This window comes from Mauremys reevesii, linkage group 8 (genome assembly GCF_016161935.1).
Source record: "Mauremys reevesii isolate NIE-2019 linkage group 8, ASM1616193v1, whole genome shotgun sequence".
Lineage (NCBI taxonomy): Eukaryota > Metazoa > Chordata > Testudines > Geoemydidae > Mauremys > Mauremys reevesii.
In genome coordinates this window covers 16,545,833-16,834,190 of record NC_052630.1, presented here as the reverse complement: position 1 = coordinate 16,834,190, position 288,358 = coordinate 16,545,833, and the positions used below count along the sequence as shown (strand labels likewise).

The 288,358-nt window shown below is 42.1% G+C and overlaps 1 protein-coding gene and 1 long non-coding RNA gene across 2 annotated transcripts; one reads left to right on the top strand and one right to left on the bottom strand.

Annotated features, from left to right (window-relative positions):
* The first annotated feature begins 11,954 nt into the window (after positions 1-11,954).
* LOC120369697 lies at positions 11,955-21,747 on the top strand. The gene is made up of 3 exons (XR_005583346.1): positions 11,955-11,989; positions 15,033-15,107; positions 21,172-21,747. It is a non-coding gene; the product is annotated as an uncharacterized LOC120369697 (long non-coding RNA).
* A 94,627-nt stretch (positions 21,748-116,374) lies between these two features.
* KCTD16 (potassium channel tetramerization domain containing 16) lies at positions 116,375-272,414 on the bottom strand. Its single transcript, XM_039485610.1, has 2 exons — positions 271,283-272,414; positions 116,375-116,826 (listed from the first exon to the last, which is right to left on the bottom strand). The coding sequence occupies exons 1-2, from the start codon at positions 272,112-272,114 to the stop codon at positions 116,375-116,377; spliced, it is 1,284 nt and encodes a 427-aa protein (XP_039341544.1). The 5' UTR covers positions 272,115-272,414.
* Positions 272,415-288,358: the final 15,944 nt, after the last annotated feature.

The window sequence follows — 288,358 nt, the reverse complement described above, 5'->3', positions numbered from 1 at the left end:
AATTAGTGTATATTTGAAATATTATTACTTACTTGATGTCTTGTTGATCTAATAATAGTCTTTACTTCCATTATGGAAAAAGAAAAAAAATATGTATTGTCACACTACTTTATCCTTACCATGTTCCCATGAGGCTATCCAGGCTGTCAAAAAGCTTGATATGCAAATCTAAATATATGTGATTTAAGTGTGTAATGGGCCATGTGAAATCCACAAGAGTCCTATGAACTGTTAGAACACCAGCTGTGATTGCTCATTGCTGCTGCCCAAGGAATAAGGATAAGGCTATCCCAAAGCTGCCAGCTACAGAGCATTACCCAGACCCTACCAAAGGAAATTGGGAATTTAAAACGCGAATGTCTTTGTCTCATCCCATAGCTCCCAAATTCATTATTTCAGTGTCTGTAGCAAGCCTCGCAAACAGTGCTTCTGTGATGCTTTGATGTTCAACACAGACCAGTTGGGGATTGTCACCTGCAGTGTAACTCTGGGTGTCTTAAACGTTATGTTGCTGTGGCTCACAGCCCAGACAGCAATAGCCAGCAGACAAGCATTCAGCTAACACCCTGGCTTCCACTGCCTGTTACTTTTTTTAGGGTGACCCCCCACTGTGGAATTTCTACCATCTCCCTGGTAGTGTCCAGCCCTCTCCTGGAGCACTCACAAAAGTTATCAAGTTCACTGCTCCTTTAAAGAGACAGTAAACAGCAACTCATTAATTGCTGGAGTTGGACAAACACTTTCATTTCAATCACAGCACTGTTGATTTGTGTTAAAAGTAAAATAAGTTTATGAAACAAAAAGTCATAGGTGGAAGTGATACCAAGTATAAAGCATTACAGGGTTACAAGCAAACAAAAGTAAAAACATGTGCTCCTGAGACTAAAACTTACTTTCAGCAAGTTACAATCTTTGCCTAAGCAGGGTTCTCACCTAATCTTAGTTCCAAGAGATTTCAACTCCCTTGGTGGAAGGATCCAACTTTCTGTGATTTCAAGAGTTCTGGCCCCTTTAGTGATGGACACCAAAATGGTTTTCTGTCTTTGCTTATACAGTAAAAGCTGTGTTATCCAGCACTTTACCAACCTGAAAGCTCTAGAAACTGGCATTTCTGATATCTCCCAATGCATTGCGCAGGAGGTCGGACTAGATGATCATAATGGTCCCTTCTGACCTTAAAGTCTAAATCTTCAATCTAGTAACTGGGACCGATGCTGAAGCTATTCAGGACCCGAGTATTCCGAGAGCAGTCAGACTATGCTCAAGTTAGCCAAGAATTCTGTTCTTTCTGTTCGTATCCGCCATTGTGATCTGTCGGTTTACTGCTCGGTATATTGCCCTGTGTTTATCGTAAAATAACGCCAGCCTACAATTATGGCATCCAAAATACCAGTGAAAAGCAATGGAGAGAAGCGTAAGAGTTGTGTTGACATTAAAACAGAAAACATATTTGTACACATCTTGAAAAGGGCGAGTTTGGGAATGTTTATTCATTTTATTGTATTCTAATTCTTTGAAAATTGGTAATGCACTGGTAAGTATAACTCTTAGTTAACCAGAATTTTTAACTAACTGGCGCTGTCCATTCCCTCAACATGCTGGATAAGAAAGCTTTTACTGTATCTTCCAAAGATATCTGAAGTTTATATCTCGCTTCAGGAGGCCCTCCTGGGGCCTCAGCTTGCTGTATCTGCCAGGGAGTGATGCCATTTTGCAGTCTCCTCCACCCCAAACTGATAGTCAAGAGGCTTTCTCCCCCACTCACTAAGCTGATGGCTTTGTTAACCTTTTATGTAAATGTACCTTCGCAGTCTCTGACCACCAGGATGGTCAGACAAGCAACTACACATTCCATTGCCTAGGGCAGACTGGGCTTATTCACTGCTTGCTAAACACATTTTAAGAACATAATTCTAGCCTATATTTATAACTCTGTGTACACTCTCTGTACATATGCCACACAATGATTTTCAGGACCAGTTTATATGTGGGATATCTTATATGACACCTTTTAGATACTGATTACGACAACAGTGTATTAGGTGTCATGAATATGTCAGGCCAGACGAGAGTTGCTGACACAGAGTAGTGAACCACCAATGGGCCCTTGTGTCACTGCTCCCTTGGTAGCTTTCAACAGTGAGGACTGTTATTCAGGAACGGAAATTCCCATGTGAGTATTTCATTTATGGCTCCTCTCATGTAGGGATGTTTGCTTGAATGATCATTATCTATTTAAAGAGACAATGACAACATGCGGATGCTCACTGGCTTGATTTACCGTAACATCCAGATATGAGGCTTTTGACCAGAACTGCTGTAATGCCGATCAACAAAAGAGAGAAATTACAGGATGAATAATAGAGCATTGTACTTCTAGGGCGTGAGCCAAAGTCTGTTGGTGTTATTGGGAGTCTTTTTGTTGGCTTCAGAGCACTTTGCAACATCTCCTTGAAGCACCTTTCCACTAAGGTCCCTCAAAGCACTTAGCAATCTTTAATTATTAATTAAGTATACTTCACTTTACCAGCGTGGGGTAAGTAGTATTATCCCCATGATTCTTTTAACACAGTGCAATGTTGTGCCTGGCTCCTCACCAGGTGAACAGATTGAGGAGGGTATAATAATAATACCTACCCTACATCAATATAAGAAGCCTTTCATATGACAGGTGTCAGAGTCAGACAGAGTTAAGAAAATGTTTTTTCATTCCTGCTTTACAGAGGTAGGCAACTAGCAAAATTCTGACTATATGGATGGGGAAACTGAGGCAGAGAGCAGTGAAGTGACATCCCCACAGTCATACAGCAGAGGCTGAGCTGAGATAGATGCCAGGTCTTCTGACTCCCTGTCCTGGGTCTTGTCCACTGAAGCATGCTGTCCCATACCGAGCCCCAGGTCCAATAAGCATCCAAACCAAATTTATAAACCTTTTGAGGTTCATCTATCATCAGTCTGGTTTTGAGGGAACATTACCTACACTTGAAGGGGTGAATGAATACAAATAGGTTTGCTTACTGTGTCACAGTGAATAAGTTTCTCCATTTCCTGTGTTCTTTGATTTGTAGTTTAGGTGGTTGCTTAGCCAATTGTGGAAGTAGAAAGAACTGACAGGGATTTGTAGGGGATCTTAATGCATGACAGTGTCTGTTAGCAAGAGTTAGGCTAACTGTAATCCTAATAACATGAGATTTGTAGAGATGAGGATTGTGTGAGGCGAGTGGAAAAGAACTGTGTGAGAAGTTGTTTTGACCTTGTGTAGATAATTCGAAATGTAGACTGGAGCCTCTTAAGTGAGAAAAACAAGATATCAAGATGACCTCTGTATAAACAAAATGCAGCTGTTGCTTATTATTGTCTGTAACAAAAGTATAAATGCTTGCTGTAATTGTTTACCTGTTGAGAGACCTGTCTAGGAAGGGGAGACCCTATGTCCTCGTGCACTCTCTCCCTGCTGTAGCTGCTAAACAGAATAAAGTATCTGACTTTGCTGCACCCAAACAAAAAGCGAGAACTGAGTTTTTCTCCGACACAATCTCCATGACAAACTCTTGTGTACATGTGTACCATCAAATTATGAATTACTTTGTTTAGAATAAGTCTATTATGGAGATGATTACATGTTATTTTTCCTCTCATTCCATATCCTCATGCAGAAGGGATGCGAATAATTCTCCCAGCTGTGAGCAGCGAGAATCAGTCCTCTCCACAGCCCCCGGCTTCACTGCGCTCATTCTTTAAAGTATTATTCGTCAGCTTAATTAGCCCTAAAGGAAACACTTGTTTCAAATTAGGACAACAGTTTTTCTGAAAAGGACATGATGACATTAACAATGGCAACTTGTTAAAATAATAGGGCTTTTAGGCTGGGTTTTAAATGAGCTGAGTGAACTCAACCACTTTAACTCAGTTGGGTTTCTGATTTAGCCTCTGAAAAATCACCTGTATTGTGATAATTCAACTCCTGATGAACCACTGGCCTCATCAGCATCATATTAGCACAATTACATTGCTCTGTAAAGGGTCAAATATTGTCACAACTTCAAGAAGTGATACATCTAAGTCATATCTATGAACATAATGTAGGCCATGAAACAGACATGTTTTCAAGCTCCTCTCTGGCTTCTCCATCCCTACCAAAAATATCAGAAACAGGCACTGTCAGAACTCCGAGAAGTCGAACTCTCCGCGTCGACCCAGCGGGTAAGTATGGACCTACCCTAAGATACACTGGCAGAACTATGTAGGGCCTAGCACTAGAAGGCTAGGACTTGCTGCAGGCCAGGATTAAGGTGCATTGCCAGCTTTGCATATTAGAATATTTTGCATGTCAGCATTTAGGCACTCTGGGAGGGCTGTGTGAGAGCTCAGAGCTAAAATAGCGCAGGGGGTGCTCCATTTAGGACTGAGATGCACTGGCAGATTTCTCCAGTTGTTGATCAGTGAATTCATTTAAAATGCCTGAACAATCTAATTTTTGAGCCAACAAAACAACCCGTTTCCTCAGCCTCTCTGAAATGTGAATGTCTCCCTCTGGCTTAATGTCCCTTTTTGCATACGAGCCAGATCTTTTTCTTTCTGTTTCTTTCTTAAGTCAGAGATGATGAAAGCCTTGGGCCACTCAATTCAGATACAGGGACAAACAGGAAAAAAAAAAGTGAAGGCATGAATAACACAGTAGGAGAGGTGACCTTCTGTGGTTCTCTCCTACAATGGCCCTTTCTGCAAAGTATAATTTCTGTGTTTATTCCCTGCTTACAAAAGTAATTTGAAGCATATTTTTTTCAGAAACTATTCTGCCTTAAGCACTCGCTGTTATGGATTGACCACTATTGTGCGTATACCTGAACTGAAACCACAACCTCAAGCAGGCAAGGCAACAGCTTCAATGGAGACCATTTAGAGAAAATTAGATGCTCATCTAAAGAAAAAAAATGTGGGCTTTTTTCCCTTTCAGAAATTATTTTCTAACTGAATCCTCTATTTCAACCCAGAAAATACCTTTTCAGTTCCTGGAAATGTTCTATAATTATGAGTCATGGCGTATGTGTGTGTGTGTGTGTGTATAATTATTCTATGTGTAATGCTCAGCAGTTAGCTTTGATTCACTCTATATTTTTATATTGTACTTAAAAAGGCTAAGCTATCAACTCAATATTCTGGTTATATATTTTCTGTCCTAATCAATTATTTCCAGTGTATTGGAACCCTTGCAAATTACATACTACTTTGAATTTCACACACTAGTTTTTGTTTTTGTTTTTTTACTATATGTTAGGATCTCCAGAAATGCTTTTCAGAGTGGGAATGATCGGCATGCCAAGTATCAGAGTCCCAAGTTCAAGTTCATTAGAAATAATGGAGAAATGTTACTTTCTCCCACACTGGAGGTTCATGGAAGAGAAATCAGGTACAGGATAACCAGGTACCACAAGTCTATTCAGTGGTGACTTTTGTCTGATCAGACACGCCCGGCCGCGGGAGGAACGTTCTGGTTTCAGGAAAGGCCGGCCTGGAATGGGGCAGGGAGTGGTCCCCGGCCCCTGGGGGAAGCTACATGGGGGTAACACATGTCCCTTGCCCCTCCCCCCATCAGGCCCAGGCCACCCAAGGGGACACCTCTCCCTCCAGCTGTGTCCGGGCCAGGCTGACCCGTTATTCTGCAAGGCTGCCGTGGGTCGGCCCCAGCCGGCCACCCACAGGCACCACCCGAGTTACACGGGACCCTGGCACTCTCCCGACTGCGCTGCGGCCCAGCGCTGGTGCATGTGGAGTGTCCACGCTCCTATCTCCATGGGCCCTGCTCGGCCCGCTGGGGATGGCTCGGGAGGAGCCAGCTCTGAACCTGGCCCCAGATGCCACTGGGCTGGATGCTTGCAACTGGCTATGGCAGGGGTATTGTGCTAGGCTCTGCAGCCTCCACTGCTGGCCGCCAGGGCCGGCTCTACTGTTTTTGCCCCCAAGCAGCGCGCCGAATTGCTGCCGCGGACGGCGGGGGCAGTCCGTGTGCCGTTTGGGCGTCACGCGCATTTCCGCGGCGGCGGCAATTCGGCAGCAGCTTCTGTCTTCAGTCGGAAGACAGAAGCTGCGCCGCCACGAACAGCTAAACATAGAAGCTGTCGCCGAATTGCCACTGCCACGGAAACGCGCGTGCCACCCTAATGGCACACGGACTGCCCCCGCCGTCCGGCGGCAATTCGGCACGCTGCTTGGGGTCAAAAACACAGGGACTGCCGCCCCTTGCAGATTGCCGCCCCAAGCAACTGCTTGGGATGCTGGTGCCTGGAGCTGGCCCTGCCTGTTCCCAAGCAGATACATGACAGCTGAGGTAGAGGAGCTACATCCCTGTGTGTCCTTCTAATCTAGTGTGGCTCTTCAGGCATAGCCCCTCACCATGATAGTAGAAGTGCCTTCTGCAGGGATGAGTATGGTGTGAAATCCTGAACAGAAGAGAATAGGCTGAAGCAGTCTCAGACTAAAGACTGCACAGCCTACTGGGGAGGATCCATCTGCCTAGTGACCGACTCCTGAAGCTGAGCACTGAAATATGAATTTGTTCCATTGTAATTGCAATGCTCAGGTTGCAAGTGTCTTTCTTTACATTCACTAATCTGCATTTTTAAAAGCAGTCTGTATTGGTTGATCACTCCTCATTAGAGTCTCCCTTATCATAGCCCTCAGCTGTTGTCGCTTTCTCCTGCCCACGTAAGCAGCCCCAATTAGTCTCTGTTGCTCCTTTCTGATCTCTGCTCAGAGTGGATGACCTCTTGAATATCCCTCTGTGTGCTCTGAAACATGGCCATGTTTAAAAATGGAATGATCCCATTAGCAAAATGGAATTAGCTGTGCAGAGAGGGGGAAAAAATTGTTATTCTAGTCAACAGGTTGTGATAACATGCAGTCACTGACAATTTGTGAAGTCTGGGGAATCCCATGTCTTTGAGTTACTTTACACAACCATGGCCAATAAGGTTTTTGAAGCTAATACACCACCTGTGTTTTCTGTTAAACAGAGATTCCCTTTCCCAAGCTCTTTTATCTCTTCATCTACACAGAAGAGCCAGCATGATATTCAGATTAAATGTTTGGCAATTAGCTCTTAAATGACAGTTTATTATTTCATGTGATACTCATAGCAATGGTAGGTTGAAGCCTAATGAACAATTGCCTGCTGTTCATACTAATGTCATCTACACCGCAGTGGGCCTCCCATTACTATTCAGCTTTAATGTACATAGTTACTCCGACCCCAGATTCTAAACACAGCTGCAGCACTCAATCTACACAAGCCCAACTTTGCATCTATAGATTGTTAGAGGAGGGGAGTATGGGACAAGGAATAATTGCAATTTCAAGCAGCTCTAGTTGTGCTATTCATTATTTTAATGGTGTATTCTTTTAGACTGGAAATATGATACCAATAAGGTTTGATTAATAAATAAATTGTCAACGTGTTATTGCTGTACCTATATGAGCCACCAGATTAATCTCTTCTTGTTGGATAAGCAGCACTACAGATACCAATGAAAATATTTCTGTCTATAGATCTTTTCATTTCAAGTGATTGTTGGTAGGACATTCCAGGGATGGAGAATTACTTAATCACTGCCTTCTTTCTTCAGTGTACAAACTATTGGCCATTAGTCAGATCACTTTGCTACAGTCCAGATAGGAATGTAGCATACTCGAGACAATTTAGCTTTTCTTTGTATGAAAATATTAACATTAATTTACCACATCAGCATTTGTCTGGCTAGTTGAAATCTGCTAAATCCATAGCATGTGGCAAGGAAAAAGGTACTGACCTACTAATTAACAATCAGAGTATTGGGCACTAGTCCAGGTGTTTTATCAAAAAGGCAGCATGCAGCTGTAATATAGAGTTGGAACCAGATCCTAAGCTGCTGTAAATTGGCATCCATCATTGACTTCAATGGGACTCTTGCTGATTTATATCAGCTGAGGATATCACCATTGGGCTTAAAGAGCAGACAGCTGCTTTTAGATGCCATAGAAATAGTAAAAAGTATGGCAGCAGAAATAACTAAAATGTGTTTGGTTTTATTTCCGTTTGTAACATTGAAAGGCATTGATGTATTTACCTCTGGGCCACGTGGAACAAGGATTGGGCCACCGTAAGCCAAGGGAAACAATCCACTGTTTAAATAAGATAAAAGAGATTAAAATAACTTTTCTAAAAATGTATTTTATACATTAAGGAATAAATAAAAACACTTATTACCGCTGTTAGTGGCAGGGGTTATTTTCTTTCATTTAAAACTTCAGTGACTGACAGGGCGCCCGAATGTTGGCCTGCAAAAGGACTCAACTAAAATTGCCCAGGCAAAAACAAAAACCTATGTAAACATATAAGCCATTTAATATGTCCAACCAACTCAATCTCTGATCAACCAGCAGTACATCAGATTCCAAAACCCATACCTCTTAACCGCATCCTTGTGCTAGTCTGAAATCATTTTTCTAGGATATTGAAAACAGCTGCTCCTCTAATTAGTACATTGAGTGCCTCTCTTATTTTCTAGATTAAAGTGTCAAATTGTTTCTTTGCAACACAAACAGCAGACACCTTAGAAAATAAGGTCAGAATCAGTACTATGTAGCAGCTGCCCTTAATGATTGTAGAAATAAAATAATAAGATAGGTCAGGATATTTTGACTATTATATGACGTTATAATGTGATGTGTCCTATTATGCAGTACTTCTGATATGTCATGAAATAAAAGTCATATTAAAATAAATACATTTCAAAATGAAAAATTTGTTTTTTAATGAAATGAAATGAAATTTTTTTAAATGGCAAATTTCCCCCCACAAAATGGAAATTGTGTTTCAAGCAGCTGCATCACAGACCATATGGAGAACACCTGGCCACCCATCCCCTCTTTTCCTGAAATGGGTTTAAGCTCATCAGAGACTTCCTCTGACTGCAACTCTGGTAGTATGTCAGGAGATGAGGGGCAGTACCTTAGGCTATGTCTTCATGGCAAAAAAGGTGGGTTTTTCATCAAGCATGCTAACATCAATAAAATCGAGATGGTGAAATCCTAGTGGAGACAAATCACAGGTACGTTTTTATCTAGATGTAACAGCATGAGGTTAACCTAGAACTTCTAGCTGGGGTTTACCTTGAGGTACACTGAGGTGAAAACTATCTGTGCCTTGTCTCCACTAGGATTTGATATTGTGATAGCTGAGTCAAGTTAACTAAATCAATGGAAAAACATATCTATTTTTTGCAGTGAAGACATAGCCTTGGGAGATAGGTCCCAGGTCATTTTAGAATCATAGAATTTTGGGACATATGGGTCAAAACCACCATCTTAACATACTCAGTTGTGTTTTGTTATAACTAAGATTTTGTCATGGATATTTTTAGTAAAAGTCATGGACAGGTCATGGGCAATAAACAAAAAATCATGGAAGCCATGACCTATCTGTGACTTTTGCTGCTGCAGCTCCATGGTTTCTCCTGCTACCATGGTGGCTGGGAGCTGTGGGGTTCCATGTGCCCCCCTCCCACCCCTGCTGCAAGGCTGTCACCCATTGCTGGAACCTGCTGGCTGCCAGCTCCAGTCCCAGGCCGCAGGGGCTGAAGCAGAAAATGTCAGAGGTCTCTGGAAGTCACAGATTCTGTGACTTCTGTGACCTCCGTGACATAAATGTAGCCTTAGTTATGACCCACTGATGTCTTAGATTAAGATACAAGGTGTGGGGGAATGTTTTTTAATTCCTATCTTTAGGTGGATGGGGTGTGTGGAGGGCAACATTATTTGTTTCAGGGCAACAAAAAGTATTAATTCATCACTGGTGGCATGCTGTTGAACAAGTTTAATAGCTTCCATTGGGTCACAATCATAGCAATTAGAAGAAATATTTTAAATTGAAAACCAACATATTTTTTCACTTTATTCCCAAATCCCACTTCTTGGAAGTGTTTTTGAGTGCATAATTCCAGCTTCTCCTAATGCAATTCTTTCTATACAGCATCTTCTGTGCGCAATTATCATAAAATGTTCCAGAGCAGACTGCTGTCTATATCCACTACTGGTGCGTCAGCTGAATCTTTTTGCAGGGGTGTATGTGTCCGACTCTGTGATGTGAGTCAATTAAATATTCTTCTTGGATATTGGAAACTGGTCTGGATTACAGCTGCTAATTGCTCAGTGAGAAACCTTCAATGGCATACTAAATACAAGGCAGATAGGAACAAAGCTTCACAGTGATAGCCTTTAAACAATGATGCATAATTAGAAGAAACAAAACGGTTACTTGAATGGAGGACTACATGCCTCCCTCTTATACGTGCTCATCGAATCAGCCATTATCAGTTATCTGCTCATGATTATATAGATGTGCATCAAACACACGAGCAGGTGATGCTGTACTCAGATTCTCTCTAGCACCAGTGGGGTTAAACACTGAAGAGATATCATCAAGTTCTTCTCCCTGGATCAGACCCGTGTGGTTTCAAGTGCTAGAGTAGGGCTGGGGTTCAGAGCCAATGGTACCGACATGGCAATTCATCTTTCACAGGATACCATACTCCCTTTGGCCTCTCTCTGGTGGCTGCCCAAAGGAAAGTTAAGCATAGCTGAAAAATTCTGAAAAGAGCAGTGCTTGTCTTGAACAATATTAATTTTTATTCTCTTCTTTTTCTCTGATGTCCAAGAATGTGGTGAGCTGATGCTGAATGCATGATGCTTACAGCATTTGCACTACCACTACTGTGTCTAATTTTAGCAAACCATTCTGAATATAAAAGGTGCTACATTAAAGTGAATCCAAATTATGTTCTATTTTATTACCATATTGACAAGGAAATCCTTGTGTTTGAGGGTGTAGTGAACCCTCAGCTATAATGAGCGAGTAACTGTCAATGTTGTTGCCCATAGACTGAGTGAAATCATATACACTACTCAGTTCAGAGAGGATCCTTGACGTAAACCATTCATATGTGTTATTATGAGTTTCTCTGTTATTTGCTGAAACCCTTATTATAGTCTCAGAATACCAGAGCAGAAAACTCCTATGTTTCAGCTCACTTGTATACAAGTGGCAGGTAGAGTGTAAAGAAAACACACTGCAAAAAATAAGAAAGGTTGGGAGTTAGGAGACATATTTTACATGTAAAATTACCAGGCCAGATTCTTATCTCTGTTACTGTAACGTAAATCTGGAGCGACGTGTTCACCTTCAGTGGAGTTCATCTCTCATCATTGGCTGAAGGACTCTTCCCTCCATTTCCAGTTTTGTACAGGTTCAAACTTTCACAAACTTCTGCAGAAATTTCACATATGACTGCTGGGCTCCAGTTGCATTATTCTCAGCAGCACAGCCACTGTGCAGGTGACACCTTCAAATTGCCACTCAAAGCTCCGCTTTGAAGAAATGAGATCGTCCCTTAAGAAAACAGCATGGTCATGCATCTGATGTTGCCTTAGCTATTATTGTTCGAAAATGATGAATTAGGAAGGAAGAGAATAAGGGAAAATTTCAGCTTAATTCATTTTTCCTTCGCAGGTTTGAAGGAAATTAGGGGATGACTATCCCCTGCAGTAATAGAACCACTTTCTGTGCAAACTTCTCCCTTCTACCATCTCACAGGTTGTGGGTACACCTCAGTTGTATTCCAGTTTGGGGGCTCTTTAGTGCACAGAGTGATACCAGTGTTGAATTGCTGCCAAATTATGCAGTGATTATGTCATTCAGACAAATGGGGACAAGATAGAGACTCACCAAGCTCGGAGGTGAAGAGCTGTTGCCTTTTTTATTCTTGTACTACAAAGAATTAGAGATAGGTGAAGCAGTTCAGATAATATATAAAGTCACTGAAACTGGAATAAAAACTGAACTGAATCGCATTAGAGGTTAGAAAAAGACGGATTAACTATTCTATTTGATTTTGCATGTCTCTTTACTTCCAGGTTTTAACCAAGAGCAGGAGCAGATGTGTGACTATTGCCACAAGTAAGACTGTTTGTGCCTGATTTCTAGCTCCAGTGTTGTCAAATCATGACTCAAACTGTTTGGCTAAGAATCCAGGTTTTGGGTGCTTATATGAAATAAACACATAGAGGTGCCCCCTGATATTGCCTAAGCAGCAGATATGCAAACCAGTCACTGAGTTTCTAAGGTCGTAAATATAAAAACAGTGTTAACAATGATTAATTATTAATGATTATACTTAGCTGCTATGCAATTCTTTTAATTTTCACAGTGCTGAGCAAATATTAATGAATTAATCTGCACAATAACTCTCTGCAAGTAAATTTTAGTATTCCCATTTTATGGTCCTTGTGAGATTAATACCAAGTCTAATTGGACAATAATTATCCACTTAGGACTTTGAAAATTAAGAACTAGTACTTCCAGTGTTTTTACATCAACAGAACAAGGGGACAGTAGTTCGCGTCGTTATCCCATTGTTTAGCCAAGCAGTTTACATGCAAATCAAGACAAAAGTAGTAAAACAAAGCAGATGAACAAGGTAAATTGTCTCTTTTTATCCTGAACATTTGTCTTGCATCACTGAAACTTGTGAAGATGCAGGACGTTATTCAGTTTCCTCTAATATATCTTATGGGATGATTTAAGACAACAAGCTGTATTGTAAACTAGAAGTATTTTAAATCTTCATTTTAGGAAAGGAAGGTGGGATTTAATTACTGCCACCACCAGTTTTCATTTCATTTTCATTCAATTTTTTTTATGAGATTATAAATTTGGTTGATAGTGGTAATAGTGTCAACATGATATACTTCTGTAAGTCATTTGAGTTGGTACCGCAGGACATTTTAGACTGGTATGAAATTAACATGGCACACATGTAATTAAAAACTGGCTAAGTAGGGCTGTCAAACAACTAAAAAAATAAATCACAATCACAAGATTAAAAAATAGTCTCAGTTAATCACAGTTTTAATCACACTGTTAAATAACAGAATATCAGTTTAATTTTTTTATAAATGTTTTGAATGTTTTTCTACATTTTTAAGTATATATTGATTTCAGTTACAACACAGAGTACAATATATACAGTGCTCACTTTATATTATTATTTTTATTACAAATATTAACACTGTAAAAAGGTTAAAAAAGATGCAAACTACATGTGGAAGCATGAAGTGGCATATGAATGTTTAGGAGATCTGGCACATAAATACCTTGCAACGCTGGCTACAACAGCCATATGAATGCTTGTTCTCACCTGCAGGTGACATTGTAAATAAGAAGCAGGCAGCATTATCTCCCATAAATGTAAGCAAACTTGTTTCTCTTAGTGATTGGCTAATCAAGAGCGGACTTGTAGGTGCTAAAGTTTTACATTGTTTTGTTTTTGCGTGCCGTTATGTAACAAAAAAAATCTACAACTGTAAATTGAATGTTCACGATAAAGAGATTGCACTACAGTATTTGTATGGGGTGACTTGAAAAATACTCTTTCTTTTGTTTATCTTTTTACAGTGCAAAAATAAAATAAAAAGCAGACAGGATCCCCACCCCAGGGCAGCATGGAGCCTATACCTACCTCTCTCCTCTGGAGCTGGGTCCTTGGGAGTGAGTTCTCTCTCTCTCCAGCTGAGCTGCAGCTCCTCCAGGCAGCAACAGCTGCTCTTCCTGTCCTCCTAGCAGGGAGGCTGATCACGGTTACTCCTGTAACCAGACTTCTAGTGTCCAGTCAGCACTGCTGACCGAACACAGCCAGGTCTGCTTTTCAACCAGACATAATGGGCCCCTTCTGAGTGTGAGTCCAGCGCAACTGCACCATTGTAAACCTGGTACTGGTCTTAGTACATAAAACTCATGGCAAATGTCTGGTGCAATTAAAGGGGTACGGTTATAAGATAAAATGGATTGGAAAAAGCATTAAACAAAAGCCTCCCTTAAGGGACCTGAGGAAGGGGGGTTCAGGGCTCCTACAACTTGTATAGTGGAGAATCAACCTTCCTCTTTTTCTCACCCCGCTTAGCCCTCATAAAAGGGAGGGACAGAAGGGTCCCAGCTATGAGATGCCTGGGACCAGGTTGGGGATGATGTGGAAATGGTTAAGAAATGATGATGATCTGCACTGTTCATTTATTGCTGGGCTCTCTGTTATTTTAAGTGTATTAAGTTGTGGCCTAATTAGACCACATCTATTGCCCTCTGCATTTCTTTCAGCATGGCCAGACAATGGTTTATTAACAATTAAACTGCCTACCTCAGAGAAAAGGTTGTTGGCCTGAGGCTTAATGATAGTGTCCATCAGAGTATGTCTTCAGCACCTAATGGAAAGTTCTAACTATTTGTGCCTCATAGATAAGGAGATTAATAAATCTTCAAAGACCATGCTTCATGTGCAAACATTTTTCACCTAAATAAAATGGGGAAAAAAGTCCTACTGCATTAATGAAATTGATTTTTCTGTTTGTTAATGTCAGAGTTTACAGATTTCCTTTCAAGGTCATCAAATTTCCCCAAACATCACTATAAAGTAATAGACCCACAAATTATTTAAAAGAAAGAAAGGGAAAAAAATCTTCCAAGCGCTGGTCAGAGATAAAGTTTTGGGGCCTAATTCTGATCTTACAGTGCTGGTTTTAACTGGGCCTCATTCTCCGCTCATTGACACCAGCATAAGTCAGGAGCAACTCCAATGAAGTCATTGTAGTGACACCGCTGTAAAGCTGCCGTGAGAGGAAAATCAAGCCCGATGGTATTACTGGAGATATCCCTGATTTATACCAGAGTAATTGAGATCAGAATTAGGGTCTTGCTTTTTCATTCTGAATTGATGAGTTCCTCAAATGTATTCTCTCCTACATACACAAACTGAGAAATTGACTGAGATTTCTGGGGAATCATAGTACAGTTAGTTTGTGATTACCTGTGAAAGGAGTTAGCTATGTTTATCCAACCCTTTCTAATTCCATGCTAAGCATAAATGTACAAGAAGAAAATACATCCAATTTACTTGTATAATCAGCATTACAAACATTATTTAACTCTGCCTGTTCCTTTCCTTTCAAAGGTCCAATGCCAGAAGAAACTCTGTGGCAAAAGACTAAAGGGTCTAGTTTCCTCCATGCACATGGGATTGATTCAGGTAACTAATGGGACTAATGGGAGTCTGTTATGGTCTTGCCTTGATATAGTTCAGATGCCTGAAGGAGCAATACTAAAGCAAAGAATCCTGCACTGGCAAGGGGCTGGACTGTATGACCTAATAACTCTTTTCCATGTCTATATCTATGATTCTTTGAAACTTAGTGGAGACCTATCATTTGTCTTTAGCTCCTTTAATTTTAAGGGAGGGAGTGAATGTGGTTATTGCAGCTCTCCAGTAAGAGTGGTAGAGAGTGGAGATTTAAGCTAACTCAAGATATAGAATAATTGCTTTTAGATTCAAAGGTCACACAGTTTCACTCCCAGCAAGTATAATCTGCTCATAATAAACTCACAAACACTGCTGTACACTGTTGGGAACATAGACCTTTAAAGGTCTGATAACAATTGATTTTGACAGCAGAATAGTAATAGATGACTGTAAATATTAATGGAAGACCACGTTGTGCTCTGTTACACCTACGTGAAACCAGAATAAGTCCACTGGCTTCCCTGGAGCTACTTCTGATTTACACCAGTATTTATGAGTAACCTCTTTAATATTAATGATAGGCATTCTGAGTACAGCCATGCATCTGATGTCTATTATCTAGTTGTAGCAGAAAAACCTAGGTCTCAAAAGAGAGAGATGTTGTTTAGAGGTTAGAGTACAACATTGGGAGCAGAATACCTGATTGCCTAATTCCATAAGGCTACTTTGAAAATTGTAGCTCATGTACCTAAACTTGAGTTCTAGAGCTGGAAAAAAACAGGAAAAGAATTTTGTGAAAAATGTCAGAAAATGCTGAAGGTGTTTTCCTTTCACTGGCTTCAAAGTAAAGCAATTCTCCATTTTTCTGTAGCATGTTAGGGATATTTTAATACATTTTTTACCAGAGTTGTAATTGAAATCATTTATTAAACTCTGATCAACATATTTTGCTTATCAAAACCCATGTTTTCTTAATAATATTGAAAATTATTTTAATACAAAACTGGATTCATTCCCAATTGTAATATCAGTTAAAAAGTCTTTTTGAAAATGTCACAAAAATCAGTATATTCTGATAATGTCAGTGGCTTTTTGTGAAGAGTTTAGGTTTTGAAAAAAGGCCATTTAAAAATAAAAAGACCTTTTTACATGAAAATTCAACAAATTTTATTAGGCTCCAAAGCCCATGTTTAGGCACCAAAATAAGTAGAATGATTTTTAAAATTCTGAGCATCCACCCAATCTCATTTCAATAGCAGTTTGGCACTTTTGAAAATCAGGCTATTTAGATGCCTAAATACAGATATAGGCGCCAAAATGTATCTATCCAGTTTTGTAAAATCTTTTAAATCTTAGCTCTGGATTCTATGGCCAGCTCTGCTGCTAGCTGTGTGCCTTTGGACAGTCACTTCACCTCCTCGTGCCTCACTTTCCCATCTGTAAAATGAGCATTAACAATACTTCCCTTCCTGGGTTTTTATGAGCCTTAATTAAAGGCTGTTGCTCATCTGAAAGGTTCTGTATAAGTGCAAAAGTATCATTCAGCAGGGACTGTGTCTTTTTATAGTGTCTAGCGGTGGCCCCATTTTTATTGGAGCTCATGGGTATTGCTGTAATGTAAATATTAAATAATATGAAAAATAACATGGAACGGAGAAGTTTCTTGGACTGCTCTCTCCCCTCTCATACCACCCACCTTCCTACACATAACAGTCCTGGTCTTTTCTTCATCATTTATGCTGTCACCGGCTTTTTAGTTCTTATTTCCGCTTCTGCTGCCATTAAGCTGTCTGTTACTGTCCTTTTAAATGAGATTTTATGAAGTATAAAACCCACAGCACTTGATTCTCATTAACCTATTATAAAAAGTAATAAAATGATAATTTTTGCCAAAAGCTTTGGGCTGACCTCAGGTTTAGCATCTTGGGTAGGAGACAGTTCAAGTGGATTTCCACAAAGTTGCATCTTTAGCAGAGTTAATATTAGGTCAATAGGAGCAGTGTTCCATTTTCAGCAAAGTGATGCCACTCACTTTAGAAACACCACTGGGCATCAGGCACTATAAGCTATATAAACTGGATTTTATATATATGTATATATATAAACATTTTATATGTATATATATAAACATTTTTGGCCAGCTCTAATATGTATATGGATGTGTCATGCATGTCTTTACAATTTGTTTAAATAATTTATCATCAACAGATGAGGAGAGCGACATAACCATATAATAGAAATCAAAGGACCATATCTCTTTGAAGGGAGTTTCTTCCTCCCTCTTCCCATGATTTATCATACTCTGAGCTGCACATTCAGGAAGAAACTGTGTATTTTTGCTGTGTCATGTCTATATGTATATAATATGTTAGAGTTGGTTAAATATATATATACACAGTATGTGTGTTGAATATATATATTCAACCAACTGTAACACACACACACACACACACACACTGGAAAAGAGCTTTATATTTAAATGGGGGGGAATCAATATTTTTCCAGTTTTTGTGCAAAACTAAGCTCCCTGCCTCACAAAAACCCTAACCAGCTCTAATATGCATGTTTATTATTAATGATTTAAAAACAGAATTGTTTTCCACAGAGGCTTTTACTAGGTGAGTTAATTGCTAGACCTATTCTTAATTCTGCATCAGCATGTTCTCCATTTTCCTGTAAACATCAGGGGAAAGGGTTAGTAGTGCATTTGAAAATTCAGCAAAGGCAAAGGTTTGCTGCAAGGTACCTTCTGATGGAATCCTGCTGAAAGAGGGGGCTATATCCTTGCTTTGTCCTCCGATAAGTACCTTTCTCCACAAGGAACCCATTGATTTTTTTATGAGGGCTTTAGAATTTTGATTAATAATAATAATGGCAACTTACAATACACTGCTGGCTTTTCAAGATCTATTTTGTACGTTGTAATTAATGTGCATGTTATAGTTTGTGGATGAAATCCTGGCCCCACTGAAGTCAGTGGCAAAACTCCCACCGCCTTCAATGAGACCAAGATTTCATCCTGTATATCCTTGGCTCTTTTGTATGGATTTAGTAGATTATTGTTCATTTAGAGCATGGTGAAAAACTAAGCATGAGCAAAGGTGTCAGAATTAGGCCTTTATTGATATCTCTTTAGTCCAGTGATTATCCCTGCTGATGTCTCAGAATCTCCACTTTACCCACTCTGTAAAGTTAGAAGCTCACAAAAAGGTTTCCCATGAACTCATTGGGAACAAATCCTTAAATCTGCATTTTTGAGTGTGTGAAATGTGGTCAGATGCTGGGAAGAGATTGGTCTTTGCCTCCTAACCCGTAACATAGGACACAGGTCAGGGTTATAAATAACTACACCCTGTCACATAGCAGAGGTCAGTATTCCCTGACTCCAGAGTTTACAAGCATACATTTGCCAAATTCCTCTTTAATTTTAAATATAAAGCTCTCAGAAGTACCAAGGGTTAGCTGGTGATCAGGGACCTAAAACTACAGAAACAAAATTCTGTATTCAGAGGTTTTATCTTAATACCTATTTCTGTGTTTTTGACATCAAAGGCATTCACCTGAAACATTCATCACAACATTTTCTTTCCTTGTTTTTTTATTCACATCATATGTCTAGATAATCGGTTTCCATGGAGAATTAGATCTTAAACTGATAAAAAAAATCTGTAAACAAACTGGACTTAAAAAAAAGATAATTGATAAGGAATTGATCATGGGTTCTGTGCTAGATTGGTTGACAATGTCTCTATAAGTGCAAAATAATTTAGGGTTTGGTTAATACATATATTCATACACACACACTATTTTGCTGCATAAAAACATTTTAAAATACGTTAAACCAAAACCAAAATTATTAGAGAGGTTCGTTTTTATTTCAAAAAGTCAATTTCAAATGAAAAATTTATTGGTTTGAAATTTCCCATGGGAAAACTAAAAGTTTTCATTCAAATGACATTTTCCCTTTAAAATGGTGGTTTCAATAAAACAGTATTTTTTTGTGGGAAAATGGCACTAAATATGTCTAACGCTCTGCTAGTGGAAAACACACACACACAAACATTTCATCTTGCTGTATGAGAGGAATATGATAGACAAAACTTCATAATGACTGTCTCCTGCAATTCTGCTTAATCCATAATAAAATGGACACAAAGAATCTGAACTCAGATAAGTCTGCCTATTTAATGGACTGCAACTAAGTGATAATGTATTATGTATTTTAATGCAGCTAATTTTTCAAGTCACTGCTTAGCTGCAATAAACTCCAGAGCTGTGTTTCATGATAACTGCCAGCACCCAGATGATGGAAGCTTGCAGTGTTGCTCTTTACACTCTCATGATGGTGCTTTGAAAGAACAAGCTGACATTGTCTGACTCTGTGATGAGTCTCCTTCAGGTTTTTAATTAACAAAATGATGTCCAACACGCCACACATTTTGAGTGTCAAGGCACCAGTTTAATTAAAATATTGATGTTCAATGAAATAGGCATTTTGAGGGTTCATGACCTGCTGCTTGGAGAGGGGGCTTATGATGTTGGCGGTGAAAAGGATCTAAAGGAAGAAGAGGAATTAGCAAGAGTTATGGAATCTCTGAATGCTTGCTAGATAGGTTATTTGAGACTGCCAGTGTTTGGAAGACCTTGTTGGAGACACTTAAGGTGGAAGGGCTATTGAGTCTAAGGGATAGAATTTTCAAAAATGTCTGTGTTTTAAAAATCTGGCCCTAGGTGCCTAAGTCGCTTTTGAAAATGGGACGTAGGCATCTAAGTCACTTAGAGTAAAATTTTCAAAAGGGCCTAAGACTACACTATCAAAGATACTCACATCGTTACCATAGTATCTGAGCATCTCACAGTCTTTACTGTATTTATCTTTACAACAGCCCTGTAAAATAGCAAAGTATTAATACCCCCATTTCTTACAGATGGGAAACAGAGACTTGCCTAAAGTCAAACAGGAGGTCTGTGGCTGATCAGGGCATTAAATCACTAACTCCCAAACAGTGCCCTAACCAATAAACCATCCTTCCTCTAAAGATATCTTGGTTTCAAGATGAAATGCATTGGAAAAAATGTTTGTGCCCTTAGAGTCCAAACCCTCTCACTAGTTATTTGAAGACAGAGCCCTATAGCTCCTGTTTTGGCCTTCTGTGACATCACTTTTCTAGTCTTTCAAACACTTGCAACGTCCTCTAGCTGAAATAGGGAAGTTAGGATATGGTATTACTAATGTAATAAAAAAGGCAGACAAAACTTTTAAAAGGGAGCAATAAATGGTGCTAAATAAGATCTAGAGCTGCTGTCCATGGAGCTGCGAGATTTTGGAACTGTCCATGGTGCCTTGCTTCAATTGATTTTTTTAAAAAAATAAGCACAGTGCTTAAAACTCATGGAAAAGCACAGTAAGGGCCAAATTCTGGTCTCAGTTAACAGATTTATATCCACATAACTCAACTGGAGCTTAGAGTTATCCAGATTTACACCAGTGTAAATGAAAATAGATTTTGGCCTATAGCATCAATGTATTTTACTGTCTTTAAAACAACCCCCTAGTTTATTTGTAGTAACCTTTAGGAGGTTGAATCTGAAATTGATTTTGTGCTGATTTACTAAACACCTTCACCTGTTCACAGTGTGTTTTTTTTATTGTGTAATAACATGTGCAATATCAGATATTGGTACAAATTATTTTTTACTTAGGAGAAAGATCACTGAAGCATTTGTCCTGAAAAACTCTTGGATGTATTTATAGATTTTTTTTTTGGTGAGAAAGCAAAAGGGAAAATGTGAAATGACTATATGTTCCACACTCTGATCATCCAGTTAAAGCTGGAATGGATTCAAACTGAAGTAAAGAGAGAGTTGGGTGGGAGGGGTTGTTTGTTTTTTGGTTAGTTGGTGTGTGTGTATTTAACACTAGAGTTGTAAAACTGAACACTCAAAAGTTAGGAAATGTCAGAGGTAAGTTTGCCTGTGCAACCTTAATTAGGCCTCCTTGTGCATATGCCTGTTGATACTGGCTTTAATATTATGATACTGGCTTAATTACATACAGGTTTTTTTTCCACAGGACCCCTGCCCTTTTCAGTGCACAGAATGGATGGTGCGCAGTTAATGAACAGATACTGAATATTTTTTAATCCTCATTGTCCAATGTGTGATAATGTCCATTGTCCAATTACTTACAGCTCACTACTCAAACCCTGACTTGAATTCAGAATTTTTAATTTCCTCATGGGCTTTTCTATGGCATTCATCAGTATAATATCTGAGTGCTTCACAAGCATCGATGAATTTATTTTCACAACACCCCAGTGAGATGAGGGGATATTATGAGCCCCATTTTTCAGATGGGCAATGGAGACACACAGAGATTAAGGCCAAAAATTTAATCTTATTTTGGGTGCTCAATTTGACATGCCTAGGACCTGATTGTTCAGATTACTTAGAATCATACAGTACATCGTACATTCATAACAAAGCTCCCTATTGAGTTAAAAACAAAAGCAAACCAATTTGAAAAATAGAAGTACATAGCAGATTTTACCCTAGACAGCTTAATCTGAAGCATTTAGCCTGAATTTTAGCCCAGTCCAATAACTTGGATCATGGGGCAGAGGGTACAAGATTTTTTAACTATATGTTGTTGCAGGAAGTTGATGTTTGTTGTGGGGAAAAATAAAGGAATCAACAGCTAAATAAGAAATAGGTCAGATCATTAGTTTTAATATTTTACTCATTGACAAACTCTATTGATTTTCACTGAGCCTCACTGATGTCCATAATATATAGTTAAAAAGCAGATGATGCTTCATGAAAAAGTTTGGAATTCATTCTGTTTAAAAAACAATTCCATCTACGACAGAAAATCTATTTTTGTTTCCCATCATTTTTTATTAGGAAGGGAATTTGCATTAAAACATAAAACATCCATTTATAAACTCGCTGTTTGCACCCTTTTGGAAAAGTTCTATGGAACTTAATGGAAAAATGACAGATTTTCTGTAGACTTTATTGATTCACCAAATACAATTTATTATAGTGTTATATTCCTGCTATAGAATTCCATATGATGGTTCAAAGAAACCTCTGGAAAGGAGATCATTTTCTATTGCAGTCTATAAGTGTTTAGATTAAAATCTTTAGACTTCTATTACATTCCTATTGAACCTGATTGGGTTCACATCATACTAAATTGTATATGCCTAATCTGGCAAACACTTACTGCAACGGGACTAGCCACGCGGAGAGTATTATTCATAGGACTAAGTGTTTGCAGGATTGAGCCCTTTTCCACTAGAAGCCTGGTTAAGGCTGGGCTGGACATTTGTCCCTATATTTGTTTCTTATGGGTATATCTACACACATCCTGCAGCAGCAAGCCTCCCATCCCAAGTGGACAGACTTGGGCTCACACTACCATACTGAAAATTGCTGTGTAGACAGTGATATGAAGTTGGAACTTGGGTTGGAGCAGTGGCTCTGAAGCCCACCCCACTCCCTAGGCTTCAGGGCCCAAGCTCCAACCCAAGCCTCAATGTCTGCATAGCTATTTTTTAGCACGATAGCGCAAGCCTGAATCTGCTGACCTGGGCTGGGAGGCTTACTGCTGCAGGCTGTGTAGAAATGCCCTTAGAGTTCTATTTGTGGCCATTACAATTCATATCATGAAACACGGGACTTGATTCTGCTCTCATTTAGGCTGGTTTTGTACCAGCATAACACCACTGACTTCACTGAGGCTATACCTGATTTACACGGTGACAAGTTAGATCAGAATTTGACTCTTAACAAGTGTGAAGTGATTCCCATCAAATCCCTTTTACCATTAGAGCAGATGCAATGCAAGTCATCTGGCAAGACTGCTTCACATTTTAAAACATTCTTTCGCTTACTTGTAACACCAACAGAAACTTCTAATTACTTTTTATTTCTGATTATTATAACCCCCAGTCCCTGCTTTTCAAAATCAGTTTATAAATTAGTCACACACGCTGTTATCAGAATATTCTGAGATTTTATGTATTTTTAAAACAAAGAAAAACAAGCATGCTCAGTTGGTATAAGTCTATCTATTTATCTAATCTTCTTACAATGCCATCCATCACCACAGTATGACTATGTAGAAGAGAGAGATGGAGTCTACATCTCTTCACACTGTTTGATCAGGTATGTAAAGCCCCAAACCTGAAAATACTTATATATGTGCTCAATTTTAAGCACATGAGTAGCCTCCTTGAATTTATTGGCGCTACCATTGTGAATAAACTTAAGGGCAGGCATATTTATTTGCAGAATCTAGGCCTAATTTTGTAGGTGACCAGATACACGGTGATGAAAAATTGAAACTAGAGTTTATATATACAATTATTATGAAAGTCTATTGGATGTTCTTCTGAACAATCCATATGCTTTATAATTCCTGTTATTAAACCTGTGAAGCGCTGAGCCCTGTCAACTCACACAGTAGGTTCCAATACATGAAGAGCTCCTCCGGTTACATATTGTTTCAAAAGTTTGAATGTACCAAGAGTCAATGATGAATTGGTTTTGATTGGATTGGAATCCTACACTTCTGAATACATTTCCTTTCTAATTTCAGTAGCCAGGATGGGAAAGACAGTAAACACTGCAATATATTAGATATTTCAGCAATACCTTCTGAGCACTTCATTCATTCCAGGTCTGTTTGCAGTTACGCGTATAGTCTCTTAGTTTACGAGTGTTTTAATTTGATGGCTATTCCCATTCTGATGAATAAATTAACTTACTATGTTTTTAAGTTTGCTTGCGTCAGTCTGTTTAATATGGCATTAGAAAGGATAAGACATTCTACCTGTTTCATACTATTTATTTTTTTAGAGCAGAATTTTTTTTTCATTTTTATCGTGTATAGATTTTCTTTTCAATTAAGAGTAGCAAAGAAAAAAACTGAGACTGTATGGAAAACTCATCTCTGTATGAGACTGACAAGCTATCAATAATTTAAATGTTTGGCTCCTGCTGGCATAGAAGCTGAATCAGAAAAAGGTCGGAATTAGATAAAACAACCAGTGTATTTCAGGTTATATTTAGCTCTGAGTGAATACAAATAATTAGCTTGCACAGATGTGAAAGAAGAAGAAAAATGGCTGTGCCTCCTTTTCTGTTTTCTGAAGACTGAGCTATCCATTTCAGCATTAAGTGACACAACCCAATGCTCTGCTTGAAATGTTTCTGAATTATAATCAGTGCTACCCACAGTATCCCCATTCCTATGGTAATAAGCTGTTACCTGTTGCCCTCAATTATTCTTGGGTTACTGAGTATAATTTAACAGTTTCAAAATGTAGTCAATTGTAGAGGGGAGGAAAAAAAAAACCAAAGGAAGAAAAGGAACCGAAAGTAGTGAAGGGCCATTAAGAAATGTAAGTTTAAATGGCCTAAATGAGCTTAACTGCACAGTTTGAACTGTTTCTGCTGCCATCAAAGTCATTGCTGTTGTCCCTGGAATACAAAGTACTTTCTGCACTACAAAAATGGAATGACGGTGCCATTGATGGAAATGACTTTACAAAGCAGTATGTCTTTTATGTCTTTGTGATCTTTTGAATTCATTGTCTATGAACTCTGGACTTGTAGCCATCAAAACAAACCAGGTGAGTCCTTTGTTTCTTCCTAATATACAGCCCAGTAATGGGCTGAAGCTGTAAGTTCTATTCCAGCCCTGACCCTGCCCAGAGATCAGGAGTGTCTGGATCCGGGGCGGTATCTGTTTTTTTACTGATAATTTTCTTTACACTTTTCAGCTACCAAGCACTTAGAAGGAGAGAAATGAAAGAACAAGAAAATCTAGAGAACTGCAACTATGCAATTAGTTAATTTATCAGAGAATTGAGTCAAGATGTTGCACTGTCAAGTATAAAATTCAGTGCTTACAATGGGTATACCTTAATATTTTGCAGATTGTCTATTATACACATATTAGTTTGTATGCATTGAGAATGTACTGGTTACCAATACTACATTGTACCTTCAATCTGAGAATCTCAGTGTTTTACAAATGTTAATAAATTAAGCCTGACTGTTAATAACAGAGATAGGTGAGTATGATTAGCCCAACCTTATGCGCAGGGAAACTAAGGCAGAGACTGCTGGCAGGAGTGGCCCAGATTCACATGGTAAGTGGCAGAGATTGCTTTAATTCCCAAATCTTCTGACTCCCAGTCCTGTCTGTTAATCATCAGACCAAGGTGCCAAACTCAGTGTGCAAAAAGACCCAATTGTATCTTTAATTATTTTCCATGGGCTAGAGATACAAGGTTAAAGCTTCATACTCTTTTTGATCCACAGATTCATTCACTAGATTGTATTGGGGAGATTTGTGAAAAGGTCAAGGGTATGAAGAGGGCAAAGTTCATCATGCATTCAGCATCACTGGGGGGGGGAAATGATGCAGGGGCCTTTTAGGGCAGAAATATCACTGGTTCTGTTGGCTGAGGCAATATCTCCTATTGCAGGGGTTCTCAACCTTTTTCTTTCTGAATCCCCCTCCCCCCCTACATGCTATAAAAACTCCATGGCCCACCTGTGTCACAATAACTGGTTTTCTGCATATAAAAGTCAGGGCCAGCATTAGGGGTTAGCAGGCGGGGCAATTGCCTGAGGCCCCATGTCACAGGGGCCCCAGTGAAGCTACATTGCTCAGGCTTTGGCTTCAGCTGTGGGTGGTGGGGCTCCAGGCTGAGATTCAGACCCATTCAGTGGGGCTTCAGCTTTCTACCCTGGGTCCCAGCGAGTCTAATGCTGGCCCTGTGTGGCAACCCCCGTGAAACCTGCTCATGCGCCCTGCCCAGGGGGTCCCAGATTCCTGGTTGAGAACCACTGTCCTATTGGACCAACTTCTGTTGGTAAGGGAGACAAGCTTTTGAAAGATATTACTTCCCTTTAATATTCTAGGACTGACATGGCTACAACTACACTGCATACAACTACGTTTCTTTGGTCATTTGTGTGCACAATTGCATGATTTGCACTCACAAGTGCACACATTGTGCGCATAATAGGAAAAATTATGTACTTTAAAATGTCATAACTGCGTTTTGACACTAACTTTCCATTGTGTCCTACCTATCTTTAATTACTTTGCAATTTAAGACAGTGCTGCAATAACTCATGTTTTGGATAGTCCACATCAGTATAATAAGGGCCAGGGCTGAGATTTTCATGAGCATTTGATTGTGAGATGCGTGCCAAACTCTCTCCAGCATTTGTTGAAAATCCTGGTTTAGGAACTTTGCCAAGATTTTGGAAAATGAGTGCCTAAAGTCAGTCTCCTAAATCCATACTTAGGCGCCTAAATATGTTGTCTAATTTTCAAAACTGCAGAGCTCTCAGCATCTCCCATTGGACTAGATCCTCAGCTGGTAAAAGTTAGAAGTTAGTTAGTTCAACCCTAGGCCTCCATTTCCAAAATCTTGATATTAGGGTTTTCTTTTAAAGGCCAGTCTGGAGAAGCTGAATAAGTCATAGAAGGATCAGATGAATACACCAATCTTATCAGATCTGACCAGGGAGTTAGGAACCCCCTGCACTAGATCATCTGATGGAATTGCCCACTTTCTTCTTATGATTCTTTCCTCCATCAGTTGCTGTCCTTAGATCAGCCTATCCAAAGTAGCTCATTGCTGAGTGCTGAGATCATGACATTAGAGAGCAGGGAGTAATTCAAAGGACAAGAAGCATACAGAGATACAGGTAAACATAGCTGTTCTTGAAACCTTCCCCCATGTTGATCTATCGGGTTCCAGTTACAGCCTTTTTCATTTATTTCTGTCTCATAGTAATTGTATCATTAGCACAAAGAGAGATGGCAATAGTTCTTTCCTTGAGCCACATTCACTTCTGAAACCCAAACTAAATAGCAGCTCCCACACCACTGACCTGTGAGAAATACAATCTGTGCAGTGGTAAATAACAAGGGCCATAAGGAAGGGACGGGGGGGATTATCATCTCCTCAAACGGCAGCGCTACTGGGAAAGTACCATTTTTGTTTACTTCTAGAGACATCCTTTGAAGCAGTTTTACCAAAAATTCTTCAAACAAATTACAGGAGGGGTTTTGTTCTTCATAATCATTGTTCTACTCCAAGAAAGGACAGGATGCTACCCGGCACTATCTCCACTAGAACAGGGAGCATTATCTTGCTTTGCAGCCTGTACTGCATTTAGCTGCAGCAGATAAATTAAAGCGGGTTAGTGGCTCTCTCTTATTTACATATGTAATGGTTTTGTTCCCTCTGCACATTCTTTGTCACAAGCCCTGACCTCATCCGTGCAATTGCAGGCGATGACTGTCATCTGGTATTTGTGTTCAGAGTCAAAACTGACAATCATGGAGTGCAAACTATAACTAAATGGTCAATAGTTCAGTCCAGAAACATTTCGTCTCAGGCATCATGCAAATAAGTCCTTCGGTTTAAAGCATTTGGACAAAATCTGCTGAAATCAATTAAACTGGCAGCAGTGAAGTTACCAGTAAAATTGGTGGGGGTTAACCAAAGCAGATTTTCTTTTAGTTAGGATGATTTTCTTCGCTAATATCCATTTTAAACCCTAAAATAATGTTGTCTGTTTATTTTACATTATTAGGGCCAGATCTTGCAGCCCTTACTCTGGCAAAACTCCTGTGGACTGCAGGATTTGGTCCTTGTTACCCATTTCCATCTAGGATACAAACAACAAACCAGATTCTGGCTGCACATCAGAAAACCTATAGGCAGGAATTTCTACCTTCCGGTCTCCTACTCAGAACCTAGGAAGACTCGCCCTGACAGAGGCTAGTGAGAAACACTCCAGAAGAGGGTTTGAAGGATACAGGGTAAGTTCAGATACATCTGTGCTGTGTTCCTAGTGGAAATAATCTGTGAGGTGGGGCTCCGAGGTGGCCAGTGCTACTCGTATATGGGAAGAATTTCATTTTAGATGATTGAGAGGTCCCTTTTTGATCATTTTGGCCTATTGAGTTTTTTAAAGGGATGCAGAATTATTGTCCTGAGCCTTCACTTTAGGGTAGGATCTTTTGTGAATAAGTTTATGCAGCCATGAAATGTTATTACATAATGCAGTTTTAGCTAAGAGTGAGAGATCATAAATGTTAGTCTCAATTTAATATATCAGTACCCGGTGAGGACATATTCCTGGCATTTCTCCAGGTTCATTGGGAGTTTGCACCTGCCTGGTAGGTGCCCTTTTAGACGTGCACATTTGCCAATTGACAGTTTGCTGAAAAACAGGCTGATGCTATTTGTCATTGAGTCACCCAGTGCTACAAAGCTTTTTTCATTGTTTTGACATCACCAGCATCTCCTGTAAGAGATACGGGAACATATTCCTACATAGTCATCATCTCCCTCCAGGAAGAATGAAACCAGAACAACACACAACCAAAATATCCTCACTTTCCAGCCATATCCCTTGGCCATCTAGAAAACATTGGTAAGAAAAAGTACATTAAGCACATAAGCCCTGGAATGCAGCTTCCTTTTACTCTGAGGCGCCTTCTGAAGATGAGATTGCTGAAAAAGAACAAAGCACTTTTCAGGATGGGGCACTCAGATATTATGTCTGGGATTTGGGAATTGAGGCAACTCAATTAGGCAACTTTGAAAATCCCAGCCTATATATTTAGATTGGAGCCGGCGCCTCAGGAAGGAATAGCTGCTAGGGTGGAACATGCATACCTTAGAAACCAAGGCAAACAATTTAAATGCCCATAATATGGACATAATGGTGTAAAGGGGTTTAATATGAATTTCTAGTGAGAAGTGCATTCTGCAACATTGTTCGATAGCAAAAAAAAGGGGGGGGCTTGTGTGGTCATTTGTTGTTTTTAATGCTACATGAAGAAGTGCTAGGGAGAAAAGTTTGAGTAGGAGAAAATGCTCAAAGGTCCAGATCCTACTTCTATTGATGTCAACAGCAAAAATACCATTGAACATCAGGGTGCAGGGTCAGGACATAAGTTAGAAAAGGTGTTCCTTGTTCCAGTCAAGCCACAGTTCCTTTGGCTCAATGATATTTTGCCGAGAGGAATGAATTAGCTCCATGGATTGTTTACTCCTAGCGATGTTGGGCTGACTTAGGAGTCAAATAAAGACAAAGCACGTAATGGAAAAACATGCATGTAAAAATAGCTGCTGCAGCTCATATCTGAAGTATGAGCCATACAACCTGGGCCTGATTGTGCCCGTAAAGCACAGGCCTTGTTTGGGCACAAGTGGGGCTATGCTGCCCCAGGTGGAGGTCTAGGAGGCATTGTGCCTTTGAAAGAGTGCAGTGTCTGTTACTCTCTGTGGCCAGCCAGCTCCACTCATTGCTGCAGGGACGGGAGGGATAGCTCAGTTGTTTGAGCATCGGGCTTGCTAAACCTGGAGTTGTGGGCTCAGTCTTTGAGGGGGCCACTTAGGGATCTGGGGCAAAATCAGTACTTGGTCCTGCTGCAGGGGGCTGGACTCAATGACCTTTCGGGGTCGCTTCCAGTTCTATGAGATAGGTATATCTCCATATACTATTATTAGGAGGGGAAGCAGCCACAGACCCACATTTTCCCCAATCTCTCCTTTCCTGTCCTCTCAGGTTTCCCTACATGTACACACTCTGTCCTGTGCAGCCATACAGGGATTGGGGGAGGGAGAGAATGGGGGCAGGGCTTTAACCCCCCCTGCTCCTCTGCAGGACAGTATAGGACTGGCTGACGATCTAGCCATCAATAATTAAGCAGGCCACGAAAAATGAAGACATTAATCAAAACCCCTCTAACTTAAACACAAGGATATGATTCTGAGTGGGTTTTTTTTATTAGTGCTGAAATGAATACAACTTGAAATAGCATCTGACTAGGAGTGAATGAGTCAGAATATATTGTCTGATTTTTTTTAAAGGCCCGTCATAATGAAAGTATTGTCAATCCAGTACGCAAGGAAAGGGAGCCAAATGAAAGCTTCTCGTAATCACGTAGTCTATTCTCTTTACAGATTGCAAAGGAAGACAGGGTATTTCTTTTATTAACTGAATCACTCTGACTTATTTCTATGTGAAAACACTAGGGGCAACCAAGCCATTTTAAGATGAATCTTAGGATAAAGACAGCCAGCAGAGCTTCCAAGCACTTTTTAAACAGACAGCTTCAGAATATCAAAACAATCATTGATTAAAGAGCATGAGATAAAATTCTGAACAGGCCATTTTCTTTAAAATGTATATATTTGTATATATGGGAAGAAAAACGCTGCTGTATCATTACACCAAAAGCTTGTAACAAGAATATATTTGTAAGATTATATAAATGATCCAATAAAATAAAACTAGCTGTAAGTGCCAGAATATGCATTCCTAAGGCACCTGCAGATGGGCAGCTTACCCTTCACTATCTGCAGGCTACTAATAAAAAAGGCAGTTGTAAAAGCTGAAACAGCTCAAAAAAAAAAAAAAAAAGACACAGGGACCAGGAGGGAAAATGGCAGGGAATAGCACTAGATAGGGTGCAAAATGAGCAAGACAACAGAGAGGATTCCAGGATCAGAAAAGCACTGGATTGGAACACACAATTGGAAGTGAATAGAGCAGGGAAATTAAAGCCCCATCTCAGACAGAAGTTAGAAGTAGAGTGGGATGTGAGAATTATCCCTTCCATGGAAAAATCAATGAGAAGAGTCCAGAGGGAGGGAATTATTGGACTTGCAGAGTCTGATCTGGGTCACTCACACCTTGCCATAGCTATGTTGCATAGCTGTATTCTACTGTAGCTATAGATGTCTAGGGAGAGCATAGCTATTTAAGCTTCTACAGCACTGACATTTTCAGTTCCCTAATCTACAGAATTGTTTTTAAAAGTTACCTGCAAAATAATAATAATAATAATAATCAATTAATTAATAATACCCGGCTCTTATAGAGAATTTTTCAAGTCTAGATCTCAAAGCATTTACCAAGGAGGTGAGTAACTTTCTCCCCCTTTTACAGATAGGAAAACAGAGGCACAGAGGGGGCACTAAGGAGCTGGAAATAGGAAACAGATCTTCTTAGACCCAGTATAGCACTCTATTCACATAGCCTTTTGCCATTATTCACTTTATTATACTAAAAGAAAGTCCTGAAAGGTGTATTTTTTTTAAAAAGGGATTTTTTTTAATATAAATCAGGTCTTGTGCACCCTGTTTTTCCTGAAAAATTTTATAGGCAACTTGAGAATTAGCAGCTTTATGAAATCAGAAATAAAAACCTAGTGAAAGTGGTTAATCTGTAGAGGAAGTTGTTTTTATTGAAGGTATTTAAAACTCTAGGATATTTCTGCTCATCCTTATGTAATGCATCTGCCCAAGGAAAACACTTTGGTCTGTTTTGGCACCAGTTTAACTATATCAGTCAAGGCTGTTTTTTTCTAATAATAATAATAATTATTATTATTATTATTAATAACCAGAAATAGTTGTACATACCCTGGTGTGAATGCAGTAATGCTGGTATAAAAGTGCCTTATACAGTAACTCCACACTTAACGTCCTCTCACTTAACATTCTTTTGATCTTACGTCCCTGCTCAATTACAGAACATGCTCCATTTAAAGTTGTGCAATTCTTCGCTATAATGTCGTTTGGCTGCCTGCTTTGTCCACAACTGGCAGCCCCCATCAGCTCCCCGATGTCTCCCCAAAGCGTAGGGTGACCAGATGTCCCGATTTTTATAGGGACAGTCCAGATTTTTGGGTCTTTTTCTTATATAGGATCCTATTATCCCCCACCCGCATCCCGATTTTTCACACTTGCTGTCTGGTCACCCTACCAAAGTGCCTCCCACCCACCGGCAGACCCCGCAGATCAGCACCTTCCCCTTCCCCCCCCCCCCCGCCACCAGCCGACGGCAATCAGCTGGCTTGCGGTGTTCAGGAGGGAGGGGGGAAGAGCGAGGACTCGGTGTGCAGGCTCCCCCCTCCCTCCCCTGCCTCCCAAATGCCGCAAACCAGCTGATTGCTGCGGGGAGGAGGCAGGGGAGAGCCTGCGCGCCAAGTCCTCGCTCCTCCCCCCCCCCCTCCTGCCCCCTGAACGTCGCAAGCCAGCTGATTGCCGCGGGGAGAGGGGAGGAGCAAAGACGCAGCATGTGGAGTAAAGGGGGAGGAGAGGGGAAAAGATGTGGATTAAGGGTGGGGTTTGGGGGAAGGGATGGAGTGGGCAGGCAGGGTTGACCCCAGGGCCGGCGCTTCCATTAGGCGACCCTAGGCGATTGCCTAGGGCGCCAGGATTCGGGGGGCGGCATTTTGTGTGCTCCCCATGGGGTGCACGGGAGCTTCCGATTCCACTCCCGTTGCGCCGCCGAAGAAGGACCTTCTGCCGACATGCCGCGGAAAACAGCGGCAGGCAATTGAGCAGCTCAATGACTGCCGCTGTCGCCTGCGGCATTTTGGCGGAGGGTCCTTCTTCGGCTGCGCAATGGGAGTGGAACCGGAAGCTCCCTCGCTCCCCATGGGGAGCGCACAAAATGCCGCCCCCCCGAATTCTGCCTAGGGCGCCAGAAACCCTGGCGCCGCTCCTGGTTGACCCCCTCACCGCCCCTGGTGCTTGCAGAGTAGGGGAAGCTGCCACTGTTGCTGCACAAGGTGCTTCTCCTAGCCTACGGCACCTTCAGCCTCCTTGCCTGCCTCATTGTCTCCAGTGCCAGTGGGCTGTGCCTGTGTAGGGTAAGGTGGGGGCACCCCCAACTATTGTACTGTGCTGTACTATATGGCAAAAAAAAATTCCCTGGAACCTAATCTCCCCATTTACATTCATTCTTATGGGGAAATTGGATTTGCTTAACATTGTTTCACTTAAAGTCAAATTTTTCAGGAACATAACTACAAGATTAAGTGAGGAGTTATTGTATCAGTATAGCTTATACCAGTATCAATGCATTCATTCTAGAGAGATGTATTGGTTTCAAACTGATACACTTAAAAAGATACCAGAACAGTATAGAGGCAAGACCATAGGAGAAAATGCATGAGAGATTTGGGCCCTAACCCTTCAACTGGTTGGACAGCAATGCTTGCATGGAGCGCCATTGAAGTCAATGTCATTCTACGTGTCCGCATGTTCTCATGTGCCAAACCAGGGCCTGGGATTGTGAGCTGAATCCTCCAAGTCCTTCAGCAAAACCATACTTCCTAGATAAAACAAATCAAGCAGATTTAAAAAAATAAAATTAAAATTCTTCGGTCCTTTACAAATCACGGGCTAGATTTTCAAAAGGGCTCAGCACCCAGCAAGCACCCACCGTGCTGACTTCTTTTGGAAATCTGTCCATAAATATTACCATTGGTGCTGCTGAATCCTGAAGTCTGAGCTTCATATTCAAAGTGAACTGTTTATCACGAGAATACAAATGTTTTTAACTCTGAAGCAATAAGAGAGAAAATATTCAGCCTTAACGATTTCTTTGTGATCAATGGAAGTTGGAGTCAATCATGTCAGAACTGATGTTGTACATAATATTAGTTTTGATCATAGTTAATTGATCTGTGTTTTTTGTAAACGCTATATTTTTTTCTAAACTTCCTGTATTTCAAACCACAAGAAAAAAATGAAACAGTTAAATAGTGAATGGTCTGTCAATGAATATATCAAGCCACTGGTCATGGTTGGAACTGGATATTATAGCTTTTAAATATCAATGCTAAATCAAAGTTATTTATCACTTTATCACCAGATAACACACTGAGTTATCAGGTAGTTTGGTTTCCATTGTTTCTAGTGGAGTCATTGAGAAATACTGTTGCAGTAATTCAATAAATAAGTCAATGTGAACCCTTTAGCTCTTCCTGTCTCTTGCTCAAGACGCTATAGGATGCAAAGACTAGCTCAGCTATTAAGTGCTGTTTATCAATTGATGGATTTCTTTGTATTGCTCAGGATGGTCCTTTAGGCATCAGTTTTGATTTGCGTCATGTGGTAAATGCTGCTTTTTCCTCTGAACTATGGCTGGCTGGAGTTCCTTGTTTGTTAACCTTCGCTGACATCCGTTGGTGAGTGGTGACTTGACCTGCTCATGAGATCAATATATATAGCAAGAGAAATTGTTTTCTTTTCCCCTTCCAGCAAAGTAAGCTGGTTATGGAGTTATGGCCATCTTGCCCTGTCAAAGGAGCATGTTATTTAAACTGCAATGACGTGATGAACATTTTTTATCCCTTAGTTTGAAGGTTGCCATGTTTCTGTTTGGGTTCCTTAGGCCCCCTGGTCGGTTCTGTCTTTATGAATCCCTGCACACATCATTTATGGAGGCAGCTATACAAGATCAGATAAAATAAGCCCTAGTCCTGAACATCAGCCCAAACTAAAACCTTTTCAGCTATTCACACCAAAGGTATGATTAACTTCAATTGTTTTACATATCTCTGTGCCTCTGCCCTGTCTTGCTCCAGCTATGACTGAATGAAATTACTACAAAATCTAATGAGAATCTTATCTTACACTAAGATTCTTGCACTAATCTTATCTTACACTAAAAAGCGTGTGTTTACAAATCAAATAACCAGATCTCTAGTAGTTCATCCACTACTAGCCAGAGCAAAAGGTGTGGTGGTCTATTGGTCTGAGCAAAGGACCAGCAACCCAGTATTCCTGGCTCTGAGAGTGACTCCCTTTGTGTCCTTGAGCAAGTCACTTAATCTCTCCATCTCAGTTTCCCCATCTGGGAGGGGTGGAGAATCCTGAGGACATAGCAGGGCTGGTTCTTATATTAGTCACACTTTGTCCAAGAGATCTGCAGGTTTTGAAGTGTGTCTTGGATGCCCAGGGACTCAGAAGTGCCTTTTTCTCATTTCCACCCAGTCGGGTTATTTATTGCAGCCCTTTCTTTCACATTTGGAATTCATTCCTTTGTGAGTTTCACGTGCTGCCAAGTTCTCCAGTTGCACTGACTCAATTCCCTTCAGGGTTTACTCCAGGCTGTTGTTCTATAAAGCCCTACACAGCGTGTCTTGGCCACCTCTCTCTCCATGTAGTACTATGACAGCTGAGGTCAGCTGATGTGCTTGAGCTAACAGCCCCTAGAGTTATCTAGGGCCAGGCATTCTCAGTGGAGGCCTTTGACTCTGGGATTTATTTCAGGCCCTGGCCCCGGAGGAGAGTCAGCCACAGTCTGTTGATCATTAGGGCATAGTGCAAAGCCTATCTCTTTTAGCTGGTCTTTGTCAAGCAGGGGAGAATGTGGGAGGCGGGGATAAGTGTGTTATCTTATGGGGAAGGTTATTTTGTTTTTAAATGTCACCTTGTTGTTTTCCACATTGTCCATGCACATGGAGATGTTGCCCTGGGTGCATTTTATACATTTAAAGGTAACTCAAGCTGTCAGATGGGGACAACGCTTCCCTTTTTCCCTGTCAGGGGCACGGTTAACAAATTAATGTTTCTCAAGCACTTTGAGGACGCAAAGGGCTATTGGAGTGCTAAGTTACATTATTGGCCCTAAGCAGGGATCTCAGAACAGTGAATATTTAATCACAGGGACAGCATTTGGAATGGGAGTGCCAATCCCAGGTATTCTCCCAGGACACATTTATCACGTTTCATGCACACAGAGAACAGCATGGAATTTCAATCCAAATGACTTTTATTTTGGATGATGGAAACCAGCAAACAAAGAACTCTTGTGGCCAGAGAAAGAGAGGGCAGTACATAGAAGACAGAATCATAGCATTTTGCCTACATTTACCTGCTCTAGATACCAGGCCTGGCATATGTTTTTTCATACCAGCCCTTTATGCTGTTCGATTTTCAAAGCAGCATGTGCAGCGATTCAGCCACGTGTCTGTCCCTTATCCTCAGTAGGAGTCACAGTGCTCAAACCTTGGTATCATTTAGAAAATTTTAGGATCAATATCATGTTAAACATAGACAGGGGGTTATGTGTAGGAGTTAGCTTCTCGCTTTGTAGGCCTTTTTATTGCTAATGACTAGATTAGCTAAAGTTATCCTGTGAGAGAATAGCAGACAGACAATCCTCCTATGTAGTGTTAATTAGCATATTTAATATATCTTTGTGCTTACAAAAAGTTGACCTCCCTCCCCTTTCCCCCATGCTAAGTATAATGCAGCATTTACATTTTACACAAGGATATTAGGCAACAAATTAGTCTAGAAACTTCAATTAATCATAATCCAAACTAGGCCCCTGGGAAGAGACAACCAAACAAACAAACTTCTTAACATGTAGCTCATTTCCCCAGCCATGCCAACTGACAGGACGGCACTCCTTGGAAAATTACTCCAATCTAAACAGAGGCACAGAGAAAATTACTCTCTCCGAGCCAGCTTTTCTCATCACTTGTGGAGAGTCTCAGTCAGATTTTCATATGCTTCTGGCAAGTGAAGTGAGTTTGAATACTGTACTAGTAAATCATACAAATTGTGCAACCATTTGATATTGCCCGCCTAATGATGTTGTGCCTCAGAAGATATGTTGAGGATTACTAGGGATGCAAATCTGTCAGAAAATGAGTGGAAATGGAATATCATGATAAAGTACAGCACAAGTGACCAATGTACTTTGTAAAGTTTAGGTCTCACTCTGAAATTTCTTATGTAGGCCGTGGTAGGACACAGGATGCCAGATGATATGGGCCACTGGTCTGTTCCGATACATCAGTCCCCTTTGCCACAGCAAATGGATTAATGATGTGATGTTAATGATGATGGGATTTGATAAGATGTTAATGGGAGGAGATTTGCGAGAAAACCAGTGGGGGAAATTTTTGAGTGAGAGAGCCGTTGCACAGGGGCAGTCCCACTCTCTTGGCTGCGGACGCCAGATTTCAGTGGCACGAAGAATCGTTATAGCTGGGGACTTCCTTAGCTGCAGCGGGTGACCAGGACAGCTTCAGAGCCTTGTCATGCTCTCCATGCCCCACAGCACGTTGCTGAACCGTCTTCCTGGCCGTTGAATCACAAACTGATTTCCTCTGCTGAGTCTGCCAGAACAGTTTTTGCATGCTAGAGCAAGGCAGTTTCCCTACCTCACCGAGAGTAAAGGACCCATCAGCTACCTGATAGGTATATGACGGGTACTGTTGGAGGAACATGTCATGCTCCTTAGGGAGTAGTTCATCCACTTTGGTCCCTACCTACACCCAGCTCTCAGCTGTGGCTCCAAGTAGCTGCTTGCATGTGACACCGGCCACACCCCGGTAAACCACTTTGACAAGCGGGCTAAACCAGGTGACAAGTCATTTTACACCCTCAGCAATAGCTCACATAAAGCCTTGGACACCAGGTAATCTACTTTTAAGAGAGGGTATATTAACAATGCATCTGAAGAAAGCCACCTCTAGCAGTGAAGCACTTACCTAATACAAAACAGAACTGGATACTTTGGGACTGAACTTAAATTCCACTGTAGGATTTCAACTTATGGCTTTCTGACCAACAGCTGAAAACCAGCTGATATTTAAATCCAAGTTCTTCCTTCTTGATGGCAAATGTGGGTATCCCAATGTACAGAAAGGCCTGGGATGGCCTAAGGTCTTCCTTCTTTCTAGGGCATCACAGTCAGCTCAAGTCTCCTCGTGATAAATATTTTAGTTTGAACTGAGAATTTTGCTGGCTTTAGTTGAAAATATCATGGAAGAGGCACAGATAACTGGTAATGCAAAATATGAAAAGAGACCTCACTCCCGCAACCATTAATTCTGGACAAACAAGCTAAATATTTTAATAACAATGGGACATGTGTTCCCACGCATTTTAAAGTAGAACTCCCCAAATGACATCAATGTGGATATCATCATATAATATGGCATATCTGGCACCACTTTACTGTTTTGTGAAGGCAAAGACTAGGGCTTGTGCAGAATGACACAGGGATAGAGACCCTAGGTCACTACTTTTAATTTGGCTCACAGGAGTGATTGCCAAAAATTGTCACCAGCTGTTGGCTGTTCACTGGAGGGTTCCCACTGAATGATTTCTTTGTATGAAGTAGAACAAACGTGGGGCATGGAACATCCAGGGCCCAAACATTTAGTCCAGGGGTGAGCAAACCTTTTGGTCCGAGGGCCACATCTGGGAATAGAAATTGTATGGCGGGCCATGAATGCTCACAAAATTGGGGTTGTGGGTGCAGGCTCTGGGGTGGGGCCAGAAATGAGGAGTTCTGGGTGCAGGAGGGGGCTCTGAGCTGGGGCGCGGGAGTGGGGTGTGTGTGTGTGAAGACTCCAGCTGGGGGTGTGGGATCTGGGGTGGGCCTGGGGATGAGGAGTTTGGGGTGTAGGAGAGGGCTCTGGGCTGGGATCGAGGGGTCTGGAGGGCAGGAGGGAGATCAGCGCTGGGGCAGGGGGTTGGGGCATGGGGTGCAGGCTCCGGGCAGAGCTTACCTCAAGCGGCTCCCAGAAGCAGTGGCATGTCCCTTCTCCAGCTCCTATGCAAGGCGCGGCGGCTGTGCACGTTGCCCCATCTGCAGGCATCACCCCTGCAGCTCCCTATTGGCTTCGGTTCCCAGCCAATGAGAGCTGCAGGGGCAGCCCTTGGGCGGGAGCAGCGTTCACAGCAGAGGCCCCTGGCTGGCCCTATGGCATAGGAGCTGGAGGCGGGGCCATGCCACTGCTTCCGGGAGCCGTGTGGTACAGCTCCCGACTCTGTTCCCCAGCTGAAATGCTGGAGGGGGACCATGCAGCTGCTTCTGGGAGCCATGTGGAGCGGCCCCCGACCCAGCTCCCCGGCTGGAGCGCCAGAGCGGTGCAAGCCTCAAACCCAGTGGGAGTTAGAGGGCTGGATTAAAATGGCTGGTGGGCCATATCCGGACTGCGGGCCGTAGTTTGCCCACCCCTGAGTTAGTCTGTTGCATTCTGATACTCTGTCCCGCGTGGTATTTGCCCATCATAAACTCTGCTTTTCACTGCTCACCTCCACTAAATTACCAGTGTGTAGCTTTATTGCTAGCAATCACTGAAACCAAACATTCAATTTGGAAAAATGTTCTAAAATGGCAATGTTCTTCGGCTGGATTTTTTAAGCCTGAAAAAGTGGGTTGGACATCTCATGCCAGCAAGCTTAGTGAGGTTATTTTGCTTTATTGGGAAGACCGAGGAAATGGACAAGCACATGAAGATAAAAATAATATGGAAACAAAACTAGCTGAACATTGCCAAACTGCCATGAGGGATCCCTTTGGGTTTGGGCAGGGTCTTATTTTATCTCTAACTAGCTCAGCCCTGCCTACGCCTAGTCTTTTCTTTACCACCTGAAAACAAAAATTCGACCCCCTTCATGCCTGAAGGAATTTGTTGTTTGTTGTAGATGATGACTTTGGTGCAGCTAATTTTAAGCTGTCACCTCCTCGTGCTCTGAGGAAACCTGCCTGCTCTTGGGAAACACATCAAAAGGCAAAGTGTCAGTGTTTATGTGCCAGGATGTAAAAAATCAATTTCAATCCTTTGGAGGTGAAACAGTTGGTGCAGAAAGTCACCCAGTACTAGGAGCTCCTCTTTGGCATTGACAGCTTGAAATGAGGGTCTAGATGGATGCTGAACAATGTCATGTGCTGCCTGGCGTTAACATAGATTTCACTGATAGAAATGAGATCAGGAGATTGACCACAATAAACATAATTATGAGAGTAAAATTATCTTATACAACTTCTTTCATCCCCAAGGATGTATATTGTATTCACTTCTGGTACGTCTCCATTAATACAGCCATTACTGTGGTTGAACATGGCAAATGAGCTCAGGAGGGCTGCACACCAGTGAAAAAGCCTGGTGGTGCTAAATATGTTGAGAAAAAATTGTTCAGGAACAGTTTTTTGTTTTTCCACATTTGCCTGCAAGGCTGATTCCAAGTTGAGCCATTGGGTAAAGAGCCTTAAACGTGATAAATTCCTGGGTGTGGGTGGGGGTGTGTGCGTGTGGAGCTTTCACTTGCGAAACTCTGGCTCTGTCAAACTCAATGAGAGTTTTCATGTTGACTTCAAAAATGGGTCCAGGATTTCAGATCTGATCTTTCTGTTCCTTTCACGTTCACAGACGGGCAGACTTTGCTTGTTGTCTGTAATGGCTCCTGGTTTTTTAACCACATTCTCCTCACCATGTGAGCCTCTTACTCCCTACCACCAAACAGTGACGTGGCCTTCCCCAAAATGAGCATTTATAATAGTATTTGTGGTACTTACTGCACTTAGAATAGGAAATAGTACTGTAAAGAGAAGTATCTTGATGTGATAAATGTTATGATTTTACTGGCAACCATTGCACCAGCAGAGTATTCCGTTGCATTGCAAAGATATATACTGGAGTGGAAGAGGATTGATTTAGTGTACATCATGCAGTGGAGCCATGACAATACAGTGCATTATTCATCAGAGGCTGTGATGGCTTTCCATTTAATCTAGGTGAAAATTGGATTTATGGGAAAGGAGTAAGAGCCATCTGAACATAGCCCATAAAACTGGAAGAGTCATATGTTTTTCTCCAGAAAGCAATTTTTAACAGCTCTGCTGGGTGCTCATTTGCAGCAACATCACAGAAATGTTGTCTCTGCTGTTTATGACCCTTTTGCTCATTTCTGCAAGAGAAGGGGGTATGGTTTTTGGAGTACAGCTCCACTGGTGCTGTGGTTGCTGGGTGTGATTTGCTCCAGGGACTCCTTTGACAGGGAGACTTCTGCTGTACTAATGTTCCCATTAGCCTTGATTGTCTCTGTAGGGGTGGTAAAGACTCTTGTAGCAAATTGTTTTGGAAAATCCTCCTTGTTCCTTTGATATTAGTAATATTTTCCTCTTTCTTTGTGTGTGTGCGTGTGCAATTCGTATGTTGTTTTTCTTTGCAAAGATTTCTAGTGCTGCCTTTTGTGCTATTTTATGCTTCTACATGGTAGCTGGATTCTCTTTTATGGGGGTACAACGTTAGGACCTTTTAGTTTTTCACAGGTACAAAATAGTTCCCTATTTATTTCTTCCTTATAGTGTCCTTGTTTCTTTTAGGATGCTTTTACAGTTACTAAAGACATACAGCTTAAAACCAGAGGTGACTAATATGTGCTTATCGCATGGCACCATTAGAAGATGGCAGAAGTTCTTAGTTTATCCAAACTGTTTTTCCAACCCTTTAATAGATTCGTTACTGGTATAATATCTAAGGAACAGAACAGCCTTGCTGAACCATTGCAATATAGTAAAGACACCACAAAGTTTGGATCCAAAATTTCTAAAATCCTGGGGTGATAAGATCCAGGGTATTGGTTCAAGTTCATCTGTGTTCTCGCTGTAAAGAGGACTAGATCCTGAGCTGGTATAAATAGGTGTATCTGCATTGACTCAAAGACCACTCACATGACATCCCAGTAAAAGTCTACTGAAATGACTATGCCTTATAGAAATATAAAATAAAATCAAGAGCAAAACTGGAAACTGCTGCAGAGGAAATTAGGCAAACAAAGAGGCAGAGGAAAGTGTTCTTTACCAGTTGTTGAAACACAAGTTATTAAGATGTTTTCTCAAAATAAATATTGCACAAGTATTACTGTTTGATTGTTAATTGATTGATTGCCTTAATCCAAGGCACAAGAATAAAAGTGCTGCACAATCCCCTTCATACACAAGAGGGATTAAGGAAAAAACAGGTATGAACATTACCCCGATCCTAGCTAACCAACAGCTTTATCTGGGTGCGCTATTATCCATGTTGGAATTAGGCTACCTGGCATATAGGAGGTGTGAACAAATTAAGCACCCACTTTCCCTACCCAGCTTGATTCATGACATCATCTCCTGAGCCAGACTGGTGAGTTATTAGTTCCTTCCTCATTAATCATCCACCATCCCGATCACCTCTGTGCTTTATACAGGGAGGCCAAAGAGTCATTTGACAAAAGAAGCAATTTGTGTTCAGTGTTAATTGTACTTGGAGCTGGATTGTGGCAATGGGTAGTGACACATCCCCTTAAACACAGGTGTATGCGCTCAGAACGGGCAAGCCACCGGCACATTTCCAGCTTGTTATTCAGCTCTAAACCATACCCTCACTCCCACCTCCAGCTGATGCTCATGCCTAGTCTCTTGGCATCGGACACACTCACCCATCTGGTTGGCTGGCACATAGTCAGAAACTGATCAGACCCTTTCACTAAGTTCTATGCGCCAGGCAGCTATGAGTTGCAGATGAGCAGCTTGCATCCCACTTCAGTTCTTCTATCCCGTCTGCAGGAAGTCCCTCCTCTGGGACAATACTGCCACATGTCTGTTTACACGGGTCACACTTGTTGTCAGCTGCAGATCTGACCTAAATAAAAGGGATGAACAAGTATAACATGGTAGCATTACTTGGCTTTGCATTGCTTCATGGTCACTCTGTGCAGAAGATTCCAGAGGGAGAGGGGGCTTCTTTTAGCATGAATCTCCTGTGATGCTTTTCTATCTGTGAGTTCGGAGGATGAAGATAAGAAGGCCATCAAATTTGAATGTTATGCTAATAAGAACATCTGTGTACTTAAATCAGCACTGAGCAGCTGGTACATTTAAAACCACCCCCAGCATGTCTAAATACTCTGTAAATACAGAGTCAATATCTCCTGAGATCAATTTATCATTAATAAGTTATAAAAACAGGATTTGATGCATGCTGAAATAAAATTAGTGTGGGGGGAAAAAAAACAAACAAAAAACCAGCCTGTTCTGAGTGACATGCTTCTTATGTGACCAGACTAGTCAGGGAAAGCAGTTATTATAGCTGAGATGTATTAGGCTATTCTCCAAGTCCTAGCTTGAAATACATTTCCCAGTATATTTTCTCCCAAGATGGGCACATAAGGTCCTGACTGTGACTTATGTAACAACAATTTTCATGATTAAAAAATGTGTATTTAAGACAGTCACTGGCATGTTTCAATGAGGAGTGAACCAGAGACTTCAATAAGCATCTATTTCAATTTTTAGGGGCTATTATCAACCATCAGTGGATATCATTCTGCTTAGAAATTATTGTTCGTGACCACAGAGAATAAATTAAAACAGAGTCATAATGAATTGAGACTATGCAGTCTGTCCTGTCACACACAGATGTAGACATCAGAGGGAAAATAGGCACAGCTTTTAATAGGGAGCATAAAATGCTCTGATCTGCTTTTAACTCTCCCACAGTGCGGCTGTGATCATGGCAACCTGACCATCTCAATCCGAATTACAAAGTACCCTGCAAATGAAGGACCAAAGTTTTAGGTCATGATTTCCCAAAACAGACACATCAAGTTAAGCTCTGGAGCCTACTGATTTGAATTAGCACCAAGCCTCCTGCTGCTTCCATTAACTTTACTGGGAGCGGCTGAGTGCTCAGCATTTTGGAATTATTTAGGTACCTAAATATGGACTCTTATAGTCCTACTTCAAGCAACCATTTTAGAAAAGTCTTGGCCATTTTATATCCTATATGCCACATGGCAATAGGATTTGCTGTTTGGCCGTAGCAGCTTCCATACCTTAGGACTGACCTAGGGCTCACTTACAGAATGATTGTCATGGCTCTTGGTGTGTGTGCCAGAGGTCCTCATGCAGGAGCAAATAGAATCCTAATGCAATTCCACTGGTTTCAGTAGGGTTCCTTCAGGGATGATTTTGGCCTGATATATCAGAGTTTGCTGTCGTGGCTTAGGTTTGCACATAGTGCGATGCACACGAGATCAGCGCCAGAAGTGTCCAAGAAAAGACATATTTTTGTTCAAATAAATGCAGTGGTAGAATTGAACATGTAGGTTCACAAAATGCTTTTCATTACTGGTCAGTCACATCTATTGCTATGCACTCCCATAATGGGCACAAACAATTACACTACTGAAGGAGAAGACATGCATGAGGGATGACCAAGTGCTGCTCTTATTTATACTGTCCTGTGAGTCATAGCTGACCTGTTATCCAGCAGAAATGGCCCATCAGGCCAAAGGCCCCTTTACTCTCATGCTCCCTGCTAGTATTCAGCGGCAATAGGTACATACAGCAGAGCTTCCTGGACCTCTCCTGTCCTTCCCAAGCTGTCTTTGGTTGTTGGGGGCACCCAGTGAGTCTATCGATCTCCTGAGCCTTGTTGAGGTGCTCACAGTGAGTCCATTAATATTCTTAGCCTCGCATTCCCAGGGCTTCAGTAGCTGTTACAGAACTTCTGCAAGGGAGATGTAGATGCAGGCTCCCATGCTAATGCGGGAGCTTCCTGCCTGGGTTTGGGAGTCCTTAGGAACTGTTCTGCAGGCTCCAGCTATTCTGTATCCCCTATTGCAGCATTTTTCAAAGTGTGGGTCGCATGTCAGGTACTGGGTCGCTCTGGTCAGCATCACCAACCGGGACGGCTTCTAGGCGGGGGGCCACAGGGCTCCGTGTGCTACCCCGCCCCGAGCACTGGCTCCACACTCCCATTGGCTGGGAACCGGCCAATGAGAGCTGGGGGGAGGGGGGACGGTGCTTGCAGGCAAGAGTCTAGGAGTCGGACCTGCTGCTGGTCACTTCTGTGGTGCAGTGCAGTCCATGGTGCCAGGACAGGCAAGAAGCCTGCCTTAGCAGCCCCGCTGCGCCGCTGACTGGGAGCTGCCTGAGGTAAGCCTGCACCCCAATCCCCTGCCCTAGCCCTGAACCCTTCCAAACCTGGAGCCCCTTCCTACACACAATTAACCAACAGGTCAAAGTAGTTCTCTAGTAAAAACAAATATACTGAGATTTTTTTTAACCTTCCGTGAAATGCAAAGGATTTCTGACACAAAATAATTGAAGCAAGCAGTCAGGGTGCCAGGCTAAAACTGGGGTGAAATATTGAGGAGCCCTGTGTCTAACTAGTGCTAAGTCACTTGATCTCATATACAACCATCAACCTTTCTGAAAGACTGGATAAAAGAAAAACCTACATTACAAATTTGGCAGAGCTTAGCTTTACTAGTTATTCGGTAAAAAGGACATGCATTCCCAAATCTCTCAGACCAAGGAACAAACAGATGAGTCAGACAGATGATTTTGCTTTGAATACCTAGAGCTGGGTTTTTCAAAGGAAAATAGGGGAGTTAGGAGCCCACATCCCATGGGACTTGGACTCTGTGATGGGGTATAGAAACTCTGCACTGGAAAGCAAGGGGTTAAGGAACAACCCAAAGCCCAGCCAGCCCCACCCAGACATACCTGCAATGCCTGCACAGGCTGAAGGCTGGGCTTTAGAAAGAGGAGCAGAGCGGTTCCAAGGCAGGCAGTGAAAGGGAGCAGGTGGCTGCTCTGAGCAGAAAGTAGTGTGCAGGAGCTCATGGCCTGAGAGCTGACCACACAGACCTGTGCAAACCCACAGAGGAGAAGCAAGGGATGGAGTGAGTGGGTCAGAGACCTGGTTGGAGTGATTTACTCTGGGAAACTGAAGATGAGTGGGATTAGGAAGTGGTCTTGGGGGAGTGGGGAGAGGGCAGTGGCTTAGCACCCTAAGGTGTTGGGTGTAGCTACCCACCGTTAGGCCCAGGACCATATCCCAGTGTAGAGGGTGAGCCTGGGCTCCCCTACGCACTATGAGAAAACAATAAAACAACAAGAGTCTTCACCTCTGGTGAGAGGCCAGCTGGAAAAGACTGTGACTGTTCAAAGACCCAGCCCTCAAAGCCCCTGTGCTAAAAGGGAGGACTGGAAATCCTTAGCGGAGGGAGGGGCACTGAAGGACAGGACTGTACTTCAACGGGGAGATGTCCTGCCAACCTCTGCCTGACTACTAGGCAGCACTGTCTGTTGTTGTAAACCTTCTACAGCTACCTAGCTTACTTAGGATCTTTTGTAAACCCTATCCAAGACCTTTACGTCAGACTAATAGCCAAGATATTCAAAAGTGACTGGTCATTTTCATTGCTTCCATATTTGGGAGCCCAACCTGAAATACTTTAATGGGACCAGATTTTCAAAGGTGGGTGCTCAGCATTTTCTGAAAATCAGAACCCTTTAAGGTCTCTCAACTTGAGTGCCTGAAAATGGAGATATGGAAAAGCACTAGTGATTTAAAAAAATCCAGGCAAATCTCATTTTAATTTAGGGAGGAGGCGAGGGGGACATTTGTTTTGTTTTCAAGGGCAATGGAAAGGAGGGAAATGTCACAATAAAACAAAGTCATAATCAGTTTCAGGGTTGTTCTCTCTAACTATGTAAGAGAGAGACTCACAATAAAACAATCTTCATCAGAGTAGAGAGCGTTTCTGTGGGCACTTTACTCTCCTGAATGTTGGATGGAGGGCACTTACTTGCATTAATATTTGTATATGAGATTGTCCTTTAGTAAACAGGGGCCTTTAATCTTTGTATCTATTAAAAGGAAGAAATCATTTCTTCCCGGGATCTGTATGCAGCAGAAAAAGCCTCTTTGTCTGGAGAAAAGCCTCTGCAGGATACCTGTTTCCAGGAACTATGAAAGCTTATCCTCCAAGGAAGAAAACTGCAATGTAAAAACAGAAAGAAGCACCTGTTCACCTCTCTATATGAGTGCATACAAATTGGTTCATGCCATGAATTGCTTAACCTCCATGATGTATTGTAGTGTGCTGGGAGGTTGAGTGCATTTTTTCTTCATAATTTAAAATGTGTTTGTTTTGGGGGATCATTTTTTAAAGAATCCCATGTTTCTTTTCCTTCCCTCAACCATCTCTATAAGTTAACATCTACACTTTAACATGGATGCTGAAATTCTGCCTCTGTTGAAGTCAATGGGATTTTTGTCATTGACTTCAGTGGAGGCAGGATTTCACCCAGAATGCCTGATTCTGATTGTACCCAAACTAGTTTTGTACCTGCTCATGGTGTGACTCCTGATTTAAATCACTGGAAGTGAAATCACAGTCAGGTCCAGGAGCTACTTCCCAGCTGGAGCGCTTACGCAAGATGTCTGGCAATTTAGGACGGTCCATGCTATAAAGTTCAGCTCTGAATCACAGGAATGGAAGGGACCTTGAGAGGTCATCTAGTCCAGTCCCCCTTCACTCATGGCAGGACAAAGTATTATCTAGGCCAGTGCTTCTCAAAGTCGGGCTGCTGCTTGTTCAGGGAAAGCCCCTGGCGGTCCGGGCTGGTTTGTTTATCTTTCACATCCGCAGGTTCAGCTGATTGCGGCTCCCACTGGCCACGGTTCACCACTCCAGGCCAATGGGCGCTGCGGGAAGGGTGGCCAGCACATCCCTCCGCCCACGCCACTTCCCGCAGCCCCTGTTGGCCTGGGACGGCGAACTGCAGCCAGTGGGAGCCGCAATCAACCGAATTTGTGGACGCGGCAGGTAAACAAACCGTCCCGACCCACCAGGGGCTTTCCCTGAACAAGCGGCGGACTAGCTTTGAGAAGCACTGATCTAGACCATCCCTGACAGGTGTTGGTCTGACCTGCTCTTAAAAATCTCCAATGATGGAGATTCCACAACCTCCCTAGGCAATTTATTCCAGTGCTAACCACCCTGACAGTTAGGAAGTTTTTTTCTAATGTCCAATCTAAACCTCCCTTGCTGCAATTTAAGCCCGTGGCTTCTTGTCCTATCCTCAGAGGTTAAGAACAACAATTTTTCTCCCTCCTCCTTGTAACAGCCTTTTATGTACTTGAAAACTGTTATCATGTCCCCTCCCAGTCTTCTCTTTTCTAGATTAAACAACCCCATTTTTTTCAGTCTTCCCTGATTTTTAGACCTTTAATCATTTTTGTTGCTCTTCTCTGGACTTTCTCCAATTTGTCCACATCTTTCCTTAAATGTGGTACCCAGAACAGGACACAATACTCCAGCTGATGCCTAATCAGTGTGGAGTAGAGCGGAAGAATTACTTCTCATTTCTTGCTTACAACTCTCCTGCTAATACATCCCAGAATGATGTTTGCTTTTTTTGCAACAGTGTTACACTGTTGACTCATATTTGGCTTTTGGTCCACTATGACTGCCAGATCCCTTTCTGCAGTACTCCTTCCTAGGCAGTCTTAAACATGCTTTAAATCTTAAACATGCTTAGATCTGTGGAGGTTGATTCAGCACGTCCCTAGCAGTAGCAAGTTTTAAGGTAGTGCTTGTGGATTTGAATGCTTTGGAATATAATTATATGTGGAAATGAAGAACTAAAAATAAAACTGTAGAGCGTTCTGGACGCTAAATTAGAGCTGGGTGGGAAACGGATTTCCCATCCCGTAACAGTTTTCCAAAATTTGATTTTTTTTCCATTCCAAATCTGGATAAAGTTGAAACCTCCCAAGAGTTTCACCATCTGACAAACCAATCTTTTTTTTTTCTTGGATCAGGTCAATCAATATTTTGTTTTGATCATTTCTAAATATTTTGTTTTGCTTTTGACCTTTTTGCATTTTAAATCTTCTTTATTTACTATAAATTAACTAAAATTTCTAAACAAAAAGTTGATTTGAACTGGAAAACTAAACATTTTGCTTCAAAACTTCTTTTTTCAAATTATTTTTGAAATAGGGTATTTGTTTAAACTGACCCTTTCCCACAAACAGTGTTGGTTTTGACAAATCTATATTTTCTATATTAGAAAATTCCCAAGCAGCTCTCATGGGTGGATAACACACGCTTTAGTTGGCTATAAATCACTCCAGATAAAAATTCATTGGCAAAGAAATAGCACTGAGTGCTGTATTCTTAGTAAGTAGCAAATCAGCATAGACTGATGAAGATGTGTCTAGTGAATACTTCTACAATCATGCCACATCTTCCGTCTATCTTATGCTCAGTAGTGTCATGATCTTTATTCTTGTGCTACCGTAGGCAAATTACCGTGGGCTTTCAGTTAATCTGTCTGTCTATGTACTCCTCCTTCCTCTCTCTCTCTTTCTCTTACAACAGCAACATCTAATTTTTCAGTCATCTCATCTGCTAATTGTGTTGCCTTACAGTGAGATAAGTAACGCCAGTAAAAACCTGCTTATTATTTTACAGGGCTATTTCCAATCTGTGTAGAATTAATTCCTGGCAACCTTACTAAAAGGCACTGAAGACTAGATAGCATCATGCAAATTTAATGAGGCACAAAACAAGTGGAAATATAATGCAGAAAAGAGGTCAGCAAAATAAATTAATTAATTAAATAAAATACCCCGGTACTTTATTTTTCTTGAGATTGCCTTAAACATGAGATTGCCCAACAAGTGACAGGTGACCTCCCAGTCAAAATTAGGATGTGCACAGTCACCCCTGAAATACCCTCTGGCTATATATTTTATAGCTGAGACCAGGCAGATCACAGTGAAGCCCATAGCCATATGCTTCTGGATAACAGAGGAAGCAAATTCTGGTTGTTCCTAATCATTAATTACCATGAATATTTTGCACTTATACATATTACTTTTTAGCCAAGGATTTCAAAACACTTTACCAAGCGGGAAGCTGGAGAATCATTTTATAAAAGGGCTGAGACACCGAGAAGTGAAGTGACTTAGCCAAGGTCACACAGCGAGTCAGGAATCTTAACTGATACGCCTTCAATTCCCACCAGCTATCCTTTCACTTGCAGCCAGCCCTCACTTTGGGGGATGAAGGTGGAGCTCTTCATACTATGATACTTCCTTTCCTTTTTTATATGTTTTGTGAAATAGTTAACGATGTTGACATTTGAAGTATAATTGCTGCCCACTAAGCAAGCACTCATTGAAATGGTTAGGGCAGTTCAGGCTGCCGGCAAACTCAGGCAGACAGCTCACTTCATCTTTTGAAGGTTTTCATTACAGATAGTTACATACTTCTTTAAGATGGGAAAGTTGAGCCACTGAAGAGTAACTCAGAGATTTGTCTTTGCCTCCCATCTCCAGCCCAGCTCATTCTAGCTGCACTAGACCATGCTACTGCTGAAAGTGCTAGGCTGGGACTCAGGAGACCTGAGTTAACTGGATAAAACTACTTAACTCAGTTAATCAGGTAGTTGTTCAGTTTAATTCCTTATTTTTTATAAAGTGCGTTTAGAGTCATGGAGAGGGCTTGCTATATAGGTAATTACATTATGATTACAAGAGGATTGTTTCCCTTATTAATATTAATAGTTTGCATTTATAAAGAGCCTGATCTAAATCCCATTGAATCATAGAATACCAGGGTTGGAAGGGACCTCATCTAATCCAACCCCTTGCTCCAAGCAGGACTAATCCCCAGACAGATTTTTGTTCCAGATCCCTAAATGACTCCTTTAAGGATTAAACTCACAACCCTGGGTTTAGCAGGCCAATGCTCAAATCACTGAGCTATTCCCTACCCCATAAAAATATTTTTGCCCCATATTCCTAAGTGGCTCCCTCAAGAATTGAGTTCACAACCCTGGGTTTAGCAGGCCAGTGTGCAAACCACTGAGCTATTCCTATCCCCAGTTTTCAACTCAATGGCAGTTTTTCCAATGATGTTAGTGGCCTTTGGCTCAGCTAAATAACACCCGATAGGTTCTAAGCACTTTACAAAGATTAATTAATTAATCCTCATGGTGCTCCATGGTAAACATATTATTATTATACCCATTATATAGAGGAAGGCTGAGGCAGAGAGGAACAGTGATTTGCCCCAAGCCGCATAGTTAGTCAGCAAAAGTGCAGGAATGGAACTCAGGCCCTCCTGCTTCCTACCATGCTAAGTCTTCCTACAAACCTTGTTGCCTCTCAAGTAACCATGAGCTATAAGCAGGTTGCTCTGCTGATATCCATCATTGCCCTGTTTATTCCCTGGCACTCTCACACCCCTCCCCCCAGCACAGTGACTTTGCTGACTTGTTTAATTTGTTTTAAAACACCATTAGTGTCTTGAATAATTAACTGACTCCTGCCAGCTGGGCGGAGAGAGTATTTAATTTCCCAGTCTGAGTACGGCAGATGTTTAAAAAGAAAAGAAGTGACCAATTCTGAGCCATCAAATTAAATCTAACCTACTCTCAGCTCTCTGAAAATCAAGCATTGTGGGAAGCTGCATGGCTCAGCATTAAGATCTGACACGAGGCTGGTTTTATGATATGGATACACAACAGGATATTGGTCAGGGAGGCTTTTAATGGGGACTGCACAGAGCTGTTGGTTTGCGATTTAAGCAGAAGCAACTATTCCACTTCAGGCTGTAATGTGCCCGGGTTCAGCATCAGCAAGCTCCAGGCAGCTTGCTACTGAGCTTCATTATGAGGGCTATCACTCTGTTGGGACCCCAGATGTGATATCCCACCAGATGTTGCTGTAGAATTGCTCACAACAGAAAGGCTGACCCACGCCGCTGAGTTCACAGAAAACTCTTTGCTAAAGAGCATGGGTAGGGGGGTTTGTAAGGAAAGAACAATGGTTCAAGGGAGAACACTAGATTTGTTTGTGGGTAAACTGATGGCTTATGGGAGTATACTAAAGTTGGTTTGTTCAGTCTAGACAATAGGAACTGATTGTTCTTGGCTATGGGCGGTGTTCCTTCGAGGAAGGTCACAATGCAGTTAGGCAGTCTCAGTATTTTGGATACCGATAAAGGATTTATTACTAGAATTGGTCTGATAACCACTGAGCTGGGTGTGTGCAGGCGAGTTCATTAACATCTGGAGCAGAGATCCCCCATCATGCAGTGCTTCCCTGCTTTTCTGGTCCCAGCGTTCAGTGCGGTGCTTGCCTTGGAATCTCTGTTCTCCATTCTGGATGCTAATGGGGATGCCTCCCTGTCCCATCTTTGATGCAAATGAGGCTTAATCCTGTCAACCTTGTCTGTAGTGGTTTAGGTGTGTCTTCCACTGCCTTTTCATTCCTTTTTGTAAGTCTTTCTTCTGATTGGCTTTGGTTCAAGCAGAGGCTTTGGGGGAGGAGGGAGGGAGGCAAGGTCTTTCATGAATGAGACAGATTGGGTACTGTGCCCTGGTTCCCCAAGAACACAGCGCTGATAGGTAACATCAGTAAGATCTAGCTGCCAAAGTTTGGGAATGGCCGCACCTTAAAACTATGGAAACAGAACAACACTAATATTCCAAAAACTCAGTTTAGCTTTAGAACAATGAACCATCAAAATAACAATGTGACACAGTGGACAACAGATATGATCAAATATCTCTATCATTTTTATACTGCTCCCATCACTGAATTATAGCAGCACTTGATGAGATACCTTTTCAAAGAATTAGGTTTCAAAAATCTGGATTGCTTTCATGTTTAATGTAGGAGATAGAATATTAGTTTAAAGCAAATAAAATCATAGGACTGGCAGGGACCTTGAGAGGCCATTAAAAATTTCTGCCTCTCTCGCTTTAAACTTGGCAGGACTAAGTATTATCTAGAACATCTCTGACAGGTGTTTGTCTAACCTGCTCTTAAAAATCTCCAACGATGAAAATTCCACAACCTTCCTTGGCAATTTATGCCACTGCTTAACCACCCTGACAGTTAGGAAGTTTTTCCTAATATCCAACTCAACCCGCCCTTGCTGCAATTTAAATCCATGGCTTCTTGTCCTATCCTCAGAGGTTAAGAACAATTTTTCTCCCTCTTCCTTGTAACAGCCTTTTATATACTTGAAAACTGTTATCATGTCCCCGCTGTCTTTCTTCTCCAGACTACACAAACCCATTTCAATCTTCCCTCATAGGTTATGTTTTCTCAAACTTTAATCATTTTTGTTGCTCTTTTCTGGACTTTCTCCAATCTGTCCACATCTTTCCTGAAATGTAGCACCCAGAACTGGACACAATACTCCAGTTGAGGCCTAGTCAGCGTGGACTAGAGCGGAAGAATTACTTCTTGTGTCTTGCTTACAACAGTCCTGCTAATGCATCCCAGAATGATATTTGCTTTTTTTTCAGCAGTGTTACACTGTTGACTCATATTTAGCTTGTGACTATGACCCCCAGATCCCTTTCCGCAGTACTCCTTCCTTGGCAGTCATTTCCCATTTTGTATGTGTGCAACTGAGTGTTCCTTCCTAAGTGGAGTACTTTGCATTTGTCCTTTATTGAATTTCATCCTATTTAGTTCAGACCAGTTATCCAGTTTGTCCAGATTATTTTGAATTTTAATCCTATCCTCCAAAGCACTTGCAACCCCTCCCTGCTTGGTATTGCCCGAAAACTTTATCAGTGTGCTCTCTATGCCATTATCTAAATCACTGATGGAGATATTGAATAGAAACAAACTCAGAACTGATCCCTGCGGGACCCCACTCATTATGCCCTTCCAGCTTGACTGTGAACCACTGATAACTACTCTCTGGGAAGGTTTTCTAACCAGTTATGCACCCACCCTATAGTAATTTCAGCTAGGTTGTAATAGGGCTCTGGTAATGTTTTTATTTATTTGATGGGGTTGGAAAGGAACCCTCTAATTTTTTATCTTCATTAGGCTGAGGTACAATCGATCCAAGCGAGCTCCACTCTCAGCTGTAGGTTTGCAGCATTCTCACAGAAATCAAATTTCACTATTACTGATAACAGCTTATTAATAGAAAGGAGAAACCAGTGATCAAGGATTTCACCGTGGAAGAAATGTAATGTACTTTGAATTACTTTGCACAGAATACAATCTTCAAAAACATCATTTCCTCTCTACCTGAAAATTACAGCCTTGGCATTTGAATTATTAGGTGGAGAAACAAGAAACTAGTATTTCCTTGACTATTGAAAAAGAGATTTCTCCACAATGTACAAAATGAAAATTCATTACAAACATAATGTGACAACAAAGAAAGCAAACATACAGACCTGGGATAAATGGAAAATAGACCCAGAGATTAAAAAAAGCCCCCTTATATTTAGTGGGAAACATCATACTGATGTATCTTGGCCCACTCCATACAAGAATCACGTTAATGCATTTCAGAACTCATTTCTTACTGTATTTTCATAACATTGCCATATTATATTGTAACAGCAGAATTCACTTTGAAACCTTAGTATTCCCCTGTAAAATATAAGCATATGGCAGTACAGTAATGGCAACAGATGGCAAGAAATGGTAACCTGGTTTGGGAATTCTAGAAAATAGGCAGGATACTGGTTTGGGTCTAGTGGTTAAACTAGGAGATGGGGGATGTCAGGATTCCAAGGATCTGTTCCTGACTCTGCCATGGTGTGGCCTAGAGTAGGTCATCAAACCTCCCTGCCTCTTTTTAAAGTGAGGGTGATAACACTTGGCTACCTCCAGGTGCGGGGCTTGTGAGGTTGAATTCATTAAAACTTGTAAAGCAGTCTAAGATCGTTGGATGAAATTTGACCTAGAAATGCCATTTATTTATTTAGGGTTCAGTCTGGTGTACTCTGAGTGCCAGCTGTATTGATTATTAACAGGAGTGGTCTGATCGGTTTCAAATGAGACTTTGATACATTGATCCTTGTTTTATAAACCCACCTACACCTCAGTCTAAAATGGCTAATGTAAAAATAGACAAAATAAGAAGCAATGCTGAGTGTTCAGATATATTTATTTGTTATCAAACCCCAGGCTTCACTGAGATTCTATAAATAGTTTCCAGATCATTTCATATTTTTTCTCCACTTCATGTGGCTTGTAACATACCCCACCAGCTCCAGATATGCCTCAAATTCTGTAATCTACAGATTAACCGGTCATGATTGAGACGTATAAATTGCCTGGCATAGCTCAACAAGTGAGGTACACTGGTGTCTGCCAGCGTTACCCAGGGTTACTTTTCATGTCTTTGTGAAAGGGCAAATTAATTTCAAATTTTATGGGAGGAACTATATTGGCTCCTCAGCAGCATCAAATCAGTCTTCTGTTCTGTGTTGCTCTGGGAGTGGGATTTGATGCTATTTGAAATCCAGTTACACACCCTTCTTATGGCACAGAACTAGTGGGCCTATGGTAAATGTTGTCAGTATCTTCCTGCTGTGTAAGATGTGAAGACTGTCATCATTTTAAGCAGTAGAGTAAAAATAGCTTTTGAGATAGCAAAGTGTGTTTGAGGGGTTGGGGGGGCGGGGTTGGTTTTTCTGCCTTCATGGTTTCACAAATAATGAAATCATTCAATTAGATTCAATTTTGACTTCCAACAAGTAGAGTTTATGATGAGAAGACATGTTTCAATTGCTCGGATATCGATCTATAAATCAATAGCAACTTCAAAAATGTGTCAGTGAAGCTGAGGAATTAGTTAAGCCATAGATCTTGTGGATGGATGGAAGGATATCCAGAATGCTACGCAAACCAAAATCATACACTGCAGTGTTTTTCGGATTTGTTTTTTTTTTCTCTAAAACTATTGCTTCCTCCCACTACTGACTCAGAGAAGACATTTATGAAAACAAAAAAGATCTTTAAAATAATATCTGAGACCCCTAAAGCATGTACCTAACTTTAAGGCAGTGAGTAACCCTACTGAATTCAATGAGACTAGTCACATACTTAATGTTAGGCATGCACTAGAGTACTTTGCTGAATCAAGACCCAAAACTGGAACAGGAAAAAACCCTGTTACCTATTCCTGAGTAATATAATCAAGTAGTAACAGGTCACAGGGGGAGTTGGGCTTTAAGTGTTCTGAGAGCCAGAAGCCCCCACAGAAACTGAATATTGGGGGTTGGAGAGAAACAATTTCCCCTTGGTAATCACAAGCAAACGAACCATTAACAGCGAACCAGCTGTTCATTGAGAAGAACAACAAGGATCTGCAGTGCATAAGAATGCGCTTTGGGCAATAGAATGCTTTTCACTTTTTTTTTGTTCTAATTCCCATCTCTCCTAGGCAAATGAGAGAGAGTCTATGGCAAAAGAATATAAAGATACAGAAAAAGGCATGGATGGTTATCACTGGCAAGTGCTGCTGTTTAGGCATAGGAACATGTTATTTATGGCATAGGAACATGTTATTTGTTTTGTGGGGGCAAGTTAGGGGTACATTTTCTATATGGTACATACAGAATTACTCTCTCTTCTCCTGTCAGTGTTAACATGAGGAGAGCTGATGTATTTAATCAGGCATTGGGAACTGGTCCAGGTGCTGTGTTTCGCCCACAGCCTTAATTTAACACCGCATTGACACATAGGAACCTTCCTTTGATTGCTGATGTTCTTAACTGGTAGATGGAGCAGCATGTAAGATACCTTGTGCCTGATGTACTTGGCTTGTTGAGGAACCTGAAGCAATGATGAAGTCAATTATCTGTGATCCTTTAGAGTTATTTTAAAATTAGACCATATTATAAGTGCAAGAGAACGTTTTTCATGTCTGTGATTAGTTATAGATCCCAGCCTCCACCAAATCCTGCAGTTCTCTCGCCATTTGTGCTGCTGTTCCTATTCCCTTTTCCCCTTTTGTTTCTCATCTCTGTTGTCCTGTGTGGTACACTCCTAAAATCCTGCATTTCTCTTCTCAACCATCCATCTTCTCTTCACCACTGTGGTGAAGTCTTTAGTATGAATTTGCTCCGTTTTTTAGACTATCTAATTCCTAAGTCTGAGCAACCTGGGATTTTTTGGGAGCTTTTCAGGCTTTACTGTGGAAATTTGCCTTTTTTGCTCAGGCAAACCACTTCAGGCTGGAGGGCAAGTGATGCTGCAATTCAATTTCCAAGAACAGCTAACAGAAAGGGATGAGATAATCAAACAAAAATGTGAGGTGTGGGTGGCAGGGGGACATGCCTGTGTTTGCATTTCCATCTGCTCAGAATGGAAAGGCACAGGGGAAACAGTGGCAGAGGGGAAACCCCTGGCATTTGGTTCCAGAACAGTGACATATTGCAGTCCATTATCATAACGCCAAATGCATGGCATTCATTATTCATAGCCGTGGACGCTCAGCAATAGTGAAAAGCAGGGCCAGAGAAATGAGAGAGGAAAAACAGGGACTGGGTAAAACATTAGCCTACCCTCAAAAACTGGGCTGGATGTCCCTTCACGTTCCGGTTCATCAAGTTATTCTCTTTTGCTCCCTCTGTCTAGCTCCCAGCACTGCTGCTGCTCCATCCTTCTTTCTGCACAACCTTCCCACAGTTCCTTGCGTCTCTTCCCATGAGTTCTCAGTCTCCTGCATCCCCAACCAACATACCTCAGTTTCCCCTGCCCCCATGTCCTGCTGCCTTCTACTAACCCCCACTCCCTGTGATTCCCCCTACCTTTGAAGTTCCCTTTGCAGAGTTTAGCAGCTCTAACAGCCAATCTGTTCACGCCTTAGGGAGTGCAGCCCTCTCCCTTACATATGCCCTCCTCCCCCATGCTTCTGGGAGTTCTCTGGAGGTTAGTAAGCTGGTCTGCTGAAGTTTCTCAAATGTCTTTACTAAATCCCTTTAACGCTTGAAGATGGAGATGCATCTGCCTTAGTACCTTATGCATCTAAAGAGATTCTTATCTTTTAATAACCAGAGGAGGTATTATCCATGCACATCTTAATTCCTGTACTTCCATCCCAGTGCATCTGATTTCTGATGTAGGCAAACAGCCAGTGTCTTCAAATGTGATGCAAACAAACTGTTTAACATCCCTGCTATTCACACGCTTTCATCTCTAATTCTCTAACTAAAGGGAGGAGGGCCTGAAATCTTCCCTCAATATCATTAGAATATTTATTTATTTTTGTGCTTAGAGAAAAATAAAACATAATTGACATTTTAATTTCTTATTCTGGTCTCTTTCCTTTCTCATTGCTGTATATTCATCTGAAACACGTGTCCTGACCCATGTTGTCATAATTGTAAAGCTGAATCAACCTAGTACTCGCGGAGAAGAAGGTTGTCCAGTGCTGGGGGGGCTTTAGTGTAAGACTTGGGAGGCCAAGGTTCAAATCCCTCCTCTGCCACAGACTTCCAATGTAACTTTGGGCAAGTCAATTATTCTCTCTGTGTCTCAATTCCCCATCTGCAAGATTAAGCGACTAGCACTGCCCTACCTCACAGGGCTGTTGTGAGGAGATATGCATTAAGGATTGTGAGATGCTCAGATACTACAGTGGTGGGGGCCATATAAATGCCATAGATAATGAACATCAAAATATCCTGGGCCAACAAGATGCCTGTCCCTGTGGGTAGCTGTTTTGCATTGCTGAGGCTCTGCAGCCAGAAAGCTGCTCTAAAATGGCAGCTCAGTAGTCCCCCCCACCCCCAGAGCAGAGATAAAATCAGCTGTATGGTTAAACCCAAAGGGTTGGAGGGGACAAAACTCATAGCCTGATCTGAGGATGGAGTGTTGTTCCTATGGGACTGCTGCAGCCAGCATAATTTGCAACAACCGGTAAGGTTACTACTACTTTTCCCCCTACTCTGCTCAGCTCCTAAACTCAGTGCAGCTGTGGGTCCTGTGAACCTGAGGAGACATCTAAGAGTTGAAACTGTCTTCCAACCCTAATGCAGAACTGTCCAAACCACTTGATTCTGCTCAATGAGTCTGGAAATCTCACAAGAACATGAGATTTCCAATTCTTCCTACTCTCACACATGCCATTACTACCATCAGTAGGCCTTTTCTCCTGGTATTCCAACAGTACTTCTGGTCAGAGAAGGAAGCTGGCAATGCAAAAAAGCATGAAAATGAAAAATAGTGCTGAAAAAACCGTGCCGCACTTTTCAAGTCTCAAAACGGGTTTAATTCAGAATTAAGTTTTGGGGTCAAGGGTTTCTAATTTTACCAAACCTCTTTCAATGAACCTTACAAATATGAGTTGTTTATCTTTGAAATGCAGAAGAAAGAGAATCTCACTTAATTAGTGGTCTTTGGAAACGTATTATGGGGGGGAAACCACCAATTAAACTGTATGTAAACTTCCTTCTAACCTGCTTACCTCATGGCTTTGCACTTCGAGGGGCAATGGGGTCATACTTACACCATTGCAAGTCTGTGCATTTTTTATTACGACTTTGGGAAGTTTAAACTGTCTTAATTTTGTAGGATAAGCACCTCAGGAAGAAAAACTCAAAGAGGAGAATAATATGGGATATTTGCCTCATAATAAGTTTGCTAAGAACTCAATTCTACCAGATTTTTAAAGAAGAACAAATGGAATTTGCTCTTCATTTAAATGGCAGTAGAATTCTTTGTTTCTTCCCACTTGGATTTTTTTTTAAATTAGGTCTGTCAACAAATAAGGCCTGAGGTTTATTTATCATATATATTTCTACTGAGCAATAGTATCATAGAATCATAGAAGATTAGGGATTGAAGAGACCTCAGGAGGTCATCTAGTCCAACCCCCTGCAAAAAGCAGGACCAACTCCAACTAAATCGTCCCAGCCAGGGCTATTATTGCTGTACATATGGCTCAGAGTGAATCTCTAATGAGCTTTCTGTCTTCCTTGCTGGTTTTTGCAACATGGTGGGCCAGATCCTCAGGACTGTTATTTGGCACCCAGTGCTAAATCACTTCTGCAGCAATCTGAGTCACAGTCCATTGGTCCAGTCTGAGGCTACTCTGAATTGCCCCAGCTGCAATGGCTACCAAGGGGTTAGTCTGGCAGCTGGAGATTGTGTATGGCTCCTCTGGCCATGACTTGTTTTCTTTGGCTCTGCCGATACCAGGGTCTGTAAGGAAAGGAATCCTCACTTTACACAAGTTTAAAGTGTTCCTTATGTTGCCAGCATGGCACCAAGAGGACTTATATGAACCAAAGATCTGTTTATCTTTTGGATTCACCGTTTCTTCCATTTGGGGATTATACAGGCAGAGCATAGTTTAGATCAATATTGTGATTTCTGAGAGCAAAGATCATCCTGTTGACATAACTCTAGAATTTGTTGGTCAAATTCTGATCTCAGAAACATAGGTGTAAATGCAAAATAACCTTAGATTTACATCAGAGATGGAGACCAGACTATGGCCTGAATCAGCAATGTGTTTTGGAAGTGCTAATTAAAAGCATTATTTTTCTTTAACCATGTTTCTGGCTTTCAGCCAGGACACCACATTCCGTAATCACTGAGCTAAATTGCCTTGTGGCTGGTCAAAGCTTGAGTGGGAGACTTCACAGGTGGTCCTTTTGATTCAATAGGTAGCCTTTCCCTTCTGAATAGCTATTGAGCTACTGCCTGGTGTTAGGGAGCAAAGCGTTCTTGGAGGTGCTATACCCTGGGTGAAGTTTAAAACCAAGGGCCTCATCATTTGAGACTATTAAAGATCTGGGCAGAAGAGTACAAACCTGGACAAGTTCTAACATAGGCAATTGTATTCTACCTGGCTAAATTTTCCATGTATTTTCATTTCCTATACTACATTGTTTTGTAGTGTGTTGCGTGGCACTGTTCAACACGTGTTGTGTTCCACCCAAGAAGTGGCTGCATGTCAGTATTTTGCTGGTGACTGAAGTGACAGCTCTAGCTTTAATATGTGTGTTTAGTAGCATCTATATCACAGTGGCATGTCAAAAGAGAGTTAATTATTACAAAATCACTTTGAGACCCATGGATGAAAGATGCTGTGTGACTACTAAACATTTCGCTCACTCCTATTTTAAACTAAGTCGTGTTGTCATTATTATTTATTATTTTTGAACTCCAACAATGTGCTCATGACCCAAATGACAAGACAGTGCCTAGCTCAGGGAATTTAGAGTCTACAAGGCAGAAAAGTAAGACAAGACATACTGTTCTGGGAGACCCAGGGGACGGAGTAATCATAGTTAGTTTTCAATTCTGAGCTAAAATTCAATTTGGATACCACATCATGAGTAGCTTTCAGGAGCCAGTGAAAAATAGTAGCTTGCTTTCAAAAGCTGTACATTTCAGGAGTGGGCAGAACTGAGATGGTGAATGGATTGCCATTTACCCTGGAATTAAATTTCCCTATTACAGAAGAGTAACAGCTGTAAGGAGCTTTAACGTAGATATTCTTCTGCTTATAGACAGATTTGCAGACCAAGTGACAAACTAGTGTCTTATAGGGCACACAGGGAGCAGTAATCTATTGACACTGAGCTCCTGGGTTAGATTTAAGACCTGCTGAATTTTCTTACCATACAGGAGGTGCAGCTGACTGGTGAGGGAATATGTGAGCAATTCCTGAATAATTCAGGTAGCCAGAGGCATTCCTAGGCACAGGCACACATAGCCCAAACCTACATCACTTTCCACGTGACCTCTGGTGTCAACAGAACCCTTCTTTTCTGAGGACCCAGTGCACATCTGTGCGAAAGTGCTGTCGGGGAGGCTTTGCAGAAGCTGTGCTATGAAAGTATGTTTAGACTGTGCTGCTAAAATCTTATCTAATTGGAGACAATCCCAAATAATCAAACTTGGATCCAGATTCATAGACTCTAAGGCGAGAAAGGATCATTATAACCATCTGGTCTGACCTCGTGTAGAACACAGGCCACAGAACTTCCCCAGACTAATTTCTAGAACAGATCTTTGAGAAAAACTTTCGATCTTGATTGAAAAATTGTCAGCAATAGAGAATCTGAGATTCTGAGCCTCCCTTCATTTTAGGGATTATCTAGAGTCAGTATTTTGGTTCTGCCTATTATAGCTGCAAAACTCAGCTTCAGATCTAGGTTTAGATTCCAGCCCCTGTACTTTTTTGAGCCAAAGATTTGATATGGGGCTCATCTCTAGTATAACACAGCTGCCTGAGTGTCTCTATAGGACATTATCTCCTCAGATTTCCTTATTTCCCAGTGGGCTGAATGTAATGAATAGTTCATGATTTTGGCCTTCCCCCACTACGTTATCTTTAGCTGGAGAGGAATAACACTTGATTGGGGTAAAGTATATGGTATAGTGTATTGGTCTGGATTGTAACGCCTGGATATTCACTAAAGTATGTCATTCTGTACGGAGGCTGAGATTTAGATTTTCAAAGCTAACAGTAGGATTTAGACACAACTCCCATTGTAATTAATAAGATCTGTGTAGCTAAATCCCCCAGTTAGCTCTGAAAAAATTCAACTTCAATTACCACTGCAAACAAATGATTGTGGTTCATTTCATATACAGCTTCTCCACATATTTGTGCAATTGCTGAATTATATCTGGGTCTGGCAACAAAATGTACTACTGCATATGGAATTCGAGCAGACAGCTATGAGGAATTCTTTGTAAACCTTCCACTACTTGTATGTTCTTTCTTGGTATCAATGTTTGATTCCTGATTTCCTGTAATTTGTAAAAAATACAGTTTTAGAAGTTTGAAAAACCACATTACTCAGCAGAAATAACTTTTATTGAAACTTTCTGGTTAAAACAATACAAAATGGCTGTTTCTCAAACATTTGCTGTATCGTGCATGCAAGAGCCCTTTAAGGTCAAAGGCCAACATCAAAGGAAAATTCAGGGCAGTGTTAGCAGCCCTGCAACCTACATATCAGAAAACAGGGTATAGAAAGTGAAACCAGTAACCTACATTCTCTACCGGGACTGGACCCCTACTGTGTATGAAGGTATTTTAGGTAGTGTGATTAGTTTCTGAAAGTTCACCTTCTTCAGACCAGGACTGGATTACCATTGCACCTACCCTAGAGTGCCAATTAAAAAAGAAGCCCGATGCAATTCTACAAAGGCCATGAAAGTAAACATGTGAGATGTGTCATGAACTGCATCCTCTCTGTGTCACAGTACACACTGGGGCATGTCTGCTCCTACTAATTGAAAGTAATTGAAACAGGTGCTATATTAATATTTATAATTTCTCACTAAAACATTATTTGATCTAATCATGTGAAATGCCACACTTGGGAAACTTCCCTGGAGATGGTTCTCAAGTGCCCTACTTCTCCATGCATGTCTTGCATACATTATATACTTTGCCAACGTTTTATATATCACACTGAAGGGAGACAAATACGTCCTTTTTCCCCCACAGCTGATCAGAGAAGACTGCTTACTGAAAGGCGCCTGTGTTCAAATCATAGAATATCAGGGTTGGAAAGGATCTCAGGAGGCCATCTAGTCCAGCCCCCTGCTTAAAGCAGGACCAATCCCCAAACAGATTTTTACCCCAGATCCCTAAACGTCCCCCTTAAGGATTGAGCTCACAACCCTGGGTTTAGCAGGCCAATGCTCAAACCACTGAGCTATCCCTCCCCCCTTAGGCGTCTTTAAAAAAAATCAATCATGCTTTTCTAAAAATGTCAGCAGACATCCTTGGGGGCTTGCACCGTCATCAGTGTGGACTCTGTGTGATCCCTGAGGGGGGGGCCTGCAGGACTCAGCACTCCTCACTCTTAAAGTGATGGGAATGGTATGAGCCTCTACTATTTCCGCAACTCCAGAGTGCTAACTACTCTGACAGTTGCTGGATAGCTGTTCTGATAGGAAGCAGCCCTGCATGGAGTTGACTAGAGATGATTCTAGGATTATTCACTGGGAATATGTATGTCTTTGTATGGCAGGCACAACCTTCTGCAAATATAGTCACTGTTTATAAATATCTGCTCATTCATGTCCGTGTGTAATGATCAGCCTATTGATTGTTTGTCAACTGTTTAATCGAGATAGTCAGTGTTATATTTGTTACCACCTATACTGGTGTTGCTCACTCTCCCATCCCTTCTTATACAACTTGTCTTCTTAGATTGTTATAGCTCTTTGTGGCAGGCATCCTATGTATTTGTACATCACCTAGAACGATGGAGCCTCAATCCTGTGATGCGTCTGATGAAGTGGGTATTCACCCACGAAAGCTCATGCTCCACTACATCTGTTAGTCTTTAAGGTGCCACAGGACTCATTGTTGCTTTATACAAATCCTGTGAATGTGTGATTTGTCACCCGGTATTTTTTCTGCTTCCGGGGTGAATGACTGTAAAACAGGAAAACAAGAGAAGATGAGTAATGAACACGTATAATGAATTTTTAAATGAACGCTAAAATTTGTGAGGCATTGCAAATAGTTTCACAAATGGCCAACAATTGTCCAGATGCTCATAAGTAATGAATAATAGGGCTTAATGAACCTTAAGGACCTAAACTCACCACCGTTATTCACAGAAATATTAATGAACCAGTTCTTTTTATTATTTCATAGATTTCAGTGCCTGAGAGGACCACTGTCATCAGCTAGTTTAACCTCCTGCATATACCATCTGTGGGACCCCACCTTGTAAGTACTTCATCAGGCCAAATAACTTGAAATTGATCTAAAACGTTTGATCAGCTCTAAACATAAAAATCAATCCCCACCCACTAGCTCCCATTGCTCTCTTTAATTTAAGTGCATACTGCCTTCCACGAGTATTTGAGTTTAAAAAATAAAGCTAGAAAGCTAAGAAATTAGGAGATAAGGTTGCATGTCTCAGGCAAGGCTTAGACCCTCACTCAGCTAACAATCCAACATTCCTAGCTTCCAGGTCCCTGGTCTAGTTATAATTTACCAAGTATAATCACGCTTTGTGATCAGACACATATCCCGGCAAAGAAGGAAGATATAACAAAGCTAATCCTTGCATAGGAGTATATCTTGCATCTTATTTTTGGAGAGCAAGTGTTTGCCTAGTCATGAGAGCAGGAAACTGCAAGCTAGGACTCCGGGGTTCCTTTCCTGCCACTGATTTACTCTATGAACTTTCATTAAACCTATCAGTACCTGGTTTAGGATTCTTTAAAATGAATGTAGTAATACGTATCCCCATAGGGCTGTATTCACTCTCTTAATGTATAAATGTTTGTAAGTTACTTGAAGAGCTTCAGATTCAAGGTGCTGTATGCTATCAATACAATGCATCACTCCCTGCCCCAAAAATCCATGTGTAACTCCCATGAGGGATCATGGGGAGTTTGTTGCATGCACTGAGCAGAAAACAAATCCTTGAATGTTTGCCTATATACAGTGTAAGTATGAGAGTTTCTCTTCCTCAAACCTCTTATGGGAAAAACAGCCTATAGCTATAAACTGGCCATTATGAGCACTACTAGGGATGAAGAGTCTTAGGGGTCTATCCAGTAAGCTAATCCTTCTAGGAGAGTTCTTATTCTTGGTCCACCTCAAGGTCTATGCCAGGGGTTGGCAACCTCCGGCATGCGGCTCGCTAGGGTAAACACCCTGGCGGGCCAGGCCAGTTTCTTTACCTGCCATGTCAGCAGGTTCAGCCAATCGCGGCTCACACTGGCAGCAGTTCACCGTCCCAGGCCAATGGGGGCGGCAGGAAGCGGCGCGGACGAGGGATGTGCTGTCCACGGCTTCCCACCACCCCCATTGGCCTGGGACGGCGAACCACGGCCAGTGGGAGCTGCAATCAGCTGAACATGCTGACGCGGCAGGTAAACAAACTGGCCCGGCCCGCCAGGGTGCTTACCCTGGCGAGCCGCGTGCCAGAGGTTGCCGACCCCTGGTCTATACAGCACTCAGCCTCATGTGATCATTACAGTTATAGCCCATTCCTTCCAAGTGTCCATCCAGAAAGACTGATGGGATGCAGTAATCACAGTTTCATGGACAGGTTCTATATAGCAATTGCCATTTCAGACTGAAGTCTTCCTGGTCCTGTAAGGCCACTGAACTTGCCTTTAAAGGCTTTTCTCCTCCCCTCCCATGCAGACGCGTATAACTTTGCCCTGGGCCAGTGCTCAAACTGAGCAAGTATTCATAGACCTGAAATAGGAACAACAGACATAGTTGTTCCAACTGAATAACAAGAACCCACTACAGAAATTGAAAGAATGAATTAGAAGATTAAAGAGAGTGAAACTTGCAAATGAAAGAAGGAAAGAGAAGGGGTAATTGAAATGTCCAATTCAACTTTTTCTGTAAAGTTCAGGCATCCTTTATTTTTGCGCTGCTCTCCAACTTTGCATTCTGCCCCAGGTCTATAAAATGGGGGCTGCTGTTGTATTGCGGGGCTTATGCCTTTAAGGGCTGAGCGTCCCATGCCACAGCTGTTAGCACTGCCTCTTATTACGGTTGCCCAACACTTCTCATTATAAGAGCTTTTTTTTCAGTTGCTTGCAAGTAAGGTTGCAAGTCATGGACATTGTGGAAGTCACGGATTCTGTGATGTTCCGTGACCTCTGTGAAATTCCGCCGCTGCAGCAGCCAGTGTGCCAGACCCCAGGGCCGCCCAAGCAACTGCTACCAGGCAGGGCCAGTGCAACCATTTAGGCGACCTAGGCGGTCACCTAGGACGCTAGGATTTGGGGAATGGCATTCTCTTCGGCAGCGACTGCGGCAGCTGGATCTTCGGCCGCCCCGGTCGCCGCCAGCATTTAGGCGGAGGGAGCTGGGGCAGGGGAGTGCAGGGAGGGCCGCCTGCAGCAAGTAAGGGGGGGAGGGGCGGCACGCAGGGGAACTCCCCACCCCAGCTCATCCCTGCCCCGCCTCCTCCCCGAGCACGCCGTGGCTGCTTCACTTCTCCCGCCTCCCAGGCTTGTGGCACCTAAGCTGATTGGCGCCACAAGCCTGGGAGGCGGGAGAAGTGAAGCAGTGACGGCGTGCATGGAGAGGAGGCGGGGCAGGGGTGAGCTGCTTCACTTCTCCTAGGGCATGAAACATCCTTGCACCGGCCCTGCTACCGGGGCCAGCCACACCAACCACTGCTGGAGCTGACCCCCAGCCAGCTGCTCAGGTGGCCCTGCAGCCAGCCGCAATGGCCACTGTTGGAGCAGCCCCAGGGGCAGCTGCACTAGCCGCTGCTTGGTATTGCCCAGGCAGCTGGCCCTGGGGCGCCCCAGAGCAGTGGCTGGTGGTTCTGGCCCCAGGGTCCCTCCAGAGCAGCAGCCAGCGCTCCAGGGGCAGCTAAGATTTAGTCAGGGGTGTTTATGGTAAAAGTCATGGACAGGTCACGGGCTGTGAATTTTAATTTATTGCCTGTGACCTGTCCATGACTTTTACTAAAAATTCCCATGACTAAATCTTAGCTGTACTTATAAGTTTGTGTTTGAGCTGGAGGCTAAGGTGGGGGCATGCACTGAATAAGGCAAGGGTCCTGTGGAAAAATAGTATGTGATCATGTAATTAAAGCCTGTATCATAATTCAGGAGGGCGGGGGGGCGGCGAAGTAACATTGCAGATGCTACCTTAATTCTGGCATTTCCTCACTCCGGAATGCTGGTTTTCACAACCTTAATAATGTTCTTTTCATGTCGTTCATTGTGTATAATTAATAGAGTAAGAATTATTAATTCCCTATTTTGCCCTATTTCCTGTTTGCAAATTGTTTACTTTCTGCTTGACCCAAGAATGGGACAGTGCCTGCCCAATCAGCTCAGTGCTAGGCCAGTGTCTTGACAGTCTTTGTATGAACTAATTTAACTGCATCAGCTACCAATGGCCCCCAGGAAACTGGCAGGCAGTTGTCATAATGGCGAGGAGATTCAGTCCTTTTGGTTTTTATGACCCTGTTCTCATATGAACAAATCTCAGCTTTATGGCGTGTTTGAAACCGCGCGTTTCTACTTTTTGCTCTCTGTGATGTATGATAGGTCACCTACATCACATGCTATTGTTTCTGGTTGGGTGACTAAACCTTTTTACAGCTGGAGATTAACCAACAGGGAATATTGTTGTTTGGACATGAATATACCTGTTCCCCTGCAAATATGAATATTTGTATGAAGAACAAACATTCTTCATACGCTGAAGCAGGCAAAAGCCCAGTAGCGAAAACATTCATGAAAAGCCAATAGCAAAGAGAATAAAAATGACCAAATCAAACAACTGTTCAGAGAATTGGAAAGAAAGTTTGCAGATACTATTTTGGAGTACTTGACCGGAACTATTAATAATAAATGATGCTGTTTTCACTTTAGCACTGACGGCTGAAGTTGAGGGAACAGGATGAGTCACTCTTTAAGCATACAAATAAATCAGTTACTTTTTTGAAAAAATATTTTATCTGTTCATTAGACAGTTTATTGCTTCCAGTGCTTGGTGATGAGAAATCTAGGCTAGGGGGTGATGTTATCCATCGTTTAAATCTCTCCTAAAAACTCACACCTCCTATGGCATCTACAAAAAAACCAAAAAAGAACTAGATAGATTCATGGAGGATAGGTCCATCAATGGCTATTAACCAGGATGGGCAGGGATGGTGTCCCTAGTCTCTGTTTGCCAGAAGCTGGGAATGGGCGACAGGGTCTGGATCACTTGATAATTATCTATTCCGTCTATTCCCTCTGAGGCACCTGGCATTGGCCACTATCAGAAGACTGATACTGGGCTAGATGGACCTTTGGTCTGACCCAGTGTGGCCGTTCTTATGACAATGATTAGGCGATTGATGTGCTGTGATCTCTGCTTAATAAACTAATCATTGTACTGGTCCCTTGACTTCATCTGTTTGTTTGTTGTATCCACCTGTTGTCTCTCATCATATACTCAGACTGCAGGATCTTTGGGGCAAAGACCATCATTTTTTTGGACTAGCAGAATGGGGTCCCCAAACCCAACTGGAGCCTTTATAATGAATAAATAAAGTTAGTCATAGTGGTAACAGTCAGTAGAGGTGGAGTAGAATCTTCTGCATCAGATCTGACACTTCCAAACTTTGGGTGTGCTTGAAATGTGCACTCTGAACTAAATCCAAATTTCACAGAAGACCTTTCCCTTTATAATGGGCTGAAACAAAACATTGGATCCAAACACCCCAGAACTCTGGAGAGTTTGCAATGCAAACTTACTTCCCTTTTATTGAAGACAGTAACATAACACATGCTTCACCCAAAATGCGAGGCTGGAGAAGTAAACACATGGGTGATAAAACAGTGGTAACAACTCGGGAGATTTATGCCTCTCTTCATTTATACACACTTCTGCCAGCCCTGTATTCTCAGACTCTTCATTAAAATGCCCTCGTAAATAGCTTTCAACAACTCTCCGTTATTACCGGGCTGCCCTTCATTTCAGATTCCTGTTCATCTTGATTCCATGCAAACCTACTGCTACCACTTTTATTATTATAAATTATGTTGCTCAAAAAACAGACTGGTGAAGCTGAGGTTATTGTTTGTGCTAATGAAATGAACATGACATAATTTTAAGCCTTCTGTGCTGCTATTTTGTCTCGGGTGTTTATATCCCACTGCAGCTCCCATTTGAGTCTGTGTCGCTTGGAAGGCACAGTAGAAGGTGTTACATTTAAAGGTGCAAACAAATGCCACAGTTAATTCTTTTGAAGCAACAACAAAGGAAACTCAAATAAAAAAATAGATGCTGGGGAAATCCAACAATGACCTGTGAACAGCAAGATGGGTAGTTTCTTATGAAGATCCAGTGACTTCAACCTGCTGGAAAGCCAATGACCATTGTTGTCCCATCTTCCGGGAACTGGGGACATTTCCCTAAATGAGAGACTTTACAAAATAGCACCTGTCTGGGCAGGGAGCCTTCTCCAGTGCTGAGACCTTGAGCCTGCAGCTTCATGGGTTGTGCACAGCAGGGAGCATGGGGTTTGTGCACTTGTGCTGGGATGGCTCTCAGGCTACGTTGTAGGGGCTTGATGCTTCAAGGGCACTAGTATGGAGTGTTGCACTTGTAATTGCAGGGGGAAAGTGATAAGCAGAAGTGCTCCTGCCACAATGGGGGTGGAGCAAAGCTACTCCTGCTTCGTAGCAGGACTAAGACGGAGAGGGGAGCATATAGCAATGCCCCTCAGTTGAATAATGAGGACTGCATTTGAACCAATTCTCTGTCCACCCTTTTTACCCTGACAGTGACCTGATGGCCACACAACACTATAGTTAATGCTGCATCAGTTTTGCCTCTTCTCCCTATTCTGTTCCTGTGTTCTTTAACCTTGTGCTCATATGTACAGCATGCCATACCTATACTGTGATGGATCAGGCCAGGCATATGAGAAACTAGTGGTTATTTTGGATGCCAGTGGGCTTTCTGTTGTCTCCTGAGGCGTGTATGCCAGAAGCTATAATAAGAAAGATTTGACTCAACATAAGACCTGAGCAGAGATGAAGAGACTTGTACTGGCAGAGTGATGATTATGATAAACTAGAAGCAGCTAGGAGCTGTCTGCCACACCTGGCTCTCTATATCTCTGCAAGCCTCGTATCTAGAGAGCAGAGCAGCAGCATTGCTACATTACGTGGGCACAAATGAGATAGGGCGAAACATCCCAGCATGGATAGAACAATTCCACTCTTTTCTCAGGCAATTTCTCAAGTATTAGCAACCATGGTAACTGGAATAGAAATGTAACCAATGCACTGTGCATTCACAGTTTGACATAATAATAACAAAACCCCTTTTATCTACATAGAATATTCATGTTCAAAATAAATATAACTTACATCAGCTGCCTCAGGTACCTAAGTATGTGAGGCATGGGTAAACTGACTAATGTTTGGTTTAGTCTGTAAAAGTACCCAAAGATTCTGCAGTGTGTGAGAGCAATAGAAGCCAAGGGCATTCAGCACCTCTCAGAATCAGGCATCTAGATTAGAGTGGGTTGGACAATTTTCATCAAAATAGTTTTCTGTTGGAAAAATGCCATTTAGATTAAACCAAACTTCCTTGCAAACTTTGGCAACATTTCAGTTTGGAAAAAAATCATAGAATATCACGGTTGGAAGGGACCTCAGGAGGTCATCTAGTCCAACCCCCTGCTCAAAGCAGGACCAATCCCCAACTATTTTTTTTGCCCCAGATCCCTGAATGGCCCTCTCAAGAATTGAGCTCACAACTCTGGGTTTAGCAGGCCAATGCTCAAACCACTAAACTATCCCTAAATGTCAGAACAGCCAACTTTATCATTTTCAGAAGGGAACGTTTCAATTTTTCATTTTAACATGACTTTTTAATTTCAAAATGTACTTTAGTTTGTATTTTAAAATACTGTTAAAAAGGATCAAAACTGAAAAGAAATTTATCAGAATGTGATGTTTTAATCTGACCCAGACCGGTTTGTTTGTTTTTTTACAAAACATTTTGTCTTTTCTTCCTCATTCATGATGAAAAAAATTTGAAAGTCTTAAAATTTTTCATAGCCTGAAAAATCAATTTTCTGACCATCTGTAATCTAGATTTTAGCCCAAGTGGCTTGGCAATCTAACAAGAATAGGTCATTTTCATTGTATTTCAGTACCTTCAAAATATGCTTAAGCCTCCCTCTGATTGAAATCCTGAGATTAAAACATGTGGTTTTCAGCGTGCCCTGTAGAGGAACAAACCAATCATTGTTTTGAAGGCAAACCTTGCACATAGTCTCTAGTCTGTAAGAATAAAGGTTACGTGTTTAAAATATGGCAGGGACCAATTAAATAAAAACATCATAGCAAAATTCAGCTCTCATTGACACTTAGCTGATAGAGTTGAATTGGTACGAAGTGGGAGCAGCATTTCCCCAAAACGCTGGATCTGTTCAATAGAATAAGCTGCCAGAGGGGAATATTGAATTGACATAATTGGAGACATGTAAGGTGAGACTAGAATTGCCATCACCGGAGACATCCAAGGCCTTCTTCCATTAGTTTTGGCTTACGCAGAAGGAAATCATTTTTACCAAAAGGGGCATGTGTGCGAGTGTAGCTAGAATGAGGGCAGTCCCATGTTGTTATTGAACATCAGCTGTATACAGCACAGAAATGCTACACAGTCCAGACCAGCTTGTCACTGCAGCTCAGGAGCACACAGCACACCTCACTGAGTAGAAGAGGAAGGGACGTTCAGTCATCTTTGGATTCCCCTCATCATGGACCAGGCTAGAGCCTCTGACATAAGAGCTAATATAGCAGCAATGGATTGTGGGGTGCAATTCAGCTTAACCACCTGTGCCTTTCTCCCAGCCATACACACTGAGCCATCTGCAGGTAGAAGCAGGGCCATTCTGCTCGCTTTACGCCACCAGAGGTCCCCCTATTCCAAGGTGGGCCTATGCTGCCTTTAAGGCTCTTTAGCGCCAGCGATGTGGCACAAATTGGCCCCAGCACTGTTTCTTTAAATTTCTACGCTGGAGTTCAATGCCAGTGTGAAGTAACCTTCTGACAAAGTGGACAGAAACTGGCATCCCCCGAGACCTTTATTTTAATTACTATGTCTAATTTTGCTCCACTCTTCTGTGGTTAAGAGAAATCCCTAAACCTTGACTGAATTTATAAGGAGAGCCAGGCATTTTTCCATTAAGTAAGTATATATAGACAAGTTGGCTAGTTTCAAAGAAGATGATTAGTATTTCTACAGTTATTTATTGTACAGCACTTGGAAAATTTATTGCCAACCTAAAAAGTCTAGAGTCAATGTTTGCTCCCAATCGCACTGGTCTAAATCAGGAATATTTTAGATCTGATTTATACCAATGTAATGGAAATTCGAATTTGTCTTCTAGCATGTATGTCACATGAATATGTCATATAGCAAATTCTGCCACCCTTACCTTGTCTGAATAGTACCAGCAACACAATACTTTATAAATCAATGGGACTACTTGTGGTATAAGGCAGTTCTCTGGATGAGTAAGGATCATAGACGTTGGCCTTAACAGAATCCATCAAAACACAAATGTAGGAGGAAAAAAATATTCAGATTTTTTGCACGGGTTCTGTTTGTTTCACCAACAATCATTGTTTAACAGTCAGATTTTAGTTTCTGATTCAACACCTGTTTCACCTTTGTGTCTTCTTCACCTTTTTATGAAAATTTAATTTTACAAAAAAAGTCACTAACAAGCTGGCCCTGTTTAAAATCAGTTTTCCTGAATTGGTTTGTCTGTTTCAAGCATTGATTCACTCACTAATCCGGAGACACAGTCCAAACCTGGCAACATCTCTCATTTGGAAAGTTACAAAGATTTCCACTTTTGTCTCAAATGGCTGACTGGGTTTGAAAAGAAGCACATCAATTACTCTTGTAGTTAACACTCACTCTTCATTTTCCTTTGAACGCATTGGCAGAATTGATAGCATTTTGCCCTGCTTAGCTTTCTGCAGGAACAGGGCATTAACTAACCTCACTCTGGCAAACCTTAAGAGGAAAAAATAAAAAAGCTAAACAGCCACAAAGGTGTTGTGGATTTTCTTTTGTTTTCAAATATTTGGCAGATGCTTCTTGCATTTGCTACCCAGAAAGGAAAGGAGCACTGGGCAAATTTAAAAAAAAGATTAAGCCCATGTCCTTAACATGGTAGCAGTTAATAAGCAAAAGCACATGGCAGCAGAGGGGAGGCTGAGAGCATATGCAAACATAGGGATCACAATCTATTTTTCGGAGGCAGGAACATCCCTCTCTCCCCACATTGGAAGATGTGAATGTCCGGGGGAAAGGTATAAATAGCATAGATTCCAGGCTGCTAGCCACCAAATTAGCAAGAGGTTAATAGAACAGACAGCCATTTCCCAAAATGTGCTACATTACACATGTCGGGCCTGAGTCTTTAAAGCTTTAATGGCCTGGACAATGTGCAGTAACCCCAGATGACCATTGCTACACCCCATGGTTGTACAGATGAAAAGACTTTTCTCCCTTTCAATTAAGATGTTAAAGCAACTGTTCCTGCTGCACATGCCTGGGGCTCTTATCCAAGCAGAAGATAAAGATAATTGTCAGTAAAGAAAGAGTGGTGTCTTGCATAACAATTCTTGTCTCCGTGAAATAGGTTCTCCTGTCCTATCCAAGGCTTGGGGAGGGAGAGGTGGGTCATCAGAGTGCAGCAATGACCATACTCGATCATACAGTCACTGTACCACTGGCACCTAGCTTGTGGCTCTGTAAAAATCTACCTGGCCTATGAAAGGGGCTCTAAGGAAACAAGTACTTGTAAGTAGACCATGCTGGGCTCACACTACACTGCAAAAAGCACATGCATGCTGGAGAAGCTGACCCCTGTCCTCCGAGGAATACATATAGGGCACCTACATGTTCCTATGATTTCTTTGGAATCAAGGACAAGGACTAATTGCTGCTAAAGGCCCAGAGCTGATTCAGTTGAATCGAATGCATTTGTCAGTTACAGGAGCGAATATAGTTAATCAGGCTTAACAAACCAGCACTGAACCTTCCCTGTAACTAGAGCTGTGCAAACAACTGGTTTGGTTTGGTTTGGTGTTTTTGATTCAATGGCCAAATAAAAAAAAATAAATGTCAACTGAAACATTTTATTTCATTTTCAGGGTTTTGAAACTTTTTAATTATATTATAAAATTCGGTAAATTTCAAAATGTAAAAGTGTTTTGAATTAAAAAATAATCTAAATGTTTCATTTTGAAAATGTCAAAAATGAACCTTTCTAGGGATTTTTTTTCCCCAGTCAAAGCAATTTGATGAATTTAACCCAGATTCACAAATTGTTTTGGTCACCCCAAAGCTGCATTTTTCTACCTACAGCCACCCAGAGACTACGCTCCGATATACCTGCTGGTTCGTGATGGAACAACATGATGCTATTTTAATACTGTCTTTTGCCAGGGTGGAGAGGAGAGGAAACAGGGTCTCGAAGCTAGCTGCCTTTTGCCTTGATGTGTTAGGTATGCAAAAAGTTAAATAAATGGCTTGTGCATGAAAGGCTGCTCCAGGATTTTAAAAACCAGAATGACCCATTATCAGCTGGTTCAGTCTGTCTATCAGCTGTAATGCCAAAGGGGGACGATACCAAAAATGGTACAAACACTAAGGGCAAAAGGACTGGTCCAAACAGGCATTAAACAAATGGGGAGAAGGAATAGTTTTGTAGTTATGACACTGGGATGGGGGCCAGGCAACCTACAGTCTATGCCTAGCTCTGCCCCTGACTCACAGCGTGCCCTTGGACAAGTCACCTAACCTCCCTGCTTCTTAGTTTCTCTGTTTGTAAAATGTTTCAGAGCTGTTGGCCAGCTCTGCTGGCAGGGGCAAAATGCCCCTCCCCCCCCAATGCCTCAGCTGTCAGTCAGTCACGGAGACCTTACCTCCCATGTAGGTGAGCCAAGGTAGGCGCGTCCTGATATCAGTCCATATTATAATATAAGTCTGTAATATAAGTCAATGGGGCAAGGCGATTGGCGTCTCAGGCTAGGAAAAGTGTGGGGGTTAGGCAGCTATGCATGCTGACTACCTGAGTGAGCATTTGGCCTATATTCCAAATATGTGCCTCAAGGACTTATTTATACCACAGCAACGTACATGTGGGCCTATTGTATGGTACACATCAAACATATGACTAAATTGCTATATCTCATCATCCTAAAATGGGATTTTTCCACAATTTGTCATCAGGACTTACATCTTCTGCAATATTGTATTATCTGTGACAGCTGCCAGCAACAACAGATGGTTTGGTCCTGTGTCCCCAGCACTTTGAAAATGTAGAAATATAGTCATTTACATGTTCGCAGGGCTTATTCAAATCATTGCCTTGGCAAATTCGGTGAGTGCAGCAACGCATGGGTAAGTCTGCACTGAAATCTGCTGGACTTTCTTTATGGACATCTTCATTTGTATGGTACCACAGATCCAAAGGTACCAAATTCTCCCTCAGCTTCTTGAAATATATGGTCTAGCATTGCTTTCCCAGAAGAGCAACAACTTTGCCTATAAATTCTTTGTCTATTCATCTTTGACCTAGCATGGGTCACTACAATTGCTTCTGATTCAGGCCTACAAATGATATTTTGTTCACCCCTACGAACATCAGTTTCCAGGGCGGGTGCAAGGCCCAATTATTACAAAAGCACTAGCACAATTGTATGTGTTAAATAATAATATGTACCTCTACTAGTATAGTTTTACTCTTATGATTTGGGGTTTGCGTCCATACAGCATCTACTCCATGGTCTTTTCTGCCTTAGTAGATGGTAAGAATGAAGAATACATTCCATTGAGTCAAAGATGTAGCTGCACCAAGGAAGGCCAGAGTTCCAGTCGAGTATATCAAATCCCGACTCCATTTAAGTCAATGGCAAAACTCACATGGATTCAGTATGACCAGGATTTGGCCCTGAATTTCAAAAGAAACCCCTGAGAAAAGAAGAAAATAAATAAAAAGAACTCTGTTACCACAGCCCCCAGTTCAAACCCCTAGCAAACTCCCAGTTCAACATAGCTTCCACTTTCCTTTGATTGTTCCTCTACACACACATTATGGATAAGGCCCTGTTGTGCATGTGTTTTGTGTGGGGACCCCAGCTGTTCACAGAATGAACTAAAGGAGATTGTTTGTTCAAGTGAGGCAAAGGAGACCCATTATTTTCCAGCTTTATTAAATATGACTTACAGATGCCAATCCTAGGCTCTGGACCCTTAGCCAATAGGTTCTAATACACAAAGCTAAGGGCCAAACTCAACCCTGGTGTAAGCAGGTGCTGTGTCCACCGGTTTCAATACTTACACCAGGGAGGAACTTGATCCAACTTCCACAATTTCCCTCACAAACAACACTTCTGTATCCCAGCTTTATAACCCAGAATTTGCTGCAGCTGCTGCTGCTGTTGCTTCTCAGACAGATGCTGAACGAGATTGGCAACATTCTTACTGCCAGATGCAACATTTTTTGTTGACAAACTGTTAAAAAAAGATTTACTATCACGTCTGTTTTCCCCTCAGGTTCCTTTGCTACAGGGAATAATTTTAATTCTGTCAGTGTTAAGGACTTGTGGGAATATAGTGCAAGAATATACATGGGTGTGAGACTCAAGGGGATGGGGGTGATATCTTGGGTATTTGTGCATGTCATTTCAAGCAGCAGTCTGACTAAACACAAATATCTATTTATTTTGTTCAGTGTTTGTTTGTTTGTTTGTTTGTTTGTTGAATGTGCTAGTGAGCCAGAGCCTGATTCTGCCTCCCTTGCCCTACATAAGTAGCATGTTACTATGGTCTAAATTCAGGAATCAGGGCCGGCTCCAGGCACCAGCTGAGCAAGCTTGTGCTTGGGGCAGCAGATTCTATGGGGCAGCGTTCCGCCCAATCCTAGGGTGGCACAGCCTTGTTTTTTTGGTTGGTTTGCCGATCCGGCTGCCCTGTAGGGGGCAGCGGCGCGGAGGAGGGGAGGACCCTGCTAGGAGCGGGCTGCGCGCTCCATCTGCGCCAGCTGGTGCCAGGTCTGCAGCATGCCTGGCAACCCCTTCCCTCCTCGCCGATCGGAGCAGCGCAGAGCCCGCCCAGCAGGCAGCGCAGTGGTCGGGGCCGCGTGGCGAGTGCCCCGCTGAAGCCCTGGCCGCCCCACCCTTCTCTCTCTCCTCCCTCCCCTTCCACTAGCCAGGGCACATCTGCAACACAGGGAGTCCCCCTGCACTCTAGCTCCAGCCGCCCTGCAGGGTTTTTTTCCCCCCTGCTTTGCTGCTCCAGCCGTGCCACAGGTTTCTTTTTTTTTTTTCCCCCTGTTTTGCCACTCTGGCCACGCTGCTGGGTTGTTTTGTTTTTTTTCCTTCCCTGCTTTGCCACTCCATCCGCGCTGCAGGTGTTTTTTTTGGTTTTTTTTTTTCACTTGGGGCGGCAAAAAAGCCAGAGCCAGCCGTCAGGAATGCATCCCTTCTCAGAAATGGTACTTAAATCTGCAATAGGACTTAAGCACATGCTTAAAGTTAAGCATGTGCTTCAGTGCTTTCCTGAATAATTGCATGTGTGGGTGGTCCCATTAACTTCATTCACCGCCAAGATCCAGTGCCAGATTTTCCCACATGTTTTTGCCAGTGACGATTCATCCAGCTCTACAGTTCCCTGTCTTTGCTATTCTACTCTTGGGTAAAGCTATGAGAAACTTTCCATTCTTTCTTTCATACAGCTAACTTTCCCATTGGTCTGGTTCACATGCCAACCATGAGCTGTACATTTGCAAATGGCTCATGTTCTGGCCAACCTAAAGACCCGTGTTTCTCTGATTTCATGGGCATGGAGACTAAGGGTACGTTTACACTACAGATATACCAGCATAGCTATGTCACTGTAGTTATGCCAACATAACTCTGCAGTGTAGATGCAGCCTACACCAATGGAAGGGATTTTCTCATCGTTTTTCTCTTAACAATGGTAGCTAGTTTGACAGAAGCATTTGTCCATCTACATAACTGCATCTGCACTGTGGGTTAGGTTAGGCTGACACTGGTCAGAAGGGTGGATTTTTCACACCCCTGAGTGCCAGAGCTATAACAATCTGAATATATTATTGCCCTTATATAAATTGATGGTACTCCCACATCTTGAATACTGCGTACAGATGTGGTCGCCTCATCTCAAAAAAGATATACTGGCATTAGAAAAGGTTCAGAGAAGGGCAACTAAAATGATTAGGGGTTTGGAGAGGGTCCCATATGAGGAGAGATTAAAGAGGCTAGGACTTTTCAGCTTGGAAAAGAGGAGACTAAGGGGGGATATGATAGAGGTATATAAAATTATGAGTGATGTGGAGAAAGTAGATAAGGAAAAGTTCTTTACTTATTCCCATAATACAAGAACTAGGGGTCACCAAATGAAATTAATAGGCAGCAGGTTTAAAACAAATAAAAGGAAGTTCTTCTTCATGCAGCGCACAGTCAACTTGTGGAACTCCTTACCTGAGGAGGTTGTGAAGGCTAGGACTATAACAGGGTTTAAAAGAGAACTGGATAAATTCATGGAGGTTAAGTCCATTAATGGCTATTAGCCACGATGGGTAATGGTGTCCCTAGACTCTGTTTGTCAGAGGGTGGAGATGGATGGCAGGAGAGAGATCACTTGTTCATTACCTGTTAGGTTCACTCCCTCTGGGGCACCTGGCATTGGCCACTGTCAGTAGACAGGATACTGGGCAAGATGGACCTTTGGTCTGATCCAGTAAGGCCGTTCTTATGAATTTTAAGTGTAGGCCAGGCCTCAGCTCCCCTCTTACTCCTATGGTTGGTCCCTTTAGGTCAGGAATCTTGCACTGCCATAGGTTGTGCTTTGCCTGTTCTTTATTCTTCACAGTTGTCAGTCTGGTACTTTTCACCAGCATTAAATATGTTGGCTTCTTTTCTTCAAAGAGTCAGATGGTGTTTAGCTGCTCAGCTTTTTATACTTCCATTCAGCTCATTGTAAATACCCATTTATTCAGTGAGTGTCTTGTGGCTACATTGCAATACTGCCTTTTTTGTCCTGACAGGAATCAATAGCTGTATTTATGAGGCAACAATGTCCAAAACAACTATACATGTATATATCCAATGAATGGAGGAAATCATTGTCCAGCGCAAGATGGGTTCACAAATATCCACTTGTCTCTGCATTTGCTTATTTCTCAGACAAAACATTCCCTTGCATGTGTTATTCAGTTCACCTTGAATGTGTCTGAACTCTCCAATCTCTCTTGAACATACTTTCAGCATTTTGCAATGTCAGACGTTGCTTCCAGCTGTAAAAGAATGTATCCTTTATGCTCCTTTAAAGTAAAAGCAATTTAAAACATTTACATCTGTGGAAATAGTAGCGCCTTGTGGAGTCCAACACCCAAGAGGTGCTTGTTTTTATACAAAATTGGACTATATCAAAGGCGGCATTGTAGAGTAGTTAATGATTGCCTTTTCATGTCAGTTTTTTAAATTCCAGTGTAGAGCCGTTATTATTCATACCAATCTGTCTTTTAGATCATCTTCCATAGACACTCCAGATTAAATTTTCTTCATTATCATTACAGAACTAGATGAATAAGTGGCACATCTGTTCATGAAGTGGTTTATTATCTGTCCTGATGAGGTTTTCGATGAATAGTGGAATGACTTAAATACGGAGCAGACAAATGCACACAGGTTTATGCATAATCTTAAATTCACAGCCAGTTGTGCTAGCTTAAGAAATCTGACTTTTACACCTAAGAGATAATTATTAACTAATGATCTGGATCAATTTATCATGAGGGAAAACTTAATGTAGGGACATGGCAAAATAAAATAAAAAACCTGGCATGTGAAACAGCGCTGACAAAGACCCCACGTTGTTTGATTGTTTCCCATTCCATTGCTGCAAAGCAAAATGTTGAGCTATGTAAATATTTTATAAACACATCAGTATTTCATTCTAGCCATGTACAGCCAAATTGCATCAATAAATCTATTTATCCGGAAGCCATTAACTAACTCATTACTACTGCGCCATTTACAAAGGAGAACTGTGATCATTGATTTGTAGTATAGGGGCTCATGCTGAACCGTCAGAGTCTGGTAGTGTGCACAGGTGACTGATGCCATTAGATATGGTTTCTAGAAATACCTCTAGATGCCTGGAAAACATAAAAAGTCGTGGTAGCTGTGACGTTATCAGATTAAAATATGATCACATCGATCATTGTTGCGACCACTGTTATATATTTGCAACAAATCTTGTACAAATGTGGCATGTAAGATGTCTGTGAAAAGGTTATGATTTGCTGGTTATGATTATGTTATCTGTATGCATGGATCTTGTTTTGTATTTGAAGTTATGAGTATTGGCTCTATACCTGTATTTCAAATGTTTGCTCCTGGGGTAACACCAACAAGGTAGTTAGCCAGCACATGTGGCTCATCAAGAAACAGTAACTGACAATGGCCCATGGGAGATGCCCATCTACACTGAATGGACTGTCCTGCAAATGTTCCATCTGAAGTATAGGTAATGGCTTCCTGCAATGACTAGGTGAAATGCAGGGACATGTGACTTGTCCACATGACTCCAACCACCATCTCGTTACTGTACTTTTCCATGGTAAGAACAATGGGTTTCCCTCCACATGGCAGAAGATATAAAAGGCCCTGGAAACCCCTCTATTTTGCCTCTTTCCTGACCAAATCTCTGGGCTATGGAGTATACTAATGGGAACATTCTAACCAAGCGACTGAGGTCCTTCCAATGATTTGGAAGCAACCAGAGACTTGCCTTAAGCCAGCAGTTTATTCCATCACTGCTACAAGCCTGAACCAAGAACTTTGCATCTATTGTATGTATTTGATTCCTCTAACCACTTTTAACTCTCATCTTTCTTTCTTTCTTTTTATAAAGAAACTTTTAGATTTTAGATACTCAAGGATTGGCATCAGTGTGATTTTTGGGTAAGATCTAAATTATATACTGACCTGGGTGTGTGGCTGGTCCTTTGGGATCAGAAGAACCTTTTATTTGAAGAGATTGGTTTTAAAGAACCCTTCATCTCTAAGTCTAGTGTTTTCGGTGGTAATACAAGGACTGGAATGCCTGAGGAAACTGCCTTTATGACTTCTTTTAGCCAGTGTGGTGAAACAGAAGTTTACTTTTGTTGCTGGTTTGGTATATCCTAGGGGGGATTAGCCACCAGTCTTGGGGTGTATCTGCCCCAATGCTCAGCAGTTTGCCCTCAATTTGGCATTCTCAGGTGTGGCTCACTGAGGCACAGTCATAGTAGCGCTAATGTGTGGCTGGCTGAGTGGTGTACAAAGCAGGGGAGTGGGCAGGAGGTGCCAACGCCAGCTTCCCGTTATGGTTCTGTGCTGTGGTCAGCTACAGTGGCAGCCTTTTTGTTCAGTGCTGCGGTTGTTTCACCACAAAAGGAGTAGGGAGAACAAGGCTGTGAACCCACCAACCCTCTGAATCAGCCAGGGGTTCTACATTGCACATTGTCAAAGCTGTCCAGAATGACTCCAGGGATTTTGTTGCAGCATAGCCTTTTCTCTCCTCCTCACAATATGGGCCGGGGTCAAAGTGACAGGGCTAGATCTTCAGCCCCTAGTAAGTCTCCTTCATGCTGCCAGGACCCATGATACCTGGGGGAAGAAGGGGAGCAGAAAGTTGGTGTAAAGCTACCTCTGCGCTCCCTCACCAACCAGGTGTCCTGAGCCCTGATTCGGCACACCTGTGGATTGAGCCCAGCCTCTGTAGTACAGATGTGATATCACACTGTATCAGTATGAGGTTCTTAGAGGCGCTTTTTTATTGTGAGACCACTACATGGAAACAGATTATATGTAAAATATGAAACAGTGTAATACAGGAACATTCCATCTTGAGAAGCTAGTGAAAAATCACTTGAGGAACATCAGCTGACATAGTGTATGATGTTGCCTGGAACAATCAATGAAATTATAGTCTTGTACAACACGGTTGTTTATCTATTATTATGGAAATAAGGTGCCATCAAAACTGTTGAAAAAAACTTGAGGATTATAGTATGCAGCACAATTTTTAGGCATGACAGCAACGTTTAACCATGTTATTCTGACAGGGCCTGTTCTTAAAAAAGTCATAAACAGCTACTGCAGTTGACTGTAGGTATCTGAAAGGCTAGTAATTAATGTTATTTATTAGCTGTTAAGCAAGAACAAATTTGGAGCACCGTACAGTGCCTCACCAGTCTGGAATCCCAGTAGTATAATAAGTAAAATAACAAACAGAAGATTGTTCATTATTAGCATGCTTTCCACCAAGGTGACGTGAGGGTACATCAGATCCTCGGAGGTGTTAATACATGTATCATCCTTATCTATTTATATATATAAATCTGTACTTGAACTTTAAAGATAACCAACAGAAGTTAGCCAACTAGAAACAGTCCCCACTATGTTTCAATCCTATGTATATAAAGACAAGAAAAGAAAAGAAAGCCTCAAGACATATGAAAGAGCAATTCTGGCCAGTTAAACATGTGTGTTTGCTGTTCAAGTGCAGAGTAGCTATTCTGCTCTCCATTAATAACATTGCCAGCCTCACTGTCCCAGTGATATTATGTGCACAGTCAATTTCTCAACTATACAGCATCTCTTAAGAACTGTAAATCTTACATACATTAGATAGATAGATAGATAGCATCTATGCTGAAATGGGTTTCAGCAGAGGTTTTTTTTCTATCTAAGGTAACTTATATGGCAGCCAGCACCATGATAACTGAGAATCCCACAATCTTTTAATGTATTTTTCCTCACAACACCCCTGGAGCTAGAGAAGTGCCATTTTACAGATGGGACCGGAGACATAGGAGACTAAGGACCATTGGAAGTTAGGTACCTCGGCACTTTTGAAAATCCCACTAGGTGCCTCTCTGCATCTTTAAGCACCCAAACACCTTTAAAATGTAGCCCACAGTGACTTGCTCAAGATGATACAGGCAGTCTGTGGTAGAACAGGGACTTAAACCTAGGCCTTCTAAGCCCTAGGCTAGTGCCCTAACCAGAGGTCCTTCCTTTCTCTTTCACAGAGAGTCTCTTAAGTCCACACACATATATTATCTATAGACACAGGTTATTGAACTCCTTAGTACTGGCTTGTCATCCTCCTTGGACTTATGCAGCTCACTTCACCACACCTGTCAAATTCCTGCTTCCCCTTATCATTTTCTATCGCAAAGAGCCAAATTTGCCCTTCAGCAGCACCATCGATTTCAATGGGAGGAGCTGAGCACAGAGGAAGAGACTGGCTCAGAGTAACTAAGGCAATTTCAACATAGCACTGTTGAAGGCATAGCCTTTAAAAGAGTTGGGTTTTTTTAAGTATTCTGTAGTTTATAACTTGAAGCCAGTGGAGCTACACTGATTTACATCCAAGGATCTGGCCCACTGCTGCAGTAACTCCAAAAGTGTTTTGAGCCCTGGAACCTATTTAGTAAAGAAAAAGAATACTAGCCATTTGGAACAACCAGGTCATCTCTTCTGCTGTTCAGAATTGCCACGGCGCCTTTAGCTTCCATCAAGACAGACATAAAGGATCATTCAATGTCTTATTTGAAGGATGGAGTATTTACCACTCAAGTCCCTTCACTCCTAATAAGACAGAATGATGTTACAGTTGAGGATGAGCTCAGGCTTGGTATGGAACAGAAATGCCCTAAGCTTCAGGCTCAGAGTTGGGAACACAGTTACATTGATATGTTACTAACCTAGCTTTGACAATTCTCATAAACATAACAGCATAGATTAAACAGTTTTCCAAACAGTACATTTACAATACACCTAAGATATGCCACTTTATAGGTGGGATATCAACAGCACTTTCCATATTTATTTCCCAGATTTTACAGGTCAGGTTGGTCTTCATAATGATTTTGATAACGAAATGAGAGTTATACCTTGACTGCTGTTGCAGGCAAGTTAAATATTAAATCCTTTTAGTACAGATTAGCCTTAGAACATTATTTCTGTAATGTGTCACAAAGGCAGATACTATACAGAACATTATTCTTCTGCCTTCAGAACAATCGCCTCTAGTCTTGCCAACCCCTAAGGAAAGGAACATTAATCAACGTATATTAGGAGAAGCTAAATAAAATAGAAAACCCTGGCATGACTGTTTATCTAGCAAATACGAGTGGATTGCAAAATGGCAGAAGGAGAATGTTTTGACTCAAAACCACTATCTATGGCACTTATGTGGCCACAGCACTATATTAGCTGAGCACCTCACATTCTTGTTTAGTATATTTATCCTCACAACACTGCTCTAAGGCAGGCAAGTGCTATTATCCACAATTTACAGATGGGGCACTGAGGCACAGAGACGCTAAGTGACTTACCCAAGTCCAAGGCTAATGCCCTAAACATTGGCCCATCCTTCTTCTCCCTGCCCTGCTACATGTGACTGGAGCAGTCAGTACTGCTCAGTTACTGGCAGCTCAGCGTAACCAAGAGTGATGATCCCCTGGGAAATGCGTAAGACTTGTAATGTAATATGATGGGTTGTGTGGTGTAATGATCAGTACCTGCGCTCTCCAAGCAATGATGAATAAAAGGACGCCTTTTAGTTTAGGATTTGCATAAGAGGTGGGTTACCCAACGAATCCAAACAGGCAATATCATTGCTCTCTCTGGAAACCGCCATCTCCTTTCTCAGGCCTACTTAACCAACGTCCATGCAAGGAGATCCTGTACTGTGAGACCAATGTGCTTGTACAGTGACGGTGTACAATGAGCCCTGAATCTCAGCTGTGGCCATTAGGCGCAAGTATAATGCAAATAAGTAATGCTAATAACAACAGTAAGTGATCATGCCATTTTTTCCTGCCTTGTCTTTGAAATGCTGTCAGTGGGCACTGCTGCCCTGCATCTCTGAACACATTAACAATACTTTCTGGGTCAGGTTTTTCTGCCAGCAGCAGCAGCAGCAGCAGCAAAACAAACAAACAAAAACTGTCACGGTCTGGATGCAGATGATAAGCAGGTGAAATAATTTCATCCCTAGAAGAGAAAAGATAGTTCTTGTCTCATTTTAGACAAGAGGGTACAGGAGCATTCATGGGAAGCAGAAGTCATTTGTATGGTGAAAAGAGATATTGCAATTGGAAAGGCTAGTGTGGTTGATGGGCTGTATCTTCTGTAAAACACTTGGGCAAGTGGCCGCTTTTCCTCCCAAATTAGGTGGCAAGTGGAACTGGTGGCTGGTGCTTCTCGTGGTTTGGCTTTTGAAAATTCCAAGCTTTTGACTTAAAAAGGAAAACAACTGTACGCAGTGTCAATACTAAGACAGAGCCAACCCCCCGACCCCAGCACAGAATGTGCAGAAATCATGGGACCACAGCTATTTAACCTCAGTGACCATATTCCCCTCAATGTTCTTATCAGGATCTGCATAGTAAACCTGAGACTCAATGTTATGTTTGTCGGGAACTGGCAAAGCTGTAGAGCAAGAGTGTAATGCAGGCTGAATGTAGACAGGGCTTCCAAAAGCTGTCATGAGAAGCAGGCCAGATTTGTCCTTCCTTTGGCGAGCAGGTTTCTCTGCTGAGCTCTGATGCTTTCTTGCAGCACACACACAGTTTCTGCCTGAATAACAGCTATGTCAAGGCTTTTATTTATATTTCTTTTTCCTTAGAGCTAATTCTACTGTGCTGCTTCCAAATGCAATCCCAAGATGGGCCCTGTTCTGGCTCCTTGCAAAGAAGGATGAGACACAATCAAAGCTGAGTAGGCACCAAACAATTTGAAATTAGACAATTGCACTACAACAAAAACAGCATTTGATTTCTGTCATAACTGATCGACCAGAACCAGTGTCAGAAGAAATACAATTGTTTCTGTACCTTACTAATGACACAGGAGCCGGTTTGTGCTTATCTTTTAAAGGAAGCCAGTGTTTTGAAAAAATAACACAGGGTAAATACGCTGGATAGCATGATCCCGGCAGGCCTGTCAAAGAGCTGCAGTTCTAAGCACTACTGCTTATCTAAGTGCATTTCTTTCTGAGCTTCTTTATTTAATGTATGGTATAAAAAGTAACACTGAAACAAACGCTTACTCTAAAGCCTCCATCTTTTCCTGCATGGGTTATTTTAGTCATAGTTTAGAGTCTACTTGCAAAACATAAATCCCGAAGAATGGATTTGCTCAGGCTGGGAATTTCAAAGGAGCACTAGAAAAACATCATCAATGCCTTTGTGATACTTTCTCCGAGAAGTGCGAAAAGTTGATATAAAAGAGACCACAGAGTTAGTGCCGCTCCCCCGCCCCCAAGGAATACCCTCAGAGCACGAGGCTCCTACCACCAAGGGAAGAGCTGGCTCTGGCAGCACCATGCAACCCTCTGGGCAGGGATGGGCTGGGGCAGGGCCTGGGTGGACCAGAGGAGGAGATTTGGCAATGAGAGGGGTAGAACTGGGGCAGGCTTATCTCCCCGCACCTCGATTCTATGCCCCTGCTTACCTCATACTCAGGGGCGGCTCCAGGCCCCAGCACGCCAAGCGCGTGCTTGGGGCGGCATGCCATGGGGGGTGCTCTGCTGGTGCCCGGGAGGGCGGCAGGCGGCTCCGGCGGACCTCCCGCAGGCGTCCCTGCGGTGGGTCTGCTGGTCCCGCGGGTTCGGTGGAGCATCCGCAGGCACGCCTGCGGGAGGTCCACCAGAGCCGCGGGACCGGCGACCAGCAGAGCGCCCCCCGCAGCGTGCCGCCGTGCTTGGGGTGGCAAAATGGCTAGAGCTGCCCCTGCTCATACTGGCACAAATAAGTGCAACTCTGAGGGTTTCCCTAACTTGTACCAGGGCTCACACCCATCCCCACTATTCTCTGAACAGGAGAGAGACAAATGCTTCTCAGTTCCTGCACCAGTGCCTTAAACAGCACAGAGGTGAATCAGGCCTTGTATGCTGTGACCAAAGCAGCTATGATTAACTTACCTGAGCATTCGCTCAGAGTGCATCTTCAGTGCTTGCAACCAGTGACATTAAACCGAGGACCCTCTGCATGACTATGAAAGTGGAGCACCTTGCCAATACTATGTTTTGTTAACTATTCCCAGTAATACTGGAATCTTCTGCGAAAGAAAGGGAAGAGCCATAATATACAGTGAGTGAGGAGCACATGAATGAGAACTTCATAACTGTGTCTGCTTTAAGTCACATATTGTGTCAGCATTAGTGTAAAAACCTTAGCATTATACTAGACAAAGGTTGAAGCATTGATATGCATAAATGCATTTTCTGTTCCATCATATACAGTTCAACTGAAGAATTGTCCCATACTTCATAGCCCCCAAATATGACACCACATATATTAGCTGTAATAGTAAAAAAAAAAAATCAGTAGCACTATTAAAGCAGATTATACACTAATAAAACGCCTGACGCTCTAGTGTATTGCTATTATAAGGTTAGAAATATGTGGCAAGTGAAATTGAAGATCATTAACTTTAAGGAGTTGAGGGAATTTTTTCCTAGAATTTAAATACAGGATCTGGGACTCCTTTGAAGGTTTAACTTGGAAGTGATTATTAGTTAGCGCTAAAATACAGCTGCAGGATGAAAACTGGGTCTGCATAGAGGAAGTCACAAAAACCAGATCTCAAATGCTTTGTCCTTTAGCAGAATTTTTTTTAAAATAGGTATTTATGGGAACTGGAATAACATTTGCAGCCGTGAGAAGTAAATGAAAAAGTTCTATGGGCGAGGGAGCCTCATGCTTCAGGGCATAAATTAATCATGGGGGGTGGGATTAGGAAGGGATTATCCCCATTTTGCAGCAAAGCACATTAGGCTATGTATTTTATGGAGTATTTTTTTAAAAAAAAAAACCTTATTGACCATGACTGTAGGTACTGGACTAAATGGAAACAAGGATGTTAATTTGTTGGCCCACTTGTAAATAACAGTCCACAATTAATCTTACAGCAGTGCTGTGACCTGACCTCTCACTCATCTGACAGTCCAAGATTACACCCAAAAATTACACCAAGCTTACACAAGATTCCCACTGAGAGCATTTCTCTATATATTTTATTCAATCCATGTACAACTCTCAGCCATGATCCAGCAATGCACTTAAGCAGGTGCTTCGTTTTAAGCATGAGTAGAACCATTGACACCTTAGATACTGCAATGATAGGGAGTAACTAACACATCAAGGTATCAAGAAAGGAACACTCACATGACTGCCCAAAGTTATTTTAATGGGGAGAGGATTCCTAGCATATTGTACTATTCAAGCTATTTTTTTCAATATTGCCTCATTAGCCAAATTACCACCGTCTTAGTTATTATTCTTATTTATCATTAGTGCTGGAAAATATACATGGCACTTTACAGTTGGCCAGATACAATCCCTGCCTAGAGGTGCTCATTCATAAGTGTTCATAGTATAATGTAAGATAGACATACAACAATACAGGCACGTATCACCTAGGCAGTCACAGATCTGATCATTGTAACTGGATGCTTCCTGGGATAGGTGGGTTTTCAAGACTTTCGCTAACAAAATTAGGGAGGGCCTTGGCTTATATTCAGGGCAGCTTATGCTAGTCATAAGAGAGAGCGTGAAAGACGGTATAAAGCTATGACTGAAGGGAACTATCAGGAGGATTGGCCCAAAAGAAGAGAGGAGAGAAATGTTTATACTGCGTGTGTGTGTGTGTGTGTATATATATATATATATATATATATATATATATATATATACTGTCAAGTTGTGAAATGTTTAGAAGATGAAGAGGAAAAGCTTGAACCTTTACACACTTTCTTGTTGTGTCACATCATGTTAACTGAAACCCTGCTGTCAGATTAGCGCGTCATGCTTTGTGCGGTTCCACAGCATCCCTACAGTAACGACTTGCCTTCAAAAGCCTGCACCTTGTGGTTGGGTGAAATATGAAAGGGACAGACAGAATCCATGTGTTACAGCTGCAGGGACTCTGTGCTCACAAACAGCTCTGAATTAATCCCAGGCAGGACCCTCTTCAATGTGACAACCCTTCACCTCAGGGCATACTCTCAATAGGGTAAACCTTGACTTCATCCTGGGATCCATCTCAGAGCCTTCTGCACCCCTGTTACACACCATGAGCTCTCTGCAGTGAGTCTTCCTGAACAAGGTATCTGGGGAAGTCTTACACACACCCCAAAGGGGAGTCATGCACCCCCAACTTCCACAGTCCACAATGGCTCTCAGTCAGCATTATAAAACAGAAGGGTATATTAGTTGTCTGGAACACAGCATGAAAAAGTTCTTTGTTAGCACTGAAAACAGGAAATGACAGCAAAGTCCATCTTGGTCAGTCACAGAGCCCTATCTCTCCCCTCCAAACCCCCAAAACAGGAGAGTGTCCTGTTCTAGCAACCCACCCAAAGTCATGCTTGTTTGCCCCTCTTCTGTCCTTTGTTCTTCTTCCTGGGCAAACAGGATCACCTGGCCTCCACCTCAGCTCTTTGTTCTCCAACTCCTCGCAGCCAGCTGGCTTCTTGCAGAGTGTGGCCCCCCCCAATCCTCAGTTGCTAGGTTACAAAGTGTCTGGCCATTGTCTGGGCCAGGCAGTTAGACAACAGTCACATCTGGTCCTGTAGAGGTCTCAGGAAAGATCAAACACCTTTGTCTCACCACCTAGTTAATCATGCAACACCTAGAAGAAACTGAGGCACAGACACTATTCATACAGAACATTAAGAAAATCCCCCACTTTGTCACCCAACGGTGGTAAGGGTCCCTGTGTAATGGTATCTAAGCCATCAGCAGGGTTTGAACATGGGATCTTCAGGCCAGGCTTTGACTCTCAGCTTCAGGCATAACTCCATTAGGTAGAGGCATTAGTAGGCTTTTATGTAATTGGACTAGCCACTAGAGGGGGATGCAACACAGTTATCCAGTGTGTTAACCAGGGGAACTGAGCCTGAGCAATACAGACATTCATATAATTGTATGGGCCATGACTTTGCAAAAGCCCTTGCCTCTGTCAGCAGGGCTTGAACACCAGACAGCCAAATAACAAAAGTAGAAACCTCTACCACTTGAGCTAAGAGAGTAACTCAACTAGCTGGTAATAGTAGTGGGCTCTTATCCTTTATGCCTGCCACTAGAAAGGAGACATGACATACTTAGCCAATGCCCACCTCCAGGGATATGTGTTAAAAAAATTAAACAGGAGCAGCACTGAAAGCCTCCCCTGAAGCAGGTAGGGACTGACTGGGCAGGCTGATATGGAAGGTTAGAATTGGCATAAAATACAACACCACATGTAACCTTATTTGACAATTGTGTGAGTCATTTTCAGAGAAAACTGGCATATTGTTAAGCTAAATCAATCCATTCTCTTAAGACAGGACTCCCAAGGCAAAAACTCGGCTACAGCTTATATCAACAAGCATGGATGCGTGCTTGAAGAGCATGATAAAAAATGTCTGCTCGGTGGATAATCTAATCAATAAACTAAATCTGCAGACACCAAAAGAGAACTAAATTGCAATCTGTAGTGAGTTAAACCAAGTGGCAACAGATGGGCATGGAATAATTCATCTCAGAATGACAGCCACAAACAGGAGACAAAAAAGGTGGACATGTGAGTAGGTGTTACGTGCATGGCCTTTGCTTAGGCTGGCTAAAGACACCTTCCCTTCTATGTCTGAAGGCCAAATCATGCACTTCTTGAGGTCAATAGCAGTTTTAGCCTCTGATGACATTTTCTACTAGAGAACGTACTGTAAGGCTGCTGCTTCTGATGTTGATATGTTAGTGATGATTGACTGAAGGAGTTGCTTTTTGGGGCTCTGTGGCCCATCTGTGTGCAGTCTGATAACCCAAAAAAAAAACAGAAAAAAAGACCAAAGGAGTTAGTCTCCCTGCTGAGATCTTTAATTAACCACTTAGCAAGGTGAAACAGACAAGACGCTTTTGGGACAGCTGGTTGTGGAATTGCTATGTGAACAGTAGATTTTGGTTGTCTGAGGACATTGTTCTGATGAGCATAGGAGTTCTCTGATTTCTGCAGGGTGATATATGTTAAAGTGGGAGCATCCCCAGAGGTGATAAGCCAGCAATCTGTCTCTACATGCACACTTGTTTTCCCCTTCACATATTCAGTGAAAAAGTCCACTAGGCGATTAACAGAGGGCAGTCTGGGAAAGAATGGTGTACTTTGTGTGTGCGTTTTCATCAGGTGAGTCACCTGGGTGCAGATGGCAGTTGTAAGGTGTGAATCTTGAGCCAGAAAGGAAGTGGGTAAATCTACAGTATGGCGCATCACTCACGAACGTAAATTGCCTTGAATCCCCACCCTCCCTTTCCGTGATAGCAAAACAAAAATGCTGTGGCTTGAGCCAGGGAGGTAAAGACAGCTTCCCAGCCTTCAGCAGCTGGAGGGCGTGACAGACAGACTCGTCCACCCTAAAGTCTATGGGAGATGACTTGGATTAAAAGGATGAGATGAAGCCACTCAGGATGGAATTGTTCCTAGGTGAGTGATGATTGATTCAGTCCTACTTAGTTTGCAATTCTACTACTGCTGCATGTGCGGGCAGAGGCTTTTTTCTTGTTGTCTTTTTAAGCTGTTTAACTCTGTAATGTAGAAGTTCAGCAACTTGTCCGCATTAACTGTTGGAGATCACACTTATGTTATTGTTGTTCTGAAACTGCAGCTTTGCATATGTACTCGGCGTCAGTACTGGAACATACACCATTTCAGGCTGAGAGCTCTTCAGATCTCACGAGTCAGGTAGGTTTGGGCCAGGTTAGTACTTTGATGGCAGGTGCTATGGGGAGCCCAGTGGTTACAAGAAGTAATAGTATTTGTGATTTTAAATGTGAAATGGTACATTTATTTATCACATGGCTCTACCATTTATTACATGGCTATCATCACAACATATACCGTGAACAGTCTAGCTGTAGATATAGTCATAAAATTATCAAGAAGCGTACGTTGCATGGCAGCCATTGGTGAAACTCAGCCACCTCTTGGGCAGAACACAGCAAGTGTTCAACATCCCACTGCCACAACACTCCACAGCATCTTATGGTAGAATGAAAAATAACGTGTATTTTGGGATAAAATATAAATGATTATAATGAATAATTATGAGTGTGTCACTGTCAGCTCTTTGGGCTAAGTCTGAAAATAATAAAACCGCAACTACAGGTACAAACATGCACATAAGTACTGAGGTAGGATGAAAATGCACCATCCTGGATTCCATTTATTTGTGCATTGTTAATACCACTGAACCATGTAGGTTACACAATGAGTGACATTAAAATTGTACAATCCTGGCTATTTTAGCTGAATCTTACTTGTAATTAACTGGGACATTTTAATAAAAAAAAAATTCAAGACTGATAATGTGAAGGCAACATCACAAACTGGAAATGATGCCATAAAAATATTAAATTCTCTACAAATACACATAGCCTTGCAAATAGATGGAATGCAAAGGAGCTATTTTAATAACAGGCTGTATTATATTTGATTTCTGGGGTGTGAATAAATAAAAGAATGAAACTGGTTTGTCTTCAAAGGTGCAGTCAAGGTCACTTATTCCTTTGAAATCAATGTGTAGAGTCCGTTCCTTGCTTGAAGCCCTTTATCTCTTATTGTTCATCTGTTGTTCTAGCTTATCTTCGTTTTATCACAATTTATAAGCAAGGGAACAGAAAGGCGGAGTGGGGGGAGGAGGCAGAAGTTAATAATGTTAGGAGGATTTCATTTCTCTCCTTTAAAGCCAAAGGCACCTTCTTCTTGCGGGGTGAAAGTCTGGAATGAAAAGATTAGCTTTGTTTGTCTCAGTTCGCTTGATGAGGACACTTACCTTCAGTCATTTTGTTGATGTAGCTGATTGACCGCTAGACACTGAAATAACCTCAGCAGCAGCATGAAAGAAGCAGAGTTCTGTGCCGAGTGATTGCCAGTGTTCTGTTAGCCTGCATCTTTCCTTTGCATCCATTTGAGAGTGGGCTACCCGTAGCCTGCAACTCAAGAGATACTGGAGCTTGTCGTCCAGCCCAGAGCTGAGGCAATACTGGGGGGAAAAGAGATTTGTGAACATTCACTTGGGAAAATCCTTGAATTTTCCTTCATTGACTTTTCCATTGGTTTCCTTTGGCTATTCATACAAGAAATGTGTTGGGGGGTGGGGTGGGATGGGGGCGGGGCTTGCAAGAATGTTCATAGACAATGAATGTGTCCTGCTTACCCATGGGAATATGTTATTCTGAATTTGTATCATTGTAGCACCTAGAAGCCCAAGTAATGGCCCAAGACCCCCATAGTGCTAGGTGCTGTTTAAAAAAACCCATCCCTTCAAAGGTATATTCACACCAGATGAGCACAGCTACTTGTGAGAATGGGAGGGACTTTATTCAAGCCTGTTTATAAAATTTTCAGTCATCATCAAATCAGGGTGCAGCAATAATACCAAGTGATGGATCAGATAGAGTGTCATGAATTCTGAATGGCAGATATTCTTCATAGCAGCTGTGGTCTGTTATTCCTAACAAATCCATGGGTTGACATTTGTTTACATTAACATTCATTAAATGGGGTCAGAAAATTTACTTGTGTAAAACAAAGTCCGATTATGGGTGCTTCATATAAAGAAAAGCCGGTTACATTTGCAGCCTAAATTGTTTGGTTCATCAAGCTCTAACTAGGGGATTATGGGGAGACCTAGGAGTCGCCGTATCTTGGTTCTAGTCCTGGTACTGCCACTAAGTCAAAGCTGAATCTTGCTCCCAAAGAAATCAGTCGACATTTTGCTTTAGTAAAGTCATGAGTAATAGTTTCTACATTTGGAAACATGGTCCAGCAGGACTAGGAATAAGGTGAAATGGACTCTATTCCCAATTCTGCCACTGACTTTCTGTATGCCGTATGGAAGTTATTCAAATCTTTGTGCCTCAGTTTCCCCTTCTGTAAGATAAGCATAGGGAGGCACCCCTCTATAAAGCCTTACAAGGCCTACGAATAAACATGTGGCACAATTAAAATTTAATGCCAAGTATTATTTATTAATATAACAGATCTCTAATGCAAAATGTATACCACAGACAACATGTTTATAGTATTAATATTTTCAATGGTTTTAATGCGCCTGTGATGAAACCATTTTTCAAAGGCTTTCTTTTGGGATCCAGCTAATCTACTTGCAGCTAAATTACTCTCTATTTTGTTTGACCTGATATGCTTTAAAAATGCTGAGCGTTTGGGAATGATTTGTCAACGCTTAGTGAAGTTATCACAGATGAAGACTCCTGCTCTGTGAATCAATATCACACCAATAATCCTGTTACAATCCTCTCTAATGTGCAAGATGCATCTACAGCAAATAATGTCGGACCTGATCGTACTCTCACTGAAGTCGATGGGAGCTTTGCTATTGACTTAAATGAGAGTGAGACTGGGGTATTAATTTTCAGTCATTTAGCTGCTTCAATTCTGCAATTTGGTGTAGTTTACAAAGCGGGGTTTGCGCTTTATTCTTTCATTTCAGATGAGCTCAGGGAAAGTAGTGTGTGTCCAGAGAGCCCTCAGCTGGAAGAATGAATAGCTGGAGTTAAGTGATCTATTATTCATTCACTGCCTTGGTTCATGAACACCGATGTATGATGGGGCATAGTCGTTCATCTTGGCTTTTTGCTGTTTTTCAGAGAGATGCGGCGCCTTCCAGGGGAATCTTCCTTCATCCGGTACTGCTTGACCTCACTAAATACAGGGCCTGTTGCAGAGTGCTGCCCAGCATGTCTGAGGATTTGGCCTATTGACTTAAACGAGGCGTTAGGAGGGAAGACCGCAATGCAGTAGAACTCAGGAGACCTCAGTTCTATTTCTCATTCTCCTACAGTGTCCACCAATTTTGGGTGCCCAACATGATACACCTAAGGCCAAAGGTGAGCTGAGCACTTGCGGTTGCCATTAACTTGAGATGGAGCTAAGGGTGCTCTGAAAACCAGGATGAGGGTATAACAAGTTGAGGCTCTCAAAGTTAGTTGCCAATCATGAAAATGTTGGCTTTACTCTTTGTGTGTCTCCATTGCCTCATCTGGAAAATGGTGATAGCAATATTAACCTAAGTCGTAGGGTGACCATAGGATTCACTTTTTTTTAATTGGTTTCAGAGCCTTGCATGTAAGGTGCTAAAGAAATGGTATGTAGTAAACACCATAGACAGCTCAGATAGGTTTCAGTGCTCATTACTACACTGAATCAGAGAGTATAAGGAGAACTGTTTCAGTATCTGTCTCTTTCAGATTAAAAAACAATCAACAGAGAACAGTTAGTGTGAACATTTTAGCTTTAATACTTCCCATCACAAAGAAAACTAACTGTGCAAAGATCCTCCCAGTGATGCAACCTGCTAGCTTGTGTTAGTAAATGGATTGTTTCAGGTTCACTGGTAGCTTCACACATACCATTTGTCAAAACAGAGATGTGGGATTATTGTTTTTATGCTAAATGTACCTTCTCCATCTGTGAAGAAAATATGAGCATTACACAGCGTTGCAAGGGTCTCTTGCAGTTGCACTCCTGAGAGGGGTGTACAGAACCCCGTATATCAATCGACCTAAGGACACACTGCCCTTCTTACTTCCAGTTAAACTAGTTCTGTCCTTTACTCTTAAAAGCAGCAAAAGCTGCTTTGTTCCAGTGTGGCGTAAGTAACACATGGATTCCAGTGTTAAAAACTCTGTGACAAATGATGAAAAGCCCCCATCATTCACAGGCGTGGGGTCACTGGAATGATAGCTTTGGTGTCACTCAGAATCCACTCCTGAGGTATCCTGTGGCACAAATAGAATCTCTTTTTCTCCCATGTCCCTATCTCCATCTCCATCTGTGGAGCCTGTCTCTCCCCTTCTACAGCTGTGTCTTAATATTTCCTCTCTCTCCTTGAAATCATAATCCACCTCTATCTCTATGCGTCCTTTGTTGAGATACCATCCTTCCTCCACCATCTGGGCCTCCCTCCTGCTTGCACCACCCCAATTTCAGAGCTGTCGCTCTGTCTCATCTGAGAATGCTACTTCCTGGAGACAAGTCCATGAAAGGAAGAACAACTTAAAAAGCCACTGTCCTTGAGGTATTTCCTCCCACCCTGGAAATGGAACAGCCTAACTCCTTAATTTAATAGCTGATCAAAATCCAAAAATCAGATCCAGGTCCCTCCTACCCCAAATTTGGGGTCAGGATTCTACTTGAAGTCCAGTATTTACTTGTGTCCCGGCTCCATATGTTTCACCAGGCTCTGCCCTCTCATAGTTTTGTGGAAAAGCAAAGGGTTCACAGATAAAATTTCTGACATGAAAAGATTTAAATATGTCCTGGTGCGACCAGCCCCCAACACTCTGCATTTTCACATTTCCTCAAGTAATCTTCCCAATTACTATCTTACTTTTCAATAGATCTATTCATCTGGAGGATCCCAATTCAAAACTGTGGGTACACAAGTGTCAAGCTACTGATGTCAACCATCCCTGACTAGCATGCACCTGTGGGATGGAACTATGAATAGCACACCACAACACTGGCACCCAGAGCCATAAGCATGTTATGTACAATTGGCAGTGGAGAGGAGCAGCAGCGCTGGCCACCCGCTGACCACTCAGGTTTGACCTTATGTCCCTTTCACCATGATGGGGAGAAACTGGGGGGGCCAAACCTGAGTGGCACTGTGACCCCTGTGCAGCAGGTCATAATGCCACTCACTCAATTGTGGCCCTGCAACCCCTCTGTCATGACAGTGGGCCAGTGGGGCAAAACTTGGGTGGCTGTGGGGTGGCCAGTGCTGCTCCTTCTTGCCACTGCTGTAGGTCTGGTTCCTGCACCAAGGATCCCCCCAGAGGCCTGCCTGGCCTCATCCCTCTTCCAGCTGCCCAGGTCCCCTCTTAGGGTTGGAGACTGAAACTGCAGCTGGATGGGCTGGGCTGAGCATGATGCAGATTCAGTGGGCAAAGTGCTGGGGCCAGCAGCTGCACAGGGGCTTTGGTTCAGACCCTGTAATGTCCTTCAAAACAGACCAGAGAATAGAAGACGTGACCATAAGGAATAAAAAGGGGATTCTTGATTGAAGCCGCTAGATTCAGATGGACTTTGTAGTTTTTTGTCCCCCTAGCTCCTCTGTTCAGTTAGTCAAGAAACTAGGGAGCCAGAAAGAGTGACAGGGTCCATCTGAATCCAGCAGCCTCAGTAAAGAATCTCCTGTTTATTCATACAGCTGAGTCATGGGCTGCCTAGATTGTGTCTGGAAAGGTTAAACTGTTTAGTTACTTTTGTTCAAAGAATATGTATGCAACTTTTGTAAAGGACCACTCAGTGCACAAGGAAGTTCTGTTCTACTCACTGCATCTACAGTTCTGCAGACTAGGAGGGAAGTGCTGCTCTATTCAATTAAATAACAAACAGGGGGTAGAGGGAGGAAATATCCCCTAAGGAAACAGGAACAGGTGGAAAATGGGCCCAACCCATAAGACTCTGAGTAACCCAGTTAACCCCCTGATGACCACTTTGCTACACAAACACTGGATCTCTCTAAGTCCTGGTCTAGACTACGCAATCAGGGAAGACACTGATAGCAACATCACAGGCCCAGCTCAAACATTTATGTGGTATAGATACTTGTCCACTAGAAACTAGACTGAAATCAAACTTCATGTACCTAGTGCACCAGCTATCAGATGGCATAGACTTTCAGTCAACGCTAGAGTTGGATTCAAAGCAAGGACTTACTCTCAGAGGAAAGACTGTATCTCATTACAGCTCCCTGCATTCCCCCTAATGACATTTTATTTAAATTGGGCTGGCATTGTTTTTGTTCTAGCTGAGAAACTTTCCTAATATCTCACTGTAAGTGGTGAAAGTCTCCGTAAGTGGGTCATTTTCCTATCATATGTCATAGCTGCAGTCTCATCAATGGAAATATGTGGTATACTTCTCAAAATTCACATGCGGTAACACTACTATTCAGTTCCGAGTCACACAACCACATATCTGAAGTCCTTTCAATAAATTTCTCATCTTAAACCTGCAAGACCTAAAAAATAAATCTGGAATGCCTCATCTCAGGGTCACTTTTACATCTGCCGCTCTGCACCATTCACTTTCCAAAAATAAGACAAGTGCTTGTATGTTTCATTTTCAGGCCCTTATTTTTCTCCTGGCTGAACTTGGTGATCCCAGAGTAATCACAGCAGATCGCTATATTTGTTACAGAGAAACTTACACTGAAATGTACAATCTGATTTCAACAGACTCCTTTTGGATTAGAACCATATTTCATTTTTCAAATAAAGTGAGTCTGCTGTGTCATTGTGCTGCCAGCTCCGGTGAAAAGAAGGGATACAGTTCTGGGGTTTTATGAGATGTTTTTAATGATGGTTTCATTTATGGAAGCAATTTTCCTGGTCTAGGAGGATATCTGGAGTAAGAGATGTACTGGGATATCCAGAGTCTGAGATTGTTTTGGCAGTGACTCAGAGAGGGTGGAGGTGGAGAGGGGAGGCAAAGAAGGGCATGGTAGTCAGGATCAAAGCAAGCAAATCAGGGGGCAAAAATCATCCAGTTGCGTGCTCCCAGATGTTACCCAGGGTTTAGAGGGTGACTCACACTCTGATGTCCATATATTGTGGCAGCCGTATTAATGAGATGGAAGAGTGGGGAACTCGGTATTGTGTGTAGAACTGGTGTACATATATGGAGTGAATTAAGGAATTAGTGGTTGAAGGATTCCTGTTATACAAGAGGAGCAAGGAACCTCCATAACAATGACCGTGTTAAAGAAAAAGAGCTTGCGATTCCCAAAGGGAGGATTAGAGTTGTCAGCACACAGCTCCCAGACAGTACACAGAAGCGCTTACCTCACACCACATGGCATTGCATTTCACAATAGCATGTCAACCTGTTTCTTAGTATTTAGTGTCTTCTCTCTTCCCCTCTTCCCTCCTGGCTGCAGCTTTCACAACCTTGTCTTGGGCATGCAAAAAATTCCCTGTCCAATGGGAAATAGAAATTTGGGATCAAATATGGAATTCATCCTCCTTGGGTGCATTAAGGCCAGGTGTAAGGCTTGTGCTAACATCCCATCCCTAAGTCTTAATTGGAGAGCTATCAAGGGGCAACATCCTTATTAGATGGCTGCTGACAAGGGTGTGGGAAATTGAAGAACTAAGGTACGTCAGCAAACATTGATTGTCTCTAGCAGAATGATGAGAACGTTTGCCCAATGCCACTGGCATGGCCCTGACTAGATGGCATTAAGAAGGAACGGGCTGAGTGTTCGGTATTTTTCTGGTCAGTTGGTGTCTTGTTAAAGGTGCTGCATTTCTAAGGGCAGGGAGTGCAGTCCTTTAGCTGTTGACTTCAATGGACTGTAAGCATATGCTTAAAGTTAAGCACAACGTTTAAGTGCCTTGCTGTACAAGCAGGGTCTTAAATATGTGCCTGAGGGCTTTGCTGAATCAGGGCAAGAAGGAGCTGTCCCTTCAAGGATAAGGGACTGTTTATCCATCTGTTTGTCTGTTTTCTTGTACCATACCCGTCATCGTAGTATCTGTGCAACTATGAGGTCTTGTTATAATTCCTAAGTTTTCAAAAGTAACTCATGCTTCTGTTTGAGGGCTCCCACCTTCAAGCACCTTAAAGATGCCCAATTTTCAGCAGTGCTAGGGGCATCTCACCTCTGAAAAACAGGTCCCTGTAAGCTAGCTGAGGTTGGACACCCAAAAATCACAAGCGCTTTTGGAAAATTAAGGCCATGGAATCTAAAGTCACCTGGTCCATTTGCTTTACTCCAACACAGAGATGTTGCAGAGGTTATAGGTGATTCGGAGTAAGGGAAATGTTTACTGTGCCTTTAAATGGCTTCTAGAGATTGCTGTGTTTGAAGCAGCCCATCTGTAAGCATTTCCTGATGACTGTAAGAAAGAATTAATGAACTAGCAGGAGTGCTGAGACTTCAGTGTACTACCATGACAGGACATTGCTTGACTAATGATATATCAGCAACAAATGTGCAAGATCTTAAAGTGCTGACTTGAATAATTGTGGCCCCAGGATAAGATACACAGCTGATAGCCCTGATTTTGCTGTCATTTCAATTGGTGCAAATCAGGAGTTAATCCACTGAAATCAACTGATTACACAGTGTAAATGTATGAGTAAAAAAAAAAAGAGAATCAGACCATTAAATCTACTTCCCTAGACATGTTGGTCTACAAATGAGCAAGGGAATGAGGAGAGTGTCCTGCTGTTACCCCTAGGTCATTACAGCATAATTTTAGAGCTCATTTCCTAGGTGGGAAAGGGGAAAAAGTGAGTAACAGATGGGTTTGGCCTCTGGAAGAGAAAGAATGAATACCAAGTATCAGCGGGGTAGCCATGCTAGTCTGTATCCACAGAAACAACGAGGAGTCCGGTGGCACCTTAAAGACGAGCGGATTTATTTGGGCATAAGCTTTCATAGGCTAAAAACCCCACTTCTTCCATGCATCTGAAAAAATAGGTTTTTTAACCACGAAAGTGTATTCCCAAATAAATCTGTTAGTCTTTAAGATGCCACTGGACTGAAAGAATGAATAATGCATCAGCTACATATAGGAGTTTCATTGGGAGTTGTACCAAAGCAACTGGCCACCAGTGGCTGCAATCGGGACAAATCCCAATGTACACCAGGCCTTAGAGCTAGGCAGAGCCAAATGTTGTTTGTCAAGTCACTGGGAATCTTTAACTGAAATTCTAAGACTCAGTAGGAAGTAAAGAAAAGCGGCTTTACTATCTCCAGCATTGCCGGTGGGCTCGCTAGAACAAACTACAAAGTGTGGTGCAACAGCATGTACTGGGGCTGTCGCTCCTTCAGTTTCTAAATCCTGCTCTGGAACGTGAGCCTTTCCAGCACAATATGCCTCCCGGTATGATGCCTGATACCTTCAGTACCATCAAGAAAGTTGTTCCCATTCCCAAGTCACACATACAATGTCACGTTATTGGGTTGTTTGTTTGTTTGATTTGTTTTTTTTTTTGGTCTTTGGTTGATTTTTATTTATCAATAAAACAATACTACAAAACATGGGAAACAGCTGCATTAAATATAGATCTGCAGTTACTTTGCCAACTTTTAACCTGCTGTATTTACAGAGTTTTCTTGCCACCTCCATATAAATATTGATCAGAAGGGACCCAATGGATAATCACCACCAGCCGAGTCACTGAAAGGCTGCACAAAGAACCTGCCTCCCGTGGTGTGTTTCATAAGGAATGGCAATCTGACGGAGAGCGAGATGCAGACTTCAGCTGCATTCTGTGCTAGCTAGAGCCAGCATGGCTGTGTCTCTGTTCCCTGCAATCCCTGCTGTAGATAGGGTGACCAGATAGCAAGTGTGAAAAATCAGGATGGGGGTGGGCGGTAATAGGAGCCTATGTAAGGAAAAGGCCCAAATATCGGGACTGTCGCTATAAAATCGGGACATCTGGTCACCCTAGCTGTAGATCTCATCTTTGCCCTGTTCCTGCTCTCTTTAAAGAAGGCCAAGGATGCTGTTGCGGGATGGGGCATGCACTGACCTTTCAGAGCTGAAGAAATTTCATAAACCATCCCAGTCCCACCCCGAGTCCCGATATCTTTAGAAAGCATCCTTTTTCCCTGTGCATTATATCAAGCCAATTTCCATGGTTTTAAGTCACTCCAGTTTTATTGAGTTTTTAGACATGGTATTAATTTACTGCCATTTATACTGAGCCTTTGGACAGTTCTGACAGTTAACTTATTTCCTTCCCTGCCTGAAAGCTGCATCCTGTGGCATTTACTAATATCAGGGAGTGGAGAGAGTAACCGAAGTATTAACCTGTAACCTTCCAGTCGGAGACCTCCATCTCCATATTATTCATGCTCCGACAGCTTTTCATTTACTAGGTCAAAGATGCACTACATCTCCAGGAAGCTGTCCTGTCCTCTGACAAAGATCTGGACGAGTGACTCGTTCCGAGTGCTATTCCTCCCACTCACAACACCTGCCCAGCTTTTTCAAATAAAGTTTCATAATTTCATGTCCAGCACCGGATAAGATTAAAGATTTAGGTTGGCATTACTGAGCTTCTGGTTTCCTACAATCTAGAGATGGGGTGGACTTCAACGTAATAAATAGAGATAGGGTGGACTTCAACTACTTGCTGATACCACTTTATATCAAAGAAAAAACCTTCTACTCCCATGAACAATACAACACATAGTTGGATTGTGATTACAACTACAGCCAACTATTGGGCAGAGATTGTAACCTGAAAACTCACTATAAATTAGCACCAGCCTTAAATTAAAGAAAATAAAATCCACCTGCCAGCCTCCTCCCACCCCCTGTAGGATCACTAGAAAGATCAAAACTCAAGTTCCTGCTAAGAATTACACCAGCAGGGGAAATTGAAAATGGTCTTTACATAGTAGCCAATGGACCAGCTGAAACCTCCCCAGGACACCAAGTAAGAGCCAATGCTTGATCATCGGTAGAGCTGAGAAGGGGACGGATGGCAGAGGTGTATGAACAGGGAACAAGAACCAAAGGAGCAATTTTAAATGTATTTTTATTTTCCCCTTCTCTGAGAATCAGTGTTTGAGCGAGTGATGAAGAGTAGGATTAAGCTGCAAGGAGCCCAGTGTAAGGGCTTTTTACACGTGCACTGGAGGGATCGAACGAAGAAGAGAGGCAGAGAGTGGGTTGAATCACAAAAGAATATTTCAAAATGTTTCCTTTTCCTCCTGATTGGTTGTGCCTCATCCTTATATCACTGGTCAGTACAGAAGAGCTGTTTTTTTGTGAGCACTGAAGGGAATTATCACAACAACTCATTCCTTTTCTTCTCCTGGAGGTTCCTTACTCGCACAGCCAAACCTCACTAATATGCATTTGGCTAAACTGTACTATGCATAATCCACACCAAAAAAAATATGGCTGTCTCTCCACGCATCTTAACAAAGATTTGGTAGCAATGACACAGTTATATACCAGCACCATTTTTGCAAAATATACACCAAGCACCAACTAAAACATAATAAAGTATTATCTTAACTAAGTAAAGCCAATGTAAATGAATGAATTAGTAAGGCTCTACTGCATTGTGCTTTGTGTTCGCTTGAGACATTAAGGGAAAGCAAAGAACTTTTGTGAAACTAAAACATTCAGTCCCTGAGGGGGTTCTTTTGTCTTTGTGCATAAGACCTACACATCAGTAAAAATAGCATGGATCTGGTGTGGTCATCAATGAGATCTCAAGAACTCAGAAGTCTTAAAGGAACTTTGGTGGGTATGAATGAAGAGGTTCATCTTGTATTCCATAGATGAAATTCACTCCTGTCTGAAATCCAGTCCCAGGCAGAAGCCCTGCACAGGCCTTGCATCACTTTAAAATAGCTCTTAAATAGGATTTCTGGAAAACAATCATCCTTGAACTCTGAGGGATCACTGACTGCTACGACTAAATGGGCTTTAAGAAAAGGGACTAGAGTTGGTCAAAATATGCTGTTTCATCACAGCCACAACATTTTGATTTTGACAAAGTTTTCAATAGGAAGGTTTTCTGAGCTCCAGTGTTTTCTAGTCACTTCTGACCAGGGAGAGACCCAAATGAAAAACCCGACCTTTTCAACTGCAAACCAATGTTCTGACGCAATTCCGAAACGTTGCCAAAAATGTTTGTAAGGTTTTGTTTTCATTGTAATGTGGACCAAAAATATATTTTGAAACTACGCAAGTTGTTGCAAAATGAAATTGTTGTCCTCTGGCCAGGTCTAAAAGTGGCCACGCAATCCTGTTTTACTGAGCCTGCTCCAGTTTTTTAGATGATATCCTGGTGTCCAGGGAGCTTCTTTCAGGACATCTGATGTGTTGCAGTTTATCATTTAATCAATCAGAATATCTGGGTTTTTATAACTACAAAATAGTTGTTCACAACATAGTACTATGCCTAGGAGAATTTGCTTTATGTTTACTAGGAAGAAACATTTCAGTGGCTTGAGTGTTCCATTTGATGAACACTATTTGGAAAGGAAAAGTGAAGTCGACTGAGTAAATTATTATTTATACAATTATATATGCAGCTTTAATACAGGCCAGTCACATCCCTCTTTATTTTCTGTGCTATCTGCATCGTTTTACTAGCTGCTGCAGTATTTTCAAAATCACTGCCTTACGCTAATCCTACATCTCTACTAACATGGATCATTGATTGAATCAAGACTGACTGTGGAGAGCTGTTGTCTGGGAAACTGCACATGAAGCCATGAAGCAAGTGAACAGTGATGGACTTCTTAGCCTCACACTGACAGGTGGCCACTTGGTCCGAGATTTCGTTTCACAACATCACAATCTACCAACATTTCCTCACAGTTTTTCCTGCCTGTTTTCTGCATTCTACGCCATCGCCTCAGCCCCAGGCAGTAGTTGGTTAGTTTAGAAAAAAATCAGCTGAGATCTATAATGGCTATTGGAAACCACAAAGGAAACAATTTAAAGGCCACCAAACCCACATTGCTGGTTCTACAGAGCTGATACGGAGCAGATAACACAAAGCAATAATGTGACCAAATCGTATAAGTTAGGGACAGATAAGTTAGATCATCAGGCCCATATTGCTACCAAGCCATGGTCCTGTGTAGGCTGCCAGTTACAAAGGCTTGGCACGATACGGTGTAATATACAAACTAGTGCAGTGCACCACACTTGCACTACACCGTACCATCTGAGACCATTTAACTTCCCAAACCACTTTGCTTTCCATATGCTTGTGTGGATTTTGTACAGTAGCCAAATCTCTTCCATGGGGACACACCATTTGCAGAGAGCCCTGCAGATCCTGGATCCTGTCAGCATCCCTCAAGAACTAGCCATCAGCCGGAACTGTCCTTGAAGAGCAGCAAGGTATCAATGATAAATAACTATCTGAAAAACTCAGCAACACCAGTGCATAACTGTCACCTTTCTCCTGCCTCTTTCATATCCAGATTGCTTGCAGCTGTGGTACTTAACTGGAATTGCACTAGGAACTATATGAGTTGGGAGTGAGTCAGTGGGGTCACATCAGTGGAGTGTGAGATCAGAATCAGACCGGAGAATATTATGAGTATACCAGGATTGAGCTCCAATTATCCACTAGACAGCTGTGCAGAAAGGGAAAAAAATATGACAGCAATCCCAAACTGTGTGTGCTGTTCAAACGCAAAAGGCTCTTGTGGGAAAGGATTAAAAATAGTTCCCACTTGCCCCCCAACAGCTTCCCTCTTCTTCTATCTTTGCAGCACCTAGGGGAGAAACCTTCTAAAGATCTAACTGCTCTTATGCACAGCTGAATGCTAGTGTGCATTGCTGATCCAGCTATGGAATGTGACACATGCCTTGGGTGGATGACAAGGAGACCCGACACAGAGAACGTTCCACAGCTGTTCCTTTTCCTTTGTATCACATCTCTCCTTATGGGCCTTTCCCTTCCTTTGCTCCATGCCCTACATTTCCCCCATTTGTAATTCATCCATTGCCTTCAGTGAAGACTCCTTGTCAAGCCATATTAAAAAGTACAGAAGAAAAATAAATAGCCCCCTCTTCAGATGTTTTCCTTTCCTAAGCTCTCACAGTTCCAGCTGTAACATGTAGTTTCCCAGTGCAAGTATCACAGTAGCAAGTAGTCCATATCTCTGATGAGATGAGGTCACTCCCAGAAGTGCTGCTTTTGACGACAGTACTTTCAGCAGTGGCATCAGAAAAAAAAATATGCAGAAGGCTAGGCAGGTAAATAAGCTGCCATATCCACTGAGCTGTAATTTTTGGCCCATCTCTAAACTAAAATAGGAAGCAACAGAGTTCAAGGGGAATTACCTCCAATCTAAGACATAACTTTAACATCAACTGGTGCTAAATTATAGTGTAACATGTCAGCATGTATACATCTTTATATATGACAACTAAATGATACCAAATGATTTATTATGATTAGTGCCATTACAATGTATATGAAATGATTTTTTTTAAATGGCGAGACACAAAATAGTAGCAGATTTTCAGCCACACAATTTCACAATACTGATAGCTGTATGTTTTCGCTAGACTACTGTATAAAGACTAAAACAGTATATGGGAACTATTAATATCTAATTGCTCTCTTCATTGCTAGTGATTCTAAACAAAACCGCATGTTTCTCTGCAGCTAAGGCAGAATGGGAATAGCTACAGTTATATCTACCATTGAAGACCCACTGCTTCTGTAAATAGGCAGTTTGTCTCGTAGTTGGACCAGATATGTCTAGCAGATGCCATTCCAAGAATGACTACTCTCAGATCACAGGTATCTCCCGCCCCAAGCATCTCTTTCTTTCAGGATTTTATTTTTAACAGGGAAATACAGCAGGCTAAAAGCTACATGTTTTACATACCACAGTAAAAACAGTTACTGAGTTATATTTGCTAGAGTCACAGTAATTTATGTATATTTGCTATTCACAGACTGCAGAATATTGCCAAGTAACCTCACTGGTGGGGACTGACAACATGGAGATACATGCATTCATGTGAGACCATAATCAATGATGTCTATACTGTATTAAGCACATTCATTTTTTTAAACACCTTCCAGTAAAGTTGATTCCTTTAAACTTTTAGTTAAAACTGCTTTTTTTTTTTTTTACAATTACGCACAAAATAACCTGTAAACAAGTTGACATTACACTTATGTACAAGTGAACCACATTGGAAAGTAGAAGAGGTAATTCAGTGTGTGCCACTTGATCTACATCAATGTGCAACAGACTGACTCAGGCCTGGCAAAGTCATTAAGTGCTTGTATGAGGTCAGAAAACGTAACATGAGCAAGGCCCCGTATAGATCACAATATCACAGAAGTCACAAAAGAAACACAAAGTCCTATGTTTGCTGTGGAAATATTGCATTAGATGCGTTTACTCCTCTACGGTTGTGTGTCTATATGAAATCTAAAGAGTTGAGTTATATTTTTGGATAGCTCAGTACCAATTGCTGACAAAAGGGCCCAAATCCTCTTCTAACATTTCCTCCTGTACCCCAGTTTCTCTGCATGTGAGGAGCTCTCACATTGATGATGTCAATGAGAGAGCCACGTGTGAACCAGAGCAGAGATTTCTAGTGGAGCTGAGAGTAGAAATTTGCCCATTAAAGCAATTGGGCCTGATGCTACACCCATTGACATCACTAGGAGTTCTGTTTCTGTTCTAAAGACCACTTCCTTTTTATTTGTTCCTTGCCATAGATTCAAATTCACAACGTCATAATCATAAGCTGATTTTCATTAGCAATATCAATGCCAAGAAACATCAAGTATGTCTTTAATGATCTGAACAGTGCTTTCTTGTCCCTTTCCAATACTCCACATACAAAACCCCTTTGGGCATGAACAATCCATGATACCTGGCAATGTTTTATACCATGATTTACATGGGGCCTTATACATAAGGTATTTGTAAAGTAAAGTCTACATGCATACACACAACTGATGAAATGGGGTGTATGGAAGGGTAAGAAATGAGACTACCTTCTTATGGTTTTTAGGGCAAAGAAGTGGTGGGATGAGAGGGGGGATCATCTGGTTAAATTCTGGTCATTGCCAATAGCAATCAGACTTGCTTTCATTTTCTACTTCAGTACAATTCTTTGCAAAGAAAAAAACCAAATGGACCCATCAGAACTGGAATGAAAGTACAAAACCTTCCCTCCACTATCCCACTGCTATGAATCATTTACACCACATTGGGAAGTACTGCATTTACAGATAACCTAGGAAAAAATACCTGGGGCTTATGGAGATTCGTGTGCTTTTCCTTCCTCTCCCTTTTACGCTTTGAGTTCTACTTAGCTTATCTAGAGATATATCTCTGTGTTTAGATTTATGAAAATGAAACACCTTCAGAAGGGACAAGATTATCTTTTCAGATGGCCACCTTAGAACCTGCAAGCCAAATCCACTTCTGGAGGAAGAGAACACAAATCCACGGAAGCCCACAGAGTTGCACCTACACCAGTGGCAAATTTATCATTGGATGGCTCCATACCACAAGGGTACAACACACCATCATGGTTGTGAAAGGTGGCTGATGGCAGCTGCATAATGTATTCAGAATACATTCACTCCAAGGTGCACTTGTGCTATTTACAACAGAACTTTTTAAACTATGTCTGAAGCAAATCATCAACTGTACCTAAAAGATCACAAAAGGGAACAAGTTAACCAAAGGCAGGTTTTGCAATGCCTTCACAGACGTAATAACGCCTGTTCACCACGTAATACAGGTGGATTTGTGCCACATTAAAGGTTATCAGCTTTCCTCTCACTCACTCTCAGACACACACACATTGTTATTACTAATAGAAGTTTTATTTGATATTCGGGTCCCAATGAACTCAATGGAAGTTTTGAAATGGACTTCAAAGGAACTTGGATTTGACCCTTATTATGTGTGGAAAATAACTCAAATATCCAGTTTGTTCCCCAAATATTTCAGAAAGGTAATTGCATTGCAATTTGACTTTATGTCCATGATCTAACTGACCACACATATTCTAACAGTGGACATATATGTCCGGATAAAAATAAAATAAAAATGGCTGAACCCAAATTCTCAATCCAAACTCAAGCCCAATAAACATTTTTAGAGCTCAAAATATTAGCTTTAGAGTTTTGTTATTTCAATTTCATTTGCACACTCTCTGTATTACCTGGCATCAACCAGAAACAGAAATAGCAAAAAAACCATAATTTTCCAGTATTTCTCACTAAAGCAAAAAAGTAATGGAAATATTACTAGAAAGGCTAGTCTCATACCATATCTGGTTCTATTTCTAGACCAAACCTGTGTGTGTAAGAATCGTAAAGTTAGCATGCTTAATCAAATGGAATTTACCAAGCTTAACCCTTACCTAATAAATATTTTCCACTGTATTTTACTTCCAAGTTGAAACCTGCTGCCATTAAAACTCACTGGGAGTTTTTGCCAGTGATTTTAACAGGAGTTGGATTGGAACTTTTGCCTCTTGCAGCTATATGTATACATTTGTAAGCAGCTGATACGTTACCTTAAGTTGCAAATACAGAATGCTTTGTTTTTGCTATCAGTATCTGGTGTCTGATCCTTTATTCTAACCAGAAACATTTTTTTTTTAACTAAGGAAGAAAGGAATGTACTGTTGGCAAATTTTAAACAAGTCACTTTGTAAGGGAATTGCCTGGTGATTTCCACATTCACAATGGAAGAAAATTCTGTTGCAAGGGCAAATTCCCAAGTCAAATGTGCACAACTAACCCGGGGTTTTATAGAATCAGTTATTTTTAAGAGTGAAATTGAAATAGCTGATGGTCAACTCCTCCCCTCAGATATGCACATAAAGCTTCTATTGACATCAATGGGAGTTGTACATGGGTATATGAGGGCACAATTTAGCTCCTAATAATTGTTTCCAAAACAGGCTAATCTCTTAAGCCCAATTGGCTACGCTTGTAGGGACAATATTGCTGCTGTTGAAGTCAATAAGACTTTTGCCATTTGGCAGGCTTATTTCTAGTGGAAAGGATAGGTTCTTTGCACCAGTGTAAATCATTGTGCATGGTGCAGGGCAACAGAGACCAACAGGATCTTCATGACAAGCCATGCTCCTTCAATCCTCTGTCGGTTTTTTACCTCTTTTTCTCTTTCCATTTTCTCATTCACATACATAAGGGGAGATAGGACTACAGCCCTGACAATTGTTTGCTCCCTCATGTAGTAGAGCCAGGGAAAAATGCTTGAAAGGCCCGTGTGAAATGATTTTGAGTCAGGATAACATTTCACTTCCATTGGAGTTCTGACAGCTGCAACAGGTACACTTTTGCTACCCGCCTTCTGCAGAAATTACTCCTGCATCTTCTAACAGAGCGCCATGAGGGGTCCTGTGCCCTATAAATCTGTGAGAACAAACAACTCCATAAAGTGCTGTGTGCGTGCGTGCTACACACACATACACACAGAGCAAGTTTATATATCACAGTTCTCCGAGAAAAGAAAAAAAAAACAGCCCCTCGTTACATCTCTCTGTACTGTCAGCCGCTTGTATTTATTATGGGGCCGGGTAAAGGACCCACTGCTCGGTTCTAAACCATTGCTGCATGTAAATGAACGAAAAGGCCAGTGCTGAGATCAGGCTGACAAGAGAAAAAGAGCCTGCACAGTGAAGAATGAAAGAATTGTAAGAATTGTGACTACCACTGTCACACTGAGTAACAGAAAAATTACCCTGTCTGGACAATGCCCACGACAGCTCCTAATTTGGGGGTATGTAATTTTCCCCCATTTCTCCTACTTTAGCGTTAATGAAAGGTGCCAGAGTGACACTCTCTCTCCACAGAATGTGCACTTCAGAGGCAGAAGCTTCGCACAAATCAACCCCTCCACCAATACCGCTAACGATTAAGGCTTGATTGTGGCTTTTTTCTTCAGGCGGTAGTGGGTAGGACAGCCCCACTCCACACCAGGAGAAGCACCGGACAGGCAGGCAAATCCCGCTGCAGCTTTTCTGTGTGCACTGGAGGGGAAACCAGGGAGGGAGGAAGGAGGAGTGTGGGTGGGAAAAATTTCCCTGGTGCACCAGCCTGCAGCTAATGGGGGGCGGGAGGAGCCAACATCCCACCCCTTTTTGACATCCCATTTCCTGAGTAGAGAGCGTGAGCAAAGAGCCCCTTCACTCTACAAAGCACAGGGTGCACAGGGCCTGCTATCTGGGCAATTCTTGCAGAGCTATGCAAATTGGGGTGTGGCTTCTTGTGCACCACCCAGATCCTGAGCAGACAAGCAAGGGCCTCTGATAATCAAACCCCCATAGAGGCCAAATTCCTCCCTCAGATTCCCATGCACCTACAAGAAATTAACCCGGTACAAACAGCAAGAATGAGGATAACATGGAGGGATAGTTTATATGCCTAATACACCCCATATCACTGAACGCTCCCTACTATCCAAGCCTGACCCATCATCCCACTGAGCGCTGCACTTTTACATTGTACATGCTCCCCTTGCAGTTCATCTATTCATCTGCTTGTCTCACATTGCAGGCCTGTCAGGGCAGGGGCTGTGCCCTCCATCATTAGCACAGCACTCACCACATTATGGGTGCTCCTGCAAACAAGTGATGATATAAGACTTGGTTTTTTTAAAGGGCCTAAGGGAGTTAGGCACATCTAGTGAAAGTTGGCACCTAAGTTCCTTAAGTCCCAGCCATAACTAACAATAACCTGGAGGGAGCATCTTTAAGGGAAAAGTGTAGTCTGGTGTCCCTTCCTATCTGGCCATTTTGCTGTGGCTTGACTCACACAACCCAGTCAGCGCATGCTATGTCTTACTCTCCTTTCTGAAGCTGATATTCCCAGCGGAACGGTTTGTCTTTTTGAGTAAGTGCCTAATTTTAGAGGAGTGCTATGTCTAGGGTCCCTCTTGCATTGAGTAACAGGTTGTAAAAAACTGGAACATATGCGTTTGTTTCTGCACAGCGGTACAGCACTTACACTGCCACGCAGGAGCTGCGAGTTCCACATCAGCTTTCTAGCTCTGAGGCTAGGAAGGGATTGGGAAAACTCTTTGACACATACAGGCAGCAACGGGGACAAGTTTGCGTTGAGTCCTCTCTGGGCTGTATTTAGGATACTTCCCATGCAGAGCTGTCCAAGCTCCTTCCCAAGGCCGCACGTACCCCAAACAGAAGCACTTACCTAAGGCTCTTATGGACAAAAAGCATTTCACTGAGGGGCCAGGCTCTCATTTTCACTAAGGCCTCGTACACCAAGCCAGCACTGCAAACCAATCTCAAAGTGGGTGACGTTACATTGCCAAAGCCGTGCAAAGTTATGTCTACACATGGAGCTGGGGGTGCAATTCCCAGCTTACTCTGATTGAACTAGCACATTAAATATAATAGTGTCACCGCAGCAGCTGGGCTCACCACCAGAGTACAGACTCATGGGGTTTGTCCTCAGGCTGACTAGCCTCTCCCACCACCATGCTACCTGGACTACAGACAGTAACTCCTCCCTTAAAGTCGCCTCAGTTAACGCTGTTGCATTATTAGGTTGCTGATCTATTAGAGAACTTACTCGTTTAAAGTTGTGCAATGTTCCGTTAAAAGGTTGTTTGGCTCCCCTGCTCCGCCCACAGCTCCTGCCATGGAGTGGGGTCGGGGCGCGGGGGTTTGTCCCGCTCCACCCGGCGCTCCTGCCATGGAGTGGGGTCGGGGCGCGGGGGCTTGTCCCGCTCCGCCCACCCGGCGCTCCTGCCATGGAGTGGGGTCGGGGCGCAGGTGCTTGCCTCGCTACGCCCACCCGACATTCCAACTTGGGAGCAGGCAAGCCCCTGACCCCACTCCCCGGCAGGAGTGCTGGGCAGGCGGAATGGGGCAAGCCCCCGTGCCCCAACCAAGCTTCACAATCATCATTGGTGAGTACGGTGTTAAATTGTTTGTTTACAGTTATTTAAAACTTATACTGTATATGTATATAATGTCTTTTGTCTGGCAAAAAAAATTTCCCTGGAACCTAACCCCTCCTATTTACATTAATTCTTATGGCGAAATTGGATTCACTTAACATCATTTCACTTAAAGTCGCATTTTTCAGGAACAGAACTACGTTAAGCAAGGAGCATTTTTAGCATGCTAGCTCGGAGGGAGCTAGCATGACTATGTCTACACACGCTGGGATTCACCCCTCCAGCTCCAACTGTAAACACTCCTTAGAATCAGGCCCAGGAAGTCTATACTGATGTGACACAAGTGGAGCAGTCACTCTTTCAACTGAAATAATGAGGAGCATGACCTGAAATGGAGAGCTGAAATCACCAGGGAACAAAGCTATCTCTGATGGAACTTCACCATCGTCAATGGAGTTAAACCTGGGATAAATTTGGTTCTAGGAATGGATACACTATATAAGTACCCTACAGTAACAAAGCAGAATATACATATAAGCTTTGTGGCTAGTGGTTATTAAAGTTCAAGACTCTTATTTCAGTAGTGGTGCAGAGTAATAACCATTTCATCTAAAATGGGGAATATGAAGGCCACATGAATCAAACCCATTCTGGTGCATTTCATTTGGTCTAATTTTTCCTGCAGATATTAATCATTGTACAGTTCTGTGCAAATTGAGTCAAGTCCATTCAAACTCAGAGAGAAAGAAAGGAAAACAGGGTATGCTCCTCATCTCTCTGTCCCTCATATTGTGTAATACAATGTTTTGGAGATTAAAAAGAAAAAGTGAAACTCTGAAGCTAAGGATGTCAGGTTCTAGCCATTCTGAGTTATCAAAGTAGAGAAATGGTCTATGTTGTGCATGGAAATCTCAAAACAAATTCCTGCTGAAGCGAGAGCGAGATTCAACCCTCTGCTCATTTTTCTCCCTAATTTGCTAATACAATGAATTAATGTTAGACTTCTTCCTTGTGACTCGCAGAGAGCAGAACTGATAGTGGAGGAGGATTCTGCATAATGTCTGATGGTATCAAAACCTTGCAAAAGGGAAAAGGCTCACTTTCCAATTTGGCATGTCTGGCTGATGATACTGACTGGGTCAAAACAGAAAAATCACAGTTTCCAAGTCTTAAAGTGTCAGAGACAACGGAGCTGCTCTCTGGTGTGGACATAACAAGAAAGAGAAAAAGCACCATTTAAGCCAATCTGTATGTCTTGGAAGCCAGCCTAGTGTTCTTGCTTTGCATCGACTCTCACACGGGAAGTTGCAGGCAAACTTTTTAACACAGTGCTCTCAAGAGTGATTCCAGTACAGCAGCTGTAAATAGGGACGAGTGAATGTACAAGAAAGACAGTTGTTTTTTAAAAAGAGGAAAAGCAAATCTGTGGCAAGCAGAGGGATGTATGTGTGCAAGCACATGGATGTGCAAAGGTGCATGTGAATATGTGTGCACGGGCATGTGAATGTGGGTAGGTGTGCATTTGAAATGCATGTGTTTGAACAGTTTGAGTGTGAACATGTGTTTTAACAACTGAATTAGTTTAGTGCCTGATCCTGAGTAGTGCAGAGCTGTCCAATTTAGTTCAGCACTTCTCAGGTCAGGCTTTTGCTTATTATATTTACTCTACACATGACAATAATTAGGAATCACTAGAACTAGCATCCCTCTCTCATGTAAAACATCTTGGTAAACTTGCAAACCTTAACTAGAGATGACTCCAAGCTACAAAATCCAGATCTCCTATCCCAGTAATTTGAGGGTGTTTTGATCTGGGGATTTGGTTCATGCTCAGCTCTGTCCACAAGCATCTCACATTTTGCAATAGTTTGAGACATGTCACTTCCCGTTTGCACGTGCAATTAGCACCCACAAAACCTGTGCCTGCATTGCACTTGCAGTTCAATGGGAGGCACAAATCTGAATGATAGTACCTTTACCTACCTGATTATGCAGCTTTGCCCCCACAGATCATTTTGCATGTGCAAAAAAAAAAAAAAAAAGTAAGAGCATATTATGTGGGAGAAAATTGCACCTGCAGACAAGGAGACTGGGCCTCAGACCTACTCAAGTATACTATGTTCAGTCCAAATGTACCTCTATTCTATGCACACCTGAAGTCATCTCCCTTGTAGCATTGTGAATTGGGAATGCTAGATAGTGAAACTGAGGCTTTAGAAACGTTACTGATGCTAAACAAGGCAATATCACCGCTTTTAAAGCTATTGTCTTTATTAGTTTGTGTGTCTCTCACTTTATGTCTTGAGACATTGACTGACATGTGCCAAACTCCCCAGCTACCCAGCTTCCATCTGCAGCCAGTGGTAGGCCCATGTGGACCCACTGATGCAATGAATCTCTAGGTAACTGCTTTACAGACTGCTCAGACACCAATTTAATCCCACCAGATGCGGTCTGTCCCTGGGACTCCCCTTCAATACCCAACTCTTAACTTTTCGAATCCCATCCATGGGACCTTTGGCTCCCCCTGGACTGTTGAGGGCCATCAGGTTCTTACTGGTCTGCTGAAAGAATTAGCTCCGGAATGACAACTCAGATGCAGTTAGCTAGGCGAACCTGTCAAGGAAGGACTGTGCTTTTTTGTTGTTGCCTGGGCTCAGTAGGTTCTTGTACTGCTGTGCCTGCGTGCGGCACCCCTTCCTCCCTGCCGTCCCGTCAAACTGAGCTTGCTGATATTTTCCCATTTATTACACATTATGGGTAACAAATGGTACTAAATTAAGCCTTCCACCCACCGGATTATCCTGCAGACTACAGAAAGGATGCTGATAAGGCAGTTTCCATTACAGAGTGTGTTTGGTTTCTATTCAATTTTTAATTTCCTTTTGAAATGTATCTAGCTGGAATGGCGTGGTGCCTGCCATTTTAACAATCAATTTCCTGCCAGTCAGAGCACAAAATGCATCTTGTTAGGTTTATAATTTCTTATAATTGCATCTGCGTCGGATGGGAACGGGAGGCTGCTCTCCTCATTTGTTTGGGCCAATGACTCTTTGGCAGCAGGGTCTGGCAGGCTTACATAAATCAGCTGAGCTCACCGACTCAGCGACTTGACCCGCCATCTCTGGATCCCCCTTTCCAATTGGAATCATTCCATAATAAACCCTTTGTCATCCGGAAGCTGTGGGGAAGAAGTTTTGGAACGAAGGAGATTAAAATATATATTGTTATCAAAAACTCATGGAATATTTTGCCCACAGTTGCAACAGACACAAGCACTTCTACAGTGCTCTGCTTCCAACCTCCCCTCGCCCCAAAAAATAACAGATGGAGAGAGACAGTCTTCTACTATTCACACCTCATAAAGCTAGAGGGGAAATGGAGCACACAGAGTGCTAACAATTGCTTTTGTGTTGTTGTTGAGAAAGTGCAGTTATAAGGAGAGAACCAGACAAATTCGTTATGCAATATACATATACACACACGTATATGTATATTCACGTGTATATATCCGTATATATATACACATCCTTCATGTAAACTGGCACGGCATAGCTTGTTTCTTTAATCATGTACATCTGCCCCTCCCTGACTCCTCCAAATAAAGGAATTAAAAGGAGAACTCAAAAGGCATGTAGTTTGCAGAAACCCCCCAGCCACTGCCTGATCATGTGTAGGACTTTCTCCACTGGCACCAGGTACATCTGTGTGTGGGTTTCTTTAGTTGGTGATGTTGTTGTGCCTTTAGTGTATAAAGTATTCAGCTTGCGTAAGACTAGGAGCTTACAAACAAAAGCATTTTTCATTGTGCTTCCACAACTTGAAAAAGATCATTACCCTGTGACTATAAATGTTAAGGTGAAATAGGCAAATTAGGCAGTACTATCAAGATGGATTTTTGTTTTTTGTGACCTAACAAATTGTTATTATTCCTTTTATTTCCTTATCGTTAAGGATCTTGATCTGTAAATTGTAATAAGGTTATTTCCCCCCTGCCCCGCCCTGCTCTTATAGATGATACTTTCGTAGCAGTTCGGATTGCCAGGGGTGTTTCCTTTCTGGAAACCTGTCTGGGATTTTGATTTTAAGGAAATCCTGGATGCATTTTTCTAACTCTTCCTCAATCGAGAGCTTTTCTTTCACTGCTTTTTTTTTGCTAGAGTTGGATTCCCTGGAGCCAGATGTTAGAGTTCGGAGCAGGTCACTTTTTCTTCGAATTTCAGACTGCTGAAGTAGCTGTACTGGGCCCTTCTTGATTGGCCGATCTAGAGTCTGTATGTTGGGCTGGCGGGTGACCGGGCCACAGATGACAGTCTCTTGCGGGGAGCTGGCTTCTGATTGGCTGTCACAGCTGGAAGTGGATAGTTCATTGCAAGATGTGCCACTTTCCCCCTCTTTATCTCCTTTGCCATTTTTGCAGCAGCAGTCGCAATGGGATGAAGACCACCTTGAAGGCTCACCTAAAAGAAGGAACAAAGCACACAGTGTGGTTACAAAAAGCACGGCCATCTGGGCTGTTGTACACGCACAGCAGGGTATTCCTTCATATGCCACCAAATAAACTACTGTCTATTCAGTACACTTGTGCTAGCAGAAGAATATGGGGAGGAAAGGAATCAGGTGTAGTGGTTAGAGCAGGAAAAGCATCTCAGAACTCCTGGGTTCTAGTCTCAGTTTTCTCAGTATAATCTCGGGGAAGTCAGTATGGCCAACATTTTACACACATGGATCAGGACCTTAAGCTCACTGGGCCTGATTCTCATTAACAATAATGCCCCTTTATTGCACTCTGGCAGTGTAAAGGAGCATTAAGTCCACTTTAAGGCCCCTTTAGATTGCCAGAGCAGGGCAAAAGCCCTTCGTGCAAGTGAGACTCTGTTCCTCTGTGTTTCAGTTTATGTATGTGCTAAATGGTTTTGCTGTGAGACTTAATTAATGAATGTTTGAAAAGTGCTTTGAGATCCTCAGATGAAACCAATATATTAATGCAAAGAACCGTGTGGTTATTTTCTGAACAGTGAACGATGATTGTTTCAGAAAGCCAGGGGTAAGTCTCAGGAGTAGTTTATTTGCTGCTAACTCCATAGCAGTTTACTAACAGGCCAATCCTGGGATGCTCACTTAGATTCTTCATAGACAAATTCCCACTGACTATAAGACTGGAATAAAATCAGAGTAAGGTCTTCAACCTTTGGCCAATCCCTTCAACCCTTACTCACATTAGTACCTAGGTAAATAAAGGATGTAGGATCTAGCCCAAGATCACTAATCCAGAAAAAACAAGGTAAGTTATAAACTGACAACCAAATGGAGCCAATATCTAACTGGTTGTGCTTCAGTGTTTAAGCTATTTCCTGCTGCCAAAGTTATGGCCTCACAACATGTGAATGGTCCAGAAGCTCATTCTAGCGCTTGCTCTTCCAAAGGTTTTGATTTAATAAGTAAAGGGCTAGGCGGAAGGGAACAAAACATGCTTGAAGAGAAAAGAATGAAGATATAATTCTTGTTTACGGAACAGGTGTCTCAGAGTAAAAATGAAGCTACCCCTGAAACAGCTGCATAGACCTAGGAATTTTCTTACTTAGGATAGTCAAACTGTTCAGATATCGACTGATGAAATGTTATTCTATGTCCCATTCAAAGTTCCCCTTTAATAGTATGTCGTCAAGTTTGATAGGCTCAACATTCAACCTATCTTTTTTACTTATATATGTTTGTAATGCCCATTAATTCTTTCTGTCTTTAAATAATTCTGCAATTATCTTCTTGTAAAATAAAATACAAAAGCCAAAAAAATTAGCACTCCTGAGCTATCCTACAATAACAAAACAGCCTGCACAGCTTAGTCTCCTGAGCAACCCTACAACAACAAGCCAGGCTGAGCAGATTAGCACTGACAGGCTGTCCTAAAATAATAATCATAGGCATCCCTACAATAACATGCTAGGGTGAAACGTTGGCTCCACTGAAGCCAATAGGAACTTTGTCCTTAACTTCAAATAGGACCAGGATTTAATCCCCGGTGTTTACAGCCCAGCACTCACAAAAAACCTACGAGACAGAGCTGGGAGAACTCCTCTGCCTAATGCGTTAATTTGAGTAACTTGGCTGGGGGTAGAGCACAAGTGGGGACACACATGGAGTCATTTTGTACGCAGACACTGTTGCTGCCCTCTGTCATTGCCTCCTTACAGTCAAGTGTGCACTGCTTCATTATGTGGGTCCATCATAACCCCCCCCCCCCCACCCTCCCGCATGTAATGCATTGGTGGCACTCTGGAGCACGATGCCATACTCCTGATAGCTCATTTGTTGAAAGAGCAAGAACAACTGCTCTCTGAGGTCCAGGGCAGGCTGTGAATGTGTTGGAGACAGCTGACATATCCCTATTGTAAGCAAAGAGTGAGATCTACATTCCGAAGTAGCATCCTTCTCACAATGGAGCCCAGAGAATAGAATTTAATCTAGTGGCGCCGACATCTATGTACACGCACACAAAAATACACCCCAATGCATTGCCTTGGAAATAAGACTTCGTCCAAGAGAAAAACCAAAATGTTCTCTATGTCAAAATAAAATCCAGACTATAATGCTTCCACTGCCTGCAACTGCTAGTGAGAAAGATGCTGTCGTTATTATTTTAATCACCATCATAGCTATACTTTCATTAAATTAAAGGTAGCTATTCATTCTTTTTTTAAAAAGAAACAAAAAGCAGCACTGAAGTTCCGGTTATTGCTGACTATTTATGTGAAGTAAACATTTTTCACGCCACACACGCAAAAGAGTTACACAACAGTCATATACTGAAAATAAGGGAGCTGACTGCAAGAAGGGTTGTCTGTGTCAACACGTCTCTTGGACACAGAGTACAGGGATTACTTCCCCCCCCCCCCCCATGTTCTACTGGAGAACTGCCAAATAGCCATAATCCATGACAAAGAAGGAAAACTGGCATTGATAAAAACTGTTTCCTGACCAAACTGCCAAGATAATCATGGATTTAAATGTCATTTGGAAGCATCCATCTTCCCAGTAAATGTAATTATCACCTCCAACTAGCGCAGATTGGTACCATTATTAAGGTCAAGAAAAATGTAATTCAGCACACTGTAGAGCAGTCTTATATCAGCACCACGGCACTTAAAGCAGCATAAAACACCCATAAAACAGCAACTGGGCATGGCTTTTAGTGCATCACATGTAATACTTCACATTTTACTCATCCAGGGGAGCTTTTCTGCAATTTACACTGTACAAATGAAACCGAAAGAAAAACAAGTGGTTTGTACTTTATGGAAAGATTGTGGAGGACAGACAAAGCCTCAAAGGCTTTCTGATCAGGCTGTCTTTAAGTAACTGGAAGGAGATGTTGTTTTGTTTTCTGCGTTCCGTATCTTTAAATGTAGGGTTGTCTCCCTTTCTGTTGCAGAGGCTTCTGGGACTCACTTGCCATTTAGTGCTTCAGTTCAGCTGTGGAGTGATTGATATTTTCGCTCATGGAGACTTCGGGCTAGGTTCTCATTTACACTGCACTACGCTGCTGTGGTCAAGGAGCTTTAAAATGAAGGCACACACTACAGTCATAGCTTCTTTGGGGGCCTCTTTACACACCAGAACTCTCTGAACTGGCTGGGCATTGTTGAAAAAACAGGAGCACGGGTCCTGCTCCGGTTCCAATGGGGCCTCTTTTGCCATTGCTCTCAACCCTGTGTGGGTGTAAAACACTCACAAATGGTAGCATGTGACTTCTACTTGGCACGCATTTTGCGCTGATATCAATGACTAAATGAAGGGCAGGGCAGGGCAGTGGTGAATCAGGCCCACTGAATGCAATAGAACTGTTGCCATTGTTGCCAGTGCTAGCCACACAGGCCCTCCGCAGTCTGAACTGGGCCATGGCTGTTGGGCACATACTAAAACATGTAGCTGACTAGAAACTGCTGATTTTTCTTCCATGAGAAAGTCAAACCTACTGGAGTGAAACAGGATTTTGCAAGCTCACAGAATGCTCATGCATTCTTTAAAAAGCTGCACTGCTGAAACCTGCCACACCTGTCTTAAAAAATTTCCATCTTGCAAGTAGCTGTGAACAAAGTTCACATTGATTATAGAAACAGTTGGGAAAAAAAACTTCCCCACCCTGGTACTTGCTGTTCCCTGTCAATGATGAAGGAGTCTTGCAGTCTGTGTGGCGAAATTTAATTCATAGACTTGCTTCAAGACTGGTTCTTTATCTAGTCTGAAAAAGTCAATAATGGCTAAATTGAATTTTTTTTATAATTCTCCCAGCTCTGGAAAAGACATTGCACACACGAGGCTCAGTACAAACTGATTGTGTGAAATTTGGAAAAACACATCCATGAGCCTTATTGATTTGCAGCTCCTTATTGTGGTTGACATTTTAACTTGATGGCATTTTTCCTCTGCTGCAACTACCTATTGTTTCCTGGTAAGAAGAAAACTGGTATAGAACTCCTGTACTGCATATACAGAAAATGATTTATTCCAGCAAGCAACCGCAAGTGTTCAAAAGGCAGAAATCCATCAGGTGCAAACTAGCTGATAGGGATGTACGTGACTGCACACTGGACCCTTTGAAAATATCAGGAATCCAGCAAACAGCTTTCTTAAAGTGACACTGTTAACTTAAAAAACACATTTCTTTCTGAAAATATTAAGTTTGATACAAATGAGAGATTAGAAGGAAAAATAAGTTTCTCTCTTTTATCCTGTGTTTACTTTGTGCATTTGACAGCACATTGTGCATAGTTACTTTCACTGTATTCTCCTGTACAGTCAGTCATTTCTCCCTGTTGTCTGTTTGTATCTTTCATAAAGCAGCTATGGAAGGGAAACCCTTACATATTTAGGTACATGCTGTTGTAAACCCATGAAAATTAGCAGAGGAAGATCGGGAGCAGCAGCAGGAGACGTAACTACTTTTATCTTGTTTATTTAATTCACTAGATTTCAAGTTGACAATGACGCTGTAATTAAAACTTGTAAAGAGGAAACCCATTTTAGTAATGCTACTCCTACCTATCTCTTATATAGCACTTTCCCTCAATAGAGCTTAAGGTGCTTTACAAAGGAGGCAAGCATTGTTATCCCCATTTTACAGATGGGGAAACTGTGGCACAAGGGGTAAACTGACTTGCCCAAGGTCACCCAGCAGGCCAGTGGCCAAGCCAAGAATAAGACTCAGGTCTCCTAAATCCCAAAGCTATCCACAGAAGTTAGAGACCCAACCTATCTCCTTGCCTGTGCAGGATTCTTCCCTACAGCACAGTCTCTAGAGGGTTTTGTGCCATCAGGCTTAATGTGTCCCCAGTGATGGAGCTTCAATCACTTCTTTTGGGAAGCCATTCCACAAATTAATACATCGATCTCATCATCAGCAAGATTTTTTGATTCCAAGCCTGAATTTTTCCTTCCTTGATTTTATCCCATTATTCCCTATTTATACCCCCCCATTAACCCCATTAGGGGCCAGATCCTCAGCTGGTGTAAATCAGCACAGCTCCATGGACAACAATGGAACTATGCCATTTACACCAGCAGAGGATCTGGCCCAGATTGGCTGTGACCATTGCAAAAGTGCACAGAGAGGGAAGAGTGCCTGCCATGAACCTCCTATGCAAGGACTAGAGATAATCACAGACCATGCACTCAGGAGAACAGAGGGGTTGCTCCCTCCATCCTTCCTAAAAGTAAGGAAGCAGGTGGACAGGGCCACCATGGGGAGGAAGCTTCAGCGAGAGAGAGAGAGAGATATAAAATGTTAGTCCAATATCTTGAGATAGAAAGACAGGCCATGCATCATTCCTATTGTAGTTATGTTCATTCTCCACCCAGCCCCTTCAGCTAATTTCTAGCAAAGGAGTTTACTATTTGCCTAAGAAGCAAATTTTAAGCAAATACTTATGAATATTCAGAGAATTCATATTTAGAATCTGTAATCCTGAGCAATCACATAGGAACCTGCATTCTAAAGAGCTTGCTCATCCAGTCAGGGAACAAAACAATAACATTCGACCTATGTGTGTAATCAAAACAGCTTAAATTTTAAATACAGTAACTCCTCACTTAACATTGTAGTTCTGTTCCTGAAAAATGCGACTTTAAGTGAAACGATGTTAAGCGAATCCAATTTCCCCATAACAATTAATGTAAATAGGGGTGGTTAGGTTCCAGGGAATTTTTTTTTTTGCCAGACAAAAGGCATTATATACATTTTAAACAATTTTTAACAAGCAATTTAATACAGGTATAAGTTTTAAACAATTTTAAAGAAACAATTGAATACTACAGTCATCACTGCTGAGTATGACGCTTGGTTGAGGTGGTGGAGTCAGAGAGTGGAAGGAGAATGGATTGTCCGACTGCTCCTCTTGCTGTTCTTGCAAGCACAGGCACTGACTTTGCCGGGGGCTCAACCCTCGGCCCATCCACTCCACCCGTTCCCCCAAGCCCCCACTCTTGACCCGCCTCTTCTCCCCCCCAACCTCTTCCCCCTTTACTTAGCATGCTGCGTCCTCGCTCCTCCCCCCCTCCCTTCTGAACACCGCAAGCCACCTGATTGCCGCAGGCAGGAGGCAGGGGAGGGAGGGGGGAGGCATGCCGAGTCCTCACTCTTCCCCCCTCCCCCCTGCCCAGGGCAATCAGCTGGTTTGCAGATTTTAGGAGGCAGGAGGGAGGGGGGAGGAGCGATGATTCGGCACACAGGCTCCCCTTCCCCCCCCCCCACTTCCTGCCCGGGGCAATCAGCTGGTTTGCGGTGTTCAGGAGGCAGGTGAGGGAGAGCGAGCCTGCCTGCCGAGTCCTCGTTCCTCCCCACTCCCTCTTGCCTCCTAAACGCCGCAAGCCAGCTGATTGCCCCAGGCAGGAGGCGGGGAGCAGGGGGAGGGAGGAGGGGGGCCGCACTGATCCGCGCAGTCTGCAGGCAGGTGTCTGCCAGCTGTGGCCAGCTGTGGAGAAAGCAGGCAGCAAAACAATGTAATAATAGGCAGCACAATGACTTAAAATGCTAATTCCCTAATTGATGAACAACGAACAACACAACAACAACATGACTTTGACTTTGAGTTAATTAAGAAGACCCTGAACTAGCAGTGAAACTAGTAAATCAGTTATTATTTTAAGAAAAATTTTTTAAAAAAATAGAAAATGAAAAATTGATCAAAATTTCATTTGTGATTCTATTCATATCCCATTTTACTTAGGATGAAATAAGTCATTAATAATAATGTTATGTGTTATGTGTTGCTATATTTTTGGGGGATCCTTTCTTTTTATTGTATACCTCATTTCACAGATATCAAAACAAAAAAAAAAAAACATTAAACAAAAGCCCTAAAATTTAATTTGTTTCCATTAGGCAGCTTCTCAAGCAAAATGCTCATGCCAAAATCTTAGCTGGCTGGTATGTACGCTCCAGTGGAGTTATGCCAATTTACATCAGCTGAAGATGGGGCCCGCAATGGCTTCAATGGCAGCTTTACCCAGATTTTAGCCTCCAAGAGTTCCAAGGAGAATCCAACAGGAAGAGGAAAGAATCTAGTCATAGGATTCCGTTCATACTATGATTCACTGACTGACTCCTGACTCTGCTGTCTTCCTGACAATGCTCACTCTCTCAAGTCACCAACTTCACAATGCAGGATCAGTCACTGTGTACCACCTGAATTGATGGATTGGATAACCTTGCAGACCTGATTTGATTTTGTTCATGAACAGATACATCTACATAGATTCTACAAGAGACTTTCTATTACAGACACTTTTTTTTTCTTCATTTACTTATCTTCTTTACAAATTTAAACTAATACACTGCATAAACTTACAAATAATATAATTCCACATGGAAACACAACAGCCACAAGATCAAGAGCTGAACCTTAGGAGACAGTTACAGGAGCAACACTAGCAAAGACAGGAGGGGAGGAGAGAGAAGTAGCAATCAGGACAGGGAGGGACATGGATAGACTGAGCACAGTTTAGAAGTAAAGAAGATTGTTCAAGTATTCACAGTTCACAGGGCTCCCTGTGTGACCCTCCAAGTCTCTTCTCCTCTCTTATTTCTTCTCTTTCTCTCTTGAAATCCTTTTTGAAATGGTTTTAATTAATGTATGAAATGATGGGGATTACCCTCCCACCACCCAACCCACACACACCAACCCACTTACCCCCACTTCCACTTTAACATTTAAGCAGGACCACTTTGGTCCCCAGGATTCCAGTTGGCCCCTGGTCCCTGGGCCAGATTTCCCTCCTCCCCAAAGGGCAGTTTCAAAAAAAAAATTTTTAGTGTACAAAATGTTCATGTTAATGTGTTTTTTCATGCCAACTATGGTGTGTGTGCTTGTCGGGGTGTGTGATCGCTGTGTGCTAGCTTGCTCGCTGGAGCTATGCTAGCAGCTCTGAAATCTGCTCATGGGCCTAAGGTGAAGTGAAAGTGCGTGGGTGGTGTGATGGTGATGGGTGGATGTGATGGTTTGACTGTGGATGACTTCGTTTAATGGCTCAACTCAGCATGGCTAACCAACGCCTCGCCTCTCATTCCCCCTTTGCTCAGCTACACTTCTGTTTTTAAAACTCAGTCCAGTCCCAGCTAACCTCTAGTTCTCCTCGAACTGCAAATTATGTTCTCTATCAGCCATGAACCAGGGCAGGGCCAACCTTGGTGGCGAGCTGCCTGCCTGCTGTGCCTGGGTGTGTTGGGGCCGCTGATGTGCCCTGTGCTGTCTCTGCGGGACCCTGGTGGCCGGCTCCACTGGCTGGCCATCACCCGCGCGCGCCCCGGGGGGGGCGCGGGGGAACTGCAAGCGAACTGAGGAGCCCCGCCACCGAAAAACCTGGCCTGGGGGCTGTGGCGGTGCAGCCGAACGAGCCGCGCCAAGGTAAAGAAAGCCGCCCGCAGACCGCACCTGCACCGCGCCCATGCGGCGCACAGGGTACAGCCCTGACCACTGATACCAATGGCACACTGTCACAGAGTGATCTGTTTGATGATGTTTCTGATCTGATCTAGATGACTCTGAAACTTCTTAGAAAAACTTACAAACACTTAGGAGTTTTTTTACTGACTTTTTAGATGGTCAGGAGTTAATAACAAAAGATATTAACAGAATACTGTTTTTCAATGACCCATCTAATTCAGTATCATGTCTTTGACTGTGGCCAGTACCCACTGCTTCAATGGAAGGTGCAAGAAACCCTGCAAGTAGGCAGTTCTGTGATGCCCTCTAAACAAGAAAAATGTACTGTTAACTCCCAAAGTTAGAAGCTGGCTTATGCACTGAAGCTCCCTTCACAAACTCTTGTGGTTTGTGTTATTTATTATTGTGTCTATTCTTGTTATCCAACCCTGCTTTGAATCCCACTCAGTATTTGGCATCAGTGATTTTGGCAGTGAGTTCCACAGATTAATCAGACATTGTGTGAAACAGTATTTCCTTGTATTAATTTTAAATTTCCCTCTTTCAACTTCATAGTCTGCCCCCTTGTTCTTGTATTATGACACAGGATTATTAGCAGTGGCAAATCTCTCTTCGTTATGTCATTTATCTGATGAAAGTATTCTCAGATAACATTCTGCAGAATTCAGACAGCTTTGTTCTATAGAATGACCAACAAATTAAACAGCTAGATAGCCTGAAATTTCTTAGCGAGTTTTATAATAATATTTGTAAGGGTGTTCTTGGCTCACTGTGATATTTGATTTGAAACTACCCATGAAAGCCAATAAAGAGAACAGAACTAGTCACCATGCTCCTACGGTTGCTTCTCTTTTTCCATTTAAGATGATCACATCAAGAGAAGAACCATGACCAAATTGCAATCAGACCATTTGAAGTGTATGCTTAATTGAACACAGAATAAGCCTTTTGTACATTAATTAAGATCTAATAACTGCTAATTCTACTTAATGAATATTCAGCAACTGTGGGCAAATGACAACCAAGCTAAGACGAAGAAACTAAAAATCTACTCTGACAGCAGAACTGTGAAAACAGGCCATATCCCGAGCCCAGAGGCAGCTGAACTCACTGCATATCCCAAGGGAGAAACCCTTCTCTCAGGGTGATCACATAGTGACCACTAGAAGAGACCTTGGAGTCCTGACTGGTCAACACTACAGGGTTTAAGGCCCCCCAGGCTGGGTAGAGAGGAGGAGCTTCTATACCCTTCAGAGGTTTGCTGAGGAATCTGTGCTACAGACCAGGATAGCAGCACAGAAGCATGAGGGCTTCATGAAATTACTTGGGATCTGTGGGGTTCTCCTCATCTTTCCCCATAAAGCAGTGGTCCCCAACCTTTTTCGTCTGACGTGTGCCAGATGACGAGCCACGGAGGACCGTGGCGGTGGATGAGCATCCACCAAAATGCTGCGGACAAGCGGCAACGTTAATAGGCCTCACCGCCAAAATGCCACCAACAAGCAGCAACGTCAATAGTCGTCGCTGCCGACAAGCAATGTCATCCAGAGGCGTCGCTGGCAAAATGCGGCCAAAAATTGGCGGCATTTTGGCGGCAACTCCTGTGGATGACGCAGCTTGTCGGCAGCATTTTGGCAGATGCTCGTCCGCTGGCCAGTACGCGGGCGCACTTAGACCATGGCACCCACAGGCACTGCATTGGGGACCCCTGCCATAGAGCCTTAGGATCTTCATCTTTCTGTAGCCCTCTAAAGCCCTTCCTTCGGAGTGGAGAATCAGACAGAAATTCTGGGAGTGTAACCCCGAATCAGAATCCCTTGTGTTTATATTGTGTACTAAGTGGTTTAGGGTACACCTGTGTATTTAGTTTTCTGTCACATTGCCATGATGACTGCATCACTGAAATAGTCTCATCAACTGCAAATGGTCCGGGCACTGACCTCCTTTTGGCCTAGAGATAAAAGTATACAAAACACCTCCAGTCAAAGAAAACAACTTGACTGATTCAGCCCACCACAGGATTCGGCCCTTAGAGAATCAACTGGAAGTGTTAAAAGCAGGGACCTTTCGATTGCCAGTCCCATTTATCTTCTATGTTGAAAATACATTTACAACAGGAGGAAAAAAATCTATAGCTCTCTCTCTCCTTTTGATAGATATATTTTTGACAGTTTTGGGAAAGGTGTGAAACTTTGCTAAACATTCTTTTGGAGATCAAGGAGCCCAGTTTACTGGTTTCAAACTGCTGTAAATCAACTGGTTCTACTGGAGTTACTCCAAAATTACTCAGGTGTCAGTGAAATCAGAATCACACCCAGGTTTTCAGGCTACATAAAGTGCCCTAAATGTAATTTGTATTGGCTTCTGGCTACAACTGTGCAGACCTCAGGGTTTTACACTAAAACCCCGTCATTATAAAGATAACATATCACACTAGTCAGACCAGTACATAAGGAAACCTAGAAAAAGAGGAAGAAAGCAAGGGAGGAAATTGAATTGCCCTTTAACATTTAACAAACTGTGTGCCGGGGGGGCGGAGGGGAGAATAGTTTTCATTAGACCATCTTCTGATAATAGAAAAGGGGAGAAAAATAAGCTTTTAAGAATTAAGCAGTAATGCATAAAATATATATCTGTGTGAATCAGTGTCAAATTAATTACTGTGCAGCTTAACCAGTATTTCAAATGTTAGTTCAAACAGTGCTGCTCACTGCATTTCTGCCACAAATTCCAGTTTCAAGTTGAGTCCTTTCTACCTTGATTTCAGAGCTCACCATCCGTTTTTCTAAATGTCATTCCAAGGCCCAGGCTGTTTTGCCACAAGAAGGGCAAACAGGTCCAGTTTTTTTCCCATGCCAATGATGTGCAAATAAATAACTGAAATATGAAGGAAAAGATTTTCCAAGGTGAGTGCATCATCTGCAAACCAGTCTGAGCACCAGTCGTGCATGGATAGCTTTTCTTTCATGTGCACGAGCTATACCTGTGCATGTGAAGATCTGCCTGTGTGCACAGTTACCCAGTTTGTTATTTTGCAAACTCACTTTGTGTAATGTTGACCCCTCTCAGGCACTGTGGATTCCAAAAGCTTTACTTAAATTCTTGGTTCTGTTGAACCAACCGTGTGTCTGTTGAAGTCAGTGGCCAAACTCCCATTGACTTCAGTGGTGCAGGATCAGGATTAGGAAATCAGGATTAAAAGATGTGTGGATAAGCATAGGGAGAGCTTTCCCTGGTCTCCTTGCCCTCTGGCAATTTGCTTTCCCTGAACTCCCCTTTTGCCTCTGACTCACAAAGTGAGCTCTCATCAGGCAGAGGAATTTGAAATGGAAGGAGCAGAAAGAGCTGGTGTCTGGCTGTGGGATTTGGGAGGCTCTCAACCTCTTGTCAGGGGTGAAGAAGCAGCAACCTCTCCTCTACAGAAAGATTTGTCCCACCTGCTGGGTCCCCATGCACTCTAAGATGTGAAGAGAGGGAAACTCTCACACCAGCTGCAGCATTTTGCATAACAGGTGTTCTTAGAAATGTCCTAAACGTCTAACAGGCTGGACACGGCATCAGGTATCTGAACAATTTCTGGGGAAGAAGCTTTCGGACCCACACTTCATTCCCATTTTATTAGATTTTTTTTTAATCAATACAAATACTCCATCCTGATAGAGAAGGGAGTGGGGAGAACCAGGAATGTGCCTGTCACCAACTGTACACAAAGAACACACGTTTGTTTGCTGCTGATGGGCCCAGTGGTGCTGGAACAATTTTTATAGTGGGGGTGAGGCAGAAACCATGTATCTGGGTTGTTATTACTACTTCAAGCCGGGTGGCAGTAGCACCCCCAGCACCCCTAGTTCCAGCACCTATGTATGGGCTTACTTGGGGACAGCAGAGCCTTTCAGACAAATTTTTAATCCTGTCCCAATTCTCTTCCCTTTGTTGCGTCCTGTCACTAGATGATGATTCAATGTGGCATCATCATCTCATTACCAGTGGTGAGAGCCACCACAATTGTTCTCTTCCCACCTCCTTTTTTTGGATCTATTTTAACCACTGTGGAGGTGAGAAGCAAAATGGGGAGGAACAGGGAGTCCGTGAGAAGAGACCAGAGGGCCACTATCTCAACAGCCGTCAAGAGAAGCTACTTGGACAACCAGCCAGCAGAGCTCAGCTGCCAACTCGGGAAAGACAACCTAACCAGCTTGTATACTGAGCTAACTAAAACAGTCCTTGATTCTACTATGGGTGAGTTTGGCCTGAAATTAACTGTCCTGGTTTGGAAAGAAGAAAAATGTTTTTGCTCAACAGAAAGGAGACAGCACTGACTGTTCAATTATGCCATGGAGGCCAGTTTGACAGCCCTTGTCTCTCTCTATACCATACATTAAAGCCCTTATTAGGTTAGGCCGTCTGTTCCTGCACACCTGCTGGGGGTTGCTTGATTGACTCCATTGAGTGGGTGCCTGGAGTCTAATTCTACAATCAGGATTCATTACATTGTTTGTAAATAATGACAGACTATGATAAATATGCATTTCAGTTAATTACTGCCTTCCCGTGTGCCGTACCACTTTCTCATTTTCACCTGCATGCCACGTCTTAGCACCTGATCTTGCTTTCGTCTGGCTGTGACTAAGTAGATCTGCTTGGGGTAAAACAGATCAGACAGACCCACACCCAGGGCCAGAGCCTGAATGCTACTAAGCACCTGCTGTGCACCTTCAGTTACTATTGACTTCAGCGAAGGCTCCCTGAACCTCCCAGGAGCTGGTCCTCAGACTGTCCCATTTTTGTAGCTTTAGATTATGCTTTGTCCTTCTCTTGTTATAAAAAGATCTTTAAAAACATGAATGAATAAAGCCTCAGAACTCCCCGCCTCCCTTTAAGGTAGGACAATATCGCTCTCCATTTTACGAATGGAAGAACTGAGACACAGAAAGAGACTTACCCAACATCACACACACATGTGTCAGTATCAGAAGCAGGAACAGTCCCCTGAAAACCCTGATTCTCAAACTCTGATCAACTTTTTCTACCAACTGAGCTGGGAAGCAGACATTCCCTATAGGTTTCATCTGATTTCACTAAACATAAGTAGTTATTTAGGTGCAACATACAGGACAAACCTGCCTGGTTTGCTATTGCTACAAACATGCGAGACTGAACAAGCTACAGTAGAGTTCAAATATATTAAACAATATGTTAATAGAATTTACCATATATTTAACATTGGATACCTCAGCACATGTAAATTACTGTTATATTAGCTGAGGATTTGCCCATTGTTTTCTCTCAGTTATGCACACATTAGTTAGTTGGAAAATGCTTAGTATTTTTCAAGGAAAATCCTTTTTTAAAGTGACCTGTGTGCATGTTCTGGTTTTTTGACATAAAAGGAAAAACAAACACATACACCCACTCCTCACCTTTTCTAAACTGCTTTTGGTAACAAACAAACAAAACAAAAAATCTTCAGGTTTGGTTACAAAAATGGGTTTTGCAAACTATAAATTGCCTCACATGCCTTTCTACTGCCGCAGGAACCTAAAGGCTCCACTGGCTTCTGCAATGGGTATTTTAATCCAGAGGCTAAGAAACATCCTAATGTGCACCACACTATTGGGAAGGCAGATTTTATTCTGGGGGAAAATAGTGTCGTGCATACTGGCCATCTCTCTCTCTCTTTCTCTGTGGCCATCACAGTCGCAGCAATGGAACCTAATGAAATCTTTTGGACCTCATGGTTGCATAACTGAGGAGAGCACATTGCCAGCTCCCTGGAACATATCAGGCAGAAGGCCAGGAGTGGAGCCACCTTGCAAGAGATATCAAAGAAGCAGGACATTTATTTTAAACCGGAGGGGAAGGCTGATATTGTGGAAATGGCACAGGGCTAAAAGTGTGGAGACCAGGGTACTTTTCTTGGCTCTGTCACTGACTTGTTAGGTGACCTTAAGTACGTTACTTACCTCTTTGTCCCTCAATTTCCCTCTAGATACAATGGAGGCAGTGTTGGCTAGTGGATAGAGCACTGGATTGGGAATCAGGAGACCTGGATTGTATTCCTGGCTTTGTTATTCGCCCTCTGTGTGACTTTGAGCAAGTCACTTCACCCCTTTATGTGTCAGTTTCTGCATCTGTAAAATGGGGATACTGAGGGCTGGTCTACACTAAGGGGAAAAATCGATATAAGATACGCAACTTCAGCTACGTGAATAACGTAGCTGAAGTCGAAGTATCTTATATCGATAACTTACCCGTCCTCACGGCGCGGGATCGATGTCCGGGGCTCTCCATATCGACGCCGCCACCGCCGTTCGGGGCGGTGGAGTTCCGGAATCGATAGAAGCGCGTTCGGGGATCGATATATCGCGTCTAGATGAGACGCGATATATCGATCCCTGAAAAATCGATCGCTACCCGCCGATACGGCGGGTAGTGTAGACGTAGCCTGATACTTTATAAAGCACTTTGAGCTCTGTTGATGAAAAGAGCTATATAAGCACTGGGAATTGTTCTTAGTTCCTCCCGGCCTCCCAGGGGACTATTCAGACTGAATTTGTTAACTTTGCAAAGCATGTTGAGTGCCTTGGATGGAAGTGCAAATTAGTATTATTATTTCTAGACAAACCAACATTCAGATATGTGCTCAGTAGAATGGCTTTTTTATAGCCTACCTAAAAACTGAAGGATTCTGAGCAGTTTCAAAGGCAGTCCTGCCAAAAGGAATTTAAAAGCTAAAATCTGAACCAACTATAAATGTATCAGTCAAAAATGCATTCACCAGTTAAATGAATTCATTGAATGATGCATAGAGAAGAGTGACTAAATGCAAGATGGTAGCAATTCAGCACAATCTACTGAACAAAAATAAATGAGGTGTATGTACCTCAGGTTTCATTGTCATGTTTCTTTTAGCGATTGGTACAATCTTAGAGACAGATTCTGATCTCACTCTGAATCTGAAATAACTCCATTGACTTCAGTAGAATCAATCCAGATTTATACCTGCTCTGAATATTAGAAAGCAGAGATGGGCAGTAATATACCAGGTTCATTTATATTTTTTAAACCCCACCTTCATCTTCTCTTTCAAGTTTAAATTCCAATCTTACAGTCATAATGTAGGAGACTGTGCTATGTTCTTTTAATGTCTATTTTCATATAAAGTTTTGCAGAGTAGGAAGAAGGAAATACAGAAAAAATATAATTTGACAAGGAGAAGAAGAAAGTTTAAAATTTTAGACATTATAGAAGCCATAATTTTATCATCTTAAGTGGCTAATTTGCCCTCTCTGTTACATCAAGCAAAATGGTCGGCATCAAAGCCAGTGAAAATGATCAGTTAGCTTAGTGCAGTGACTCAGCCCATAACCCCAGAATTATGGGTAATTGCATACCCTTAAAGTCTACTGGAAAATAAAATCCTTAGCACTGCTATTAGGAAGGAAAAATTACTGTGGGACTTGATGGCTCAGGAGATTGCTAATGGGATACAAAAATATGTCACCTCTAGCCCAGCAGTGCAAATCAAGTCCAGAACTATGACTGCACATCAATACTACATGAAGGCTGCTTGATGGCCTGTGTGAAATGAATTGGTGGTCTCAGTCTAGCTCCTAATGAATAAGTACCAATACAGCAAGAAATGAAAAATGATTCAAATATTAGTTTGAACTGGTTGGGTTTTTAGTATTTTTTTGGAGGGGGCGGAGGGGAGTTGATTTCATTTTGTTGTTTTTTGGAACCTCAGAAAATGTCTTTGAGTGTTCAGAGTAGATTCAAGTTTAATTCCTTTTTTTCCCAAACCAGCTCACAGATCCTTAGTTTCACTATTTGGGAAGACCATCACAACTTAATATGCCTTAACCCAGTACACACCCCAATCATGGCTAACTGACTGAGTTTGCTTCTCTACCACTATTCCCAGCACTAAAAAGTTGCCTTATGTTGCAGAGGAAAGTTTTAAAGAGCTAAGCAGGAAAAGATTTCTTTGAGGAAGGAGTAGGCTACTTAGAAAAAAAGTTAGGAAATCGCAGTGGAATCATTTCTGCCCATTCCATCTTATCTGCTCCAAGACACTGAAGCATTCCTGAGAGCGCTTCTTTCACAGTGGCAATCTGTCAGAAGCCCAGGTCACTTCAAAGACATGATTGAGAGGCCTGGCTTTGATGGATTTACTAACTGTGTGTCTCGGAGAGAGTGAGATACTTTGGGGATGACTGCTGCTGCAGCCTATTCGCAGCCTCGCTCCTCTCAGAATGTCATTGGAAAAATCAAGATCTCCCCCACTGCACCACCAATGAAGATTTTTGCATTTTGAAACTTCTGAAGCATGACAACTTTACAGAGCCCTGGTGAATTCACTTGGAGGCTTAAAATCTTGTGCAGTATTTGGGCTGAGGTTGTTAGTCCCCTGAATGAGACAAAGAGTCCAGCTTGCCTTTTCTTTAGCAGTTCAGGGCAAACAGGACATTTCTGGGTCAGCTCTTGTACATTGTGGTTAGGTAAATAGCTAGACTGAGATGCAGTATCTGGGTGTCCAGCTTTCGACTAGAGGTCTGCTGTCTGTGTTATCCTCTTTTCTTTAGTCCTCCTAATTCTACCTGTGGACGCCTCGTAGAAGGGGTGCCGTTAAAGGACCAAGCATTCTTAAGAGGCCTGACAAAGTCACTACATCCAACACATTGCTTTCTTAAGTATTTATCCAAAGAGGGTGAAGTGAGGTATAAGAGAAAGCTCATGTCAGACTGATCCTCAAAATCATTGTGAGATATCTGTAGAGATGATATTAAACGAGTTGTGGGTATGTACTAAAGATATGTTTAGAGACTGTCCCAGGGGAAGCTGACAAAAAGGTTTCTTCCAGACAGGAGATAAGATGTGTATCTCTCAGTCAGATGTAAATTAAGCATTGTACGTCAATAAAATGGAAGTCCCATCTGCGTACAGAACCAATACGGGCATGTGAAATCAATAGGGAAGAGGACATAGGAGAACAAACACCAGAAGGGTATTTCAAAGTTTTCTGTACTATATAACTGGGGCACAAGTAAGACATTTTGTCATCCATTCCTAGAGGAAACCTCCTGAACAGCGTGAGGTGTTCATGAAAACTTGGATCCTGATTTTGACTGAAAACCAGCAGCTCTGTCGACAACTTAATCCTTGGAAGAAAATCTACTTTATTAAGCAGTAAAGCTAACCATTGCTAAGTATAAATCTAGGACTGTATTTTATGTTTTGTTTTATGGGTGTAACCATTTCTGTTTCCACTTATTATCTTTACTCACTATCTCTTAAAACTTAACCTTTGATAATAAACTTATGATTGTTCCACTAAATATATTTCAGTGCAGTAATGTTACAAAGGATCTGAACCTGAGTTGAGCCAGCCAAGCTGTGTCTACACAGTCTCTTCAGAGGTGGCTTATCTGGTAATTTTGTTGAGTGTCCAGTGACAGGGGCTAGATACTATAGGGGGATGCTTTCAGAGAGGCATGGGGCTTGGGGTGCACCTGCAAGACAAAGTAAGGCCTGGCAGAGGTCTCGGGAAATTGTCTGGGTGGCTAACGGACTGGGGGGTGTCAGGGAGCTAGCACGCAGCTAAGCACAAACAAGTCTCCCACTCACTGAGGCAGGGGGTAACAAGGTGGCTCTGATCCTGGGCACCCCAAGATAGTGTCCCCAGCCTGTGTTTCAATTTTAAAATTTGCTTTGAGCCTAAATGAATCAAGATAAAAGATTTAATTAGAAAAACTTGAAGTTGGGAGTGATGCAAATAAAATGGCTTATTCTATTGTACCGTAAGACTGGAGAACTGCTAACATAGGTCCTATTTTTAAGAAAGGAAAAAAAGGTGATCCAGGTAACTATGGGCCTGTTAGTTTGACATCTGTAGTATGCAAGGTCTTGGAAAAAATTTTGAAGGAGAAAGTAGTTAAGGACATTGAGGTCAATGGTAATTGGGACAAAATACAATGTTTTACAAAAGGTAGATCTCCTTCTTTGAGAAGGTAACAGAATTTTTAGACAAAGGAAATGCAGTGGATCTAATTTACCTCAATTTCAGTAAGGCATTTGATACGGTTCCACATGGGGAATTATGAAATTGGAAAAGATAGGGATCAATATGAAAATTGAAAGGTGGATAAGGAACTGGTTAAAGGGGAGACTACAAGGGGTCATACTGAAAGGTGAACTGTCAGGCTGGAGGGAGGTTCCTAGTGGAATTCCTCAGGGATCGGTTTTGGGACCAAACTTATTTAATCTTTTCATTACTGACCTTGGCACAAAAAGTGGGAGCATGCTAATACAGTTTGCAGATGACACAAAGCTGGGTGGTATTGCTAACACAGAGAAGGACCGGGATATCATACAGGAAGATCTGGATGACCTTGAAAACTGGAGTAATAGTAATAGGATGAAATTTAATAGTGAAAAGTGCAAGGTCATGCATTTAGGGATTAATAACAAGAATTTTCGTTATAAGCTGGGGACCCATCAGTTGGAAGTAATGGAGGAGGAGAAGGACCTCGGAGTATTGGTTGATCACAGGATGACTATGAGCTGCCAATGTGATATGGCCGTGAAAAAAGCTAATGCGGTCTTGGGATGCATCAGGCGAGGTATTTCCAGTAGAGATAAGGAGGTGTTAGTACCGTTATACAAGGCACTGGTGAGACCTCATCTGGAATACTGTGTGCAGTTCTGGTCTCTCATGTTTAATAAGGATGAATTCAAACTGGAACAGGTATAGAGAAGGGCTACTAGGATGATCCGAGGAATGGAAAACCTGTCTTATGAAAGGAGATTCAAAGAGCTTGGCTTGTTTAGCCTAACTAAAAGAAAGCTGAGGGGAGATATGATTGCTCTCTATAAATATATCAGAGGGATAAATACCAGGGAGGGAGAGGAATTATTTAAGCTCAGTACCAATATAGACACAAGAACAAATGGATATAAACTGGCCATCAGGAAGTTTAGACTTGAAATTAGATGAAGGTTTTTAACCATCAGAGGAGTGAAGTTCTGGAACAGCCTTCCAAGGGGAGTAGTGGGGGCAAAAGACATATCTGGCTTCAAGACTAAGCTTGATATGTTTATGGAGGGGATGGTATGATGGGATAGCCCAATTTTGGCAATTAATTGATCTTTGACTATTAGCAGGTAAATAGGCCCAATGGCCTGTGATGGGATGTTAGACGGGGTGGGATCTAAGTTACTACAGATAATTCTTTCCTGGAAGTCTTGCCCGCATGCTCAGGGTTTAGCTGATTACCATATTTGGGGTTGGGAAGTAATTTTCCTCCAGGGCAGATTGGCAGAGGCCCTGGGGGTTTTTTGCCTTCCTCTGCAGCGTGGAGCATGGGTCACTTGCTGGAGGATTCGCTGCACCTTGAAGTCTTTAAACCATTTTTTTGAGGACTTCAATAGCTCAGACATAGGTTATGGGTTTAATACAGGAGTGGTTGGGTGAGATTCTGTGGTCTGCATTGTGCAGGAGGTCAGACTAGACGATCATAATGGTCCCTTCTGACCTTAAAGTCTATGACTCTATGAGTCTAGTTCCCATAGCAGTTGTAATATTTCAGTGGCCCCTGAATGCTTTTGCTACCTTCAAAGAATCTATGATTAATGTTTGTTTTTTTATAAGTTACTGCCCATGTTTTAGCCTTTTACTGTTTTAATGATTTAGCCTTTTAATGACTTTCTGCCTCCCTCTTACACTTGCTTTCAAGTGTTTTACTTGCTATCTGTGTTAATTTACACATTCATTCACTACATGAGATGAGGCTGTTCATAGAATACCACCCTTTCCCTCCCCCTCAAAAATCTAGTCCATGTTTGCATCTTCACTAGGAAGTCTCTCTGAAGAAAGTGCTATAGTATCCATCAAGGCTGTGAAGAAAACAAGAGAGAGATGCTATGAACTTCTATCAGATGCACCAGTTGCAGGGCAAAATACAGAGATAGTGTGAGCTGCTCTCCTCGCTGGAATTGAAACACTGCAAAACAATCCTTGATGCCTCTTGCTGGGAAATGCAGATTTTCCATCTCTATTGCTATGACATGTTCCCCCCTCTAGCTAATTATACAGATTGCTTTGGACATGGCTACACTTGCAGATGTAGAACGCTTTGAGTTAAACCAGCCTTTGTAGAGCGCAGTAGGGAAAGCGCTGCAGTGATACACACTGACAGCTTCAAGCGCACTGGCGTGGCCACATTTGCGGCACTTGCGGCGGCATTGGGAGTGGTGCATTATGGGCAGCTATCCCAGCATGCAAGTGACTGCAACATGCCTTTCAAATGGAGGGTGGGGTGGGGTGGAGTGCGACAGAAAGTGTGTTTTGTGTATGTGGGGGGAGAGAGAGTGGGTTTTGGGGGGGCTGAGAGCATGTCAGCATGCTGTCTTGTAAGTTCAGACAGCAGCAAACCCCCTTTTCCCCCCTTCCCCCCACCTCTCTCTCTCACGCACAGCATTCCACAGTAATGGTTGCTTTGTCTCAGAGCAGACAAGCAGCTGGCTGTCAGAAACAGAGCTTTGAAAGGGCATATCCGCATTCCTGCAGTGATTCCAAAACAATGACAAGAGTGGCCACTTGACTTAAGGGGATTATGGGACGTTTCCAGAGGCCGATCAGAGCGCAGTAATCCAACACCTCGTTCACACTGACACCCGGGCATTGTAACCAAGGCGCATCAAATGTTATTCCACTTGCCGAGGTGGAGTACCAGGAGCGCTCTGGCCATGGAGTCAGAGTGCTCTACGTGCCTTGCCAGTGTGGGCGGGCAGTGAGCTAGGGTGCACGGGGCTGCTTTAATGTGCTCTAACTTGCAAGTGTAGCCAAGCCCTTTGCCTTGATGTCAGTTCTAACATACACCTGACCATGCTCCATTGCTGTGTTCAGCCCAGGATCATATTCCGTTCTTGCCGCATTGAAATGACATAGAAAGACCAGTTAGACCATATGGTACATCCACCTGCCACAGAATGCTCTGTTACAGTAAAGTTTTAACCACTGCTGATCTTACGTATTTTAGAAGCATGAGAGTCACCTATGCCCACACTGATTCTTCAGTCCCCCTCCAAATCTAATGCTATCAGAAGGTTCTCAACACTTACCTGACCACATTACTCTCACCAATAAGATTGCTATTGGCATGTTCACCCCCATGTAAGGCTGCTACGGGTCTCTCTCCTTTTATATGCCTCCTGTTTATTGTCACATCTCCCAGCCCCAGAGCTTCACTGCCAAGGGGTTCTACATGTGGTCAGATTGTTTGAATGAGCCCTGGTTTACAATATTTCAAGCAAAGGGGTATATGTCCTGAGCCTCAAGAAAATGCTCCTGTTTCATCTGGAACTAAAACTATGAGACATAGGAAAAATGGAAAAGAAAACACTGAGAAAGGTTCAGGTTCCTCAGTTTTGGCTTCATTGAGAAGTGAAGGTTCTTTAAAGCTGCTGTCTCTTTAAACTATGCCTCTTCCCGCTCCAATACTGCTCTGGTACAACTTCTGTGTGACAGCTCCACCCACAGCAGCATCACTGAATATGATAGGCATATTTGAAACTGGCACGTCTCCTATCCAAACTCTGTCTTGATGTTCTAAATGTAAATTATCTCTGGAAGAACTGAGTAAAGTCACTCCAGCCTCTCCATTCAGAGGAAAGATGTGTATAAGAGGGCTTGCTTGAGAGGCAGGGACCCTCTACTGGATGCAGCCCTGAAGAAAAGTCAAACCTTATAGATAGTCAGAAAACCAATTCTTTTTTCAGTGAGGAATTTTGAATGAAAACAATCTTTGTTTGAACTTTTTCAGTTGAAAATTTTCAGTTTTCTCCCCAGGCGCTTCAAATGAATTGAAACAAAAAATTGTTTCAAAGTGACATTTTGAAATGAGACAAAAATTTCTAAAAGGAAACAGAGTGGCATCAACTAAAAGCAATGTTCATCTCAAAATGTCAATTTGAAATGAAATTTTTGGTTTGGAGATTTTCTGTAACGAAAACTGAATTTTTTTTTGTTGGAATTGACATTCCACTCCCCGAGCAAATATTCCATTTAGATCAAATTGTATTTTTTCAACAGGAAAATTTCCATATACAAATGTAAACCCGCTCAAATGCATTGTGCTTTCAGTTAGATTATCCTTTGACTACACTGCTTCCAGAAACGTGAGACAAAGATAAAGACATTCCAAGAGAGAACGTCAGCTAATGTGATCCCAGCGTACATCTACATTATGGCAATGACCATGTTACAAGCTAGGGATGTAATTCCCAGCTCCCATATACATATCCACGATAGCACAGCAGCAGCGGCACAGGGTTTGTATTTGGGGCAACACAGGCAATCTTAATTCTGGCATTTCCCACCTTCTGAATGCTTGACTTCGCAACCTGGATAACGTTATTTTAAAGTAGGAGGTTTTCTGTAATTTAACATAGATAATGACATACTGCATATAGGATGCACCACTTTAAAGCAAAGTGGATCAGGATGTAGGGAAATATCTCAAACTGGCAGAATTCTTCAAAAACAGAAAAAAAACCACTCTATGATGTATAATAATAAATATATCATTAGCAAACAGCTATGAATAAAGTATGTAATGAAACTAAAACCTCCTTGGTATTTGGGCACAGCTTTCAGTGCCACGGTCAGCTCACTTGTTCACTGGGACACAGGGAGCCTTCAGTCAAAAGAATAACCAGAGTTATCAGGGTTCAGCTGAGGGAGCCCAAACAGTCCCCTGGCAAGAACAGAAATACATTCAAATGGGCAAAATCACATTCGTAGAAAGCTGTTACAGAACTCAGTCACGAGCACTTTCCCTAGCTCTTTGCTCTAAAATCTGGGCTAACTTCCTTGAAAATCAAGGCCTACTTACATTTTTAGTGCGTTTTCACAAAGAAAATTTGAAATGAAGATCACAAAAGAGCCCAAGCATTTTAGCTATAACTATAATTCCAAGATTTGTTCAGTGGGACCTCAAAGTGAGTGGGGCCAAGGGGGCTGATTCAGCACTGTGGCACTCCCTCCAGTTTTATACGGCCATACTTTACACCACTGGTTTTCAAAGTTCGGGCCGTGAGCCAGTACTGGGTCGCGGAAAGCAAGGCACTGGGTCGCCTTGCTCAGCACCCAGGGATCCTGGTGTCCGGCCAGGAAAAACCAGTAGTCCCTACCTGTTCTGACACCGTGCTGTGCCCCGGAAGCAGCCAGCAGCAGGTCCGGCTCATAGGCAAGGGGGCTCCGGGTCTCCACACGCTGCCCCCGCCCCGAGCACCGGCTCCGCACTCACATTGGCTGGGAACCAGCCAATGGGAGTTGGGGGTGGGCAGTGCTTGCACATCTCCGCCTAGGAGCTGGACCTGCTGCTGGCTGCTTCCGGGGCACAGCATGGTCTGCGGTGCCAGGACAGATGGGAAGCCTGCCTCTGCACCCTGGCTGTGCTGCTTACTGGGAGCCGCTGGAGGTAAGCCCATGCTCCAACCCCACAATCCCCTGTCCCAACCCTGAGCCCCCCAAACTAAAGCCCTTTCCCCTCATCCCTGGCCCCACCTGCACTCCCAGCCCAGAGTCCTGACCCCCTCCGCACCCCAACTCCCTGCCCCAGTCCAGACCCCCCTCCCACAGCCTGAAATCCTCATTCCTGGCCTCACCCTGCAGCCCTCACCCCGCACCCCAACCCTCTTTACAAGACTTTACAAGGCAGCAGTGTATAACATCACTGCTACAAACCTGAAATGAGAACATTGCCATTGTTGTGTCTGTATGATCTATTAACCAGTTTTAACGCTCTCCTTCTTTTCTTTATTAATAAACCTCTAGCTTTTAGTTACTAAACGATTGGCAGCAACATGGTTATTGTGTAAGATCTGAGTTATATTTTGACCTGGGTATGCGGCTGATCTCTTGCAATCAGAAGAACCCTTTGTTTGATGAAATTGATTTTCAATAACCCATCATAAAGTCTAGAGTCTGGGTGGTGAAATAAGGGCTGGAATGCCTAAGGAGACTGCATTTTGACTTCTTGTTAACCAGTATGGTGAGAGAGAAGTTTACTTGTGTTACTGGCATGGTACAATACAATGATGGAATAAACAGCAGTGTGGGGTGAGTCTGCCCTATTTCGCAGCAGTTTGTCCTGAATCTGGCATTCTCATCTGTGACCAACCAAGGTACGGTGACACACCCTAAAATGCATTGCTACCTGAAGGCAAATTGTTTCTCTTTTTACACACTTTGATATAAAACTAAACACCATAGCAATCCTATTGCTGGCGGTGTGGTGGCTTGTGGCAGTTGTACCAATGAAGCAGACTTGCTAATAACCACAATACAAATGGAATCGCATGCTTTGGGTGATTCTTTCATATTATCAGATTTGTCCTCCTGCATTCAAATTCCTGGCAGCACATCAACAGGCACAATATCCTATTAAAACCGATTGAAAAGGTGGGTATAAATAAATGAAATATACAATGGCTGTCATAGACATAATTTGTATTCTTTCCTATACCTTAAAAGGATTATTGGAACTCACTTAAATGGTGCTATTCCAGGAGTTATGAACTTCTACGTAATTTGTAAAATAAATACAATATCTTACGCATAATATGAACTACTCTCAGGATGTGAACAACAATTAATTCTGTCATTAAATACTATATCAAGTAACAAAATGCAACTATTGTATTGAGAAAGCCAGGAGGGGCATAATTCTTACAGGCTGGGAAACTTCCTTATACTTTATAACAAAAGCCTGCCTATTAAGGTACAAAATGTCTGAATGGTCAGAGTTTTACTGTTCTGTGTAATAAACATTTGTGGTAGAATCCAAAGGATAAACTAACTGCTGTAGGGGAGTAATCTCACTGAGCATGGGGTCAGATCGGTAGATAGCCTTGTTTCATTGTAGAAAGCAATTAGCTTTTGGGGTGCTGGAAAGTGGAAAACAATTTCACAGATTAACAGAGTTTAGTGCTGCTGCTTGGTGATGTCAGAAAGTGGAAAGAAACATTTTCCACTCATTCTTCAGAGCCATTATAATCCTTGGGACATTAATGCTCTGCAGAAGGAATGCTCCCTCCCTGACAAACAGAATGCTCCTTGGGTCAGAAGAGAGTGATGATACTGATTTATTAAATAAAGTCTGGGAAGGAGTGCAGAAATATGGGAGGGGTGTACGTTACCATACTCAACAAGTAACCATATCCTTTCTATTGGACTTTAGACTGAGACAGCAATGCAAGAAAGAACAAAAGCAAAGTCTTCATAAGATGGCCTGGTGTGTCAGGATCACCTGCGTCAGAATACAAAGCAGAAGATGTGCTGCAGCAGGGAGTGGGGCATCTCTTCATTTAAAGATGTTGAGGTGCATTGCCAAGAAGCAAATGATGACAGATGCCACAGGGATGGAATGGGCTCTGCTGATTAGAATAAGAGACTGGTAGCTAGCACTACTGGGTTCCTTCCCAACTCTGTCATTGACTTGGTATGTGACTTTGGGCAAGTCACTAAACCTGTCTGTTTACCCTCCAGTAAAATAATAATGCCTAACTACCACAGTATGTACCTTACAGGCATTTACCCATCAATATTCCTAGATTCTTAGGCCACAAGGGACCATTGTGATCATCTAGTCTGCCCTTCTGTATAATACAGGCCATAGAACTTCCCCAAAACAATCTTGATTTAAAAATGGTCAGTGATGGAGAATCAAACACAATCCTTCGTAAATTGTTCCAGTGGTTAAATATTGACGTCTTATTTCCAGTTTGAATTTGTCTAGCTTCCACTTCAAGCCCCTGGCTTGCATTATAACTTTCTCTGCAAGACTGAAGGGATCATTGTTAAATATTTGTTCCCCATGTAGGTACTTATAGACTATAATCAAGTCACCCTTTAACCTTCTCTTTGTTAAGGTAAATAGATTTGGCTCCTTCAGTCTGCCCTATATGGCAGTTTTCTAATCCTTTAATCATTCTTGTGGCTCTTCTCTTCTCTTTATCAACATTCCTCTGGAATTGTGGGCACCACAATCTGGACACCGTATTCCAGCAGTGGTCACACCAGTGCCAAACACAGAGATAAAATAAGCTCTCTATTCCTACCCGAGATTTCCCTGCATCCAGTGATTGCATTAGTCCTTTTGGCCACAGTGTCACACTGGGAATTTGTTTTCAGCTGATTAACCCCCACAATCTCCAAATCTTTTTCAGAATCACTTCTTCCCATGATGGAGACCCCTATTGTGTAACTCTGGCCTACATTCTTTGTTCCTAATGATAATATTTATCACATTTATCATTATCATCATCCACTTAGGAAGGAACAATCAGTTTCACAGATACAAAATGAGAAATGACTGCCTAGGTGGGAGTACTGCAGAAGGGATCTGGGAGTCATAGTGGATAACAAGCTAAATACGAGTTAACAGTGGAACACTGTTGCAAAAAAATAAAACATCATACTGGGATGTATTGGCAGGAATGTTGTAAGCAAGACACTAGAAGTAATTCTTCAGCTCTACTCTGCACTGATTAGGCCTCAACTGGAGTATTGTGTCCAGCTCTGGGCACCATATTTCATGAAAGATGTGGACAAATTGGATAAAGTCCAGAAAAGGGCAACAAAAATCATTAAAGGTCTAGAAAACATGACTTAGGAAGGAAGATTGAAAAAATTGGGTTTGTTTAGTCTGGAGAAGAGAAGACTGAGAGGGGACATGATAATAGTTTTCAAGTACAAAAATGTTACAAGGAGGAAGAAAAAATATTCTTCTTAACCTCTGAGGCTAGGACAAGAAGCAATGGGCTTAAATTGCAACAAGGATGTTTTAGGTTGGACATTAGAAAAAACTTTCTAAGGGTAGGTTTTCACTTACCTTCCGGGTCGACGCGGTGAGTTCGACTTCTCGGAGTTCGAACTATCGCGTCTGATCTAGACGCGATAGTTCGAACTCTGGAAGTGCTGCGGTCGACTCCGGTACTCCACCACTGCAAACGGCGGTGGCGGAGTCGACGGGGGAGCCGCGGAGTTCGACCCCGCCGCGTCTGGACGGGTGAGTAGGTCGAACTAGGGTACTTCGAATTCAGCTATGCTATTCACGTAGCTGAATTTGCGTACCCTAGTTCGACCCCCCTTCTTAGTGTAGACCAGGCCTAACTGTCAGAGTAGTTAAGCACTGGACTAAATTGCCTAGGGATATTGTGGAATCCCTGTCAGTTAAGATTTTTAAGAGCAGGTTGGACAAACACCTGTCAGAAATGGTCTAGATAATACTTAGTTCTGCCATGAGCGCAGGGGACTGGACTAGATGACCTCTCGAGTTCCCTTCCAGTCTTACGATTCTATGATTCCATCATTATTGGTTGTATTTACAATTATCACATATAAGCCCCTGAGATCGAGGGCCTATTATGCTAGGCACTGTACAAACACATAATTAGATATGGTTCTTCCCCAGAAGAGTTTATAATCTAAATACACAAGACAGACAGGGTGGAAGAAAGGAAATATTACTGTCTCCATTTTACAGCTGGAGAACTGAGACACAGAGAGATTAAGTGACTTGCCCTGAGTCACACAGAGAGTCTGTAGCAGAGTCAGGAAGTGAACCCAGAACTCCAGAGTCCCAGTGCCCTAAACACAGGACCATTCTTCTTTTCAGTAAAATGGACATGCTACTAATTTAATCAGGATCCATTAATTAATGTTTAAATGGTTTGAGATTCCTGGATAAAAAGAACTAATTAATTCTAGCCTGCTCTCTTGCCTCTCCTCGCTGAACCCAGCATATCTCTCTCCTACTGCCCTAATTATTATTATATTATTAGAAGCAATGGAAATATTTCTGAAGAAGCATTAAATCTCTGATGTATAACTGACACCTAAAATATCAGCCTTCCAGCATTTCTCTTCTCCTTTCCCTTCTTTCCAGTGTACACATACAGACACTCCCCCTCAGCTAGGGTAAACATCCCATCCAAGGAGTCTGCCTCTCATGTCTATATAAATCTGCTGAGATGATAGCAGTTCTGATTTTTCAAAGAAAAATTACCAGATTAGCACAAAACCTCAAAACCCCCAAATCAATAGAGTATTTGGTGAGGAATGATTGATGGACCTTGAGACTAGACACTATAAACCCATCCCAGATACAAAGGTGCTCAGATACTGTAGTGATGATAAATATGGAGAAATAACTAGCTGGAGAGACAGATCTAGATACTTCGAGGGCTGCACATCAAATTAATATCTGAACACCCAAATACAACGCAGGGACAATTTGCAATGAAATGACACTGTAGGTTTTATGGAGGCACATGAGAAAGTGCAAGCGTTTTGTACCATACAAGAGTGATATGCAGCAGTAGGGCAGGTTTGGATACTGCCATTTCTACGTAACATTGATACTGATATTTCTAGGAATTTAAATTCTCAGTACTGTTGGTCAGTTCCTGCCACAAAAGGCTGTGGGGAGACCAAATATTACTCTCATTTAAATAAAAAAATTATTATTGGTGCCTGGTACTCACACTACTCCTTTTATCCCACATAATCCCAATGCTTTTTGCCAACATGAATCAATTTAGCCACCACTCGGATGCATTCACATTCAGGATGGAACGCAGCAGATGTTTCACAGAGCACAGTATAATAAATGAGGGAATTGGAAAGGAAGCAGAATATGGTGTGCAATTGAAACTGATAAACAAAATCTAGCACATTTTACATCAATTATTGAGTAGAGCTGAATAGTTGAGCTGGAACAAGGAACACATTTTTAGTGACCATTTTAGGTCAAATTTGTCTCTTTTTTCTCAAAATATTTCAAAATTTGAAATTTTCCAACCAGCGCTTTCATTTTTCATAGAAAGATTTCAGAATTGAATTTTTTTTTTACCGGCTTTACTGAATAGTCATTGATTGCCAAGAGCAAACAGGACAAATATCCAGTTTTGCTAATAAGCGGGGCGGGACCCCACCTCACCCCAGTGGGGCGCAGAGGAACGTTTGTGGGAGTCAAGCAGTGACACCACGCTGTTCGGGCCAGAAATGAGAAATTTTGAAACGTCAACTTTTCCTTCTGATTCAAAATGAAAACAAATGTTATAACGTTGGAATTTCCTGCGGGATGGAAAGTCTGTTTCCCAATCAGCTCCGGTTCCCTGCTCTTACATTCTTGGTGTGAACGCTCATTGCTTCCAGAGTTGTATTTGTTTTATTCAACCTCTAAATTTTTCAGATACATTTTTCTGTTTTTGAGGGTGTGGGGGTGCAGACTATCATACAAAACAATGAATGGCAGTTGGATTGCTCCAGATATGGAAGTGAAAATGAATTTGTAATCAAAGGACATAAGCAAGTTTTCTTTCTCAGAAAGGAATAACAACTGTGCAGTAACATGGCTTCCAACATTAACAGAATGATCATAGAAAGGTACAGAGCTAGACTGGATACATCACAAGCAAGGATGTTATTCCGTAAGTACAGGGCACAGTGCATATGCAACACTATAATGCAAATAAGTTCTGATGTCTCATGAACCATCTATTCTAGAAATTTCTGTCCATTATTGTACACAGGGGTTCCCACTCCTCCAGTGGTATATGATAGAACAGAAGTTTCGGGAACTGATATAGCTTGAAATGATGACTAGTCCTTAGACAGGTCAAAGAAACCATCCATCACAGGCTATTTATTGGGAAGGCCAGGATGCTTTCAGCATCCCATGCACCTTGGTCCAGTCCATATCTGGAAAGGAACTAGTTTAGGTGTGTGATCATCCCAGTTTTACCCATTTACTTTTCTTGCCCCACTCTCCATTTCCCTCACTCAATTGTCGTCCCCCCCCCAGTGCCTTCTTTCTTGTTTCTACAACCCCATTCCCTCCCTTTCTTCATTCTGTCCATTTGTTTCTTTTCTTATCCTACCATTTTCCTCACTTCTCCTTTCTGCTGCTTTTACTTAGCTTCCCTTTTTTCTATCCTCTCTCCATGACTCCCTTCCTCTTAGTTTATTCTCCCTTCTCATCAACCTTTGTTTCTATGCCTTCTCCTTTCTTGGCTCCATTCTCCCTCACACACTGGAAGCATCAACATCTGCCCATCAGTGGGGACGTACTGCTTCTGAAGGTGCTGAACCAATGCAGCAGAGAAGATGAGCCACTGGGGGTGAGGAACAGCAAGAGGACAAGGATCTGGGAGAAGCTTTTAAAATCTAGATACGTTATTACTGGAAACTGATCTCAACTTTAAAAAAAAACAACTCAAAACTAAACAGATCATGTTGGGAGAAGATCAGCCCAAATCAATAAGCAGTGGAGGAAGGACCTACCCCCTTCTCACTCATGCAGATAGGAGCTATTTGGCTTCATGCTGGTCCTCTCTACACTCATCCAACTATGGTTCACTTCACCTAAAATCACCTTCTAGTTTGAGAATCCCATGGCCTGTTTCACTCACCTCCACAATCACCTTTGTTTTCAGCCCTGAAAAGCAAGTATTCGCCTTTCAACACCAAAAACCGAAATGTTGAGGCTTTTAAAAAATATCACACATTATTCCTATGGTAAATAAAAAACTGATTGCCTCTAGGTCCAGAGATAAGGTAATGCTAGTAAAGTGACAATTTGATTTAGGTCACTCATTCATGCATACACAACAGCTCAAACTGTTTTTGTATCCATGCATGTATTAAAGGTCTTGTGATTGATGAGAGAGCAAGATCTAATTGGTGTTTTAATAAATACATTCTGACTTGGTAATCTAGCTAGATTTATCATCAGAAAACGCCCTTGTCTAAATAAAACTACCAAGGTAAAGCTTAGGAACAATGAGAAATGCCATGTAAGTAATTTACTGTTGTTCTGGAATTGGTGGCGGGAGAATATGCAGTAGATTTATTTGGGTATAGGATTAAGTATCTTGAGTAAAAATCCATCAAGCAAACAAAACTAAAGGATGACTTGATAATCATTTAATTTGCTTTGAACTAGCCCATATGCACAGAGATAGTAGTCACCTGAACAATTATGGAGTCATGGAAATGTAACATCAGGTGTCAGGTACTGAAACAACCTAACATGACCTACTGTACAGTCAAGCTGCAGCCGCAGGTGGCAAGGGTATAGGGCTGGCCAAAAAACAAGAATTGTGTTTCATGAAATATGTCAAGATTTTAACATTTGGTTTCAGTCCACATCAGGATGAAACCAGGACCTTCAAAATATTTCATGAAAAGACAGATAGAGGGAGAGAACCAGCCCAGTGGTGAGGGCACTCACCTAGGATGTGGAAAACCCAGGTCTTAGTCCCTGCTCTGCCTGAGTCAGAATTCCCTACCCACAGTGCCATTCTGGGGTCTCTCTCTGTGTCTGGTTTGACCTGAAATTCCACCCTGGACTTGAGAAACCTTCCCAACAAAAATTTAATCAAAACTGATAACTTTTGATGAATCTGCATTTTCCCAGGAAAAACATTGCATCAGAAAAATTCCAATTGGCTCTACACGGGTGCAGCAGCATCTGTACCGTCAACCCCGCCTTCCTAAGTTGCCCTTCTCTCTTCCACGTTCTGCTATGGATTTGAGTACAGTGCTCTTCAATGAAGTCAACTGGGACTTTTCTATAAAAATCTGTGGCAGGATGTAGCCTCAATTTGGAAGACTGGAAGGGACCTTGAGAGGTCATCTAGTCCAGTCCCCTGCACTCATGGCAAGACTAAGTACTATCTAAAACCATCCTTGAGGTGTTTGTCTAACCTGCTTTTAAAAATCTCCAGTGATGGAGATTCCACAACCTCCCAGGGCAATTTATTCCAGTGCTTATCTACCCTGACAGTTAGGAAGTTTTTCCTAATGTCCAACCTGAAACTCCCTTGCTGCAATTTAAGCCTATTGCTTCTTGTCCTATCCTCAGAGGTTAAGGGGGACAATATTTCTCCCTCCTCCTTGTAACAATCTTTTATGTACAGTAGAACCTCAGAGTTACGAACACCAGAGATACGAACTGACCAGTCAACCACACACCTCATTTGGAACTGGAAGTACACAATCAGGCAACAGCAGAGAAACACACAAAAAAGCAAATACAGTACTGTGTTAAACATAAACTACTAAAAAAAATAAAGGCAAAGCAACATTTTTCTTCTGCATAGTAACCTTCAAAGCTGTATTAAGCCAATGTTCAGTTGTAAACTTTTGAAAGAAGAGCCATAACATTTTGTTCAGAGATAAGAACATTTCAGAGTTACGAACAACCTCCATTCCTCTGGTGTTTGTAACTCTGAGGTTCTACTGTACTTGAAAACTCTGAGGTTCTACTACACTGTCCCCTCTCAATCTTCTCTTCTGCAGACTAAACAAACCCATTTTTTTCATTCTTCCCTCACAGGTCATGTTTTCAAGACCTTTAATATTTTTTGTTGCTCTCCTCTGGACTTTGTCCAGTTTGTCCACATCTTTCCGGAAATGTGGTGCCCAAAACTGAACACAATACTCCAGATGAAGCCTAATCAGTGTGGAGGAGAGCAGAAGAACTACTTCTTGTGTCTTGCTTACAGCACTCCTGCTAATATATCCCAGAATGATGTTTGGCTTTTTTACAAGTGTTACACTGATAACTCATATTTAGCTTGTGATCCACTATGACCCCAGATCCCTTTTTGCAGTACTCCTCCCTAGGCAGTCATTTCCCATTTTGTGTGTGTTCAACTGATGGCTCCTTCCTAACTGGTGTACTTTACATTTGTCCTTATTGAATTGCATCCTATTTACTTCAGGCCATTTCTCCAGTTTGTCCAGATCATTTTGAATTTTAATCAACTATACAGAGCCCTTCTAAGTTGGATTCCATCCCATATCTATACTTATTTGTTCAAACTTTCCTTTCCATGGACACATGCTAGCTTGACATAAAAATCACCTGCACATGACTTCCTCAATCAACCGTGGTGGAGCACAACCCTATTGTAGGGCACCACGGGAGAGAATTTTAATTAGTGCTCTGTGTTGCCAACTCTAGCAGTTTTATCATGAGTCTCATGACATCTCTTAATGTCCCAGCTCCTGAAGTCAGGAGATTATGAGAATTTCAAATTTCATTTAAAAAAAAAAAGTAAGCCCTCATGATTGCGAGAAAAAGTACAAAAACATGAATACTAAAGGCTAAAATATCAAAAGGCAAATCAAAAGACACAAAATTGATTATTTTAAAATCTCCTTATTTTTAATCAAGACTCATGATTTTGAATGCTTGGGGGTTGGCACTGATAAGTTCTCAGTGAGCCAGATTCATTCAAGGAGCGAGGTGCAATATTATTTCATTTTTAAAATGCTAACGGCCAATTTTAAAAGTAAAATTTGGGCTGTGTTAATAGAGGGGTGAGAAGTCAATATGAAGGGAAATGTTATCGTTGTTATATATAGTTTTCAATGTTGCCACCTCTGAAGACAAACATGTGCACATCAAGACCAACTGAATATTTCAATTAAAATGTGGGGACTGAATTTGACAAGCTCTTCTACTTCATGTTAGCACAAAATCACAGGCACTTGGCCTCAGCCATTTAACAGTTGAGGTGTATTTCAGCGAAGAAGGAAGGGGACAGTTGTATCTGGATGTTGTTCCACAGTATCAATGCTTTTCCAAGACTGGCAGCTAATGTCACATTGACAGGGATGTGCTGCTTGCTTGTAGATACTGCCTGATTGTCGACACGCCATCCAGAGCTGGGAGAATTTTGTGTGCATGTGTGCATCCACAGAATATCCTTTAGCCTAGGAGAAGAATGTGTACTGAGCTAGAAGCCAAGAGACCATGAGTTCTTGTTTCACCTCTTCTACTGACTGGAGTTCATATTTCTGTGCAGTTCACAACCACAGCCTCTCACCTTCCTTCTTTCTCTTATCCTTCCAGGAGGCAGGTAAGTATTATTACCCACGTTTTACAAAACGAGTAAGAGACTGCACAATAGGACCCCCCTCTGATATATAACAGATCCAACTCTGAACCACATTGGATTTCAGAATGAATGTGTCAGTCTGTGTACATGGCTATGCTATCTGTAACCACTACTCTAGCCTCTAGGCCATACTGTTTCAAGAAACAGGAAGACAATCCAGGATTCCTGATATCCAACATCCCACTACTGTCTCACAAGTCTCTTGTAAAATGCATATATTGTCCCCCGCAATGGGCTGGCCCACATAGAGGATAACAGCCTACTTCTGCTACCAATTACTTCTTTTGCTCATGTAATTGAGTCTGTGCTGTCGATCTGGGCAGGGCCACCCAGAGGATTCAGGGTCCCCGTCACCGAATTTCCGCCAAAGACCCGGGGCAGAAGGGCCCCCCCACTGTGGGTCCTCGGGGCACTTTGGTGGCGGGTCCCGGAGCGGAAGGACCCCCCGCTGTCGAATTGCCACCAAAGACCCAAAGCGGAAGAAGCTCTGGGGGTCCGGGCCCCGCAAGAGTTTTCCAGGGTCCCAGGAGCAAGTGAAGGACCCCACTCCAGGGGCCCTGAAAAACTCTTGTGGGGGCCCCTGCATGGCCCGGGGCTTGGGTCCAACCCTATCTTGGAGACCCAGGCAAGAAAAAATACTGTGTGATCATGTAATTAAAAACTATCATAATGCATATGGGGCAAAATTAAGATTGAACATCTGAAGGCTTAACTTTGCAATTTTAAAGCTCTTTTAAACAGTGTGTGTGTGTGTGGGGGGGGGTGTTAATCCTCTAGGGAATATATAAATGCAAAAAACCCAAAGGCACACAAACTGACATTCAAGGGAGATAAATATTACCCCTAGTTAAATATGGGGAAGCTGCATCAACAGATACTCAACTTACCCAGGGTTACAAAGCAAACTAATGAGAGCTGGAAATAGAATTCAAGAATGCAAAAATTCTGATTTCCAGTCTCCATTCTAGCCACTACAACATATTGGGCTTCTAGGTGCTTTAGATTCATGATTGTGGAGTACTGATCGGATAGGAAATCATTTTTAATAGTAATCATAGGTATCACATATAACATACACGCAGACACAAATGTGATTTTGCAGCTGATGGTGCCCCTTTAAACTTCAAGCTTAACATTCAGCATTCATTGTGGACATTTACTTTTATTAACAAAGGCAACATGAGTGCTATCAGGAAGCCCTAGTTGTAGGAGAAAAAGATTGCAAATTAGTGACAGATGGTTACAATAATATGGGAATCTCTGTTTTGAATTTTTTTAAAATTAGGACTCATAAATTCAAAAGGACTCTAGAGATATGGAGTCATCATGTCAGCCCATGTTGTTCCAATTAATTGCAATCAATTGGTAATTGAGAGCTATTTAAAGACTTGCAGTTGAACTGAACATAATGTGAAACAGTTTCTTGGGGCTTTTTTCCACCATTAACGACACAAATGCAAAGAACTCCATTCCTTTCCTGCAAAGGAAAGAAAGAAAGGCTGACCTCCTGTATCTCTTTGGAAATATGCCGCAGACTCTTACAAGAAATGAAAAACCATTTTACTTTTACAGCCAGAGAAAAAGCAAGGATTAAAATAGTCCTCAATTAGAATTTTCCCAAGAGCATTGCTTGTGTAGCACCATGACGTGTTGAGCTGACAATTTGGAGCTCTAATATAGTGTTCAGACCTAGTAAAGAACGAATGCTTTGCAGCAGAAATATGGGCAGAAAGGATAAGGCTGAGTGTGTGTGTCACCCACTGGAAAGGCTTTGCACCTAATCCTGCAGTCCTTCATTTGGCAGAATTCCTATTGTGGTCAATGGGAAATTAGCTTGAGTAAACACTACAGGAAGGGGCCATTTGGGGAAATCGGCATGGTCAACAAAACATGTCATCAGCCATCAATAATAATCAAAATGTATAGATAGGCAAAGTAAGAAAAATGTTGCTTGAGAGCTTATTCAAGTTTGATTTAAGGATAGTTACTTTGTACATTTTGTCATCTGATGTTAATCATTTGCAGTTTAACAGTTACCAAGTTTAACTTTTGGAATCTCAACAGTTATTACATAATTATTGTCTGATCACACACCACCATTATCTGACCCCCAGCATTTCCCACACCTGGGAAAATGTAAATAGATACAAAATTTAAAAAATGCTTAAACCCCATAAGTTTGCACAACCTGTGAAAATCTAAATGGATAAAAAAGTTTAAAAAATGCTTTAAAAGGAACATAAAAATTATTGAAAAATAAAAATCAAATTTTGCCATGCCTCCTTGCACTCCACACTCATTTATGGTGCTACATAAATTATTAATAATTAATAACAATAGGCAATAAGCCATTATTACTGATACAAGTCACAGCTTGGAAAATGTGTGTGAGAGGGAGAGTTTTCTGCATTTTGTATTAAGATGTGAATGAGGGCTGCTGGAAAGACAGTCCTGGAGACACGTATACAGTGTTGTTGACAGTCCCTGAGATAGAAATTCTGTTCAAACCTAGATCAGGTAAAGGCTGGGTTTCCCCCTTGCCAATGCATCTCACCAACTGGGATAAGGAAATAGTTCAGCCTCCACGGTCCATTCACTTGCGGCTAGATCCACAAAGGGATTTAGGCATCCAACTGCCACTTTAGGTGCCTAAATCCAGAATGCATATCCTCAGAACTGCTCAGCTGCTGCCTAAACCTGTAGATACCTAAATTCCCTAGGCACCTAAGTTTCCACTGGTAAAGCCCCCTGTGTGCCTAAATTTCTTCTGGGCATGCACACAGCTGCCTAAGTACTGATACCCAGCACTTAGCCCACTTAAGACCTGGTGATATTCATAAACTAGGCATTCCCCTGCCTAATTTGCCTGGAGGGCCCAATCCAGTAGGTGTGCTCACAATGAAAAGCACAGGAGAAGGTGGCATTGCTACCATCTCCCTTTTACTCAATAGAACAGTGGCTAGAGCAGTCACCGAGGATGTGGCAGACCCCGGTTCAAATCCCTTCCCTTCTTGATGTGGCTCATTAGAGACAGTAGTTTTTGTGATATGATTATGAATACCTGTCCAGTAGGAACAGGACTGACTGAACCACCTCATTTCACATGGGCCCTTAACAGCCTTCAGATGGTAACAGTTACAGAACCCATTGTAATGGCTGCTGTAGTATCTTCTAAGATTTGTGTAGGAAAATATCAGGGAGGAGGAAGCTATGTATATTAAGCACTGTCACACAGGTAATGAAAAAGTTTTTACCATCTACCTATATGTAATAACAGACAATTAGTTCATTAACAGTAGTCCTTTCTGCCTAAGTCCAGCTCAATTTGCTATAGATTCCCTTCTGCAGTCTAGGACAGCACGGATGCTCTTGGCAGAGCTCAGGGAAACAGGTGTTTTCTTGATTATCAACAGCAATGTGATGTATGCCGTTATTATGAAATGAGATGAACCATAACGTGTGCATCTGGATCGTGCTACAATAAGAGGGTAGAAGAATCCCAGAGTTCAGCAAATCAGGAAGAAATGTCCCCGCTACTGGTAAATGAACATTTTCCGAGAAGACTATTGATAGCAATTGGGGGCAGGAGAAGTTGTTTAAAGAAAACAATTACTTTGGAAATCACTGTCTTTTTCTTGATTAAAACCATTACTAATCCCCTAATTGCTAGGATTTGGTTTTCTTTTAGCTTTATTTTAAATAATCTAATGTCCTTTGCTTACCATAAATATTGCACAAAGAGAGGAACTAACCAACGGCATCCAATGATGGGGAAACATCGATTACAAACCTAGAAGCATGGCTTGTGACTATAACATTTATTGACCAAACAGGGTGTACTCTGCTTCATTTTCCCTGATTGATCTGAGACATCATTTTTACATCCTCGGGAGTCATCCTTGAGTGGTGTCATGAATTATTTCCATAGTTATCAGGAGTTAACATCACAACAGACTCATGATTTACTGCATAGCATGGCTAGCCTTGTTTGCAATGCATTTACCGCATACTGCCTGCTTAGCATCACACAGAGTCCTTTGTGGTATTTCCCTCTGACAGCGGGCACTAATAAATAACTCGTTCTTTTCAGTAACAGTGCTTTTTCAATAGCATCAAACCAAGCCTCGTTTGTCATAAATGACTTCTTAACAATAACGTTGTGTGGCACTGGCAAATCGGCCAATTGATCGCAAGCATATGGAAGTGTCAGGTGTATGCATCCGGCACCATCAACAACATCCCATAGAAACATGGGTGGTGGTAACTCATCAATTCTTACTGAGCTGGCCCTGCTATTCAGTGTCACACTGTGCTGTACAGCAGGCGTCTTCCTTTTGTTCTCCATACATTTCAAATCAATTGTATCTAGAGAGACATTTTCGTTACAAAGAAAATCAAAAAGTGAAAGGATGTTATATAAGGAGGAGTCCTGCAGGGCGGACTCCAGAAGGAATATTACTTGTTAATTGAGTGTTTTGAGCATGACTCTTACAAACTGTAACACAAAGCCAACCTCACCAAGCAGAGAGGGGAAGAATTCTGAGGTTCCATCAGGTTCTGGTGGATGCGGCCAATGGGCCTGCATCTGGGGAGTTGTGTTGATGGGAACTCTGGGTACCCCCGGCCTTAGATGCAGGTGGTCATTTTGTACAAGCTGTTTGCAGCACAGCTTTGCCTAGAACACAGCTGGGTCTGCCCATTCTTGGGGAAGAGTCTGGCCAGGTCTTTCTGAAAGCTTTTACATCCTTTTGCTACGTCCCCCATAAAAAAGCTGCCTGCTATACAGAGATAAACTGGGTTTATGTGTGAGAAACACTCTTCACCACAGGGAGACTGAAAGAAGGCTGTGATTTAAATTCTGTATCTTTTGGTTTAATGTTGTTTACTTCTTCTTGTAAGTGGTGTACTGAACTTTAACAATAAATGATTGGTTTATCAGCCTTAACTTCTGGAGCAGCAATTCTGCATCATATAAACCCATGCGGTAAGAGACCCTCCGCATACTGCGTTATTAAAAAAAGAAATCCAGCAGTTCTTTTTAAACATTTTAGTACCGGCATCAAGACCAATTAAGTGATCAAATGTCTGAGCAATTTTAACCACTCTGTTCCAGAAAAACAAGGCTTTCGGGTACATTGAGGGTGGCATTGCTGCTGATGCAGGCAATCTGACAAGGAGAGGAAATGCAAAAGCCCTGCTCGTTTTCTTTCACACAAAGCAGGTCTCTATGTAGGTCAGTCAGAAGCTCTTTCCAACGCAGCGAGTTAACGTGAACACGTTGCTTTTGCTATAACTGGCTGCTTTTCTATTTTTGCAAAGTATAAAAAATGAATGTAGGAAATCAAGCAAAGTCTCATCTCCCTTGTAAATGCTGTTTTAAAGAGAGTGTTGTGGGCAGAAGGGAAAGCAGAATTGGGCCCTGTGAGTAGTATTTCCATTAAATGAATCAGGAATACGTGTGAGCCTGATCTGTGGGAGTAAATCCAAGTGGGATCTGGAGTAAATGACATTTAAAAAAACAAAACAAAATATCCAGGCCCAAGTGACGGAAAGGATGCTCTGGAACAACATGAATCAGAAAAAGTGCTGACTGGAAGATGATGCAGACAGATTCATTTACATGAACAGTCTCAAGTCTCTCTAACCCCTCCATGGCCAGAAAAAGCAAAACAGCCAAAGAGGCATGTGTGACTTGGCTGATTTTCAGATGAATGGCTTGGCTGGGCACAGAAGCCAGATCTCTAGACACATGCTAAGTGCAAGGTTACAAATCTTTTCAGCTGAGTAAAGATCAGAGTCACTAACAGGTCTCTCCTCCCTCTAAACAGCATTTGCAGGCTCGGGATCCCTTGGTTTTCTGCATTCAGATTTTATACCTTGCATCAAATAGAAAATAAATAAATAACTCAAAACCTCAGCGCAACCAACATTCCCATTGTTATTGCTGCTTGCTGTATGGGGCGGGAGGTTGAGGGAAATCGCCTGGCGTCCTATTTTGAGCAGCCAGACACCAGGGCGATTAGAAGAGCACAGCAAGGCACGCTGCGCATCAGAGAGGCTTTGAAAACCAGTTACATGACCGGCCAGGCTTCGGTGTGACAGTTGTGTGTGTTTCTCCTTGATGCAAACCCGCCCCCTTTGTTGATTTTAATTCCCTGTAAGCCAGCCACACTCCCCCCTTCAAAATAAAGTAACTATCATTTTGAAACCATGCATTTTTTCTTTATTAATTAAAAAGAAATGAGATAATGGACAATGTAGCCCAGGTGGGGTGGGGGAGGAGGGAAGGACAAGGCCACGTTGCTTATTGTAGCCACACTAAAAATCAAACTGGATGACAGCCTTCTGTTGCTTGGGCCATCCTCTGGAGTGGAGTGGCTGGGTGCCCAGAGTCTCCCCGACCACACACTCACATTCTTGGGCGTCTGGGTGAGGAGGCTATGGAACATGAGGAGGAGGGTAGGCGGTTATACAGTGGATGCAGCTGAGGTCTGTGATTAGGACAAACAGTGCATTACTGGCTGTTGGTAGTGACTTCACATATCACCCTCTCGGTGCACTATTATGTAGACATCAGACCAGGAGATCCATATAAACCTCTATACAACCCTTATGCCCTCTGCCAGATAGCACCAAGGGGTCCCTGGGTCTCCACCGGGGCACAGAATCCTGGGCAGACTCATTCCCTGATGCTCTCACTCAATTACCTTGAGCTCCCTATTGTAGCTGTACCTTTCTCCAGGGAGGTATCAGCCAACAGATCCACGCAGCTTCCTGACTCCAGCCAGGCTTCTCTCACTGCATGACAGCCAGAGATCTGCTCTTCTTCCTAACCAAGCCATAACTGAGCCAGGTTCAGCTCTTTTAACTCCTCCCTCTAGTGTACCAGGATGTACTGGGTGAGACTGATTGCACCTACAAGATCTCATTAGCCCCTTCAGGGCTATCATTCCCTTTCTTGGGTTTCCCAGTGTGTCCTGTTTACTCTGTGTGTATTTGGGGTCGGGCACATCTGTATTTTGAGTTTTGTATGGCATTGAGCAGCGTGTCAGCACTTAAGTAATAATAAAGAGCCAGAAATCTTGGAAAGAAGCATGTTCTTATGGGGGTGTTCAATCCATTTGTGCTGCCTTAACAGGTTCTGATCATGTGAATGAGGTATATCAAAAACTGTGGACATTAATTCAGGCCTCTGAATCTTTTAATGCAGTTCAACTAAGTCCCTGTCTTGGTGGGAAGTGTGTGTAGGGTCGGGAATACTGGTACTCGAGTTGTCTCCTAGTTGTAACTGTAATTGTCACTCAGCTCAAGCAAATGATTTACTTATTCCAGTAGTTCACATATCAGCACTTGGAGGTCCTATATTGTTCTCATGGGTCATTAGCTGTTCCTGTTCACTTTAGAGAGATCATCTGTGGTCACAAAATGATTCGTTCATACGGCAAACTGTCATCCACCTCAATCCATATGACAGGCAACTTATCCTTAGTGGATACAATGCCCCCCTTCCAGCCAGACACTCCCAATAAATTACAGTAAGGAAGGCGCCCCGCTGGATGGCAGGTAATTTACATAATGTCACCAATTCATCCAGCACGGAAAGGCTATGGAAAGGAGCTTACTGACATATTGTCTGACATTGTCATGATCCATGAGTGGCAGAAAATAGACACCCTGTAAGCAGGCAGAGTTCCATCTGGCAAGGAGTTGGCTTTAAAGAGTGGCAGTGTAAAATGACAGATAGCAATAGAAACTAGAAAGTCAGATTGGAAAATTAGTTTTCCCAGTTTCACATCTGCACAACGGGGGCAGCTGCCAATCACTGCCTCCAGAGGGAGGCTTATCTGGGTTCCCGACCACGTGCAAAGTCATGTTCCTCTCACTTAAAAAACAGCATGAAAAAAATGAATCAGTCTGTTAGAGAGCTTCAAACAAATGTGGGGATGAGAAACAAGCTGTTGCAAATTGGCACAGAGAATGCAAAAAATTAATGTGAAATGAAAGCTGCATTTTCCAATAAAATAAAGCAGTCACTTAACTCTTCTTTCTTTCGCAACGCTGCAAAGCACTTAAACACTTGAAGAGGTGCCTGAAGGGAATGTAAATGGTACATGAGGCACATACGTTTTGCAGGGGCGAGTAAAAAAAAATGGGTGGCTCAAGTAAGTAATTTATTTTCAATAATCCCGACAAGTCCTTCACATCATAAAGCATCAGCAACATAATGTGATCAGGGCACAGGTCAACCTGTCAGGCCACACTCTTTGCTTTAGTGTGAATTGGGGGGGTGGGGGGGGAGAGGGCGGGGAGGGAATCTATCTACAAATTGGATGTGTAGTGTCAGGTTTCACTGTACTGGCTTGCCCAGTGTTCTTTAACACTGAGTTAGAGGGATCACTCTAAGGGTAAGAAACCCATATCCAGGGCACTTCAGTCTTTGGGCTCTCTGTCAAAACTCACAAAGACACCAGTTACAATGAGACTGGGCTGAGACCTTCAAGTGAGTTCTCATAATACGTCACCAAAGCAATGGCTGTCAGCTGCTAATAACCCAGATTTGCTTCTGAACTTGTGATCTCTCTCACATGTCCTCTCTTATATTTTTAAGACTCCTGCTACTCATCCATCCATCCATCCACTTGTAGTAGGAAGAAAGCCAGAGACATAAGCCCTTGCATCAGAGGCCTGGTGTAAGGCCTGAGGCCTCAACTAAAGTAGTGGTCAAGCCTTGCTAATATAAAAGCAAAAGTTAGCAACAGACAGGCTGTGAGCTCACAGAACCTGGCAAAAACAGGGCTGGTATTGCAAAAACACACATATTCCTAAGAAAGGCTACGCACAGGAAACTCACGCAAACACATTCCAGAAGGATGGTACCAGAATACCCCAATATGAGGTATGGTACAAACACACCCACCCCAAAGGTAATGAGGACATACTGAGCCCTCGTAAAGATAAGGTCAGGGTGACAGTGTGATGGATAGAGATGTTCTGACTGAACGTGTACAAGGTAATGGGTGGTAACAACCCACATCAGGGGGCAGTAACTATCCACCTCAGAGGGGCAATATTTAACTTTTTCGATTGATGTATAAAATGAAGCCTCAAAGGGGAATGGAAAGTCCCACCATTCACTGAGCTAGTCCATTGTTATGGGCATACACGTATTAGTGGTCCGAGAGAGTCTGCAGGATACTAGTACCGTACTTCATTGACAATAAACCTGGCCGGGTGCCTTTGTACCTTAACAGATCTTGTGGTCACTGGGCGGTTTACTCAAGGTCTGTTCTGCCAGCTGCCTGCCCAGAGCTGGGATTGCACACAGAGGGAACACACGTAACCAAACATCTGACAACACCGCCGTAGTTATGAGTAGCCAATCACAGACACTCTTCAACTCAAGCCAGAAGGAAATCCAAGTTCGGGGCCTCTGGTACCCAGAACACTCCATAAATGGAAGATGGAGCTGTGGAGAGGGCTGACTATGGTGGAGGGAAGGCAACTCCCACCAGCAACATGTAACAAGAGTTCTGGATACTTACCTTCCCACTCTCTGGAAGGGACGGGTAGAACAAACAGACTTTGCCATAGCTATCCCCTACTTCCCACCAACAGACAGTCTCTCTTATTTCTTACTAGTGTACTGTGGTTGGTCTTTTAGTGTGTTGTGCCTCTGCTGTACTTTAGGCCTTTCAGTTAAATGGACATGTTGACTTTCTGGACTTTGACCTAATTAAAAATTATTTCTGAACAGTTGATTATTTGGATGTCGACAAGAATCTATTGCTGCATGACTGCAAGAATTTTTCTAATGTTTACAACTTGCACCAACAGAAACACAGTAATAAAGCCACCTTTGGGTGATTAAAAACCCTTGAGGAAGGGCACATTCTGGCATTGAAGGAGGTACACAAGAATGCAACTGCACATGGCTGCCATTTAATGGCGTTATTTAGTCTTATTACATTAATTCCCATAGGAACTGATTCGTCCTATATATGCAGTACTTCAAAAGCTATGTGAAATGTTTCAGTGAAACCAAATGAAACACACATCATTTTCCAGGTTGTATTTATTTTCATATAAATTCAGACCATGTTCACCAAGGGACAGATTTTGCCACTCTTATTCATGTCAGTAACTGAGATGAATAGAATTACTAGAGGGGTAATGTGCTACCTCAAATACGATCCGGGTGGCAAGATCTGGCCCTAAGTTTTGAGAATACATGAGTCCAGTTTCAAATGAAACTATGAATTAGCGTATGGCTTTGTATCAAAGACCTAATCCAAAGTCCATTGAAAATCAATGGGAGTCTCCTAATTAACTTTAATGCAGTTTAATTTTAGATCAGGCCCCAAAACCATGTGAAATTCATGACACGGCTTCAATGTGAAATCAGATTACAATTGACTGCTTCAGCTGGAGTTTTTCAGGTAATTGAAACCTGAAATTCAAAATGAAACTGGGGGGAGTGTGAACCATAGGATCTAACCCAAAGAAACTAAAATACTTTCATGAACTAATGTAAAGGGAAAATATGGCTCTAAAGATTTCCAGTATTCATTACAATGTTTTGTGCTGGGAGGGAGATTTTTCCTCTCTGTATAAATATATATCATTCACATTAACAATCGCAGGATGTGTGCTCATGCATGCAGAAGCACACACAGAGGGAAGACTAGGCCCCTGTGTCATAAGTATTAGGAATTAGGACTGAGATTCTCTGGAAATGTTATGCAGCGGGAGCTTGTACAGTCCCTGCCTGCACTGTGCATGTACCTAGCACAGCCATAAATAACAAATTTGCTTACAATGTCCAAATAAGTAAATGAAGAATCAGATATGACAATTCAAACACCTCATAAACATGACCTTTTCATTAGTCTGCATTTTGATTGGCTGCTTATTCCAGCTTTCCCTTAGGTGATAACCAGAGTACACAGGGAATGGGCCACAAGTCAAATTACAAAAATACTGAAAAGGTCAGAGTAGTACAGCTTGCTGTTATCTTTCACTGAGCTGATGCTGCATGAACGTTCTCCTATCTTACTGATCATGACAGTGAGCAGGAAATCTTAATGCAGTGACTCGTTCTAGTGGCTGTTTTTGGAATGGTACACAGAGTGGCCCTCTTTGGAGTGTTCCATTGCTGGAAGAATTGGTGTTGGGGCTTTTTGTATATTACTTTAAAATACCTTTATTTGTATATGTGGGGCCAGATCCTCTGGTCTGGCCAAACTGGGCTTAGCATAAGACCTAGGGATGCCACCTTTACACTGCCCCAGTCCTGAGGTGGACCTGGAGCCAGGCTGATCCCCACAGTGACAGTAGACTCACAGCCCCAAAGGGCTCTTCCAGCAGTTGGGTCACTGGGATACAGAGACACCCTGACCATACCCTAGAAAAACTCCTTTCACCTAGGAATTCCCCCTTCAACAGTGTCTGGGGGAAGGATGACAGAACAGCCATTACAGACCTCTTTGCTCCTGGAATTAATCTCAAGGGAAATGGAAGATGCCAGAGACAGGCTGAAACTGTAAAGGGAAATGAGGAGACTTTAGACGCTGGGAACTGGAACAACGGGGGTTATGTCATTTCCAAATTTAGCTTTGTAGATTTAAGAGCTGACCCTTTCTGGAGATTCAGAAACTGGGTCCTATATATATATGAAACAGGGGAGTTCATGAGAGCTGCAAAAGGTCAGGTGCATGCCACAGTATGATCTCATTTTAAATTATCTTCTATTTCCACCTTATCTTCCTTTGTGAACCCCTCAAAATTCTCCTCTTCTGTAATGCCCATAGAAAACTGATCTGTAGGCATCTGATAATGGCTACGCAGGTGATGAATCTGATTGCTGCTACTGATTGGCTAAGAATTAAGCACACGGTAAACCTTTGCTAAAACATCCTATTATTCCCCTCGCCACATCCTCTCCCTCTCCATCTAACTTTTAGTCTCATACACCTCTAATGTCTTGCCTTTTAAACTGTAAGTAAGAACAGTTCCGTGCTTAAAGCAATGGGGTCCCGATCCAGTGGATGCCTCTGGATGCTCCTGTAATATACATGATAATAATAATAATAATAATAATAATCTTTTCCAATTAAAATTCAAGTTTGCAATGCAGAATTCCAATGACCACCTGTTCTGTAACTAACCAGTGACAATCTAATGGCCTACATAGCTTCCCAAGAGAAGGCCCCATGCCTGGACTGTGCATCAAAAGCATCAAAGACAGAACATTTTCAAGTGGCATTACTGCAAACACATCCCTGAAAGAGTTAATTCTTTCATTGTCAGTCATCTTCATCAAAATCATGTCTGTGGACATCGTGGAGATTAAAAATATACACAATGCCCCACTTATCCCCAGACCTTTAATCTGAAAATAAGTGAGAACCCTACCAAGTGGATTTCTAACTGTTCTGCATTGGATTTTCAACTTTTACTTGACTGGCCTGTCTCACATTTAATGCATAAATACAGTATCAGACATTCCCATGAGTAAAATAGATGCACATTTAAACTACAATGCCATGTCTGGCCACTGTACTTAGAAACTAAGCCTAGGAGAAACCTTTGGTGACAAAGTGACCCTTCAGAAAAAAAGATTAAAATATCCAAATATATAAAAATGAATCACCGCTCTTTATAAGGGAGAATCTCTGCACTCCCCACTGTCTGCTGCTTCCCTCCACTCCACACCCATTAACTTAGGTTCTACCTCCTGGTTTTTCCTCCCTGGGTTATTTTCTTATGAATGTCCTCTCTTGGACCACTAGGTGCCATCAGTGCATGCTCACCCGGTGCTACCTACAAAGACTGTAAAACCAAACTAGTTTGGTGGAAAGGCTGAATACAGTTTTTTGCAGGCAGGTCTGTCTGTGTTAGATTAGAAGCAGTAGCTTTTCACTAACAAATGCTTCTTGACTGAAAAATTCTCTCGTTCACATATATTAAGGTTTTATAAATAGGGCCCTACCAAATTCACAGCCATGGAAAAACGCTTTGCGGACCATGAAATCTGTTCTCCCCCCTGTGAAATCTGGTCTTTTGTGTGCTTTTACCCTATACTATACAGATTTCACAGGGGAGACCAGCGTTTCTCAAATTGGGGGGCCTGACCCAAAAGGGGTTTGTTGAGGGGGGAGTCACAAGGTTATTTTAGGGGGGGGAGGGGTCACGGTATTGCCACCCTTACTTCTGCACTGCCTTCAGAGCTGGGTGGCCAAAGAGTGGTGACTACTAACTGAGGGCCCAGCTCTGCAGACAGCAGCGCAGAAGGAAGGGTGGCAATACCATACTATGCCATCCTTCCTTCTGCACTGCTGCTGGCAGCACCTCCACTCTCCAGCTGCCCAGCTCTAAAGGCAGCGCTGCTGCCAGCAGCACAGAAGTAAGAGTAGCAGTACCACAACCCCCCCACAACTCCTTTTTGTGTCAGGACCCCTACAATTATAACATCAGGCAAGAAATTTCAGATTTGAATCGCTGAAATCATGAAATTAACTACTTTTTAAATCCTCTGATCATGAAATGTACCAAAATGGACCATGAATTTGGTAGAGCCCTATTTATAAAATATTAAAATGTGGGTAATTATTTAGCTGCAGTGATAAATGGGCTGTACCATTACTCTTGGTAAAAATCGAATACTGTCTGACGATTGCGATTACAGACTAGATATTTCAATTTCAGTCCCGATGCACATCTCTCATTGTTATTTAAATCTTCTATATTACTCTTACAGGGCAGGTCTCCTTTAGGCCTGAAGAACCTGTGATAACAACAGGCATATTACCATTACATAAACTCTGTCCTTACATCTTCATTTCGTGTTTAGCCCAATGAAAATCATTTAATCTCTTTTTGTAATCTGAAAATGCATGAGCTGTTGTTCATTAATCACAGTTTATTTCATTTCTTTTGCCACAGGCATCATGGTAACATATTCAGTAGCAGCGTGGGAAAAATGCTGCAATTTCAGGCAAAACTTTGGGCAGTAAAACCAAAAGTGCCCACAAAACTCCATCTTGATTGGCGTTACTCTCTCAATAACATCCAGCATTGAGACCCACAAAATGAAATCTGTTTTAGCAGATACATTGATGAAAGAAACTGAAGGGATATCTATGTATCCAGCTCCTTTATACTCCATGAATGCCTTCATACTTTCCAGTCTTACTGCACAGAGCAGTAAAATCCTGGGGTGGGTGGGGAGGGGAGAGGAGATATTTTCTTGGGCTATAATTGTAGCATTAGAACAAAGATCGATTGCCCAACATTAAGAAACCATCTAATGTTACAGTACGAAATACTTTATTTTTTCTTTCAAGAAGAGAGATGGATTCCTTGGCTTCATTCACTGTAGCTGTTCAATACTGGGATGGAATATGATTCTCGAGTGAGCTTCCCTGCAGGTACACTCAATTCCTTGGTGGGAACTAAGTGCAGGTTATGTGAGGGCATAGGAAGGGAAAGGAAATCTGTAAAGCCCTGCCACTCTCCTAGCCAACTACTGCGGGAGGAGCAAAGCTCAGTTGATAGTACTGGGCACTGTGCATACCTGCCAATGTTTTGAAAAGTTTTGCAAGGGACAAAAGTCCAATTAGGTGGGAGTTCTGCGGTACAGGGTTACCAGCACCTGGTGAGTTTTGTGTACATACCAGAGAGGCTTAAGATTTACCTAGAACTTTATAACATTGACCCCATGCCTAGGCTATGACAGCGCAACTCCAGATGGGTTTTAGCAAAGGCAGCTTTATGTCACTTATTCTCCGATCAATCCTGGGGCAGGTACGGACCAGGAGAGGACCCAGGGTTTAGATGTTAAGCTCTTTATACCAGGCCCTGACTTTTCATTATGCATGAGTGTACACTGCCTATCCCAACAGGGCCCTGACCCCTGATGGGGGCCTTTATGCACTACTGCAATAAAAATCATTAATAATGTAGAGCAGCCTCAGGGCTGAGAGTCCCTTAAATTATTTCAAAACTTTTTTTTTCACTGAATGTGCGTTTTAACGGAAAACAAGCATCAGTGTCTAGGAAACAGACTAGTTCAAACAGAATCCGCGGGCATGGAGCAGAGAATTCAGCAGAGCTGTTAGTGTGTTCTTGTTAGACTCCGAATACCCCATAGAACACCATTAGCAATGGGATTCTTTCATAGACAGTTAGGATGAAAAGTAATTACAAAGGATGGCTTCACAGATGCTATCTATCGTGTCTGGAGAAGAGAAGAAAAATGATCTCTAGCAGGTCCTTCTGGTTATCCACAGAGAGGCCATTGTCTAGGAAAGTAGGTCACGTTTGACATATCAACTAGCATATTTTAACTGACACAGTTTTAAACTAGTGAGGACAGTAAAATATTTCAAGTGGTCAAGATCAACATAAGGCTACCCCTTAGGGCTAGCATTTTTAAACACAATCTATTTTCCTTATCTAGATGTGGTTACCCAAGGCCTGACTGTATTTTGTGTCTTGTGGGGGTACTGAGCTGAGCATTTTTTCTGGCACTTAACAAATCGTTAATTAATAGCAATACTAATAAATGGTCATCCTGATTAAAAGGGACTAGCAACTACAGAAGTGAGGCAAAGCAAGTTACTGCGCTGTTATCTGAGTCTAGCAGGGTCAGCAATATTAACTGCATATTCTACATTCGTTCTGTGACTGGAGATGACACTGCACATGTGGAACAACCACTATGTACCACAGAGATTCACAGTATGGAGAAATCTTTAGTTTCTAAACTGATTTCCGTGCGTAACTGAAACATCTCATATCATTGAGAGACTGGTCCATAGAAAATCAGTTCTTGTAATTGACATTTTGCATCCGTTGTATTTTCCACTGCGCTCCCCTCAACCAGATAGACAGGATATGTACCTATATTTTGCATTACTCTGATTTTAGCTATTTATCCAAACGTCCTTTATTTCCTCCCTGCTTTAAACTCAATCTGACCTCTTGGCATCAGGAAAGGCACAACAAAACCACTTGGGACTAGGAGATAACTGAACTGAGCCCAGGGCTGGTAAATATTCACGTGATTTTAAATTTCCATTTTATGTTGCTTACGCCTCTCTTTAATGAAAGACTTACAGCCTCCACTTGACTGGAAAACATCCCATAATAAAGCTATGTAGGCTATCGTATAGTACAAATCTCCTGAGAAAATAATGCAGTTTTAGTAAGGCAGGGGTTTCAGCTGCTCTAATCATTCTAATTACTTGAGAATGTTTCCTTCTTCCCCTTGCATCCTCTAGGGCCTTTTTGCCTTCAGATCAGCTATAGAAACAAAGTAATTTAGCCAAGTAAAAAGCTTATTAACACATGATGCAGTTCACTGGCACAGGAAAACTGCATTGCATCCCACCCACTCCTCAAACAGGTAGACCTCAATATTACAAAGGGGCTTTGTCTGGCACAGAATAACTCAAATACGGTCAAAGAAGGCAGAAGGCAGAAGTTCTGTGTGTGAAGGGAAGTTATAATGTACAGGGTGGAAGAAGCCAGTTCAATTCCAAGATCAACTCAGGAGTCACAGCGACAGCAGGCAATTTTGTAAATCCTGAGCTATTAATTAAGAGTCCTCAGATTATTTTTGCTTTCCTGAGGACCTTTTGTTTCGTTAAGTTGCCAGGCACCACTGAACATGGGAATAGCTGCGGATGCCTATTAGTACTCAAGGTGCAACTTTTGCACTTAAAAAAATCCTTCAGCTATCTCCGTTTATTATTATTATTTATAATTGTTATTTATTTTTCTTAATACAGCAAAATACCAGATTCATCATCATAGATATTAGTAAACAAAGAGGGTTGGGATGAAGGGAACGACATACCTATTTTCAGGGTTTACCTTAATCATAGACTTCTTAAAAAGTCAGCCTAAATTGCTTTGAATTTTTCGGGCACTCCCTTTTGGCAGAATGCCAGTTCTTCATTAGCTGCAAGATCAGCCATATCACTGAGCCAGGCATCAATATTTGGTGGGGATCGACTTTTCCATTTTTGCAGGATTAATTTTTTAGCAAACAAAGTGGCACATTGGAACCAGGCCACCTTGTTACCAGTAATCTCTATGTGTCAGGAATATGTCCAAGAGTAAAATTTAAGGGGAAGGGCTCCAATTTAGCATCCAATATCACATTGGTCCTTTGACCCACCTCATACCAGAAACTCTTGATATAGTGGCACTCCCAAAACAGATGAGCCAATATAGCACCAAGGGAGTTACACTTCCTACAGCAGTCAGCATTTATAAGCCCTCTTTACCATTAGCCTATGTGGAGACAAATATATTCACAAAAGCATCTTTCTCTGATCTAAAGTTGCTTTAACATTAGATACATTTGTATTCAATTGGGTCAGAGATAGTAGTGTATCCAAATCCCTAGTCCAAACAACTCACAAATTATCAATCTATGGCAGAGTTTTTTGGGCCAGAAAATCATAAAAAGATACCATTGGCCCATAAATCCAAGAAGTTTCTTTTAAAATAAGAAAAGTGCTGGAGGTTCTGGAGCTCCCAGTGTATCTAGTCCAAATACATTCATAAGTAAATGCATTAACTGGAGTGGTTTCCATGCTCCGGAGCAGGGAAAGCCAAATTGTTGCTGAAGATCTACAAATGCTTCAAATTTATCATTGTCAATTAGCTGCATCACAGTCATAATTCCTCCGTCTATCCAAACCCTCCACATCAAGGTTTTGTCACTGATTTTCAGGATGAAATTGCCTCAGAGGACTGCCTCTGCATGGAAAAATGGATGGAAGCAGAACTTTTTAGCCAAGTTTGACCAACCTTGCCTCAGCTGTTATTGTGAGAACTCGGGAGCCATCCACTCTATAATAATTTGATCCTACAATGCCTGAAAAGGGGTGAGTGTATACCAATTCTTATTCAATCTGAACCCAAGGTGGGGTCTGTGGGGTCATATCTAATAGCCACAAAGATGCCTGGCTTAACAAAAGGGAGATCTGTTAATTTTCCAAGTTGGGAAAATGAAATCCTCCCAGAGATAGGCGGAGCTGTAATTTGTTCAGCGACAATCTAGGTTTCTTACCTCAGCCCTGAAGGAATGTTCTGAAAATATTGTTGAATTTCTTAAAACGTTTACAGAACAGAAACAAGGAGACCCCTCAGGACATACAAAATTCTGGGAAGGACATTCATTTTCAGTATATTAATTTTGCCCCACAAATTGGAGGATGCTTTTTGATAAACAATCCAGACTTATTTTAGGTCAAACTCTGACGTCCATCCTTCGGCAAAACTCTCTTTGGGCTATGGCCTTAATTTGGGCTAAATTACTCAATTCTTATTTCATCTTTGTTAGGGTAAAACACCCAATGGTCCAATTCTGTTCTCAGATAAAAACAAGAGGAACCTCACTGAAGTCAACACAGGGATTTCAGGATTTGGCACAGAGACAATCTGAAAAATGGCATGGTTGCCTTTAGAGTCAACAAAGCCTCTGAGATAGAACAAATGTAAGTCTTCACATTAATGTGCTTTCTCTCTACTGAATCGACCTTTAAAATCAACCATTTGGGGAGTGAATTTAGCGAGAGTTTTAGAGGCTTGAAATCAAGGGCAAGTAGAGAGGGATGTTGGTTTGTGTTTGTACAATAGGAATAAAGAATGACTTCTAGGGACTGGGATGAGACACCCTGTTTCATTCTAGTTGTGACCTACGTCAGGATTTAAACCCAGAAATAAAAGGCTAGTGCAATAATCCATCAGCCGCCATGCTAGTTACTAACTATAATTAAACACATGGGGCCAGATTCTGTAAACATAGAAGCTTGACAGAAAACCAAAAAGGGAAGGCTGGCTGGATGTTGTTTATCTTGTTCTAACTATCCACAAAGCCCACAGAGAAGACATTCCACAGACCCTCTGTAACAGGAGTCACAGTGGACCAAATTTCAGGGCAGAGGCTAAGAGTCAGAGTCATAGCCATCAAATTGGTCCATGTACACCTGAAGCCAGCAATGGTATCTAGACATCCCATCCCTCTGCAGTTATCTCCTATGCTGGACAGGATGAATCTGTAGGGGCTTTGCATGAGGCCACAGCTGGCCAGAATATGCCCATATATTTGTGCAGCCAAATGCTGTGGTTCCAGAATATGACGTACTTGCTCTGATGCTTGCTTTATATACTTCACTGCAACCATCCCAAGGTGATCACTTCATGCTAGATTACCTTTTATAATATTCACTACAGAGGGGACACCAGTTAATTGTACCATTATCATGTGACAACACAATGCCATAAAAGTATATCGCAGTGAGAAAATGTGAACACAGACATTATTCTCAAGGAAATAATGACTGGCAGTCATTACAGGGGCAACAGCTGTCACAAGCTCTGGTGGGAAACTGCATGAGATCATAGGATGGATTTTCAGATTAATCTGTAGTCAATGCATAGGGTTCAAAGTCATTTTTTTAACAGCAGTAAAGCAAGTGACCTTGGAATCATGGAATTGTAGGACTGGAAGGGACCTCGAGATGTCATCCAGTACAGTACTCGCCCACCTGCTGCTCGCCTCCTCACCCCCACTCGCCAGACCCTTTCCCCGCCCACCACAGATCCCCACCATCACCTGCTGTGCAGCTGGCTCACTACTCGCCTCCTCATCCTGCAACCTTTCCCCTTTTCACCTTAAAACATTAATAACATTCCCCAGTGGAACTGAACAGGCAACAGGTATAGCTCAATTGCCAGATAGAGTCTCCTCTGCGTGGCCGGGCATTCGGTGTATGCTGTATAGAGAGAGACGGAAAGCCGGGCAGCCTGTGCCAACCTGAAGCCTAATCTCTCCTTTTGAAAAAGTGCTTGTCATTGACAGCCTGCATTAAGGCAGTAGTTTAATCACAGAATTCCCTGCCAGACTCGTTTACTTAAACTGGGTTTGAATAAAATGATTAGATCAAGAAATAAACTCACTGGCTATGTCAGCTCCTCCTTAAGCCAGTCTAGCAGTTACTTCTTCTGGGTACAGAGAATAACTGACGGGTCGTCATTTGGAAACTGTTTTGACCCCAATAACACATTTTCCTGCAATATAAAAGCCAGCTGAATGTGGCAAAAGGCTTCCTGGGCATTGGCAAATGGCTTCATTACCACTTTAATGGCTCTAACAGTTTCAGTGATCTCTGCTACTAGGTCTCTGGAAGGCTTTTTCACCGTGTAAAGTTATTCAGGGATCCCCTCTGCTCACCTCTTCACTCTCCCGTCTGCCACTGACTCCCCGCTCACATTCTCACACACCCCCTGCCCCGCTGGGAGGGGGGCGAAGAGAGACAGGGCGGCAGCTGAGGGGACCTCCAAGGGGGGAAGGGGATGGGTGGAGGAGAGGAGGAAGATTCACCCCAGGCAACAGCAGCAAGTCGTGGAAGCCTCTGGAAAGAGTCAGAGCAGGGAGGGGAAGAGGCAGTAGGGGGGCACCACAGCCCAGGTGTTGGGCAGCAGGGACAGCTGTGCTAGGGGAGGCAACTTGCCTATTATACCTGGCCGCCTGTGCTCAAGTGGGGCTAGGACATGAAATAGAAAAGGATGCTGCAAACCAGGATTCCCATGTGCTAGTACAGGTGTATGGAGATCCCAGGACTGGAATTGCAGGGTACAGAGCATGTCAAGTTTGAAGTGCAATGGCAGAACTATGCGGGAGATGCATGCAGAACACTTACCTGCATCTAACTGGTATGATTAATTCCCTACGTTAGAAAAAGAAGTTAAAAAAACTGACATTTTATCCTGGGCTCCTGAATTACAGTGCATATAATATTTGTGACCGGATGTTTGGGTTGGCAGACAATACGGATATCATCCTGGGGTTAATATTTCATTACAGATCCTCACAGTTCATCCCACTTCCTGGAAAAATAAAATAAACCGGTATGTATTATAGGAGACAAATCTCTTAATACAAAATATTTAATGTAGTGAAATTTCATTTCATGGATGCTTGCATTTCTGCTATGATAAGTCTTATCTTGAGACCAGTATATTACCAAATACTGCCTAAGACAAAGCAATCGTTTGTCTTTATTGCAGTCAAGCATAACAAATAGCTGAGTAATATTTTGGCACCGATCTGTAATGTCTGAAGCATTAGTCCCTTACATGAAAAATTTACAACTACAGGTCTGTCTCACTGCCATTAGCAAAGCAAAGGCTTCTTGCACTTGTTATGCTATCACAGTGACACCTTGCATAAGAAGTCCTAACTTTGCTTATCTATGCATTTCATTTAGACTTTACGGGATGATTCTTACGACACTAAGAACAAATTCATCTAAATAAACATATTTAACAGAGTTGGGCAGCTAGGAAATAGATGCCATTTTATTGCACAGTTGTTATCTTAGCAGGAAAGGGCTTTAGAACCAGATTCTCTGTCCCTCTCTGCTTCCTTTGCACTGCTGTGCAGGCATAAAGAGAGCAGAAACCTCATGGTGTGGGGAAAAACCCAATGGGCATACAGGAGCAGGTGTAACTAGCTCCTATTTGACCCTCCCCACAGCCGCTGGAGCTGGGTGTGAATCTGGGCGGAAAAGAGGCATAGCACTGCACTGCAACTCTCCCCAGCTGGTGGACAGTCCCTTGGGGATTCATGTTGCCTGCATACACAGGTTAGAGCAGCACTAGGACCAGGCAGAGGATCAGGGAGCTGTAACCAACTCCTGTACGGTCTTCCTCCCATCACTGCTTCACTGAGCACAAACTAAGCAAAGCAGGGAATGTGGCCCATAGATTTTCCCTGATGTGCTGTCAGTGATATCAGACCCTTGTCAGTAGACATACAAGTGTAACTACTTTCCAGGCAGTGCATTTCTAGGGGATTACTGCATCTCATGCATTGTTAAAGTCACTCATCCTTTGGCCTTCTGCCTTACAATATGTTCTTATGGAAAACACTCTAGATAACAGAGATTCAAACTGTAGGGTTCTAGAACGTAAATATATTCATGTTCAATAGAAAGTACTTTAAAAATCTATGGAAGTTAATAAAGAATGCCATCTTTCTGTAGGTTTTTTGAACCATATAATAAAATTCTACAGCAGAACTATTATCTTCTATTCAGTTCTATAGAATGGCCCTGCCCCAAAAAGCTTAATAAGGGTATTACTGCTTTAAACAGCATGTGCTAACTAACTTTTTGAATCTAGGTGACACTGATGTTGCATAGTTTCAATGCAGTAACAGCTGCTTACTAACAGCAACATATAGGGACAGATCTTCAGCTGGTGTACATTGTCATAGCTAGATGAAAGTCAATGAAGCTACGACAATTTCCACCTGCTGAGGATCTGCCCATCTGGTTAAATCCTGCAGTCCTTTCTCTGGTAAAACTTCCACTGACTTCAATGTGAGCTTGGTCTGGGTAGAACTGCAGAAGTTGGGACACAAAGAATCCTAAGGTCTGATTCTCATTTACATTCAGACCAATTTGCACCACTCTGCAGTGTCAAAGGGCTCACAGTAGGTGCAAATGTAATTTATTCCCACATTAAGGCCCCTTTACACTTTCAGAATGATGAACAAGAGTATAAAAACAAGTCTACCCTTAAAGCTGCGCAGCTGTAGCAGTTTAGTGAGGGCATGGTTACACTTGCAGATGTAGAGCACTGTGAGTTAAACCCACCTTGGTAAAGCACAGTAGGGAAAGCGCTGCAGTCTGTCCACACTGACAGCTTCAAGCACACTGGCACGGCCACATTTGCGGCACTTGCAGCAGCACTGGGAGCAGTGCATTATGGGCAGCTATCCCAGCATGCAAGTGACCTCAACGTGTTTTCCAAATTGGGGGGGGGATGGAGTGTGACAGGGAGTGTGTTGTGTGTATGTGGAGGGAGAGAGAGAGTGGGGTTTTGGGGTGCTGAGAGTGTGCCAACATGCTATCTTGTAAGTTCAGACCCCCCTCTCCCCGCCCTCCCCGCCTCTCTCTCACTCACTTTTCTCGGAGCTGATAAGCAGCTAGCTTCTCCGAAACAGAACTTTGAAAGGGAATTTCTGCATTCCTGCAGCCGATTTCACAACAATGACAAGAGTGGCCACTTGACTTAAGGGGATTATGGGACGTTTCCAGAGGCTGACCACAGCGCAGTAACGCAACACCTCGTTCACAATGGCACCGCAGCACTCCAGCGGGCACACAGCAAACATTATTCCACTCGCCAAGGTGGAGTACCAGCAGTGCTGTAGCTGCAGAGTCAGAGTGCTCTACGTGCCTTGCCAGTGAGGACAGGGAGTGAGCTAGGGTGCCTGGGGCTGCTTTATTGCACTGTAACTCGCAAGTGTAGCCAAGGCTTTAGCCACCAGGAGCAAGCTTTCCTGTCAGCATAGTTAATCCACCTCCCCGAGAGGCAGTAGCTATGTCGATGGGAGAAGCTCTCCCGCCAACATGGCGCTGTCTACACAGCGTCTTAGGTCAGTATAACTAGTCACTCAGGGACCGAGCCACATAGTTATACCGATATTGGGTCTGTAGTGTAGACCAGCCCTTAGTGTAAATGACAATCAGGCTCTTCATATTTAACAGATGTAAAATATTAGCCATATATTATATATCCACTGAATTATTTTAATCCTCTACACACATAGTAACATGAACATGTATAAATTAATAGTCAAATACTATTCACTGAATAACTTATTCAGTATAGTTTGTGATTTAAAAAAATATTCAACAAGTACATTTGTCCACCTAGCTCTAGAATAAATATATATCTATGATATGGCCGTTTAACCTCAAAATACATTTTCTATGATCCTCATTTCAGTACACACATTAAGAGAGCCAAATTCATCTTTGAAGAAGGAAAGAAAGAAAGACTATGATGAATATACTAAGCCAACATTATAAAGTTCAGATAAAAGCACTTACTTGGACCAATACTGCGTGAGTACCTTACATTCTAAAAATGAGCAATTGTTATCTCTTTAAATATTGATTGCCTGGATGAAACTATTATGAAAGCACTAGATGAAGTACTTAGAGCTAACACAAAAGATTCAATACACAAAAGAATAGGGAGGATGCAGTAATCATAACCAGATTGTATGGCATAGATTCCAGCATCACACAAACTGTATATATTGACAACTCCAGGACCAGCTCTTACACATCTAGGTTTTTTATTTGTCTCTTGTCTTCCTCCTGCATTTATCTCCTCTCCTAGCACATGTCCAAGGAAGGAGAGTGGAAACAGAATTGGGGAAAACAGATCCACATAAACCAGTAACTGGGATTTGGTCTCCAAACATTTTTCAGTTTGAGAAGGATATGCCTGTGTGTCTGTTAAAGAGGCCATCTGGCCGTTCAAATCTCCATGACATTCAGTTACATGAAGCAGGTCACTGAACAGTCAGTCTCACTGAACTTCGGAGTATTTATAGCATTTTTCACATGGATTAATTGTTCTGAAATATATTAGGCACCAACAAGCTTTTTTTTCAGCAGACAGCATGAAGCTTCCTTGATCCTCAGCAAGCACATTTACTTTGAGTTTACTATGCGACATAGCCAGATGGGTAACACAAGTGATTTGCAAATATTTTCATGGATAAATGTTGACAGAAGCCTGACCCTAGGTCTGTGCATGCTAGCGTCTCTTTGGCTACAATGCTTTGCAGCTACCAACTGAGGACCATGCAGGGGAGAAAAACCTGACACATGCAAATCCTAGAAGTGAGACTAGAACCTTTAAACTGGGCCGTTGCAGTGATCCCTGCTTCCCCTACCCAACTTTACAGTCATGTTGCATGGTCAGAAAAGAAGTCAAGGACACAGCGAGCTGGCATCCAAACACACAGGCAGATGTCACTTACATGCATCCTGTACTGTTAGTACTGCCAATGTGGATTCATCTTTTGAAAGCCTGGGTCTCAGTCCTGATATTTTTTATCTATGTAGGATCGTGTTTGGAGGCCTTCACAGCCCACGGGCAACTTTTCAACAAAAGCAGGCTGCGTGACTATTGCATTAAAAGTAGTGTAATTGGAGCTGTGTCGGCCCCAGGATATCAGTGAGAGAAGGCAAGTGAGGCTGGAGAGAGAGACAAGCTTTCCAGCCACACACAGAGATGAAGAAGAGCTTGTCTCTCTCACCAACAGAAGTTGGTCCAACAAAAGATATTACCTCCCCCAGCTTGTCTCTCTATCGAATTAAAAGCCATTCGGGCTGTTGGTTTAGCTTCTTCACAGTAAACCAGAGCCTGCAGGATTATGCACTCTTTTCTCCAGGTCTTGCTCCTTCATTCACCCCTCCTCTGTCCACTGCAGGAGGACACTGTCATTGCAATGGCTTTCATTTGACTGAGCTGAAAGATATGGAAATGATCTCAGTGCCTCTCCTTTCATCAACCAGCAGGCATGCAAAAGCAGCAAGATCACGGACTCCTTTTGCAACTGGGTGAACATGGCCCATTAGGGACACATTTAGCCTCCCTCTGTCTGAGGCCTGAAATCCTTTCTTGGTCCCTAAACGGGGCTCTCTTGGCTGGCAGTCACAGAAAGTGCTACGAAGCATGAGATGTGTAAGCCTGGAAGATGCATTGTACAGTTAGTTTGCTTTTAAACCAAATGAAAACAAGCTTGAAATGCCATCCCCTAATTCCCACAGTTCTGAAAGGCTCCTAGCAGTATTTATTTCCTTTATTTTTATGTCTTCCATATGAGCCTGTTGGGGGTATTGAGATTTACACCCCTCTGTGTCATACTTTAGTGAGTGAATTTTGTCTCCAACTGCAGCTCAATATCTCTTAAGAGGACATTTTAATACTGTATATAATTATGTGGGATTTGATTCTCTGGGGATGTGAGGAGGCAGGCAGAGAAAGCAGGGTTTGGGGGGGGTCTGAGGGATTGAAGAGAGGGTTGAGAAGAGCGAGTGAGTTGGCAGGAATAGGTAGCAGGTCAGGGAAGGCAGAGATTTGGGGTGGAGTTGGGGTTTGTAAGCTGTACGGGGTGCCTGGTGTAGGAGGGGGAACTCAGTGTCTCTTCAATGAGACTTTGGAGTGTGAAGTGCTCCTGACTCACCACGCCAAAGCAGCAGCATTGTGGGCAGCCCTGGAAGTGACATTAGCTACCCTCACAAGACTTCTACCAGCACTGGCTGCAGCCATGGGAGAACAGCTTTCCTGGTGAGATTTCAACCACATCCAAACCAGAATTGGAGATGAGGTTCCTTCTGATTTGGGATAAAGCCTGGAACAAAAATTGGAGAGAAGGATTCCAATTCAGCAATATCAGTCTGGACCCTTTTGAAATTTAAACACATTCAGATTTCAGCTGCCTGTGTTGGCCCATATCTTCTAGCAGTTACTGAGAATTGATTAACCCTTTAATGGGTATTACATGCCTTTCACATAGGGTCTTTCACGTCCACAGAGAGGACCCCTCCACACACACAGCGAAGGGCAGAGACTTCTGTATAAATTGGATTTAAAGAGTAAAGTAGAGAAATAAGTTTGTAGGCTGTGAAAGCTCCCTAGCTACCTCACATCATTTCCATTACATCTATGAAACTGACATGCTTTAAGAAAATATAAACTTAATTTTAAAACATTTGGGAAATTCCATTAAGTGATTTATCGTGCATCTGAAGAAAACGTAATTTAACATCGAAGCTCTAAACAGTATTAAAGCAAGCCCCATGTGTTCAAATTAACAGTAAAATATTTGACACAGAAAATTATTAAAACAGCAAATAGTGTTGTTCTCTAATTATCCTAATGCAATAGATCACCATTTGGGCAAGCATCCCAGCAGGCATTCGCTTGGATGCATATGTTCAGGGTATTTTATTTTGCTATTAAATGCTTGTTGCAGTGTGCTGTGTGCACAGAGTGCTCAGGTGAGTTAAATCTGCCTTGTCTTAACCCTTTACCATGTTAGCCACTGACTTCACTCAGAGCTGGCATCCTGATTCGTGTGAATACAGCAAAACATCACCTTGCAGACTGCAGCCTAATCACTTTCCATTTCTCAACTCTTTAACATTACACATACCATAAGGTATTACAGGAATTAGACTGGCTACAAAATATCCTCTTGCAGCAAAAGATCTGTGCCATTGCTTCAGCCTAGAGCACTCTGAGGTTATTTTAACTTCACACAGGAAATAGAGGGCACGAAGAGAAAGTATTGCTCAGCCAGAGTATGCTTAATTAGTTTATGACTGTCTCTCTCAATAACTTGTGAATAAGATCCCTGTTGATCTAATTAGCAGCAGTGGGAGAAAATTCTGCTTTCCAGGGGGCTGTAGGCACCTTCTAGATGCTAGATAAACAGAGCGGCTGTTTCCCACGTGACCATGAATGGGCAGCAGGGGGCAGTTGCCTTAGACACAAAGCATTTGGTGCCCTACAAACCCGAGGATTTTTGGAGATTTAAATGCTTCACTGAATGGAAACCATGTGATTTGAATGAATAATTGTCTATTGGCATTCTGTACTATTACTAAAGAGCCTGTACTGTGACAATTCTGAGCCAGGTTGATGGGCCCCGACCAGCTCCCCTTGCAATGGAAATTGGCTCGTATAAAGACATTGGCCCTTTTCTGGAGCTGCTGCTGAGCTGAACTCAGCGCAGCCCAAGGGCAAGACAGAGGTGTCTGTGCATCGCCTTTGTGCTTTCCAGACTCTAGAGGCAATGCTCAAACAGCCCCAGCAGTTGCTCTAATTTATGCTGCCTGCAACGACCCTGAGGAGCCAACCAGCAGCCCAGAACAGTCAGAGTGTCGTGTGTTTTTGCCGTGCCTCCACCCACAAACTGCTCCCAGCTAGGCCCTTAGTTCTTGACTACACTTAAAATTTAGGTCAACATAGCTCCGTCGCTCAGGGACATGACAAAATCCACATCCTGAACAACATTGCTATGGTAACGCACAGTGTGGACACATTGCTCAGGGAGGTGGTGTTCCCACACTGACAGAAAAAGCCCTTCTATCAGTGTAGGCCGTGTCTACACTATAAGGTTATGGCAGCATTGCTACATTGCCATCACTATGCCTATATAGTGCCCAGAGTGTAGACATAGCCCAGTGTGTCCCTGTGCTAGGAGTTGTGAAGCAAGCTGTTATATCCACTCACTAGCCTTACACTACCACAGAACTCCCCTTACTTCTCAGTGAGAACCACCAGCTTTGCAGCCTCTATAAGCCGGCACATCCACTGCACGGGTGCCACAGTACTGCCAGTTACCCACTGGGCCTGATTCTCTGCTGCCTTGTGTGATCCTTTACACCTGTGCAAAGGGAGTTTCCCAGGCATAGTCATTCTGAAATTTTCAGCCTTTAGAAAAAGAAAGAAGTGAGAAGGGTGGAAGAACATGCAGGTGATTATTTTTTTAAAAAAGAGGCTGAACAGCCCATTTAAGTGTTTGCTGGAATGACAGGTGTTGGGATGCTGCCAAATTATTATTAGGAATTACTGTGGTTGATATGAATGTAGCAAGGCTTGGTACATCTGGATTTGCTAAAGGATTCTGGGAACAGAGGCCTCTTAGAATCAGATAGTATGTTGAAATAATTATGGATTATGAATGGTTAACCAGAGGCTCTATGTGTGTGTGTATTTCGGCTTGGAATTTTGGTCATGGTCAGTCGATGGCCCGTTCACTAAGTAAATATGCAGGAAATATGTAAATAGTGAGCCTGGGTCAAAATGACCCCTTTAGGGTGGCACCACACTAAGAGCTTAAGTCAGTGGTAGGCAACCTGCGGCCCGTCAGGATAATCCACTGGTGGACCACGAGAAAGTGTTTACATTGACCATCCACAGGCACGGCCTCCCCCAGCTCCCAATGACCGCGGTTCGCCGTTCCTGGCCAATGGAAGCTGCGGGAAACAGCGGCCAGCACATCCCTGTGGCCCACGCCACTTCCCGCAGCTCCCATTGGCTGGGAATGGCAAACCGCAGCCACTGGGAGCTGTGGGCGGCCATGCCTGCAGATGGTCAATATAAACATTGCCTCATGGCCTGCCAGTGGATCACCCTGACGGACCGCAAGATACCCACCACTGGCTTAAATGAATGATTGATGAGAGAGTAAACATCAAATGGCCTTTGCTCTGTCCCTTTTTGCCCCCTTCCAAAATATTAATTAGAAAAACAAGTAATGATATGTCCACCAGGCATATTTTGGGGGCATGTGACTCCTTTGAGAGCAAGGGGTATAAATACTAAGAATATCATACGTGCACTGGCAGCTCCCCAATTAATATCTGAAGAGGTCCAAGACAGAGGGTTTCAGGGTAGCCAACACCCTGCTATGAGGGACTTTTGCGGGACTTTTGGACCAGAGGGTCTCAGGTTAGCCAAAACACTGCTTCAGGGGACATTTGACAGACCAAGTACTTGAGAACAGAAGAGAAGAGAAGACTCTATCTAGGACTGGTAGCTATACCTGCTTTGTTTGCCAACCAGGATACTCTGTAGGGCCAACATAGTGACTTAGGGCTTGTGCTTGGGGAATTGAGGTTTAATAAGAAGACATATTGTATAACCTTGTATAACCTGCTTGTGCGATTCTTTCGCAAATAAATTGCCGTGCTTTGAGCACATTGTATCTGAATTTTCACTGGTACCAGTAACCATCTGCCTAGCTGTGGGCCATTAATGATCCATTTCAGCAACAGCTTTTGCTACTTGCCCAACTAATGTTCTTAAGTTATCCCTTGAAGTGGAGTTAGGATGTGTTAGCTGAGAGACAGGGAGAGCAGCAGAGAAGACAGGAAAAGAGCCGCTATCCTCCATCAAAACCAACAGCATCGACAAGGCTGGGTCATCCAATTCATGTCATTGCTCCTTCTAGTTTCTTGGAGGAGATAGTTCGTCTGAAAGGAAAACATGTTCTCCAAGTTCCCCCTGGTGTTGCCTCTGGTTAATATCAACTGCTCCATTGCACAAGCCAGGAAGTCAAAAAACCCCAAACGGACTGGATGAGTCCAAGCAGTCCTGACATGTACTGCAATGGGGTTTCAGTTGAAGATACCCTATCAAATTAAAGAGTCATCTGTTTATCTCCAGTTGTTTTCATTGAAACAATTTCTCTCTCAAAATAATAATAAAGCAATTACTTGTTGGTTTTCATTTTATTGGTTACTACTTTTACTCAAAGCATGCCAGTTACGATCTAATTACAGTGCATGGTTCTGTGAGCACGCCAGACTGTTCTTACACACGATAAATCACAGTCAGTTACTCCAATCATTTAATCGGTAGAGCATAAATATGTAATGACTATGTAATTACACATTAATAAATGCCATGATAGTTATTTAAGCCTGAAAAGATAAAGTACACTTCCCTGCATTTTAATCCTGTCACCTCTAGGGTCACAATAAGTGTTTGATATATATATCCCTGAGTGAGCAAAAAGAATTGTAGTCTGGTATTGTGCGCAGTGTGCTGAACAACAATTTTCAGTCTAATCTCAGAGTCTTTTGATTAGTCCAGAGAGAAAATAGCCTGAATCAGTTAAGGTAAAATTTGCTGCAGCCAGTGCACCTGGCAAGCATTTTTTATTTTAGCAAAGCAGTAGCTATGGCTCAGATTCAAGATTTGAAGGTGTACACATAGTAGCTCAAATCTTCCTACTATTACTAAACCTCCATGCAATTATAGTATACAAATTATTCGACTGGGAAACAAGGGAAGGATAAGAAAGGATTCTTATTTTTCCATCTAGGGGGAGATTTTCAAATGCACAAAAGACAGTTAGGTGCCCAACTCTCACTGAAAGTCCCATTGAAACTTGAGCACCTATCTAATCTTTGTGTCCCTAAACATCTCTCTTTCAGTAACTAAATTATTGTTTCCTTGGCTCTTTTCTTAATTTAACAAGAAACATAATGGGAAAATATGCATCTGTTCCTAAAGTTGCATCTCCAGTTGTGACGGGTTCGGTCACAGAGATCCCCTTGGGACTGTCACCTGATGTGCTGAATTTACCTCTGAGCCTGTTGTCTCTGCCAGCTTGGAACTCCAGAAGCCTGTCTTGTTGAGCCGGACATGCTAGCCTGCTGCAACACACCCAGGGTCTGAACCACATCCCCAAAACTGCAGACTTAACTGAAAACAGCTCAGCAAGTGCTCCTGTCTCCAGCACCCAGACACCCAGCTCTCAATGAGATCCAAACCCCAAATAAATCTGTTTTACTCTGTATAAAGCTCATACAGGATGAACTGATAAATTGTCCTCCCTCTATAACACTGATAGAGAGATATGCACAGCTGTTTGCTCTCCCAGGTATTAATCTCTTACTGTGGGTTAATTAATAAACAAAAGTGATTTTATTTAGTATAAAAAATAGGATTTAAGTGGTTCCATGTAATAACATACAGAACAAAGTAAGTTACCAACATAAAATAAAACATGCAAGTCTAAGCCTAATACATTAAGAAACTGAATACAAGTAAATTTCACCCTTAGAGATGTTCCAATAAGCTTCTTTCACAGACTAGACTCCTTCCTAGTCTGGGCCCAATCCTTTCCCCGGTACAGTCCTTGGTGGTTCCAGCTCAGGTGATAACTCGGGGATTTCTCATGACTGGCAGCCCTTTTGTTCTGTTCCACCCCCTTTTATATCTTTGGCACAAAGTGGGAATCCTTTGTCTCTCTCTCTGGGTTCCCACCCCTCTTTCTATATGGAAAAACACCAGGTTAAAGATGGATTCCAGTATCATGTGACATGTTCACATGTCTTGCAAGACTTCATTACTCATTCGCTGGCACACAGGTATGCAGGAAGGCTTACAAGTAAACAGAGCCATCTACAACCAATTGTCCTAGTTAATAGGAGCCATCAAGATTCTAAACAACCATTAATGGCCCACTCTTTGCATAATTACAATAGGACCTCAGAATTATGCTACATATTCCTAGTTTCAGATACAAGAATGATACATTCATACAAATAGGACGAAAACACTCGGTAGATTATAAACTTTGTAATGTTACCTTACAAGAGACCTTTTGCATAAAGCATATTCCAGTTACATCATATTCACACTCATAAACATATTTCCATAAAACATTATGGAGTGCAACATCACACCAGTATTTCATAATTTTGTGTTATTAGTGTTTTATTTTATTGTTTTTTATTTATTTCTTTCAGGGTCATTTTGGATTATAGTCTAAATTTCTGGTAATGAAGTTGCACTCAGACAGCAGCGCAAAACCCTTCACACTAGAGCTAGTCAAAAACCAGAAACGTTTTTTTGTGGGGAGAAAAAATTGTATTGTTTCCCCTAAACAGAAACATTCTGAATTGCAAAAATTTTCAATTAGCTCCACACCTGGTGAACAAACAGGATGTATTTTTCATGAGCATGTTTGCAAAAAAATCTTAAAAAAACCCTTGTTCCTCTTTTAAATTGTAATATTTCTGCATTCTGTTTTTTTCAACCATCTCTACATTACACCATACTATACAAGGACAGCTAGTCTGTAGAAAAAGAGCATTGGCTCCCAATATGAAAGCAGCAGTCATTTTAGTTTCGGTATTTCAGGCTCCTAATTTATATTTTAAGTATTATTTTTATCTCTACTCCATGGTCCAAATCCATCCAAGATGTAACTCCACTGGCAAGCACACTGCAAATGTGACAAGCACTCGTGTGTACATAAACATGAACCTGGAGCCCTTTTCCTCCTGCATGCACTTGGGTAGCAGTTAGTCACAATCCGGCCCATAGTCAAAATTCTGTTGTTCCCTGGCTCTCATTACCCGGCACTAATCAAGAACTGCTTTGCTAGTGCTGCAGGTGACCCTGTGCTATCATGTAAAGCCAAGAAGGCAGCATCAGCTGTGCCTCTCTGCCCCACCCCTGGTGTTGGTGCAGACCTTAGGAGTAGCAATAGCCAACACAGTGCTCGTGGCCTCGTTTCTTCTGAAGGACAAACTTTAGGATGTCGTCATCACACCACTCATTGTCATCACCTCCACCCATCCCATTTGTTTATGGCCAATTTTAGAACCAGAATTATATATAGGCCCTTGCAAACTGGGCAAATAACTTGGTCCTAAGTGTATCGATTTAAAAGCAGCATTAGGACAAAGATAAACTCTTATCCACGGTTTTTATTAAGAGCTGACATTATTTTCTTGATGTTATTCAACATCTTGCTCACCCAGCCGAACAGATTCCCAGTGCCCACGGCAGTTCAGACCTGCCTTTTGCTCAGTGTTTAGTCTCTGAGTATAGAGCGAATAAATACAAATGACTCTTTTCTTCCTCTCTTTTAACTGATTGTTTTCCTCTCATCTGTTCTGCTTTCTTTCCCTCCCTCCTCCTCTTGCGATAGTTTACCTATTGGCTGGGCGCACAAGTGAAGTGAAGCCTGGGAAGCTACTGCTTTGTGGAGGCAAGACTAGTTTAAGCTTCCGTTCCAAAAGGATGGCACTGTGGGGTGGCAGGTGGGTTTATAGAATTGTATCTGGGCACCCAGGGCAAGATTCTCCATTTTGATCCACACAGTGCAGCTCTCCTCTACACTGCATCTTTCTACTGCTTATTCCTTGCTTGTTCAATACACTGATGGACACTAGGAGTTATGTGCAGGGAACAGTGCTACAAAGTGCATCAGACATGCGGTGTGGATCAGACAGAGGAATTCTGCCCATTATCTGAGACAAAGTTCTGGACTGGTGTTCCCTTGAGGGAGAGAAGAGGGTCATGCATGCAGGAACAGGGCAGAATAGGGACCAATTCTGTCCTTGAGGATTAGAGAGGCTGTACAACTAACAAGCCTGGTGGTGCTCTGTGGTCCCAAAAGACATAGTTAAAACAAAGCCCTGATCCTTGCAGGCATGCTTCCACTGGCAGCAGGGCTGGGGCACTCATGATGCTCATTTCTGGAGCTGTGTTAAGGAGCACTGCAGTGTGTTGCATCATACTCACAGAATCATCCTGGTCAGTACAGGCAGCATGACTCAAAAACCTCCTGCTTGGCCATTCCCCAGAGCTTCTCCCAGTTTTAAGGGTAGGATCTGGCAGAAACATATACCTGCAATCTACACTGGTGCATTTACACATGCATTCGTTTGAAAGAGAGGTGTAGGGTGGAATTTTCAAGTATCTAAAGGAGTTAAGTTTCCAACTCGGTTGCGGTGTAATGATCTGATAATTGACATGGGAACAAGGAATCCTGACTGTATTTCTGACTTGGACACAGTCTTCTCCTTTTTGACCATTGGAGAAGCAACACTTCATATGCAAGGTGTGCAAAATAGCCATAATAAAATAACAAAATGCAACACCATTCAAAAAGCATCTTCATTTTTTTTGTTTGTTTTGTTGTTGTTGGGATTTTCCTAAATTTTGTTACAATTAAAATTGAGTTCATTTCAAGCAAATATGGTTTTTTTGGTCAAAAAGTTGCAAAAAAAGAAGGGATGAAAATACATGCCACAATGAAAGGGAATAATATATATTAAAACTCATGAAAGAAAAGAAAGGCAATTTTTGCCTAGGTTTTAACTAATGCCTCTTCTGTTTAACTATCTAGTTCTCTCTTCATTCATCCATCTATCCGTCATCCACTAGGCATCTTTCATGTCTATTTTCTACAATTCTATGAGAAATATTTACATACATTTAGCTGGCAGTACTTACACAAAAGTTTACCAATTTTAATTACCCAGTTTCTTTAAGAAATATCTACCTTCAAATCAAAGGTTTAATTCATTCTCAGACTGCCACAAGAGGCAAGCACTAGACATGATCAAAAAAGGAGAGGGGGAGGATATTCATGATTTTTTTTTTCAAAAACATTTTCCTGGTTAGTTTAGGGTAGGGGGGAGTTAATTCAAAAGTAAATTGAAATTTCAAAATCTGAAAAGTTTTGACTGGTTCTATATTTGGTTGAAAAATACAGGAACTTTTTTTTGTAAAAACATCCTCAACATTTCCCCCCATTTCTTAAATTTTGCATTTTAAATTTTTGAAAACTGTGCCCAACCCTACTGAGCAGTAATATATACATTACTCCCCTTTCCATCTCCCCGTGTTTCACGCATTCTTTTTTTCAGCACTCTGAAGGTTTGGAGTATTCAGATCTGGGCTTCTCACTCAGCCTATTGCTAAGGTAGGTTGGAAAACGTGGATCTGGAGCTTGGTTTGTATTTCAAACACTCCCAAAGTTCAGAAGTATTGAGACACAAGGTTTTGGCTAAGGCCCTTTCACCAGAATGGCTGCAATAAGCAGAACAGCAACCTAAAATGGGAGATGTTTTCTATAAGACCACCTATTTAGCCTTCAATACTGAAGGCATTTTGTGCACTAAAATATAGAAGAGCTTCATATCACTGTTTCAGAAATCACTTATACTGCTACAGAAAGGGCCCAGCTTCAATCTACCCAGGGGTTTGTAAAACTGATTCAGTTCCCATTCCTGGGTCTTCCAGGTGGCAGTAATTTCATACAAGCACTGTTATTATGCCAACAAGCCAAGCTCACACTGAACACTTCCAAGGAGAAGGAGGAGTTCCCTGAGGTGACAGCTACTTCCCAGTGACATCATTATAAATACTGTATGCCAGTGCAAGTACACAGCCACTCAAAACCATAGTCAAAATGCCAAGAGCAATTATTTAATCTCTTTGATCTGTGTGCTTACAAGAGGCATGGAGCATAATTATATTCTTGCTTTAAAAAGGGCTATGGAAAAAAAGGCTTTATTTTGATGTTTTACTGTTTGCTTCTCATCAATATGTGCTCGAAGGGAACTACAGTAATTTATCCTTCCAGTGCCTGTTTCCACATTAAAAAAAGAGAGAGAGGAATAGCTGCTGTACATTTGCAATGCAATTTTAGCTCAAACAACATGACAAGGATTCAACAAAATGAATCACTACAGTGTGCAAAGAAACCAGCTTAAGTAAATAAAAACCCCAGGGATGCTGACAAAAAAATGCATTAAGAATCAGGATCTGTTCTGCAGTGGTGAAGTAAATCCAGCACTGAGAGCCGGATCCAAAGTTCATAGAAGTTGACTTCAGTAGGCTTCATGACAAAGTCATGAGGATCTTTATTCCCGCTACACTTCCACTGAGCTCAAGGGTCCCAGTGAGAATCTGATTCTCCTCTGCCTGGCACCTTGAGTAGCCGTTTATATTAGCACAAAGTGAGTACAAAGCGAGGGTAAACTGCTACCACAGAATGGTGTAAATGACAATATCTACAATGTCACCTAGACACAGAATCTATATTTTGGTATCCCATGATGAACTTCCCTGAAAGCAGATGGTAGGAGAGTGTCTGTAGTAATGAGGTTAATGGGAATTTTGCAACTAATGATGGAGAACCTACCTGTTATGGGAGCCATAATGTTTCATTCAAAGGAGCTGCTCCCTTCAGGAACCATAATGGCTGCACTGGCTAGGGCTTGATTCAAAGCCCACTGAAGTTAATGGGAGTCTTTCCATTAATTTCTTGATCAAGCCATAGGCGAATTCAGCATCAGAGCTATTGCAGAAAAGGTACTTCCTAGAGCAGAACCACAGTACTTTCAGTTGGAACAGCTATTGTGTGTATGGGTATAATTTTGGAGGTACCTGTAGGTGGCACAAGCAGCTAGTGGATATTTTAGTTATAGCTCAGTCATCTTTAATTTAAAGACCAGTGTCAGAGCTGAACCTATTCACAATACAAAGGCTTATGAAGCTTAAGTATATTACATTTTAAAGGTTGAAAGCAATGAGCAAAGCCTAATTCAATGTGAAGTTTAGGCTGGTATGCTATTCACAAACAGACAGATACAAGACTGTATGTCCACATTCGCTCATCACAACAGACGTTCTGCATGCACATGATAACTAAAAAATGGATGAATAAAAGATGAACAGAGCAAACCCACTACAGTTGCTTGATAATTTATTCCCATATGCAACTTCATCTTTTATGTCCTTTGTTCTAAAATTGTTTTGAACCATCTTCCAAATTCTTCTCTTCTCTCTCTCTCTCTTTTTCTGTTCTTTTTTCTTTTTTTGTTGAATGCTGCTGAATGGAGAACATTTAAAGGGACCTCACTCCTTCAAGAAGAGCAAAGCCAAATTTAAATCAGTTGCAATATGCAAGTTTGGTTTCAAACCCAGTTATACTTTTGGCCTTCACAACATTCCCTGGCAACAAGTTCCACAGTTTGTGGAAGAAGTACTTCCCTTTATTTGCTTTAATACCTATCCATTAATACCATTGGCTGATCCCTAGAATTTGTGTTCTGTAAAGGGGTAAATAACACTTCCCTATTCACTTTCTTCACACCATTCATGATTTTATAAACCTCTATCATATGCCCCCTTAGTTGTCTCTTTTCTAAGATGAACAGTCCCTGTGTTTTTTTAAAATCTCTCCTCATATAGAACCTGTTCCCTTCCTCTAATCATTTTTGTTGCCTGTCTCTGCACTTTTTTCAATTCTAATCTGTCTTTTTTGAGATGGAGTGATCAGAACTGCACGCTGTTGTGAAGTTGCACTCTATATGATTTTATGAAAATATGCTAATGAGTATGAATATAATGTAACTGGAATATGCTTCATGCAAAAGTTCTCTTGTAAGGTATCATTACAAAGCTTATAATCTACTGAGTGTGGTCATCCTATTTGTATAATTGTATCACTCTTGTATCTGAAACTAGAAACATAAAATATAACTCTGAGGACCTGTTGTAATTATGAAAAGTGTGGGCCATTAACGGTGGTTTCGAATCTTGATGGCTCCCATTAACCAGGACAATTGACTGTGGATGGCTCTGTTTGCAGGCAGGCCTTCCTGTGAGTCAGGCTGGGAGGAATGAAGGTTTGGGGTCATACAGTGATATCTGATCATGTCACCTGAACTGGAATCCATCTTTAACCTGGTGTTTTTCCATTGAGAAGGAGGGGTGGAAACCCAGAGGGACAAAGGATTCCCACCTTATGCAAAAGATATATAAGTAGGTGGAACAGAACAAAGTGGACAGCCATCATGAGAAGTCCCCTAGCTACCACCTGAGCTGGAACAAGGGCTGTACCAGGGGAAAGGACTGTGCCCAGTCTTGGAAGGTGTCCAGTCTGTGAAAGAAACGTATTGAAACATCTCTGAGCGTGAGATTTTATCTGTATTCAGTTTTATTACTGTATTAGGCTAAGATTTGCGTGCTTTATTTTATTTTACTTGGTAATTCACCTTGTTCTGTCTGTTACTACTTAGAATCATTTAAATCCTACTTTCTATATAATAAAATCACTTTTTATTTATTAATTAACCCAGAGTATGTATTAATACCTGGGGTGGGGGAGGGGAAAGAGCTGTGCATATCTCTCTATCAGTGTTATAAGCTTTATACAGGGTAAAATGGATTTATTTGGGGTTTGGCCCCCATTGGGAGTTGGGCATCTTCTTAAGCCACTTTCAGTTAAGTCTGCAGCTTTGGAGCATGTAGTTCAGACCCTGGGTCTGTGTTGGAACCGACTGGCATGTCTGGCTCAACAAGACAGGGGGCTGGAGTCCCAGGCTGGCAGGGAAAGCAGGGGCAGTAGTAGTCTTGCCACATCTGTTGGCAGTTCCCAAGGGGGTTTCTGTGATCCAGCTCATCACAGCTGTATTCAAGATATGGGCATACCATGGATTTATATAGGGGCATTATGATATTTTCTGTTTTATTATCCATCCCTTTCCTAACATTCAACGGTTCCTAACATTGTTAGCTTTTTTGACTACGCCTGCACAGTGAGCAGATGTTTTCAGAGAACTATTCACAATGACTCCAAGACCTCTTTCTTGAGTGGTAAAAGCTAATTTAGAACTCATCATTTTCTATGTATAGTTGGGATTCTTTTTCCAATGTGCATTACTGTGCATTTATCAACACAGAATTTTATCTGCAATTTTGTTGCCCAGTCACCCTGTTTTGTAAGATCCCTTTGTAACTCTTCTCAATCAGCTTTAACTATCTTGAGTAATTTTGAATTATCTTCAAATGTTGCCACCTCACTGTTCACCGTCTTTTCCAGATTATTTTTGAATATGTTGAACAGAACAGGCCCCAGTACAGATCCTTGAGGGACCCAGCTATTTACCTCTCTCCATTGTGAAAACTGACCATTCACTCCTACCCTTTGTGTCCTATTTTTAAGCAGCTGCTAATCCATGAAAGAGGACCTTCCTTCATATCCCATGACTGCTTACTTTGTTTACGAGCCTTTGGTGAGAGACCTGGTCAAAGACTTTCTGAAAGTCCAATTACGCTATACCAACTGGGTCAACCTTGTCCACTTGCTTGTTGACTCCCTCAAAGAATTCTAATAGATTGATGAGGCGTGATTTCCCTTTACAAGAGCCATGTTGACTATTTCCCAACATGTTGTGTTTATCTCCGTGTCTGATCATTCTGTTCTTCACTATAGTTTCAGCCAATTTGCCTGGTACTGAAGCTAGGCTTCCTAACTGTAACTGTTGGGGTCACCTCAGGAGTCTTTTCTTAAAATAGGTGTTACGTTAGCTACCCTCCAGTCACCTCATACAGAGGCTGATTTAAGCGATAAGTTACATACCACACTTCGGATGCACTTGCATCCGAAGAAGTGGGTATTCACCCACGAAAGCTCATGCTGCAAAACGTCTGTTAGTCTATAAGGTGCCACAGGATTCTTTGTTGCTTTTACATACCACAGTTAGTAGTTCTGAAATTTCATATTTGAGAAAGAAAAACAAAATCCTGGCCCCTTTGAAGCCAGTGGGTGTTTTGCCATTGACTTCAATGAGGCTAGAATTACAAAAGGGCTATTGCCTTTATTATGTCTTTACTCAGGGCCAGATCATCTGCAGGTATAAACTATCATAGCTCCATTGACTTCAACTGAGCTGCAACAATTTACACAAGTTGGGGACCTGGCCTTCTGTGTTAAACCTGCAATTATCTGAAGGTCATGTGGGCTCCAAGGGTGGGCTTTCAGAAGCATTTGACATTGGCCTAGCTCTATTCTTCACTTCAATGGGAGCAGAGTTAGGCTAATGCTGAGCACTTTTGAAAATCCCACCCAGGGTCCACATTATTTTAATATACTGTGTTGAACTTATACGGACTCTAACGGCAAGGGAGAGAGGAACGTAATTGTGGAAGCTGAGTATATCAGTTTATTTAGTAAGACAGAACTTAGGCAGAATTGTTTCATCTTTTGATCCAACAAAGAAAGAGGAGATGGAAGAGAGAGATGCTTTAACAAAGGTGCCCATTGCCCTAGGCTTGCTTTCACTAGTTATAGTTCCCTGTTGTTATTCAGTTCCTTTTGGTTCAGAGAACTGGGTCACTTGTAATGGTTCACTTATTTTATATGAGAGAATGGGACAGAAAAAAATTGCTGCATAATAACACGAAGCTTGGTTTGACTGGTGCCACACAGCTGATGCCTCACAATGCTACTCTATTTTTTTTATACCAAGGATGTCCAAAATGCAATCCCAGGGACAAATATAGCTCTTTAGGCCATACGTTGTGGCCTACGATGACCAGGTCCCTGTAACTAGAGGTTGAGGATAAAAAGTGATCAGATGCAGGTTTTTATTGCAAAATACAACTGCAGTGGATGCCATTAAAATATCACCATTTACTGCTCCATGTATCTGCAGCACATGTGCTATCTTTCCTTGATCAGAAGTGTAATCAATAACACTGTCTAAGCAAATATTTATGGTTCCATACATTTATATTTATTTAAAAGTTCTATATATTTATATGCAAATTCGGTGCAGTTTTGAGACTCTGGCAATACTGATTTTATATATATGGGTAAATGTGACCAAGACAACTTCCTGTGCTGTCCTTTGTAGACTTGCACGAAATCTTTGTTACAAAGCTCCTGACTTGAAGAACTTGTCTGATTTCAAGGCGAAGAAGAAACATAATATTCAGTTCAGATTTTGGCAAGACAGTCGCTAAGCTCCATAGGCTTTTGGAGCTAACCAAGGACAACTTCTGGCAGTACATTAACACCATCCAACATTTACTTTTTCATATGGTTTCATTATGAAACCAGTTTCCATGTGGTTTGAAATTTAGTTCTACCCAAAACTCATTGTTGGAAAGGAACCAAGACAAACCACTGATTTTCACAAAATGCTAGGTCTGAGTAGAAAGCTAATGTAAGCTGCAGAAGGCTAGTGTACTTCAAAAAAAGCTCTTCTGATTTGCTTGCTATGCTCTGTGTATCATTCATGGTAGTTTAAGAATCCACACAAATCCTTGTCCTTTTCTCACCCATAAAAAAAGCACTCAGCTTTGCTAGCAAAAAAAAGTTCACAAAATAAAAAATCAGCTTTTCCTTCGACCATCCTAGGCTTATCCCTCCGGAGCAGAATGAAGCCACTGGCACAGAATACTCCCAATAATGCATTTCAGAGTCCCTTGATGGTCAGTTCAACTGGAGCACCAGGAGAAAGAGGCTTTAGCCGTACACTATCCACAATGACAACATTATTCACAATTACATGTCTGAAGACTACTTTGGGGGCATAGAGGTTGGATTGGTGCTGGATACCCATGGATTCCATCTAGAGATCAATCACTTTCCATTTTACACAATGCAAATGTGGATGCTATTCTTGGCGCTTCGCCAAATTCTTGTACAGCATGTTTAGTTTTAAAGTAACAACATTTAATACAGTTGCAGTAAAAAGAAAAACAATGCTCTGCATCCCACACCACCTGTATTTGATTAATTTTATTGTTATTGCTGTTTATGATGCTATAAAGCTCCTAACCTCAAGGTGTTGGAAATCAACCCATAAAATGTCTTAGTAAATGAGCTGGAGACTAATGAACAGAGAGCCCTGATTTTACAAATATTTCAGTACTGTCCAAGTCCCTTTTAAAATCCAGGCTGCACTGTGTTTATGCCCAACATTGTTTTGTTTAAAGATGTCACCTAATAAAAATGGTGCTGCTCCTGTGGTTCCTTTTTGTAGTAACATAATGAAATAAGAAAACTGGAGGGCCAGCAAGACTAAAAGAAAAGCCCCAAGGAAAATGTTCCCCATACACATGCCCCGCTTTGTTCACCTCAAGGGAGTGTTAACTCTCTAGCTTAGCCATGCTGAGGATCAAAATGCCAATGACACTAACCGTCATAAGAGAGGTCAGATCTGAGTACGGGTTTATGAGTTCATATCCCAGCTCCCTGGGCTTAGCTAAGTCACTTGATTTCTCCCCCCACATCATCTCCATAATGAGGGTAATAATACCTCACCAGTGTGTGCTGGTATTAATTTTATGGCGAGTGCTTGGAAAATTAAAAGTGCTTTATGGCCTCATCTAAAGCTCCGTGAAGTTCAATGGAAAAATTCTCATTAACATCAATGGGTTTTGGCTCAGAGCCAATAAAACATCATTATCATTATCAATATGTTCAGCCCACTCTCTGTGATTCAGTTTTGATTTATGCTACTATTACCTTACTTGGAACTTCACTACAACCACCTTGAAGTGAATATGTCAAAGACCTTTGCTGTAGCGTGAGAGAAAGGAGCCAAGAAACATTATATTTATAGAATCCAGGGACACTTAGTGGGCAAAAGGCACTGCTCATTCTATTTATATCTGAATTTTCTAAGAATCCAGGGTATCTTTACTAGAGCTCGTCAGGACATTTTGACAAAAAATTTCAATGAAAAAAGAAAACAAAATGTGTTTGTTTGTTTTTTTCAGTTTTCTGAGCAGCTGTAATATTTACTCATGGGGGAGAACAGCCTAAGGGGCCGGAGCAGCAGTAAGGGGAGGTTCAACATCCACCCATCAGATGAAGAGGAAAGGGCAACATGATGTTTTTTCAGAACATTTTCCCGATTAGTTTCAACATAATTCACTCATGTATTTCAACATGATCCAACGGAGGCTCTAGTCACTTGGAAAATATGGCCAATGAATTCTTGCTAACAATTCCAGTTTTGCACCCTCGGCAGTCTGCAGCAGCTCAGGTGGAAAAGCTGCTTTTGTTTGTTTGTTTTCTCCTTAAGTGGATCAAGCCAGGGGGGCAACATCCCAGTTTCAGAGCATTGGATGGGGTTAATCCATTTCTGCTAAGGAAAGTGATAGGCATGCTCTATTACTTTGCAAATAATGTAAATGCATCATGCTTTACATGTAAGGGTCACCTTAATTAAGCTGCAAATAACATTTTGCCCTCGATACAGTAAGCATATTTTACTCCCATGGGCTTTAACCAATGGATCCCATCAGTGGAAACTTCCTCTGTAAAAATATTTGAAACATCAGAGATTATTGAGATACTATCACCTCAGATAAATTATATTTTATCAAAGAAGCACTGAAGTACATAATATATTTATTCTAAGAGCAATTTACTGATGTCAGAAGATAGACTATTTTACATATGCCATTGAATTTATGGTTTAAGAACAATATTTCCAAGTACGATCAATGAACAATGTTCTAATAGTGTTCCTTTCTTTTTCTCTCCCCTCGATCCACCCCGGTTCTTTTGGTCATGAAATCATGAACGAGTATATTGCTGGAATTAATGAGAGTATAGACAGAGCTTGGCAAGATACCTGATAAATGTCAGAGCAGCATCCAGCATGGCAGAGAGAACTATACTGTCTCAACTAAAATCAGTTGGTTATTCCTCAATATAAACAAGAGAATGTCCCTGACAGGGCATTCTTTGTGAGGGCCTCTCAGCTCTGGACAGCTCATTCCCCTAATACGTGTTCAAAGCATGATGCAAAATCCCACCTTTTTAAGGGACTTTTGTCTAGGGGGCAATATTCAGAGAGGGTTCTTATTCACTGATTTGATCTAAGGGTTAGTTAGTTACTGCCATATAGAGTAAAAGCTGCTGCTGAGTCTGCCTTCATGTTTTGAATTATATTTTAAAGAACTGATAAAAGTGCCTGACCCTGACACATATACTTTTGTGCGCTCTATTTTTATAAATCTAGATAATTAAAGAGTTTCAGTTACTGGAGATGATAGCAAAGCCATGAATTAGTCAGGGAGTTACACCAGGGATAATCATTACCCATTTTTTCTGTTATGCCAAAAAAAATCATGTTAATTGTTGGAGAGGGAGACTTGAGGAAAGGTCAGAGAGGAGGTATTTTTTTCTGTTTTGGGGGGGCAATTTCTGGTTTTCTTTGATGCTGGAATTGATTAAACATTTTATTGGCATACATGATATTTCCCAACTTCCTAGATGCTGGCTTGCAAAGCTTATACAGCTCTAAACATGAACCATCATTTAGTGTTCTACTTCTGATTTACTTTTTATATTCCACAGAGCCAGTACATAACTATGGTTAGCACATTAACACTAACCTGAAGAAACAAAACTCTGGAGAACTTTTTTTTTTTAATTCTCTGCTATTGGGACCATAAATCCTGCCAGACTGCATAGCAAGGGCAGCCTTTAAATTATTATACCACAACCGACCTCAGTGAGAGAGTCAGGCAAATAAGAAGTAAGAGTTCAATGTCAGAAAGCAACCTCTGTGCTCCAATACAACTGGGTTGGGCTGGTCAGCGAGGACCAGCAGTGCAGACTTTATCCAGAGGGGAAGGAATAAGCACTTTATTTACAAGAATCTATTTTTGTCCAGTGTTGGATTTGTTACATGAGAGAAGCACTCAAAAAAGGTTCCAAATGAATGAACACTGTTGGAACAATGTCTTGGAGAAATTAAGTATTCAGTACCTTGAACTTGAATGATTTAATATTGATGGGTGACATGCTTACATGTCATACACTAGTAAGGCCTAGCCTGGATAAAAATCACCCTGGTATTCAGTGAGTATCCAAGTCATATGCTGTTAACAGGGCCGGCTCCAGGTTTTCTGCCGCCCCAAGCAAGGGGGAAAAACTAAAAAAAAGCTCGATCACGCCGCACCATTCTTTGGCGGCAGTTCGGCGGTGGGTCCTTCACTCCCTCTCATCCTCTTCAGTGGCATTTCGGTGGCAGTTCAAAGAGGAAGAGAGGGACTGAGGGACCTGCCGCCGAATTCCCACCGAAGACCCAGACATGCCGCCCCAATAGCGGCCGGAGTGCCGCCCCTTTGTATTGGCCACCCCAAGCACCTGCTTCCTTAGCTGGTGCCTGGAGCTGGCTCTGGCTGTTAACACAACACAATGAATTTGAGAACCTGTCCTTTCCAAAAATATTATGAGTCAAATTCACTGGTTCTGATTTTCATTGGCACCTAGTTTGTGACCTCTTCACCCTGGCAGAATGGTGCAAAGGGGCCAATAAGAATCAGGACCACTCTCCTGAAATAACTTCCTTGGAGTTACACCTGGCCTTATAATTCAGCTTTTTGAGCCCTGGGTATGGCAAAGTCAGCACCTTTAGAGGGCATGATCCAGATCCTACTGAAGTCAAAGGAAGCCTTTCCATTATCTTCAATGAGCTTTGGATCAGGCTGAAGTAATACTCAGCAGAAGACTGAGAATTTAAGGCTTGATTCACATACACAGAAAGGGCTTTGGAAGTCTGGAGGTTAGATCTGTTTCTCTCCTTCTCAAAGTGAACTCAGTAGTGATAAAAGGTACCAGATTAGCAGCCCTGGAAAACAGTCCTGCATTCATTTACAGAACATGCTCAGCACAAGCAATGCTAGATTCCTCCCTTGTGCCCCAGTTCTCCAACCTAAAGGAACCACTGCTATGGATTAGATTAAGGTAATGCAGTCTCCAGGCTCTCTTTGTTGGTAACCTCTGTGAAGTAGACATCTGCCAACTAAACTGTACTGAGATCACCAAATAGTTTCATGCAGACCACTGAATTGCTACAACTTTCAGTGAATACACCCTGCCCAGTGACCCAGAAGTGGAAGATTTCTTATCCCATTATTGGATCTAAGAGAAAATGACTATCAACTTTTCACTATATTTGCACAATTTTGTTCTGAGCTACTTCACACAGAATTTTTATTTTTTTTTAGACATTTCAGCAAAGTGGCCATTGTACATCAGTGTTTTCAATGGATCCTTTAAAAAGTGCCAAGTTTGAAAGTTTTTTATTTTCATTTGGAATTTTTCATGCCTTTGCCCAGTAATTAACTCTGACAATCTGTCTTCTTAAGCTGTACCTATGCAGGTGTTTTTAATTCACAAAGATCTACAAAAGTCTCATATCAGAGATTGTTCAAATGTTATAACTACTATATATTCGACATCTTCTAATAATGTAGCATATTCGGAAAGTGCACAATCTTTCTGAAATTCCCCCCATCACATCTATATTTACTGTACCTCAACCTGGCAGCATTCAAAACAAGCCTCCAAATTTTTGAGTGTTAATCTTAAAGCAAACGGAACTTACCCTTTGAATCATCCAAGAACATTTATCATCCATAATGAATACCACGGGAATTGAATCCATTCCAAATGAAAACATTTACATGGTTTAATGGACTGAACAGATACTGGTAGCCCTGTGCTCCCAGATTCTAATCTAAGCACTAGCTGTGTGGTCCTGGACAACTAATTTAACCTCTTGCTATAAAGACTAATAAGTTAACACTTGCAAAGGGCTCTATAAACACTAAGTTTCATTACTAATAAAAAGATCCATCCAACAAAAAAAATCCACAAAATCCTATGGACCAGATCCTCAGCAGATGTAAATCAGTGTAGTTCCAGAGAAGACACAGGAGTTAATCTGATTTACGCCAGCTGAGGCATCTGCCCAAATTCCTAGAATCAATATTTTATCAAGTATTAGAAATACCAAATGCAGGGAAATAGTCTATTTCTTCCATTTCTCAAACAAACCCAGTTAAGAAGACAAAAGTTATTCATGGCCCAAAAGTCCAAAATTGCCATCATGGCAACTGGGCTTTGGCATGTGTATCAAGCTGTAATGAACTTTGCTTCCACAAACAAATGTGACTAGATGGTTTAATTCTCTGCCCACATATTGGGCCAATCATTTCACTAGAGTTACACCAGGAATGAATTTGGCTTTTGGCCTCTTTTATTCAGTCTTCCTTGTTTCTCAGAAGTTCCCACAACATTCTGGAAATTAACCAAATCCCGATAAATTTAAACAAACTTGATTACTTCCTAGTGCACTAGATGCAATATTTCACATCACACTAAGGAGTGGAGGAAGGAAATGAAAGCTGCATTTCCCTGAACACAATATGCCTGTTTTCCATAGATTCAGTGTGATATGTTATTGACTGGTGCCGAGGGCCTTTTTTATTTTCTCCTTAGGAAATCTTTCATAGTAAAATATGGAGACTCATTTTTTTCCTCCAACTCTCTCTTTTTCTGAATTATTTGCACACTCAAACATGGGAAATCAACAAAGCCAGCTCTCTTGGCAAAGAGAATCACTTCCCTGAGCTCCCTACTGCATTAGTGAACATGGGGAGATGAAGAATATTTACAGCTGGACTTCTCCAAGGAAATAGTTTGATGAAGACCATTTTATGCTGTTGATCAAATCTATTATATCTCCCATATTTTATGGCTCTGTTAGGTCTATGACACAAATATTTCCAGTTTATTTTACTAGTCTGAGCTACAAACACCGACAATGAAATTTAATAGGGCAGATTCTAAACACTACATTACCCATGACGAGATAGTACACACCGTGACGGAAGGCATAAATCAGAGAAAAATAGCAACGCATAGACAAAGATGTTTGCTATTGTATGTGTCTTTTGTTGCTTGACTGCTATGGTGTGCTTATTTTATATGGCCTGTGTTTCTTTGACTTAATTGTGGCAGCAGTCAAAGCTCATGAATTCATGAAAAGCACTGATTATAATGGAATTTAACACTTCCTGCTGCCAACTTCATGTAAGGTGAAACTGGCTATTGTAGCCCTGAAATGCCTTAGTGGCACTGTACATAGGGAGGCCATGTTAGGGCAGGAGCTCTGCACTCCCTAAAACCCCCCAAAGTCTGCAGCCCTTGGTCTTCCAAGGGATTGGAGGTATGAATTCTATCCCCCCATTGCTGCTTGGTACCTGCTACAGTGTGCCACTTTTACATGCTTTCAGAGGACATGTGAGATTAACCAGGAGACACTCACGTCCTCCCACCAGTAGGCTCTGGCTCCTCACTGCCCTCTTTCCAGCCGCATGAGCTGCATCCTCATGCAGCTCCCTGCTATTCTCCCTTCCTCCACCGTCTTCATTGCTGCTTCTCCCAACCACAGCTCTTCGGGTGCCAAAGGGGACATGGGCAAGAGGACACCTTGCACTGCCAGCCTAATGCCATGCTGAAAATTGAGCATTTAATCCTCCTCTTTGCCTTCTGTCTCTTAGCCAGTTTCAGATGCATGAAAGTATTTTACTTGTTCTCCTGTGAGCAAACAATTTCCTCAATAGCCTCTTTTGATGGACTTTGTTAGAGGCTTTTTGAAAAGCCAAATAAATTATATCAGCTGGGTCTTCTTTATCCATTATGTTGCTGACACATTCAAAGAATTCTTGTAGATTGGAGAGGCACAATTTTCCGTAACAGAAGCCAGACCAGTTATCTCCCTCTCATTTCATGTCAGTCTAGGTTCTCTAAGGATAAATTTGTCTAATATTTTTATTTTGGGTCTTTCCAACAGATGCTACTCCTGAAAAGAGATATCTCTTGAGGCTGATGCTAATGGGAATTAAGCAACACCCCCAATCCAGTGGTGGATACTCATGAAAATATTCCCATACAAAGACTGCCAACACCTCTGTTGTTTCAGAATTTAAAGTGTCCAAATATGAAGGGTAAGAGTTACTCTGTGGCATGCAAAGAGTAAGGAAAAGCAACATGGTGCAGTACTGCAACAAACACCAGAAACCATATTAACCTACTTCTTTGTGTCCTAAAAACATATTTGCTTCCCATTTTAATATTTTATAGAAATGCAATATATACTGAAGTGCATAACGATTTAATTATAAGCAGTTAATGAAAACCCTGCAGTTAATAAAAATCCCAAAGTAGCATGCACGGATAGAATATGGAACAATTTTGCATATAAATGAAAAAGGAAGACAGTGTATACTCTAGGCCTACTTAGCTAAATTCATGCAGGTTAATTAACTTCTACTCAAACAATTATTAACATTTCTCTGTTGTTTCTTCTTCCTGTTTGTTAGCTCAGGCACTGCAGAGCAAGTTCATTCAGTGCCATATTTTCAGTAGTGATGCATACATTTCAGTAAATGCTGCCTTATGCAAAGGTTTTGCCCTCTTTTATGCCATTTTGTTTTAGCCTTTTAAAAAGCCCTGCAGTGTACTAGAACGGTGAAATAACAGGTATCTTCAGAAATGTGTCTTTCAGAAGCTGCCTCTGATGCATTTAATTTATTTTTCAAGGGACAAAAGACAAGCAGTATAGGCCCAAAATTTAGGATCTATAAAATAATGACTTTTTCATGTAATATATATTTAGCTTGTGGAATTCACTGCCACAAGAGATCACTGAAGCCAAGAGCTTAATAGGCCTCAGCAAATAGTATTGGACATTTATATGGATAATGGGAATATCGTAATTCCAACAGCAAGTCTTAAAATAAATAATCCAAGAGTACAAACCTTCATGCTTCAGGACATAAACCTACCTCTGATTAATGGTTTAATCAGAAACCATTAGGAAGAAACTTTCTCTGTGGGTAAGTAATTTCACAAAAGCCTGTTGCGTGTTTCTTGTCTTCTCCTCTATAGCATGTGGTATTGGCCACTATCCAATACATTAGTTAGATTATATGCCCTACTGACCTTATTTAGTAGGGCAATTTCTCTATCCCACTTTAAATGATTAAAATCATTTCCTTCCTTCAAAAAACAAAAATAGAAACACCTTACAGTGAAAAATAATGCCTGTTTTTAAATGTAAACCTTTCTGTGCAGTTCTTGAAATTCAAACACAACAACATCCACAGCATTCTGCTAGTTCAGAAGAACCAGAAGTGAAACTGAATACAAACAGGGAAAGTGGTCAATCTAGTTTTGTTATCCGAATGTAGTAATATGCAGAAAGTTTTTTTAAAAAGAGTGCAAATGGTGCAAAGTACATTCGATTGCTAAAGGGGGTGTGGTCAGGAAGGTTGTTTTTTTTTTTTTAAATAATCTAAGGAGTTATTAACATAAGTAAGGAGATGTTTGATAGGATTTTTGTTGTGGCAGTGTCCCTCTGATATTTACCGGGACAAGTTCAGCTCTCCCTTACATCTGTGTCAATGTGGAGCATGTCCCTGGAAACCACTGGAGTTACTCTGGAAAGTCACAAGTGTAAACTGGTATTCACTGACACAGGTTCAAGGCTCACTGAAGTCAGTCAAAAATGCTCATTGTCTTTGTGGAATTTGGATCAGGCCCATTGTTCTTATTTTATATTTCTGTATAAAATTTTATTTTATTATTTTTTTTAAACTTTGGTAGGGACGAATTCTGGGATCCTTACTGAGTTCTGCCTGAATAGCGGTTGAATAAAAAGTAAGTAAGGACTCCAGGATTCGTCTCCACACATGACAATGAAGTCTTTGGATTCAGTGAGAATTTGCACTAACTAAAAAGTGAAGAGAAGAGAAGAACTTGGCACATCTTGCCCACCCCTTGCTCCCCTTTATAGGCTACCCAGCTGTAGGTAGCTACATGGGAAGGAAAGCAATCTTCAGAGCACAACTACGTCCTCTCCATGCATGTGGGTGGGAATGGGCAGGAAAGGAAGGATAATGGGCAAAGTCTTGGCTTCGTTCCTCCCCCACCCCCATAGTTTATAGCAGGGGTCGGCAACCTTTCAGAAGTGATGTGCCAGATCTTCATTTATTCACTCTAATTTAAGGATTGGCATGCCAGTAATACATTTTAATGTTTTTAGAAGGTCTTTTTCTATAAGTCTTTAATATATAACTAAACTATTGTTGTATGTAAAGCAAATAAGGTTTTTAAAATGTTTTAAGAAGCTTCATTTAAAATTTAATTAAAATGACCAGTGGCCAGGACCCAGGCACTGTGAGTGCCACTGAAAATCAGCTCACATGCCACCTTCGGGGGTTGCCTACCTCTGGTTTATAGATTCATAGACTCCAAGGCCAGAAGGGCCCATTGTGATCATCTAGTCTAAGCTCCTGTATAAAACACAGGACAGAGAATGTCTACAAAATAATTTGAGCTTATCTTTTAAAAAAACATTTTCTCTTGATTTTAAAATTGCCAGTGATTGAAAATCCACTACAATCCTTGATAAATTGCTCCAATGGTTAATTACTTTCATTGTTAAAAAATTACGCCTTATTTCCAGTCTGAATTTGTCTAGCTTCAACTTCCAACCACTGGATCTTTGTCTGCTAGACTGAAGAGCCCATTCTCAAATATTTGTTCCACATGTAGGTACTTACAGACTGTGACCAAGTCACCCTATTACCTTCTTTTTGTTAAGCAAAATAGATTGAGCTCTGTGAATCTTTCACTTTAATCATTCTCAAAGCTCTTCTCTGAACCCTCACCAATTTATCAGCATCCTTGTTGAACTGCAGTATTCCAGCAGCTGTAGCATCAATGCCAAATGCAGAAGTAACACAATCTCCCAACTTCTAGTCAAAAGATTCTCCTGAGCAGGAATGGGAGAAGAATGGGCAAAGTGCTAGACACCATAGCTGCACCAGTGTAAGTACACAATGCCAGGTATAGTCCTGGGACAGGCTACCTGCCCCCAGAGCAAGGGGAGAATTAAAGGCAGATTATGACTCAGAGTGTGCTCCTGCCAGAGCACAACAATGCAGGACTTGTGTCAATGCCATGATTTAGCACCAGGGAGGGACTTCAGGATCGGGCCCATTATGTTTATCTTGCATATGGTTTTAATTTGTATGAGCAGTTCATTAATGTATTTTAGAAATATTAACAGGAAATTGGATTTTTATATCACAAATTAACAAAGTTCAGAATGGGTCAGATTGTGGGGAAAATAATTAGACATTTGTTGTGAAATCTAAAGAGGGTTGGAGATGAGAATTTTATCGCTTTTATCACACCCATTATATTACCTCTACACAGCAAAGGGAGCCTTAAAATGAGTTTAAATCTCTTCTGCAGTTTACAATACAAATTAATAATGGCTCAGAAGATGAGGTCTTACATATTATTCATGATCTTGAAACTATTATCGTAATAGGGAGCAATTATCAACACACACAGCAACCAGAGTAATTAAAACATCTTAACTAATAAAATAAGGTCATCAAATCAAAATACAAGATAATTACATTACAGAACTACACAACCGAAGGAAAAAACAATATGGAAAATGAATTAAAAATAAGTGAATCCATGAGATCATTAAGCTGATTGGAACTATGTTTATGTCACTGTGGCAAAACAAGGCAAATTTTACTGTTTTTCTCCTGAGATGGCATGAAAGTTGCCATTCATAATTGGCATATGCATTATAAACACAGTAGTCGATGATCCCCATTACCTTCTCTATGGTCTGACCCTCTTGTCTCTGAACCCATCACAGAGAGGATGCGTAAAAGTAACAAATCGATGAGGAAATTAACAATTATCAGCTTTTAAGAAAATTCCCTGAACATGCAGTTCTTTCACCCTGTAACACTTATGAGCCATCAAAGACAAGGTGGAGAATGAAGCAGCCAGTGGAAATTGTGTAATCAAAGAATTGCTTATAATTTAATTGGCACTCAGAAAATCCATTCACGAAGGATTAGATAGAGAAGTGATATTTTCACTATGACAAAGACCAAATGGAATATTAGCATGGCTATGGAAAGATAAAACTATAGACAAATACTTATGCATACTACCATATATTCACTCCTTGACAAAAACTTCTAACTACATCCCATTAGTTTTCCTCATTAGAGATCAGTGAAGCAGAATGAGACAGTGCTGGATTGATATTAGCTGTTTGCACTGCAATACAAGTCAGAAGAGAGAATTGCTACTATCTCAGGGTATGCTACACTGCAGCTTTTTCAGAAAGGAAGCTCCATAAAATGAAGGTGTATGGATCTCGAGTGCATGAACCGAGAATGATAGAAATATTTGATGCTCTGCTCATCCATCACTGAGCGCTGTTATAGACATTTGCAATCTACTCTCTGTGAAGCTGGGAGTTGGTCAGTGAGAGGTCTAAAAAAACATTCTTTACATGGTAGGTATATAATGTGGCTGTACAAAAGCCAGCAGAGGATGTCATATGGTGGAATCATCTTTAGTGTTTGACATCTTCCTTAATGCCTACTTGCCATGTTATATCTAGAGATGAGACAGCTCCACTGTCCCCAACAAGCGCTCCCCAAATTTAGGAAACATTTGGATCTAGATCAGTTCTTTGTGACTGGCCCCTTTCCCTGTAATGAACCAAACCAATGCCCCAAAGCTGCACAACCATGCCCCAAATCTGAACAGCCTTGGTGAAAGATTATGTTGAGTTCCAAACTTGCAACTAGACAATTTGTATGGTGACCCAAATATCACAGACTCTGGGAAATTTTTCAGGACAAGCCATCTCTGATTATAGCATATATGGAAATCTATACAGGACCATAAACAGAGATGAAGAAAGAAAGCCAGCAAGAAAGAGATTGTCACACTTATCTGCAATCTTTCTTTCTTTCTGACCCTAGCTACTGCAGAGGACAGGGAACCAGGAAGTATCTCTGATGTAGCATTTGAAGAATGGTTTCCCTGAAAGGGCTCTTGAATCATCAATTTGACTTCAACCCATGACTACCTGGTTACTACTCCTGATAAATCAGTGGTTCTTTAGAGAAACATATGTCAGCTATTGTGATTTTGGATATGGTCTTCTCACATGTGATGCATTACTATGAGATTTCACATAGTTACTCTATTTTACTCGGCAAAATAACTCAATGAAATGTAGTTATTATAAAACACTGAGGAAATTAACCTGTTACCAGTGAAGAAACAGCTCCCCCATAACGGGCCTTCTTTGGCTCTGACACCAGCATAAATTAGGACCAACTCCATTCTCAATGGAGTTATAGTGGAGTTAAACCTGGTGTAACTGAGCTCAGCCTGCAGCCCTGCATTCTTTTTGTCCTCTCTAGAAATTACTTTTCCGGGAGGAGGAAAGAACCTGCACTCATTGATATTGAAACCCTGAAGCGCTGATGGAAATGAAGAGATAAGCAACTGAGAACATAACTGAAACATCTTCAAATGCAGAAATGTAGAGCACCAGGTATATATAGGCTGCAAGTTAGATAAATCTTTTGGCTGGAGGATGGCCTGAGGGAAATGACTTTAATGGAGAAAAGGCAACCAGAAAAGATGGTAAGATCAGACTTCTGCCTTATGTGGACTTAATGAGTCTGTGAATAGCAGGAAAGTAAAGCAATTACCATTCTGTAACAAAGGATATTGACTATAGCAGCCCTTGAATCCCATTATGTGCACATACTTATATCTTCTTAGAATAAATTACACTTGACAAAATAAACGTATATATCTCTTCAGCCTCTTTCAGCCCTCAGACACGCATCCTGTTGTTACATTAATCCACAATGTTTCCCACAGGCAACATATTCTATGTATCATTCATGCTTGTTAAGCTAAACTGATACATGCTGAAACACAGATAGGAGTTTATGTATTCATAATATGTATTCATACCATTATTTTAGAATTACCCTTTCCATAGGAGTTAATATTATTGTTATTATTATGAGCATTTATTTGGCATCCATCATCCTGGCATGTGAGTGCCCAGTAGAGGGAAGCTCTATATTAGGAAACCAAGACACAGAACATCAACTCGCATCACAAATAAAAATTCTGGTTGTTTTCTCATCCTGGTCCCACTTTGTCCCACATCATAAAACCAGTTCTCTGTCTGTCCTGATGAGCAGCAGCTGCTCAAGAGAGGATCAGAACTGGAGTAGCAACGGTATGCCAGTGTTTGCAGAGTTGTACAGAGGTAGTTTAAATAAATATCATTCACAATTTTCAAAATAATAAAGAATTACTGTTGCCATCAAGGCTAGTTCAAACTTTAAAGATAATAGTGTGCATAGTAAGGACAAGAATACAACAACTGCATTTTAAAAAATGTTAATTGAATCTATTCTCATTTTAGGCCTAGATAGTTAATATTGCATGCAGAAATACTTTCTGCATGTAATTATGGCAATTACACACATAAATATAATACCCACTCATATAAATGAATTCTTATACATCTAAGTAGTCATTTTCAACATAACTGTACAGTTACTCAGATTACACAGTCATTTTCAAGTACAGTTATTCAGATTACCCGTGCAATTGCACATAGAAAAGTGCATGCACACATCTTACTATGCACTGTTCTAAAAACCTGGGATCGGATTCTGCTCTCAGTTACCCTGGTGTAAATCTGGAGTAATTCTATCTAAAGTCAATGGATCAACTAATATCAGATTCTGGTCCCTGGCCCTTAAAATGTAACTTCTCTAGCTAACATCAGTATAATGTTGGAGATTCGATCCTGGTTCCATGTAAATCTAGGGGACATTTGACCTTTATCTTCAGTGGATGAAGCTACAAGTCCTAGATTCAGTTCTGAACCGCTGCATATATTTTTTCTCTTGTGGTGTTAATATGAAGCTATTCTCTGCACCTTTATTATCCTTTTCACTGTTTGTTCAGTTGTTTGATAGTATCCTACCTCTCTTCACTGACAGGTGCAATAAATTACTGAGAATTACAGGACATGGTGAAGTTCTTTACTGCCAAGGCACTTTACTTTACATGCCACTACAGTCCCACTTCAGAAGATTACACTTTTCTTCCTTTCTTTATTGTTTAAATTTCATTGCTGACTGCTATCAGGGAAACTGAGGACAAGAGTAGTGCAGAAGATTTTTTTTTATTTTATCTAAAGTTATTTTGAATATTTTCAGTTGCTGAAAACTTAAACTGTTTCAGTGAAAATTGGTTATTTTTTTCACAAAAGTTGTTTTGTCAAAAAGCTATGTTTCCTCAAAGAAATAGAAAAGCTATTTCCTTAAAACAAATTATGGAAAATTTTCAATCAGCTCTAGAAAATAATCAGTGTTTAAAGCAACTACTGGGGGAAACAGAGTTTCCCATCTGCTACATAGGAGATTTATGCAGGGACACGACCCTCAATGATGTAACACACATTCTACTAGAGAGGACTCCAAAATACAAGTAGCAGCAGCAGCTGAAGAAGCAGGACACCGGCCCCCGCCCAATGCTTCAGTATGAGCAGCTAAGACATTATGCCCCCTGCAAAATGTATGACTTTGAGTTGATATTGAACATACGGCATCATTGATGTTTTTAAACAAAACTCCCCTTGATTTCAGTGTCAATCCTATGAAGGGATCCGTGGAAGGCTATGGCCCTAAATGAGTATTCTTTTTTCTCTGATGTTATGCTCCCCAGTGGATAAAGAGCAGTGGGCTTGGCTTGTGAGACTGAGGGAGGTGATGACGCTTATTCAGCAAAGTTGCTATCTGTTGCAAATAACTTGCTGAGCACTGCTGATGAAAGTGCTTAATCATCTCCTATTGGTGCACAACTGGCTAACAAACACAACACCTTCAAAATACCAATGCTGTACAAAGGCTGGAGCAGTCAGCACAGAAGCATTAACACAAATAGCACATCAAGATTTTATACTGGAGAAGGTGTTAAGAGTCCATATTTAAAATACTGAATTAGAGAGGTACAGAAAATAAACCAAAAGCTTTGAAGAGCAGTTACTCACATCTGCTGAGGCCTTAAAAATCACAGGCTGTACTATAATTTTTGTGGCCCTCTTGAAAAATAAGTTTACAGGCATTGGTTTGTGTCATATCTATTCACACAAAACTTTGGACTGGTTCTATTTTTATAAATGCAAATAAATACACAAATAACAATTAAAAAATTTCCCTTGCTTGCCTTGGTTGTACTGCCTTGAACTTGCATTTCGATAATACTAGTATTTAGCTGAGTATATTATCATCTGAAAGCAGGTATAGATATCCTAATGAGGTCTATTACATAATGTGAATACTAAATAATACAGGGGAGAAGAAAGGCTGGATAAATGATTCATAGAAATAAATTAGATTTCCTATCAATTTTACTGATTTTCATACTTCACAAAATAATAAAACCCATTCTTTAGCCTTTTATTCTATGTATCTCCAACAAAGGTAAGTAAAATCAGAACTAATGTTAAATCCATTTTTTTTTTAAAAAGTATCAATGGTTTTGTTTGGGGATTTGTTGGTTGTTGTTTTTTCCTGACACTAATGGATTATAAGAAGAAAATCTTTCCTTCTTTCTACTGCAACGACAGTAGCATATATGATTTCTTTCAATGCACATCGTATACATGGCAACTTTCTCCCTTCCCTGAAATGATTAAAACCAAATCCTTAGAGTGAATCAGTAGTAAATGGAAACAGTTAATTTATATCAAGCTTTCACAACCTTTTGATCCTAAGTGGTGGAGTTATCACTCATGAACATATGGGAGTAATCTTGACACTTGAGTAGGAATCATGATCTTGCATAAATTGCAAGATATGAGCAGATAGTTTTCCTAGTGGATGAACTCTACATGTAGAGAAGTGTGGCCAATGGGTCAAGCTATAGCATGTGAATTAGGAATATAGGGGGTCTCTTCCCAGCTTTGCCATTGACTTGCTGTATGACTTTAAGCAAGACACATAACCACGTTGTACCTGGGTTTGTCAAATAGGTATAATACTGACCCATGGTTTGGAGGTTTAATGTTCATAAAGCATTATTTACCTCTTTATCTATATAGGTATTTATATAATCACAATATTTCTTGAGTGCTGTGATGTCTTCAGATGAAAGGATCATTAAAGATTTATTATTAACCAGTGATACTTATATTTTGAAAAAGTTTGTCTAGCAGCATCAATTTCTTTACTACCATGAATGCACCCCTCAAGATGCTTTAAAAAGAGTAATGGAGATTTAGAATGAGGCAGCACATACAAACAAGCATTATTAAAAACAACACACAAAAAAGCAAAATTTCACTATTACTAGTAATTGGAAGCATGAGAATCTTCAACAAACAGTCTATGAAAAATCTTCTTACAGAAAATAAAGGGCAATATTAAAATTTTCTAGAACAATTCCTTACTTTCTATGTTCTGCAGCCAAAACTAAATTAGCATCATATACTTAAGTAATCATACAGTGGCATGGTTCCTGTCAGCACTCATTTTATGTGGTAATTTCTACACCTGGGTGATATTATACATTTGGATTTCTTGAGCCACCAGTTGAGTGCAGCAATGTCAGTTACAGTGGCTGTGTCTGGATCATCAATACAGTCTGTCCCCTCAAGGAGAACACACAGATTCAAAAGGAGAGGTCGCCACTGAACCAGATAAGCAGTTATTGGTATTGACAGGGCCCTGCTTCAGAGAGATCTGCCATGCCATCACATCCTGTTTCCACATGTTACTGTTAGCCTAAGAGTTTATGTTAGCCTGAGGGTGCTCCATGAAAGAAAATGAAGGGAAGTTTAAAAAAAATCAAAAACTTAGCTGCCAATCAAAAGCAGACATTTTAAGCTATTAGCAATTAGCTATTAGCAAAGAATCTTTCATGTGCAGTTATTTTGCAGTTAGTGGAAATGATGCCTGTAACAAATTCTGCAGATTGGAAATTTCTTTGCACAGGATAAATCAGATTGGAATCACTTTCATAATAAATGTACAAAGAACCCTATGTGAAGAGGGAAAAATTAAAACCTACTGACTGCTACTGCATGTCTTATAGACTTGTAGCTGCAGCAACAGATGCATATTAGAGATATACTAATATTGTAATTGGAAAGTATTATGGCATTGTCAGCATATATTTTACTGGGAAAGAAAGAAAGAAAGAAAGAAAGAAAAAGAAAGAAAGATGTTAAAAAATTCATTATCTTTTTTGTTACTCTGTCATTATTTTTGCTTTAATGTCACAATAAACAAAACAATATAAAACTTAGTGATGTTGATCTGCAAGAGAATGAAATTTCCATTCAAATTACTCCATGGCTTACATTACTTATTACTGCCTATTTAGCTTAACTAGAGAGTCTTCAACTAATGGAAAATAGCCTGCTCAAAGTTGATTTCAGTTCATGTTTAACTATATACAGTGTCTACAAAAATTTAAATATATATTTCACTTATTAAAAGACAGTTGCGGTTACCCTATTGTAACAGGTTTGAGGAAGTCTTTCTGTTAACAGCAGATATAGGCTATGGCCCTAAATGAGCATTCTTTTAGCTCCACTATTAAAGGGTTTTTGTTTGTTTTTTTCAGTCAGGCTCCCACTCCTCCTTTTATATACTCCTCCCCCTCCACTTGAGTTCCTATTGATTCTATGTTCAGAGAGGGACTCTGGGTGTGTCCTACCAGGTTGCTTGCCCACAGTGGAAGCCACCCACGCAGCTTTGTAGCTAATGAGTACACCTAGTGTCTGCCACACGCAATTTCTCGTGATGCTGGCCCCAGACTGGCTACAGCAAGTAGGCACATAGAATGTCCCAAAACAAAAACAAGAACTATGAATCCTCCCTACTGCTTCTTCCCTCACTTGCCACAGTAAATGTTGCAATGCATGAATGTCGGATACATTAGCATTTTAACAGCTGTACAACCAACTGAGTTATGGACTCTTCTTTCCTAAGTGCAGAATCCCATGCACTGCTACAGACTAGGGACCGAATGGCTGGGCAGCAGTTCTGCAGAAAAGGACTTAGGAGTTACAGTGGACAAGAAGCTGGATATGAGTCGACAGTGTGCCCTTGTTGCCAAGAAGGCTAATGGAATTTTGGGCTGTATAAGTAGGGACATTGCCAGCAAATCGAGGGACGTGATCATTCCCCTCTATTCGGCATTGGCGAGGCCTCATCTGGAGTACTGTGTCCGGTTTTGGGCCCCACACTACAAGAAGGATGTGGAAAAATTGGAATGAGTCCAGTGGAGGGCAACAAAAATGATTAGGGGGTTGGAGCACATGACTTATGAGGAGAGGCTGAGGGAACTGGGATTGTTTAGTCTGCAGAAGAATAGAATGAGGAGGGATTTGATAGCTGCTTTCAACTACCTGAAAGGGGGTTCCAAAGAGGATGGATCTAGACCAGGGGTAGGCAACCTATGGCACACGTGCCAAAGGCGGCATGCGAGCTGATTTTCAGTGGCACTTACACTGCCCGGGTCCTGGCCACCGATCCGGGGGGCTCTGCATTTTAATTTAATTTTAAATGTTTAATTTTAAACATTTTGAAAACCTTATTTACTTTACATATAACAATAGTTTAGTTATATATTATGGACTTATAGAAAGAGACCTTCTAAAAATGTTAAAATGTATTACTGGCATGCAAAACCTTAAATTAGAGTGAATAAATGAAGACTTGGCATACTACTTCTGAAAGGTTGCCGACCCCTGATCTAGACTGTTCTCAGTGGTACCAGATGACAGAACAAGAAGTAATGGTCTCAAGTTGGAGCGGGGAGGTTTAGGTTGGATATTAGGAAAAACTTTTGCACTAGGAGGATGGTGAAGCACTGGAATAGGTTACCTAGGGAGGTGGTGGAATCTTCTTCCTTAGAGGTTTTTAAGGTCAGGCTTGACAAAGCCCTGGCTGGGATGATTTAGTTTGGGATTGGTCCTGCTTTGAGCAAGGGGTTGGACTAGATGACCTCTTGAGTTCCCTTCCAACCCTGATATTCTATGATTCTATGATTCCAGAATGAAATTGCTTTTGCAAGTCTATTGAACTGTGCATCTGTGAATCTCTACTGGCCCCATTATCACAGCAAATAGGTTCCAAATATCGAAGTAAGAGGTGTAATATTTTTCCAAGAAATAGAATTTAGTTTCTTTCATGCGTGGAATCATTTTATGATACTGTCCAGGAAGTTGATGAGAGGCTATTCTATCCAACATTATCGGGGATGGCCTGCACAAAGAATAGGTTCTTATACTGACAACTAAAAACAGCAATCTCATTTCTCGTGGATAGGAATTCTATAGCCTACACCCTTCCATAGCCTACACCCTCCCTGCCTCCAAACTTCAAGAGTTTTGCCATGGGGACCCTCAGCTGCAGCATCTGATGACTGTAGCTGTTGCAAGAAGCAATGAAGGGAGAAGCAGCCCTTGAGATACTTCACTTTGGGCTCATTCAATGCTCTAAGTTGTGTGTATTTATCTTAATTTTTTCTTAACTACAAATAAAAGCAAAATTATGCTTTAGAATCTTCAGACAATCACCCAATCAGAGATCAGCATCTAAACCAGGGGACATTCATCACACACAGCACTGAAGATTGCCAAGGAAACTGTAAGGAGATCTGGGAGACCACGCAGCAGTGGAGGGCTTAGGATGCACAGAAAAAAGCAGAAGGAGAGAAAACTGAGAACTGTGGAAGGGGGTTCACAGAAGCAGCATAAATATGAAAAAAAATGCCAGTAGGTTTCTGTTTGTTCTAAAAATTGGAAATTTCCTGTTTTAAAATGATAATAATTTTGGGCCCAATCCTGTAACCAGATCTGTGTGGGTGACCAGATCCATCTGTGCTGAGCCAACTGCAGAACTGGGGCCTTAAACTCTGCAATCCCCAACTCACGGGGGGAAACACTGCCGTGAGCAATTCAGCGAGGGTATCTATTGACTGGCACCCTTGAACCCTTTCACAAGACATGAAGATTTCAATACATTGGGTTAAAAACATAAAAGAAACTACCAATGATGTGATATGGTGAAAATGAAGTTGCTTTTCTAACCCATTTCCCACTGACTGCTTCTTTATGCATTTCCCCCAGAGCACAGAAGGCAGCTTCACAGAAATACTGTTACCAGTAGGTACTGAATACTGTTCTAGGAACATTTGAGAAAATGCATTTGGCCATTATTACCTAGGGCACGTTGAGTGGGCTCGGTGATTTCTATTGAGAGAACTGCATCCTGTGCATTAATAAGGGAAATGTGTTGGGGGCGAAGGGGTCTGTGGCTTTTTTTAAATTATTTTTATTTAAAGAAACATCAGGTGAATTCCAGTCACTGGATACTTCTGGTTGCTCAGTCAGCTCCAAAGCAGAGAGTGGATTCCATATGGGGGTAGTCTGCCTTGTGCTATAGGTGAAAGCAAGAGCAAAGGAAATGAAGGGAGGAAAGAACTGTTTGCAGATACCAATTTGGAACCTGAAACGCATATGTTCTCACAAGACAGGTGATTACCAGTCAAAGGAAGAAAGAATGATGAGAAATAGATAATAAGCAGTCCCTACAGACGGATGTCTACCCAGGCTTAGGCACTCAGGAAATTTTTATGGCACTGCATGCTCACTGCCTTGGACTTCAATTTTCCTAAAATCTTAGCAGAAAGGCATTAGAGATAGACCTGGAAAATATAATGCTGACTGAAATGACTAGATCTGTGTTCTGCTTTCATACAGCAGGATGAATGGGGCTGTTTTATAGCTAGTGATTGTAAATTACTTCATTCCCCTCCAGGTAAAATGCAGTAGCAAGCAAAGTTCTGGGCACAGCCACAGCTCCCTGTAGGAAAAGACTGAGGTACTAATAAATAAATAGCAGGTTTCTTTCTTTTATACTAAGTCAGTCTAATAGGGGGGAATGAAATCACACATGCTTAAGCAGCACTTAAAGAGAAAGTACATATAAGAAATGGAATTTTAAGCCAATAAAAATGGTCAGATGTTGGGTCTATGAAAGTTAGGAAGCTATTAGCAAGTAAAGCTACAATAATTAACCTCTTTTACTATGGACTGGTCAGACTGGTTGGCAGTAGCTCAGTTACCTCCATAAATGAGTGTGCTTCCTTACCACAAAGTAAGTTTTCACTGCCTATTGGAAATGGGTCATATAAGTCAGATGATCTGCAGCTGTGGAGTTTTCCTTAAGTAATTTAGAGCTGCTTTTGCTCCAAAAGAAAGTTGCCCTTTATGAACCAAGCTTCCTATGAATTCCCAGCACTGCCAGAAATGGTTTCAGCTGGCAATGAGACAGAAAACACTGATGCTGGAGAGGAGCACACCCAAAGAACCAAACTGATAAACAGCTCAGATCTTCATTAAAATCAACATTGTACTTTAAATATCTATAAAGTATATGAAGGTGAGTTGCGGGGGGTTGTTTTTGTTTTAATTGCTATCTTTCTTTTAAACAAGAAAGGACAACCCCAGAAATAAAGCCCAGACATAAATAGCTCATTTGTACTTGTTATCAACACTTGTAAATCTTACTGGATCAAAAACAATGTCTTTTTCTAATACAACCCGTATTATATGAATCATATAAAGTGGTGTGTTCAGGAGTCATTGAGATTTTTACATTTCTTGGCTTTTGTGTGTTTAAGTTACACTTCTTAAGACGGGCTATAACTGAGGGCTGTCTCACAAGACTCACCGTCCTGATACTACCTTTCCAGTCAAGACTACCAGTCTTGACTACCAAGAATAAATATAGGTTCTTGCTGTTTGATACAGTTTGAAGGACGAGATTCTCAACATTTTGGCTTTCAAATCATTGATTTTTACATAATATAATCTCTTTCAGCTTTAGAACCTCAGAGGGTTTGTTCTTGTTAATAAACACATTTGAAGCTCAGCTCTCTCTCTCGTGTGGGGGAGTTGGGAAAATACAACACTACTCTGCTTAAAAACCTTTGAGTGGGTTTCATGGTAAAACAGAGAAATAAATCAAATGTAGAGAAATCCCTAGCCCTGTAAAGCATACACATAAATGCAACAAGGCTCCCCTCAGCCAGAGTCCAAGCTAACAGCATAAAGAGAGAGGTTTGTTCCAGCCACACACAAAACAAAGGTCTGAAATGTGATTCCCTTCAGCTCTGCTCAAGAGAGAAAAGAGGAACTCAATCCACCCAGCTCAACTCCTCAACCTACAGATCATACCCCCTTGCCAGACATCCCACTTATACAATGCTTGAGGGAATTCATTGACTTTTCACAGCCGGTCCAGCTCTCCCTCCTTCCTCTAGCTAGAGCAGTGTTTCTCAAACTGGGGTCACTGTTTGTGTAGGGAAAGACCCTGGAGGGCCAGGCCGGTTTGTTTACCTGCCCTGTCCACAGGTCCAGCTGATCGCGGCTTCCACTGGCCTGGAGCAGTGAACCCACGCCGCTTCCAGCAGCTCCCATTGGCCTGGAGCAGTGAACCGCGGCCAGTGGGAGCTGCAATTGGCCGGACCTGCGGATGGGGCAGGTAAACAAACCGGCCCGGCCTGCCAGGGGCTTTCCCTACATAAGCGGTGACCCCAGTTTGAGAAACACTGAGCTAGAGGCACAGAGTCAACCCATTCTCTGCCAATATCTGAATGTATTCTATACACCCCCTCACTGAAGGGCTTCACTGGAGGAGAGCAGAACAATCCTGCTCCCACTGAAAGTCAGTGGCAGAATTCTAACTGACTTTAAGGAGATCAGGGCAGCATGTTCATAGCACAGCCTGGGAAACATTTCCTTAGACAACAGTGCTGGACAAACTCAGGCATGGAGTAAAATACTGTGGCTTATGCTGGGGTAAGTGAGAGCAACTCCATGGAGAACTCTGTACCTAATTCTGAGATGATGTAAATGGCTGTGTAAATTACACATAATGCCAGAGTAAAATCAATGGACTTAACTTCTGATTTACATTGGTGTGAAGTGAAAGCAGAATCTGATCATTGATTGTTCCATTGATTTTTAAAGCTGAACTCTATTCTAAGTTTGATGGGAGCTCTGTTTCAAAGTCCATAATACAAGATCATGGAATCAGAAGGGACCTCAGGAGGTCATCTAGTCCAACCCCCTGCTCAAAGCAGGACCAATCCCCAGATTTTTACCCCAGTTCCCCCAAATGGCCCCCTCAAGGATTGAACTCACAACCCTAGGTTTAGCAGGCCACTGCTCAAACCACTGAGTTATCCCTCCCGATGACCCAGATTAGAGAAACTTGCACATCTGCAGCCCTCCTTCTATGGTAGAAGACACTAAATTCATTTCATTTAGTCCATTGATACTGTTGCAACTCCATGTAAATCAATGGAATTGCAATTGCAATGGTAAAAGCAGCAAAGAGTCCTGTGGCACCTTATAGACTAACAGACGTATTGGAGCATGAGCTTTCGTGGGTGAATACCCACTTCGTCGGATGCATGTCAATGGTGTATTCAGAATGGAATTTGGCCCAAGAAGTTAAGAACACTTTAGCCATTTCTCCTCCAGGAGAGCTACTTCCTCCCCAGATTTCACAGCTACCCACCCCAAGCCATTTCAGATGTAAAAGCTGTTTTGAAAAGTATATAGAAATTGAGAAATGAATTTCCCCCTCCGTCTCTGCTCAAACTTTCTAGTAAAATTGTCCATTGTGCAGACATCAGGCCTGTAAAATTTCACCCAGGTGACACTTTCAGAAAGTGAGCAAACCGGGGATTATACTGGCAGCAATTCAATAGGGTGACCATATGTCTCATTTCGGCCAGGACTGTTCTTTTTTTAAGCCCTGTTCCGGCCGACCAAACTTTTTTGGCAAAAGTGGGCATTTGTCCCATTGGCAAGAGCAAACAGGACAAATGCCAACTTTTGTCAACAAAGTGGAGTGTGGAGGAATGTGGGGGGGCAAGCAGTGATGCCAGCCCCACGCAGGGCAGGAAGCAGGGCTCTGGTGGGGGGCATGAGGACTTGAGTGAGCAGGGACGCCAGCCCCAGCCTCACACAGGGGGCAGGCAGGTTCAGGTGAGCAGCAACCTCAGCCTTGTGTGGAAAGTAGGCAGGGGTCAGATGAGCAGCGACCCTGGCCCCACATGGGGATGGGGACAGGACTTGAGTGAGCAGCTTGGGCCAGTCCCCTGCGCAGGGTGGGCTCAGATGAGCAGCTCGGGCCAGTCCCATGTGGGTGGGAGCTCAGGCTAGCCCCATGCGGAGTCTCATTTTCCCCTTGAGAAATACGGTCAACTTACAATTCAACAACCCTAATTATTCTGTCACTGGGGCTCTATCTCTCATGAAGAGAAAATTGTTTCTGTGATGTTTTCCTCCTTTGTTTGATGGCAGTGGCTCTGATCGCTGGGGAGAGGATACTTAGTCCTGTGGCTCCTGACTCTCATTTTTCATGTGTTTCATATGATGCTGAATATCTGATTCATGAAGCTTTTCGGTTAAGTTTTTAACCTAGCTGATAGGATTATCTGATTGATTCAAGTATTTTGGTGGCACACCAGCAGTGCATGCATTTTCAAAGCACACTGCTAGCTGTCACCAATGATTCCTCGGATATGCTCTCATACTACTAATGCATCAACTATGATAGGCGGTGAATCAATCTTCTGTGAAGCAATTTAGACTCCATGCTATCTCACCTGCATGCCTCTACTACATGCTGAATTGTGGTAATGTACATGAAGTGTTTCTCTGAGATGCATTTCAAACTGCCCACTAGGAATTTAGCTGAAACACCCCTGACGTCAGTGGAATTATTCCAGCTTTTACATCGGAATGAGTGAAAACAGAATTTGACCCTCAACTCCTTTGATATCAGACTATATTAAAAAAAAATTGAGCATGTTTGTCTACCTTATGTCATCACTGACACCTGCGCACAGTGAGTGTGAAAAGGGCACAGAATGCTACTTTTCTGATTTGTCAGCATTTTACTACCATTTTGCACCATTGGAAATGTAAATACATGACAAAGTGCAAGGCAATGGGCAACTGGGTCCTTAGAGGCCTGGGGGCAGGGCCGTCCCTAGGCATACACAGAATATGCAGCTGCATAGAGCACCATGACATTTGGGGCACCAAATTGCCCCAGATGTCATGGTGCCCTAGGCAGCTGCGTGCTGCATACACAGCAGCACCAGCTCCAGTGGCCAGCCCTATCCCCCAACCGGCCCCCCTGCAGGCTGAGCCCACTGCAAGGGGCAGGGTTGTCCCTAGGGGGGTGTGGGGCCCGGGACAACTCCCTCTCCCCTGCCTCTAAGGCTTCCCCCCTGCTCTGCCCCCGACCTACCCACAGTCCACCTCTTCCCCCAGCAGTGGACACAGCCCGGAGGATTAGCAGGGGGCCTGCACTGGCAGCAGGGGTCGGACTCTGGCAGTGGCAGGAAGCGGGGTGAGTGCAGGGGGCAGTTCTATCCCCAATCCCCCACCCCCATGACATGGCGGGGGCTGGGGGGAGTGGAGCAGCCTGGGTCACACTGCTGCCAGTGCCAGGCTCCCCACTAATCCCCTGGGCCCCATGTGGGGCCCCCAATAGCAGCCCCCCATAGCTCCTGCATCTACAGCCCAGATCCTCCGAGGGAAAGGCGAGGGGGAAGCAGGTGCTCGGGCTGTGTAGGGCACCACAATTGGCGGGGACAGCCCTGCTGCAGGCCAAATTCTCCTCTCATTTAGATCTCTGTAAATCCAGAGTAACTCCACTCTGACTCCAGTGAGTGGAATTACTCTGGATTTACACAGATGAATTTGTCTCTGGACACTTTCCTAAGGCTCCCATCCACTTAGCACCTTTTTCTGTCATTTACAATATTTTGCCTGCTTTGCTTTTCATAACACAAAAGCATTTGGTATAAAAGGAGGGGAAAAGACAAATGACACTTGGCTACATATGTCCAAGAAAAGAACTGAAATTTGTCTTGTTCTTTATATTCTTTTAAAATACTGAAATATAGCAGGCAGCAATTACTGGCAGCTTACAGTACGGTTTGTCTGTACAATATCATTCAATATTATTTGGGAGTAATACTTATTTTTCATGTAAGCACAAAAACAGTACATGGGGGGAAAATGACTAGATTCATTTTGTCCCTGGGATTCAATTTTGTTTACAAGAATATCTGTACAATATCTCTTCTCTGTGGGGAGGGGGGCTTTAATTCATCTTTGAAAATGTGAAAAAAATCAATTTTTTTCTTTAAAAATCTACTGATGATATATGCTGAGCTGTAAAATAGTTCAGTTCTGCTCATCCTCATCAAGGAGCATTTGAGTGGCAAACAGTTGAGATAAAAAGGCCCTGATTAGCACATGAAATATCATAACCATTGACATGTAAAAAAAATCTCAGGTTTCTGAAGTGCAAATATCCCTGATAAAGCCCTTAGTGTTTATAAAGCTTGTTTGTGGGACATTAGACACCCATGGGAGAAGAATCTGATTTTTTTTTCTTTAGGAAGGAATCTAAGTTGTTAGATACACATCAACCATTAATAAAAATTGATGTGTCAAATCAACATCACAGTGTGAGACTACGGAGCTGCCTGTCATTTGCTCCTTGTTGACTAGAGCTGTTGGAATAATGAAACAGATTTGCTAATATTTGTAAATAAACAACTCCCATTTGAGTCACTTCAGTTCCTGGGAACATATTAATCATTGTATGGGTTCACACCATTATTTGTGAATATTTGAACAATTGATGTTCATGAAAATATTTGTGAAACTTTAATGTTTAACTAATTTATTCCAGAAGTACGTTAAACCAAATTTTTCCTGTTAAAGCACTAAGCCATCCAACAGGGGAACAGAAATATCACCATATGATAAATCACAGTCCCCCAGTCATAAATAACAAATAGTGAACAGCTGCAGCAAATAGCTTGTGAAACACATGTAGTATGGAAATTGTTAATTCAAACCGTTCAGTGAATATTAATAGTGTAGAAAGTTGAAGAAATCAACAATGGTTTGCCTATGATTAATAAACAAAGGCTAAATTCATCTCATGTGGGGTTCGTCAAATTCCACTCCACCAACTCTAACATAAATAACATATTTCTTCATACAAATCACATCATATTATTTTAATCCTTTAATTATGCTCTTAGGTATGTCGTATTGCTGAATTGCACTGAGGGCAGAAAGTGTATCATGTAATCAGCTTAGGAAAGGGCTCCTATTATCAGTCAAGGAATGTACACGTTTTGAATCCTAACTTATTCTTCCATATCCTGCATCAGGGTCCTATGGGTGAAAATTCAACAACATGCATAAGCAAGTGGCGCTCTGTTTGGCTTTTTTAGGTGATTTTAGCAGAGGAGGATTGGGGGGTAATGGCATAATGGGAAATTTCCTGCATAAAATAGGCTTGGTTCTGAGAAATGCTGAGCACTTGCAGCTCCCATTGACTTCATTGATACTCAGCAGGCGCTCCACATCTCTTAAGATCGCCCTTCACTTTATAAATGTTTAACTCTGACCCCTTTTGTTTTTGCTACCCCTTTCACTGCCAAATGGGGCTGCGGTATATGTACTGCAATTGCAACAGCATTTGGTGGCATTGTTTTAAGTGCCAGTATTTACACTCCGATTCCTAGGAACACAGGAACTGCCATATTGGATCAGATCCGGAGTCCATCTGCTCTAGTATCCTGTGTTCAATATGCTTCTGTTCTTTGCTAAGTCAAGGCCTTAGTGAGGATTCTCTCAGCTCTTGAGGTACATTTTCTCCAAAGTACCAGGTATATCTATGTAGAGGTAATGCAGCTAAAGGGATTCTGTCCACCCACGAAAGCTTATGCTCCAATACGTCTGTTAGTCTATAAGGTGCCACAGGACTCTTTGTTGCTTTTTACAGATCCAGACTAACACGGCTACCCCACCCCTCTGATACTGTCCACTTGAAAATCACATTTCCAACTAAAAACTCTAAACCAACTATTATTACACATAATCCCTAAAAACAGAAATAAGTTAGAAAACAAAATATTTTTCTCTATTTCTTCCATTTGCTTATGTAGTTCGTTGGACAGCATTTTGTGGGGATGATCCATTGTATCTGGAGCTGGTCAGGAATTATTCAACACATTTTTTTGCCCAAATATGCCTGTTTGTCACAACTGAAACTCTTGGCAGTTTCAACTGAGGGTACGTCCAGACTACCCGCTGTATTGGTGGGTAGCGATCGATTTATCGGGGATCGATATATCGCATCTCGTCTAGACGCGATATATCGATCCCCGAACGTGCTCCCCGTCGACTCCGGAACTCCATCAGAGCAAGCAGCGGTAGCAGAATCGACGGGGGAGCCGCGGCCGTCGATCCCGTGCCATGAGGATGGGAGGTAAGTCGGAATAAGATACGTCGACTTCAGCTACAGTATTCCCGCAGCTGAAGTTGCATATTTTACATCCGCCCAGTGGAGACCAGTGGAGACCAGGCATAAGCTCCCAACTTGAAACAAAAACTGGGGGGAAAAAGTTTTGAAATTGTTGAACCAGAAAGTTTTGGGATTTTAGTCAAAATGACTTTGTTTAGAAAGTTTAGGACATTTAGACTAATGAAAGGTTAAAAAATAAGAGGAAAAATGGTCAAATTCAAAGTGAAATGTTCCTGAATCAAATTTTTGAGTTTGTCGGTTTGTGAAGATTATTGAGTTTTTTACTTTTCATCCCAATTCAGGATGGGGGGAAAAAAATCAAAATCTCAAAACTTCTTGAGGGACAGGAAATCCATTTCCCACCCACCCTTCACTGCATCCTTCTCATGCACTGTTCTGGGGGAACTCATGTGCACACTCTTCCCCCAACTCTGCAAGAGGGTGTTTACTAGTAACAGCAGCAGCTAAGCTGAAACTGAGGAGGAAGTGGGTAGTTGTGAGCACAGGGAGGAAAGGAGTACTGGGGAAAGCATGTTTGTATTGTTGTTCTTGGGCCTTCCAAAAAGAACCTGATAAGCACAGGAGGGGAACAGAAAAACTGGTATATGTTTTTAGAAGGGATTTTTAAAAACTCAAACTATACATTTTAAGGGGTGCGCTATCAGAAAAAGGTGATTTAAAATTAGTTAATTTTGTTTTTTTAAAAAGACCAGGTTGACTGTGTCCCCTTTTTACTGTTGCTATCAGGACCGGACTCCAAACATAGGGTGAAATCCTGGCCACTTTGAAGTCAGTGGAAGTTCTGTCACTGACCCTAATGGGGCCAGGGTTACACCCATAGCCTCACAGGTGCTTTTGGGGAGTCTTTAAAAATCCAAAGATGGTCTGGGCTTCTTTCCCACAAAATTGTTAGTAATCACTTCTATTCTCTCACATTTAAAACTGCCACTGGCCCCACTTGTGCTTCCTGTGTGTTTTTAAGTCTTTAAGATCATGCAAGCAGAGTTGTGGGCCCCCATATTCTTATCCCTGCACATACGTTGGTGACATCTCTGTCTCCAAACTGGACAAGAAGAGGACCTAATCCTGGTAGAATATTTACTTTAAGATGAAATCTTAACATCTGCATTCCAGCAGAGAAAATCCCTATTAATTCTCCCATCTCAAAACCCCATGAGGCGTGGAAATTGAGTCCCACTCAGGACAGCAGAAGCTTTAAGGAACAGCTTTATTAGGGTTATACCACGCTCAGAAACATCAAGTTCAGCTACAGGTTCCTAGCCACAAGGTTCAGCAAACCAGAATCCAGTCAACATTACAACGTGAGGCCATGTGCATTCCAGAGAAATGTTATGATATAAAAACAATCATGTCCAGCACATTCTAATAATGAACCTCAGGACCAGGACAGCCATGTGGGGAAGTGGCCAGTGTATTCCTTCTCTCTCTGGGAAGGGCCAGCCGAAGGGATGTTCTGAACTGACACTGGGAAACAACAACACTGAAATGGAAAACGAATAACCTCCCAACATCAAGACTGCAGAACTCGAACCTGTGACATCTGTTGGCTCCAGGCCAGCCAATTTGAAAAGGCTGTTTTTTCATTAACTATTCACCCAACTTTGCTTATGACTCAGTGTCTAGAAGGCCAAACAGACCTTGTGCTGAGCCTCCTCATATATACTTTTAAAACTGCACTGATTTTACCGAGATGTATAAAGCTTTTCCATTTTAATTTCAGCATGTGGATCAAATAATTATTTGGTTTTTAATATTGAGTCGACGTTTCAGCGATTTGCATTTAAATGTGTTGTCAGAGAAATTCCAGAAATCTTTAATAAGAAGACCGATTTGCATTTTAATGTGCACTTAAAGAATTTCAAGAAATCTTTTAATGTGAATACTGTGTTATCTGAGCAATGTTCACATTCTGAGGGGAACGAGAACTGTCGATTTACTGAGAAGTACAGTTCAAACAAAACTGGCTTTCAGAGATACTATAGCTTTATAGGACTTTGTTTAAAAAAAAAGATGGGCTTACTGAAGATGTGATTCGGAAGGGAAGCCAAGGGTGACAGAAATGCACTGTATAGAGAACAGGACTCAAAAGAGCCAGGCAAGCACTGCACATGCATTTCAAGATGGCAGCCTGTTTAGTACTCTCTCCACACTGGGACCACACATACTTCCGGGGAGCTGAGAACAGCTGGGACATTGCAAGAGGCTACCTGCACCTGGCGGGATCAGGTCCCGAGTGATTAATTTCCTATGATGTATGCACATTACTCTCATTAATACATGGGGTGCTATGCGTGCATATTTACAAGAGCATGTGGGCTTGATTCTGGTCTCACCCGTGGATAAGAATCAGAAGAACTTCAACTGCACCTGGGTAAAAAACCAAAGTGAAGTCAGAACCAGGCTCCTTGTGTGTCTTCCTTATGTCCTGGAAACACCAAGCATTAATAGGCCTGCTTGTAATTTTGGAATTAAGTTTCAGTTCTCAATACAAGTCTTGACTGAGGTGTAGTTCCAGGAGATATAGTGCAAGCTTTCCACCAGACTCCAAGCTACGCACAGCACTCCTGACATGCAGGCTTGAGGCAAAATCTTGGTGTAGAGATTTCATTTTAAATATTCTTTTGCTTTGCTTTCAGCAGCATGGGCTCGGGAGCAGACTGAATTTCCTGATGGACCAAATTTGGAAAGGAATTTTCAGGGCTCTTACTTCTGCACAATTGAGATGAATGGGAGTATTTGGGTGAAGACGGAGCCTACCCGACAAAAATAAACAGATGGATTGTGAGCTTTAAAGGGTTTGTTTGCCAGAGTTTGCAGTAGCTTTATAAATAATTCAGTTAGGTAATGTCTCACCATGAGCTGCACTGTAATTTAAAGAGCCAGAAGCTCATCTTTTAAAGTCAGAAGTGGAAATAGACGAAAGGCTAATTTCTCTATTGTTAGCTTCAATCAAATGCATATTGTAACCTCCTTTTGAGTCCCTCTCGCACTTCATCTTTCTAAAACTTCTTATAATATTTGAACAGAACTGCTACACTTATGCCTTGGAGTTATAAGGTGACTCTTCTGTGTTCCAATCAATCTAGCAACATTTATATCAAACAGATACCAACATCAGGCAAGTTATTAGGAAAAGAAAGCACAGAGACGTGGCAAAGAATTCCTGAGTACAAAAAAACGGAATAAATCCTAATGAAAGCTTGTAATAAGACTAGGTAAAAACGCCTGCTTTAGCCAAAAACAATTTAGACTGAACATGCTTTCCATTTATAACATTAGTGGTCTCAGTCCCCTCTTCCTCCTCTCTCCCCACTGCCTATCTCTGTAACAGCTACATTATGAAGGAAGATAGACACAGCATTCAGAGTACGCACTGTCATCTTCAAAGGAAAGGAAAGAAGACTTCAGGTGCTGTACTAATGACATACAGCTGACCAACATGTGCGGAGGACCAACTGTCTGTTAACAACAGCAGTGCAGATGTCTGAAATGCCTTAATTTGCATTCTTTTTCCTTCAAAGCGGCAGAATATTAAGACATCTCACTGTTATTATGTTAATCACAGGCAAGCCGAATGGCTTTAAAAAGAAAAACAATAATCTGTTCTTCTGATGATCAGTTTGACTTGTCTATCTAAGTCTGTGTATAATACACTTGGTAAGGAAGTACATTATGAAGCTGCAGTGACTTAGCAACTCTTTGGAGCGGAAGAGAGGATTCACTTGCACATCAGCTTGGAATTTGGTGCAGTTCAGCATCAAGTAAGAGATCTAACAGAATAGTCACGTCTAACGCTGTCCAGATTCTTTTATCCTCACTTTTCAGAAACTGAAGTCATCTTATAGGCTCACCTAAGCAGTGAATATGCTCTGCAGTTTATGCAGAACTGCTGCCATCATTTAGCTAATTTTACAATTCAATCAGACACTGGAACCAAATAAAGGCTCATCAAGTCAGTTTTACCCTATATGTACTGAAAGCCGGGAGCTGGAACATCAGTCAATCCCCACTGAAATTCATAATTTAGATTTACAGTAGAACCTCACAGTTATAAACACCAGAGTGACGAACTGTCCGGTCAACCGGACAACTCATTTGGAACCAGAAGTATGCCATCAGGTAGCAGCAGAGACACCCCCCATCACCCCCAAAAAGCAAATACAGTACAGTACTGTGTTATACATAAACTGCTAAAAAGAAAGGGGAAAGCAGCATTTGTCTTCTGCACAGTAAAGTTTCAAAGTTGTATTAAGTCAATGTTCAGTTGTAAACTTTTGAAAAAAACATAATGTTTTGTTCAGAGTTACGAAAAGAGTTATGCATTTCAGAGTTAAAACAAGCTCCATTTCTGAGGTGTTGTACTTCTGTATCTCTAAAATTGTTCAAAACACAATTCCAAGCTTTGGGAAAGTTTGGATTCAGATCAGATAGTGGATCTTAATGTCACATCTAATCCCCTTCCCCATACGTATAACCCAGGGATCGGCAACTTTTGGCATGCAGCTCGCCAGGGTAAGCACCCTGGCGGGCCGGGCCAGTTTGTTTACCTGCTGCGTCCATAGGTTCAGCTGATCGCGGCTCCCACTGGCCGCGGTTCACTGCTCCAAGCCAATGGGGGCTGCGGGAAGCGGCGTGGGCCATGGGATGGGCTGGCCGCCGCTTCCTGCCACCCCCATTGGCCTGGAGTGGTGAACCCCGGCCAGTGAGAGCTGTGATCGGCCAAACTTGCGGATGCAGCAGGTAAACAAACTGGCCCGACCCACCAGGGTGCTTACCCTGGCGAGCCGCATGCCAAAGGTTGTTGATCCCTGGTATAACTGATTATGTTCACTGTATGCTGTTTAACTAAAGCTAACTCCACCAGGGGTGAATGTGCTGTGATTTTTGCATTAAAGGCTGTATCAAATACATAAGGATGGGTCATAGATGGTGTTGGTTGTAACAAAGGGATGGAGAAAGAGAGAGAGAGATTCACCCGTGGAGCCAGAGAGAGAGAGAGAGAAAGAAAGAAAGAGAGGATTTCAAAGGCATGGGCAACAACTATTAATGATGTGATCCATTCTTACAGACTTCAAAAGTTACTTGAGAGACGATGCCAATCAGACTAAGAACATTGTCACAGGATGGTGATCTCCTGTTACTAGATAAATGAGAGGCCAAACTGAATAATTTATCAGAATATATGATGATTGGAAACCAAGATGTTTATTTTTAGAAGATAAATCATTCTCTGACGACATTCCATTCAATTCACATAACTTCACTTACAGCAAGCGATTCATTTTGTTTTAATTACTTCTTCTGATGGATGTTAGCACACGACAGTGACAACTACTCACTCCATGTAAAATTTACTACCTGTTGCACTGTGACTAGATTGAGTACAGACCTGTTTGGGGCTGCAAGAGAAACTAGGAAAGCTCAAAGGTGTAGCCCTAAATTCAAGGTTTACCAAAATAAGCATTTACTAACCCTAAAAGCAATAGAAACGTTTCCAAGAATTTTTAACTATGTATATCTAAAAAGTTACTTTTCAACAAATACACACTACTCTGCAGCGTTTGCAACCCAAACATCGCAGCACCAGGAACCTGCAGCTATTTCACACTGTAAACAAAAGTGAAATTTTCATCACTGATTGCTATTGCCCAAGCCAAGAGATATGCAAAAAAGAAAACACAATAAACAGCAGAAAGTCAAACTGGAGCCTTTTCTGTTTAAATAATCTAAGGTGTAATTAGTAAGACCAGTAAACATATTTTACTTGGGGCCCGCTGCTCCCATTATGTTCAGTGACAAAACTCCCATTGATTTTAATTGGAATAGGCCCATGATTTTTAAGCTAACAATTTTCCAATCAGAGACCAGTCTGTTGGTTGTGTGGAGGGAAGGGGAGAAGGTTATGTTTCTTAACTGAGGTGAGTATAAAAAGAATCACATAGATTACTGCTGCGTGGTTGCCAACTTTTGTGATTCTACTACAAAGCTCATAATATCTGGTGTTTTTATTAAAGCTCCAGCTGCTGGGGCCAGGAAGTTACATGCAAATCTCAGCTTTCATTTAAAAAATAATAAAAAAAAAAAAGCCTAAGTTTTTAGACCTCATGGTTGCAGAGAAAAACATTAAAAGTGAACCCGCAATGACACATGATTTTTTAACCATTGGGGCTGGCGATACTGTTAGGGTTGTCAACTTTCTAATTGCACAAAATCGAACACTCCTGCCCCACCCCTTCTCCGAAGCCCCACCTCTGCTTGCTTCATCCCTCTTCCCTCCATTGCTAGCTCTCCCCCACCCTCACTCACTTTCACCAGGCTGGGAGCAGGGGTTGGGGTGTGGGAGGGGGTGAGGGCTCCGACTGGGGGTGTGGGCTCTGGGGTGGGGCTGGGATGAGGGTTTTGGGGTGCGGGAGAGGGCTCCGGTCTTGGGTGCGGGGGAGTGAGGATTCCGGCTGGGGGTGCAGGCTTTGGGGTGGGGCCAGGGATGCAGGCTTTGGGGGTTCAGAGTGCAGGAGGGGGTGTGGGCTTGGGCTGGGGGTGTGGACTTTGGGGTGGGGCCAGGGATGAGGGGGTTGGGGTGCAGGAGGGGGCTCAGGGCTGGGGTAGGAAGTTGGGGTGTTGTGTGGGGGGATGCGGGATGCGGGCTCCAGGAGGGAGTTTGGGTGCGGGAGGGGACAGGGGCTGGGACAGGGGGTTGGGATGTGGGAGGGGGTTTGGAGTCCTGGCAGCACTTATCATGGCTCCCAGGAAGTGACCGCCTAGTCCCTGCAGCCCCTAGGTGCATGGGCGACCAGGGAGGCTCCAAGCGCTGCCCCCGTGCCTGCAGGTGCCGCCACCACAGCTCCCATTGGTTGCAGTTTCCAGCCAATGGGAGCTGCGGAGCCAGCATTAGCGGTGGGGGCAGTGCACGGAGCCTCCCTGGCCACCCATGCACCGAGGGTCCTCAAGGACCTGGAGCTGTGCAGAGCTAGGGCAGACAGGGAGCCTGCCTTAGCCTGGGGCCTCTGCTGCACTGCCATACGGACTTTTAACGGCCTGGTTGGCAACACTGATCGCAGCCGCCAGGGTCCCTTTTCAATTGGGCGTTCCAGTCGAAAACGAAACCGTGGCAACCCTAGATACTGCTGCCACACAAGTAGTAAGATACGAGCAAGCCTTCAATCATACAAACACATGTCCAGTCTTGCAAACTGATCCACAGGTGGGCCCCATGTCTCATAGAGTGCCCATAAAAAGATATGCCAAAGCGAGTCAACTTGGAGGATAGAGCTGCCAGGCCCAATAACAGGCCATATGCTCACTGCTGAGAATAACCCATCCAGTAGTAAATGTTTGCACTCACAGAGAGCACACTGAGAAGAATCGCCTATTTATACCATCCTTTATCTCATCAAGGATTACATATTTTAAGAATATTCTTGCTTCCGTTTCTCATTCTATAAACCAGTTCTATACTGGTGGTAATCTTCTGAAGTCCATTCATGTATTATTGTGATCTTTTCAGATTTCCAATAGAGTGGGATACTTAAAGTTGCACCCAAATTGAAATCGGGAAAAATATATTTAGAAGAAGTAGAATAATCTCCAGGTGGCATACCAAGAGGTTCATGCTAACCATACGTGGATCTAATGGAGAATTTTCACTGATTTTTGATTCGTTGGTTATGCCATTTTGACTTTTGAAAGCCAGTTATCAACAGCAATTCAGGAATATGACTGGGAGTCACAAATTCCATTAGGAAGCCTGGTGTGCAATATAACAAATGAAACATGTGCATGTACCTTCTGAGAATATTTTAAAGGAATCATTGAAATGGGACTATTTAGCAAGACTAGTGTAATGAGTCCAAGCCCCAGAAGAGCCACGAAAAGATTTAAGAATTTTCACTGAGGGCCTTTTGATTAGTATATACAAGTTCTATGCTTTGATAATCAAGAGATGATCGAGACGAGTTCAACTTTTTTCCTTTCCTATAAAAGAAGGTAGCTGTATATGAGGTGGTATTTTCAGGCAGATGCATTAAATCCAGTTTGTATTCAGATGGACATGTACTTAGTGAAAACCTGGATACCATATATTCAAACAGCTTTTGGCAGACTATGTCCCTTTGAATTTCTCAAGCTTGATGTATCTTCGGGATGATGCTGTGTCACTATAGGTTAAATAGGTGCTTTGCATTGCTGAGAGTATGATGACAGGCTAACATACAAAGGATTTCTCAAAAAGTGTTTGAGTTTTTGTCTGTACTTTTAAATGTGTGTAACAGAAAGTGCTTTGGGTCCAGAGTTTTTAACTTAGTCCAAGTCTATAGGTTAAATCCCTTAATGGCACCTCACTGGAACAAAGTTTAGCACAACTGAGTTAGAGAGGCAAAGACAAAGCTACCTTTCCAAGCACTCCCTTCCCTCAATCCTGGTGCTGACCATGTGCCATTATACCAGCAAGGATCATCAGAGTGCAGTGCACTCAGGGGTGAAAGTAACATTCCACACTTACTGGTATGGGGGCCGGCTCCGGCCCTCAGAAGGGGCAGGGCTGGGGGTCAGCATCCCCCAGCCAGCTAGTCCATCCCACCTGGGGCTCCAGAGGCGGTTTAAAGGGCCCGGGACTCTGACTGAGTATGGGCTGGTAATGGCATCCATTTTTTACCAGTACGCTGTACCAGCCACTACCGACTTACTTTCACCCCTGAGTGCACTCCAGCCTCCCCTCCTCCTACCCTTGAAATATCAGCAGCTCCCTTGGGTTCATCCCCTATGATGAGGATGGTGCAAGGGAAGGAGTAGAAGGGCATGGAATAGACCTGGTTACTTTAGCTTTATACCAAAGAAAGGATTGGTACCAGGGGAATCCTCAGCTACCAATTTAGAACATGTTTTGGGGGCTTTGCACCTGTCTGGTGTTCCTATTGTTTACCAAGAGACAGCTTTACAATCTTCCGCAAGGCTGATTAAATATCACTGACTCTAGGTCACACACAGGGCCGGCTCCAGACCCCAGCGCGCCAAGCGCGCGCTTGGGGCGGCGTCCCGCAGGGAGGGCGGCAGGCGGCTCCGGTGGACCTCCAGCAGGCATGCCTGCGGAAGGTCCGCTGGTCCCGTGGCTCCGGTGGAGCATCCGCAGGCGTGCCTGCGGGAGGTCCACCGGAGCCCCAGGACCAGCGGACCCTCTGCAGGCACGTCTGCGAGAGGTCCACCAGCGCAGTGGGACCGCCCAGAGCACCCACTGCTTGGGGCAGCGGAAATCCTAGAGCCGCCCCTGGTCATACAGACTCCTGAGCCAGGATTTGTCCCTAAGGTGATGCAGAAACCAGAAAAGTACACTGCTAAGTAAGCCCTCGTGCCATATACATGAACCGTCATTTGGATAAATAGTTAGAAATATAAACAATCAAATACCTAATAAACCTTTTCAAAGCAAGTCAAAGCCCTTCATAGAGCATATACTTCTCCCTAAAAAGCACAAAGGTTTCATTAACATCTAACCTAATCTGTTCTCTTCAGTCACTTCATTTTTTTGGGAACAAGCACATTAAATGTGGATCAAATCAGGATCTCTACAAGCAAGAATAGGTATTATATTTCAATTATCAGTGCAAACTGATTTAAAACTGCTTTCAGTATTTAAGTACGAGCTATAGAATGATTGTAAATATAATCTTCAATAACTTTTTCAGACAATATTTTGACCTCGGCTATAGCCACAGCTTTGTAACAACTGCATCTACAAACAAAAATAGTATGGTATTTAATTAGAGTTCTCATTAAAGCTGAACAAATAAATTGGAACTAACAATGTATTTATCAAATTTCACTTTCTCCCCCAACTCCCTTTCTATTTGAGAAATGTTCAGAAACAGATTAGGAAATTCCCAGGTATCTTTCTCCACAATTTTTCCTGAATTTCTCCATGAAATGGTTTACTGGGTGAATAGCTCACAAACACTTCTTTGTGAGCATGGATACTGGAATTTTGCAATTTATGCTGGATTGGCTACTTACATAAGTTACACGGAACTGTTTCTGTTCTTGGGTGAATGATTTCTGTAACACTGTGGGAATTTGCAATACCGCATTTGAGTACTTCATTTACTTTAGTAAAGCTATTGACATACTCTCGCATGACATACTCACAAGCAATACAGGGAAATGTGGTCTAGATGAAATTCCTATCAAGTGGGTGCGCAAATGGTTGAAAAATCAAATTCAAAGAGTAGATATCAACAATTTGCTGTCAATCTAGTGTCTAGTGGGTTCTGCAGGGGTCTGTCCTGGGTCTGGTGCTATTCAATATTTTCAATAATTACTTGGATAATGGTGTGGAGGGTATGCTTATAAAATTTGCGGATGCCACGAAGATGGGAGGGATTGCAGGCACTTGGAGGACAGGATTAGAATTCAAAATGACCTTGACAAATTGGAGAATTCAACAAAGACGAAATTCAATAAAGAAAGTGCAAAGTACTTAGAAAGGAAAAAATCAAACGTACAAAACTGGCTAGGTGGTAGCACTTCTGAACAGAATCTGGGGGTTGCAGTGGATCACAAGGGCTCAGGGCAGGGCAGGGCAGGGAGTTGCGGGGCGGGGTGCAGGGGGGCTTTGGGCTCCAGGGTGGCAGTGGCACACACTGGGGCCAGGGCAGGGTGCCGGCTCCGGCCCCACTCCGCTCCAGGCAATAGCTGGAACCATGTCCCTGCGGCCCCTGGAAGAGGGGGACACAGGGTTCCTCACGCTGCTTGCCGCACCTCCAGGTACCTCCCCTGAAGCTCCCATTGGCTGCAGTTCCCTGTTCCCGGCCAATGGGAACTGTGGGGGGGAGCAGGGCATGGTGCCTGGAAGCCAGGGCAACACACAGACGGAGCCCTCTGCTTCTCCCCCTGCCCCCCGGCCACAGGGACGTGATTCCAGCCGTTTCAGGGAGCGGCACGGGGCTTGAGGAGGGAGCAATCCTGTGGCTGTAGTTTGCCCACCCCTGGCCTGGAAGTAGGCCGCGGGGGGCAGGAGTGGGCCGCTTGGTGGGCCGCAGGAAATAGCCCCACGGGCCACGTGTTTGAGACCCCTGGTTTAGATATTAGAAAGTTTTTCCTAACTATAAGAATAATTAAGTACTGTAATAAATTACCAAGGGAGGTTATGGAATCCTCATCGCTAGAGGTTTTTAAGAACAGATTAGACAGTCAGGGATAGTCTAGGTATACTTGGTCCTACCTCAGCACAGGGGCTAGATGACCTCTTGGGGTCCCTTTCAGCCCTACACTTGTATGATTCTATGATCATTTGAAATTTACTTTGGGGGTAAGAGTCACTCCTGTGCACAGGACCTAGATAAAGCCTAAGCATCACTTAAATTTCACATTAGCTCTATTTTGAAGACTTAAATGGGGGGGTGCAAGCAGATGTATGTCCACTGACTTCAGAGGTACGTCCATTGATGTGTGACCCATTTCATTTTTTAAATTCAGGTCATCATGCAGCAGCATACGGTGATGTAAAACGTGAGGCTGAGGCCTGAAAAGACCTGCATGGGATTACAAACTGGTGAAAGCAGGTATAACTGGAGTTAAATGAGGAGGAACAGTGGTGTGAGAGTGCTAAGGGGGGAAAGGCTGTATCACATGTGATGGAGTGCAGTGCAACCCGGTAGATTGCTTACTAAGGCCTTGTCTACACTACAGAGTTTTGTTGACAAAAGTTATGCCGCTTTAATGAAAGAAGCACTTTCATTAAATTGCTGTTGCGTGTCCACACTATGCGCCTTGTGTCGGCAGAATGTATCCATGCCAGCTCTTGCATCGACGCAGAGCAGTGCACTGGGTACCTACCCCACAGTGCAACTGGCCACAAGGTGCTTTGGGAAGGATTTACAGTGCCTCATGGGGCAGGTACAGCGTCACATGATGCAGGTTTCTGAGTTTCATCATTCCAAGGGCATCCCATTAGATTGCCAGTTGCTTTTCAACTGAAGCGAGAAAAGCAGCTGACATTTAACTCCAGTTATACCTGCCTTTTGCCAATAAAACTGTGTAGTGTAGACAAGGCCTCATAACATAAAGTATAACTGTCCTAGGCTGCTGTAACTCAAGCAGAGAGCAAAGTAAGCACCCATCATTGTAAAGTTATGACTATGTCATGCACAGGGTCATAGGCGAATGATAATGCTTAAGATCCTCAGAGAGAAAATAAACAAGTGGAGTAATAGAAGTTATATAAAACATGTAACACCCTCACTCCAGTGAGGAACAGCTGTACAGTGTAAGGTGGAGTCTAAAGCCCAGTCCACCTGTTCCTCTTCAGTATTTTCACAGCCAACTGAGAAATGGCTTTATGACTAATACAGGAGTCACAATGAGATACCTGAACTTTGACGTGACCACAGCAATAATAGCTGGACAGCTGCAATCACAAAAGAAGGGCTAAAAGCTTGTGTGTGCATTCCCATTCTGCTGTCCAAACACACAACAGTCACTGTGGCAAAACTCCCATAGGCTAAACTCCCAGACCCACACAACTCACTGCCTGGCTACACTTGGCACATGCAGAATGACAAATGACAATGTTAGATATCGAAACCTGTAGCCAGAAAGACAATTATTTTGATAAAAAGGCAGAAAACACATGATTATCAACATAGCCCCCTAAATCCGGTGTATGGTAACCTCAAACATGAATACAGCTATTCAGGAAAACATATCCTGTACACTGGCCTTACTGTACAAACAGTGAAAGGGAAGGGATGCAATTGATTAGTGTCAGAATCTAACGCTTAGTGCAAGAAGCAGCATGTGAATGGTTGATAACCATTTTATACTCGTAGATAGTTTTGTTAAATGTTTATTACATGCAGGCTCTGTCTACACTACTACGTGAAACAGTATTAGCAAAATTCACATTTAAACAACTCTGGCTAACACAGCTTCAGCACCAATATACAAAGGACCATAGACTTCACATATCTTGGGAAGTTTTCAGTTTTTCTTTCTAACATTCATGATGGATGTGTAGGCCTGAGACCTGATCAACCCGCCCACCCCCATATTAAACCAGCCTTGGGTGAAACTCGGGGAGTTCACCACTAAAACTGGGAAAAAAAGATGTTCTGATGCTGATAATGCACCACCTCAGAGAGTTATAACCACCAAGGTTGTAAAGTAGAGACACACAGGTGCTGGGAAATTAGAGAGGATACAGAAAGAGAATCAACAAATGGTAAGATAAGCTCTAACCAGCATTTTTATGCTGATCATCAGCATAAACAGAGAAGGTCACAACTAAGTTACAATTTAGGCATGAAAGATAAAATGTAAAAACTTGGGCAGGAAAGAGGACACATAGGTGCCAGTGTGTAATTGGTTAAATTTTTTGTTATTTAGAAGAGTGAGATAATGTGATAGGTTTAATACATTTGAAGGAGGTACAGAGTTTTACCTATATAATGTAAATGAAAAAACAATGTTCTTTGGGAACCATTTCCGGACTGCCGTTCAACACCAAGCTGCTGGAACTCTGACCCCTCTGCACAACTGTGACGTGCAGAGGCATCGCTGGGAATCCCCAGGTGAGTAGATCCTGACTGGTCATTGGGTGAAATTTGTCTATTCATTGGGAGTGGTGAGCATAAGAGATTTGCTTGATATATGTGTTCTCTGTGTGTTGCTAATAAATAGATGTTTAGAGCACAGCTGTTTAAGGTTCTTTCACTGAGAAAAGGTTCCACAGACCTATAGGGAAAGGGCAGGTACTTAAATTGACCAGGTTTTCTTCCTGAGCCTCGTGATTGAGGCGCCTTATGCCCTGAGCCCTCAGAAGGGAAAGAGTGGGGGTGCCTAAATTGATTGGATCATGCCTTGAGACGTCGGTTGGGTATAGGTGGGGTGCCCTAAATTGACCAGGTCACGCCTTCAGCCCTCGGTAGTGTATAGGCAGGGTGCCCTAGATTTTTGCGGGTAACAGATTCTTAGATCCTTCTAGGAGGGGCGTTTCCAAATTCCCACTAAAAAGGACGCTTTATCGATTGTATTAAATGCAGCAGCCTAAACTGCTTGCCACTTATATCTGAAATGCAGATTGTTCTCACGTTGCATCTCCTGCATGTGAAGAATACACCACTTTATGCCATAAGCCTTTTTTGTTAATGTTATACTGCTGGCCACATTTTCAGTGTAGTAGTTTGACGAGGTATTGCGCCATCGCCTAGCAACTCAACACCCACCAATGAAACAGACAAGTATACACAGGGCTATTCTACAGACAGAAGGAACTTTTCTACATAAACAAAAGGTTTCATGTTTAAAAAGAAAATAGGGGAAGTCTTCTCTGGCTTATAAAACCAATACTAAATTGAAACTGTGTTGAAATCCCTGAAAACGTTTATGGCGCCTATACTGCTGCTTTCACAAATAGTGCCGCTTTCTCAGCAACAGAGTGGAGGACAGAAGGCGGCTCAACCCCTCCCAGTGTTAAACAACGAGCTTATTTTCATAAACTGGATGTGGTCTTCACAGAAGGAGTGCTGCTCACTGCTCCTCTTCTGCTCCTTTCTCCTTCTGGTGGAGAAGTAAGTTATTCACCCCTTTTTGTGGAGTAGCTTCCTGCCCAGGGAATTTGGCCCATCTGATCTTCACTGACTTGCAGGAATCAGAGAGTTACTTTAATTGGTGGCTTTTTCTAAAGTTTGTCTTACTTCCTCCGCAGCTTAAAGGATTCTCTGGGGTTGTGAGCTCAAACATGCCTGCCTTACAAGGAATGTTGTGCTATGTAGGAGAGAGACAGAGAAATATTTTTGATGGCTGGGCCACATGGTCACGACAGAATGAGGCTTTCAGCCAGAGCAGCTGTCTCCCCGCCAAGCTGCTGCTCCTTCTCTTTCCTACTGGCATGTTACAGTACTTCATGCTGCTACCTCTTTGCTCACCTGTCCCCTGGGAGCTCGCCTGCTTTACTGCACAATCTTTTTCAGTGTGAAATGTGATTTTATTTCTGCTTCACAGTCACCTCCTTTCTCTCTTCCTATTAACTGATGGGATCAAACAGAAGTCGGAGATTAATGTACCCTTCAGCTCTTAGAGCATGATGCAGCTGCTGTGCAGCAGGCAGCACATGTGAAAAAGTCTCTTTCATTGCGGAGGACTACAGTATACCGAGCCTATGTGCCTCACTTTGGGCATCCCCTGGTGTACATCGGGGATTGCACACTGTGGTCTAGTGAGCACTTTAAATTGATTCCCAGAATACCTTCTTGCATAACCATGAAGAATTTGTCAGCCATAGAAGGCCTCTGGGAGACATCTGCAAGGGCGAACATTCCAGAGATGAGGCCAATAACTGCCCTTATCCTGAGGGGAACATCCCCTACCTAATCTCAATTATATTGACAAGATACTGGTGAAATACAGTCCACAAATATGCTAGTCCTGAATTATTAGGACCTCTCTCCCCATCATCATTTATCCCAATAATATTTAATGCTATTGAAGCCTGTATATGATTAGCCTCTATGATTGAGGGAAGCTGCTTTCATAATACAGTGCTTCAGTATTAGCTTTCAAGACCAACTTTATACAGATGGTGCACACTGCTGTGAGAGCTGGTGACAAGTTTTCTATTGTAGAGGCCATTGCATGATGAAAGGAAAATGCCCACTAGGCCATGCACTTTCTTATTTATTTAGCAGCAACATAAAAGAGAGAGAGGGGTAAAAATACTCGCTTTAAACTTCCAGCATGCATACTGAAGTGCTGGTTGTGTGATCCCTGACAGGGCTCAGACAGAGCAATGACTACATGGCTCCGTACAAGCTGGGAGATCATGCAAGTCTGAGGAAAGGGAACTCTGCTTTGGTTCATCTTTGAAGTCAGCTATTATCTGACAGAGGAACCAATGGGGGAGGGGGTTGCAGTTTGTGGGCTCAGAGAGGCCAACGTCTGCTATATCATTTTGACTGCAAAGCGTTAAATGAAGAAAAATTGGCAAGAGAAGGGAGGGGAAGACACCTTTCACGTTTCACAGAGCACAGTGTTTTTGTTTTTGAAGGTAATGTTTCAACCGTAGCATAAAGCGCAGAAGTTAATATTTCATAGCTACTCAATCCATTCATCTAGAAATAGCAATGCAAACTTTCAAATATTTATGCTTCAGAGGCAAAACATGGCAGATTGAATTAGCGTATTGTACTTTTTCCTCTGCCACTGACTCATGATTCACTCCACCTCAGGTAAGCAAAAAGACAAAAATATCATCTTCAGTAAGGAAGTGGCAGTGATGATGTGATGACATAAGTTGCTTTTATATACAGCATTTTAATTGTTAATCATGCACAAGTTCCCATCACCCACCTACACCACAAAAGCCACTACATACAAAATACAGGTTGAGCTGTGTCCTTAAATAACCTGTCAATACCTATAAATAGCATCTTGCAGGTTACACAGGTACCTGGCTCAGTCTTGTGAGGTATTCTGGAAGAAAAGCCAATGGGCCACATTACCTAAGAACAATGGGCGTGTTCACAATAAATTCCAGCCTTAACCAGGACAAATCTGTGGCATAACAATAATTACAGATAATAAATTATATCTGATGTCCTATAGCACCTCAAATTCTGTAGGAATCACTCGACCTGCCATCGACATGCAGTCACCTCTGGAATGGAGTGCAACGGGACACAACCAGAGTGGTGGCCAGGAATAACTTTAGCAAAACCTTCCTCTTACGAAAAGTGCCCTGGGATCCTTAATGCCTATGTCCAGCAGATGAGCTCTGATTTTATTAATTTTGTTATTAGAGAGACCCTAACCATACATTACATGGAATTTGGCTTATCTGGCTTGGAAAAATAATGAGCTGAATCAGCCATTTGAACCTGCAGTTCCAAGTAAACCAAGCGTTTCAAACCTGCAGTGTAAACCACTAACCATCCCCTGTGGTGCCAATATGACAGCTACTAATTACTGTGAAATAATTTGCATGCATTGGGATTTTGGAGACTGAGGTCTTGGCTTTATTTTACATGTTCTTTTTATTTAATCTCCTTTTACTTGTAACAATGATCTCATAAAAGGCCTCATTCCAGTCCCACTGGATGGCACAACACCCAGTGACTTTGTAAGACTCCCAGCCTTCTCCCCCAAAAGGGATATCAGATAATCTGGTTAATGGCAAAGGTGTTCATTCTTTTTTTCCCCCTGGTGTGACTGCTGTACCCTGCTCTGGTGCCATAATACCTCCTGCGTAAAGGGCTTGGAGAGCAGCCCTAGGCCACCCTCTTACACACTTGGCACAGGATGTGGTCCTGCGGCAAGAGGAAGCATGTTGGGAGTAGGAACAGGCATGGCCAGTGCATTGTACTCTAACTTGTCTGGCCCAGCAGTGTCCAAAGTTGGCTGCTCTAATAACAATAATACCCAGCTCTTATCCCTAGCTCTAAGCACTTACACCAACCAGGAAACTCAGCCACAAAGAGGTGAACTCACTTGCGTCAGATCATACATCAGATCAGCGGCACAGCTTGGTGTAAATCACAGGTCTTCTACACCCAGTATGTGCTTTATTCACTGGGCAACACTGCCTCCTCAGTAGCACTTAAAAGAGACCCATTGCACTGGGGGGAAAAACTCATAAACTGGAGGCACAAAAGCTCCCGTTGCTTCTTGGGCTATGCCTCCTTAAAGGCAGAGAACTGGGGCCAGAGTCTTTCCCCTTCCTAAGGCCAGGTCTACACTAAAAAAGTTGGGTTGACCCAGCTACGCCACGCAGAGGTGTGAAAAAACCCATGCTCCTGAACAACATGGTTAACCTACCTAAGCCGCGGGGTAGACAGTGGCAGGTGAATGGAAAAATTCTTCCGTCAACCTAGCTACCACCTCTCGGGGAGGTGGATTAATGATAGCAACGGGAGAACCCTTCCATCGCTGTGGTGAGTGGCTACACTGAAGCCCTCCAACAGCGCAGCTGCAGCAGCATTTCAGTGAAGACATAGCCCAAGATGCTGTCTTTATTTAGGCCATCAGGAGAGGGAGGGGAAACAGCATAAGAGACACCAAGGACATCTCTTCTTAGGTTCCCAGGGTGCATCATTCACAGTCACTAGCTACAGCAAGAAAGAAACTGTACAAAATACAGAGAACTCCACTGCTATTTGGAACTGCTCTTTCCTTTAGGCTTTGTGACTTCCCAGCCCATCTCACTGGTCACCAGGTTGTGACCTCCTGCTCAGTTAACTGTCATGGTAACAAGGGCTACTGGCCAAGAACACTTCTTTATCTGCAGCTAGTCCTGGATCTCTCCCTGCAGCAAATACAGGAGTAGCATGTTTTCTTCCAGGGAATCAGCTTGGGCTGTGATGCTTTCAGCACAGATGGTCTCTCTCCTGGAAGCCCAAAGGAGGAGAACATCCAACCACAGACTTGAGTGAGAAGAAGATGAAGCAAGGCCCTTATTTTTTTAGAAATGTGTATTCAGACCTACCCCCAACAAACACATCAGTCAAAACAGTCTGCCTCATCCTGGTCCCACGCCGTGTCTGTTTTTCCGGTTCTCTTTTATTTTGGTGGTAGAGACTGTGCCTGCCCTCATTTCAGGAAAGCATTTAACACATCGTGGGCTTTATCAGAAACAAATCATAATCATAACAATTAAGTCAATGAGAGTTTTGCCAATGATTTCCAAAACTGGCCCCTTCAAAATACAAGCTAACCCCAATCCTGCCCTAATATTAACCCTGATTTATTACTGAATCAATTAAAATCTGGGCCAAACAAATAGGTCTTTTTTTTTTTTTAAGTATGTATGTTCTTGTACTGGCCTAACTCTGAACTCAGTTCCACACTCTGCATAACTGCTCCGCTGGTTTAAGTGAACTCAGGAGCTGAAGTATTTAAAATATGCATTATTTACCTAATTGACTATCATATTAATATAAACTTGGGGTCTTTTCATAAAAAAGATAATGAAAATATAACACTAAGATTAGCATTTAAACAGATACTTAAGATCTTTGTAAAAATGCTGCTTATTTACTAAATAAATCTTAATGGCTCATTAAGAGTGTAAATTCCTATCTTGGGACTCTGTAAAAAGGCTGATCTTTAACCTGACAGACCCTAATGACACCAAACAAGCTCACATGGTCCTATCCCTAGAATTTAGGAACTTGTAAATTAGGCACCTGGAAGATCACATGGGATTGGCTGAAAATCCAACATAATATGCTCCTGGAAAATTGGGTTTCCTGAGTAAAACCTAAGATCCTGTGATTCCATTTGCTTCCTCTGTGAGGAGTGGAGCCTGCACCCATGGATAATGCCAGGTGGGAGGACACGGCAGGGGATAAGTGTCATCCATTCTGAAACCATGCTGCCCCATTACCCAACCCTTGGTAAGCTAGCTGTGGTGGCTCTAGTGCTGCGGATTTATTAGGAGTGGAGAGCTGGTGAGCTGACAACAGGAGAAGCGGGGGGAGGGAGAAGCCAAATTTCTTTGGATTCTCTGATCCAAACAGAAAAGCAAAATACGATCCCAATGCAACTCTTGGAGGAAATGGGATTCTGAATTAGGACTTCAGGGCATAAGACTCCTTCAAGACTCCTTTGGTTCTCTATCCCCCCTCAATAGAAAATTGGGAGAATAGGACATAGCCCCTTTTCTGAACTGGTAAACAGAGCCCTTCCTAATATGCATAAGAATCATGAGGGCTACCACAGCTTCTCTGTTTTAAAACATTGTAGGCAGCGATATTGGGTAGGGAGACTTTTACATTTAAAGTGAGAGATACGGCTAATGGCAACAAGCATAAGGAAAGTATAAACGAGCCTATATTGCCAATGTCCCTGCAAGTGTTTTCCATGGCCTTTAATGCCAGGATGTAATAAATGTGTGACACACAGGAAGGCTGGTAAGAGATTTAACTTTATTTTTTGCTGGGCCCAGTCATCTGTCCTAAGTCAGCGTTTCAGAGGTTAATTCCCTTGTCAAATGACAAGGGCCAATATCCACTGGCTCCAAAAGTTACTGTTACACGGGGTCAAAATGCACAGTTTTTAATGTAAGAAAATGTATGGATTTTTTTTTCTAATTATAGGAGTGGCATAAAGTGCCTGAAAATGGTAACTTTTCCTCCTGGTGCTTCTTTGATCTTAAAAACAGATGGGGATTTTAAAAATATATTTCCTTCAAACTGGATTTTAATTTTTTTTCCCTGGAATGTGACTTTCTATGCTTCATCTCAGGGCACAGAAATTTTCCAAAATTAATTAACCGCTGGAAATTATGAGTTCTTCAAGATTCAATCCTGAACAGTGCCGAGCACCCTCAATTCACTTTAAAATCAGTAGAAGCAGAGGGTGCTCAGTATCTTGCAGGACCGGACCCTTAATGAGAAACTGGCCTATGCTTTCGCAGTAGAATGATGGACACAACCAACTGCTGTCATAAACCCTGGAGATGTAGCTACTGTATTTTTTCTTACTATAAAAAGTTGCTTGTGTGAATCAGATGCGGTGGCTAAGTGCTGTGTGGTGAGCTGGCAGGGGACTAAAATCAAGTGTTCTGGGTTCTACTCTACGCTGACTGAATGAGCTTGGCAGAGAAATGATTAAGGTTTTTAAAGCACCTGAATATCTCTACATAAAAGGTTGTAATACACAGTACATTCAGAAATTGGCTCCGACTGGACTGGACCAATGTACACCAGCAGAGAACTTGGTTTTATTCTTCTCTATAAATGAATGCATAGTCTTACAAGTTGTGACACAAAATAAAGAGAATGAAGGACAGTTCTTTTTAAAGGTCTCCTTTTAACCTATTTCTCTTGTAACCCTGTTTCAAAACAATATTAAACACCAGGGCCCAGATCCTGCTCCAATGTAAATCTGCAGTAATTTTGGATTTATCACAATGTAATTGGACTCAGAATCTTGCCCAAGACTCCTTGGTTACAACAGTCTTTCATTTTTCCATTTACCAAAATCTGGTTGCCCAAGCCCCCTCCTGGGAATCAGCCCCATGGAGAGATTTCAGCGTGTCTGGTTTTCAGTGAGCCTGGCATGGGATTTTTTCTCCTTGGCGACAAAGAGGGCAATTTTCCCCAGGAGGGGAATAAGCTGAACACACAGCACTGACCCCTCCTGAGACCTATGCAACTGTAATTGTTCCAGTCAGGTTTTCTCTTGCAGTTATCCCTGCAAGGGTTTCAAGGACACCGGCAACAGGATTGAGGTGAAATCAAAAGGGCCTTGGGGAAGGAGAGAGGGAATAAAAAGAGGGGGGGGGAATGAAATTTAGGCATAGGATGGGGATGTTTTAATCACAGAGTTATAAGTAAGAGACAAGTTATTAGAGCATTTGCAAAAAAACCAACTCTACAATGACAAGTACGGTGATAATAATAATCATAAAGTAATTTGTGCTTAACCTGCTCAATATAAAAATAACTAGCACACAAGTTCACTACTTGGGCCATCTGCATCTCATAAGCATAAGTTTAAATCCTGACACCATCTGTTCAATTGGAATTTTAATACTGTACCAATATGCCAAATCACAATTATGTTAGCAAGGACAGCAGTCTCCTCATTTACAAAATAACTTGCTACCGTGCTTTAATGAGATGGGGAACTAGAGGCAGCCAGCTTGGAGCAAAATGAATTGGGTTGCTTGCTGTTAGCCCTGACGTGGAATAAACAGACACATGCTGTCAGTGGAACTCAGGTAACCGCCTTCTCACAGTAAGATATGAAAAAGTCAATTTGTACAATATACAAGACGACCAGCAAGAAAACAAATAATTCTGCAGATTGTGGCACAGTACATTTATTCCCAGCACCAACAGCCTCTTTGTCATTCTTTGGCTGCCCAAAGAATCTTTCCTTCACTGTTGAGCTAGCATGTGAAGTCACTTTATGCAATGACTAAAATCACCCACTTACTGCATTATCAAGGGGATAGATAGCATAATCCAATTGCTCCTGTCCACCTCTAAATGAAGTCAATTTAGTATCAATACACCTCCATCTTCTACATCAGGGGTAGGCAACCTATGGCACATGTGCCGAAAGTGGCACACGAGCTGATTTTCAGTGCCTTGGTCCTGGCCACCGGTCCAGGGGGCTCTGCATTTTAATTTAATTTTAAATGAAGCTTCTTAAACATTTTAAAAACCTTATTTACTTTACATACAACAATAGTTTAGTTATATATTATAGACTTATAGAAAGAGACCTTCTAAAAAAGTTCAAATATATTACTGGCACGCGAAACCTTAAATTAGAGTGAATAAATGAAGACTCGGCACAGCACTTCTGAAAGGTTGCCGATCCCTGTTCTACATCTCTTTCAGAGATGGTCCAAAGAGCTGGTGTTCAAATCTGCATCTGCACCCAGATCCCAATTCGATTTATATTAGGGTTTGGAGTACAACTTCATGGGTGACCCAGAACTTGAGATGGCACCAAAATCTTGCAAGCTGTTGCAGTGAGATATGGTCAGAATCTTATAAGATAATGGTCTCATAAGATTTCTATCATCTTGGGCTACATCCAAACCAGATCTGAAAAATTGGTTCTTATTGGTTTTGGAGCTGACCCAGAACCAAAACTACAGTGTGAATTGGGTTTGGGGATTCCAAACTAAACCCCCTGAAGTTCAAGGGGAACTGTGTTTGAAGTTCTGATTTAGGCCCATCATTAATCTGTCTGTTTAATTTAGTGTTTTGTGAACACCTCTGCATATGGCTCTGCAAAACCCACAGGCAAAGTTCAGGGCCAACAGAGTCATACATGTTCACATAAATCCCGAAGGATTCACACAGGGTTTGCTGGCCTCTGAAGCAAGAAGAGAGTGACGTACCATGGGACCCGCTGCAGGCGACTTGTTCCCTGTGAACTCATTCCTGACTCTCAGCTGAATATGGGTCCTCACATTTGAATACAAATTCACCAGCAAACAACAGATATCAAAAGTTTATTGCTATCCAGCTAGAGAGAAAAAAAATTGCAGAATGTCTCAATGGGCATAAAAAAATTATATTATGAAGATCAAACTCAAAGCAAAGCAGATTTTAAGTGCTCATAAGGTTTGAGTCAAACATGTTGCTGGGCTCTAATATATACAACTAGTGGATATGTGTCAGTAATTTTAATTTACATATTAAAATAAACTGTAAATTCTGGTGAGCAGGAATTTTATGGCACCTATCACCATGGCTCCCAGTCCTGATTATCACATTCAGGAGTTACCACCGTACAAACCATCATCATTAATATAATAAAATACGGCAGCTATTCATCTTTAAAAAATATACAGGGTAGCATGAAACAGATGACTAAGTTATATTTATAATTACATAATGCTAGTGAGACAGCTGAAAGCCTGCAAACAATTTCAACTGGTCCTAGTGGGAGAAGTTCACTGGAAAACAGAGATTAACATAAAATACTGCAGAATCTGCTAACCATGACTGCAGAATAACTTTTGGGCTCTCTTTATTGTGTATGCAAAAATCATATACGTATTTTAAAACGGAATCAGTTACTAAAAAACATCCATAGGACTTTGTTCTCTTCCCAAGGATACTACAGTGATGGGGATCATATAACGGAATAAGAGAGCAAAAGAGAGAGAGGAGAGTTAGACGAGTACATCCTTAAACACATAACACATGTATATTTTTCAGAATAATGGGAGTGGATAGGCATGTTCACAAAATATAATTTAGATTCTCTCCCTCAAAGAAGCTGATGGATATATTTCCCTGCAATTATTTATTTACTGCCTGTCATGTAGCTTTTAGCTTTCATTCAAAGAAAGATCAGTTATTGCTGCATTTCAATGTTCATTAGCAGAGACAAGGTAAGAAAGACCTTTCAGAAGGGGTTTGCCTCAAGGCTTGGTGCCATATCTTGTTTTTCAACCTATATACTGATCAGGGCCGGCTCTAGACCCCAGCGCGCCAAGCGCGCGCTTGGGGCAGCATTTTGCCGGGAGGGCGGCAGGCGGCTCCGGCGGACCTTCCGCAGTCATGCCTACGGGAGGTCTGCTGGTCCCGCGGCTCCGGTGGACCTCCCGCAGGAATGACTGTGGAGGGTCCGCTGGTCCCACGGCTCCGGTGGACCTCCCGCAGGCGTGCCTGCGGATGCTCCACCGGAGCCGCGGGACCAGTGGACCATCCGCAGGCACGTCTGCAAGAGGTCCCCCGGAGCCGCGGGACCGGCGTGCTTGGGGCGGCCAAATTCCTAGAGCCGCCCCTGATACTGATAGCCTTAATAAAAGAAAATCCATAGATTTATTTATACAGATTTCAGGTCTAACTCCAATTGCATTGATGCCACTAGCAAAACTCTCCTAAGTTCTGGATTCATGCAGGTTTATGACCCTTGGACTGTATTTATACAAGTGCTCAATCCATCTGAAAGCCTTCAAAATCTTTCTTTCACCCTGCTTCAGTATTTTCAAACTTCTGATGAACCCTCATCCTCCCATTGATTTCAATAGGAACTGAGACTGCAATAGCTCTTACCTAAAACCTCTCCAGCACATCATCAGCGATTTTCAACCTATCCTGGAAAATGATCCCTCACTCGCACAGACCTTGGGAGGCAGGCCTGTCCTTGCTTACAGACAGCCCCCCAACCTGAAGCAAATACTCACCAGCAACTACACACCACACCACGGAAACACTAACCCAGGAACCAATCCCTGTAGCAAACCTTGTTGCCTAGTGTCACCATATCTACTCTAGTGATACCATCAGAGGACCCAACCACATCAGCCACACAATCAGAGGCTCATTCACTTGCACGTCTTCTAATGTGATAGATGCCATCATGTGCAAGCAATGTCCCTCTGCCATGTACATTGGCCAGACTGGACAGTCCCTATGTAAAAGAATAAATGGGCACAAATCCAACATCAGGAATGGTAAGATACAAAAGCCAGTAGAGAACACTTCAATCTTCCTGGACATTCTATAACAGATTTAAAAGTAGCTATACTTGAACAAAAAACACGTCAGAAACAGACTTCAAAGAGAAACAGCAGAACTAAAATTCATTTGCAAATGTAACACCATTAATTTGGGCTTGAATAGGGACTGGGAGTGGCTGTCTTACTACAAAAGCAGCTTCGACTCCTGGAATTGACACCTCCTCATCAATTATTGGGAGTGGACTACATCCACTCTGATCAAATTGGCCATGTCAACACTGGTTCTCCACTTGTGAGGTAACTCCTTTCTCTTCATGTGTCATTATATAATGCCTGCATCTGTAATTTTCATTCCATGTATCTGAAGAAGTGGGTTTTTTCCCACGAAAGCTTATGCCCAAATAAATCTGTTAGTCTTTAAGGTGCCACCGGAATCCTTATTTTCATAAGAAAGTAGTTATCCTTTAGCCAGATACTGTCCTACAAGATGGGCAGAATTTGGCTCCAGAGGTAGTAAAAAGGGTGCCTTGACCTTTAATCTGAAAAGTTAGACCCAACATGTTAATATCGACATAAATTAATGTACTGGGTCATACAGTAGAACCTCAGAGTTATGAACACCTTGGGAATAGAGGTTGTCCGTAACTCTGAAATGATCATAACTCTGAAGAAAACATTATGTTGCTCTTTCAAAAGTTTACAACTGAACAATGACTTAATACAGCTTTGAAACTTTACGATGTTGAAGAAAAATGCTGCTTTCCCTTTATTGTTTTAGTAGTTTACGTTTAACATAGCACAGTACTGTATTTGCTTTTTTTTTTTTAAATGATCTCTGCTGCTGCCTGATTGCATACTTCCGGTTCCAAATGAGGTGTGTGGTTGGCTGGTCAGTTCGTAACTCTGGTGTTCGTAACTCTGAGATTCTATTGTATCTTCAGCATCAGTGCAAACATGTTAGGCTGCTGCTAAGATTCACTGAGACACTCGGGGGAATAAATACTAGTATTTAAGAGCTTCCACATTAGCACTGGTATTCAGCTGTGGAATATTTGCAGCTGTTTTTCAGCTCCTTTGTTCTGCTTAATTCCAAAGCATTTCTCTGAGAACTTTTCTCACCAGTTTGTACTCTACAGATGCAATTTTCAAAAGTGCCTGGGTAGTTTAGGAACACAATTCCCATTGACTTGTGATCCTAAATCACTTAGGCTCTTTTGAAAATTCTCCCTACATACCTGTGAGAGAACAAGTTCCTTCACACCTAAAATCTGGGCTTCCCTTCCCCTCTCAGATATGTTAGTTATTGTCGATACCCAACAAAATTTTATATCAGAATGATATTTATTTTTTAAAAGATGTTTAAACGAACAAAATTCATGGAGAATTTTAACCTGATTATTATCCCAGTGGTGCATGCAGGACCTAACACAAATTGAGGCCCCATTATGCTAGGCACTGTATAAACCCAGAGTACAAGACAGTTCCTACCCCAAAGAGGCTACAATCTAACAAACAAATCTAAGTGAAGGAAGAGAGGTGTGTGTGTACACAGTGTAAAAGAAGGTATCTTCCAAGCTGTCACATGACCTACCAGACAATAAATCCACGAGGAAAATGTAATTTATCATGTGAATATAGACCACTAACAGAGCTACAGAAGGGTCTCGCACAATATTTTTTGCCTAGATAACACACTTTGGCTATCAGAGAAGAGGACAAACCATCATTAGCATTGGAGGTGTTGATTAGATAACCCAGGAGGTTCATTTCAACTCTATCATTCTTCTTCTATAAACAACATTTTGTGGGATTTTCATTATTTATACTTTAAGGTTGAGATTTTAAAAGCTGAATAAAAGATTGGGAAGCCCATATCCTCAAGGCAGCATTGGAATCACACATATATTTCCTGCGTATTGAAATAGAGATGGGCCTGATCTGCAAACTCTGACCCAGCACCAAATTTTAAAAGATGTTTAGATCTAGGATTTTGCTTTGGCCCCCACTATAGATGTATGGGCCAGCTGCAAAGCATGTCTCTAAATCTGTAATTCCCCAAAGCCCATTTTGAAAGTGGAGAATTCATATAGGAGGTATTGGCTCCGTTTATGATTCTGCATAAACCCATAAACTCATATGATGTTGGGATACCAGGCTGTACTATTGCATTGGCTCTGATAGTTTCCTGTGAGACTAAATAGCAGACACAGGCAGTATTGAATGGGACAGAATGTTCTTTGGAAAAAAATGCAGATTATGGACCAAATTCAGCTCTGGCATAAGCAGATGCAATTCCTACTGGTGTCAATCAGAGATTTGACTGCTTACATGGAGCCTGAATTTGGCCCTTACTCTGTTATTGTTGCACACTAAAATCTTTTATACAAATAAACAGTCTCAAAGCTCTCTGCTGCTGCAGCGGAGTTAATTTTAGAAGGCAAGCTGTGCAATTGTTGCAACACCTGGGCAAAAGAGAAGAAACCCTTCTCAGATGTATGGACTGGTGCTCTTCCAAATGGGAGGTCTGAACTGTTTTTCTTGTCTTTAGAAATGAGAGATTAAAGACATGCCTGGGGCGGGGGGTGAATCCATAATTTTCCAAGCATTAACATGACTTGGCTGCAAATGCACCACCTGTTAAGTATTAGTATAACTGAGAACGTGAAAGCTGCTGTTGAGGAAAAAATACAATTATTGGAGCTTAAAATGGATCATTTTCTACAGACTTTAAAGTTTATTTCTACACTGGGTTAGTCTGTGTAAGGTTAGTCTGTTTTTTTAATCTCAGACTTTTATTAAGTAAATACTGCCATTTCCTAGGTACAAATCAAGTATTACAGAGATTAAAAAAGAGAATAAAAATTAGAGATCGATTTTGATTCCTTCATGATCAGCCACCATCTCCACCGGGTCTGCCAGTATACAGTGCACAGAGATTTATCATGAATTGATGAAAGTGGTCTGCAAAATTCCATACCTGGGCAATTCTGCTTTATCTTAGAACAGTAAAATGGGTTCTTATACTAATTATCCATCCCACAAACAAAAGATCTAAACACATGTAAAACAAGAGAAACAGACTGTAATACCCGTTTCCATTTTATATTCAAATTATTCAAATTCAGCCTTTCTGGGATGGACTTTATTTTATTTCTTTTTATCATAAAGGGCAGTCCTAGTGTGCCTAACGTAGAGAATAATACCCTTGCCACAAAACTCTCCATCTTTATGATAACATGAGAAAATGTAAGCACGTTTAGAGGTTTGATTTCTAAAATCAGAAGCAGCTTTTTCAGGCCTGTGGCAAGCAGAGTAAGGCTCCCTGATTGTTAAGATCACTCAAACAGAGAAGTAAGTGCATTGATCCTAGCAAAAACTCCATACATTGCAGATTTCACTGGGGGAACCTAATGAAGTATTGATGATGGGTCTGGCTCCTCCCACAAGATTCCATTGAAAGATGATAACCATTGACCTACAGCATGTTTTTCCACAGCTAGACCAAAAGTTAGCTTTTCAGTCCTTTTTGCAGTAAATAATATCCCTAGATTTTTGCCTTGACCTACAGGATCCTTCCTGGCAAATGATTTTCTCTCATAAAATCATTACTGAAAGAAATCTTTTATCAGAACTCGTATTTAAACATTCTCTGACTATTTAAAGTCAAGCAGAATAGGTTTCTACTGACCAAGACCTGAGTCTGAGCGAAGAATGATATTGTGGCCCAATATACGATTAGGAGTCAAGTGATATCGTTAGCGCCCTACCAAATTCACGACCATGAAAAACACATCACGGACCGAGAAATCTGGTCTTTTGTGTGCTTTTTACCTTATATTATACAGATTTCATGGGGGAGACCAGTGTCTCAGATCAGGGGTCCTGACCCAAAAGGGGATTGTGAGAGGGTCACGGTATTGCCATCCTTATGCCTGTGCTTCCTTCTGAGCTGGGCAGCCGGAGAGTGGCAGCTATTGGCCAGGCGCCCAGCTCTGAAGGCAGCGCCCCGCCAGCAGCAGCACAGAAGTAAGGGTGGCAATACCATACCAGGCCACCCTTACTTTTGTGCTGCTGCCTTCAGAGCTGGGTGGCTGGAGAGTGGCGGCTGCTGACTGAGGGCCCAGCTCTGAAGGCAGCAGCGCAGGAGTAAGAGCAATACCATACCATGCCATCCTTACTCCTGCGCTGCTGCTGGCAGCGGCTCTGCCTTCGAAGCTGCGCTCCTGGCCAAAAGCTGCTGCTCTCCAGCTGCCCAGCTCTGGAGGTGGTACTGCCACCAGAAGCATCGCAGAAGTAAGAGTAGCAGTACCACAACCCCTCCTACAATAACCTTGCAACCTCCCCCCCCCCCCCAACAACTCATTTTTGGGTCAGGACCCCTACAATTACAATACCATGAAATTTCAGATTTAAATAGCTGAAATCATGAAAATTATTATTTTTAAAATCCTATGACCAAATGGACCCTAAATTTGGTAGGGCACTAGATATTGTAGACAAGTGGATGCCAGCACTGCCCCCTGGTGGCCACAGGGCAGCCCTGCACACAGCTCCTCACCTCAATTTCCCTTCCTGGATCCCCAAATAAACTCCACCCAGGGTTTTTCCACTATCAGTCACCTCCTTAGAGTTGGATATATTAACAAAGTTCAAAATTAAACACAAAAGTTTTCCCTCCAGCTGAGAACAGCCCAAACTCCCCTGCTCAGGTCAGAGTCCTTTCTACCATAGCAAGCTACTCCCAGCCCTTTGTGACTGAAGCAATTCCCTTGGTCTCAGGAACTTCTCTGCAGGAGCTTCTCTCACGCTCTACAATCTCACTAAAACTCCTGAACTTCCTTCTTATTGCAGCCACCTCCTGCTCTTTATAGGAAATGGCCTGATTGCCCTCAGATGGAGCTCATTCTGTAATCAGGGTTGCCTTGGCCTCAGGCTTCCCAGCCCAACGGCAAGCCATTCTGTTACAGATATCCATTCCATCAGACTGTCATGGACTTCTTGTGTCACCTTGTGCAGGCCACTTAACTGCTCAATATTTCAGGTCCATCACCTGATGATAAAACTTACAGTGGGTGGAAGAAGTGAGGGAGCATGAGTCTTTACTCGTGAATATTTCTAATGCACTTTAATATTTCTGGATGGAAGTTTCCATGGTCCCTGTGCTGGTAGTAGGGGAAAGAAATGGCAGGTTTATAACACATGGATGAGCAAAATTGCAAGACCAATACTGGGCCTCAGTTCAGCACAAACCAAGAGTGAATCAGGGAGAAGCAATGGCTGTGCTTTTTGCACACACCTCAAACATAGGAGGTTATCTACTACAAAATTGCATTTTAACCAAGTCTGGTCGAAAAGGGGACCTGGCAGTGTCCGGTCAGATGTGTCAGACGCCAGGCCGGGGTGGAGGGGGGGAGGGAGAGGAGGGCATCAACCAGCGCCAGCCCCTGCTCAGTTGGGGCTGCTTCCTACCTGCATCTCGTGGGCAGGTAGCAGGCTCCTTGTCAGGCTGCAGCTCCCATCCTAGTCCCAGAGCAGAGGGAGCCCAGATGGAGAGGATTCAGCAAGGAGGAAGAGGAAGGGGGACATCAGTGAGCGATAGAGGGAGGGAAGAGGCGGAAATGGGCTTTGGGGGGGAAGGGGTAGGATAGGTGGTGGAGCAAGAAGGGAATAGGCTGGGCAAGGGAGGGTCCAATTTTCAGCAATTGGAAAGTTGACAACTCTACTTGTGGCACTGGGGATTCTAGCTGACTTCACTGTCTGTCTATGCAGATAATGATTTTTCTGATTTGACTCAAAAGTTCAAGGGTTTTGTAGCACTGTGGTGGGGCAGCTGCCCCACCCCCATGTGAGAGGGGGCTAGAGTAGGCCAGAGTGGCTGTGCAGGCCGGCAGCCAATCAGGAAAGGGGTTACTAAGGGCCAATCAGGGTTGAGATTGGAGACAGCCAATCAGGGCTCAGCTTAGACATATATAAAGGCTGCCTAGAAGAGCAGCTGGCAGTCTGTCCCAGACCTTTATGGGGGAAGGTTTGTTGCCAGGCCAGGCTTAGGGAAGTAGAAGGGAACTCCAGCCACTAGTTGCCAGGTTGCAGGCCCTGAGGGAAGGGCCTAGATGGTGCAAAGGGGCTGAAGGGGAAGTGGCCCAGGGACAGATGGATAAGGGGAGAGAAGGAGGGCAGGGAGGCTGCCACTAAAAGGTCCCTGGGTTGGGACCCAGAGTAGCGGGGGGGGCCTGGGTTCCCCCCCCCACTTCCTCCTTGTACTGCACCTGGCCATGTGTTAGGGTGGCTGAAACAAACTGCAATTGGCCCTTGTGACAAGGGGCTAGACTTTGGAGGTTGGGGTTGGCTACTGAGGCCAGTGCAAAGACTGTTGCTGACTCCCTCCCTCCCCCCCCGACTCCCTGGAAGGGGGTGAGGAGGGACTAGGGGGCACTGCTGGAGGGCAGTGGTCTGAAGAGGATGCTGCTGAGTCAGGAGCAATGTGGATCCACATGCCAACTGAGGGTGAGATGATGGATGGGACACCACTGGGAGAGGGTGCTCCACTGGATTGAGCTAATTCCTGGAGCAACCAGCAGGAGGTGCTGTGGTGGTGAGTCCCAACCCTGTCACAAGCACCCATGAGGCTGCTCCAGGTGACTTCTTGCTCCTCATATGTAGTTGGTCACACTCTGGATCCAGTGTTCAGAAGAGGGCTGGAAGTGATCAAATAACCATTCAAATATTAGACCTTTCTTATGACTACTGATACAGTGCTTCCTAAACAACCTTTCCCTTGGATTTACTTTCCCATTTCACCACGGTTTATAGAGGATACATGACAGTTTACTTGAAAGGGAACACAGTTAGACAGTGGGTGGTGAAAGTCCCAGTCAAGGGTCCTGCTGATTGCAACACAAAGAGTTTATAAAGATTTATGCCATGGATGCGAGAGAAGCAAAGAGGTTTGCAGACACTACGCGGATGCAAAGAAAGTCATACATAATAGAACTGTTCCATCTATTTGGTAGCTTGGTTTTTTTCTTGCTCTGAAGAATTTTCTGGTTACTTTGTGGATAAATTTGTTTAGATTCAGATGTGGCTTAATGCATTTGATATTTAAGCAACCTCCTGAGAGGACAAACATGGAAATCAGGGTTGCTCCTTGAAGTTCTAGAAGTGTTGGAGGACTTCATCCACCACCTGTACATTGGCTGTTTAATTGCAGTAGTGAGTCAGATCATGAATGGTTCCTTGTGTGAGAATTCAGGGTTATTCTATAAATTATCATTTTTATGGAACATCAAGCTAATTAACTTTTTTCAAACAGATGAAGTTTATCACTATTAACTCCACTGCCCATTAGTTTTACTAACTTATGCCGAATGATCAGAACATGAGGTGTGTGACAAGGAAAAGATGGATGAGCCTGGCCTATGCCAAGATACTCGAGCATCCACTGGGCCTTTTCTGTTTTGATTGAACTGCATTTCATCAAGGAACACAAGGCATGAGTTCACAAAGAAATGGCTCAGATGCAGGTTACAGGGCAGAAAGTGCCTATTGTCGATACAAAGCAGACAACCTGCTTATTCATTCCTAATACACAGAGGAAACTTAAGTCCATATTTTCAAAGAGTTGCATACCTATAATGCACATTTTTAAACACCTCTGGGCATGCAAAACTCCCAGAGCATGTACACGCATTGGGATTATACACAGTGATGAGCCAAAATCTTAACTGGTTTCCTATAAAGAGTTCTGATTTAAGGGATGCCACAGTATGTATTTTTTGTACCAATAGGGTTACCTATGTCTGTATTTTCCTGGGAGGAATTTTATAAAAAATCCCTGGATGGTGATTTAAGAACCAAAAAGCCTGACACATCTGGGAAAATACAGATGTATGTTAACCACACCTAAAGTTCTTTTTTAAAAAGATGGGCCTGAATTAGAAATGAGCTCCATTTCACAGGTGTGGGTCCCCGCCACTCCCTGGGGCTGTGCTAGGGTGACCAGATGTCCCAATTTTATAGGGACAGTCCTGATTTTTGGGTCTTTTCCTTATATAGGCTCCTATTACCCCCACCACCACCCATCCTGATTTTTCACACTTGCTGTCTGGTCACCCTAGGGGTGTGCGCATGTGTGGGTCCCAGCTGCTCCCTGCCCCCCTCATTGAAGCAGGTGTACAGGATTACTGCCCTGGGAACTGTAGGGCACCAGTGGACATGAGGCCGGCTGCAGACAGGGGCATGGGGCGGGGCTGGCTGGAAGCAAGGGGGCAGGGCTTGCTGGAGGCAGGGCAGGGGGTGTGGCAGGGACTGGTGCAGGCAGCGGGGGTGGGGCTGGCCATGGGCAGGGTGGCAGGTTCTCATGGGGAGAGTGGCTCGGAGCAGCCCGAGCAGCAGGATGCAGCCCATGCCCAGCAGAGCAGCTGGGGACTCACCAGGCAGCAGCAGGAGCGCCAGGGCCAGGAGTCGGGGGAGCAGCAGCAACAGGGCCTGTGCCCAGGGCCAGGCAGTGGCCCACATGGCTCCTGCAGCGCAGCGCCCCCGGCAGCTGGAGGAGGAATTGCATCACTTCCTGTCCGGAGCCCATCCAAGCTGCAGTGCCCCCTTGCAAGGAAACAGCTTAACAACTGGTTCTAAAACTGCTTCAAAACTTAACAATCGGTTTGTGCAAACCGGCTCCAGCTCACCACTGGTTATACATATTCAGATTGCATGCAAACTGGACTGTGATCATGCATCAAGGGTTTTTCACATCTAACTCACAGACAGGCACAAACAGGCACACATGCTTAAGCATAGGTCCAAAATATGTACTCCACATATGTGAGCATTCCTGGACTAGTGTACAGAACTGCTTATGTCCAGTACACTGATAATTTTCTAAGTAAACATTGTTTAGATCAAAGGATCTTTGGAGCAAGGACCTTGTCTTCACATCTGTCTATAAAGTGTCAAGCAACCTATGGGTATTATAAAATTAATATTAATGATAACAATAAATCCCTATATACCATTACAGTGGGTGTTATGAGAGGTATGAGCTATTATTTCCCACGTCCTTGAAATGAACCAATTCAATACGTAAATGAAGATCTAGTCTAATGGCTGCTGTAGAATAAACATATGTAATTTGCTAAGAGATACTGCATAGCCCTATAGTTAGAAGACATGGTCTTGATGCACCATTGCTGCTACAGAGGAAGTACAGGACAGTCTTGAGAAAAATATATGGAATATACAAAGGGTTAAAGACAAATCATGTCCACGAGAGTGAAAGAGTCTAGTCGAGCAATGGGCACAATAACTCTCTGACAAACCTAAAGGCCAAGTATTCCAGGAGCTGGCTGAAAAGCCAGCTGCTGTTGCCACAGGACAATAAGAGCAATAAGTACAGTAATAAAATACTTTAGAAATTCTCTTGGTCAGATCCTCAGCTGCTATATATTGGTGCAGCTCCACGGAAGTCAATGGAGCAAAGCCAATTAACACTAGTTGGGGATTAGCTCTCTACCACCAGAGGTATAGTACTGGGACAGTGAGCCATTTGGTAGAAAGCTGAAGAACAGAGTGAGTGAACTATTGGATGGGAAAGGGCAAGAAAAGATGTTAAATAAAAATACTACATGTATGGTATCTATTACAGTGAGGTTTGGGCACGTATACTGTATTGAGGGAGGAAGTATTTTTATTGTTGCTATAAATTTATTTCTGTCTTACTGTAATTATTTGACTTACTGAGTACCAAGGGTTTTTACATAAAATATGAATGATACCTATGAAGCCCCGAAAATCATACACCATTTGACACCAAATGACACCATTTGATGAATAACGCTATATAAATGCAAAGTATTATTATTATTGTGCCATTGATTCTGAAACAAAATTCCCCTTTGACTTCCTGGGAAATTACAAATTTCAAAGGGAGTTCTGCTGAAAAATCAGTGGCACAATATGCCCCAATGCTATGGTGCAACATATGAAATTGAAGGAAATCTAATTCAGCACTAGCCACACATCCCACATGTTTCCAAAAGTACTTTGTTGTTTTTTTTTTTTAAGTTTGTCTGATCCATTTGGACAGTTGCTCCCCAACTCGAACTGAAGACTGCCTCAAAAACTAGAAAGTAAACTAAAAAAAGCTAAAGTACTTGTGAATTAGCACAAACCTGTCAAATTCTTCCTTATGGGCTCAGTACAAATGTAGTAATTGTGCATGTCACAATTAACATTTTTGCAATTGTTTTTCAGCATGTCTTTATTCTTTTTCAAGAATTACAATCTTATTTTTTTTATTCACAGTCCAAGCCTCCCTTTTAATGCAGTTCCTAGACAGATTTTTTGTTTTAACTTCAATAAGGAAAATAATTTGCATGCATGTTAGATGTGGGCATTTTTGCACATAGTTCAGTTGGTTATCAATAATCACATTTTGAAAGGCATATACAAAGTATACATCTGCAGAAAGCCAACTATGCTTTCAAATGCATCTCTCATGACAAACTTTCTAAATCTGGCAGTAAATAGCTGAACCTTCCTATATTACCAGTTAAACTCTGAGCTAAGAGGAACTCAATAGGTTCCCTTAAAAGAAGCACATGCAAAAACTTCCTCAGGTTCTATCCCAGCAAATTCTCACTCATCAAATTTTGCTCTGAGATTTTGGCTTTGAACAAACTTAATACTCAGTGCAAAACTCAGTCAAACCACTGTTTCATTTATTCTATTTCAACTTGATTTGGCTTTGATATAAAAATATAAACTGAAATGTGCTGGAAACTTAATCCATGTTCACTTGAAATGGGGCTAAGGTTTCCCCAAAAGATTTGCAGAGACTGGGAATGCTCCTCTGAATAAGGGACAAAGTCCTATGGCACCTTATAGACCAGGGTTTGGCAACCTTTCAGAAGTGCTGTGCCGAGTCTTCATTTATTCACTCTAATTTAAGGTTTCGTGTGCCAATAATGCATTTTAACATTTTTTAAAGGTCTCTTTCTCTAAGTCTATAATATATAACTAAACTATTGTTGTATGTAAAGTAAATAAGGTTTTAAAAATGTTTAAGAAGCTTCTTTTAAAAAAAATAAATTAAAATGCAGAGCTCCCCTGACCGGTGGCCAGGACCTGGGTAGTGTGAGTGCCACTGAAAATCAGCTTGTGTGCCGCCTTCGGCACGTGTGCCATAGGTTGCCTACCCCTGTTAGTCTATAACAGAAATCTCCTTCTGTTAGTCTATAAGATGCCACAGGACTCTTAGTCTGGATCTGTAAAAAGCAACAAACACGGCTACCCCTCTGATACCTCTGAATACGTTTCACAGGATCTGGATAGAGGCTTAGAAACCCAGAGTTTGGAATTCTATTCCCAAACTAACTGTGTTCAGATTTAGATCACCCTCATACTGCAAGCTTACATTATCCCTGAAATACAGCATGTGATCTCTATAACAATTGCATCCCAAAATCTTCATGTCAAGCATGTAACCTCCATATCAAGCCCAGAACTTTCATGTCAGAACCATGGTTGAGCAGGTTTACAGATTACAACAGGGGTGAGAAACAGGGGCTAGATTTTTGAGTGGGGAGAATTTGGAATGTGGAAAGCAGGCTTCAAACTATTCCTGAGATTACAAAAAGTAGTTTCAATGGGAGGAGCAATATGTTAAGGGCAGTTATAATAAAAAGAGAGCTGGTAAAGCAAATTGGTTGCAGTGTTTGGGAAGCACAGTAAAGGAAATTAAAAACAATCCCTGTCTAGTCACTGAGCTGCCAAATTTACCAAAACAAACCCTATTCGGTAATTTTGCCTCCAGTTCAAAAGGGCATTTTAAACCTCTATAATACACAGAGCACCAATGATATTTCCAAGTATGTTTGCAACTTATAAATAAAACAAAAGTTTAGGATGTTATAGGAATGGTGAGGAAATAAAAAACAGCAATTGTTTCTTAAGCCTCTTAGTATACTGAAGTAATTCACAGATTGACTCTAAGGAAAACTGCATTTAATGGGGACTGAAATAGTATGCTGAATTCAGGAGGAGAGATAGTTCAGTGGTTTGAGCATTGGCCTGCTAAACCTGGGCTTGTGAGTTCAATCCTTGAGAAGGCCACTTGGGGATCTGGGGCAAAAAAAAAAAAGGGGGATTAGTCCTGCTTTGAGCAGGGGGGTTGGACTAGATGTCCTCCTGAGGTCCCTTCCAACCCCAATATTCTGAGGCTCTCCCCTGCCTTTCTGCTGAACACCACTAAAATGCCATTTGGTATTACTTCAGCCAAGCCTCTTGCTTTTAAAACTAACAGGTACATTACAGTATTTTCTTCCCAGGAGACACTACCAAGCAATGTAAAAATCATCTAGGCACTCAACACCTAGAGCAAAGTGCTTACCATGCTTACAGCACCAGTATTTCGGTAGTCTCAGGGGCCCAAAGGAAGCAAACAGAACACTCCAGTAATCAGCTGAAGCACAGTGTTCAGCTGTTCATTAAATAAGGTCATTTTTATAAGGGGGTTTTAGGATGGATTAGAAACTAAGATGGCCAGGGTTTTCTTTATTATTATTTTATAGAGTTTTTTTTTTTGACTGCCTGCAGCAGCTAATCAATGAGCCACTACAAATTGCTAATCACTTTGCCAGAAGATTCTGAAAAAGCACTAGAAAATTAATATTACCAATTTAAGAACCAGCTTCCTAAGCCTGTTTGTCTATTACAGCTGTAGAGTGTTCAACATCAACATTCGGCTTACACATGAAAAGGCACGTACGTGACTGATATTCAATAAAAAGTGGTCAGTGAGGTTATATTCTGTATAACTGAACAGTTTATATGGGCATCTCAACAATGCCCATAACCAGGTATTAAAATGTAAAAATTTATCACATCATCAGATGAACTACCTTTTAAAATACTATTAGAAGGCTAATACAACAAGCTTACCTGTGGAAACCAAGAATAATAGCATACATTGTGCTAATGCCAAGGACATAAGAGCTGCTGTATTGGGTCAGAGCATGGTTCATCTTGCCTAGTATCCTGTCTCCTACAGTGGTCCATGCCAGAGCTTCAGGGGGAATGTATAGAACAGGGCAATTATGGAGTGATCCAACTCTGTCTTCCACGTCTAGCTTTTGGCAGTCAGAGGTTTGGGGTCATCCTGAGCAGGGGGTTGGGTCCCTGTCCCTCTGGGCTAACAGCTATTGATGGATTTATCTGCCATGAACTTCTTCAGTTCTTTTTGAGATACACTTTGGGGCATCACAACATCCCAAGGCAATGAGTTTCACAAATTAGTTGTGCACTGTGTGGAAAAGTACTTCCTCTTGTTTGTATTAAGCCTGCTGCCTTTTCATTTCATTGGGTGATCCCATCTTTTTGTATTGTGTAAAAGGGTAAACAACACTACTCTATTCTCTTTTTCCACACCATTCATGATTTTATAGACCTCTATCATATCACCCCTTAGCTGTCTCCTTTCTAAGCTGAACAACCATCATCGTTTTTAGCCTTTCCTCGTATGGAAGCTGTTCCATTACCCTTGATCATCTTTGTTGCCCTTCTCTGAACATTTTCCAGTTCCACTATACCTTTTTTCAGATGGGGTGATCTGAACTGGACACATATTCAAGTTGTGGGCACACCATGATTTATATATTGGCGTGATATTTTCTGTCACTTGTGGTGGGATAGCATTTCTGCTCAGCCTAAGAGCTGAAAATCACTAATAGCTGGGTGGAACCTCAAGAGACTGACCTGCAGAGGTCACAGCAGAGAGGCATGTAGCAGTAGGTGACCAGTGAGTGGAACCATGGCTCAAAGGGCGACCAGTGGAGAGGAACCATGGCTCACAGGCAGCCAGCCAGAGCAAGTGCTCAGATGGTGGAGCAGGCAAGGTGCCTTCTTCCCTTGTGGGAGATGAAATCACAGAGATGCACATCCTACCCTGGGTCTTCACTGACCAACGACAACCACTGTGAGTGGGGTATGGTGAGGGAGCAAAGGGGCACAGAAAAGGAACTTTTGGTTGTAGAACTCAAGAACATGAGGCAGAAGACACACCACCACATACTCTGGGGTGGGTGTCCTGCTCACAGTTTTATGATTATGAATCCTGCTTGTGGCATTTTCCCTAATTAATGTCAGGTGACATCCCTCCTTTCCTGAAAAGTTTCTTTTCCACACTCAGACTGTGCCTGTGAGTGTGCCTGTGAGTATTGCCTCTCAGAGGTGCCTGGGGTGGTGTGTAATTTTCCCAGGTTAATGGGTAGGGGCTCGAGCTGGTTCTGTGTTGTATTGTTGAAAAGATACCCCTAGATATTAAACCCGGCCGTTGTTGCTGCCGGCTCCACATCGCAGAAAGGTTACATATAGTCAGGATTATTTTTCCAATTTGCCTTACCAACACTGAATTTTATGTCATTTTGTTGCCCAATTGCACAGTTTTGTGGGCTCCCGCTCTATAACTCCTTACAATCTGGTTTGGATTTATCTATCTTGAATCATTTTGTATCATCTGCAAACATTGTCACTTCACTGGTCACCCCATTTTCCAAATCATTAATGAATATGTTGAACTGCACAGGTCCCACTAAGGAGCCATAGGGCACCTCGCTGTTCATCTCTCTCCATTTTGAAAACTGATTATTTATTCCGAAACTTTCTCCCCTATATTTCAACCAGTGATGATTCATGAGAGGACCTTCCCTCTTATCCCATGGCTATTTAGTTTCCTTAAGAGCCTTTGGTGAGGGACCTTGTCAAAAGCTCTCTGATAATCCAAGTACACTATATATGGACTGGATCACCCTTATCCACAATCCTATTTACTCCCTCAAAGAATTCTAATAAATTATGAGGCATAACTTCCTTTTACAAAATCCATGCTGACTCTTTCCTAACAAATTGTGTTTATCTATGTGTCTGATAATTCTGTTCTTTACTACAGTTTCTACCAACTTGTCAGGTACTGAAATTAGACTAACCTGCAATTGCCAGGATCACCTCTTCCAGCCATCTAGTACTGAGGCTAACTTCAGTGACAGGTTACATACTACAGTTAGTAATTCTGCAATTTAATATCTGAGTTCCTTCAGAGCCCTTAGGTGAATACCATCTGGTCCTGGTCACTTATTACTGTTCAGTTTGTCAATTTGTTCAAAACCTCCTCTACTGATACATCAATCTGGGACAGTACTTCAGATCTGTCATCCAAAAAGAACAGCTCTGATGTGGGTATTTCCCCCACATCCTCTGCAGTGACGACTGATGCGAAGAATTCATTTAGCATCTCTGTAATAGCTTTGTCTTCCTTGAGTGCTCCTTTAATACCTTTGTCATCTAGTGGCCCCACTGCCTCTTTGGCAGACTTCCTGCTTCTGATGTACTTAAAAAACTGTTTAGGTTGTTTTTTTTTTTCCATCTTTAGCAAGCTGCCCCTCAAATTCTTTCTTGGCCTTCCTTATTATACTTTTACATTTTACTTGACAGAGTTTGTGTTCTGATTTCATTGGGAACTAGAAGGGGCTCAGCAACTCTAAAAATCAGGCAAACAGTGGGCCATATTGAGACATCAATTTTTAAGTAGGACTATTTTTAATGAGTCATAATAGCACAATATGGCTCACTACATGTGTAATACACTGACTTAATGCATATGATTTTAACAGGAAAATTTGCTTAAAATAGATAGCGTGATATGGCTTCGTATTTGTCTTCAATTTTGTTTATTTTTATCCCTATATTAACTTGTTCACAGCCTCTGAAAGCGATAAGGCAAAAATCACTCATGTAATGTTCTTCAGCATGGCATAGTCACTCCCCACTTCATTTTAGAGACAATTTAAATCATTCCACCAACTCTAACCCACTCAATAGCTATTTTCCTTCTTTACCAAGAAGGATACGTTTTACCGTAAGATTCATAAAAGGTTACTCTAATTCATTCTGAACATGTAATTTAAATTGTGCTTCTAGTTCCAAGTGTGCCGTACATTACCCTAGCCTTTGAAAAGCTGCAAAAATGAGAAGTAGAGGAAAATACTGCTACTAAAAATTCCAACCATTCCAGAATAACTGGAAAACAATTGCCACAGTGAAACATTTGTCTGTATATTTTTGTATGTTTGTTAAAATCTAATTAAAATAAGTAGCTTCACTGTGTTCTCTCATTCTTGCTCTTTTATTCTTTCCTAGTTAGTCTCTCTTAAAGAACCACAGCTACGCTCCAGCCAACTTTTAAAAAAAAAATCTGAAGTCATCAGACTGGAAAAAGCACCAGAGAACAGACTTAACAATTTTGAACTGGTCCTCAGGGAACATATAAAATGACAGTCAAACATTTCCATTTCTAATTTCTATAATTCTATTCTCTTCAGGGAACCTAGCAACTGGAATTTTTCCTCCCACAGTATCTTCAGAATTCACTGTTAGGGTTCCTTTTATCCATGTCTCTTCCAGGGAGATTGGTGCTAAAACTCCCCAGAGAACTATTACATATATTATATAAATTACAATGCAATTCTAATCTCAAAAGTGGATCTGTGAAACTGGCATTACTGAGGTCCCATGGTTAGCACCTCTCAATAACATCCAGATCAAATGTGATTTAGTTTACTGTTAAAATGATGGTTTTTTTCCTAACTGCCAGCCCTGTAAACTCAAGCTGGGCACCGGAAGTCAAACCAGATTATTTATGGCTTGAACATGAGCAGCAGCAATAAAGATTCTGCAAATCAGATTCTGTCCTCAATTATACCTGTTAACCCCACTGCAGAAAACAGGCTTCGCAGGCATAACTGAAGGCAAAATTTTGCTTTGCATGTAGGGCTTGATCCACAGTCCACTGAATTCAATAAGAGACTTTCCAATAACTTCACTGGTATTTGGATTAGGTCCTTAAAGTTTAGTTAACATTTCTGTTGATGATACCCAAGCCAGAAGAGAATTCAGCTCACATGCCTCAAGTTGTTGTGGCTCTGCAGTGCTAACATAAAGGAAAGAGTAGTAAAAATGTTTTGTCACTAAAGTAAGCCAATGTGAGCTGGGATACACCGCAGATCCGTCGCACTACATAAGGTGCCATTTTTACATAGTCCCTTTTCAGATGAGAAAGGACCATGTCATTTCATGGAAAAGCCCCTAAGGGATTTATTAGAGAACTATAACCTTTTAAAGTATCAGAGGGGTAGCCGTGCTAGTCTGGATCTGTAAAAGCAGCAAAGAATCCTGTGGCACCTTATAGACTAACAGACGTTTTGGAGCATGAGCTTTCATGGGTGAATACCCACTTCGTCGGATGCAAGTAGTGGAAATTTCCAGGGGCAGGTATATATATGCAAGCAAGAAGCAAGCTAGAGATAACGAGGTTAGTTCAATCAGGGAGGATGAGGCCCTGTTCTAGCAGTTGAGGTGTGAAAACCAAGGGAGGAGAAACTGGTTCTGTAGTTGGCAAGCCATTCACAGTCTTTGTTTAATCCTGAGCCGATGGTGTCAAATTTGCAGATGAACTGAAGCTCAAATACCTATAGAGAGGTGATCACCCTTTATTGAATTCTATAGGTCTCTAGAAAAATTACATTACCATAAAACCCTACTGTGTTTACCTTTGGTAAATTCTATGGGATTTTTCCATAGAGATCATGACACCTATTTTTAAGATTTCATCATTGGCCTAATCTAATTAAAAGCTGATGGCACAACACGACCCAACACAATCAGGCAAATTACCACTCAGAGTTAGAGAGCCCAAGTGACAGAAGGTTTGAGTGACCAGCAGAAAGTCAGCAAAAGGATGCAGCCTCTGCCAGTGGGACTCCACAAGAGTACTAACTACAACTATGGCCTTACCAAATTCATAGTCCATTTAGGTCAATCTTGTGATCTCAGCTATTTAAATCTAAAATTTCAGTGTTGTGTCTGTAGGGGTTCTGAACCAAAGATGGGTTTGGGGGGGGGGAGGAGGTCACAAGGTTATTGTAGGGTGGGGTTGAGGTACTGTCACCCTTACTTCTGCACTGCTGCCGCTGGCGCTACCTTCAGAACTGGGCTGCCAGATAGCGGCGGCTGCTAGCCAGGAACCCAGCTCTGAAGGCAGCGCCAGCAGCAGTGCAGAAGTAAGGATAGCAATGGTATGGTATTGCCACCCTTACTTCTGTGCTTCTGCCTTCAGAGCTGGGCCCTCAGCCAGCAGCCACCACTCTCCGGCCACCCAGCTCTGAAGGCAGCAGTGCAGAAGTAAGGGTGGTAATACTGTGACCCCCTACAATAATACTGCAACCCCCTTTTAGGTCAGGACCCCCAGTTTGAGAAACACTGATCTCCCCCGTGAAATCTGTGTAGTATAGGGTAAAAGCACACAAGACCAAATTTCACAGGGGAGACCAGACTTCACGGTCCGTGATGATTTTTTCACGGCCATGGATTTTGTAGAGCCCTAACTATAACTCAGAGCTCTTCTTCCCCAATGGAGAGTTAGGTAACAATATTGAGTGCCTTGGCTTGTGGTGAATCCACCCAGAAATCAGCCTGACACTGACGCAGGTCAGTAAAAATTACACTCCCCAATGTGGAATAATTTTGGACCAGGAATTAAATGATATTTTTAATTACAGCAACATGATAGGTCTACTTATTTATACTAAACATGAACTCTACATGGGGCATATCCAAGGTGAGATTTAAGATACACAGTACTCCCTGTGAGGAGTGGTTATCTAGAAAGGCACCAAGAGAGGGGTGAAAGTAGGCCGGTATGGGCCAGTACAGTATACTGGTAAGAACTGGCTGCCGGTACCAGCCCGTACGCAGCCAATATTAAAGCGCTGCCGCTGCCCCTTTTGCCCACCCCTGTTGGCGACCCTACCAGCAGGGCTGCCAACGGTGGGCAAAAGAGGCAGCTGCCCCAGGGCCCAGTGATTTAAAAGGGCCTGGGGCTCCCAGATGCTACTACTGTGGCAGCAGCCGGAGCCCCGGACCCTTTAAATCGCTGCCAGAGCCCCGGGCAGCACGGGACAGGCAGCGTGGATGGGCTGGCTGGGGCAGGCTGACCCCAGCCCCACCCCTCTAGGGGCCCAGAGCTGGGCCCCCATACCAGTAAGTCATTTATGTTACTTTCACCCACCACTGCACCAATAGTGCCATCTCCTGCTTTAAATCTCCTGAACAACAATAGCTATATCTAGTTTAATAAGACTAGAGTAGAATGAAGACAAAACAATGAAGTTAGACTCCTTAAAACCAGCAAAACCACTTTTTAAGGGTTTGTTTCACATAATTGCTGAGATGAGACCTTAAACAAATTGACCTAAAGATTTAGGTTATAATCAGATTAGAATAATGAGATTATTCAGGTTATGTATCAACATCTAAATAATCAAACTTCTGATCAGTGGGGTGACTCTAACCAAACTGTTCTACTATGGTAAATTCAGAAGAGCACACTATTCAGTCCAGATAACTAGTTGGACACAATTGGACCTTCACCCAAATTTGACATAGTGCCTCTGAGCAAGGCCCTTGAAACCTCCTGATTTGGTGGTAACATAAGCAGGAAAACAGACCTGGATAACAGAATCACACCCTCATCAAGGTGTGGAAATGAAGCCTACTGAGACTTCAGACGAGCCTCTTAATCAGCATGATGGACAAGGAGCACTGCAGAATAAGCTTTTTACCCAGCAGTGGAATAAGAAACAGAGGAGATGATGATGATGAACTGAAGGCAACACTGTGGGGGGATGTGGGTGTTGAATATCTCACATCAGCAGGAACTGAAGACAAACATTCTCAGGGCCTGGTTTCATTTTGTTATTTTCCTGGTCATTTTGATCCTCTTCACTCAAGACATTTAAAATTAGACTGAAGAAAATACTATAAAATATACTAAAGAGAACTTTTTGAAGAGGCAGAAAGATGGATAAGATAATTTAATAGTCTTTTCTTCTATGCCTAATCCATGTGGTTTTATATTTTGCGGATTTCAAAATACATTTGCATTGAATTTTGTTTGTCAAACTTTTGCCTTGAGGCTCAAGTTATTTATAGTGTGTGTGTACATACTAATTAAATGCTCTTTCAGCTGTATTCACATGAAAATACTGACCTGCTGCTGCAGCTGGTTACATAAATCTCGGGTAAAATATGCCACATGAATACCATACAGATTATATATGTGAAATCTGCACTTTTCGTTAAAGGCCATCAAGCTAAATTCTAAGTGGATACCAATTACTTTACTTCTTCCCTCATCCAACCTCACTTAATAGGATATGATCATTAAACTGAGGATAATTTGAGACTACTCCACAACCATCTCTTTATACCAAACTGCTACCATCAAAGTAGAAAAATACCCCAAACAAACATCATTTTGTTAAAAGGATAAGGTGAGAATGGGCCCAAAGTTAGGGTGACCAGATGTCCCGATTTTATAGGGACACTCCCAATTTTGGGGTCTTTTTCTTATATAGGCTCCTATTATCCCCTTTCCCCGTCCCAATTTTTCACATTTGCTGTCTGGTCACCCTAGCCAAAGTCTACAACTCTTGCCATAATGAGTGGCGGCAGGGCTTGTCTTTAAGGAGCAAGAATCCTGTCAATTAATTTTCTGCCTACAGTCATATTGCCATGGATGTTTCAAAGCTTCCTTTGAACATTACAGCTACTTGAGATGCTCTGTGTGCATGGCTATGAAGTAGCCTACTCAAGGCCAGGCTTAAGGAAATGTGCATAATTTCCTCAAATTTAAATGTAACTTTCATGCTTGCTTAGATTTTGGAAAATGGCTTGAAGAATAATTTATTTGCATGTATCTCTGCACTCATTATGTGGACAATAATCTAATCTAGTTCAATGGCTCCCCCAACCTTTTCTTGTTGGAAAATCATTAGAACATTGGAGGATGGGTACCCCTACCAAGTCCCCTTCCACCACGTTTTGGCACAGTTGTTACTGTCTCTCCTTCTGTCTGTTCATTTGCTCTCTCTCTCCAATTCTTTTCTGTATTTTCTCTTCTTTCCCCTATCAGTTTTTTGTGTTTTTTCGTTTTCATTAGTGGCTCGCCACTCCTCCTCCAACTCAACAGAAAGCTACCTGTTGTTTGGGGTGTGTATCGGGTTATTAGTTGGTGCTACCCACAGCTATAATGAGAGCTGGAAGAGGAGATAACAGGAGCTTAGAATGGCAGGCTACAGTCTAAACTTGCAGCCATATGCATGTGAGCTGCTCCCAAAGCCAGCTACATGAGAGGCCACTGAGAAGCAGAGAGAGAAGGTGAGTGCCAGTGGCTTTAAAGAAACCACCTGCTACTTTACTTAGAGCAGAAGACTGGTTTGCAGTGGGAGCAGAATGGATATGGGTCGTGTAGCTTACCCCGACCACCTTCACATTGTCCTCTGCCCTGTACCCCCGAACCACTCTGGCATACAAATGCACACACACAAATTGGGAGCCATTGAGCTAATGTTTAAAACTGGGGCTTTTCCAACCTCTTCTCTCCTACTTCAGGTTTAAGAACTCATAGATATCTTTCTGTGAGACCCAAGCCAACTGCTCTGGCAAGGGTGTGATTTTGGAATCAAGTGGAAAGGTTTAGTTTGTAATCTGCTCCTAAAATAAGAGGAGGGGAGTCTGTATGTACACATTGCCTTAAAATTAGAGGGACTCGAGCCACAAAATGCTGACTCAGTTCCAGATTTCAAAACACACCGAAGTTTAGGAGGTATCCAAACCCAAGCTTTTGGTTCAGTCTATGGTAAAGATCGAAAACATATCAAAAAGGAATATCCAAGTGCAGAGAGTGAACACTACAAGATCAGGGTGTTTGGATGTAAGGTGTTAATTCGGGACTATCTGTACTTAACGCAGTAGTAGAGAAAGCACATCAAAGGTTGACACTCTTCTCACTGGATCAAATTCACCCTTTTCCAATATAAACTCTGCTTAAACAGCCTTAGCACAGGAAAACTTGGGGGTGAAGTAGGAGAAAAGAAATCTTATCCTTCATCCTCAACTACTGTCCCGCCTCGGAGAAGGAACTGCGTACTCCCTACACAGATACTGCAGTCCCTGGATCTGTTTAATTGGGGACCCACTGTACAAACACAGCCTGTCTCCAAATTCCCCTTTGCACTGGCCTGTTTGAAACTGGAGTGGAGCCCAGCTGCACTGCACACAAGAGGGAGGGAGGTTGCACAGTCATTCTGTGTGCTAGCTCTGCAGCTCTTCTCAGCAACACAGCTGCAGGTTTGCAATGTTGGATACTTTCTGTGGCCCCTGAAATTCTGGTTAAATTTCACCCATCGTGAACATGAATCTCCCATTAGCCTTAATGGCACCTACATATGGATACATGTCCCTTAGTATTAACATTACATTTTGTTGACTGCACAATCTGTAGCTATTAGCTTATCTGGAAAACTTCCACTTTGCATATTTGTCTTCAGTCCATCTCATTACTTTCAGATGGATTAATTTCCACATGCTGGATATTCTTTATCTGCATGCCAACTATGGAACATACATTATCCGAGACCAACATGGTTTTTCCCTCCATTCTTCTTTCTTTTAAAAATTAACGTCTTTCACGTCCATTCCCCACCTCTGAGGAGTATCTGAGTTTTACGTTTTCACAGGAGGTAGTTAAGCTGCTCCGCTAAGAACATCTTAGCACATAACTACAGTAACTAGTTGCTTTAGAGCATCTCCCATGGTTTCGGCCCATTAACCTGAGCACAACAGCTTGATTAATTAATGCTTATATAGGCACAGTTGGCAGCTTCTAATTAAATAATTATGGCTAAGCAGCTGCACAGAAGTTGTAATGTCCCACTAGAAAGCCAGCTGTCAATTTTACTGGTCCTGAAAGCTTTCAAAAAATGACTTTTGGAGATTAGATGTGAAAGGGCTTTTTCCACTCTACACTATCTATATGTATTGCCTCTGTTCTTATATTAGCTCTGCCCATCACCAGATTATGAACATGCAGCTGTAAAATCCCTGCAATTCAACAATGGCAATTGGTACAGTAACTGGAGACAAACTAGTCACAACGATATGAATTGGATCTAGATTGAGCAGGATGAGTTTGCATCGTGGTCATTGGTTTGGCCCATTATACAGATAGGGACTATTTAAAAAAATTAGGTCTGGATCTAGGTTAGAATTTCAAACATCCACAAAATTGAAGTGTGTTCAGATAGGGTCAGACACAAATCCTGTGACTTCAATGAGAGTTTTTCAAGTGATTTCAATAGCTTTGGATCAGGCCTGTATGGATGGAAGCAAGGTTAGATCAAGCTCATTCCACATGCTCACACTCTCTTTTTGCTCTCAGATATTTCTAAAGCCCTTATCACCTTGGCCTCTAAGCATCATCACTAATAATCACAAAAAGAAAGCCAATACCTAGCACAGTCTATGAAGGATAAAGTTCTGAAGAATATGAATATAAGATATCAGTGATCTCTATTTGCTAATTAACATAACATTATCTGGGTCCTGCTTCAGTTTTTTAAATAGCTGGTAAAATTCCAGCAAGCGTATAGCTTTTTCTGATTTTTTTTTAAATTTAAATATGATTTACACTAATTCTACTGTAACTTCATGTCAGATATTGATTTCAAATATTAGAAACCTAGTAATATAAATCATCCAGCTCAGCCTGAGTTTGAGCTGATCCAAGATCTCTGAAGTATTTTACCAAGAAGTCCTGATATAAAACTGATTTTCAATAAATCTATGCATATCAAAAATACAGAAGGCTCTTTTGGAAAGCTAACTTAAGGACTATTACATAAGCAGATTCGGGCTGCCTGTTGAGCTCAGTAACAGGAGTAGGTGGTACTCAGCCTAGCGTTGCACTGTAGTTTATTACATGTCAATAAACTACTCAAGTTCTGGGCATCTTTCAACACAGTCAACTCTTCATGTTACTGGGGATATATCGACTACAATAGTTATACAGCGTAGCAGATGAGACAAGTAGCTGTTATTCACCTTTCTATCCCTCTGCCCAACACATGATCTTTGAAAGATGATAAACTCCACTTGTGCAAAGAGACTAGGAAAACATTCTCTCCTTTACCTTTTTGAAGTATTAGTAAAATAGCCTAGCCCACTCCTAGAATATTTAAGTCCCAGAGTTGTGGAATGATTTTCTGATACAGGATTACGGAATCAAAATTACCCTAATGTTACCATTGGTAACAGTGTCGCTGGCTGAATATCAATTTAGGAAGTTAATGAGCATGCTAGAGCTATCAGATCAAAATTAGTACAACAGTATGTGATCTGATGTGATTCCAGTTAGCAGGACATATCCATCTAGTTAGGAAGGATCTGCTTTTCATAACATGTTTCATAATAGCATGAAGCCACCTGCCTATCTATCCACTGAATCCTCATTTTAAAAAACATAAGTTGGTTCTGAAAAGGAGCCAGCACGACTGCATTTTTTCTACTTCCCTGCATGTGTGCATGTCAGCCTTGTTGACAGATGGCTTGGCTGACTGTGCCTATTATCAAACATCTATTACCTTTGTATATTGAATCTCATTTGAAGATTTTCTGTAATTAAATCTACAATGTGTTTGCAAGGCTTACATTACATCCAGGGAGTACTCAGGAAATGTGTAAGGCAGTCAAATGGCTGATTCACAAAGCCTTGGATAGCAACACCTTTGAGTTGTGGGGAAGAAAAGGTGCTTTTGGCAGTCTGTGCTGCCACCTAGCCAAGCCCACACCAGTGAGTTCAGTGTTAATTTACATTTTAAAAGCTTATACTAAAGCATATCCCCTTGGATTCTGTTTTATCAGAAGAGAACTTCCATCAGCTGCAGAGACAATGAAATCAAGCCTGCTAGTGCTCTGAAAATGAAATACACACCAAATGAGACAGGTTTTAACCAGATAATTATTTTTCCCCTACAAATCTCTTGTACTTACGGTAGAAGACGTATTCAGTGTAGCTGGACCAGACTTTATCATCTGTGTACTGATTGACAAAAGAAGCCGTCACTGAGGAATTGCAGGCCACCATGTGGAATCCACATTCTGACAACATGTCAAAAGCCCTCTCCAGGTGCTTGAACTTGAGATAGAACCTGGAGGTGTATCTTTCCGGTGCCCTATCTGGGTCTCTACTCTCATTCAAACTTTCTCCGAAGACCTCTTTGACTAGAGCAATCCTTCCACACACCAAAATCCTCGGGACTCTCCTGAACTTGGCATCAGCTTGGCTCTCTCTGCCCATGGTGCACGACCCCCTGTACCCAATGGTAATGAAACCCCATTTTCGATCTGAAGGTAAGAGTGATGATGGGGGGCATATTCTTGTGTCACTGCCTTGGGAGACCTCCTCATAGTCGCTGTGGCAATAGTCATCGGGGCTTTGCTTGACATCATCAGGAGTTAGGAGTTTGACCAAGTCTGGGAGCTGAAAATATTCAGCTTCCCTTTTGAGCCTTCCCTTTTCTGGGAAGTGATCAGGCAGGACCACTTGCTTGTCCCTGAGATAGTCCAGAATGTAGCGGAAGAGGAAACCATCTCTATCAATGAAGAACCTTCCCTTGGAGTCCTTAGCTAGATCACTGGCTGTGTCTCTCTTGGGGGTGAACATTTTCCACAGCAAGGAGTGGGGGATGCCCACCAAGGTGGAATGGCGAGTGAAGTATACTTGACCACCTACGTTTAGCTCCACCACCTCTGGGAAGGCGTGTAGACCAGCCCCTTGTTCTCTAGGAGGGAGGTAAGTCCTGCAGTTTCCACTCAAAGCCATTGTATATTAAAACAAAAATCAACCACACGGAATGGCAGGACTATCAATCACATCAAAGAGTAGAATGAGGCTCCTCCACCAGACCCCCGAAAGGGCTCATAATATTTAAGAAATGGGGGGGGAGACAAAAAGTTAGTTTATTAAAAAAATCAGAATTGTCCAGAAGTGACTATGTCACGGAAGCTGGCAAAACAGCTTAAAACCTAAACAATGGATGGAGAGCAATAACTTCACAAAATGCAGTCAGATCTTCCAACAAAGTCCCAAAAATCAAGATCAAGCCAAGCCTACGATTATTCACAGGTCTGTTGAAGGGGGGAAACAAAATAAGACAATTATTTCCCTAAGCATCATAAAAGTTAAAATAGAGGGAAATAGGTCAGTTCACAAAGCCCCCTCTAGTACTGATTGCAGGAGATAAAATCAAGATCTTTTGCTAAATAAAGTTTTTGGCAAGCAATAATTAACATATTTGGGGGAGGGAATACATATGGCAACGTTTTGTTAACAAGAAAATACATACCTCAACTTTAAACAAGTGTCTAATTTAGAGCCTTTACAGAGGAGAGAATGAGAGAGCATCGAGTCTTACCTTGGTTACAGCTAATGTATAGTTCTTGTGAAGGAAAGAAAATTTTCAGAGCAATCAGAATACACACAGGCACACTGAGTCCAGTTAATATCAAATCCAACCCCAGAAAGGGACAGAAAATGTAAGGAAAGTGCTCTTAAGAATAGCCATCCATGTGGATCTCAAGAGTTAAACTGAGTCACAGGAAAGTTAACCGGGATGGGTAATGATGAAAAACCAATCTATATAGCAATTTCTGAGATGGAAAAAAACCAAAATAAATCCCAGTCAGGATCCTTAAAAGAAAGAGAGTTTCAGGAAGGACCTTGGTTTAGATGACTTGCAGAAACCCCAGAATCTGAAAAAAGAACTGACATATTTCAGTGGGTTCCCAAAGTGGTATCCTGCCTGGCAGGAAGGGCAAAGAAGCTCCCATGTTTCCAGCAAGGGTAAGAGAAGACGAGCCTGCAGCCGTTTGAAAGGATGCCCACGGTAGCTGCTTGGTCTGCTCTTGCTGCCCGAGCTGCTGCTCTGGCTGCTGAGCTGGGTGGTTCCACAGTTCCCAGTGCAGTTCAGATGCTGTTGTTTCAGCAGTGCAGGGAAGAAACCATCCAGGGAAATGACTATTACATCATCTTAAAGGAATATGGCTTTGAGAAAACAGAAGAACCTAGAGGGGGACTTTCTGATTCATTTTCCTTTTTTCATTTTGTAACAAGTTACAGAAGCAGCAGCACTGCCCAGTGCTGCCACAGACAGCTATTCCCAAAGCAGCTAGAGGCTCCTCCAGGGAAGGGTGAACTATGACTTTCCATTTAATCCTCTGGGTGGACAGAGAGATTCCAACTGCTGCTTCTTTTGCAGACTTCTCTTTTTTACGTTCAAATAAAGTTCTTTCCTGTTCTAAGCATGGGGGAGGGGGGCTTCATTAATCTTTTAGCATTACATACATTACTCCTACAACACAAAAATTCATCCACCTATACAGCACAGAACCAAATGTGATTTTACTCAGGGACACACAGCTACATAGAGCAAAATGACTGAACATGTAAAGACTCAAAATGAACTTTTCTATATTTTATCACAGTAGGTTAATTCATCTTTCAATTCCCTGACACAGAACTTACTGGAACCAGTTATGAAAATAATGTGGAATAGGCAAAAGAAAAGCAAGTTTTTAAAAAAATAATCAGAACAGGAGCACAATTTTCCCATTGAACTGTAATTTCATAGTTAAACTAATTTGTAAGGGATTTCTAACACAGGAGTTTAAAATAACCATGGGGACTTTGTCAACAGGCTTCTGAGGTTGTAAAAATGAGCAATGTTTGAAAACAGTTTAGCTAATATGTGTTAATTAAGCTGTATTTTACTGGCACATCAGCTTTATTGGGCCATTATAGTTTTGAGCAAACCTTCAGGCAATGCGATAAATATAACATGCGCCATTCAGCAGAGGGCCTTATTCTGCTCTCACCTGTGATGGTGTAAATAGGCATTAACTCCACTGAAGTCAGTGGAGTCACACCATTGTGAGATTGTCATCAGCAAGGCAGGGGAGAATCACGGACATTGTTTTCCAATAGTTCAACCATGAGCCTTTCTATTTGGCCCTGTCTAGATCCTAGAATTGACAGTGACCACCTAACACATTTTTAAACACCGCTGTCTTTGTCTACTATACAGACACTCCCTGATATACGCTGTCTTTGTCTACTATATAGACACTCCCTGATATATGCAAGTCATGCCTTGTGTGACTTGAATTTTGTGTAAGTCGGAAATGTATACCTGACCATTACGTAAAAAAAAAAAATAAAAATCCTCCTATTTCTAGCTTACGGAACTTTTTCCGTAAATGCGGATTTGTATAAATCGGGTTTGCATAACCCGGGGGGCATCTGTATGTGCTAAGTGGTATACAATATGTTAATTATCACATATTTGCTGAAACATTTTCAAACATTGCTCACTTTCCCAATCTAGGCAAGCCCTTTGATAAAATTAATAAAATGTCTTGACTCATAAGTATACCTGTAACAATCACCTTGCTGAATGACAAGTGAACCTATAATTTAAGAAATATTTTTCTTCCTTTATTATGAGGCAGATTCTGATCTCATGCCAGTGTAACTCCATTGGCTTCCACTGAAGTTGTGATTTACAACAGTGTAAGTGACATCAGCATTGGCCTCAGTATATTTAAACAATTGTATGCCAACTAATATATCGAATTCATATCAATCAGGCATTCTGCAGTACTTAAACACTGATTTCAGCCAGGCATGCATAACTTTTAATTCACATTTTAAACCTTTTTAATCTTTAATTTGTTGTAAAATACAAGTATCTCCATGTGTAAAGCCTCCCTTTATCACCACCCTGCTAATAAAGTCCAGGACACTTTACACAGTCAGCACATCAATAAACTTCTCATTGCTTATTTATATTTAATTCAGCCTCTTCAACCAACACATTAACCTGTTGTAGCTTCAATAACTTTTTTCATAGTGCAAGACTAACCTACAGTATATTTAGCATGCTTACAGCGCCACCTTATGGTTCGTAGATATAATTAGTTACATTATTTAAGAACATGGCTGTATTTTTACATCTTTAGCTAGCTTTCAACTTTTATCCAGGAACCATTGTTGTGTGTGAACTATTTTTGCTTTTTGTTTTTAGCTATTCAAATTAAGTCAGAAAATCAAAGAAAATACCAATTATACATTGGGGAAACAACTATTTTATGGAATGCTGTACTTCTAATTATAAAGGTCCCCAATCAGAAAACATATATTCAAGTCCATTCTTCTTCAGCAAAGAATTAAACACATGCTTAAAGTTAAGTCGATAGGACTTAAGCACATGTTTAAATGCTTTGTTAAATCAAAGCCATAATAGTACATGTTGTAACTGTTTACAACAATCACCACCCTGAAATTACATATGCATTAGAAGGCGGATCCTATGCCTTTTGCATCATCTTTACCCAAAAACAAATGCTATTCAAAATTCTCTGAGAGTATGATAATCAAATAAGAGTCTTAGTTCCAAGACCCGAAGGCACAGTTTTAAGCACAACTCCATTTTTATCACCGTGTTTGTGCATCATTTAATTGTCTATACCTGTCTTGGGGCATTCAAAACTAATTTGTGTGCTAAATCTGAGGTTTTGTGCTTGCAAAAATAGGGTAATCAAAAATTGCTCAAAGTTGTGCCTGCAATTTCAAAGGCCAGACTGAGATTTTGAAAATGTATCCATAATTTTATCTACATAAAATACCAACACAATGATTTGAAAGATGTACGTTACTGTAATGTATCAACATTAAAAGGGGGAAATTATTTATTTGAATACCTTCTGATTTAAAAAGTGAATGATGAAATCTAAAGCTGATGTTCAAAACGAGAGCTAAACATTTATTCAAATCTGTATTTTTTCTTAAAATGGTTTCAGTTGGAGGCAATGGTTGGGCTCCCAGGTTAAGTATCTCAATTAGATTTCTGGATTTGACTTCTAATTCCAGTTCAGCAGGGCCTGGGGACACTGTGGACAGGGCCGGCTCCAGGCACCAGCCGACCAAGCACGTGCTTGGGGTGGCAACTTGTAAGGGGCAGCCAATCTTGGGGTAGCAGGGGGCGCTCAGTGGGTTTTTTGGGTTTTTTTTTTTGGTTTGTCGGGACGGCGCTCAAGGTGTTTTTTTGTTGTTTTTGTTTCGGTGGCGCGGCACTCGGGGGGATGTTTCGGCGGCACAGCGCAGTGCTTGGGGGGATGTTTTGGCGGCGCAGCGCTGGGGGGATGTTTTGGCAGCGCGGCGCTGGGGGGAATGTTTTGGCAGCGCGGCGCTGGGGGGAATGTTTCGGCGGGGCGGTGCTCGGAGGGGGTGTTTCGGCGGGGCGGCGCTCGAGGGAGTGTTTCGGCGGGGCGGCGGAGCGCTCGTGGGGGAGGTGTTACGGCAGGGCGCTCGTGGGGGGTGTTACGGTGGGGCGGCGCTCTTTTGTTTTTTTGCTTGGGGCGGCAAAAAAGTTAGAGCTGGCCCTGCAATAAAGAGCATGGTGGTGCCTGTAAACATTCCCACAAAGTACTCTGGCAATGATACCGTGTGATTAGTAACACTGATGTGTTTAAGCGCTAAGTCCTTTTGAAACATTATAATCAGAATTGCCCTTTGAAAAGAACAATTACTTTAGAATCTTAGTCATAACAGCTTTAGAAATGCATTCACACTTTTCAAATAACAAATGAAATAAATTCAGTCCAAGATCTCGTTTCTTTACACAGAATTTTTCAATGCTGAAATATAATGCAATTTCTTTTGGTACAATTGCTTCCTTAGTAAACCATTACATAAAGCTTCCAAGCCATCAACCAAATTCAGCTAAATGCAGCCTGAAAAGAGTAAAACTCCCACCTCTCCGAATGAAATACTGGTGTAAGATATACATAAGGTCAGGTATGAGATATATGTAAGGTATATACACATATAAGGTCAGGTATAAAATTATGATCTTAGTTACTCCAGTGTAAAACCACAACTCATCTGAAATCCAGTGTAGAGGAAGTGCAGCATCTATCAGAAGGGAGTAAAATGAAACATGTTCTTCCTTTTAACTAATACCAGAATCACCTTCAATACTCCTGGAGGAAAATTTAGTCCTGGCATAAAGTGTAGCTTCCAAAGTGACAGGAAAGCTGTGCTCAAATCTGGTAAATCAATAGTGAGACATCATTCCTGGAAACATCACCGTTTAGATGCAATTGTTTTTGCAAAGTGGCATAATAACATTAAGGCTTTCTAGGATTCATGGGACTAGTGTGTAAGACAAACATTGTGGGTGTCTATCTCTAATAAAGAAGCACTGATTTTTTAAAGTAAAGAGTACATATTTGCCTAAATCTATAACAATCATAACAGATATATAGAAATATATCACATTCCATCCCCTAGAACCGCTTTAAAGACAAATATACAAACTATATAGAGGAATCAGTTTATGTATCTACAATGTGAAATGTGGAAGCTGTTTAACAGCACTCAGCAGCACTATGCAATAGTTTAAGATAGTAAGTGAAGAATATAGTTCCCAGCTGAAAATTAAGAATTTTGAGAAGGAGAATATAATAATCTGAGTTGGAATTTGGCTGGGACATTTGAGTGGGGAACTTTGATGACTACAAGTGATCAGGATCTAATTTTTACGTGATACCCAAAAGACAACACATTCCAGCAGCATAGTGCTCTCTAACATCACCACTGATTCAGAAATGACTGGGAGGGAAAAGTGCCATATCCTGCAGTACTTGGTGTTCTTTGGCAGTTTCATATTTACATCCTGATCCAACCCGACCCAGCTTATATTATGAGAGAGGAGCAGATCACAGCATATGGTGCTATTCCTGGGGAACATTTACACTAAGCCTTATGTACACTTTAAGGCCCCTTTATACTGCCAGAGCACTATAAAGGAGCCTTACTATAAATTAGAATCAGACACCAACTCCAGTAGACAAACTCTGGCTATTGCAATCAAACCTCCAATCTAAACCTGTGACATTTTCTTTTCACAGAGAAGCAAAAGGGTACTTGAATGTGTGAACTCCAAGCTGCTCCAAAGTAATGTACCTTTAAATCAAATAAGTTGTTCTAGAAATGTTTATCAAATGCATTGTGCTCAGTGCTCACTTTCTAGCACTCAGCAGTCTTCACGTCACTCAAGGAGCTTTGGAAACTGAGAAAGAACTCCAAGTTCTGAATATGACAAGGAAAGGTACAGCAATCAGCTGAAATAACAAGTTGCCTATTGATACAGCAGTATGAGTTACATATGGTAAAAGTCTCACCTGCTGAAACTCAGCAATTCTTGTGAATGAGAAGTCCTAATAAAATCTTTCACTTTGAAGAAGCTACATAAAGAAACATGAAATGGCAGACTTGTCCCAGAAAAGGGCTTGCCAGCCAAAAAGCTTGAATACCATAAAGTACAATTCATTAAAATATACAGAGTCAGGCATTACGAAATTCTGCTCTAGATCTTTTATTCATAAGCTGAGTGCATCATGTACGTCCATCAGAAGAGAGAGAATAAGAATGACTTTTACAACTGCTCAGCATGTGGGCAAGGTGTAAGGGGAGAGAGCCTGCAACTGAAATATGGGATGTGGGAAAACATTGTTTCATCGCCATGTAAAATACAGGATGTATGCACAGCTTCTGCAGAGAAAACTGCATGCTACCTTTATCAACCACCATCCAAAGGACAAACATATCACACAAGGCCATGTTTTCAGAAACTGACAGCAAGGGGAGGCATGTTCAATCAAATTCAGTGACTGTCATTGCACATAAGACAATATTTCAACCAGGAACTGCTGTATCCTTTGTTGGCAAACATGTTAGGATTTTCTTCGTTTGTTTCTTCATTCTGTTCAATAGCACAGTGTAAAACCACAACTGTGGGTACAAATGGTCCTGTGTGTATGTGACACAACAGTATACCACTGCACAGACCGATGGGTAGACAGAGACGTCATCCACATTCACACAAACACCCACAGATTAATTGAAACTGTAAAGAAATTGTCCTGTTTATCATCCAATTACCCTTTCATAAGGCAGTTTTATTTTATTTCTGTTCAAAAGTATTTCCTTATCATATCCCTTATCTGACAAATCCTCACCTGATTTCAAAGCCCTCTTAAGATGTGACGTATTTATCCACAATAGAGCTAAGAGTGTTGTTCTGCCTCCGGTCAAAATTCTCCTTTAATTTACACTAGTGCATCCTCATTGAAATCAGTGTGGATTCAATTGATACACAGTATTGCAACTGAGTGAGAATTTGATCCTCAATGTATAGTAGATGTTTGTACATAATCCTCAATGTATAGTAGATATTTGTACAGTACATAATCTCATGTTAATAAAATAGGGCCCTTTTCTCCCAACATGGGAATAACTCATGTAGCAATGAAAATACCTTGAATTCTAATTCTTGCAGGGAGAAGGGCAAGCTTTTTTCTCCACTGCAGAAGTGACAGAGGGAAAGGCCATGTCTCTTGGGAGATCTTCTGGAGCCTATGGACTGCTCCTTGCCTCTGCTTGACTACCTGGTTCCTGACATCCTGTGGCTCATGGACACAGAGATTTCCCTATACTCCCTCCTCCCCTCCCAGAATTTCCCCAACACCTCCCCTCCTCAATTGACAACTAGTTACATGCAGTGTTGTCAATTTAGCCATTGGTTGGAAAATTGAATTAAAATTGAAACATTAACACACATTTTAAAAGTATATACAGTATATGATAAAATACCTGTACCTAAAAGCATAATAGGTTTGAAAAGTATGAACAAAGACTAGCTTCCTCACACAGCTGTTTTTATGACAATGTTGGCACATTTGTTTTGGTGATGTTGGTCAACCTAATAATTTCAAATTTTGATGTGTAAGTAATGTCTAAACGAGCTCTCCACTGACAGCTACTGAGAGCCAGAGGGTTGGGGGGGAAAGCTTTACATGAACACACCTATTCTGCCTAGGTATCCAGCAGACAGAGCTGTGTTGCCCAAGTGATCAATCTTGTATTGAATGTGGGGGTAATGAAATTTTGTTATCCCTATTGTATGAGTAAAGAGCAGCAGAAATGTGCTTAGCGTCTCCTGATTGAGGGAGTCACCCTCAACTGAAATACTCGCTGAGCAGGGGGTTCAGATGCCAGATTTTAGTGGAGAGCAAGAGGGTGGGGACATGTGTTTGACTTGTTTCAACTGTTTAAAGATAGAGCTGATTAGGCTCCATAGAGATTTTTGTTGTGTTAAATGACCACTAGAATAGAAATCATTGATAAGCAGGTCTAAGTGCTTAGACCTGCTGTGGGACAGTGTTTCTGTAGAAGGGACTAGCAGTGATTTTTCCTCCACTGAGAGCTGAAATCACTGAGAGCTGGGTGGAACCTCAAGAGACTAACTCACAGAGGTCACAGTGGCTGGTGGCAGCAAGTGACAGTGCAGGGCCATTGGCAACAGAGCAGTGGAATGAACAGTGGCACAACAAACAGTGGCCAGAGCGAACGGTGAGCAGCTGGAGGAAAGAGCAAGGTGCCTTCTCCCTCCCCCCCGGAGGTGAACTCACGTGAAAGCACCTCTGAATCTACACTGACCAAGGACAACAGTGAGTGGGGTGGGGTGGGCTGGAGTGGAGGGAAAAGCGAGGGGCACATTAAAGGAACATTTGTGGCATTGGCCACTGTCGGAAGACAGGATACTGGGCAAGATGGACCTTTGGTCTGACCCAGTATGGCCGTTCTTATTTGTTTATTGGACTATGTTTTAGTGACTTTGCTCCAGAATGCTAGATTTGTGACTGGGAAACTTATATAAATACATGTTTCCTAGTAGGCCAAGATTTTTAAAATGCATTATTTGCCAAGGTCGTTATCGCACATCATTGCTATCTTAAGAGGTCATTATCTTGGGGAGTTTCTGAACTAAACACTTATTATTATAATAATGTTTACATAAGAATGGTCATAATGGGTCAGACCACCTCTTGCAAAAAAGCTTCCAAATGCTATAATTGGTAAAAGTGGAGGAGCTTGGTTTGCCAGACCGATCAGCAAAGCCAATGCTGACAAACTATGTGAAAAGGCTGCAAAACACCAAGCCTCTGGACTGCATCAACATGCAGAAATGAGGCTGTTAAGAATGCTAAAGATGCAACACAGTTCATAAGAACAAACATGGCTGTGGCATTATACTTTCTATTTAAGCAAGAGATACCACACTCTGCAAACTGGAGGGCAATGTTAAGTGCATGTCACTTGTTTGAAACCAGTGTCTAACTATAGGATGAACAAGACCAGCAAATGCTCACAATCTTACTGCAAGAAACTCAAGTGACTGGCTAGAAGCATGTGGTGCAACAGCAAAAGACTCAGCCGTTGAAAAAGTGACAAACTCTCTCACCACATTCAAAAATTTTGCATATATGGCTGATGAATGCACCGATGCAAATGGGTGTCAAGTATTAAGTCATTGCATACATTATCTTGATGTCCATGGTAGGCCAGTAGATGCAGCCAATGTGTCTTCTCTAATGTGAACATCTAGAAATGCATCTGTGACAACCCACATCTAAGAAGACTTAAATGCTTGTAAATTGGACCCCAAACAGATAGCTGCTTGTGCATTTGATGGAACTGCAAACTTCTCTTGAAGACATGGTGGAGTACAAACTTTGCTCACAGAAAAGTGTACCCTAATCTCTCCTATACACACTGCAGAGGCCATCTACTCCAACTAGCACATGCTGCAGACTCTTCAAAAGACATTTTAAAAGCCATAAATTTAATGTCTTCATTATATTCTTTTTTCAGCAAGAGTCCAAAAAGACTTAACATCTTGGAAAAAACAGAAGATACACTGGGACTGAAGTTCAAATTAGTCCAACTTGGGAAAACCCACTGGCCTTCTCATGAGCAATCCTTGGCTGTTGTCTTAAAATTACTGCAACCATTATTACTGGCTTTGGAAAGTATCTACCAAGCTGGGATGAAACTAAGTAGTGAGGCTGGTGGACTACTTTTGCTATTTCATTCAGAGAAGACCATCACCATTCTCTCTCTTGTAAGTCCACAGCTGAAACTACTTGGGTCATTAAATAATACCATCTAGGCATCTGCTACAGCAGCAGTAGATCTTTGTCCAGAAATAGAAGCTACATTTGGATCAATCATAGAGATATCCATTGAAAACATACTGAAAGAAGCAAAGACTTCAGTCCAGAAGTTGACTAATGAAGGCATTTATATTGAATCCTTAAGTGAAGAGGACAAGAAGTGTTTGTTAAGACAGCTGAAAAAATATACAAACTTGATTCTTACAAATCTACAACAGCAACTTCTGGATTCTACTCAACCTCTGTGTAGCTTTTACAGAACCCAGTTATGATGTTGCAGTCTATATGGTTTTATAAAAATATGCTAATGAGTAAATATAATGTAACTGGACTATGCTTCATGCAAAAGGTCTCTTGTAAGGTATCATTACAAAGCTTATAATCTACTGAGTGTGATCATCCTATTTGTATAAATGTACCACTCTTGTATCTGAAACTAGAAATATAAAATATAACTCTGAGGGCCTATTGTAATTATGCAAAGTGTGGGCCATTAATGGTGATTTGGAATCTTGATGATTCTCATTAACCAGGATAATTGACTGCAGATGGCTGTGTTTTACCTGTAAGTCTTCCTGTATACCTGTGTGCTGGCAAGTGGGCAATGAAGTCTTGCAGTGACATGTGATCGTGTCACCTGAACTGGAATCTATCTTTAACTTGGTGTCTTTCCATTGAGAAGGAGGGGGTGGGAACCCAGAGAGGGACAAAGGATTCCCGCCTTATGCAAAAGATATATAAAGGGGTGGAACAGAAGCCATCATGAAGAATCCCCTACCTACTACCTGAGCTGGAACAAGAGCTGGACCAGGGGAAAGAATTGTGCCCAGGCCTGGAAGGTGTCCAGTCTGAGGAAAAAAAACTTACCAAAGCATCTCTGAGGGTGAGATTATTGGTATTCAGTTTGATTAGACATAGATTTGCATGTTTTATTTTATTTTGCTTGGTGACTTACTCTGTTCTGTCTGTTACTAATTGGAACCACTTAAATCCTACTTTCTGTATTTAATAAAATCACTTTTTACTTATTAACTCAGAGTATGTATTAATACCTGGGGCAGAAAACTACTGTGCATATCTCTCTATCAGTGTTATAGAGGGTGAACAATTTATGAATTTACCCTGTATAAGCTTTATACAGGGTAAAACAGATTTATTTGGGTTTAGACCCCATTGGGAGTTGGGCATCTGAGTGTTAAAGACAGGAACACTTCTGTTAGCTGCTTTCGGGTAAACTTGTAGCTTTGGGGCAAGTAATTCAGACCCTGGGTCTTTGTTGGAGCAGACGGGAGTGTCTGGCTCAGCAAGACAGGGTGCTGGGGACCCGAGCTGGCAGGGAAAGCAGGGGCAGAGGTAGTCTTGGCACATCGGGTGGCAGCTCCCAAGGGGGGTTCTGTGATTTAACCCATCACACCGGTCCTATAGAATACCAACAGTTAAGTGGAGTGAGGCACTACCAGCAATGGGACTGCCATGTGATCAAGAGAGAGTAGAGAATAGGAACACAGAGTGGAATATCATGTGATGAATGAAAGAAGATTTGACTTCAACTTCTTTTTTTATCATCACTAGTGGCTCAACCTGATCTTTGTGCTATGTTTCCTGGGATGAAAGAAGTAGAAATTCATCTCTTGCTACTCCCAGTCACAACAGCTACAGTCGAGCATTCTTTTTTGTCATTGAATCAGGGCCGGTGCAACCAGGCACTGGGATTTGGGGGGCGCCATTTTCTTCGGCAGTGACCACAGCGGCCGGATCTTCGGCCGCCCTGGTTACTGCTGGCATTTAGGCGGAGGGAGCTGGGGCAGGCGGGCACGGGGAGAGCTACCTGCAGCAAGTAAGGGGGGGGGCCGCAAGCAGGGGAACTCCCCGCCCCAGCTCACCCCTGTCCCGCCTCCTCCCTAAGCTGATTGGCACCGCAAGCCTGGGAGGTGGGAGAAGTGAAGCAGCCACGGCGTGCTCAGAGAGGAGGCGGGGCAGGGGTGAGTTGCTTCACTTCTCCCGCCTCCCAGGCTTGCGGCGTCAATCAGCTTAGGCGCCGCAAGCCTGGGAGGTGGGAGAAGTGAAGCAGCAATGGCGTGCTCGGGGCGCTCGTGCTCGGAGCAGGGGTGACCTGGGGTGGGGGGTGCTTCAGGGTGAAAAGCTGCCGCAAGGGGGGTGCCTCAGGGTGGAGGGGGCGGGAGCTGCCGCAGGGGTGGCGCCTCAGGGCAGGGGTGCGGGGCGGGGCACACGGTGGAAGTTTCGCCTAAGGCGCGAAACATCCTTGCACCAGCCCTGCATTGAATAGAATTTTGTGTTAAGAAGTCGCCTTCTGCCTGATCATGTGAATAAACTAATGCACATATCAATTGAAGGAATGGAAGTACTGGACACATGAGAAGCCACTGAAAATGAACGTAGTGCATTCTGTTGCCTGATTTATAAGGTTAATAATATTAATTTGGATAGTATGGGTTTTAGGCGCGCCGGTCTGTTTGATTAGAAGATGATAAGGTTCTTGTCCTGAATCAGGCTCCACAGAATTTACAAAGGACCCTCGGGGCAGGAAGCTCACACTGAGACAGATATAGCCTTAAAGACTTTTTATTAAGATAAATGAAGTAGTAATTAAATAGTAAAATAATCAGAGTTACAAAGTTACAATTGTATTACTGCTATTCAAAAGGTGCATATGGTATTATATGTGACAAAGCTTTGGTTAATATACTCACACCCTTCCTTGATAACCTGGTGGTGAGAGACAGGACAGCCTCGCCTCTGGCAGTTCAGGTTCCTCAATTCTTGAGTGAGAGGTGCAGAGCTTAGAAGAAGCTAGAGCTAAAAGCTATCGAAGCTAACTTAGAGTTTACTTAACTAACACCTAGTTTTGTTTATTAGGTTTTAATTTTAAGAACAAAAGCTTAGGGAAACCCAGCTTAGTCTAGTCCCCGTGGAACTTAGAAAGTTTAAGTAAGTCCCTAGCAAAATGGGTCACCTCTTTTATAGGGCTCGGGTGTCTGAAATCCTTCTCCTAAGCCCAAACTTCATTTCCCACCCACCCACACAAATGTTAGGGTACACTTACTCCATAGGCTAGTATGTTTGTACGTATTGATGACATGTACATACATAATAATGATATTAGATCATACACACGTGTGTTATTTTTGTTCTCCCGGTTATTTCGGTTCTTTCCTTGTGATGTACTTGTTAAGTTTGAGGGTACAGACTTGGAAACTCCCTATGCCATTCTATCATTATCTATCTATCTGGGTGAAAGGTCCCAGACATACATATGCAAACTTTGCCTTAGCTTAACATACAGGATATGGCCTGTAGGTTCCTTGTATTACAGCCAAACTTACTTTAATATAAATCTATAAACCTTTTACAATAAACCAAATACTTAAACTATAAGAAAAGATATATACATATGCAAGCAAGCAGGTTAATCTTATAGGCTACAATTCAAGAAGTTCAATAACAGAGTTGTGCAAAATTATAACAAGAAACCAAGAAGGATGTAGATGTAGTGCGTCATAGAAGGCTTGAGTAGCCAACTTTATTTGTGTGATGATTTTAAAACATGAGTTAAATCTAATAAAATGGTCATGAAACATTTTTCAGCTTTTACTATGGTGCCATATAGCCTTCACCCTCACAGTCTTACCCCTCATGAGCCCTCACTCCTCCCCCACCCACCCAATTTCAATTCCCAGGAAAAACACTGCGTGGACAGCATATGAGCCTTGTTATGTGTGGCTTGTTCATAGGAGGAACAAGTAGAATTAGAGGAAGGATGGCCAGTGGTTAGGGTGCTAGCCTGGGACTTGGGACACCCAGGTAAAATGCCCAGGTCCACCACTGACGTTCTCTATGACTTTAAGCAAGTTATTTAGTCTCTCTAGTCCAGATCCTCAAAGGTAATTAGGCACCTAATTCCCATTGATTAGGTGCCTAAATGCCTTTGAGGATTCGGGCCTCAGTCTCCCATCCATAAAAGGGGACAGTAGTACTGCTCTACCTCTCAGGGGTATTATGAGGATAAATGTATTAAAGAGGGGAATAGCAGATTCTTTTTTAGCAGCCTTCTTTCAAAAGACTACTGACCGCTATTGTCCACATAAAGAAACTGTAGAAAAGGGGAAAACAAACCACTGCAGATTCTGAAGGGGTGTCCATCCCTACTTCTAGAGCAGGTTCCTCAGGGAGACGTTTTGGGAAAAGGAAGGAGCATGTTGTGATCTGGCACGTCCCCATTCTGCAGCTGACTCTCCCCCAACAAGAATTCAAGGACACATGATTTCCTCGACTGACAGGAGCACACCAGTTTCTCTTTCATCCTCTGAGGTAAGAAAACTCAATAGCTGCAATATGTTTCTAAAACACCAAAGTGGTCTGGCTGTGCAAGACAGGCTTTTGAAAAATCAAATACTTTATTCTGAAATAAGGTCAGAAAATCCCCAGAAAGATCATGTAAATGACGGCAACTTGAAAGCGAAGGCCTGCATTAGCTTTATATGACGGCAAATAAAAACTACTTTCAAGGGATGACACTTTTCATGCACCTTTAATTTGAGGAAATGATAGAATTAAAAGAAGAAAGTCAGAGAGAAATGACAATCCATCAGTCAAAAATTAAGAGTATTGTCAAATCTGCCATTGAGATTTACTGATAAATTGAACATCTCAGATTTGCTTTTAGGTAAGATAGATATAAAGAAGCAGCTGCATTGTATCATCCAAATTACCTAAATTAAAATCATTATAAAACCTAAATTAGTCAATGCAGAAAAATAACTTTAACAATAGAGCCTATTCCTAATAAGCTTCTGAAATACGCACATGCAGCCAGGAAAAAAGAAACAGAGATTATTCATAACAACCTTCTTGAAATGTGTGTCCGCAGAAAGGGGTACAGAGCTGAGGTTTGCAGCACACAACTATCTGTCCTTTTATTTCAGAGACCAAAGAGGGGATTGTTTTGTTTGGAAGTATGTCTTTGCGACAGAGCATATGTGCTTGGTAATAGTAATGAGAAGATATCCCAATTAAAATTCAATTTCTAATTCTCATGCATGGAGCCAGAGTGCATGGGGCTGTCTACAGTGACAGAAAAACAAATAGATATAATGATTTGGGGAAGGTCCATCCTCAGAAATTTGTGAAATATCCAATGAAATGTCCTGTATTTTATATTTTAAAACATTTCAAAATGAAAATGCTATGCAAAATTTCTATGTATTACGTATCATAATGGTTCTGCCTGCTGGTATCTTTCCTCCATTGGAGAGAGGATGCTGGTGGTGGCAGGTTTCCCTCTTCTCTCTCCTTTGTGGTGGATAGCTATTCCTGTGGAGGTGCATAGGGACTGCAGATCATGCTGCTCCACCTACTGGCAGGCCCAGAAAATTCTTAACCTGGCATCAGCTCCCCCTGCTGCTCCCACTTCAGTAAATCCTCACCTCACTAGCCAAGGAGGAAAAGGAACACTGGAGGAGATCAGCTCCCCCATGTTAGGCAGAGAAGAAGGGAGATGTCTCCTACTGTTCCCGCCTACATTCTATTCTATTCAGGTTCATATATGCTCTCATCACTGTGATACCTTTTTAACCCGATACTGATCCATAATCCTACTTTTGGCATTTGGCAATACCTGGTGCTTCATGAGATGGTGAAAACCTCTCCAATGCACCTAGCCAACTGTGCATTGCTGCACATAAGAATGAATTTCTCCCTAATCATTGCAGTGGCCAAGGTATGCCCTGAAGTAATGTCATTCTGCCTAGTGCAAACAGAGGGAGCTAAGGGTATGTCTACACTACTGGCCGGATCAGCGGGCAGTGATCAATCCAGCGGGGATCGATTTATTGTTTCTAGTCTAGACGTGTTAAATCAATCCCCGAGTGCTCTCCCATCTTCTCCTGTACTCCAGCTAGGTGAGAGACGCAGGTGGAGTCGACGGGAGAGCCGCAGCAGTTGACTCACCACGGTAAGTCAATCTAAGTATGT

Excerpts from the sequence above, each read along its gene's own strand:
- KCTD16 (XM_039485610.1), bottom strand. The coding sequence starts at position 272,114 with ATGGCTTTGAGTGGAAACTGCAGGACTTACCTCCCTCCTAGAGAACAA. Across the intron at positions 116,827-271,282 it reads CACTGAATACGTCTTCTACC|GTGAGCCTTCAAGGTGGTCT; the intron begins GTAAGTACAAGA and ends TCCTTCTTTTAG.